We start from the raw sequence: 288358 nt of genomic DNA, 5'->3' as shown, positions 1-288358 counted from the left end.
TTTTACATCTATGGAGAAAAAAAATAAAGAGTTATCTGTTAAACTGAATGACTCTTCTCGTTAACGAGTCCACGAGTAGCTGTATTTTCTGACATAAAATAAGCCATCAAAATCTAACCTTTTTCTCTTATAGTACATACTTTAAACATTAAAAATTACAACCTTTTTTAAAAGTTCTCCCATTAGGATAATAGTACATAGCAATCCATACCCCTCAAAACGGGACAGTTAAAGATCGAACAGACCTTACCGACAACATTTAGCTATTTGTAACTCACAAATCAAACTACTGACAACTTTTAGCTATTTGTAACAGACAAAACCAAACTACTGGTAATTTTTAGCTATTTGTAACAGACAAAACCAAACTACTGATAATTTTTAGCTATTTGTGACGCTTTTTGTAACATTCCAACTACTGTCAATAATCTTAAGGAATTAGGACAAATTCTAACTCCATTCAAAAAATCCTTCCATTTTTTCGAAGAACTGATATATAAGACAACTAAAAAGTGTGAAAATTGGTGACCTTGTGAATCTATGAATGAAGTGAAGAATATCACGGACTAAATCGGAAATGATATCTGTCGTTTCTTCGTTATAGCTGTATTTGATTACTTCAGGTTTACATTTCATGAATCAAATGAAAATACCATAACAGCAGTGAACACAATATTCTTAAATGGAACACTTTGACCGAGAAGATAATGTTCTTCCACGGGAACTTCGCTACACCAGTGAACACAAAGCTCTAAACTAAACTCCTAGCCATAGTAGTGAGCACAGTAAAAACAAAAACATAGCTATAGCAGTGAGCACAGTAAAAACAAAACATAGCTATAGCAGTGAACACAGTAAAAACAAAACATAGCTATAGCAGTGAGCACAGTAAAAACAAAAACATAGCTATAGCAGTGAGCACAGTAAAAACAAAAACATAGCTATAGCAGTGAACACAGTAAAAACAAAAACATAGCTATAGCAGTGAACACAGTAAAAACAAAAACATAGCTAGATCAGTGAACACAGTAAAAACAAAAACATAGCTATAGTAGTGAACACAGTAAAAACAAAACATAGCTAGAGCAGTGAACACAGTAAAAACAAAAACATAGCTATAGCAGTGAACACAGTAAAAACAAAAACATAGCTATAGCAGTGAACACAGTAAAAACAAAACATAGCTAGAGCAGTGAGCACAGTAAAAACAAAAACATAGCTATAGCAGTGAACACAGTAAAAACAAAAACATAGCTATAGCAGTGAGCACATTAAAAACATAGCTATAGCAGTGAGCACAGTAAAAACAAAAACATAGCTATAGCAGTGAACACAGTAAAAACAAAAACATAGCTAGAGCAGTGAACACAGTAAAAACAAAAACATAGCTATAGCAGTGAACACAGTAAAAACAAAAACATAGCTATAGCAGTGAGCACAGTAAAAACAAAAACATAGCTATAGCAGTGAGCACAGTAAAAACAAAACATAGCTATAGCAGTGAGCACAGTAAAAACAAAAACATAGCTATAGCAGTGAACACAGTAAAAACAAAAACATAGCTATATAGCAGTGTGAACACAGTAAAAACAAAAACATGGCTATAGCAGTGAGCACAGTAAAAACAAAAACATAGCTATAGCAGTGAACACAGTAAAAACAAAAACATAGCTATAGCAGTGAACACAGTAAAAACAAAAACATAGCTATAGCAGTGAACACAGTAAAAACAAAAACATAGCTATTGCAGTGAACACAGTAAAAGCAGTGAACACAGTAAAAACAAAAACATAGCTATAGCAGTGAACACAGTAAAAACAAAAACATAGCTATAGCAGTGAACACAGTAAAAACAAAAACATAGCTATAGCAGTGAACACAGTAAAAACAAAAACATAGCTATAGCAGTGAACACAGTAAAAACAAAAACATAGCTATAGCAGTGAGCACAGTAAAAACAGAACATAGCTATAGCAGTGAACACAGTAAAAACAAAAACATAGCTATAGCAGTGAACACAGTAAAAACAAAACATAGCTATAGCAGTGAACACAGTAAAAACAAAAACAAAACATAGCTATAGAAATGAACACAGTAAAAACAGAACATAGTTATAGCAGTGTACACGATGCTTTTTTCGATGGGGCCATCACAATACATGTAGCAGTTTACACGATGCAGTGAAAATCTTTGTCTTGTTCGCTGTAGCAGTAAACATTATTTTTCGCGATATGAACATTGATTTGATAAATGATATTTCTTTCAATGTGCAATTTACAATACAACAAATGCAGATTTGTGCTCTCCATTGTGACCCAGACTTCCGTTTACATCATGTCCCCCTGAGTGTTTGACTGTAACATGTATTTAATGTAGTCTAGCCGACCTGCTTAACCATACAAACCCGTCTTTCATTACAGATAAACGCACATTAACGAAGAAGAAATCGAAAGCAGTTTACTATTTAAAAGAAAATCGAAATGCCCTATTAAAGCCCGACGTACCTTGACGTAGCGGAAAGCAATATTTGGTATTGACCCGTGTTCTGGGTACTAGTCACGTTAACAGCTACATTTGTATTAACAAGTCTAGATCATTTTTTTCGTCTGTTAAAAAAGGCCATGGTACTCAGCAGAGTTTTACAATCAAATCATTACAGTGAGATTATCTGTTGTTATAGATTAATTGTTTGAACCATTGGTGTATACAACTATACAACTGAAAGTCAGAGCTCTTCAATTCCTTTATTCTATCCACTCTATTCCTTCCCCATTCTGATCTCTCTCTCTCTCTCTCTCTCTCTCTCTCTCTCTCTCTCTCTCTCTCTCTCTCTCTCTCTCTCTCTCTCTCTCTCTCACTCTCTCTTGCCAATCCCTTCTTCAGTTCTTCACCCCTCATTCCCACCCTTTTCCGTTCCTCAACCCTTTCTTTCTTTCCCACCTCTCTTTTCCTTTCCCCTAACCGACCCTGTTTCCTAATCCCTCCCTCTCTACCACTGTCTTCCTTACCCACCCCTCCCTCCCTCCCTATTTCTCCATCCCTTCTCTACTCATCTCTTCCTTCCCCGTTCATCCTTCCTCTCCGTCCGCTTTCCCTCTTTCAAATTCGTTCTACTTTACTCTCTAATCCTTCCTTGTTCCCACCTTTTACTTCCTATTCATTAATTCTATCCCCAGCCCCTCTTTATCCATCTCTGTTGTCACCCTAACACTGTAATCTTTGTCCATCTCTGTTGTCAACCTAACACTATAATCTTTAACCATCTCTGTTGTCAACCTAACACTATAATCTTTAACCATCTCTGTTGTCAACCTAACACTGTAATCTTTGTCCATCTCTGTTGTCACCCTAACACTGTAATCTTTATCCATCTCTGTTGTCACCCTAACACTGTAATCTTTGTCCATCTCTGTTGTCACCCTAACACTTTAATCTTTATCCATCTCTGTTGTCACCCTAACACTGTAATCTTTGTCCATCTCTGTTGTCACCCTAACACTGTAATCTTTGTCCATCTCTGTTGTCACCCTAACACTGTAATCTTTGTCCATCTCTGTTGTCACCCTAACACTGTAGTCTTTGTCCATCTCTGTTGTCACCCTGACACTGTAGTCTTTGTCCATCTCTGTTGTCACCCTAACACTGTAATCTTTATCCATCTCTGTTGTCACCCTAACACTCTCTGTTGTCACCCTAACACTGTAATCTTGATCCATCTCTGTTGTCACCCTAACACTGTAATCTTTATCTGTTGTCCTTTCTCTTCCACTCCCCATTCTGTCCCTTATACATCCCCTGATCCTCCTCAATTCTTCCACTATATGTTCATTACTATCATAATCTTTTCATTCTTCCAGCTGCGATTAATTTATCTACAATTTTAGTATTTTGATATCCCCCCTTAGCCGTTCCTTTACCATAATTAACCTCTTTGTACAAGAAAACCCTTTCCACCCATGAAAGTGTACCTTCAAGCCCGTGCTCAACGCTCGTGCCCCCCCCCGCAACCTCCTGTCCTCCTTAAGTGTAAGACGATACAAACGCTATCGATTGAGATAATCAATTTAATTTTTATATCACTGTGGTGAATGTTACAGAAAATGAAACGCTTGAAGCATTATCTAAGCTAATAAACGATATTAAAAACGATAATTTGAAGATATAGCAGACACGACGAGAAGATACCAGAACGTAGTATAATTCATTTACCGGACGGAGTTTCACAAATAGCGGGGACTTATAAAGCATTGTTAGCTTTTCCGCTAGGTTTACCTGGTATATGAAATACTGAACAAGGGTTTATGTTTGATCTCATTAAGTTTGAATTACTTTGATAAATAAGTTACAGATATCTGTCTTTTTTTAATGATGTACATGTTTTTGTTTATATGAATTTGAAAAAGGAAAATCTAAGTATTTTTATTTTCGAATTGGTTAGATAAAACGGAAAGGATAACGATACATATGTATAGCTGTATTCTTGCCAAATGTTGTATGATTCTTTTGTGTGTGTATGATGACGCCACAATTTGCTTGGGTGATTGTGTGCACTGTTCAGTCGATGTAATTAGCCATTGTCTGATTGGAACTTTGATAGGAGATGATAATGTAGGATGTCACAACGTAACGGTTAATATCTGAAAAGTTACACAAAATCTGCAATCTTCAAATCCTCACGACCGCTCTATCCGGAAAAGGAACCTCTTAACCGTACTCAGATTTCTGATCCGTACGCAGCCGTTCAGATTTCTGATCCGTTCACAGCCGTTCACAGATTTCTGATCCGTACACAGCCCATCACATATTTCTGATCCGTACACAGCCGTTCACAGATTTCTTATCCGTACACAGCCGTTCATAGATTTCTGATCCGTACACAGTCGTTCAAAGATTTCTGATCCGTACACAGCCCTTCACAGATTTCTGATCCGTACACAGACCTTCACAGATTTCTGATCCGTACACAGTCGTTCACAGATTTCTGATCCGTGCACAGACATAGGCAGATTTTAGGTCGTACACCTTTCTGATCACTAAACAGCTGTCAACAGGCTTCGAACCGCACACAGTCGTACAGTGATTTATACAGATCAGTACACAGTCGTACAGAGATTTATACAGATCAGTACACAGTCGTACAATGATTTATACAGTACACAGTCGTACAATGATTTATACAGATCTGTACACAGTCGCACAGAGATTTATACAGATCAGTACACAGTCGTACAGTGATTTATACAGATCAGTACACAGTCGTACAGAGATTTATACAGATCAGTACACAGTCGTACAGAGATTTATACAGAACAGTACACAGTCGTACAGAGATTTATACAGATCAGTACACAGTCGTACAGAGATTTATACAGATCAGTACAGACTCGTACAGTGATTTATACAGATAAGTACACAGTGATTTATACAGATCAGTACACAGTCGTACAGAGATTTATACAGATCAGTACACAGTGATTTATACAGATCAGTACACAGTCGTACAATGATTTATACAGATCAGTACACAGTGATTTATACAGATCAGTACACAGTCGTACAGTGATTTATACAGATCAGTACACAGTCGTACAATGATTTATACAGATCAGTACACAGTCGTACAGTGATTTATACAGATCAGTACACAGTCGTACAATGATTTATACAGATCAGTACACAGTCGTGCAGTGATTTATACAGATCAGTACACAGTCGTACAGTGATTTATACAGATCAGTACACAGTCGTACAATGATTTATACAGATCAGTACACAGTCGTACAATGATTTATACAGATCAGTACACAGTGATTTATACAGATCAGTACACAGTCGTACAGTGTTTTATACAGATCTGTACACAGTCGTACAATGATTTATACAGATCAGTACACAGTCGCACAGAGATTTATACAGATTAGTACACAGTCGTACAGTGATTTATACAGATCAGTACACAGTCGTACAGTGATTTATACAGATCAGTACACAGTCGTACAATGATTTATACAGATCAGTACACAGTCGTACAATGATTTATACAGATCAGTGCACAGTGATTTATACAGATCAGTACACAGTCGTACAATGATTTATACAGATCAGTGCACAGTGATTTATACAGATCAGTGCACAGTGATTTATACAGATCAGTACACAGTCGTACAATGATTTATACAGATCAGTACACAGTCGTACAGTGTTTTATACAGATCTGTACACAGTCGTACAGTGATTTATACAGATCAGTACACAGTCGTATAGAGATTTATACAGATCTGTACACAGTCGTACAATGATTTATACAGATCAGTACACAGTCGTACAGTGATTTATACAGATCAGTACACAGTCGTATAGAGATTTATACAGATCAGTACACAGTCGTACAATGATTTATACAGATCAGTACACAGTCGTACAGTGATTTATACAGATCAGTACACAGTCGTACAGTGTTTTATACAGATCTGTACACAGTCGTACAATGATTTATAATATGATAATATAGATTACTTATTCATACATAGTCAAACTGATATATCCTATCCGTACACAGAATTCTGATCCGTACACAGCCATACATACATTTCTTAGGCCTTAAAAAACCAAAAAAGATTTTTGATACACTGATATGTATCTAATACTAATATTGAATCAATTACAAGTTCACGTATATAAACATCAAACGTCCCTGATATAAACAAATAAGAAAATGTAATAAATTTATTCAAAATATCAAATTCTTAAAACATTGAAACAGATTTGTGAAGATTTTTTGTTGGTTAAATATAAATTATTGATTATAATATATGATTAGATTTTGGGACCCGCGCCGAGTCTGGTTACGGCGTACGCCAGTGATCGGAGACATAAGAGAAACGATGACGGTTGTTGTGGAAGAAAGTGAGCAACATGCCAAGTCGAAGGTTCAAGGCTCGGGAAGCTTACTCAGATTTCAAAACAACTGTAAATATTCCTTCACACCTCTCCTCACCCTGATGTTGTTTTGTGCCTATGTTGTGTATAAATCTGACTAGATAGGAAAGATTACATACAAGCGCTCTACCTTAATGAAAGGATAAAAAGCAGTTCTCAGATACATTATTCCTGAATAATATGATAAATAGTAATTCCTTAATTACACTCTACCTCAATGATATGATAACTAGTAATTCCCTAATTACACTCTACCTCAATAATATGATAACTGGTAATTCCCTAATTACACTCTACCTCAATAATATGATAACTGGTAATTCCCTAATTACACTCTACCTCAATAATATGATGACTGGTAATTCCTTAATTACACTCCACCTCAATAACATGATAACTGGTAATTCCCTAGTTACTCTCTACTTCAATAATATGATAACTGGTAATTCTCTAGTTACACTCTCCCTCTCCCTACTTTATATTAACGGTCCCCTTGGTGACTCCTTTATAATAACGGTCCCCTTTTGACAGCACCTTTATGATAACAGCCTTCTTTGCTTACACCATCACTACAGTGTCCTACTCTTGCTGAATTTCACGAACTCTACCTTTGTGGTAACTATAATTTGCCCCTATTCTACAGTGGAAACAAAGAACAAACGAATAAAGAAGTTACTGTTGAAATGACTTCTCTAATGAACATTTTCTTAACAAGCTGTTTTACTTCCCTGCATTTAATTTAACTGTTATCCTTCCCCAAATTTTAATGAATGTTTATCAAGTTGAAGGAACATTAGAACTCTACCCTCTATTCCTCCTAATAAACGACTAAGTCTTGGCACCATACCACCTTAAATGCCTCATTGATAATTCCTTAAGCATCACATGTACACGTACATAAAATCTAACATTATTTTTAAACTAACAGAATTATATATAACGGACGCTAATTTTGGTTGTCTATATCATCAAAGCAATGATTATCAAGGGAAATGTTCATCGGCTTTTTTTAAAAGACTATAATTATTTTTGCGTAATAAAAAGACATATGTTTTCATAATCTGTCAATTTTTTCAATAAGCATACCCAGGTTTTATCATCAATTAACACACACGAATAGATCGTTAGTGATATGAAGAAGTCGTGTTAACAGGTTCTGTATTATAAAATAAACGCCGAGTTTTATCATCAAAGTCACATTATAAAATGAATGATAAAAATACAATAAACGTAATAATTACCTATAGCTTCTCTTCTGCCATATTGCAGAAACACGTGTTAGAAATATTGATTGCGTATACGCTTGACCAGATTGTAGCAATCACCAAAGTGTGAAAACATTCAGCTGATATCGATTTATAGCATAACGCTAGTTTCTTTCAAGATGGCGTCTAGTGAATTAGTGTCTATCGTTTGAGATAGGAATCTCGTTAATGTGACGGACGAGATATAGTGACGACTGTATTGGTCATTACTGGTCCAGTATGACCCGGATTGGCGGGAAATTGTGACAGTTGTGAGGCAAATTGGACATCTTAAACATCACACATGGAAAACAAATAATGACCAAAAGTAAACGAGCAATTTACGCTTAAATAATTAACTTGTGAAGTTAAAGTATAATGTAGCGTAAGCTATCTAACATTGTAATTGGACTGATGTTACATGACAGCAAATGATGGAAGATTAAGGTATCGATGCCTGAAATAGACTAGCTTCCGGTTTCACCATTAACAACTCTATACGTATAAGTGATTCTGGAAAATTAATTAGGCCACTATGCACACAGCTTATCATAGTCTTTTTAGGAAGCACGATGATTGGACAGATGGCCTAGATTGATAAGTGTTTGATTTCATGATTAATGATCACATAGTTTGTATTGGTTACAAATAACATTGGACATTTAAAATCAATCTAGCAATCCATATGGTACAACCATTCTTTTTCTTGGTTTATCGCCCCTTCAACATCCAGCGTCTTCTTGTAGTAGCAGATGACTTCCTCATTGAACAACGTAAGGGAGGCCCGTCGCATGTCACCCATCTTCAAGAACAGCACAGGACAGAAAGACTTCTTTCTGAGAAATACAAAAATGAAGAATTGACCAGTCACGTGTTTAACCAGACTGCATCTGATGTCTATTTAGGTATGTTCAGTGATGCGACACGACAGAATGCGTGTTGTTGAACTGTTTATGCTTTTTAAATAACCGTCCTAATGTATGATAGGATAGCCTGACACATATCCTACATTAGACTGCGGATCTGGTAGATTTTTCAAAGTTTATCGCGTTGCTAAGAAAACTAATTTACCCGAACAGAGACGGCGTAAAAACGGGAACAAGAGCGGAATAGAGACAGGAGCAGTGGCAGTATTAAAACAGGAACAGATATTAAGCAATTAAACAGAAATAGGGGCGGCGTAAAAACGGAAACAAGAGCGGAATAGAAACAGGAGCAGTGACGGTATTAAAACAGGAACAGATATTAAGCAATTAAACAGAAATAGGGGCGGCGTAAAAACGGAAACAAGAACGGAATAGAAACAGGAGCAGTGACGGTATTAAAACAGGAACAGATATTAAGCAATTAAACAGAAACAGGGGCGGCGCAAAAACGGGAACAAGAGCGGAATAGAAACAGGAGCAGTGGCGGTATTAAAACAGGAACAGATATTAAGCAATTAAACAGAAATAGGGGCGGCGTAAAAACGGGAACAAGAGCGGAATAGAAACAGGAGCAGTGGCGGTATTAAAACAGGAACAGATATTAAGCAATTAAACAGAAACAGGGCTTTAGCAATAGAACAGGAATAGGGGCGGTATTAAAAACAGGAACAGTGGTGGTATTAAAAACAGGAACAGGGGTGACATTAAAAACAGGAACAGTGGTGGCATTGAAACATGAACAGGTGCGGTATTAAAACAGTAATAAGGGTGACACAAAATGCGGAAACGATGGCTGCATTGAAACAAGAACAAGCTTTAGCACTTGGGTGACATAAAACAGGAACAGGGACGGCATAAAAACAGGAAAAGGGCGGAAACAGAAAAGGAACTGGGGTGGCATTGAAATAGCCATAAGCGTGACATATAGGCATATGGTGGCATTAAAACCAATAGAGATTGTAGCATAAAAAAATAACAGGGAGGGTATCAAAATAAATTGGAACATGGACGGCATTGATAGGTCGAAATTAAGAACTGGGGATACAAACAATAAGGGAAATGATGGTAAAAACTTAGAGGTCACGAAAACAAAAAGAAAGGCAATAACAAGAAAGTAGGAGACAGGAAAACAAAACGAAAAACAACAACAGGAAAATGAGAGACAGGAAAACAAAACGAAAGTAGGAGACAGGAAAACAAAACGAAAGTAGGAGACAGGAAAACTAAACGAAAGTAGGAGACAGGAAAACAAAACGAAAGTAGGAGACAGGAAAACTAAACGAAAGTAGGAGACAGGAAAACAAAACGAAAGTAGGAGACAGGAAAACTAAACGAAAGTAGGAGACAGGAAAACTAAACGAAAGTAGGAGACAGGAAAACAAAACGAAAGTAGGAGACGGGAAAACTAAACGAAAGACAATTACAGGAAAGTAGGAGACAGGAAAACTAAACGAAAGACAATTACAGGAAAGTAGGAGACAGGAAAACTAAACGAAAGTAGGAGACAGGAAAACAAAACGAAAGTAGGAGACAGGAAAACTAAACGAAAGTAGGAGACAGGAAAACTAAACGAAAGTAGGAGACAGGAAAACTAAACGAAAGTAGGAGACAGGAAAACAAAACGAAAGTAGGAGACAGGAAAACTAAACGAAAGACAATTACAGGAAAGTAGGAGACAGGAAAACTAAACGAAAGACAATTACAGGAAAGTAGGAGACAGGAAAACTAAACGAAAGTAGGAGACAGGAAAACAAAACGAAAGTAGGAGACAGGAAAACTAAACGAAAGTAGGAGACCGGAAAACAAAACGAAAGTAGGAGACGGGAAAACTAAACGAAAGACAATTACAGGAAAGTAGCAGACAGGAAAACTAAACGAAAGACAATTACAGGAAAGTAGGAGACAGGAAAACTAAACGAAAGACAATCACAGGAAAGTAGGAGACAGGAAAACTAAACGAAAGTAGGAGACAGGAAAACTAAACGAAAGACAATTACAGGAAAGTAGGAGACAGGAAAACTAAACGAAAGACAATCACAGGAAAGTAGGAGACAGGAAAACTAAACGAAAGACAATCACAGGAAAGTAGGAGACAGGAAAACTAAACGAAAGCAGGAGACAGGAAAACTAAACAAAAGACAATTACAGGAAAGTAGGAGACAGGAAAACGATACTGAAGACTTGAACAACAAAACGAAAAACAGAAAACGGGAATTTAGGAGACACGAAAACAAAACAAAGACAACAACAGGAATGTAGGAGACATCAAAGCGATCGTAAAGAACACAACGTTATACATGCATGAAATAAAACTGTGTGGTTTTACGTAGACTTCGTCGCTTATGTTTCAAAACACATAGAACTAGTCAAATGTTGATAGGATGTAATCTGTGGTAAGAGAATTAGTACATCACAGTGTTTACAGAAAAAGATACAGTATATATGGAGACCGCTGTACCCATGATTCATACGTTTGAGAACTGGCCAAACTTTGTGTGAATCAACTTCACAGATAGTACTGAGAGTGGCCGGGAGTCTGTATTACTGGAGATACTGATCAGTCTATCAGTCCCACGTCACAAGTGTGTTACTCACAGTCCTATGGAAACCTATAACCGCTGACGTCCAGCACTCTCAACTCAGTACACGTTCCTATGGAAACCTGTTACTGCTGGCATCCATCACTCTCCTCTCAGAAAACTGTCCTATGGAAACTTGTTAAGACTGACGTCCAGTACTCTCATCTCAATACACGTTCCTATGGAAACTTATTACTGTTGACCTCCATCACTCTCCTCTCAGAAAACTGTCCTATGGAAACTTATTAAAGCTGACGTCCAGTACTCTCATCTCATTCTATACGTTTTGCATGGAAACACATATGAGCCAAAGGTAACCACTCACTTACCAGTGTTATTGGTCAGTTGTCCGGGTAACCACACTGTTGTCGTGTACTACGGTGCACAATGTTGTCTTGGTAACAACTTAATCGTCTGTGCTATTGGTCAGTTGTCCGGATAACCACATTATTGTCATGTGTACTAAAGTATATAAAATTGTCTTGGTAACAACTTAGTTGTCTGTATTATTGGTCTGTTGTCCGGGTAACCATACTGTTGTCATGTGTACTAAAGTATACAATGTTGTCTTGGTAACAACTTAGTTGTCTGTTGTCCGGGTAACCACACTATTGTCTTGGTAAACGCTCAGTTGTCTATATTATTTGTCGGTAGACTGAGCAACCGCACTGTCATGTGTGCTACAGTGTACAGAATTGTCTTGGTAACAACTTAGTTTTTTACCATTTGACTCGGTAACCACATCGAAGTCTTCTTTACCACGCAGTTATTTGTGGTAGGATTTCAGTTTTGAATAGCGATGAAGAATAACAATGCTCGAAAATCTTCATTTGTCTGGCGATTTGTCATGTGACTTTTGACCTCATGTAGTACAGTGTCATTGCCACCTGGTGCGCCAGACAAATACGTCACGATAAGGTATGACCAACTTCTTTATTTGGACTCGGCGTGTCATCACTTGTAGGGTAGTGTGTACTTATAAATCGATGGCTATCCGCCGTTTTGTACCCCGACGTTTGACCAACGATGACCCGAGTTTGGTGTTATCCATTTTCAAATACACCAATCGTTGATATGTGTTTGTTTAGATACAGGGATTTATATAGGTAAAGAGTGATATATCGTTAGGAACGAAATCGTCAATTATTTGTTTCTAGATCACACAGTCTGCATTTTACACCATCAATGGTAGTGAATTGGCAGGAACAGGTCATTGTGGTCATCTATTATTGAAGCAATACGGACCTTTAGAGTACCATATAGTTCGTATTTACGACTCTCTTATATAACTGACCTAGTGTTGAAGGCTGTCAGAAATCATAAAAAAAATACGGACCTAATACGACCAAGATAAGTATAACAGTACGATATATATAAACAGCCTGTACTGAACCGACCCAATAACACTACGAGAAATATCCCAGTATATTTTTCGGAACATTTAACTCCATTTAACACAACCAGTAGAAAAACAAAGTGTGACGTTTCGATGACTAAACGGTCACCTTATAGTTCTAATAACACAACCAGTAGAAGATTAGAGTGTGACGTTTCGATGACTACACGGTCACCTTCATCTTATAACACAACCAGTAGAAGATTAGAGTGTGACGTTTCGATGACTACACGATCACCTTCATCTTATAACACAACCAGTAGAAGATTAGAGAGTGACGTTTTGATGACTAAACGGTCACCTTATAGTTCTAATAACACAACCAGTAGAAGATTAGAGTGTGACGTATCGATGACTACACTGTTACCTTCATCTTATAACACAACCAGTAGAAGATTAGAGTGTGACGTTTCAATGACTACACGGTCACTTTCATCAGACCAATGTGGAGCACTGACATACGCAGTGTACGAGATGGTAAGGAATCGACCAACTTTTTCGACTGTACTATAATCCTATGTACATTAAGTCGAAAATGGTGTGACGTGATAATAAAAAGTTTATGGACAAAAACAAGATAGTGACATTGCGCTGTAGTCAATTCGACTTCGCTGTAACAGTTGGTCATATATATGTCTGCCATCGTCCTAGACAAAATTCCACTCGATGTTTTTATTGTGGCCACAGAACAGACAACTTGAGTTACGCTGAGTCTGATAAATAGAAAAGATCACTAGAAACAGGTATCTTGAAATCTACAAAATCACCAGCAAACAACATATCAAAGGAACCCCTACCCAAAAGTTAAAAAGGCGCCAGGTAGATATCTTATCAAAACTACAGCAAGAAATACGATCGCCGAATCCCAATAGAGACAATAAGATCCACAAAGGAGGGAATCCATCCTAAAGTGAACTATATTAGTTCCATTGTTTACTAGCAGATATTCTAGGACATCAAGGATTTACTTTGCCTTCCGAAAATGTCGTCTATCAGCGACGGTTTGGCACAGCTATGGACATCCCAGTGTCTCCGACTGTGGCTAACATATTCATGAAGCATTTGGAGAAGAATGTAAGCCAAGTCTGTGGAAGCGATGTGTTGATGACATATTGGAAATAGTCAAAAATGGCTTACAGAAATATTTGACTGAGCATATCCATAGCGTAGATGCCACAAGGAGCAACAATTTCATCTATCAATGGCGCTATGCCATTCCTTGACACGGAAAGATTAGTCTATTGGAAACAGACGCACAGGGACCGATACCTGAACATCCGATCGCACCACCCATTACACCAGAAGTTGGGCTTTGTACGAACTTTGTTCAACAAGATAAGAATCAAGAACAAAATCACACCCATAGTGCCCTGACTGGGCAATCCAAAAAGAATGAATGTAATAAAAGCAAAAAGACTAGGAGACGACAAACCAAGAAAACAAAACGAAATGACAAATTGTCATCCCTTACATCGAAGGCCTAATAGAGACCATTCGGAGAGATTTAGTGTGGTCATGACATTACAACAGCCATGAAATCTCACAAGACTCTCCGGAATATCTTCGTTCACCCTGAGGATAAAAACGAATTCGTATGCAAAATCGGATGCAGGAAATGCGACGCATCATATACTGGAGAAATAAGTAGGAGATTCGAGGTCCGACTCGATGAACATCAGAAATACGGGGCACCCCAAGAGGGCAAACTATTCGCTAGATTAGAATGAAACATTCTTATTCCCAGATGAATAAATCTGCACTTACAGAGTGCAGGGGATAAGTGGGTTCTATAACCAGCTACCTACATTTAACGGTATATAATGTATATAATCTCTCTGAATCAACTCAATAATGCTAATGAAAATAGTATAGTACGATTTGTCTATACAATCTCTGCTGAATCAACTCAATAATGCTAATGAAAATACTATAGTAAGATTTGTCTATACAATCTCTGCTGAATCAACTCAATAATGCTAATGAAAATAGTATAGTACGATTTGTCTATATAATCTCTGCTGAATCAACTCAATAATGCTAATGAAAATAGTATAGTAAGATTTGTCTATACAATCTCTGTGGAATCCACCAAATAACTTAAAAATGTATTAATATATAATGTATAGATACACAGTATGTACTGAACCAGCCCATAAATAGGAAGAAAAATGTAACAATATCACATTTACATACAATCTGTGCTGAACCAGCCCATAAACAGCACGAGAAATGTAACAATATCACATTTACATACAATCTGTGCTGAACCAGCCCATAAACAGCACGAGAAATGTAACAATATCACATTTACATACAATCTGTGCTGAACCAGCCCATAAACAGTACGAGAAATGTAACAATATCGCATTTATATACAATCTGTGCTGAACCAGCCCATAAATAGGAAGAAAAATGTAACAATATCACATTTACATACAATCTGTGCTGAACCAGCCCATAAACAGCACGAGAAATGTAACAATATCACATTTACATACAATCTGTGCTGAACCAGCCCATAAACAGTACGAGAAATGTAACAATATCGCATTTATATACAATCTGTGCTGAACCAGCCCATAAACAGCACGAGAAATGTAACAATATCACATTTGCATACAATCTGTGCTGAACCAGCCCATAAACAGCACGAGAAATGTAACAATATCGCATTTATATGCAATCTGTGCTGAACCAGTCCATAAACAGCACGAAAAATGTAACAATATCACATTTGCATACAATCTGTGCTGAACCAGCCCATAAACAGCACGAGAAATGTAACAATATCACATTTGCATACAATCTGTGCTGAACCAGCCCATAAACAGCACGAGAAATGTAACAATATCACATTTATATACAATCTGTGCTGAACCAGTCCATAAACAGCAAGAAAAATGTAACAATATTACATCTGTGCTGAACCTGCCCATAAACAGCACGATAAATGGAACAATATCGCATTTATAATATATATACCATCCGTGCTTAACCGATCCAATAACTTCAAGAGCAATATAAAACGCACCTTGGCGGGACAGTGTCCACTTGAAAGGTATACAGATAATTCCTATCGTCCACTGTGTAGTGTAATTCTTGCGTTCCTTTCAATCATTTGTGTTATATAGGTTGCTTTTTAATGATGTATTACTTGATGGCTGTATTCAAATTAATTAATTGTTGAGTTATATTTACGTAAAAATAATATATACAATTTGTACTGAACCGATACCACTAGGAAAAAAATGTATTTATACAAGGTGTGCTGAATTGATGTGAAGAAGTCGTTGTCTATATATCTAAATGTAATAACTTCACAGTGAATTTATAAAGCGTTTTCTTTCTGGAACACTTTTCCAGCTATCTATATCATGATGAAACCTTTGATAAATCCCTGGTTGCTCAAAAGTTAAAAATAACAATTAATCCTCTAAATATATCAGTCTGGCCCTTCTAAGACACAAAATTAACCATCAAAATATATCTGTTTAAGCCATCTTGGAAACAAAATTAACCCTCAAAATTTATCATTCTGACCCATATCAGCAATCCCACAGCTGTGAAATGCTACAGAATATGACCAATTTTGTTTAAAGTTTCACTAATCACTGGTTATCGCCAGCATTTGAACAGCCATGACCATAAAGACATCATATTTCTTATATGTACTCCCCAAATGTTACATGTTCTTGTTTAATCTGTAAAATTACAGATAGTGGTGTTGGTGAAGTTGGTCGTAATCGTTTTGTTTTGGACCCCTGAATTACAAAAATGAAAACAAAATCGTTTTTTTTTTATTCTTGTATATATTTCAATTTCTGCTCAGATTGGAACATGAGACTACATAATTTACCATGTTTCATCTGTCCCTGAATTTGACCAGACATTGATTTCGGTGTATGAATACATCCTTTACAGATTCTACAAGGCAAGAGAGAATCCTTACACATGTTCTGATATCTGCATGGAACATGTAAATATTGAAGTCTGCTACAAAATGGAAAGTAATTATTTTTTACCCTTCCACCGCCTATAAGGAAATTCACGAACAAGACCAGATTTGTCCATTGAACGATTCTGCTACTGAAAAGCTTGTGGACTAAGCATAAGCTTTTGATACTAAAGAGTGAGTATGTGATACGAAGGTTTACCATCTTTTTAAAATCATCGTAAACTATAGGTCTGCAGATAGAAATTTATCTCCAATGTTAAGTACATTTGTTAAAAAAAGACTGTGTTCAGTTTAAAAAACATGTCTTTGTGAAGTTGTCTTTGTTCCTACATCTTAACTCAAACTCACAGACAGGAACTGGCCGAAGGGAGAGTACCGTTATATGATGATACAAAATACATGTCAATATCACTGTAGAGCCAATTAACAGACACATCATACAGCTGTTTAGTCCTTCTAGATTTCGTCATGAAGAAAGGACATAAAATCATTAATACCTCAATACCTCAGCCACTGAGGGAAATCTAAACTATCAAGAAATACCAAAACCAGATGGAGTGATATACTAACCCCAAAACTTCAGACTGATATAGGTATCTGGTATAAAGGTTTACATGCCGGTATTGTTAAATCTTACTTTGTGTACTTTTTACTTCAACACACACAAATCTCATATAGATATTGAAGATTTTTATTGATGTAAACACTGATCTCATTGACCCATGAAGGCAATGCTGTTGCTAATAGGGGTGTCGTTGGTAATTGTTTTTTACTGTACTTTAGAATGATGTTAAAAAGTAGACACTGTCTATTGAAACCCTGTGTAAAATAAGATAAACCAGGACACGTTGACGTTAACAAACTTACATGTTTACATGTAACCGAGTTTATATAACTTTATACAAAAATGGTATGCTGGTATTATTAAAACGACTTATATGTTGTAAGATAACATATAACTTAGTATAGTCCTGGGGTCAACAAACACGAGATATCAGGTACCCTCAGTTCTGAGATTGATTTCGTGTAACGGAATTTGTTAAGGATGTTTTAAATTTGATTAAGAAACGAGAATAAATAAGTGCCAATATGCGTTAAATTAATTTCTTATTAGATACATATATCACGTTGAACAATGAATCTAATTAGATGTTTACTCCACCATTTAGATCATATTAAAGATTGACGTATCGTATGTTCCCAACATTAAGTTCACAAATTAGCCTATGAAATAAACTCCGAGGATGATATAATAACACTAAAACAATGACTGTTTTTAGGGAGAAAGACTTGGCTATTGGTCTGTTGATATAAATACATTTACTGTAGTACTATGCATTCTACTGTAAAATGTCGTCCACTGTTTAAATTAAGGATTAACTATAATAACAGGTTGTTATCTTGGCATATACCGCTGCTTCACTATTTACTATATAAGTACAGTACATCTCGTTTTATGATTTATGGTGCAGTTTGTTTCATTGTTTAACTCTACTCTATTGCACTCTCAAGTATGAAAATGTGCTATTCACTTGTGTGTCTTTTACACAAATCATAAAGACTATTCTAAAGACTAAAGATTATTCTGATAGTTTAAACACAAATGGCAATAATATTTACATTTTTTCCTTTTTTAATGAACTCTTTTCGTTGATAATTTCTTACACCTACGCATTGGCCAATCAAACATAACGTTACAAAACGACGTCGATGTTTACTATTTGATGGAGTAATAACAGAAAAAGGCCAATGAAAATAATTGCTACAAAAATGATAAACTTATTATAAAATATGATAGTTAAGGATAACATTTAACACGAGAAATACTTGTCGGTAAAACTGAATTGTTTTAGGAATTGTGGTCAGTCATTTCTCTGACGAATCAAATCCCGAATTAAATGTCATGTACTTGCAGCTGTTTTGAAATATGAATTTAGATGTGATTCCATCTTTAGAAAAAGCGTATTATTTTCAGAAGGCAAATCAAGCAAATTCTAGTACATTTCACATGAAATTTACTTTGGAAATATTTGAGATATAGACGTCGTTTTGTACCTTCATAATTCAATGTTACTGATTCTTACGTTATTGTTAAAATCATTGGTTCTTGTATCTTTAATGATTTGTACGATATAGTTAAAGTCATTGGTTCTTGTTTGTATTCTTGGCTTGAATGACTGTTTGCTCAATATAATAACAATTGTTTTGTTCTCGTATTCTTTAATTACTTGCTCGATGTAGTTAAAATCGTTAGCTCTTCTATTCTTTAATTAGTTGCTCGATATAATCACAATTGTTAATTCTTGTGTTCTGTACTGATTTGCTCGACATGATTACAATCGTGGGTTCTTGTATAATTTAATGAGATGCCCTCTATAGTTTTTGTGTGTGTTCTTGTATGCTTGAAACACTTGCTTATTATTGATAAAATCGTTGGTTCTTGCATTCTTTTTATTACTTGCTCGATATACTTTAAACCATTGTTCTTTAACAATTGAATCACTTTCTCAATATAATTAAAATCTTGATTCTTGTTTACCTAAATGACTTGCTCGATATTGTTAAAATCGTTATTCTTTGTATACTTTTCATTAGTTACATTCGTTAATATGAGCATATACAAACTCTGATGACTTGTTCGATATGTTTAAAACCGTTGATACTCTCTAACAGACACTGATGCTGTTTGTCTCTATGTTACCATGCTGACTTTTCTGTCTCTACCTTTCCTGCCAACGTGTCCTACAGCCTCTTACTGTTTTCTGTCTAAGTTGCTTGAGCCCTCTCATTATCTTCTGGTTAAGTTGGCCGATAGCCTCTTCATATTTGCTTTACATTAAAATTCAATCATCTTACATGACATTACCTGTCTGATACCTACAGCTTGTACTAAAAATAGATACTCATCATGTTATTGATCCTCTTCAAAGGAACAATCAGGAGACGTGTTTCACAGTATAGTATTCTTATCGCTTCCTTATTTTTTAGAGTGAAATTATGCGAAATACAGAAGAAAACTAAATTATCATTCTCAAGTTTTCATTATTTTACGTTTGTTTTATCTATATATTAGATAGGAGCCTTTTTGTAACCGATTTAAGTTACTAGTCGTGTTTTGATGTTTTAATTTTTCTAGCTTTGTGTACGTGTGTTAACTATGTTTTGTTTTTGCTATGTTCACAATATTTCGTTTTTAGTGTGTTGACAGTGCTTCGTTTATGGTGTGTTGACAATATTTCTTCTTTTGGTGTGTTGACAATATTTCTTCTTTTGGTGTGTTGACAATGTATCGTGTTTTGTTAAGGTGACAATGTTTCACTCTTTGTGTGTTGACAAAGTTATGTTTTTGGTGTAGTGACAATGTTTTGTTTCCAACAAAGACTGTTTTTTGGTTTGTTGACAATGTTTCGTTTTGGTTCAATTGTTCTCATTTGAGACGTTAAATTATTGACTTGACAGACCAAGATTTATATGGTGTATGACGTTGGTGAACTGAAAACGCTTACTCTTCCAGCTAAGCTGGTCTAAGCACTTCTTTCTGGTGTCTCCGAGTAAATATTTCCCTTGCTCGTAGTTTGCTCTTGTTTTATTGAATTTGAGTTAGAAATACGATTACGACCACATGTTGGTATTTTCCTGTTTTGATTTTGATGTATTGTGTTGGTATTTTCCTGTTTTGATTTTGATGTATTGACAATGTTCTGGTGTGTTGAAGCTTTATCCTATAAAACATCATTGCTACAGTAAATGTGCCTGTGTTAGCGAATATCTTATTTTAGCGCTTTTCGTTTTTCATATAACGCTATTTTGTTTCTGTTTGTTGTTTACAGCAACCATTATGCATGTGTTAATTCATCCTTGCGCTAATTTCCAAAAATGTGATGATGCGTTAAAACCTGTGCCAAATTAAGTACGTTCACAGTAAGAGAACAGAAAGACATTTAAGGACACTTGAATCACATTTGACATAACATATGACTCCAGACATATGAATCCTTGTCACATATTTCTATGTTAACAGTGATATATGACAGTTTTGTACAAGGAACACGATGTTGCTCTTCTTTACACATTACCAAGTCAGTGCTTGTTCCGTATCTCATTGAGTGAACGACAAATCAATTAGGCTTAGTCTATATCAAAGTCGTCATCCCAAACTGACAATCGTTGATAAGCGTCTTTTGTCTAAAGGTCAATTGGGTGCGTAAACAGGAATCGTCTTACGTCCCTTTGTCGTCAGAGGACTTGTCTTACCGTTCAGTATAAAACGCGTTGGGTTGGAGCGCGCCGTAATTTGTTCTTACCTAAACTATCGTAAACACGTGTATTCCGGGATATTTTCTACCTGAACTTCGTCTATCCGGGAGAGTTCCCACCTAAAGGCTACCTCACTGCTATGAATGTGGACAACGCCCTAGTGGATAGTCTCAAAGTTATCGTCGGTATTCTGTTGTCATCCGCAGTATCTACTGCAGGTAGGACGTAGTAAAATTGTCATTTCGTATTCAAATTAGAATTCATGGATTTGAAATGTTTTTATCGACGGTTCTCCCAAATACTTATCAATGTTTATTAGTTTAACTCTTCAAATGTTTCAGATTATATAGTACCCAATTTTATCATCAACGAGTTTTCCTCGTGTTTTATCTTCACAATATAATCTGGCTTTAAATTGATATTTTTATAGATTTATTTGTTTATCATAATCAATAAGTTCCAAACCTAATGTTATCCTTTACCTCGTTACAAAGTGATTCAGACTCTCTCGATTAGCCTCGTCAAATTTCGGTAAAATGCGACATATTCTGTTCTATTACTCCATAACTGAAGAAATGTGATCCAGGTAAATTCATGTCTGTAAAATATACTGAGAGTTACGGTATTTCAAAGTAATCCCTAGAATGGCCTTCGCTGCTCCATCTCACGGTTGTTGTATACCTGAGACTCGATGTTTCATATTTTGTTGTATCTTCAAATCGTCCCATATTAAAAGTAACGGAAATTTTTATTCTGATTATATGGACGTTCCAAACTATATTTTGAAATAGAAGTTGGGCCATTTTTCTTATTTTACCCAGACGATGTTCGATGTCGATGTCTATCATCACTGACAAGTAAAAACCTGACGATACAGTTATATGGTTTACAGCTTTACAGTTTAATTCATCATCTAACTCTATTGTTTCTAGTTCCAAATGATTCTGACGAGCCCTAGAAGGACGAGGCAACTGTAGTTTTATCAGTTATTTTCTTCGATTATTTCTAATTCTTCACTTGTGTTGAAATGACTAATTCACTTGTGCGTCTTCTGTATAAGTCTTTCACATCGCACCAACATTGATTTCCTACTTTCCGGTAGTTGGAGTGATCTTTTCATGCTTAAATCTGGTGTACCTAACCTACTTAATCTCTCATTTCTCTCGTCCACAAGACAAAAAGAACATCATAATGTAAGTGGCCGTTAGTTATCCCTATAAACAGTCAGTACAGTTGTCCCAGGGAGAGGTAACTGTTTTCCGACGGTTATTACAATGTAGCACATTTATTTTCAGACAACAGGGTATGTAGAGGATCGTGGAAATACTCAAAGCTTGGCAATGGCTGGGGATGTGTGCGACCTCTGACCTCTAAGTTCTCCGACCGAATGTGTTTAACACGAGGGTATCACATCGCTCTCAATGCAGACAAAGACAGCGGAAAGAAACAGAGTTTGGTGTGCATTAAAGGTGAGTCAAGATTTTGTGTATCTCAGGGAAGTCTAATCTTTGTGTATCTCAGGGAAGTCTAATCAGAGTGTGGAAATGTAAAATGTGTACAGGTTTGGTGTAATAACTGTATTCAGCAATTGGTTATTTAAGGTGAACCAAATAATCTTGTAAAATGCGAGTGCAGGTATTGGTTATTAGACACGAACCCAGTTATTGTATCATGTATGAAAAGTGAGTCAAGCAGGCTTGTGTCAAATAACTAGACATGAAAGGTGAGTCCGTTTATCTTGTATTAAAGGAGAATCAAATTAGTAACTGGTCTGTCATGTCGTACTACCATATTATGAAATAATTTATATGTAATAACACTGTTGTGACATCACGTGAGTATCTCGGTAGTGAAAAATATACTGGTCATCCGTGTCGAAATAAATTGCCTTTAATTGGAAATGAAATTGATGTGTTCGCTTATTTTTCCGGAAATATGATTTCAGTTATATGATAAATAAAATCTTACACTAGTGTCTATGTATTATCGAATTTATCTAATTCGTTAAATAATCCATGTAATTATCCTCTCTCTGAAACATATTACAATAATAGTACTGAAGAAAAAAAAACAAATTGCATCTTTCAAAACGAATTTTGCAATGAATTGAAAGCCACCATGTTTCACATCCCTATAAATAATCCCTCGGCGAAATCGTACCGTGAAGCTTTAAGTAAAGATACATACAGTTACTATAAAGAATAGAAGTTCTTACAACAAGTCATTACAAACCTGCAGAATATATTGCGAAATATGTAATTACTACACCTATTCCTCTAACGAAACAAATAAGATATTATTTACAGTTCTGTAACGTTTTAATTCTATGTGTATGTATATGGCATGTGATTTTATTTTTATATCTACTTCCGCTTTCTATTTCTACGTAAATGAATGTCATTACTATGGTAACGTGTAAATAATGTATAACTACATAAGTATATGTACATGTGATATTATCATGTGTCTAAGGTACAAAATGCCGTAACTCTCACTATTACGTTTCATTTTAATTTCTTTACAGATCAATCCGACAGAGATTGTCGAATCGACCATTACGTCACTAACACCCCGATGACATCATCAGAACAACCTCGACAACCAATCATAGATGATGCGGACACCAAGACTGTAATAGACGAGAAACCCGACACGAAGACGATTACGGAAGAAACCGACGATAAGAGCGAGCTAGCCCGACCCTTGGGGTGTTGTATGCCGAGTCTAGAGGGTTAAATCATACACACACTGCAGATGTGCCCAACATCTATCTAAACCCGATCTCAAAAACACTTGTTATAATATCTATCAGAGTTATAGTGATGACAATACATTATACGGATGATGTAAGATGTAGTTGAATTGTGACGTTAAAAACTAACAATGTGATTACGTCATAGTTGTGCGGCAATTATAAAAATGATATGGTATATTGAAATAAACAATAGAACTATTGTCCGTACCTAGAGCTAGGTGAACGAAGTATAATGTATTGCGGTTATAAAGTGTATACTTTTAGATACGACAACGATACTCCAATATTATTGAATGGTATGACGAGCCTTTTAGGTTAGGTTTTAGTGAAATGGATCTACATCCATGTGTTTTATATTTTTCACTTATTATGTTCTCTGTTATCATTTAATTGACGACTTCCATAAAAGGGAAGGACGAATATTATAAAGATAAAGATGTGTATTTGTCTATGCATTATATTGTAAAAAAGTGCTTTGTGATGAAAACTTTGTATTAAAACTGTATATACTTATACTGACAATGGCATGAACTGTTTGCATATTAATAAAAAATATTTTCGTACCTATTGTTCTCGTGTTAGATGTTTTGATTTCTTACCCAACCTGGTCCGAAAATAAATAAATTAAAAAAAAAACAAAAAACATGCCAATATAATCTTAATTCAAATTCGAAACCGATATCACAAGGCAAAATATGAACGAGACCCCTGAAATGTACAAGGATGTGTTCCGAGTGTTCCGGTAGGACAAGCGTCTTCTGGTGTATGGTAAAATCACCATATAAATCATTATGAAAAGTTTCAAACTTTATTAACAAACCACATCTGCTTATTCAAACGTGACGTTTAAGCATAATTTCATAGAAATAGATTTTCATACATTCACTGAAGTTTCGCCGCTAAGTCATTCTTGACGATTTATCTAAAGAGTCGAGAACAGAAGAAAAACATCGACAAATTAACGAAATCATAATACGAACTCAAAATTGTTTAAATGGGGGGAAACATGATAGATCGACGCAGAGACTTTTGCATTTTACAAGAATAAGACCAGGTTTTCCGGAACCTCAAAACAAACTAACGTGCATCAAATACATGTACGTCCAACTTCATATCGCACAAAGAAATAGCGTACTATCTGATTCTGAGAACCGTTAAATTTCCTTGTTACTTCTTACGACATCTTGCAAAAAAATCGTGATATTGGGAGCAAGCCCATGAATATTGAGTCATCAGGGAAAGGTAAAACCCATGGGTTGGGGTTGCAGAAGATTTCCTATGAAGAAATTGAAAATTCCCAATAGAGAAATTGAAATAATAACGTTTATCATACAGCTTGGTGGAAAGCGGTCTCTGAACAGTTTCGTGGTAAGAAAAGATCGAGGAAAGCAGCTGATGTAGAAAAGACGACCCTGACCTTGATTTCCGTTTCTGGTTGACAAACACCATGGTCATGGTTAATGAATTTCTTCTTATTTAAAGACATGACGTCACCAATATATCTGAAAACAAAACTAAAAGATTTTGCAAGGTCTTTGTTACCTGTTTTAGGTATGAAATGAAAAAGTCAGCCAAATAGAAAGTAAGATGAAATCAGATCAAGGAAAGGGTTATGAAACTTTACTGGAGAGCATTTCATAAATTAGTGTCTAATGCCAAGAAGATGGTGTTACACTATTGACTTTGGTAATGATACATTGTAACAATGTCATACCACGGTTAGTATTACACTAGTATCTGATATGTAAGACAATGTAAATGGAAGTGGTGTTTAAACGGTACCACGTGATTATCATACATGTAGGTAAAAAGGGAAGATAATGTAAAAACGGAAACACACTTGTTAATTTGATGGCCGGATTGTGATTTTTTGTTGGCCGTAACTTACCGGTGCCCCAGCTGACAAATATTGAAATTTATTGGGTAATCTATTATTTGCTCTAAATATCATGACTTCCATGGCAGAAGTCTAAAGCTGCCAGGAGATACAGGTTAATCAATACGATACAGATTTCATGAACGTCATCATAATTTCATTAAAAAAAAAAAAAAAAAAAAAGAAGTAAGTTTTGATGTTCGTTTGTATTCCCGTTAGGAGCGTTATTACAGACTCGGTTCTAATTCCAAACATTTCTAGAACTGGTCCAGATTCAGATGATATGTACCGTCGATAAAACAGAAAACGTGCAAATCGTTTACTTTGGGTTTCAGTTTTAATTTCAAATGTTACTGAGTTTCGGCGTTACTTTCCCTTGAGTATATTTCAAATATAAACTTTATTTGACCTGTTTAAGGAAGGTATCGATTAAAAAAAAACAAAAAACAAAAAAAATCTATTACAAAGACACTTCTGATAAAGGTGGGCCATATGAGAATGCTATCACTGACACGAGGATGAAACAGGTGCACCAATCTAATAAGGACAAGATAATTGGTGCTCTCAATTATCACAGATAAACTAGCGATATAAACAGCTTAGATAGATGTCAGGAGAATCCCGACACTAAGTGTCATTATCACACAGAGGTTAACCAGTCCAATCATTTATATAAGATGTTTTGATCTGTTTCAGGTCGTTCACTGTCCATAACAAGACTCGCACAGAATATATACTACTTTTAAATGACAGGTGCGTTGTATGATTGCAGGAAAAAAATCTAAAACATTTTTATTTAATTTTTACCTAGTATTAATCATATTGCTCTGAAAACAGAACATCAGCTATTACAGTGTAATCTTATGTGATAATAGATTACAACGTTCTTTTAATCTGTCCTCATGAATGGTCAATATTCTGTTGTGTATATACTGAAATACAATTTTAGTATGACATGGCACAGGATGTAATATATTTTCTAGTCACTTAAAACGCTTTTAAAGCTTACGTTCGGTGTGTTAAGCTAAGGGTTGGTGTCACTGAGGTCGACGTTGTTTACGGATTATGGTACTCGCAGAAAAAACCACTTACGACGAGAAAAAATGACCGGTTGCTTGTATTCATATCTTTAAGATTTAGAGTATATACTATAAGTCTTGGTCAGACAAACTTCTTTGTAAAAAAAAATCGATTTTTTCTGTCATGACAGCGATGTGAAGATCTCCCCGTTTTGAAATGTTTTAGCTGACAATTTACTGCTAAGCAACTGTATTCTAAAATATGAATTCAATTTTAATTGAAAATATGTTTTTAAATAGTTAAACTAGCGACCTATCAATTATTTTCTACGAAACAACTGGTATAACGTATAATGTATATTTGCACCATATTTATAGACAAATTGCTAATTAATCGTTTAACGTTAATACTCTATTCACCATCAATTGTTATCCAAAAAATTGTACAGCAATACGGTTTCAAAATGAAACGTGCGCAACTAGAGACCAATGGGAGACATCATATGATATCATTGGGACATATCCATCCAGCACTTCGCAAGAAATAACGACAAGCTTCAAAAATACAATATATCATGACTGCCTGTCACCTATTTTGTTTTTCCGGTGATTCCCAAAATTGGACGTACATAGTCAGGTATCAAGAGGGGAATAATATGAAATTTGAAAGAGATTTGAACTTCACAAGAAATAGCACAATAATAGTTTAAAAACAGACGGACGGACGGACGAACGGATTGACGAAGACTTATTCGAAAAGTCCAACTTCTGATGACGGTGGGCTGCAAAGTACCATGTAGTTTTGAACAGAAACTTTGTGTTCCGTACGAAACGAATTATTGCAACCTAAATCTTCAACTATTGACTGTCAAATATAATCCAATGCCAGCATATCTGGATGTTATGCGTGGAAGTTGGTTCCTTGTTCGTCGGAGACAAGGTTCCAAGCGAACTATTGCAATCGCTTTTTGTCCATCGGAAGTCCCCAAAACATTTCCGATTTCTTCCCAAAAGCCCCTGAACCAAAGGTGAACCAATATTTTGAATATTATACCAACAAGGGCCTTAGGGAAAGCGCAAAAAGACAGATATTTGATTTTTTCTCAAGATATACTAGAATGAACAACTCTGTACGGACTAAAGAACCTTAAGATGCTTTACGAAAATTACGACCCCAAGGAGTCAGATTATCACCTGGGGTGGGAGTAAAGTTTACACCGTAATTTGTTCAATATGCTTTCCTCACAAGGCCCTGATATGAAGTTATGAATATCGCTACTCCCAATATCTCACATAAACACCAGTGGAAGGAGGTACAGTTTATCATAGTTTACATCAGAAATTTAGTTTTAAACATTCCCCCCTCAAGGACAACAATTCAAACCTGGTTATAAAAAGGCAGTAAATGTTATGAAGGTTTTACATCTGCATTACATGTACAATGTAGTTATCAAACTTTGTTGACAAGATGATTTTAATGACCTTTGTTGTAACAACAAAAAACTAAGAATTCAGGTGATCATTTAGGACTTTGTACTTCTGGTAAATTTATACAGAAGCAATGACCTTGACCTATGAAGTTTGGTGCATAAAAGTAAGCACTTTCTGCTTGGTTTGATGTTCATGTTGTAGAGAAATGTAGAGAGAGATTGAAATTCCCAAACTTAGTGCTAAGAAGACTTGCCTGTTAATAACATTAATCAATTTTTTTCTGTATATGTGTAGGTGTATAAGGTGTATACTCTAAAAATCTATAGATGTATTGTAAAATATCCAGTATTTTGGTTTCATTTTGTTACAAGATTCAATAATTCTTTTTTCATAAAGTAATTGGAAAAATATCATTGAGTCTAGCTGACGAGAATTCTCAAAATGATATTGAGCAGATATAATCTGTGTAAGGTAGCACCTTTTGATATGTAATGACTACAAATAATACAGTGTACATCCAGCAACAATCCAGGGGGCTAAACACGAGTGATTCAAATACAGGTGGGCTTATTAAAGGACAATACTATATTATAGGGGGCTAAACACGAGTGATTCAAAGACAGGTGGGCTTATTATAGGACAATACTATATCATAGGGGGCTTAACACGAGTGATTTAATGACAGGTGGGCTTATTAAAGGACAATACTATATTATAGGGGGCTAAACAGGAGTGATTCAAAGACAGATGGGCTTATTAAAGGACAATATTATATTATAGAGGGCTAAACATGAGTTATTCAAAGACTGGTGGGTTTATTAAAGGACAGTACTATATTATAGGGGGCTAAACATGAGTGATTCAAAGACAGGTGGGCTTATTAAAGGACAGTACTATATTATCTGTAGGCATTGTTAACACATCATAATATCCGTGTTGCCCTTGTCGTGCTTACTGTAAATCACTAAAGATTTTGTGAATACTTTATTTCGCAAACTTATCTGTTCAGACATGATTTCATGAACACTGATCTAAAAATGACTTTAGATTAACAAATGATGAGGTATTACACTTCAAGACTTCCATATTGGTAACCAAATCAACATGAATACCATCCAGAGTTATTTTCACACAAAGAATTGAAAGGATTTGAATTTTTGACTGATTCCCCTTGTGAATTAATGTGAAAATAAATCCCACAACAAATTTATGTGATTTACAGTATCATTAGATAAACTTAACACCATGGTTACCAAAATCACAAATGTCCAAGCTTTCTAATTAGAATAAAACCTTTTTATTAAAACGACTGTCACATTCCCATCTCATCACCGATTCTCTCGTTAATACAATATATCAATGAAAACAACATAAATCATGATTACGTCTGGTACACAAATGTGGTAAAACACAATAAGCAATTTGTCTGAACAGAAATTGATACATATTTTTGTATTTCCATTTGAACAATGATAAGTCACCTCTGACTGATGTTTTTCAGGGTAAACAAACAATTGTAGAAAATGTTCTCATCTTGTAATTATTGGAGTTTGGAATCATCGGTTGGTATTATGTTATTTGTTATCATCAATCAAAAAAATATTAGATGTTAAGCATAAAAAGTGAGATCGTTTCGTACAAAATGTTTTATAAGATAACTCTGTAACAGTGTTAATTGACTGAGTCAATAAACTGTCCAACAATCTGTGATCCTTCACAGCATAATATCACAAACTTTATATACATACACATCAGATATGTGTTATAGTACATCAGATATATGTTATAGTATAACTCTGCACATTATTGTTCACTCTGTAGTTTGTAGTTCAAGTATTTTACTCCTTGAACAACAGCTGTTTCCGCGACTTTGTACATTACAGTACCATTAGAAACCATGCGAGGATCAACATCATTCCACCGTACGGTGTTGCATATCGTATTCGGTCATATCCTGTAAGTGAGTATACATAACAGCTGCCACAGAATACAACTGTACCCATAGTCATCAAACTTCCTACCTGTCAAAGAGATACAAGTCACTTTTACATTGACCGTTGCGATAAACTGTGTTTGTAGCTGTCAACAGACAAATATAAAACAAGATACAACAGATGATGGTATACTGCAGTAATTATCTGGATTCCTGATAAAAAAAATTTCTAATTTTGAATTTACCATAATGCTTGTTTTTTTACCTAAAATTCTTCACAAGTCCTTTTACATTCAGTTGAATATGAATTCTGTAGTATTCCCAAACCTCCGTACCTCTCCTTGTATCACTTATGTGGGTACACAAAAAAGTTGCATTATGTATAGTTTCCTAGATATGGAGGGTACAATTCTTCTTAACCAAACAGATAGAGGGAGCCCATATCCCGGAGTGCCACACTTACTTTGTGGAGTTGGGAATATTGAAACTGATGCTGTACATCTACCTACATGTCATCGGACTTAAAAAAAAATCAATAACTGAAATTGTGTAGACAGAAAAACAGGTTCATCTAAAGGTGACAGGTTTTTTACAACAACATGTAGTTTTATTCCTCTCTCAGCCCATTGTGTTAATGTGTTGATAGTCGGATCAATATATCATATATACCACCACTGGTATATGGCCTTTTGGTCTTTTGATTGGTTGAGAAGTTTAATTTTGAATGAAAGGGCACTCCTTAGTATTTCATGACTGGTTTTTTTTTGAGATATGATTTTGTATGGATTTCACTCAGTTTATTGCTTTGAAGATAACAAACTCATTTATTACTCATTATAATTTGTAATGAATTATATAATTTACACAAATACCTGAAATTGTCAGTTTTGCATATCAATTAGTGATATTTTACTTCAGGTTATTATATCCCAACTCAAATGTAAACAAAATTGGCACTCATCCTATGAATAGTTTTTTTATAGAGTAACAAAAATAGTGATAACAAACTTCATTGTGGTAATCCAAGAGCTACCTGTCAGCCATTCTATTCTTCTGATCAGACCTTAATCAAGCAGGCACAACTAGGGACAAAGACAAACCTACATATGAAATCTGGGAAAGATCCATCATCAGGTACCGCTCAAGAAATAACAATCACAAAACCTATCTATGGACGGACAACAGACCACAGATAAAAGGGTGAACTGAATAGTCCTCCATCTGATGATGGTGGGATAAAAACAAGTCAAACAAATTGTAGTATAAGGTGATCCCTTCATTCTTGTTAGTTAGTTTTCAAAATTTACAAGAGATAATTGCTAAAGCTTGTGTTTTTGTAATGGTTATCAAGTATATGTTAAACAACTGTAGATATGTTATTAGGACACAGCAACATACCAATAAAGGACGGCTACATAATGGCGTCCCTAACAAAGCCACAGAATGGATCAGGTGAAAGTTACTGGCGATGTCAAAAATCTGAAAGGAGAGAAATGCAACACACTATGATATACTGATAATAACCATTTTTTACACAAGTTTATACAACAAGATACTTTTATAGGTAAATTTCTTACCTAATATGCAATACATTGTCTAATCTTATTTTTTTGATGTTTTTGACAGTCTGCAAATATGGTAAATGTCCATAATTTATCTTAATCTTATTTAATTCTAGACGAGTTTCCTCTGGTTCCTAAACTGAAGATATAAGAAATTCCACACTCGAAAACTGTCTAAAGTCCTGTGAAGGAACATATTTAACTCTAGTTAGCCTTCCTTACTTTACTAGCTAATACCTTAATTACCTACCAAATCTATACATATCTTACCTTCTTCTTCTTTTCCTCGGCTTGGCTCATACCTGAAAATAAATAATTTGATTAGACTTGGAAAAGAAATCAAGGTGTAACCCTGACAAATACCAGCCATAATATATTATATACCACTTGGATAGAGAGAACTCTCTCTAGCTCAATCAGATGAGCGTCAGAATAATTAAGCCAAGGTCCTGGCTTCGAATCCTTGGTAAGGCATTGAAATAAATAATTACCTGTATTACAATGGCACTCATGTAGGGACTCTGGAATAATACAAGTGTACTTAGCATTGTCCCACATAATCACTATTACCCCTGGAAATTCAAGAGCAAGTTCTTTCTTAGCGGTAGAGTATGTAACCATAGTAAATACTAGCCGCACTCTTTAGCTTAGTCGGTTGAGTGTCAGACTAGTAACTCATAAGTCTCCGGTACAAAATGTAGCTAGCGGAGGCACTAAAATAAATAATGACCTCTGTGTTACACAGGTATTCCTATTTTCAACAAATTACCAAAAGGGATTCTAGATTATTGATGATTCTAACAGTTTATACTTTGTTTTATAATGTGTTTGCAGTATGATATTTACAGTGCTTTAAGTTTAATGTATTGCTTGATTAGAATAGAGAATTGACAGAGTGTAATTTAAATACATGCCAGTTCATTCATTGTGAAAAAAAATAATATAGTTTGATATACAGTATCTCAAACGCCTAATGCATGTTAGTGATATATACTTGTCATCAATACGTGTCCATTGTTTCGTAGTTTTATGTAAACCAATGGAGCCATGTGCACATATACCGGCACTTTTTTCTGATGCAATGTTTATCCTCTTTTTTGTTGAAGACGATACAAAGTATCGGTTTGTATTTTTCTTTTCTTAATGTTTTGGGAATTCTATCTATGTTGCAACAATACAACGGACAGCACACAATATAATGTAACAATATTCATGATCAGCTGGCTGACATCAATGACAGCACGGACCATTCCAAAGTCCATGGTGGCAATAGCCAGAGTAAGCCTATTAATCAAATATAACTATTTCTCTCAGAACCCGTCTGGTGTCCGAAAATATAAACAAAATGCATACCATGTGCTCCGTATGCAGCCATGCATACCGCCATCGAACCTGACAACCCCGCCAATCTCACGAAGTTTCTGCCTGCCAAGGCCATGGTACTCTCGCGAATAACCACCGTTTCCACCTCTTTGATCCGTTCTGGAATGACAGCCGGGAGATGATTATACAGCGCCTTGATACTGTCTGTGACTGACTGCATATTCAACACATTCAGAAAACAAAGTTCTTCGCAAATAGCCTAAGGCACACACGCAAACAGACTGTTATAACGATGTATAAGTAAATGTTTTGGAAGACCACTCGATAACTTTCAGAATTTCTATAAGACATCCACTTCCGGTTAAGAATTAACCGCGGGAGACAACTCTAACAGCAAAATTCATCTAAAGGTAATACAAATAAATTCTAAGCAACTAAGAATTGGTGTAATCTTTCAAACAAATGGAAAATTTTAAAATCTTTATTGTTTTTTTTTTTTTTTAGATGTTAACTATTATCCTTTGGCATGGTATTTTAGTAGCATGAAAAACAAAAGGAAACTAGAAAAGATAGCCAAAAATGGAGAAGAAAGAGCAGTTAGGTTTAGTAGAAAATGGTTTTACTAGCTCTAACATAATTACTTTTGGAAAGAAATAATGCTCCTGCCTGCCTGTTAGATGAACCCCTTTTTAAGTTTTTAAAAATTATGAATGGTCTTTGCCTTCAGTTCATCACAGAACTTGTTACTTGTAACCACTCTACCTATAATTTCAGACGTGACCTTGTTGCTAACATGGCACAACAATGTATGGAAAGAAGTCTGTCGGTTTGAGGACGCCCGGGTGTGGAACAGTCTGCCTAATGAAATAAGAAAGGCTGAATCCTTTCCCGTTTCCCGCAGTCTGTTACACGCCTGGGACCGCCCAATATGGAGATGCAACATATACAAGTATTTTATGCTTTCCCCAAGCTTATTGATATTACACTTTGTGCTGTATTTTGTCACTGTCTGCCAGTTTTGCCTGCTTGTTTATGCTTGTATTTTTTAAAAAAAATTATTACCATGCACATTAGATTTGCTTCATTTGTATATTGTATTTATCTACTTATGTTAGTGTTATATACTTCCTAACATTATAATCAGTCAGTGTCTAACTTAATTGTTTCTTGTTGTGTAAGATTATGCTATATTACCATGTATTCGGTCAAATTGTACTCTTTGCCATATCAATGTTTATTGGACCTTCCGGTCTTTTACTTATCATTTATACATTGTGTGTATGCTGCATGAGCATTTTTTTTTATTATTGTTTTTTGTTTTTGTTTTGTTTTTGTCGCGCGAGTTTTATTAGCTAGCAGTGATTGTAAAGTTATCTGTGATGTGGGTTTTGATTTCTTACTATGGTAAATATAATTATATACTCTGTGAACATAATCAATTAATAAAAAAATGTGACAACATAGAATCAGCATATGAAATTTAACAATGATATACAATGTCATAATGAATGACTTACGAGTATAAAACAATATCGACGAATACATGTGAAATGGGTACATTCTCGCTTCCAATTGGCAAGGACCCTTACCATCATACCAGTGATTAAAGGTTGGACAGTGCACAGGATCACATCTTAATAAGCAATTTAATCAATACTACTCAAACCTGATATACGTATACGTTCAGACAATCAAAGTGGAAGATAGTGTGTAACCAGTGCGCCACCCGACCAGCCTTGTACATATCATATCGGACCAAAACTAATTGATATCTGCCGTTTGCATTGTCTGGGTACAACTGATCCCTTATCGTTCTTTAGGAATATCTGACGATCACGAGGACACACCTGATGACCATGAGCGAGGACAACGTGTATTCTGTCTCTCAGAAATCGGTTGATGGATTAACTTACTAGACAGCAAATGGTATATAAATATAGAAGAAAACGTCACTGGAAAAAGTAGACCGAATAGAAAGTCTCGCAATAACATATTATTGCCTTTCGTATTATATTACAGTTTGATTTTTTTTCCAATTATCTATAAAACTGTGACAACATAGAATCAGCGTACGAAATTATGAAACTTTAACAAGGATATGGGGTCACTTACGAGTCGTATTATATAAAACAATATCGGCGAATACATGTGATCTAAAGAAGGTAGATAAAAAAATGTAAATACCTTTTGGAGAATGTGTATTAAGATAAAACAACATCATGAAGAAATACATTTTATTATGATTTTACATCTTACATACTTTATATTTGGGATACATTCATATCCCACCATTTATAAGATAAACAAACCGTACCAGGATAAATGTAACAAACGCGAGTTGCCTACCTTCTAATGGTAAAACAGATTGACAAATCAACACCTAAAAATAACTTTGTCGAAACGACGAGACATACACTTGACGGGATCAATTTGATACATTCATTGGTAAGATGAACTTAAATATTTTGTCAAAATACCATTTCAGTACTATCGAATATTTCTCCAAGACGAAACAAAACAACAATACAAATCCCAGCACTCTACCTAGACTTTCTGGTAGTTAAGCCATGCATAACTTTTGTTTATTGAAAAAAAAATCTAAGTACAAATAAATAATAAAACCCTTAAATAGCACGTTGTGATGTACACGTGTTCCCTCGAGCTGCCAAAATGGCGACCACGTGCACGAGCAGCAGTTTTGGTGACAAGTCCGTTTACTTTAAAAGTCAAGAGTCAAGAGAGCGCTGCCTTGTCACACCAGTTCAAACTAAGGGCGATAACTCCCGCAGTTTTCACAACAAGCACCTTGTATGCAAATGAGTCCACACCCTGCCAGGCGACTTCAAGAAGCAAACATAAGTAATACGCCAAAGGGTGGATGGTGGGAGTGTCCTTGTTTAGAATGGACTTCAGGTGGCACTTTGTCGAGATTAGTACATTCTCGCTTCCAATCGGCAAGGAACCTTATCACAATACAAGTGATAAGAGGTGGGACAGTTCGCGGAATCCTTCCTTCATAATCAATATGATTAATACTACTCACATCTGATATACGTATCCGTTCAGACAATCGAAGTGGAAGATAGTGTGTAACCAGTGCGCCACCCGACCAACCTTGTGATGATAATGAAGATGATGCAACGGTGTCCAGAAGGAAAATAAGTTGATGACGTCAAACATTGCTATATGTGGATATGTCGCCGTGTGTCGTGTTAAAATCTTGCACAATTTAAGTAAGATTGAAAAAAAATACCCACCAAAATAAAATAATAATAATAATAATAATAATAACAAACAAAAATTAAAAAAAACAAAATACGCTTCAGTGAATTCATCGATTCGTCGTTTTAAATGTGCATTTTATCATATTGCTCGCATTTAGGCAGTCACTATTTCATATGACCCATACACTCATGGTTATATGTAGATATATGTTGTAGCCAAATAGTCCCGTACATATCATATCGGACCAAAACTAATTGATATCTGCCGTTATCATTGTCTGGGCACAATTGATCCCTTATCGTTCTTTAGGAATATCTGACGATCACGAGGACACACCTGATGACCATGAGTGAGGGCAACGTGTATCTGTCTCTCAGAAATCGGTTTTAATGGATTAACTTAAGTCTTACTGCAGTTCAGACACAATAATCTACATGGTAGATGCTGTTAATGCGATGTTGGAATTGACCCTCCAAGGCCAGTGATATTAGCTTTGCTATTGTGGTTGTCAAATGCACTGAACGCGTGTTTATTTGAAATTCAGCTTTTTGTGAAATCGGTGAAAAGTCTTCATTGTCACAAAACATCATGGCTGATCATGTTTTAGTTACAGATTCTGAGTTTTGTTTGATAAATGTGATATTGTCTATAAAAACATCTGCAGTGTACAGAGCTGATACTGATGTCGAACGGAGTAGTGATCAATATAAAGGGTTTTAGTCCGAGGCCATGTCGTTTAGACCAAAGGGGACACAATAGAGAGGTATATGTGTAATGTTGAACTGTGCTACCCGAATTAATTATACTTTTTAGCAGTAACTCTCTTCGGGAAAAACTTGCAGTTCTAAGGAGCGCCTACTAACTTTTATTTAACTAAAGGCTGATAGGGACAACTAGATATCAAGGAAAGCCCTTAGTACCTTTCTTACATCAACACGCCGAGGACACTAAATGTACCATATCTGCAATTGGATTTGATTTGATAAATACTGTTGTTCTTAAACGCGAAGACGTCTACTATGATACCCTGATATCTTCATACCATGAAATTAATTATACTGAACACAAACACGAAGCACAGAATACTAGACAGCAAATGGTATATAAATATAGAAGAAAATGTCACTGGAAAAGGTAGACCGAATAGAAAGTCTTGCAAACACATATTATTGCCTTTCATATTATATTACAGTTTGAATTTTTTCCAATTATCTATAAAACTATGACAACATAGAATCATAGAATGCGAAATTATGAAACTTTAACAAGGATATGGGGTCACTTACGAGTCGTATTATATAAAACAATATCGGCGAATATATACATATGATCTAAAGAAGGTAGATAAAAAAAAATGTAAATACCTTTTGGAGAATGTGTATTAAGATAAAACAACATCATGAAGAAATACATTTTATTATGATTTTACATCTTACATACTTTATATTTTCGATACATTTATCTCCCTCCATTTATAAAATTAACAAACCGTACCAGGATAAATGTCACAACGGTAAAACAGATCGACAAATCAACACCTAAAAATAACTTTGTCGAAACGATAATGCCATTTCTGATAGGGCGGAAGGGGAGCGGGGGGTAAAAAAAGGGTCTGCTTCCTTGGTGTGAAAATTAATTTCCCTCTGGCGTATATCAACTATTACCCATGTCCTGAACACCGGTAAACTAAATGATGAGCTAAGTGGTATACACGCCGTTTTGGGGTGGTGTTGGCAAACGTCTGAAATATGAGCTTTGCACAGATAATGACAATGTTGTGGGCAATTAATTACTTTTTAGAGGGCGAGACAGGGTCATGCGTTCATGGGAGGGGATATTGTCAATTTAGAATATTTTACTTGAGTTACTTAGTATCTCCCTACATATTTATATAAGTATACGTACAAATGTGTGGTCACATGACCGTATTTTCAGTATTATTATTATAATTACATTCTTAACGGTCCGTAAACACATAAGAGGTCATTAGGGCCATCAAACGGTAAAACACACAGCGATCCAAAAAGAAATAACATTAAATAAACCAAAAGGTAAAAGACAAATGTTAAAAATCTTAAATGGGTATGTTAACACAAAATATTAAAATGGTCAAAGTATATTATGTAGACCAACATCTTTCAGGTAATGTAGAATTTTACAAATCTCAACAGTTTCAAAAGGGGATTTTAGACGTGTAATGTTACGATAAAACATTCTCGAGTAGACGCAGTCCAATAAAAATGTTTAACGGTGAATGGCTCATCACACCCTATGCACCAAGGATTATCTTCGCCTTTCAACATATATGAATGTGTAAGGTATGTATAATCCATCCGAAGACGGGCAAGGACAACTTCGTCTCGGTGGTTGTCTCTATATCCTGGAGACCATTCACCGATACCAGGTTTAACGGAGTGCAATTTGTTATTGGTATAGTTATTCCAATCCTCCTGCCACTGAGCTTTTAAAATTTGTTCAAGAAATGGTTTAAAATCGGTAAAATGAAGTTTAAAAACAACTGGTGGTAGCGATAAAGCTTGCTTTGCGGCACGATCTGCTTTTTCATTGCCTGGTATTCCCAGGAACCCAGCAAAAAGCAATACGAAGGTTAAAAGCAAGTTCATGATATCGTATTAAGGTATTACGAATGAAAATATTTTCGATATTTCTAGTGCCAAAACTTTGTAGAACAGAAAGAGAGTCTGAATGAATAACAGCTCTCATTACTTTGTTTCCTTGAATATATTCAAGAGCGAGGTAGATAGCTCGCGCTTCTGCCGAGAATATTGAGGTGTTGTGCGGTAGCCGGCATCCATAGGTTTCATCTTGAGTAACCATGGTCGCAGCAACCTTATCGTTATCTTTGAATCATCAGTATATAAATATAGAAATGTTTCCTATTTGAACTGCAATTCCGAGAAGGATGAACGAAAGGTGTAATTGTCTGTGTCTGATTTAACCATTTCATAAAGTGAAAAGTCAACTTCAGGTGAATTCAGGTGGAATTTCAAGCGTTCCAAATGACTGAATTTGTGAAAGAGCGGAACTTCGAATACCGAATGATAGAATGGTTTTATATTTTGGATCAAATACAAGGGAAAAAGTAGGATTTGAAGGATTTGACTTAAGCTGAATGGTGTATTGCAACGCCAGTTTATTTCGACGGCTATATAATGATGGTTCGTTAGCCTCTACATAGAGGCTTGCTGTAGATGTGGTCTTAAAACCTCCGAAAGCGAACCTGAGACCTTGGCGATGAACAATGTCTAATAACCTGATATTTGAAGGTCTAGCAGATCCGTACACAATGGAACTGTAGTCTAGTTTTGATCTAATCAGGGCTCTATAGAGTCTTAACAAAACTTTCATATCGGCTCCCCAATCAGTGTGGGATACAACCTTTAGAATATTCAGTGCCTTAAGGCATTTGGCTTTAAGGTATTTTATATGTGGAAGGAACGACAATTTCCTGTCGAATATTACACCTAAGAATTTCGTTTGCTCAACAACCGGAATGGTTACACCACAGAGAGAGATTTGGATCGTCGTATTGTTTCCGAATTTGACAAAAATGCATACAAACTGTTTCTGATTGTTAAAATTTAAAACCATTTTCATCTGCCCAAATTTGTAGTCGATTCAAACATTGTTGAAGTTGTCTTTCGATGGTTACCATATGCTTAGATCGATAGCATATAATGAGGTCATCGACATAAAGAGCGCCCTCCATTGAAGGTTTAATGTTGCATTTTCAGTAAAGTGGGACATGTAATAAATTTCGAATGAGAAGATGTTCTATATCATCTTGCTCAGTGCAACAACTGTCATTACGGCCATTACCTTATGATCATTTCGTCCGATAGTTATTGACAAGGAATTAATCATACAAATTAGTTACAAAAACCTGTGTGTTGACTGAGAAACAATTGGAAAACAAAACAACCAGACAACAAAGCAATTAGCCGGAACCACTTCCGTACACCGATGTTTTTCTGAAAATCTAATCGAATAGCTCTGACATCTAGTATTGTATTATATGGACGTCTCATCCTACCTCTTTAAAATTCATGAAAGTATCTTAAAGCGTTCTGAACCCAGATCAAACAAAATCAAGAATGAATGTCCCTGATGTAATCATGACTGCAAGTAAACTTCTCTTTAAAGATGATTGTACATGTAAGTATCAACTTTAACAAATTATACTCATGGTGCAGGTCTTCAATAATGCTTGTAGGACTCGTCATCATTGTTTTATGTACTGTAACTGAATCGGTAAGTCAATATATTCAGACCAATTGTTATAAATGTCAATCGTAAACTGCGTATAAGCATTGCATATATCCGATCGAAATGTAAAGATTGATAAGCTTATAATTCTAAAAAAAAAAAGAAGAATAAAAAACCAAGGCATTAAAATAAACTACAGTGATTGTTGATATTCATAAAAGGTGAATTATGTTTTGGTTATAACTTTGCCGCTATGTGGACATGTTGTTTATATTTCATAAATTGTTTCTTAATTACATATGAAATCCTTTATTTCGAAGATATCAAATGTAAAACAATATAACTATTTATTATATATCAACAGCAGTCTGTCTTATTGACTCATCGATACACGTACACTGATGCCGTGTTTACCTGAACTGCAGTTATGTGCCATTTTCACCAAAAAGATGACACAACCAATTTTTGTTTATGGAAGTAATATCTATGTGTTGGGAAACTACTATACTTGATCGTCAGAGGCATACACAATAATGCTTTCATTTCACATTAAAGTTGTCAAAATAAGCATTTTGTTGAAAATTTGGTAAGACTATGAAGGAGATTCATGTGTAAGTTTCAACTATAAAATGATACAACTAATTTTCACCTATTTACTAATTAGAGGCATACATTTTTTTAAAATTTTTATTTACAAAATGATACATTAATATTTTTTCTGAAATGCCGCTATATAACTATATTAAAAATCGTGACTCGGTATGACCTCAATAGTTGCATATGGTTGACCGATTGTATTGAATTTTGATGCAATCTAACATAATTAGAAAATGCATAGGGATGATACTGAGTTGGAGGTCAAAAGGTCAACTGTGAAGGATGTTAAGATCACTTTCCATACAGTATTAAGCAGAAGGGATTGCATATAAAAAGATGATTTTTTCCGCGTTGATTTCTGATTTTTACGTCTCTCCTGTCCTCCCTTTTTGAGGAAAGACATTCAATTGTTAAAATGAGACATCTGTTCATTGCTATCAAGGCCTATGTTGCTTAGAAAATTTAATTAACGGCATGAGACGAGTGTTGTATGCAAAACTAACTGTAAGCTTGTGTGTAGATAGTACCAATACTATTTCCCAAAACTGAACTAGGAGAAATCAACCTACATGTAGAGGTTTAATTTCATTAGTTTTGATAGCAGGATGACAGTAACGACTATCTAATGTTATGATAGGCTCGTTACGAATAAGTCAATGTTATATCTACGTGAGAGGATGGCCTTGATCTCTTGAGATGGAGCCACCTGGCTAGATATCCTAATGTTGAGTGATTTTGGATCACAGATCCCGGTCCTTACAGTGCCAATTCAGGTCACAAAGGCCTTGTAAGGTCCTTAAATTTCAGTTTCAGAAATATTGACACGAAGGTGAATGTGTTTGATGCTCATTACTTTGTCTTTGTTCCGTTTTTACATACCTTGTTGTCATTTGGGGAAGTGACTTTATTTACTTGGATTCACCGAAATTTACCGAATCTGTGTAAATCACTTGTTTGTTCATATGTTACTATTGCTTAATTGACAACGCTGCACAAAGTGATGACCCTGTTGTGGGTAGCGTCCAATCGTTTTTTCCTACCCTGTGTGAGATTTATAGAAAGGAAGATCTAAACACGAGGGTAAAGGAGATTAATTTAGATCCCCATATCTTCATCAAGCAGAAGCGTAATTATTTATCTATTATCCTGCTGACCTTATTAGGTACATGTAACCCTCCCTCCCACATGATAGATACGAAATTCAATTCATATCTCGGGAAGGGTTGAGACGAGATGGATTTCACTTTCAAGACAATGATATGACGTCAAATTAACAATTCATTGACGTCACGTCAACAATTGCATCCCGTCAATGATGCGAGGCACTAGGGCAACAAAGAAAGGTACCCTTCACCTGAATCAATGGATTACCGTCACTGAAACATCTGTCGATGAAATAATATAATCTGATAATACGACATTTTCCAAAAAAATGAAAAGAAGCGTCAAAATGAAAATAATTGTTAAGTAATTCGTCAAACCTGGATTAATCAGTGAGATAGGCACAAACTCGGAATACAAATTCCAGAATTCAATTAGTTGAGTGTTAGGGAGCATTTTTCGTTACGAAGACTACTGTGAAAAGATAAAAGAAAAAATGGCCGAACGTTACAAGGATTTCAGCCTCATTTGATTAATTAGATACACATGTGTGGAGTCTACATGTGTTCGTTGAACCAGTGTCTATGTCTTAGTGATATCGGATTTCTTATATTGAAATTCTGTGCAACGTACTCCAAATCATTCTCGAAACAATGTTCATATGGAATATTACAAGGAACGAAACTCTTATTTATTCTGGTCAAACTAACAATGCTTTCAGGTACGGCAGACATGCGATGACCAAACCAAAAAAAGATATATATTTATATACTGAGCTCGGTCTCTTGAACTGTTAAAAGGGACGCGAATTAATGTTTCGGTAGCTCGAATATATTTGCCTACGATTTAAACTTGTGAGGGTAAACTCTTTACAAATACATTTGGGCTGGTGGCCAGTTTACCTGATGTGTGGCGTCGGCTTGGCAATGACCAAGTATTGTATGGCGGCGTGCTGACGATGACCGAACTACAGTGTACAGTATGGCGGCGTGTTGGTGATGGTCGTGCATGCGTATGCATTATGTTATGTACATAAACACACGTGTTGGTTCACCTACTACGGTGGCTGGTCCAGCCTGAAAGTTATAATCTAGGACACATGATACAGCGGGGTTACTACAGTCAGAATATCGTCACACGGTGTCGATTCTAACTTGACTGTGTTGAAAATGTCAAAGATCTTAACCGTGTAACACGTGTTTTATGTCGTTCTTCAACTGGATGGATGCCTGTGCATATTTCCTACAATTGCATATATTCTGTTTATAGAAAAGACGTCATGACTCCATATGTACTAAAATAGATGATGAACCGTGACAGAGGTCATATTCTATCGGAAAGTAACCAACCAGATATCAGCCTTCTAAAGCGTAGATACCCTGGAATGACATTTTATCGTTATTTTGTCAGGTAACATAGGTACGGGAGGCGTAACCAGCAGGTAAAACGTCAGGAAGACTACTGTACGATCTCATTCTGACACAGGTGTATAACAACGAACCTCGCAAACGTGACAAAGCTATGAAGTGTAACATGAAGGATTTAGTAATATCTGTGATCCTGTTTTTATACATACAGCACATACATATAGTGGAATGCACGTGTGTCCTTTCTCAGCAGAGATCCACTGAATCCTTCAGAGAGATGTTTATGGGGCGATGTCTTCATTACCAAACCGTCATTAACAGTCCGGAATTCTGTTCACAGTAAGTTTCCTAATGACCATGTTCATGTTCTCGGCTTAAACAAGTCACACGTGCTAATCAAAATGTCGTACTTTGTTTAGTTTAAGCTTCTTGATACAAACATAACAGTGATGATTAATTCAGTGATGGTAATAAGTTTTATAATGTTGATTATTGGTTTCATAATGGAACTAATTCAGTGATGAAAATTAGTTTCATAATGTAACTGATTAAGTGATAATACTTAATTTCACAATGATCCTAATTCAGTGGTGATAATTAACTTTACAATGTTACTAATTCAGTGATAATTAGTTTATATAATGTAACGAATCCAGTAATGATAATTAATTTCATAATTGAAGTAATACAGTGGTGATTATTAGTCTCAAATTAAACTAATACAGTGGTGATATTTATTTTCAAAATGTTACTAATTCAGTGATAAATTTATTTAATGTATCTAATTCACTGATGATGATGATTAGTTTCACAATGTAACTAAATCAGGGATGATAATTTGTTTCACAATGTAATTGATTCAGTTATAATATTCAACTGGGCCATTTCACTTTGTGTACTTGAAATATTTATAATGAAAATAACTTAGTATTCTTATTCAAATGCTCAATTCTGTTCAGTGTAAATGTTTTGTGGGAAAAAAATTGTGATGCAAGTATACCTCAGGTACAGAATACTTTTAGGACAGCCTCATTAATGCCATGATAGAAGCCTCTACCAGACCATATCAACACATATGATCGATAGAATGGTACCTAGTAAAAATCTGATAATGTATATCTTGAGCTGAAATATTCAAGTTATTTACTTTTAATTGAGACACAAATTATTACATTTTATAATAATCACTCTAATTGACTCGTACATATAGATATGCACAGAAGAGTATTATGTATACAAAATGACTGAGGTATTGTGTATACAATATGACATAGAGATTATGTTTACAAAATGGAAACCCATTGGTCACCTCATTTTAAATAACGGACACAGGTTAAAGAATTTTCATCAAAGCTGTCATAATTGCCTCGCTTTATTTTGATTAGGTTTTCCACGTAATTGTAATGAACTTTCAAAGTATTTGTGAAATTCGTGTTTGTTTTCTTACACCTCCCTAACCTAACGAGATTGTAAAATGTAGTATGGTATGATAAACACCTCCGTATTTAGAACTTATCCTTATCTAGTATGTCTCCAGAACTAAAACAGAACTTACGCAAACAATTATGTTATGAAAGGTTAATATTGACAGACCCGAATCCTAATCTTTGTGTGTCGTTTGACGTCCAGAGGACGTGATAGCTTATTCGGCAAAGCATCGGTCTATCACGTAATCTTAGGTGTCACCGTTCCCTTGTCGCTCTGGATGACAGACGACGGACCTCTCGTATATTGTTCAGCGAGATGACAACCAATTACTACAAGGAAACAAAGTTGATTAGCTGATAAGGGGGTGATAAATCCAACAAATAAACACGATTCTTTGTACTTGTCTTTATAAACGCTTTTGATCTAATTCTGTATCAGAAATAAATGACGCTCTCCTGTTTCTCAAGATACAGTATACCCCTGTACTGATTAGTATTCTATACTTGTCATTAATTTAGACCTAAGAACTGTACACTGCTGTGGGAGTTATTCCTCCAAGGATTCGCCTACCAACCTCCATGTAATACGTCTAGTGAAGGCTTCCGTCCCTTTGTGAGAGCAGCATATCACAATACCCCGAGAGACAAGGTAAGAGAAGACTCGAATAATCAAATCAGTACTTCGAACAAATGTTTAAATAAACACGAATTAAGTAATAATCAATTATAACAATATATTGTCATTAAATCACTATGTTATCATTGATACCAGAGACACAGCATGATGAAAAAGATTTCATGGCAAGTGCTCGTACTATTCGCGTTATAAACTAAATCTAAAGACTGCTGTTATTGCGATTCCGACAAAGGGATATCTACCACATTTTGCAGAGTAAGAATATTTACCTAATCTTCATGAATACTAGTAGCATGTCTGAAACTAAATTCTGCAAATATTTGACTGCTATCAGCAGCAAAATGAGGAAAATTATGAGTAATAAAATACACAAAAAACATACGGATGGAAAACATCTTTTAATAAACAATGAATCAAATTGTACCAAATCGATATTTAGTAATTCTAGGATTCCAAAATCTGAAACCCAGGTGTCAGCTGATAAAAAACATCAAGAAAATACCAGCATGGCAACAGAATCATAATTCAAACTCAAATTCCATAAATTTCATAAAATATGAACAAAAGAAAGATTAACATAAAGACTCTTGAAAAAATTCAAGGAGAATAAGACCACATGTTCAGGAGGAGTATGCGCCTTCTGCTTCATCGACGACACCCGTCATATAAACCTTGGTCAAGTATTGTTGCGTTCTCAAATGCTAACATGATATATAATAACGGAAACAACAGGCAAACTACTGAGCATCAAATGCGTCCAGCATACCTCTCAAAGAAATAGAATATTTCTCAATGAGGTGACTATGGCTAACATCCCTATAGTTTTCATCACTCTGCATTTTTGTCAGTCACTTGACGACTTCCTACACGAAAAAACGTGATAATAGTGTAAGTCCTTCAATATCGAATCAGCTGTGACATGTAAACGCCATTGGTTGGAGATGTAGAGATATTGCTATCCAGAAATGGAAAATTCACAATAGGGAAGTTGAAATCATCACGTTTATCATATAACTCATTGGAAAGCTGTCCATGTTGGTTTCGTTGTAGGAAAAAATCGGTATAAACAGCTGATGTAGAAGAGCTTAAGGTATCTTTGATTTCCAGCTCTGGTTTATACATACGATGGACGTACTTATAATACAAGACGTCATATATATATATATTTGAAGGTGACTTTACAAGGTTTTTTCTTTTTTTTTTTTTTTTTATAAATTCAGCCTCGTATGTAAACCAAACATTATAGAATAAAATGCCAAAATTATGTTGGGGGACCTGTGCACTAGTCACCTCATCGCTTTTGAATATATAGTTGGAACTGCGAAAATTAAGACCAGCGAGATAACACAGTCTACCTAACCTTAAGGCAGCTGTTTGTTTTTCACAAGAAAATCTATTCCGTGAGAAAGTATCGTATTGTGAGCAGGATTTCCTATTCTATCGTCATCGTGATTTTGAAATGTTAATAATGTAACTATGAATCCTGTTTGTTTTAACTGTAACAAGGAGTCGCTGTGTAGCTGATAACCACAAATTGTATAAAAATTATAACCTCCTTACCAGAAATGACAACTAGCGCACGACTTTATCCTGATTTCTACACTTCCCGGTTTATGAGTTTACACAATAATATTCGTTCCGAAAAAATGTTCGTTTTAATCTTTTGTGTCAATGGTGTCAAGTCTCAAGGTAAATAGAATTTGTCTGGGTTTTTTCAACAACTTCAAATCTCTGTCTCCATAATGTACCTTTACCTTTAATTTACCTGTTTATTTCGGTTAAAGATATAGAATGACACACGGAGTTGGCCTTGCTCATGAGTTACGTGAGACGAATAGTGGGTCTACCAAATAAATTGCACATGACTTGTAGGTTAAATGTATAGCTGTATTGTAAATATTGCGGTCAATTGATGTTATGATAAAGTGTAGAGGAGAGAAGGATAAACTCATGTGAAATATATGAAATATAATGCTGAATTCGGCGTGTTGTTTGAATTTATTTAAATCTTTATAAATATTATATTAAGTATAATATATATAGATACGTATATAGATAAATATAAATAGGTATATATAAATATTGCAAATATAAACACCAAAAGAGGTCTTATCACTGTTGATCTTTTTTGTCATTTCCATTTCAGAATATTTTATAATTTTATAGACAAAACGAATAGTTTATGAAAGTCGCAATGTACAAATCAGTCAGATAATGAATATATAAAATGAAAGGTATGGAATACTACACAAATATTACATTAATACATTATAGGTTACAAAATGATTAGTACCATTTTTGATTGTAATACCGTCCCCTAATCATTACAACAAGAATCAGGCACCTGGAATGCAGCATCGATAGTGCTTATCTGTTGTTTTTTTCTCTTTTCTCCTTTTCTTTTTGTGCTTTGAACACATTATCTGTATTACTTTACTCTTTGTTAGAGTCTGTTGATACATATAGGTCAATCATATTCGTTCAGAAAGAGATGGTATTACCTCTGGTGCTTTGCGTGACACAAATAGTTTTTTTTTTTTTTTTTTTTTTTTTTTGGTAATTTTCACTTTTTTGTTTTCTCTTTTTTTTGAAAACCACCATGAGAAATACTAAGAACATCAATTTCTGTCTCAATTATTGAAATACAAATTGGAAATATCAACCTTTGATTTATCTGTGACCTGTTAAATTGAACATCACGAGATTGTATAAAAGCATTATAGGTAAGGGTAATCTATAATGTACATTAATGACTGCAAAATGAAAAAGAAATATTAATTTAAAAAATCGAACACATACCATCATAACATTTCCTTAATAAATCTTTGCTATTTTCATATTGTATGTATCATGGTGTCAGAGAATTAAAATCGACGTACAAAAACTTTCAGGGTGTCTAAATATAGACAAATCGTAGTTCGTAGATGCAATGTTTTATTAATTTTAATACAATGCCAATTCATCTTGCAGATACAGAGTTATTTGATGGCAAATTAAACAACAGATTTAAACAAGAAACATTACAATTGTATAACTAAAAAGATACCCTTGGGTCATACAATAATCCCACTCTTCCCCGAAGTATTACTACAAAATCATATTTTTCGTGAAGCATAATTATCGTGGTCTTTTTAAAAACAGAATTCGTTGGCGTTTATACTTATGGATAAAGATAGCTCATTAAATCAAAATATACTAATTCATTGACATCTGAACTCGTGGATTCAGATTACCCAAGAATTCAACGAGAAAAAATCAAGTTAAAAATAATAATTTTACTGCAGGGTGCGGTTGCAAAAATCAGAACTGACCAAAATCGACTTCTTAATAAAGAGGAGCTGCGCTCTAATTCCATGATAAAAAATGGCCTTTTCAAGCCTAAGTCAAACGTTTTGTAAAATACTCTCACGGAGTTTCTACTATTTGATATTTAACTTTGTCATTTAGTGGGTTCAATATTTAAATGATTTATTAATAAAGTTGAACTAAGAGGATGCTTATTGTTTTCAGCATATCTTCTGGTCAGGTGTCTACAGAATGATCGACAGGTATACTTATGGTGGCCGAAAGCTGACCGCCATCGACGACACCTTAATAGGTTAGTTCTGGAGGTATTCGAATGGTCAGTTGATCACGTCATTATTGTCAACAGATACAATTTAATAATGCGTGTTAGAATATACACATGCACTTGCCCCGCTCCTTTGAGATTTTAGAATTTCTTTAGTTTTCTCTCAGACGCCTCTCGGGCTTCAAAACTTAGGCCGTCAGCCTCACAGACGATTCCTAATAGGACGAAACGACTGTATGATGCATTTTAATTCATCATTTGGCTCTCCTGTCTTTAATTCTGAATTTGTATTTAAGATGGTATTCCTTTGTGTTGAAACCTAGGAGAAGATTGAGGAAAATCATATTCGAAATGAAAACATTTATATTTGTTATAAAAAAATCTCAATGTGTATTGTTTTCTATAGACGGTTATATATATAATACGTTTTCACTCTAGATAAATGAAACGTACTTACGAAACACATTGCACCAACATTGTACTAACGTATATCTAGAAAGTCTAAAACGATTCCTGCAATACTTACACAAAATCTAACATACTGGAACTTCCTGTAAAATAAGGTTATATTAACATATTTTAATCTATTTATTTTGATTATTTGAAAATATCTGTTTCAGGATACTTAGTAGACGGGTTCGACTTTTGTGGAAGTACGACTTCAGCGGATGGGAACGAAGTGAATATAACGTCATGTCCCAGGTGTCCACATTCTGCGAGCACTGCATTCTGGTCCATAGCATCAATCAACGTGAGTAATAAAACAACAGCATAGAATATACTTGATTGATGATATGTGCATTCTTAATTAGCAAAAGAGTGATACTGATAAAGTTTTAAATCTTTACAGAAATAATGTTATATTTTTGAAAACTTGGATAATTCAGGTATTCAGATAAAACGCTTGTCAAAAATCAAATACATGAGAAACAAATATTTAGTCCTTTTCAACAGTTGAGATGCCCAACCATCAATCCCGAATTACTTATGTCGTAAATAAGGCTTTATGTTGATATCCGACAGTGAGATATTTCTGTGTATGTTGTAAATATGTGTATACCACATAAGAAGTGTGTTTGATTAAATTCATTTCATTATTTGTTTACATGTAGTGTAATGATATTTTATATCGAATAATATGTCTGATATATCAATAACTATTTAACTTCGATACATATGTAGTATTTATTTTATTAATCAATTGATTAGTATATATGATATAGGATAACGATATTGATGTGATTTACATAATATCACCATTGTTGTACATATATATATTTACATATATGATTTATCAATAATAAGGTACATTTAATTTCATTATGATTAGTATGCACTCGATGCTAAAGGAGCCATCAAGATTATGTTGAACTCTAGTCGCAGTCCGGCAATAAGGCAGTCGTCGTGAGTATTTTCAATTTTTTGTTTAAACATGAGGCAGATTGTTTCCTCAATGGTGATTGTGAGTTTCTGGACACAAATATTTGAGTCATGGATCCGTGCTTTTTAGTGGACTCATTCAAATTTAGGGAACCTCTATGTCCCTTTGTATCTAAAAATGGCGCTCTGGACTCAATAGACAAAGTCTATAAAACTGGTTTTGCCGTTTGCAAGCAATCACTGAATGATATTGGACATGTCAAGAATCAGACAATTTCATTTTATTTTTTAACTAAGAGTCGTTGTATAGACCAAAGCGGTTCTGCCAAGTTGCAACATTCTTTTAATCTCAACCTTGCTTATTTGCTCTTTTTTCATACCTTTTTTGTCGATGTAGGAAGGATATGGCATATAATTTGTCTGTCGCGTGTGAACGATATGGTATATAATTTGTCTGTTGTTTGTGGACGAGATGGTATATAATTTGTCTGTTGTGTGGACGAGATGTTATATAATTTGTCTGTTGTGTGTGAGATGGTATATAATTTGTCTGTTGTGTGTGGACAAGATGGTGTATTAGTCGACAGTTGTGTGTGGACGAGATGGTGTATTAGTTGACTGTTGTGTATGGACGAGGTAGTGTATCATTTATCTGTCGTGAGGTGATGAAGTTGTGTATTATTTGTCTGTTGTGTGGACGAGATGGTATATAATTTGTCTATTGTGTGTGGACGAGATGGTATATTAGTTTACTGTTGTGTGTGGACGAGGTGGTCTCTCATTTATCTGTCGTGAGGTGATGAAGTTGTGTATTATTTGACTGTTGTGTGTGGACGAAGTTGCTTACCGTTTGTTTAGTGCTGGTGATAAGGTTTGTACAATTTTTTTCGTGTGTAAACGAGATGGTATATTAGTTGTGGTGGTATACAATTGGTCTGTCTTGTGTGTACGAATTTGTCTTGAGTTGACGAGTTGGTATATTATTTGTCTGTCGTGTGTGGACGAGTTGGTATATTATTTGTCTGTCGTGTATGGACGAGATGGTGTATTAATAATCTGTCGTGTCGTGTGAATTATCCTTCCGTCTTTCATTGACAAGGTTGTATATATTGTGGGTTTTTTGTTTTATCTTTATCTTATTAGACACGGATATCAATATGTCTGGTTTTTGCAGGTTTTTTTTTACCAAGGAGCTCCCAAACATACACCAGCCAAATGTTACGAGCGCCCACGTGCTGCTTGTCCACAGCATAGGATACCAACCAAAGTAGGTAACACGACCAGTGATTATGATTTCTCACGTTGAAACGAATACTGTTTTATTCGGTCTATCGTTTCTCATATCAGAACACGCTATTTTATGTCGTCACCATGTGGTCAGTTAAAAGTAAGCATTTCAAAAACAAGCCAGCCAGCGTTGCTTTGAAGTAATACATTGTACGGTGTGCAACAATACTTCAGGATATGTGGGGCTAACAAAAAATGATAATAAAGTGCCTAGGCAAAAAGTAGAGGAAACTTTGGATTTGGAAAATAAGTGTTCATGCATGGATGAATAAATTGCATGTTTTATACTACTGAACCACTTTCCCTCTTGTATATGCTTTTGTAGATCAACCCTGCCAACGGAAAATTAAGGATGCTAGTTCAAGTCAATGTTAAAAATATATATGAATCAGCATGGAAACGTATTACATCTATGCGCTGTGTATCTACATTAGTTTTATATTTTCTTTACAACTCTAAATCGAAATTTGAACCAAGGAAAATAAAGGATGTTACATTTTTAATTCTAAAGATACATGGGGATAAAAGTGTCCGATATTTTAATAGACATTTCAATGTTGTTTTATTGTCAACAGAGAAAATTGCTCAAGTCCATCAGTGAAGAATCTGACGACAATATTGACGTCAAGAGGTATCAGCACCGTATGCGAGGAACAACCAAGGTAAGATGGTGCTTAATTAAGCATATTTTCCCCCCTTAATATACTTTTTTCATTTCTGTATAGCAACATTACTGCTTCCGAAACATATAGTGTTTCCATACCACAGTGATTTGAGATACCATGACTTGTTCCCTATATCACGAAATTTGGCGGTCGTTGAGAAACAAAGCTGGACATGTTTGATACTTGTCAGTATATCTGATGGAGTTTCATTGTTGTTTACTATATTCTTATTTGGGAAGGTGACATGACTTACAGTACCTGGATTGATCAAGAAGTGATGGGTGTCGTTGATGAAGTAAGAAACATCTGGTCTCGTTCTCTGGTGTCTTCGTGGGGTTCCATGTGTATCTTTCTCGTGCTCATATATGCCTAGATTTCATCGACTTTCGAGCTTCTGTTGACATTGTAGTATTTCCCTTTAGACCTACCATCTATTAGAAGTATCGTTTGTAGGTAACATCCGTGGTATGCTGATTTACAACAATATTTCAGTTCTTGCTAGAAAAGGATTCATAAAGTGCATTATTAAAATTATTAACAGTTAAGTCATATTTCATCGAAGCTGATCCATCATGCCACTATTTGTTCCAAAAATACATTTACCAAAGCAAGTAGGTCATCGAGATTAACTTCAAGGATGTTTCAAGATTCTGTATAAACACCTTCTGCAAAATTTCTTCGTCATCCATGATGCCAACTTGATTTTAAGTCTGATTCTACTGTTACAGAGATGTAGTGCTGCTTCAGTGTGCAGATTTCCCCTCAAGCACAGACTGTGACAACATCCTTATCTCCTCGGGATCAGACAGACAGAGTGCTCATGTTTCCTTCATCACGGCTGTAGTATTGAATTACGTGTTTCAGTCGTTCATGTCACACCGCTAACGACTGACTTCTTTTTTGTTATTTCAGCTAAAATTAGACTGTTAATATGTCCTATCCCGTGTTTTGTTTATTTCCTTTTAATACTGCTCAAACTAACACCTTTCGCACGTGAACACTTTAATTTATATATTTCTACATTTATAAACCTTAATTCGTTGTTTCTATGTTGTTTATGTTAGCCATCAAATCACAATGTAATTATAATTGTGCTGATAAAGTTGAACTGAATTGTATATATCGTAAACACATGATGACTTGATCCATTCTCTATCAATATGATGTCATTGATTTTATAATAAAGTTATATAAGTATTTTTTTTTAGTGTTATTCGATTATTTAGTCGATCAAAACCTATAACATAATACACAAACAATTCTTTTTAGACAATCTTACAGATATTTAATGTTATATAACAAAATCATTTCTTATATTACAACTTATAAAATGTCTGCTACGTTTCAATGATTACTCAGTCACCATCTTCAGACGGTTGACCAATGCAAAGCGTATTTGCGCTTCCGGCTGTAATATAATTCTAAGTACACTTATCTGGAAAAAATATGACGAAATGACGCAAAGACTAGAGTAAAAAAAGGTTGAATCGGCGATCTGAGAGTGTAACGTGGGAGTAGCTGAGAAGTCTCTTACTGGGAACAGAAGACACAACGGCATTAAGTTCAAGAAAGCTTACGTTTATATACACCAAAATTATGCAAAGACAAGATATATAATTACAAAAAAACAGGAATACTACACACAGCTTTCACCCAACTTTCTCACTAGATAAAGTCTTTCTACACGGGCCCAATCCAACGTGCACCGGTCCAAGAGCGTCGACAACAATTGTCCGATGAAAACACGCAACAAAGTTCTTTACACAAAAGTTTGAGGACCTTTCCAGGTCTGTCTGCATAGCCAAAACCTCAGGCTCAAAGACGAAACTTGCGTGTTGCAAGTGAGTATCATACCACAATGTAGTGGTCCATCAATGACATAGTGCATCCACTGGCACCGCAGCTGCCCTCTTGGTATGTCACATCTTCATAAGTTGTGCACGATAACTGGTCCAGTATAATGACTCAGTTCTGAGCTCTGCATCCTCAGGTCCGCAATAAGTGCACAGTCTGTATTAAATCTGTGCCTGTATAATGCGCATCGCCATAAATTATTCACTGAGCGACACGGCCAGGTAGAGCACTCTCATGGCTCCTGCTCGTGCGTCCCCAGTGTTAACTCACCTGTCCTCGCTACGGAACTCCCTACGCGTCAAAGTACGACACAAAACACGACACATAACAACATAAAATACGGAAATAACGTACAGGAATATACGCGATCGTGACAGAGAGTTCTATTCCATAAGGTGTAAACCTGGTCGTGGGAGTGCATGGGCGTCCAATCCTATCTAATTTTCCTACTGACTGTAATATGAGAACGTCTATTCTATATGCAGTATACCTGTTGGACAAAGAAAATATTTAAATATAGTAACGCAGATCATGCACACACATTTAAGATACAGTATCGTTGGATAGCTGTGCGAAAGGATAACACAATAAAAATGGTTGGCTTATATTACGGATTGAAAACTAAACGGAAACTTCGTGAAGTTATTACTAAATAGCGATCACAGGAGCATTAGAATTTATCGGTGAAGTTAAAAGTGGTCTTCATTCGACTGTTGGCTGGGTCGCCCTTGCAACAAACACAACGTAAGATCTACCTGAGCATAAGTTTGTGTGTACAAAATGAATGAAAAATAAGAGTAATATAAATTTAATGAAAATAAAACTTCCTTTCTGACGGTATGAGATTTTAAAAGATTCATTGCTGTGTCATTTCTATATACATATCAACTACGAGAGAATTGCACAACGTACGCACAAATGTGCGATAGCTTATGTCGTCCAATTTTCCCATCTTGCGCACATCGTGCAGACATCGCGCGCACGTTCTCAGTGCGATGAGACAACGTATGTAAAAATGAAGCTCGTTAACTTCATGGAGTCATATGTAATTGTATGTCGCTGATTACATTTGTATATGTTATTAACTGTTTTGTTTTCACTAGTGCATCACAAGCATTTCTCAGTCATATGATAAACAGAAGCTGACTTTCCATTTCATTTAGACTGATGAAACTCGTCATAATTCATTATTAATTTATCCCACTAATTCTTCGACTTGTCTCTTGCTTTGACCAATGGGTGCTGTAAGTGCTTTGTCGTGAACTTTTAAAATTGTTTTTATTCATCATCATTGGCACGGTCTAATTAATTTGACCTGTGACAATTTATACATAAAAACACATTTTTTACTTCAATTGATTAAGCACACATTTATCGAACCATTCTCTTATGTTTTTCTTGCAATATAATGGACGTTATGCTTCTAGAGGGGAATTATATTACTTGTATAACATAGATATAATCATCTATCTAATTCTTCAAATGTAAAACCTATTCGGCTTATTATTGATGTATATTGATATTATGCCTTGTCCAATGTCAAAGGGCATGTATCGTACGGCTTATAAGCAGTGGGTGTGACACGAATACCGACAAAGTTAGAACAGCTTAATGTAAACCGTTTAGAGACATGTTATTGATGTAATCCTTGTCACAGTTGTGTTGACAATCAACAAGAAAACTAGTGAGCACAAATTAAGAAACTAATAATACAAACTATACAACCTACTGTAAATGGAACATGTTAAAATCAGATTAACTACTGCGGTCTTCTTTTATGTACAGGCAGAGCGGGATGACCAGGTTTTAACTCTTTAGAAATGTACCACAAAAGAATTACGTAAGATTCAGTGTTGTGGTAAACGTGCTAAATAAAAATCCAGACAGGATTCGGTGTTTTAAAAATTCAAAATGTACTTCAATTTTTTATTGCATGATTACAAACAAAACAAACATTGTAATCAATAGCCTATCTGTGTGGAAGGCCCACGGAAGGTGATTTTTCAATGTGTCCTATATTTTGTTTGAATGTAACGGAGAACAATGACAGCATTTAAACAGTAGAGCAAATTTAAGAACAACATACCACACATTCTAGAATTTATATGTATATGAAATGAAGTCGAAGTTATCATTAACTTGTCCAATACTACAAATGAACGGTGCCAAAACATAGCCACTATTCAAGTCAATCCTTATAGGCTCCAAACTATATGTATATTTCCTTTAACAAGAATCCATATCTACAAAATACTCGATCCTCGGCATATAATTTTAGTCTCCCATCAGTACAAGGTAAAGAATCTACAACATTCTACTTTACAGGCGCAAAAGAATGGAATTCTCTTCCAGATTATATTAAAAGTATACCAAACAAGCTTAAGTTTCAAGCTTTTTGGGAAATCCAAGGATATATGTACTTTTGGCTTTATTTATAAATATCACTGGCTAATACATTAAAGATGTAGCAAACAACTTATTCATGATTATGTAAAACATGTTATATGTGCCATATATTCATATGTTTTGTATACAAATCTGTACATCTTTATCCTGAATAAATATATTATCTTTATTATTATATTAAATACATTTTGTCAACAAATTCGAGACAATTAACATGATTGAACGACGTTTAAAATGGTAACAAAGTAAAGCAGGGATTCTACTCTCTATGTATTAAAAATATTGATATAGTGTCATCTTATTACCACGCCCTGTCGAGTGACCAGATTTACTTCAAGACATAAAATACGATAATTCTATTGGCGTCATCATATATGTTATTTCCTTACATGGTATTGACATTAATCTATTCATTTCCTCGTATCAAGATCCATACCTTGAAACCTATTCTTGTATCTTTCAAATAAGACACGTCGCGTCTTTGTCACTTTAAGGAAAAATTATCAATATATCAGAGAGCTTATCAAAAAAAGTCATAAAACTCTGTCAAGTGCTTTTATTTTGTCCTTTTTCTAAATGAAAATAAATGTATCTCTCATTTTCATCGTATATGTTGCCAGAATTCATCAGAAAATACGTCCCTGTCTTGCTCCCCCTCCCCCGTCTTTACCTGAAGGAAGCCATGCCAACCCTCAGTGACAACCTTATTGACGATATGATACTCGTAGTACTATTTCCCCCTCTTACTTATTATATACAAACGATTAATAATAATAATAAATAAGGCGTATGTTAGAGGACAGTTCATGTGCCGACATATCTAGAATGACACGTACTTAAGCACTGTTTTTACACATTGTCTCTCTTTCTTTAGACTACTTGGCGACTTATGTCCTGACCAAGCAGACATTTTAGACCGTTACATAAAAGTTTGGTCGAGATGTGTTCTGATCAAGCATAGGTAGGAGATTATTACTTCCAGCAGAATACTCACTGACACGGGCAAAACACAGGTATGGAAATCCACACGAGAAATTAAGAATATGTTCTCTGGGTACATAAAGCAGTATTACAATGCTAGCAGTCTTAAAGCGACATTTACATACAACACATTCTTATCTAGATAAAAATAGCAGTATTATAATGCTAGCAGTCTTTAAAGCGACATTTGCATACAACACACTCTCCTAGATACAAATAGCAGTACTATAATGCTACAGTCTTTAAAGCGACATTTACATACAACACATTCTTATCTAGATAAAAATAGCAGTATTATAATGCTAGCAGTCTTTAAAGCGACATTTGCATACAACACACTCTCCTAGATACAAATACCAGTACTATAATGCTAGCAGTCTTAAAGCGACATTTACATACAACACATTCTTATCTAGATAGAAATAGCAGTATTATAATGCTAGCAGTCTTTAAAGCGACATTTGCATACAACACACTCTCCTAGATACAAATAGCAGTACTATAATGCTACAGTCTTTAAAGCGACATTTACATACAACACATTTTTATCTTGGTACATATTAGAAGTACTATAATGCTAGCAGTCTTTAAAGCGACATTTACATACAACACATTCTTATCTGGATACAAATAGCAGTACTATAATGCTACAGTCTTTAAAGCGACATTTACATACAACACATTCTTACCTGGATACAAATACCAGTACTATAATGCTACAGTCTTTAAAGCGACATTTACATACAACACATTCTTATCTGGATACATATAGCAGTACTATAATGCTACAGTCTTTAAAGCGACATTTACATACAACACATTCTTATCTGGATACAAATACCAGTACTATAATGCTACAGTCTTTAAAGCGACATTTACATACAACACATTTTTATCTTGGTACATATTAGAAGTACTATAATGCTAGCAGTCTTTAAAGCGACATTTACATACAACACATTCTTATCTGGATACAAATAGCAGTACTATAATGCTACAGTCTTTAAAGCGACATTTACATACAACACATTTTTATCTTGGTACATATTAGAAGTACTATAATGCTAGCAGTCTTTAAAGCGACATTTACATACAACACATTCTTATCTGGATACAAATAGCAGTACTATAATGCTACAGTCTTTAAAGCGACATTTACATACAACACATTCTTATCTGGATACAAATAGCAGTACTATAATGCTACAGTCTTTAAAGCGACATTTACATACAACACATTTTTATCTGGATACATATAGCAGTACTATAATGCTACAGTCTTTAAAGCGACGTTTACATACAACACACTCTCCTGGATACAAATAGCAGTACTATAATGCTACAGTCTTTAAAGCGACATTTACATACAACACATTTTTATCTGGATACAAATACCAGTACTATAATGCTACAGTCTTTAAAGCGACATTTACATACAACACATTTTTATCTTGGTACATATAAGTAGAATTATAATGATTTTAACCTTTAAAGCAACAAGTTTCAAATTTGGCCGAAATAAAAATGTTGCTGGGTTTCCCACTGATTATCTATGGATCAAATTAATATTTATTATACAAACAACAACAGAGTCCTGATAATGATGAACAAGCCTTGTTGTTTTCTGTGTTCATGGCACCTCTACTCACAAGTTAATGCTTGGCGATTGTTAAATTGAGATGGTCTAATGTGTTTTTATCACCGAAAGTCTTGTATACGCAAAAACATTATATATTGAATCACCATAGCATCAGTGATAAGCGTTTCCCCGAAAAGCTTATTGTCCATGATGTTGAAAGTGAAATTCATTTGATCAAGATTCTCGTCATTTTATCAAACTTATTTGAACTTATTCGGAGAGGAAGGCAAACGTGTCGCTTTAAAGTCTTTGCTGGTTTCAGCTATACTTGTTTAAGATTCTAATAGATGTTTTATTCAAATAATTTTGTAAAAAAAGGTCACCTTTGATAATCACAAAAAAATATTCAGGAAAGAAATCGTACAAAACTGTGTTAAATATCACTAAGTTAAGTGTACTTACCTACGATAGAAGTAATTTAAATGTGATTTAGCGTCATTCACTTCGATGATCGAATACCAAAGGCGAGGTTGAGTCACCCATTAAGTTCAGAACTGCTGCTCTACACCATTTTCTTTAATAAAATGTAAGTTGTACCGTATAGAACACCCATGTGGGATAACTCTCGCACTTACTCTCGTGAAGTACACGGCGTTTCTTTAATGTGTAAATCCTTATGATCAAGTACGCCGCCATACGGGATGGGTGTCATTGTGTGATAATATAGATAGTAATGGTGTGTCGTTATCGGCATTCCAAGTCTTAATTCAGATACGTCTTGACATCCTTTTGAATATTCGATGTTTAGATATAATGTATGGAAAAGCTACGAAACGATACTGTATTGATTAATAAAGTAAAATCAAACAAGAATCACAGTCATACAATTGATATGTCACGATTTCAAAATCTTGAACTGATGCTGGAATAGAAAACCGGTCCAAAGGAAATAATTCGCCACGGAAAACCCCTTCTTGTAAATATTGAGAAATTAATGTCTTGAGGGTGTGCATATTGCGTCATGTTATCTCGTTTGCCCCTATATTTGCATTTATATATGAAAATTACCAAATTTATTTTCTAAAATTGCTATGCTAGATTATGACATTGATTTCGATAAATTTGGGGTTTCCTCAGTTACATCTTTTGTTTTTCAAACTTAAAGTCTTTCGCGGAGCAATGCAATGAGTAGAGCACTACAATAAGAAACAGTATCGACAATTTAACATGAACGATAACGTGGTAATATGAAAGCAAAGGACGTAGATGTAATACCAATATATTATCCAGTCTTTGATACTTCAGTAGTTCATCATCACTTGCCCTCAGTGCGCGCATGGAGCATGTCATGGTATGCCTTCAATTTTGCCATGAACTTTTCAAGGGTGCAAAGAGTGATAGTGAGCGTAACAAATAGAGTATCGGGGATGGTATTCACCATCATTCTCTTCTGAATAATCATATACGGATGCTATCAGATTGTCGCGATGCCCTCACGGTCTTGTGTATGGAAATACTCGGAATTAGAATACTCAACAACTAAAATTAAAATTAACAATTTAATAGGTGAATGTACAAAGCGTAGTAATAAAGTGAATTTGGAATCGGATGCTATACACAACACATAAGGGAAATAAAAATAATTCCTTCTGGAATCCGAGATTACATACAAAGCACGGTCTTATTAATGATGATTCCGCTTGGGAAGAAGTTGGAAGCTTATTCAGTCTATAGGCATATTATGGGAGGACAAAGGGAAATCTGCAACGTTTACAAATCTTCAAGAACTACAGTGGGCATTTCGACCAGTCTTGAACGTTCTTCTTTTTTTTTCTATAAACAGAGAATACATGGTCAGTGTCCGGGCTGTATTTTGGCGAGGATGAAGCAATGAAAAAGTGTCGAGCCATTTTGTATTTCTGTTCCAGCCCAAAATGCAATTCACATTTTAAGACACTGACCATGTATCCTATCTATTCTGTAATCCTTATTAAAAAATCTGACTTCAACAGGTTGTTGGCCTGTCAAACTTTTTAACCTAGCGTTGACGTCACTCTAAATTGTGCCTGATGACGCACGTCACTGCTTCGTGAGGAAATATAGTTCCACCTCAGTGGATAAAACGATATACGAATTTTCGTAAATAAACATGTTTGTCACAACAAATGAAATCGCTTGTTTCAACTTTTATTCATATTTCTAAATGAATTATTTGAGTAAGGAAGTAATTCTGTCGAACCATGCACGTGCTTAAATACCGCTGTTTTCCGGCACTGCTGAATATCGCAAACATATATGCTGCATGTGTTTTCCGACAATGACAGCGCCGGATGCAGGATAAAAATATTTGATTTTTTTTTCGACTCTGTACACTGCCATACTCCTATCCTTGATATTCCAATGGATACAGTCACTATAGCTCTCTGCATTCCCGGAACAATGGCGAAAAGGAAGGTCCACGTGCGATATCTTGTGGATAAGACAAGAAGACAAGTTTGATGACCCATTCGTGTACTATTTTTTGTTTTATATTTTTTCTTCGCTTAGTTTACGTGCAAAAATCACTGCTACTACTAGAATGTTCCGTGTACCTCTATTGACCAACGCGAGACACAGACAAGTTTATCAATATTTCAAAAACCTTCTATTACGGCTCCGTTGTTCTAATGGAAAGCTGAGACCCAATTCAATTATTTCTTGTTTCTTCATCGGCCCAAATGTCAGTGGGTTTTTTGGCAGACATAAGTAAACGATCACGATAAAAAAAAGATTAAAAAAAAAAAAAAAAACGTAGCTGAGCGTCGAATCGAGCGTCGAATCAATGGGAAGACAATCGGAAATGATAGGCGGCGCTCCGTGTCACTACCGCCGAGAATCGTCTGCTTACGGAGGACAGAATTAGCAGCATGGTAACGTACCGTATTTTGAAATATTTAATATGGTTGTGCACATCCCCCTCTTTCCACTGCAAAACAATATATTTAAAACGAAACTATCTAATTCAGACTCTAATTAACTGTCCCAGTGAAATCGGACAGATTACATGACAGTCCCTGCTAATAATCACCAGGCCATGACAGTATCGTTGGCGCATTAGTTTCGGACCCTTAATCATTTCTCGCTAGATACGCTTTTTCTTCGAATTGGCACCAAACAAATACACAACTGTGTTGAAATGGGTTTATACTTTAAGGTTTATGGAACAAACTATTCAGTGTTGCATCCGTTTATTTAAAAAGAACTATAATAAAAACAAGTAAAAATCGCACACCTGAATCGGAAGACTTATCGTAACCAGTATACGTCCCTGTCGTAACCATGATTGCACTTCTGTTTTTTTGGCTCAGACATGCAATATATATATATTTAATGTCAAGTCTAAATTTCATTATAACAAAAAATATAAGAAATCACACATTAAATTAACAAAAAATATAAGAAATCACACATATTAAATTAAGAATAACATTTCATTCTTCAATATCCGTATTTCAGTCATGAAAATGTATTTTTTTTCATTAGTTTCATTTGTTCTTTTTGTTCATTTAAGGTTTTGTAGAAGGTTTAGGATAATATGTGATGGAAAATCATTCTTCAACATTTTTATTGTAGATCAGATTTTATGTATGATGGGCACTGGAAAGCAATGTGGTGTCTTAGAACTCTGACTTCTATACAGTATTTCAAATGGACCCAATGACTGCATCCTTCAAATGTGCATTCTCCCCATTTCAGAAATTCATCAAAACCATGGTTTTTCATTTTATCTGGTTTCCATTTCAAGCACACGCAGCATGGATCGCCTTCTTCAACAAATTCAGAATCATCTGAATCACACTGAGAAACAGTGCCATCTGTTATTTTCTTAGTCGAAGGCCGAGCTATTTCAGAATCACAGATTTATAAGGTGGGGTAAACTTGGCTGTCTTCTTCAACTTTAAAGACACTTTTGGAGTTGCTTTTAATGAAGATGGTGGTTTTTCTGGAACTGTTGATTTCTTGTTTTTGGTCATTGTACATGCACAGGAACATGTTTTCTCCCATTCTGATCGATTCTCCTGGTAATGTTTTATCTGTTGTACAACGCTTTCTGCTGTGATAGGTTTACCACCCACAACTTTGGATACCACTTTCCTTGGCTTCATCACCTATGCAGATTTCTTCAAAAGAACATCCTTCTTATGTTGAAAAAAAGGTTGCAGCTTGACCACGCATATAAACAGATTTAGTTTCATGAGTTAACATTTCATTGTCAACAGCTTTAGTCTTGGCAATGGCAGGAATGAATGCCATTTCGTCAACTGCAGCAAATAAAAAGGCTATATACCACATTTCATGCAGGAAGCAAAAGGTTGATGACAGAAAAACTTATATTGTACTCCTTGCATCCAAGTTCATGAGTGGAATGTCTTGAGATGGAGGAAACCGAGTACTCTCATAAATTTTGAGTACAGATTGTTATAAACCTTTTAGAAAGGTTCAAAACTTTCAATATCTAGTGGCTGGAGCAGACAACTGGTATGTGGTGGTAGAATGAACAAAATTATATTGTGTTCCTTCACCCAAACTATGATTCCCAAAGATATAGGGAGCAATGTCTGTCATTTAACAAGAGCAGTAGCTCAGAGAGATCTCTACTCTGCACAAAAGTGTGTTTCAAGATAATAACTGAAAATATCCATATGACTCCACCCAGTCTTGGTCATTGTGCCATTTGCCCCCGTTGTTGCACCTTCCAGCAATTCAGACCTCATATGTACGCCTGGAAATATGTAATAAGGTGGAACGGTAGTTCCAAGAGCATTACCAGCACCTAGAATGGTGATTGTATAGGACATTCCAATATTCCAATACACATTGTCTTCTTGTCTGAAAGAACTATTGGTGGACAATGGATGTCAGAAATTGCCTTTACATCAATATTGTAGAAATTTTGAGGCTTGCCTGTCAAGTTGAGTATTTTCTTTAGCTCCTCAAAATAAGCAGTTACTTTCACCTCTGAAGTTCCTTTAGCTCTTGTAATAAAGCTAAATTTAACCATAGGGTATTGAAATTCCTTTACCATTGGAGAGAAAGAGGATGCGAAATCACGGAGACTAAAATCTACAGCAAATTTGGTTGCCAGATTGCCAAGTTCCGAGCGAGTATAAACATACCTAACATTAGTTGATGTTGTAATGTGATTTACAAGTCTGGCCTTTTGTTCCATGGAAAGTAATGGCTTGCTTGGTCCTGCGACCTTACAGTTTCAAGATTCATAGCACCAATGACCCTTTGTTGTAGAGTGGTTCCCATTACATTAGAAAGCCTTGCTGCTTTTTTGACATGAATGTTCTCTTCAGTGACTTTAAGATGTGTATTCAATAAGGCACAGGGTTTTCCATAAGAGCCGGTCGCTGGCAAATTTGACCGGCTACTTTGATCATTTGGCCGCCTACACCAATCTAGTTCCGTAATAATGTTCCGTACACGACTACACGTACATGGCAGGCCAGTCTCCTACTTTCACTACACAGCCTACTACTAACAAAATTAATGGAAAACCCTGAAGGCATCCATTCCATAACAGTGATAATCCCTTTTCATACATGGCTTCTAAAAAAAGGGGAAAATAAAATTATGATTAGAAAATAGGAAAAGATCAGTGGTATTTGATGGTAAATCAACCGATTTTAGAGATTTTGGGGGACATCTAAGGTGCATAAAAACAGCATTAAGGTAAAGTACACATTTTTGACTGTGAAAAATATCTTGGAGTTTTTTACATTCAATCCATTTACTTTAAACATTTTGTTAACTTCTGCTCCTAGACCATACTCCAGTGACTAAAAACATCCGGGTATGACGTCAAGGTCAATAGTTCACGTGATTCAGTTCAACAAAATTGCCATTCCGAAATATATAACAGTCTGGAACTGATGACTAGACAATACTTTTACACAATCTAGCCGACCCCTCTGGATCTGCCTATGGTTTCCAACAATAAGATTTCTACCCATCCAAACCCATTGAATGTTCATAACATAGACACTATACACTGAACAATGAAAGATTTCTTTGATTTAATGTTATCCTGCACAGACTTCAAATGATACTACTAGCCTTAGTCTCATCTGGTTCCTATACTAGACATAGATCCGCAAATCTCGCTAAAGTTGTTTTAATGCCCAGAGCAGGAGCCAGAGTAAAGTGCAGCACCATATATAAACACATGTTGAGCATATCCATTACTACCAAGTTTTATTTTTGATTTCAACTTTTTTCTTTTCAGAATTTGAATAAAAACTCTCTCTTTCTATGAAGTTAAAGAAGGTAATCTATGATGGATCTCAGCCAGTTATTCTTCCAGCCAAGCTACAATCATTCACAGAAAAGGCAAGTATGGTATTCTCTTAAAACAGAGTTCACTGTCTGAATGTCATGAATCTGACATGTTTCAACCTTGTGAACTACGGCAGTGCGTAGACTGATTACAATTCACACCCATCCTTCATGCTATGGTTAGTAATATGGGAAAGCTCAAAAGGTTTTGACATTATTGAAGTTCAAGGTGATTGATACCAATGCCTTATAGCTTAAAACTTGAATTATAGCTAACAAGATAATACAACAGAAATTAGATATATTTAGATCTGTGTGTAAGTAAACTAAGCCATGAGATAATGTATATTTACAATGTAGCTACAGTTAGGGCAAACAAAGATAACTGGTGTGTTTCCTGTAACATTTGGGAAAAATTAGGGTAGGAAGGAAAAAAATTTCATTATTAATTATTAATTCTATCTGATTCATAGAAGGAAAAGGTCTCGACTTTTACATTGCTTTCATTGAAAATTACCTTGAAAAGTTTAGGGAAGACACAAAATTTTAGTATAGGTAGAGTTACTAGAAACAGGAAATATTTTTTGTTTTGCCTTAGTCAAGATAGACTGGTATACTTTATCTCAACTGACTTTTATATTTGTTGTCCATCCCTTTACTTTTTATTGCTACATACTTAGTGCACTAAAACATTCACTGTACAAGGATGTAAACGACTGACTGAGATACAAAAATAACCAATGGGCATCGCTTCTTTTTTTCATTCTTGGGTGCAGTTTAGATGTTTGACCTTTTGAAGCACTTTTCTATCCTACTGCTTTGATATGGCACAGAGGTCGTGTGAAAATTGAGTGTTTGGGCATAAGGATCATGTTTGATAGAGAGTTGAGTTGAATCTGAACAAACTACATCTACCAGGTATATCATGCATTTTGTGGTTATATCGTAAATGTAATGAGGCAAGGATATGCTGTTCCTATAAACAAAGAGTTGACTTTGTGTAGTAGAATACCAACTGTATGTAATGTGTATGGTTTGACTCTAATAATTTGTAAAAGTCCTGTACACAATGAGATAATGTGGCTCTGGAGTTTATGTTGAATTATACGGTAATGTTTCATAAGCTGTAAGTATACCTTGTAGGAGAAAAGGTCATGCATGTATTGCTTGGTTAGAGTTGTAGCAGAGATTGCGTAAAGTATTAAGTACTAAGTGTATAGTGAGCCGTGCAAATTGTATCTTTTGTAAGGCAGATAGTACAGCTGTCACATCAATACATGAAGACTGGGGGACCTCTATACCTGATGTTGACTAGTCTGATGACTTTGATTAGGGAAAAAACATTTAAATGAGAAAGAGTATGTTACTACATTTATTGTACATCTTCAAAACACTTTACTTGACATATTCATATTCAAGGGGTTGATTCTAATACTAGTCATCTTTCCCCCAACACTAGTCATCTTTCCCCACACTACTAACCAATCTTGCTTAATAGCACTTGCTGAACTCTGAAACCTAAATTGATTCTTTTATGGACTTGTCTCCCTTTATGAAACTTCAGGCTTTTGAATGATAAAATAAAAAAAGTTTGTTACTCTTTCATTTTAAGAATTTTTCTTGATGAGGCGAGAAATTTCACTTTGTGAGGTTAACATTTTACTGTTATTGTCAAAAGCGATTGTTGCTTAAATAACTATTTCCTAAACAGAAAGTCTCACTTATAACACTTGTTAGTATTTGTTTAATAAGACCATCAGTGATAGTGAAAAGGATTTTGTTTAGAGGTTACTGATAGAATTAGGCTTAGAAGCCCCAAATATTGCATAAAAATCATATTGACTGTTTTAATGGATCACAGTTTAGCTGATACTTCTTAAGCAGAATAGGAAAAACTGTTTCAAATGTAGAAAAAAAACTTCAGTGAATGGTTCCAGATGAAAAATGAAAAAAACAGGTAGTCAAAAAAACATATTCCTAAATAAGATATTTTTTGTGGAATTATTAAAAAATACACACAATGTTATAATGAAATCATATTAGAAGAAAATGTCATTTTGGTTTAGTTACAAGCTATTCACTTTGTAAATTTAATTACACAAATAGATCAACTTTTGTAATGAACAAAAGATGTCTAAATTAAATACTGTGTTGTATGTAAAAAGCAGGTACAGTGTGATATATAATCTGAGCTATTGATGAAATATAACTCAGGATTCAGTTTAAAGCAGTTTCATTCTCAAATGAACTATGTATCTAGTAAATTTCACTTTGTTTCTAAGGTCTCTGCTGTCACAAGCACCACCATCTAAGTCCCAGTACATTGATATCCCTGAGGCACCAGTAGCAAATGAAGCTCCATTGCTGCCATCTATCTTTCCAGGGTCATTTGATTTTCAACCTTCACAAGTTTTTCAACATTCTCAAAAAGGTAATTTCTTTAGCACTTTAGCACTGTATTATTAGTAATCATTTGTTCAGTGTTACCCATGTCTGTCATGTCGTGTCACTAATCATTGTCTTGTTATTAGAAGCTCTCAGCAGATTTGGTTCAGATTTACCCCAAATTAACATAACAAAGTTATGCACCTGATCAGATTCTGGTTTACATAGGAGTTGGAGCATTCATGTCTTGTAGATAGTTTCTAATTTATTTTCTTTTACAGACTTTGAGAACAATAAACACCTAAGAAATCGTCATGGTGATGAAAACACCTCTGCAAAGATTAGGTAATAGATTTAATGCCAGTGCATGGTCAAAATTACAAGAACACTGAATGTTTCAGCAAAGTTTTATTATGATATCATGTCATTAATGTGAATATTAGTAATTGACTGTTAATGAAAAATTATTGAATATTAATGGATAAAGAAAATGAAACATTGATTGATGATTTTTGTTTTTTACACATATTCATCTTGAGAAGTAGTGCATCATTTTTGTTGTAGAAAATGTTACGACAAATATTAACAGACTTTTCAAGGTTACTGTATTACCTGAAGATATAGGAGTTTCCATTGAGACATTTCTAATGTTTTTTTTTTCTTATAGCATGCTTCTTTGAAATAGAAGATTTTCTGTATCTTCTCCTCTTTGAGGAAAAAAAAAGAACAAAAACAATTTTTATTTATCTGAGTTAAGATTTGAGTGTGAATTGATGTCAAAATGAAAACTTCAATGATTTAAGAGCTCCAACAATAACCAGAGTGGACAGTTTTCCTCCGTTTGCTACTCCACTGAAGAAGAGAGTGAGACGTGAGGTTGGGAGTGATGAGGACTTGTTTGAGTCATCAGCTGACGATATACCTGTGATATCAGTACAAGACAAATTATTCACACCAGCTCCATTAATATGTAAGTCCAAATCTGTGATGTTTTATAAGTTCAATTTTTGTAGGAATTTGCAAACAAGAAATGAATTGGAATAAACAAATAAGAAATTCATAACATAGAAATGTTATGTTAAAAAAAAAGGAAAGAAAGAAAAAAAAATTCCATTTCAAAATGTAAACTGTTGTGTATACGTAAATATATATATATAAAAACTTAAAAAACTGGAAAACATGATGAGTAAAAACTTAAAAAACTGCATTGTACATTTATTATCTCCCATATAAATATGACGTGGTACTACTGAGTGGCATTGTTCATGACGTCACAATTGTATCTATGTACACAATGTAAAACATCTGAAGAAGAAATGAAAGCATTGATGTTTTACAGCTCATCGTGTTTTCCAGTTTTTTTAGGTTTTTATATATTTTCTGGACACAGAGAATTTACCATATATATATATATACATACACACACACACACATACACACACACATGCATAATTACTAAGCATCCATTTTTTAATTTCAGTACCATCTTCAAGCTGTAATGGTATCAAATTAAGGCCTGTTGAAGAGCTACGTATCCTTTAATCATACAAAGTTTTCATAACTTTATGATGGCTTAGCTGCAATAGTGTTCAAAGCTTTTACTGTAAAAACATTCATGTTTTGAACATTTGTTATCTAAGACTGGGTGAAAATTTTTAAATTTTGGTCTGTTTCAGTTACACAAACTATTACCAGTCAAAAATGCTTGCTTGTATGTTTGGATATAGAAGTGATTTATAGGTATTCAAAAACACAAATGATCTTCATAAATGTAACCATCAGAGATTTGTTGATTTCCAGCACTGTTCATCAATGTATTATTGTGAATTCAACACAACTATTTGCAGTTGAGAATTGAATATTCAACTTTAAACATATTTCTTCTATTAGTTTTATTTGGATGCAGTTTGGTAAAGATATATCTTTTTGTGAGCTGTTTGAATTCTAAGGTATGATAAACAGTTTGTTATTTTCATCACAAGTTTTCTTAACTATTTACTAAAGCTGTGAAATACAGAACCATATTCAAGACATTTCCTTACTTCAATATTGTACAGTCTAAAGTCTTTGATGATGTAAGTGTGGAAATGAATATTATGTTGTTGATTTAATTGAAAATTACTAAGGATTTGCCTTGCAGATTTTTAGAATTTTAATTTGAATTCTCAAAACACATCCACATTCCATTGTTAAATAAAACATATCAGAGTGAGTAGTAGTGGAGAAGAGGAATTATTTAAATACATGTTTCTGTTACTTTTGAGGATTCAAAGGCAGAGGACTTGGGCTTCTATTGAACTGACTTTGACTTATAAGCAACAGTCATTAAACTTTTAGATTGTTTATGTGCTTGGTTTCATGCCCCTTAAACAGTTAGGATCATTTTGAAGCAAAGTCTGCTTGAAGAAGCTGGTAGCTACCTGTCTAAACTATATAAGAGAGGTTTGTTGCATGCCATCAAAAACAGCAAGGGTATAGTGTCTTCCAAAGACACAACTGCTTCATAGCAGATGAGACTATTTCTCAGCTTCTTCAGGAAACACAAACTGCCAAGGGTATGGAGCCTACTGAATCACACACCTTGAATCTTCACCAGAGGTTACATAGGCCAGTGCTCTAACTGGCCTAGCTATCACGCCCCCTCCCTAATGTGATCTAATTGTGCAGAATCAAAATTTATGATAAAACTAACCATATTACATAGACTTTTGAGAGTTATGAATTGAAAAAAATAGTTCCAAGTTTAAAATTGAAGGACACAAAAACCTCCATGGTTTGAAAATGGTATTTCATAAATGGAGTCCTTTTCCAATTAAATCCGGTCCATATTTTGAAAGGCCTTCTCCTGAAAATTTGGCATCCTTTTGTATTTCAATGCTTCAAAAAAATCTCTAGGAATGACTCCATTGTCAATTCTAAATCCCCAATTTTATAAAAAAAATAATGTAAAAGTTTCCACTGAAGATGATGTGCAGTGGAATTCAGCATCTAAGTCAGTTATTTATTTAAACCTGCAGACAGATTTCAATCATACACATCAATATAAAATGAAAAAGTAAAATATCAGTCCTAGTTTTGCAGCATTTTTGGATCAGTTTTTATGTTTGCTGATACTTAGATGGTCATTGTAAAATTGAACACAATACAGTTTAAAAACAATCAGATAATAAAACATTATACATGATTGATTTCACAACTGATCATGACTTAATGTTATCAGAATTTAAACCTAGTGAAGCACACTTGGATTTATAATATGTATTTCAAATTTCTAGCTGATCTCCACCTGTTCATGTTTCCTTTCTAGGTATGTTACACTGACAAGCCCCTTGTGGTGTGTGCCCCTACAGGAGCTGGTAAGACTGTGATATTTGAGTTGGCTATTGTTAGACTCCTTATGAAGATGGAGAGTGTCAATTTCAGAGGCTTCAAGATTGTCTATAGTAAGTCTATATATAATTAATGTCACATCTGATTTTGGCTACATTTTACAAAAACATGTAGAAGAAACTCAATCAAATAACTGTTTATCCTTTGATGCATTGATGCAAAATGTTAAAAAATGAAAAAAAAGACAAAAAAACAAAAACCCACCAATTTTATGATTACAGTATTTGAATCCACCTATGTTATTCCATGTTATACTAGTCTTATGTCTGGTATTTTTGTAAATATTGATGTTCAGACTAATCTGACTTACTTTTTCATGGAGTTATTTTTTTATTTTACAACTACCAGTTGATCTTTATGTAATTGAAATACAACTGGGTAGAGAAGTGACTTTCTGCTAACATAGAGTGAGACAATATTTTGTCTTATTCATAGTGGCTCCTATTAAAGCTTTATGCAGTGAGAGACTACAGGACTGGACTGAAAAATTTGAGTCCTTTGGGCTGAAATGTAAAGAATTAACCGGTGATACAGAAATCGATGATTACTATGAGCTTCAGCAAGTGAATGTTATCCTTACAACTCCAGTAAGTGAAACTCAAACATTGGAATTTATTAACAGTTTTTGTTAATTCAATAGAAATATCACACTCTGAAAACAATGTACAAGAATCTTGAGAAATAAGTCTGTATGTAATATGAAAAAATTAACTTTGTTCAAGCAACTTTTTTCTGTAATAGAATACAGAACATCTTTGTAGCTCTGATCAAGTGTTAATCAAGAAGTTGCTGAATTGACTACAGTACAGTACATTGTTACTTATTTGTGTATTTTTTTTCTATATCCTGCATGTTTACCATCTCGATACTATTTTTGCTTATAATACAGCCAAAAAAGCGGATTCCTTACCATCTCGTACACTACGTACATCAGTTCTAGTATGCTCCACACTGGTCATTTGTCTGATGAAAGTAATTTGTTGTTATCGAAATGTCTCACTCAAATCTTCTACTGGTTGTGTTATACAAACTTCTATTCTATCTCCATAGCTAAGTGCAGGTATCTTGTAAATAAGTCTGTTAATATGAAACAATGTTAGCTGAATTTAACAACAGTTTCTTTAATGGATCAGGACTATTACACAACACATACTCTTGTAGGTTATGTTAGGAGTCTGAGTTTGTAAGTAATATGAAATCATTTTGATAGATTAGAAATATTGTACTGCAAAATATTTTTGAAATGACTATAGTATCTTGTAAATTTGTTTTCTTCTCATTGTGTCAGATTTTATGGTATTTCGATGATCCTTACTGGTATTAACATGTAGTCCTTGACACCTGTTATGGTATGTTGTAGGAGAAATGGGATAGTATGACGCGACGTTGGAGGGACAACAAATGTATTGTGCAATCAGTGTGCCTCTTCCTTGTAGATGAGGTAATTTATTACTGTACATGATGGTTGATTAATAAAATAATTTGGAAAGTTAATGATAATGACACTGCAATATTGTCTTCATGATCCCTGATAAAATTTAGTTGTGAAGTAGTGGAGAAATTTGTTTTCCTTTGAATACTTGGATATATGAATATGATAAATCTACATGACCAAAACACACATGTATTTTGAAAACCTATATGATATAGAATTTTGATGGGTTTAGTAAATGTAACGTTCCAGATTCACGTTCTCAATGACAATGTGCGGGGAGCCACCATAGAAGCTGTGATCAGTAGGATGAAGACTGTACAGGTCTCCCTGTCTCACTCCAACACTGAACGACAGCTTCCCAAAATCCGCTTCATAGCTGTGTCTGCAACTATACCAAACATAGAAGATGTATGTAGTGTCTTGTAATTGAGATAACTTTGGGTCATTAACCAGAAGTAGTGAAGTATTTTTTTAAAAAAGTGTATGGTTCTTGAAAAGAATGTATACTTTTTTATTTTGTAATAAGCCCACACCCTGACTTTGTATCAGAGGTAATTTGTTGGCACCCTATTGGTTGTTTGCATTATAATATCATTTTTATTTATACTCCCTGCAAAGAAGTTGGGAGGAGGGGGTATACTGGAATCATCCTGTCTCATGGTACAAAGAAATCCTCCTAAAACAAGGAACTAATTGGAGGTTGGGGGAGTGTTTAGTTTATAGTTTATTTTAATTTTGTTTTAAACAAGGGAATGTGAAAATCCTGTCATATTCTGTTGATTGATCTACCCATCTTACATCAATTTATAGAAGTTCATCAGAACAGTTACCTGAAATCAAGTTGTGATATAATCTCGTGTAGTAGAGCTTCAGAATTACAGATTCTGCAAAACTGCAAAATATTACCAATTCTTATAAAAATTTCAAAATCAAAATCAAAATTAGAATCTATTCAATTATTTTATAATGCTTTAATCAACAATAAATATTGAAATCATGGAACATTTTCAAATGTAAGTTCACCACATGGTCCTCTGGTGTTTGTGTTGTAGATTGCAGAATGGATGGGTGAGAACCTCCATGCAGCAACATTTTACAAGTACACATGTTCACAATCATAATAACTGTTTTTAGTTATTACTGTTGTTTTTGTTTGAGTTGAACTTCAATCCACCATTACTTTAAGAAGATTGTCAACTGTTCAAGTTGTGCCCTCTGCTTGTTTATAATCAGTGCATAACTTCATATGCCCATCAAATTTTGATAGCCAGACATATATAATGGAAAAACGATAGTGTGTTTTTGGGAAGGTCAATGCAAAGGCCTAAAATTCAATAAAGTAACAGTGTTACTGTATTGAATTGAATAGGAAGCTTGTGATGTGATGTGGCAATTCAATATCTTTAGGCCAGTTTTGTTTTTTTAGCCAGTGTTTGCATGCTCTTTAGCCAGATTGGCATTCACCATCAATTGAGTAAGTTTACATGAATATTTTTTAACTATCTTTTGAATTATGTGAACTAAGATAATTATGAAAAGAAACTATTTTAAAGAAAAATGAAATGCAGATAGGTTGGTTGTAAGAATGAGCATATTGAAATATGTAGCAACACTCAGCCTGGAAAACTTCTTTCTTCTCCTTCATCATTAAGAAGGCAAACACTCTAAACTGGTTAAGATAATGATGCAGCTCAAATGAAAAATTCTCATTTATGGTTATAACTAGTGCAAGGGTATTTTTGTAAAATATACTTCCTACTAAAAATGTAAACAATTACTGAGGTAGGAAAAGTATAATGTCTGTAGAAAGGTAATGTACCAAATTTTGTGAAACTTTGTAATGTAATCACCACACCCAGAAATTGTGTGTGTATGATTACTTTGATCCAGTTATTTTAAAGTTTATGACAGTTATGCAGGTAGAATAATGATTTCTTTGACACACATATTTACAAACCATTTGTACAGATATAGCATTGGCCCAAGCTTTGATCTTGAATTCAACAATTTATTTCAGAATGGATGATAGTTTCCGTCCAGTGCGTCTGAGGAAGGTGGTGCTTGGGTTTCCATTTGATGAACAAAAAGGCTCAGGGTTTCACTTTGATATGTCCCTCAGCTACAAGCTTGGTGGAATCATCAACACTTACTCTGATGGAAAACCTTCCTTGGTGGTAAGCAATCTTCAGTCTTCTGTGAGAAGTATTTCAAAGTGTTATTTGAAAGAATAAAGAAAGATTCTTTATCAGTACATTTGCACTAATGACAGAACAGGAGCTGGCAATTGTGAGTCACGATTTTGGAAATTGAGATATTATAATGACTCTGTGTATCTTGAGGTGGCCATCCATGGGTGACTGCTGGTCAATTTTGCAAGTCTCCCCTACTAGGTGCAGATCAGTCAGTTGGTATTTCATTAAAATTTATTTAATTGTAGAGTCCTAAATTTTATGAAAGAGGAAATATTTTCCATGAAGTTTACCCTTCAAATTTTTTTTTTTTCTTGTTTTAGTTTTGTTCCACAAGGAAAGGTACTCAGCAGGCTGCTGACATTCTAGCTAAAGACAGTAGAAGTACCTATATCAAAGATGTGGAAAACAGACAAGTTTTGCTGAAATATTCAAATTTAGTTAAGGATGTCAAACTCCGAGGTATATAAACTTATATAAGCTTAATGATCTGTCCACCTTTTCAAACCAAAGAGGACCTTTTGTTTTCATGTTATGGCATGTAAAATGTATCTTGCTATGCATTAAGTCTCTAGATGCAACTTACCGTCAGTATTAACTGATATTCGTATATGGCCATTATCCTGACTATCCTGTCATTACTTATACAAATGCCTGATATTTGGTTACGTCCCTAAATTTCATATTAACCTGATTTAAATATGAAGAGACATGCAAGACATCTAGAAGTAATGTTACATTATATGAATGTATTTCAAATGGTAAATATAAACATCATTTTAAACATTTGCTCTTGGAACTACTTTGTTGACATAGTGTTTATTGTCAAAGACACCCAAGTGGTGTCAACTTTGGTATATTAAGGCAGTTCAGTTAAAGTTGATGCTGTTCTAATAATGTGTTTATAAGGTGTTACCTGGCCCAAAGGTTTGCGAAAATAAATGACATTGACCTTCATTCAAGGCCACAGGGCCAGATTTGTTAAAATCTTTTAATGACTTTGTCTCATTAACAAAAAGGGGTAGAGGAATGATATTTGGATGGTATGTTTCTAGGATGAAGCCCGACAAAGTTGGGAAAAAATAAATGACCTTGACTTTTATTTAATGCATGATATTTTGCTGGTATATATATATATATATACCAGGTGTGTGCTGCAGGCCCATTGGGTCTCTTTTTTTATTACGCTAATTTGCTCTAAGCAAAATGAAGTCACCCCACTTAAATACACTTTTGATGCACGAACATAAGATAACAAAAAAGACTTAATTTTCGTTTTACAATTAGATTTATAATTTTATTGCAATAGAGTTGAAAACAAATTATTGTGGCATAGATGTTTAATCCATGTGACAGTTGGTCAAATGGAGAATGATTTTGTAACACATATCTCTTTATTTTTCAGACACATTGGTCAAAGGTATTGGTGTCCACCATGCTGGGATGGATATTCAAGATCGAAAATATATTGAGGAGCTGTTTGCTTCATCTCAGCTACAAGTTCTGGGTTAGTGTCTTGCTGTTGAAAAACTATTCTTTGACATCCATCTTCATATAGATTATGAGATTCAAATTTTTGAAGTAGTAAAGATATGTAATTGTAAATTAATACATAGCTGTTGAAATTCTTAATATCAATCTATGCATATACCTCTCACAGTTGCAACAAGTACATTGGCTATGGGGGTGAATCTACCTGCTCACCTTGTGATTCTTAAGTCCACCCAGCACTACAACATGGGCATGCTAGAGGAATATTCCAACACTCAGGTTCTACAGATGATTGGACGTGCTGGACGACCACAAGTACTTTAAACATAGTATAACAATGTATTTCACCTGCATAATATGAAACACTTGTGTATTATCTGTTTGACATTCTAATATCAATTCAAAATGAAATATGTTAAAATGAAAGTGTTTCTTAAAAGAGATTTGTTCAGATATATGTTCTGATTTCAATAGCAATATATAATTTTGTTCATGCAATTTCACATGTCAGTCAAAAACTTTTATGGGATGTATTATATTAGGTGATGTCCACCTTCCCATCGTAAATGTCTTTTTACTGTCAGGACCGGTAATCCTCCCAGTTTTCAACTGAGCTCTCTTGATGGGATTTACCTTGATGACACAAAAGGGTGCTTTCCCAGACACATTTTGATAAGCCAGTTATCGTTTTGTTACTTGTATTCATTTTGATATAACATTGTATTTCTTGGTGGCAAAGGGTAGCTTAGTCTGCTTTGTGGTACTTTTGATAACTTATTATCTGATTATTGGTATACCTTTACAGTTTGATACCACGGCAACAGCAGTCATTATGACAAAATCTCAAAACAAGGTAAGACCATTTATTGCCATTCAAAAGTATCAGAAATTGTTAAATTCAGATACATATTCCGTGAAACTTTTTATCAATAATATTTATCTCACCCTATTAGCTCACCTTACCAAAGGGCAGAGTGAGATTTAGCTGTTGGATTGTTGGATGACACCAAGCAAATTTTGCAAAAAGAAATGAGCTTGACCTATATTCAAGGTCAAAGGGATCAAATTTGTTAAAACCTTACAAGTTCCTCTGACTAACCAAAAGGTGCACCTGTTAAATTGTCAAGTTTTTTCCCTGTTTTAAATAAGGAAATATCTTATATTATGTAATTATATGATAACAATTCTGGTAAAATCAATGCTGTTTTCAACAATTGATCAAGCAGGGAGTTTCAATTTTATGAAACAAAAGGTTTAATAAAGCAGGATTGTCCTCTTTGAACAGCTGAAGTATGAGTCTTTGCTGAATGGAACACAGATGATTGAAAGCAGGTATAGTTATATTATGTTTGGATTTCATAAATGTTTATGTGTAGCCTTGCTTTTCTCTGTTAAATGCTGTTTGGCTTTTCGTCTACAAAATTGCTGTTTAATTCACACTTGAATCAAGTGATATCTGATGCAGTGACACTCATCAGATGTCATCAATAATATTCCTGTTCTAACTTTCACAAAAGTGAAAAATTCATAAGTTACACAAGTGGAAAAGTGTCTGATTCCAGATGGTCATCTAAAAATTACATTACCATTTGAACAACTGAGCATGTAGCTAGTCCTGCTAGCATCTGCTTTGTTAATGGTAAATGATTAACATACAAATTTCTAAATCATGCTTTTTATGTGTTTTCATTGTACACAAAAAATTTCTCAACTGAGTAAGAAATTCTATTATTTTTATTGATAGGATTTCAGACAGGATTCTAGTAAAAGTTATATATTTAAAATATTTTTTGTCTTATATTAAATGGTAAGTACTATATCTTATAGTCTCCACAAGCATCTGATAGAACACCTGAATGCAGAGATAGTGCTTCAAACTATCAGTGACATGGCCATAGCGATGGAGTGGATCCGACACACCTACCTCTACATCAGAGTGATGAAAAATCCTAAACACTATGGTACCAAACAGTAAAGAACTTTTATTTGAGGATAATTTTTATGAGTAGAAGGATAGAGGTCGAGTTTATTTCATTGTTCTATATTTAAAAGAATCACCTGCATAGTATCTTTACTATCAGCAATTAAGATTTTTGCTTATCAAACTTACTTGATATTATGGAACTTAGAATTGGGATATAACAGGTGTATACAAACTATGTTTCTTTTAGGAATGCCAATAGGCCTCACTAGAGATCAAACAGAGACAAAACTTCAAGGTACATACACTTTTCATGTTACTTTTACTTAATTTATGTTGCATTTATGGTTGAACTTAATGACACTGCTTTGCAGGCAAATATTCTATTGCACACTAACATACTATTGTACATTTGCTTGAAAATCTGTTGTCTCTAAATAGAATGTCAAGATATTGGTTGTGTTTACATTTGTTACTTTAGATTCTAATTCAGGTTAATTCTAACTATTCTTTTTGTTACTGACAGCCTGATCCATTATATCATGTTGTTTTGCCATTTCTATGCTAAATGCTATATCATATTGATGATACATTTATATTTTTACCAAAATAAATCTGTTATAGCTTGCAATTTTCAGGGGTCGAAAGTTTTGTGCTTTCCTTTTTATGATAATAAAATTTTGTAATCTGGATGTTAAAGGACATTTAATAAAGGGTTGTTATTATTTCATGGATTCAATTTTCACAATCACCTTAATGTAAGAGGGAAGATATCAACCCCAATGAAAGTAACCGGCTATCTGGTACCTAATGATTAAATGATATCATTTAACAAGAGAAATAAAAGTACTAGTTTTTCAAGAATTCTTCGTATAACTTCAGGTCTTCTTGTTCCTTCTTTCCAGAACTCTGCATGAGGAATTTGAATCAGCTAGCAGGTATCCAGATGATAAAAATGAATGGAGAAACATTTGATATTCAGTCTACAGGTGAGGATGATACTAGACAGTAGCTTGTAAGGAGTTACTTCCCCTGTCTCAATATATCATAATAGTGTTCATGTATACATTTATCATCACTTTACATTGTATATAGGCAATGCATGCTGGCTAATCATTTTTGTTTGTCACAAATTAAAAGCATTTATTACCAAGTACTGTTAGTTATTCCTGAATCTTGACGTGACATAATATTATTGGTGTTACAGAGGCAGGACGATTGATGGCACGTTACTGTATTGCATTTGAGACAATGAAGAAGTTCTGTAGTGTTACAGGAGAGGAGACTATTAGTGATCTGGTGATGTATTTATAACTTGAAGAATATTTCTTTCATGTGAAAAGATGAATATGGATATATAAGGTTGTTCTTGAATAGGACAATACAAGCAAAAAATACATGCTTTGCTTTGTTTGATTGGAGTTGCTGACAGATTAGATAACATTGTCAGCTCACCTGGCCCCAAGGTCCGTCGTCTGGCATCAACTTTAAACAACTTCTCAATAACTAATGGACAAAATGTTTTGATATTTGGCTGGTACTGGTATGTTTCTAGGATAAAGCCTGACAAAGTTTGCGAAAAGAAATGACCTTGATCTATATTCAAGGTCACAGGGGTCAGATTTGTTGAAACCTTTAAACTACTTCTTCTCGTAAACTTAAAGTTTCAGAGGCATGATATTTGGCTGGTATCTGTTTTAGATGAAGTCCAACAAAGTTTGCAAAAATATATGACCATGATTTATATTCAAGGTCACAGGGGTCAAACTTGTTAAAATCTTTAAATGACTTCTTCTCATGAACTTAAAAGTCTAGAGGCATGATATTTGGCTGGTATATATACCAGGTGAATGGTGCAGGCCCATTGGGCTTCTTGTTTCCTTATCAGAGCATTCAGCTGAAGTTTTGGACCATAGGCTTCAAACTATTGCTTGACTTGTAGCATTTTCTCCATACTGATACATTTATGAACTAATCTGTTATAAAGATACATATTTTTTATTGGAAGTTGGGGATTGTCTCTGGTAGTGAAGAGTTCCTGGAGGTTCAGCTGAGAGTGAACGAGAAGAAGACACTGAACACTTTGAACAAGGACAAGAATAGATTAACTATTAGGTAATATAAAATTATATTAAGAACTAGGGTTCTGTAATCAATTAGGTATCCTCCTGAAACACATCAAGTAGATAAACTACACTGTGCTTATAGGATATTGGTTTTTTTTTTTTTAAAGTTTTCTTTCCTTCCTGTGCTGGCTTTTATATCATGTGTTACATGTTTCAAAATAAGGAAACAGAGTTCCAATTAAAGAGACATCAATACTGTTTAGATATCTTTATAAAGTTCAAATATAAAGATGATTTATGACATTTTATATAGGACATACGATACACATTTCTCCGATATCTTTCAATTTTTTTCATGCGACATTAATGCCAATTCTCTGGATGTGATCCTCTATTGACTTTAAGGAGTTAAGGAAACACATGTTTGTAAGCCAATGAAATAGTGGTACAAAAGAGTCACCACCAAGTTACAATGTGAATATGGGATAAGTAAGAAATTATGACTGAAGTTATTTTTCAGTATGAAAAATTGAAAGACATGTTTCTGTTATATTCCTTGATTTCAGTTTGCTTTACTGTGTATAACAGCCTCTGTTCTATGTGATGAATACTTCTTACATGTATATTTTTAATGTAAGACCTTATGCATTATTTTCATAAAGAAATATCTTTTTCCAGATATCCATTGCAAGGAAAGATCAAAACAAAGCAAATGAAAGTCAACTGGTAATGAAATTTCATATACATTAAAATGTTCGCTTTGTATAAAATCATCTCTAATAGTTGAAACTTTATAATTAAAGATCTAAAACTGAAGTTTTCCAATGAAAGATATTTCAAAGGAGTTTTTATCAAAATTTTACAAATGAGAAATTGCAATTTTTGAAATTCAGTTGTTGAAATGTTTGTTTACTTCCTAATACATCCTTTACCTGAAATGATTTTCAGTCTGATACAAGCACAATTGGGTTGCCTACTGGTTCAAGACTTTGCTCTACAACAAGACACCACCAGGATATTCAGAGCTGCACAGAGACTATCTAGATGTATTTCAGCAATTGTTTTAACATATAGATTAAAGATATAATTGTTCACAATATGTAACACAATTTTCTGTATGATTTTTGACTAATACTTTGTAAATTTTGATTTAACAACAACCTCTGGAATAAAAAGTTTGAGAGTTATCTTTAACTGTAGTCCTACACTAAACATCAGTCCTGAGTGCTGCTTAACATTATGATATCTGATGTTCTGAATTTCATACAGATGTGTACTACCAGGTATATGTGTGTACATGTTTTGGTAGATTCCAGATTTAGAACATGCCTGATGTAGGATGAATATTGTATGCCAATGCATTTCTAGGTCTGATGGAAGTTTTATGGATACGGGATGACTATAAGGCATTCCTGAGTGCTGCTCAGCTGTGTAAAGCCATCAAAGCCAAGCTCTGGGAAAATTCCAAACATGTAGCAAAGCAGCTAGACAGGATAGGTGAAGTATACTGCTAAATCACAAATATGAATATGGTACTGTCAAGACAACATCAGCATTATATATAAACTACATTTCTGTTTCACAATAATACAAATCTGTCAGTTACATATTTCACTTCAATAAAATAAATTATAATTTGGATATTTGACAGGAAATTTTAAGCAATACTTAGTCTTATTTGAACTATTTTAGGGGATATTGTTTTAGAAGTCCTGAGGAGTAAGCCCACCATATGTCGATATTTAGGATAGGCTGTAAATGAAAAGTTTCATAAAAATGATTGCATTTCCCCTAACTTCTTTAGTTTGTTTGTTAAGGTCCTGCACTGTCGACAGCTCTTGTCAATGCAGGAATCACCAGCTTTCAGAAGATTGAGGAAACAAATCCACGAGATTTAGAACTGGTGAGATAAATGTCTTATACCGCAATGTGTTCCAGTTTACTACACCCCATCCCATCCCGCTTCTTTTTTTTAATGTGAAGACTGTACTGTATAACTTGGGAATAATTGTGCAGTTTTTTGTGTGACAATAGAGGTTACTGGTATTCAAAATGTTGTCTCTTAATTAACATAAACCACTCTGTTTGAATTTTGTAAGTAACATTATTGTTATTTTTAAAGCTTTATTTTCTCATTTTGATATATTCTATATAGATCGTCAACAGACATCCTCCTTTTGGAAACCAAGTGCGAGATTCTGTAATCTATCTACCCAAGTATGAACTCACTATGGAGCAGGTATAATACTGAGTAACATACATTAACTTTGATGCCTACCTGCTAATTAATATTGATATCTTGGTATATGCTTACATCTTAAAATTTTCTAATCAGTCTGGAAAAGTGTTTTTTAACAAGATCTTAAATTTTAATCTGATTTGGCCATGATGTTATTTGTGTGATACATTTCTTCATTTGTAAAAAAAAACATTATCAGGTATACACTTATAAATCTTGATACCAGTATTAAAATATTTTTGAATAAATGTTCATGAATTCAGCTTTTGAAAGACTTTTATCTTTTAAAATCTGTTAATTTTAAGATATGTATCTCCTATGTATTTACATTAGGTGTCACGTTACAACATTGATACCGCTGAGATCCTGCTGCACCTCAACATTGCCAACCAGGAAAATCTACAGACCAAGAAGACGGCATCCCCAATGCATACTTGTATCCTTCTGGTAGCAAACAGTGACAACAAGATCATCTTCAGACGTAAACTCATGTCAGTACTTCTTGTTTGGATGTTTGAGTTTAATGAAGAAAATATGAAGGATCATGGTTACAACAGCATTAACAGATTGAAGTTTAGGACCTGGGATACACAGGTTGCCAGAGTGAAAATTTTCTGAGTAAATGTTTATGAAGGAGTTTTCTTTTTGTTTGGTTGTATCAAAGGTGAAATGCAATTATTGAATATGATATGAATTTATCTCTCACCAGATTCTGTGCTTAAATTTTGTTTTGTTTATTAGCCCACCATCATGATGGTGGGCTATTCAAATTGCCCTGCGTCTGTGGTCCGTCCATAAACAATTCTTGTTACCGCTATTTCTGGAAAAGCACTGGATGGATCTTACTCAAATTTCATATGCAGGTTCCCCTTGGTCCCTTATTGTGCATTTTTACCTTTTTTGGACTGATCCGAAATCAAGATGGCTGACAGGCAGCCATCTTGGATTTTGAGAGTAAAATCTTGTTACCGCTATTTCTGAGGAAGTACTGGATGGATCTTTCTGATATTTCATAGGAATTGGTTTCCCTTGGTCCTTAGTTGTGCATTGTACCTTTTTTGGACTGATTTGAAATCAAGGTGACCCACAGGCAGCTATCTTGGATGTTGACAGTAATACAGTAGTTTGTTATCGCTGTGACAGGATCCTTGTCAAATTTCATATTTAGCTTCCTCTTGGTACCTAGTTAAGCATTGTCCCATATTTAAAATGATCTGAAAAACAAAATGGCCTATAGCTCTCCATCTTGGATTTGAACAGCGAGTAATTGTTTTATGGCTATTTCTTACCTACATGATCAGTCATTCTCAAGTTTCAGATTTTCTAAATTAAGTAAACATCGATAAATTCACTGTTTAGGGTATGTATACTAAACCATGCAATGAATCGAGTTAATGGCATATGGGTTGACACATGAGAAGTAACAGAAGAATTGATTTATTAAAAATGTCAACAATTCCTAATATTTAAGTGTTGGTGTTACAAAAACATTAATGTAATAAAATAAACTTTAAAATTTAAAATTTAAAAAACAAAAAAAAAAAAATAGTTTTAAAAAACTTTGAACTTTTATTATACTTGTTGCGCTCTTGTATATGTGCATCATTTCATCATCATCATCATCACCATCATCATCCATTTTGAATTTAATAAGTATACAGCTTAATAAAGGGGGTTCATTTTATCACTTTATCCCTATGCTGGAGTCAGCTTGTCCCTGAAGTCATTTTGCATTTTGGCCCCTTTCGACAGACTTGCGCCCCTGTGTATAAAATTGATGACTATTTTGTCAGGCTATGCATTTTGTCCGTTTTGAGCAGATCTTTTTGAAATTTTGTGGAAATGACCAGTTTGGTAAGCAGTTTTGCCTCTGAAGTAAGTTTGCATTTTGGCCTTCACCACCTCCCACTCCCACCCCTATTGCAAGTGAGGAACTAAGAAAATTAAAGTATAGTGTATGACACTCTTTGTAATCTATAATAAGACCTTTCACACTAGTGACATCACACTAGTTCAAATAATAGATTAGGCTATGTCCCCTCGTGGTCTGGGAGGCTTAGGATAAGTTATGTTAACTTAAGCCATATGATAGTGACTGATACAGTATGCAGTGTTTATTGTGATCTAGCACTGTTTTTAGTAGTTTGATAATATTACATGGTAAATACATCTATCTTTGTTATTACTATTTCTTGAAAAGTACTCGATGGATCTCTCTCAAATTTTCATATGTAGGTTTCCGTTGGCTCCTAGTTGTGCCCATTTGATTTGGGTCTAGTGGGGAAAAACAAAATGGGGTACAGGCGGCCATCTTAGATTTTGACTTTGAAAGTTTGTTATCTCTGGATGGACCTTTCTTGAATTTCATATGGGATTTCTTGAGAAGTACTAAATGCTTCTCTCTCAAACAAATTTCACACATATGTTCCCTTTGGTCTCTTCTTGTGCCTGTTTGATTTTGGGACTGATTGGAAGAAACAAAATGGCTTTCATTTTGGATTTGGCAGGGAAAGATTATCATCAATATTTCTGCAAAGGAATGTTCAAATTTCCTTTTTTAAGAGAAGAGAAGAGACGGGAAAAGATCCATTTTTCAAAGAGCAAATAAAGATCAAACAATGGTGGGCACAAAGATCCCTCTGGGATCTCTTGTTACAGTAGAGAAAGGACAATGTTAGGGTGATATAACCGTGTTTATAAGTTAACTTAAGACAACATGTAAAAAACAAAGCTTGGTATGGTAGGTAACGCACAATATTAGGTAGCAATATATTTGGTTAATTGATTTTGACTATGGTGAATTAATTAGCATAGAAAGAGCCAACCTTGTTGAATTGGTCATGAATTGTGATATGAATTCAGTGACTGTCATTTTATTTTTTTAAAGGGATTCCTATTTACTGAAGGAACCAGGCTTTACAAAAAAGTTGGAAATTCGAAAGGCTGCCTCAGGATCTGAATTATTCATTCACCTGATCAGTCAAGACTGGGGTAAGTCAGACATTCTAGGGGAAACAATGGGAGAAAACATGTAGTCTTTATCATTTTCCTAGTGACTTTCCTGTCTTTATTTTTATGATGATATTGATCTTTTATATGAAAGATGATTTGGTACCAAGATCATAAACCACATTTTTAATTTACCTGGCCCATGGTCACAGGGGTCAGATTTGTTTAAATACTCATAAAAAAAAATCCTAGAGGCACGATATTTGACTGGTGTATATAAACACACACCAGATGAATGCTGCAGGCTCATTGGGCCTCTTGTTTAGAGTTCTTAATCAATAGACTTTTTTTTCAGAGTCCAAATTTTGAAATATGCAGGTAGACCTTGTTTACAACACAATTCAATTCAATGTTCACCATCATTGCTATTACCCATGCAAAAGGCTTTGTTTTGTACAAATAGGGTGATGGCAGAGATGGGGATTGTATAGCAAAATAATATGTGCTTCCAACTAAGTTGACTACAGAGGGGGAGTGGTGAAGAGAGAATTCTGACCCTAAGAGGATGGGCCTATTGCAGGACACTGAAAAAGCATATATTAGTCACCTGATAGCAACACATTTACCCATAAATATGGTTAGCTCCTCTAGTAAATTTTCAGTCTGGGAGCCAGAGCTTCCAGATTTGACACCAAGCATTTACAGCTAAAATGATGTCATTGTTGATAGGTTCTCAGAAAGAAAATGAAATAGCCTTGCTTTGATAAATATTCAATTTGCAGTTACCCCTGGAAAACTTGATCAGATAAAAGTTCTTTCCTAGAGGAGTCTTCAGCCTTAGTAAAATACTAAGTGTTCCCAACCAACTGGGTTCATGAGAATTTGTCAATAGCTGACATTTATTACAATATGTCAATCAGATTTAATCTTCTTTTTTTTAATCCTGATACCTTAAAAAATTGCCTTTATTGTACAAAAGGAAGTGTACACCTTTCAGAGCATTTGAAGTTTTTTTCTGATATTGGTTTTACACTTTCAGTTGGGCTGGATGTAGAGACTACATATTCACCCTACTATCTGGGGGCCACAAGGATTTCTAATATACCATTGCAGGTAGTATACATGCAAAGGGTCTAAAGTAGGACTTGAAGTATTAGTTAAGGTCATTTCAGATAGCTTCTTGTTGTTGAACAATATATGAAGAATTGTCATATGAAGAATTGTCAAAACCTGTTGAAAAAATTAAGTGACTGGACAAAGGATGAATGTATATAAGAATGTATGAACTGAATGTAGTATGCTTAGTAGGAGATAAAAATGTACCAAGATCAACGATTTCAAATATTTAATCACTTGAACACATTTAACTTGAATATTTAGATAAGATTTTGATATTAAGATCAAAACAAATGCAGTTATATATTTTCATGTACATATGATGCAGTGTTACTTGTATATGTCAAACACTGAACGTGACAGACCAAGAATGAAGGGTTTGTTTAATCAAACCTTTCCCATGCTGAGATATAATTTTCTCAAGTCTAATTCTTTGAAGTCCAAAAATATGATGACTACACCTCTGACTGAAAAAATTGAACTTGAACAGGTTGATGAAGTGATCCAGCAGCAGACTCCAGGTGACAGATCCTTAGGTATGAGGCCTTATACAGTTGGTTTGAAATATTAACAGTGGAATTTCAAATATTGCACTTTCCTATCACATACAATGTAGATGTAGAAACAAGTGAATTAAAAGCTTGAGAACAAGACAGCTTGTATAAAGTGATAGAATAATCCGTGTCTTATGATTAAAAGTCAGATGATGAAGAATCAAGGGATCTTAATGCTCAGTTAAGGTTATATAGGGTCATGCAACTTTTTGGCCTTGGAACAATATAAGGTATACTTTTGGATCTGTTTATTTATTAAAATTAAAAGTTATTGTCCAGATTGAATGTCTATTATGGTTTTTAAATATGGTTAAGTGGTATGGCTACAATAGTCTTGATAACCAGGAACATGTACGGAAAAAAATTTAAAAATCATAATAATGTAAAATAGACATTATGTAAAAGTTCTGTCAAATATTTTGAAACTAGTTTAATTCTTGTGTAAGTATAAATGATATTGACACTATAACATTATGTATGTTATTTGTTTTTCCCTGACCTTAAGGAGCACAAAAACTTGATGGACTTCGACCTTGTAATCACCGCTGCTACAACAAATCTATGTGTGGACACAAGTGTTGTAACTCCATGACAAAGGCAAAGCCTCAGCAACATTCCAACCCACTGAGGGCCCCTGCTCAGTTGAAGACCAAGACAGGCAGTATATGCAGTTACATATCTGGCCTCAAAAACAAACTCAACATGCTACCCAACACACCCAATGCCAAGAGGATCAAGGTAGGCGTTCTGTGAAGGCAGATAGTGTCTTTGATATCTTGTTATGGTATAACCCTACAATAAGCCCATTATTATATTATTACATAACTGCGGAGATCAACAACACATATGTTCTTACTGGGATCAGCATATTTCTTACTCAAAGTCAGGGGATGTGTTCATCATTTATTGTCAGATAAGAAGTTACATTTTGTGTCTAATAGTATTTCCAAAATAAAAGTTCTTATATTAGTAAATAATATTTGTCTAACATTTAGCATATCTATGACGAGGATTTGAACAAAACCTCATCAAGTTGACTTTCATGAGATAGTACATTTCTATAATGTGTTTTACTTATGGAAGATAACCAATTTGATATAATCTTATTGCCATTTTATCACACTCTTTTCTGTATTTGTGTACATAGGATTATAGTAGAGTGGTGACTGTGTAGTCACAAAACATCGCATGAAAATTTGTTTGTTACTGGTTGTCAATACTTCCCAACGTTATGAAAATGTTTCATTATGAAATTAATTTCATTTTACTAATTTTAGATAAGCAGTGATAACAAGCCTATCAACATTAATCAGTTTGCATACGTACCAAAGAGACCTGACACTATGGTATCGTCAGATGATGGCTACAACACACATGAAACCATTGAACAGTTCAACAGTGATGGTTCATCAGATGAGAATGGTCAGGCTACAAGTGCAACTCCAGGAAAAACCATAAAACTTCAGTACAACATAGGTTCAGTTGGACCTGTGTCCTCAGGGTCCAGTGACAGCAGACAAGCTAAGATTCAAGTACACGGCAGACAGATTGGAGATGTGGACAAACACCAGTATAATGCTTGGGCACAACTAGATCTATACCAAAAACAAAGGGAAGAAAGCATGAAAGGTTTGTTGATCATAATTTCAGGGGAAAACAATTGACCCAACATTCTATGATATACTGCATTTTATGCTTAGTATAATGGCATTAGCACAATTGTTTTCAGAAGGAAACAGATTTTCAGAATTGCAAACTTCACTTGAATGTTTACTTCCTATGTTAAGTAAAGCATCAAGATGGATGTTGCTTAACTCAATGCTTCAATAGCTTTGTTATACTCTTTTTGGTAGTGTTGATAAAGAGGCTTTTTATGGGAATGTACAATTATCATTGAGATGTTTTGATTTTGTACAGAAGCTGAGAACTTCCAACAGGAGGATGACTATGATCTACCAGAACTTGTGTTTAGGGGCTCACCACAAGTAGGCACAAACAGCATGTAAGTTTAAGAAAATGGCAAATGCGTTAGAATTTTTAGAAAATTGGCTTACAGATAATGATTTAATTGTACTAAATGGCTAAAGTAGTTACTTCAAAGGAACAAAAACAGGTAAAAACGCCACATATGGATTTTAATTTAACAACATGTTAATGGACCCAAGGAAGACTAGTAACGTAGTAACATTCTATGATCAAATCTCTTCTCAATCAAAACTTAAACTGATCACAGGGAGAGGTCATCTGGGCAGTACTTACAACAGATGACAACGTGCAATGTTGTTGTTATAAGTAATTGATAGCATTCGTACAATACACATAACTGAATAAGATAGCTGTAGACCATTAAAAGTATGGGAAAAGTTTCAGTATAGAGAGTATTTCTGGAATCCGAATCTCAAGCAGAAAGGACTGGATGTTGATTGAGATCATGATTCTGCATTTAGAGAAAATATTTTTCAGATCACAGATAGCAGATGAATATGGATCCTTTGCTATTGGTTCAAGTCTTTTCCCATCTAAAATTGCAAGCCCGCACAGAATGACCTACCACACTCAAACCTATCCTGACGGAACACTGTCCATCGGTGGTCCTGTCGACTGGGATGATCATGCAGGAATTCAAACCACAGAAAGTGCCTTTGATATGCAAGGAGAAAATTTACATCGTGATGTAGGAAAGCCAAGGAATTCAGTTCTTCCTGGTGCTCCATGTGTTCGGAAAAGAACATACCCAAATTTTTGTGAAGATGATGAAATAATTGAGATTTCTGAGGAGGAAACAATGGATCACCCTAAATGTAATCCATACACACAACACAGGTATACAATTGGTATCATTCCTGTGATTTATGGGATACAAGACAACGGAATAAAGTCAATTCTTTGTTGGTAGATTATGGATGTAATACTGTACATCAGCTTATTTTTGTGAAGTGTACTTTTTGAGAAAATCATCAAAATTTACCATTGAATTTTTTTGCAAAGTTTGATTTTTGCGTTTTTAAAGTTTAACAAAACTGAAATATTACCTCCAGATTTTGAATTACAATTTCAAATTACAAAATATTGCAGTTAAATGTTTAGGTATTAGCAACAAGGTACTGGTACCTACTGTTTGGGTAACAAATGTATTGTAACAGGCTGGTATGCATTTGTTGTCCATCTCATTTTGCTTTGTCAACTGGTTTTCATTTTTACTATAGTAACTTCAATAGAAAATATTTGCACATAATCATATACGTTTTGTTAAATTGGTAATACATTGTAGTGATATATACCTCTGTCCATACCTTTTATATCAAGTTCAAAAGTTCAGCTGTGATCTAGACATCTTCATCAAAGTAAGGTTGTAAGATTAATTTGTATTAGATTATTAAATTGTACATTTATTAGAATCTTAGGTAATTTATAATTAATGATCGATAGTTAGTTGTATTATGATATAAATTTTCAGAAGTTACAATGTCTTAGATTTTCTACATTTTATTAGTTAAACTGTACTTTGACATATAAGTCCTGAACCTGAACTTGATGTTCTTGGTGATTGTTTTCAAAGTTTTAGTACATTTTTATCATTTATGTTATGATTTTGGTAACATCTCCTTTCCGAGAGGGACACACACAGTTTTAGTATTGATTCTAAGAGAGATAAAAAGTTTCAGTATTAATGAATTTATAATGTGATGACCTATTAAATGGCAAAATCGTGTTTGAAAGAAATAAATGAATATAAAATGATGGCATGAAACTTGTACATCCTAAAAAATTGATGTGCATAAAAAAAAACGATACACTGTACTGTTTTTTCTTTTTTTTTTTTATCAAAACCAAACTTCTGAAAAATTAAATGCTGAAAATAGCAAAAAGTCATACTACAGGTGGATAACTCGGAACGTTTAAATATTTTGAAGCTTGTATCTTAATTCTATCCGGTTATCTTCACATTTAGATTCGGACAAGTGGTGGCCTGGTCTAACTCCCCGATGCAGACCAACAAGACTTGTGCTTTGACTCCTCACCAACAACGAAGTCAGGCAGCATTTAACAGACAGAGAAGTGAGGTATCACCAAGTGGATCAAGGAGTGAGGAAGATCCCTGGAGTGGGAGTGATAATGATCTCCTGATGCTAGGGGGCACCACAGGCAATGACGAAATCAGGTAATTATTCTCTAAAAATAGATCAATGTTTATGTACATGGTGTTAAATACAGTCTCTGTAATGCAGCTGACAAAGTATACTTCTGGGTTCAGTGGGTAGAGCCATAGATTATCACACTGAAAAGCTGGAAACAATTCCTGTTGAAGCTAGGCAAGTGTTAAATAAGGTCTCTGTAATGCAGCTGACAGAGTATACTTCTGGGTTCAGTGGGTAGAGCCATAGATTATCACACTGAAAAGCTGGAAACAATTCCTGTTGGGGCTAGGCAAGTGTTAAATAAGGTCTCTGTAATGCAGCTGACAGAGTATACTTCTGGGTTCAGTGGGTAGAGCCATAGATTATCACACTGAAAAGCTGGAAACAATTCCTGTTGGGGCTAGGCAAGTGTTAAATAAGGTCTCTGTAATGCAGGTGACAGAGTATACTTCTGGGTTCAGTGGGTAGAGCCATAGATTATCTTACTGGAAAGCTGGAAACAATTCCTGTTAGGGCTAGGCACGACTGTGATTTTCCTTGTTCTGTTGCAATTCTCCCTGTTAGGTTGGCATGTGATAAACATAATAAATTCTGCCAGTCTATGAGTTACCAAAGAGTTAAATAACATCTTTTAGACACCAATAATTCAACTTCAAGAGACTTTACAATATCCAATTTGAGAGTAAGCTTATGTCATTTGTATTTATAAACAAAATTTTAGATATAACAATACAATATACAGTTGTAATCCATTTTTCAGGTCAGCAAAGGACAGTAAGAGAAATAATTCTGAAACAGTTTCCATATCTCCAGAGTCAGACTGCGACTCACTTGCTCAGCTGGTCAGGCCGAAGCCCCGCCCATTTAAAAAAAGTAATTACACATTCAACTCTGAAAATAAACAAGATGGTCAACCATACAGCAATGAAAATGATTTACAAAGCAGTTGTATACAAGAAGGCAATTGCCATGGAAACAAAGTCTGTGATTATTTACAAGAAAGATACCAAAGCAATATAAGCAATATCCAAACTGCCAGTTGTAGAAAAGAAATTATCCAAAGTAACAGTACAAATTGTAGTATTATCCAAAGTTCTGGATGTATAGAAAGGACTAATAACACTTACAGACAAGAAAACATGATCCAGAATAATAGCTCTAGTGAAGGACAAATTCATAGGAATAGTTCTAGAGAAAAACAACCTCAAAATAACAGTTCCAGTAGTGAGCATATCCAAAACAGCACTTCTAGTGAAATGTACAGTCGAAACAATTCCAATGGATGGAAAATCCAAAAACACAATTCTTGTGACAGATACAGTCAGAACAATGATTCCTGTGTTGGAGGAAGCATTCAGAGCAAAAGTCCCAACAGGAAACTTGTCCAGAACACTGGTGTTCAGCAAGCCCCAAGTAGCAAATATACAAACGCAAATAATCAAAGCAACAAGATTGCCCATCAGCAGAGTTTCCAGAATACAGAGAGTGTTAAGGAACAGAGTTCAGTTCAAAGCAACTTCTCAAATCTAGGAGTAGAAAAATTCCAGGGCGAAGATCAACGGACAACTGGTAAGTACAAATGTACTAAATATCAATATAGTAAAGCCGAGAGTACATTGAATACATTTCTATCTCATATATTTGATAAGGATCAATTCTCAATGTCACCAGTAAATGGATAAAAAGTGTCTAACCTGTAAATGAGGTTCCTTTCCTTCGAGATTTATTAAACCAGTCTTAGAAGTTCTCATATCATGGATCCTCTGATACGCTGAATTGAAAAAAATTGGTGACATCTTCAATAGATCTTGTATGTAATAGAAACAAATGTAAAATTCTCTTCCTGATATAACATTTGTGAAAACAGCATTTTAGTAAACTGAAACAAAACCTAAAAAGTCTCTATCTCTCTTTCATTGGTGTCATCACAATGCATATGATGTTTGGAATCTGTGGAAACATTGGTAACCTCTGGCCAATCAAAGCTCTGCTAAGTCATATTACAAGTGTGTCATTACAAAAATTTATGTGATGGGTGTTAGAAAGCTAAAAACAGGGAAGTGATGTGATAAACAGATTGATGGGATTTGTACTCAATCTTGTAAATGTACCAAATGTATCTGTTAGGTAGTCTGGTAACGTTATTTGCTATTATGTTAACTTGCTACATAATCTTTAGAATTTGCACTAATAAGCTGGTGTTTTTATTCCAAGAAAAAATAAGAAAAAAAGATTATTATGGATAATAAATCATACAGGTTTGTGCCAGATAATTTATCAATTTGTTCATAATAAAAGAAACTTTTTTTCCATCATGTGCTTCAAGAGAGTATATAAACAATTGAATGGCAGCTCTTACTGCTAATTATGTAATGTCAAAATACAGCAAGATCTGATAGTGTCACATACCAGTGACAGGGCTTCGGCCAAAAAGTTTTCTCTCTTCAGTTTTTTTTACTGCCTTTTTTTCATAGAGCTCTGTCCGCTAATATGCCATCATAACTTTTTTCAAAGATGGATAAATTGGTGAAACTTTGTAAACATGAAAGATTAATTGAAATTGGAGTGCATTTTTTGGTGTAATAGTGATATGGTTTTGTTTACAAACAGGAGACATTGAATAAACACTGTGATTCCACCAGTCTACCTGACAGTAGTTGTGACAAGGGCTTGTCTAAAAAGCATAATCCTGTCCCTCCGCTGATGTTCAAAACAGCTTCTTTCTTCATGGCAGATGATCAGTAAGTCTATTTTTGAGATATTCTTTAGAGAATTAAGAATTTAATCAATGAATTATCTTTCCGCTCCAGAGTAATATAGTTTCAAGTATATGTTAAAAAAACATTTTTATGTATTTCCTATTTTTGTTTTTGCTTATTAAAAAATTACTTTAAAATTATTTAAGCAAGAGTAGCTTCGCTGGAGTTGTAGAAGAGTTTGGTTTTAACAGAGATTTCTTTACAGCATGTATGTGATTCAATCAGCAATCACTAATCTGATATGGCAATTTCTCTTTTAGATCAATACCCGATTCACCACAGCAGACATTCAGCAGTATCTTTGATGGCATTTTCTGAACACATCAGTCAGCACAATCAGAACATCTGTTCACAGATATACAGAAGTATCTGGACAATACATATGTTCACAGATATACAGCAGTGTCTGGACAATACATCTGTTCACAGATATACAGCAGTGTCTGGACAATACATCTGTTCACAGATATACAGCAGTGTCTGGACAATACATCTGTTCACAGACATACAGCAATATCTGGACAATACATCTGTTCACAGATATACAGCAATATCTGGACAATACATCTGTTCACAGATATGTAGCAGTATCTGGGCAATACATCTGTTCACAGATATACAGAAGTATCTGGACAATACATCTGTTCACAGATATACAGAAGTATCTGGACAATACATATGTTCACAGATATACAGCAGTATCTGGACAATACATATGTTCACAGATATACAGCAGTGTCTGGACAATACATCTGTTCACAGATATACAGCAGTGTCTGGACAATACATCTGTTCACAGATATACAGCAGTATCTGGACAATACATCTGTTCACAGATATACAGCAGTGTCTGGACAATACATCTGTTCACAGACATACAGCAGTGTCTGGACAATACATCTGTTCACAGATATACAGCAGTGTCTGGACAATACATCTGTTCACAAATATGTAGCAGTATCTGGACAATACATCTGTTCACAGATATACAGACGTATCTGGACAATACATCTATTCACAGATATACAGCAGTATCTGGACAATACATCTGTTCACAGATATACAGCAATGTCTGGACAATACATCTGTTCACAGACATACAGCAGTGTCTGGACAATACATCTGTACATCTGTTCACAGATATACAGCAGTGTCTGGACAATACATCTGTTCACAGATATACAGCAGTGTCTGGACAATACATCTGTTCACAGATATACAGCAGTGTCTGGACAATACATCTGTTCACAGATATACAGCAGTATCTGGACAATACATCTGTTCACAGACATACAGCAGTATCTGGACAATACATCTGTTCACAGACATACAGCAGTGTCTGGAGTTGCTCTATAAAGTTCTGTCTGACATGACATTTTGTATACATTGTATCTATCCAGTAGAAAATGCAAATAAGATGACAAATATGCATTATATACTGGTTTGACAAAATGAGCATTTTGGGTAAATGATACATTGTATACTGTTCTGTAATCAGTTGAACTGAATATCTGCAGTCTGGTCATTAATCTGAACGTTGTACCCAAAAGTTTGCTGATACAACTAAAGTCATACAAACTTGTGATTGTGTATTTTTCTTGAGTGCAGTTTTATATTGTAATATCATACTTTCTTTACCATTTCTGTGTTGAATTTGTTAAGTGGAAACCATGTCTATTGAATAGATTTATTTTCAATTGTTAATATTTATATGTTGATTCTATACATGTTTATACCAAGGGACAAGCCACTCCTGTTGTACTGCAAGGTGGAGGAATTTTATACATTTATCTTGATTAACAAAAATTCTAAAATGCTGAGAGACAAAAGAAGTTAGCCAAAGCACAAGTTTGATGTGACTGTATGTTTTAAAACATGAATTATAATTTATTAAATTTATAATTTTATTAAAAGAAGTAATAAAGACTACCAAAGTCCAGCTGTTTTCAACTTTTATTTCCCTCTTCAATTATTGCACAAACACCATTTGTACACAATCATCTAACAGATGCAGTATCTATCTCCACTACAACTGTGTGTGAAGTGATACCTGTATGCTTCATTTCCCTAATAATTTTCACCACTAATGTTTTCATATCAATATCAGGAGGTCATTAATTTTCAAATTGAATCACAAACACTTTTTTTCAAATAATAACAGATATCATTATATTCAAGTACAAAATTGTAACATTATGTGACAATCATGTATTGTATTAGAATATACTAGCTGTGGTGTCTACCACTAACTGCTCAATTCTGGAACAAAGTGTCTTGAACAGTATAAAATAGTCTTTAAAAATATAATCTGTTTTGACATGATCCATAACGGTAGTTTAATGGAAATAAAAAAGATCATTAGAATACAGAATGAATCTGTCTTTCTCTGCTCTTTCAGCTTTGCCATGATTGGCATACAAAGCATGGACAAATCTGTTAATCAAACTATCACGTGCTTACTCAAACGTTTCAGGCATATTTTACAATTCACTGGTGTAACACAACTAAGCAAAACAATTGTTCAAAACGTTTTATCACTTGCAAACACAAGGACTCACTAAATGTGCTAATAATTGAAAAAAGAAATTCTTTTCATTCCTGAATTTGTCTCTAATCAGAACATCTTTCAAAGATTTTACATGATATATAAGTTGAAGCAGAATTTAATCATAATTTAATTTCAATTTGAAGTGGGGATAACAGATCAATAGATAATGTAATACATCTCATCCATATATAGTATATCTTATTATATATCTGTAACTCTTACATAGACTGCCATTACCAGTACTGTTGCTATTGTCAGCTTCACAGTCACTTTTCATAGAACCCGAACCATGTTACCAAAGGTAACAAAATATGTGCATTATCCACACCGAGTGTAATTCACACACACACAACATTACATCTTTGAATATAAATTAATTAACATCTATAACAGTCACTCATACACAACATATGTATCATAACAGAAGGCAATATGAAAGATGCTAGTAGAATATATACTGTAAAGTCATAGATTTTCTTGGGGGATTTATTGTCATTGAATTTGTGGTTATTATAATCAACAAATTTACATGTCCTCGATATAATTGACAGATAAATGCTGACATGGATAACAGCATGTGTGGATTTTGTCGGCAAGAGTAAACCTTGAAAGTGCCAACTAAAATGTGTATTTTTGGAAAACCATGAAATTTAAGCCCCACTAAAACATATGATTTACAGTACATCTTGAGCAATAATGATAAGTTTATGGATCTTTTCACAATAAACAATTTCAAAACATTATGTACAATACTGGACAAACCATTAGAAATCCGTTTATTTTAGATGTCATATTTCAGTACTTATTTCAAACTGTTAAATTATGACAACTCAACTTAAACAAATGACTGTGAGCCACAGAAAACTTGTGTATTAAATCATGACACAGAAACATTAAAATGATTGCTACAGATCACAAAATCAGTGGCTTGCAATCAAATATTATGACCAAGAAAGGATCTCAAATGAGTTCCAATTACATTAGAACTTTTTCATGATATATGCTGACAGTATGTTTTATCTGATGGAATAACTCAATTCAGAAAGCTGTCAATTTATGATGGTAATTTCCCTTATGTTGTGGCAAAAACTATGTGTGTGAGATTAAAAAACATATTTAACAATGTTTTACACTACATGACAGCAAATCTATATTATGAACTTTTTGTAAAAGAACTATATTACAACCTTGTTTTTGGGACATTAATACAACAAACGTAATTGCAAACACCTTATCACATATGCTTCACTAATAATTATGTAATTATTATCTTGTCAATTTCAGTTGAAGCAATTGTAAATTGCAAAAGCCTATGATAAAAATATATAAAATATGTATATACTGCGCTTTCATCACAATGTCTGTTCCAAAAATCACAATGCATAGATGAATGGTAGAGAACCAATTATAGAAAATCAGAGCTGTCAACTTTGAACTTAATACTTGACTTTACAATACCGGAGCTTATGTTCCCACTTGGAGAGATCATTACAACTGTAGGATTACTATACCAACAAATGACTTTTTCATTTAAAAAAAAAAACCCCAAAAAACCCCATTCTTTTCATCATAAAAACCTTACAGTTCAAAGTAATGTGTTACCACGCTAGAAAATATCTAAGGATATAGTGCCCCCTCCATGCATCACTGAGCACAATGGCAGAATTTGTCAAATGTGACCTTTGACCCTTAAACTTTGACCACATTAATATGATCAGGTGAGGAATTTTATGCTGTGATACTATAAGGTAAACGATTATGAACAATATCTGTTGGGAGATTCTAGAGATATGACACAGATTGCGAATGGGATGGAGCACAAAGCAAAGGGTGGACGCAGGTAACATGAAAATGGCAAGCTAACATTTTCCTCAAATACTGTTATGTGAAAAGGACAAGTTATTCAGTTGAAGTTACATGCAAATAAAGAAACAATTTGTTCTGTTACTGGTATTTCACCAAATGCTACAATGGATTTCCTAGCTGTACAGGAGAACTGGGTTTGTAGTACAAGTTTTATCAGCCAACTCAGCTCTGATAATCTACATTTACTGTGGCACAATGTTGAATCACCTTACTTAGTTGTCTCCCATTTGTAGGGTTGATGAAAGACATGGACAAAGTTGTCTCCCTTTTGTTGGGGTTTCCAAAATAGACTTTAATGTTTCCCTTATTGGGATTTATGACATACAAGTGTCAGTTGCACATGCAATATTGGACGTTTGTATAGTATTCACACATATAACCCTGATTGTGGTGGATCTAAAAGGAAGATTTTTTAAGTCTGTCTGGGATGAACGTCCAGCAAAAGATCTCATAAAACACATTTACATCAGGTTTGTAAATATATAAGGTATGTGAATAAATTTTTTTGTTTTTCACAATCATTTCCAATATGTTATCATGCAAGCTTCATCAGATAAATGATAAATTATTCAATGACAAATCATTTGTCTGACGAAGGTGAGAGTATAGTTACTGAAATGCCACATATATCTCTAACTGGTTGTGATATGTAAAAATTCATTCAAATACTCTAGGAAAAGATCTATATAATTCACATGTGAGGCATCTTTCACCAGAATAGAAAGGCTTCCTGTATCCACCACAGATTTTGACAGTTTTCACTTTTATAGACAAAAAATATCACAAACAGGAAAGTCAAGCCACTGTACGTGGTGTGACTAAATCCATCAGCTAAAATATCTCACAATATTCACAATATTTGATCACAACTGGTTCCAGTGAACAATTGTCGTCAGCCAGATCTAGCTCAATACAAATGTTCTCAGTATGATCACAGATATATATGGTTACGTATGTGGACAGATGAGAAGCCAATATATATGTACAAAGATATGTATACAGACAATCTTAAGTCACCATACACAAGTAGCCAATATTTATGTACCCAGTACACGTACACAGGTAGCCAATTAGTAGTCAACCTACACAAGTAGCCAATATCTATGTAACCACTGACATACACAGCCAATATTTATGTACCAACCGACGTGCACAGGTAGCCAATTAGTAGTCAACATACACAAGTAGCCAATATCTATGTACCAACTGACATACACAGGTAGCCAATTAGTAGTCAACATACACAAGTAGCCAATATTTATGTACCAACCGACATACACAGGTAGCCAATTAGTAGTCAACCTACACAAGTAGCCAATATTTATGTACCAACCGATGTACACAGGTAGCCAATTAGTAGTCAACACACACAAGTAGCCAATATCTATGTAACCACTGACATACACAGTTAGCCAATATTTAGGTACCAACTGACGTACACAGGTAGCCAATTAGTAGTCAACATACACAAGTAGCCAATATCTATGTAACCACTGACATACACATTTAGCCAATATTTAGGTACCAACCGACGTACACAGGTAGCCAATTAGTAGTCAACCTACACAAGTAGCCAATATTTATGTACCAACCGACATACACAGGTAGCCAATTAGTAGTCAACACACACAAGTAGCCAATATTTATGTACCCCTGGACATACACAGGTAGCCAATCTTTAATCAACAAGTGGCCAATATTTATTTACAGACATATGTAAACAGGTAGTTAAACTTACGGAAATTAAAGTCATCTGGGCTTTGACAAAACATAAACATTTAGATATAAAAACCAACAAAGATCAAATGCCAACTGACTTCATAATCATGAGTAGGAAAACAACAAATTTTACCAGTTTCTGAAAAAATCTTGATTCTCACAATTACAAACATTGTAATTGATGATATTGACATTATTTCTACTTGCACAAGTAAAAAAGTAAAAATAAATAAATGCACTCAAATTATTACAAATGAGAACAGAACATAAATGTTCTAGGATCCAAGTTGGTCAAACTGAGAAAAACATGTACACTAAAATACTGCCATCTCTGACCACCTCTTTGTATTCAGAAAATAAAATAAATAGTCCTTCCTGCATTATCTATAATAAATTAATCATATTTGATCACTTGTGCAATTCATGAAAACAACTTTATCCTATTTCTCATTGCACTAAAAAAACCTAAAAACCAAACAAAAAACCCAATAATCTGAAACTATAATTATCGTTTTGATAGCTGACATATCAAAGGAAAACAAACATTACATGTAAAATTTTTAATACATTTACCTTCACTAACTGAAACTCATTTCATTTTAAACATAATTTGATTAATCTGACTTGAATCAATACTAATAAATGTAAAGAAACAGAGTTTTTATTTAAATGTTAGTCTATTTAAGAAATAGTAGTTCTTATGACAGTGAAAACTCTTGTTTTGTCGCTCTGTCTGCAATGAATCTGGTATACACATCTCTATACATCTAGTATCTTAAAAACAAAACAGAAATAAAAACAATACATATCACAGTAACAATCTGAAGTGCAGGCATCATGCATATAAAGAGTTCTTAACGCCACAGATAATTTGTCAGAAGGAACAATGGTATCAAACAGAGTCACAGGTACAAACGAATCTGCTAAGAAGCCTTAACAAGTCATTATCAGTAAAAAGATACATGTATAATACTATTTCATATATAGAAAACTATGACTTGATTTTGTTTTAATAGACAGAAATGTGTTTGTATACCAGTTTTCATATACATGGCTTTTTAATTACATGTTAATTTTAATATTGCTATTTTCTAATTTCTGTCGAGACTTTTGGAATGTCATAAAGTAATACTGGTGCCCTTGACCTTTGTCAAGGTCAAAGTCATCATAAGATTATGTATGAATTGTTGTCTCCCCATGATTGGAGTTGGAGTAGGCACATTGATGAGTAGGAGAATCATTATCAACATATACTATTTTCAAATCCTTTCCACTCGTACATTTTGTATTGAAGAACTATTAGCAAATGCTATTTCAATGCCAAATCTCCTGACATTTTTTGATGGTGTGTGAAGCTTTGTGACATTTCCGGGTTTAAAGTCCAAAGTGACTCCTGGATAACAAATTTTCTCATTTAAATACATTGTATTTCAATACAAATTAAATATTCTTATATTTGTTGTATCAATCATTACATAATTGCAGCTCAGAGAGATCAGTACTTTGGAACTTCAGTGGCCCATACTCCTACAGAATAATACTGTCCCTCTATGGCCTACCATTTCACATCAATTACATACAAGTTATTTACAAACACAGCATTAGTGGCCATCACTCTTATGTATTAGGATAAAGAACCTAAATCATGTTGATCTGATAAACTCAGATCTATTCCAATGCTGATTTTTATGATCTGATGTGGTTGTTGTGTTAAGTGGGTACTAGTCAGCCAGTCCCGAATTAACTGGTTACTATATATAGCCAACCAGTGTTTAGTTAACTGGTTACTAGCTAACCAGTGTTGAGTTAACTGGTTACTAGCTAGCCAGTGTTGAGTTAACTGGTTCCTAGCTAACCAGTGTTGAGTTAACTAGTTACTAGCTAGCCAGTGTTGAGTTAATTGGTTACTAGCCAGCAAGTGTTGAGTTAACTGGTTACTAGCTAACCAGTGTTGAGTTAACTGGTTACTAGCCAGCCAGCCCTGACCAACGATGTAGATATGACCCCCAACCTGAAGCCTGAGCCTGTTGTCCTTGACCAGTGTCTTCACCTGTAACAGGAAAAAAAAACCATTAATCGATGTGTTTTCAAAAAAGGAAAGAAAAAGCTTAAAATTATATACATATTTATATATATACATTTAGGAACTTACATGAGTTTCCATTTCTTTTGTGATTTATGAGTTTAAAAATTTTTCACTTTACTTAGCTTTTTGTTAGATGATATGGACACTTTCTGAGTTTTATAAATGTGAAAAGGAAACAAATTTAAGATCCATTTAATCACATTACCATTATTTCTGAAAATATTAGAGAAAATATACTTTTTCAGGTCAAACTTGTTCTCTATATATATGGTCTTCATTTTTACTTTCCAATGCAATCTCTGAGAGTGTAACATCCTTTCATTATCTAATCCTTGCATTACAATAACTATGGTATATTACATTGAATAAAATGTCAATCCTATGATAAATGAACACCACCTAGATTTACTCAGCATTCTGTGAAATTGTTTTATTGAAACATTATGCACAAACAGTAGATTTTCTTTAAAAGGTAATATTGATGTTGACATAAGTACCTTGACACATAAATACAAAGCTTTTGGCCATGTGTAATACATTTGATCAAAATTCTTTATAGAATGCAGTTGTAAGTTGTGACAGGATTCAGGTTGGGAGGCAATGGGATGTGTGTTCCACTATAAATTATAGGAAGATGGGGAGGCAGTATGTCAACTAAAAAATGTCTTTAAAACATGAATTTCTCCACTTCTATGCAAACCAGAATCTGATATGGTTAAAAACTTTATGTTATGATACTATGAGGTAAACAGATACATGTATGAACCAAAATCTGTTGGGGGCTTTGTCAGTAACTGGAATGGGCTGCAACACAACCAGACAAGAAGGACTGATTGATAGATTGATGGACATGATTAACAATAGATGACCTCCCACTGAATAAAAGAAGTCTAAAAGACTGGAGTATGAATAACTCACCCTGAGCTACGGCATCCAGTAACGTCTTCTCCTCTGGGCTTAATTTTAACATGGTACACAACACAGGAATCAGTTTTTGTCGGTCATCGCCAACCTTCAGGCTCAGAAACTGGACAAAGAAAAACCACATACTGTAACATGGTACACAACATAGGAATCAGTGTCTGTAAATCACACCCACCTTCATAATAATGTATACTCTTGCCAATACGCACACTTTTACCACTAAAAGTAAGATAGACCTGGTATACAAATAGGCCATTAGTATTAGAACAATCTGAACAAACTGCACTGTAAATTGACTCACATATAATATAACAATGCTTACGAATTATACAATATCGTACAAGATAATATTTCTGACATTTTTTTTATCTTTTACAAAAATGTCAAAAATCCATTTATCTTATGAATAGTGTTTTTTCTTAAAGAAAGATTTTTTTTGATGGAGGTAACGGAAGAAGAATTGTTTTTTGGAGGTAGGCACATTCAGAAGGAAGTTTTTGAGACACTTACCTTCAGAAGGATGTTTTTGAGGTACTGACCTTCAGAAGGATGTTTTTGAGGTACTGACCTTCAGAAGGATGTTTTTGAGGTACTAACCTTCAGAAGGATGTTTTTGAGGTACTAACCTTCAGAAGGATGTTTTTGAGGTACTAACCTTCAGAAGGATGTTTTTGAGGTACTCACCTTCAGAAGGATGTTTTTGAGGTACTAACCTTCAGAAGGATGTTTTTGAGGTACTAAACTTCAGAAGGATGTTTTTGAGGTACTAACCTTCAGAAGGATGTTTTTGAGGTACTGACCTTCAGAAGGATGTTTTTGAGGTACTGACCTTCAGAAGGATGTTTTTGAGGTACTGACCTTCAGAAGGATGTTTTTGAGGTACTGACCTTCAGAAGGATGTTTTTGAGGTACTGACCTTCAGAATGATGTTTTTGAGGTACTAACCTTCAGAAGGATGTTTTTGAGGTACTCACCTTCAGAAGGATGTTTTTGAGGTACTGACCTTCAGAATGATGTTTTTGAGGTACTGACCTTCAGAAGGATGTTTTTGAGGTACTGACCTTCAGAAGGATGTTTTTGAGGTAGATGTTTTTGAGGTACTGACCTTCAGAATGATGTTTTTGAGGTACTAACCTTCAGAAGGATGTTTTTGAGGTACTAACCTTCAGAAGGATGTTTTTGAGGTACTGACCTTCAGAATGATGTTTTTGAGGTACTAACCTTCAGAAGGATGTTTTTGAGGTACTAACCTTCAGAAGGATGTTTTTGAGGTACTAACCTTCAGAAGGATGTTTTTGAGGTACTCACCTTCAGAAGGATGTTTTTGAGGTACTAACCTTCAGAAGGATGTTTTTGAGGTACTAACCTTCAGAAGGATGTTTTTGAGGTACTAACCTTCAGAAGGATGTTTTTGAGGTACTAACCTTCAGAAGGATGTTTTTGAGGTACTGACCTTCAGAAGGATGTTTTTGAGGTACTAACCTTCAGAAGGATGTTTTTGAGGTACTAACCTTCAGAAGGATGTTTTTGAGGTACTAACCTTCAGAAGGATATTTTTCAGGTACTCACCTTCAGAAGGATGTTTTTGAGGTACTAACCTTCAGAAGGATGTTTTTGAGGTACTAACCTTCAGAAGGATGTTTTTGAGGTACTCACCTTCAGAAGGATGTTTTTGAGGTACTAACCTTCAGAAGGATGTTTTTGAGGTACTAACCTTCAGAAGGATGTTTTTGAGGTACTAACCTTCAGAAGGATGTTTTTGAGGTACTAACCTTCAGAAGGATGTTTTTGAGGTACTCACCTTCAGAAGGATGTTTTTGAGGTACTCACCTTCAGAAGGATGTTTTTCAGGTACTGACCTTCAGAAGGATGTTTTTCAGGTACTCACCTTCAGAAGGATGTTTTTGAGGTACTAACCTTCAGAAGGATGTTTTTGAGGTACTAACCTTCAGAAGGATGTTTTTGAGGTATTCCATATTGGCTGCCTCCTTTTCCCTTTCCTGGTTCCTCTCCAGTCGTCGTATCTCCTCCTTCAGGATCTTGGCCTGCTCTGTCAGCCTCATTACTGCTGCCTCAGACTCGTTCAGAAGCTGTATCAATCAACAACATTATACGTTATGGAAATCAAGTCGGGAGAGGAAAATAACATCAACAGAACACATCCTCAACAAAATTATACTTTATTTATGTCATCAGTAGAGTTATATGTTTGCAACAGTTTTCATATCTTACCTCTGTTGAATGTTCCAGTCTCCTATTTGCAGTCAAAAGACTTTCCTGAAGAACTGCCTCACTGGCATTTTGACCGAGTTTTGATGCTGAAATGATACAGGGTAAAGCATTTTATTGATGACAGTTTTTGGATATCTAATATTCATGAGTGTTCTTATTTCATAAATACAAACTCAAATAAAAAATCACATTAGTTACAAAATTATTTCTGTAGATATTTATATATGTGTTCTGAAGCTTAGACCAATCTTTACCAGTGCACTGTATCTGTGTCGTCTGATTTATTCCAATATCTATCAGCTTACCTGTGTCCTGTGACTTATTTCAAATACTTACTGGTGTCCTGTGACTTTTTTCCAACCCTTGCCTGTGTCCTCTAAGTTAATTCAAATCCTTACCTTTGACCTCTGACTCATTTTTAATCCTTACTTGTGTCCACTGATTTATTTTCAATCCTTACCTGTGACATTTGACTTATTCTCAATCCTTGCCTGTGTCCTCTAACTTAATTAAAATCCTTACCTTTGACCTCTGACTTATTTCAGACCCTCCCTGAGACCCCAGTTTTATTTTATCATAGAACTTTCCTGTGTTGTGCGGCTTGTTTTTAATGCAAATTTGTGTCCTCTGACTTATATAAGACCTTACCTGTATCCTCTGGACCAGCCACCAGTAACTTATCGAGTGGCATTGGAGATATAGCAGTCTTATTACTTCCCTGTAATAATAAAACATACCATTACTATAAAGTTATCACACTAAATAGCTATCAACCTACTGCTATAATTTATCTCTCAAGCAACTTATATAATTCAACATTCCCTATAATCTATAATTAATTTTACATGATCAAAGCTTTACCAAGTTTAAGAAAAAGGATATTCTACGAAATTAAACATGAATTTTCTGTTATAACAGAAGATATCACATCACTTTGATCTCTCACAATTGGACAATAAAATGTTTACCTTTGGACATGGTTCAGGATCGACTATTTCTGATCCCTGAAAAAAAATAGTGAAACACACATTATATACCTGTATGTAAGTAAAGATGGACATATACAGTGTTCTTGTATACCGACTATACTGTATACCGTTATTGTCAGGTCACCAGTTCCCTATGTCTCTAGAAGTCCTTTGAGAGGATAACATTTCTCCCAACATAATAGTAAATAGTCTGAACTATTGCTGTTTGTGTTTAGTGGTTGGACTAAATTTGTTTGTTCATAAAATAAGTATGAATCTCCTGTCTTATCTTGCTTTTGAATTCTAATAAGCCTTGATTAAGCATTTTTAGGCCTCAGCCGACTAATGATGTCTGCAGGTCTCTTCTGATTTATGGCTTAAAGTACTATATTTATAATGCTGGCATATCAGTTTGTTTGTGTAAACAAACAGGAACTTGGTCTCTACTAGAAAGTAAACCTAGTGATGGAATTCCATCCAATGTAACCAGGGTAAGGTATACTTTACATGATCCTGAAATCCTATAATTTGGGTTTTAATATGCTACTGACAACTGAATTAGTATGTTTCCATGGAATGATAGTATTCATAAGAAAGTGCTCTTGTTACATATCTTTGATGAAATCATGTTTTGATTTACTTCTTTTGATGAAACATTTTGTTAGGCAGTTTTAAAGATGAAAAAAAAAAAATCAGTGAAATTTGGAATTACCTCCCCTTCCTGTCGCTCTTCATGTCTCATGTCCGGAATGAACTCTGTGGTTTGAACAGTATGGAATGTCTCTGGACTTTTTCGTTCTGACAGAATCTTGGAAGTGTGCTGGACTTGATTCTGCAGTTCCCTCTGTAGGCGAAGATTGTCGTTTTCTGCCGAGTCAAGTTGTCGCTGTAGTAGATCTAATGCACGACGATGATCTTCATGCAGACATTTGATTTGTTCCTATAAACAAAGCACAAAGATTATAGTTATGTAAATGAGGAAACGTTTTATTTTGTATTGATTCACATTTAAATGTTCCATACTGGCAAAAGATAGAATTGATTTACATAAATCAATGACTTAATTGGTCTGTGCCCTGATTTTCAATATCATATAACTGTTACAGTAATTTCAATGAGATAACTAACAAACTCTTTTTCATCAGAAGATGTTTCATTTATTTCAAATTCAAAATAACCCAACCATGATTCTTTTCAACAAGTGCTTGGCCTATTACCTAGATAAGGTACTTAGTGACTCGTTCTGACTTGTGGTCAATCTTATAACCCTGAGTGAGTGGGTCAATGACTCATTTTAACTTGTGGTCAGTGCACTACTCAATATCTTGAAAGAGTTGGCCAGTGGCTTGTTTTGATTTGTGGTCAGCATAAAACTGTGAAGGAGTGACCTTTTGACTTGTTCTGACTTGTAGCCAGCCTACTGCCTTAATGAAGGACTTAATCAGTGACTCATTCTGAATTGTGTTAAGTCTATTAACTTGAAGGACTTAATCAGTGACTCATTCTGAATTGTGTTAAGTCATTCTGAATTGTGTTAAGTCTATTAACTTGAAGGAATTAATCAGTGACTCATTCTGAATTGTGTTAAGTCTATTAACTTGAAGGAATTAATCAGTGACTCATTCTGAATTGTGTTAAGTCTATTAACTTGAAGGACTTAATCAGTGACTCATTCTGACTTGTAATCTGCCTGTTACCTTGTAAGAGTTTGTCAGTGACTCATTCTGACCAGCTAACTGTTGGACTGTATCCTGAAGTTCTTTGTTGTATAGCACCTTCTCTTTGTTGGCCTCGTCCATTCTGAAAATGAAAGTCAAACCAACATCTAAAGCTGATAATTTATTAATGATAAAGAAATATGTTCAACTGTAATAATTTGTATTTTAGAAATGAAAACCATTCACACCTGTCCCTATAACAGATCTGAACGAGATTTGAAGTTAGGTGTGCCAAATGATGTTAAGCTGTTGTTGGAGGAGGGAAAGACTCATACCCAGTATCAAGCAGATAGGTGTGAAACCAAAACACAGTTTTAAATCCCTGAAACAGTAGATATCTGTACCTTTTTCTGTAGTGGTCCTCTTTGTCCTGTGTATCTAATAACACTTTATTATGTCTCTGTAACAAGCGGTCGTGTTCCTCCTGTAACACTGTCACTTCCTGTCTCGTACTGCTCAACGTCTCACTGTAATTATAACACAGTAACAACTTCCAACATAAAAAAAAAATAAAAACCCAAAAAACAAAAACAAATTAAAAAACTGTCATTCTGAAGATAACTGATATATCCTTCAGATTCAATGTGTTCATACATCAATTGTTTTAATTTCAGTCCAAGTGACCTTAACGTCAACGTCTTATGAATGACCTTGAATTATCCTACTCATGTAACATTACCTTGTCATGCATCAAAACCATTTTATATCTATTTTCATTATTTTCTGACAATATCTTGGTTTCAACCAGTCAGAAAAATTTTCTATAAGGATTTTTGAAATATCTGATGTGTCAAATCATATGACTGATGAGCTATGGGCCATGACACAAAAACCAGTGTATAATCACCGAGTTACCACGACAACCAAAATTTCTCCTGACAGAAAAAGCCTGAATGCACATCTGCACATGCTCCAGATTATTCCTGTGTAGTTTAATTGAAATAATTTTACAACTTTAGGAGGAGATGACCACACAAGATATATCTACACACAGACGCTGGATAAATGGATAAATGGACAGATGAATGACCAGATTCCAGTATATCCCCATAACTTTGTTGGGGATATAAAAAATACAAACGTGAAAGATTTAAGGACTTCTTAATCTTAAAATAAAATTGGTTGTAGTACTTTTCTGAAAACTGTACATGATAAAATTTTATGGAAGGTGTCTATAAACATTTAGTTGTCCAGGAAAACTGACCTTGTCTCCTGTAATTTATTCTTCAGCTGATCCACTGCCTTTTCTAGCCTCTCCCTATAAAACCAAAAACATCAAGGTTAAGTCATAGAAGTTCAATGGAAAAGAAAACAGAAGTAAACAACAACCCAATGCAATCATTGATAACATTTTGTCACTGAAATCACGAGATCATGTTGACAAAAACTTCAGTCTATTCAGTAATTTACATGTATATTTATCAAAATATTTTTGTCACAGTGTGAAGATATGACCTTTATTACTGACCAATCAGAACAGCACATTCTAATCACTGCATTCCATGCTGACAAAACAGATAACTAACATCTCTATTTTTCATTGCTTACTATAACATAACTTACATCTAACAACATATTCAATCAATTTCTGCAGACAAATCTTTGAAACAAAATAATTGTAGAAAACTTGTCGGCATATTTCCATCAGGGAGTAATGAAGTGATGAGAAGACGTACACTGAAAATGTCAAGCAATGGCATACACAAATTTGTATCGTTAGAATAAGGCGTTAAAAATCCCCAATAAATTGATTCATGCTTTTTGATGCAGGAATATTACCAACATTATGTAGCACAATTTACCAACATTTTCCATACAGCAGCTGATAAGTCACTTACTTCTCTATCTTTTCTTGTTCATTAAGCGGTTCCTGTGATGGTTTTTTCTGTTGTTTCAACACACTATGTACTCGCACCTACAGGTGAAGTGACAGAATTTGATAATATCATATTTAAATTTGATTATCTGTCTGGGTCATGATATCTAAATAATGACCCAATAAGTATATATTCAGATTTCTTACATTCGTAACCTTAGATTTTCTGGTCAGATTTAGCAACCGTTCAGTAAATGGTTACCTATTTAGGAAAACCATTCTCAACAGACAGTAAGGAATTCATCTAAAGTCACATTTTTCTACAGGTGTTACCAGATAATGTCAGGCCTTCATAGAATGGCAGTAAATACAAATAGAAATTGCACTAAGTGTTGTCAAATGAACATGCAGTATTTTAGAACTAAATATTACATCGTTAATATCACCATAGTTTTGATGTCACAATATTTTTGTTATTGTATATACATAATGTATGTATAGTCTCCTTTTGAAAATCAAATATATTTCACCTGTAAAATATAAAACTTACTTTCTGTCCAACATTTTAAAGTGTTATTTACCTTGTAACTCTCATACTCGGCTTGTATGGCTCCCTGTTCACCCCTGGCCACTTCCACATCATCCTGTAGGGATTGAACCTGGCTCTCAAGCGATCGTATTGTCCGCTGATTAGAGTCTGTTAATGATCTCGTCTTCTCCTTCAGTTTCTGGTTTTCTCCGGCTAGCTCACTCATTTGTATCTACAGTAAATTCATATATGACAGCTTAAAAAATATATTCCTTTAACCAGAGTAATTAGATTTCAGTGAAAATAACAAAATTATGGCTTCCTAAATCAACCTGAAAAAGTAATGTATTGATAGTTCACAACTTTAAAATATTTACATTGTGTGACAAATGAAGACTTCCACTTGAGCATAAGACCTTCCTACCCTGGTATCAACACTATAGCTTACCTTATTTTCCTCCACCTGTTGGTTCAGGTGTTCCATCTGGCCTCGTAGGTGAGCATCTGATGATCGTTGTTCGGTTTCCTGAAGAGAAATGAAAGTATACTTTAAAAAAAATTCAATACAATTTCTGTGTAGCCTGAAAAATTTCTTTCTATTCAGCAACTATTTTGTCTTGTTGATCTATCTCATTATGTCAAAATTTTATATAACTATCAAAGACTCTGTCTACTGGTATCTCCTGATATATAGTCTATATATAAAACCTACCCAGTGTCACACTGATCAGGCAATGTTAAATGTTCCATCAGACACTTAATTATGGATAAATTATTATGATAATCCTGGAGAAGGTCAAGGGGCTATTTCCTGTATCTACTCAAAATTGCTGAAAAAGACCCCTTACTATCAAATATTAGGACTTTCCATGGTAGGATCAAAGTCAATACTAATTTTCTGTATCTCGTCACATTTTACAAAATGTTTTTCCGATTTTCAGCTTTTTACAGTAATCTTTGGTTTGTACCTACCCATTTCTTGGCATCTGCTAACTCTTTCTTGGTTTTCACCAGCATTTGTTTGAATTTATTTCCTCTCTCTTCTGACTGGTTTCTTTGTTCATCAACTGCCTCTGTAACCACATAATACAATAAACAATGTGTTATTTCTCCACGTTGATCATACAAACATCATACAATCTTCCAGATGAATTTTCCTAACTGTGTGATGTGTAATAATTTGCCCCAATTATGTACTTTCTTCTGAAGAGACTTATAATTGATAAAATCCTCTGCCATTATAATGCAACATAACCAGGTAATATCAGAAACTTCATTAGTGAAAATCCTTAGCTGTGTAAAATGAGAATCCTCCACTGCTTATATCTTATAATGACTATAAGGACTCTGATACCTTACCTATTTGTTCCTGTAGGGACTTGACTCTCTCCTCTTTTCTCTCTATCTCCACTTTCAGCTCTCCAATAGCAGCATCTTTTTCTGTCAGCTGTGCATTCAGGGCCTGAACAGTCCGCTCATAGTCTGCTATCTCGAGGTCCATCATATTGCTCTGATTGGCTTCCTGTTATTGTAGTGGAAATGAAATTATGATTCTCACAGATCCTCAGATATGTTATATGAACCTAATCTTTGAGAGCATCACAAAATATGACATTGACTCCAAAAGATATGAAACAGAGCAGATGGATATGGGCAAGAATAATATAGTGAGAACATATAAATATAGAATTTTATGACCTATATACCTGTTTTGCCTGCTCTAGATGACTATACTTAGTCAGTCTCCAACCTTGGGCCCCTATGATGATGTGATATGACCTAGTTACCTGTATTACTTGTGGTATGACCTATTTACCTTTATCACATGTGGTTTGATCTATTTACCTGTTTTGCCTGCTCAAGATGGTTCTGCATGGTCTGTATCTGACCCTGGAGGCCTGTGATAATGGACTTTTGTTTTTCCAAGTCCACCTTTGACCGTTCCTCCTGGTCAGTTAGTTTGCTTTGTAACTAGAAACACAAAAACCATATCACTTGTCTGGTATGTAGAAAGTGTTTGAGTGTTACATTGGAATAATAGTTTGTGATATACAGAATACAATGTAACACCACTACTCTAAGCGGGATGTTGTTTAGTGACTAATTAGATAATTATATGTTATCTACATAATGCTAATGACCTTGCATGAGTCATGAGGTACTAAGATTAATAAAATCACAATTAAATGACAAATATACATGCCTACATTTTATTAGATATCTGAAAATAAGATATTTAAGAATCTTCTTCCTTCAGGTTCATATTAATTAAGCACTCTGTTGTTACTGATTATCCTTAAATTCAGTACATAAGCATACATGGATCTTTTAATAGCAAATTCTGAAACAGCATACCTGTGCTTTTTCTTTGGAAATGTCATCCCGTTGAATTCTGTTTGCCTCTGTCTCCTGTTCAGCTGCTGATAATTTGGACTTGAGCTCCATAACTGAAGCCTCTAGCACCTGAGAAAACAAGTAAAAAGCTGTTGAACATATAATTTCCAAAATTTCTGATTAACAAAAATACTACCTAATTATATTACACCCTGACAAAATTATATTACACCCTGACAAAATTATATTACATCCTGACAAATTATTTGACAACTTACCATAGATATGAAACTGAAGTTCTGTGTTAAATACTAATGTTTCATATCACATTTAATCCTATTGATCACTGCTGGTTAGTGGTTACTATGTTTGACATTGAAACTGTACATTTGTTTGAAGCCATATTTGACCACTATTTACCTTAATCTGTGCACTCAATTTTTCCTTTTCGTTGTTGATTCTGTCTTTCTCCTCTTTTGTATTTGCAAGTTTTTGTTTGACCTCTGATGAGGCCTGTATAGTCTGCTCAAGGTCATGTTTGTACTGGTCTGCTGTTTTCTTGTGAGCGTCCATTTCCTGGGACAACTTCTTGTGCTCATGTTGCAGGGTCTGATAAAATGAGATTCCATACTTATTTTTAAATACAATTTTTCCAGATAGACTTTTACAAAGAATTTTGTCCAATTTGTATATCATAGTTACTGGTACAATTCCACATAAGACTAACTTTATGACAATAATCTGTGTTCGATAATTTAAAAACAATAATTTCTCAATCTCAGCTATACCTATCAGTACTCCCAACCATTCACAATTCACCATTCTAATGAATCTAAGAATTGTTTGTTTTACTGCACTTCTGATGAGGTGAAAATGGGAAATTTCTGACAAGTGCAAAATTTCCTTTGAAAAGGAAAAGAAGGCAAAATTCTGTCTAGCTTATAAGAAATGAAAAGAAAGTACCATTCTGTTATCAAAATCAAATAACTTTAATTTTGAAAGAACTTGTAAAAACAGCATTCAGTTATACTATCAAATCTACTTGGTCATGATATCACTCCATATTTGGTGAAATCATAATACATCTGATGCTATGAATTGATGATGAAAGAATCCTCAGCCAATAACAACCGAGTTAGGTGTTATAACTGGTGTGTTCACAACCAAACTTATGTAATGGGTGTTAGAACACTGATAACAAGATACTGATATACTTGTACATGTATCTCAGCTTAGATTTACAGGGAACAGGTGACAACCCTTACATACCTGATAACTCTCTGCCACGATGGAGTCGGACTTATGTGACTGTTCCATGACCTCTAGTTTTTGCTCAAGGTCAGACTTTGCTTGTTTCACTCCTTCCAGCTCTTTAGTGGTATTATCAAACTACAACATCCATAAAGCACTTTTGACAATGCTTTCATGTTTATGTTTTTTCTATTTTTTTTCTTCTAATTTTAGCAATTTTGGAAATTTGGTCAAGGCTACATCAATGGTTTTCAAATATTGGAATCCATTCAATATTTTCAACTTGATAATAAGGTTTGAAATTGAAAATTTTCTAAAAGTCTGAGGGTAAAGCAAACTTAGGACACAGTGACCTAGTTACCTTTTTGTTGACCTCAGCAAGCTCCTTCTTACACTTGACAGCAACTGCCTTAAGCTTGTTACAGACTCCCTCCTTCTCTTTGAGGGCTTTCTTTAGCCTCTCCACCTCAACACTTGATTCCTGAATTGACAATGTTATCATAACATTGAAAATGGATCTACGTAGTTCTGAAATAATCTCACCCTACTCACTTGTTCTTCACTTAACTTTTTGAATGGCAAGATATGGACATCTAAATTCTTATCGTGGTTACAATGAATTCTAAATCAACAACAACTTAATAGAAATTTCATATACACTGAAATGCACCAAAGTATTAAACTTAATGGAAACTGAAAATGGGCAGTACATTTTCCATGGATAAAATGGATGGTTGGCAATTTATGTTGCCAACTTTAGCAGAAGAGATAAATCCCATTTTTCTGAAGTACACATAGAGGGTAAGACTTACACCAGATTTCTGTTTGCTCTCCTCCTCCAGTTGAGTGAATTTCTGTACCTGTGTTACTAGCTCCACTTGTTCTACTTTCAGTTTCTCCAAGCCCTCCACTAATCCTACATTCTCTTCCTTCACTTTGTTGTTACTCTCTACTAATTCTACATGTGTTGTTTTTAGTTGATCATAGTCAGCCACATATGTGGCAAGCTTTGTATTTGTTTCTGACACAGTGAGTTCTAATGTCTGTTTTTCTTCATTCTTCTCACTAAGCACTTTCTCATACTCAACACATTGCTGAGTTAATTTTTCAATTTCACTTTCTAACTGTTGCAAATGGTTTACCTTAATTTCAAGTTGTTTAATATTTTCATTTAAAGTTTCCTTCTCTTCCTTTAGTTTGTTTACTTCAGTTTCTGAGCTGGACAACTTTTCAGAAAGAACATCTTTTGAATCTTGTAGAGATGTACTTTTAGCATTAGCTGCCTCTTTCTCAGCTTTAAGTTTCTCTACCTGACCAGAAATTTCAGCGAGCTGTTTCTCTGATCCTGATGCTCCGTCCTCCAGTGTGGACAATTTGCCCTTCACTGCTTCAAATTCAATGTTAAGCTTCTCTTTTTCATCTTTTAAATCCTCAACCTCTGCTCTGACAGATTCCAAATTCTTAGCTAAAGTGACTTTTTCCCTTTCCACTGACTGTGAAATGCTTTCCAGTTTCTCAATTTCTGCTCTAAGCTGAGTTTCAACGTCACATTTTTCTTTGAAATCTCTGACCAGGCTTTCCTTTTGCACCTTCACCTCACTAATTTCCTCTGTTAACACAGACACCTGTTCCACCAAGTCTCTAATTTCTGATTGTTTGTTTACAATCTCCTGCTGTGCTTCTTCCTGTAATGAGGTGTTCCTCTCCATCAGTGATGTGTTTACTTGTTGTAAGTTCTCTACTTTTTCTTTCAGTGAGATGCTTTCTTCATTTAAGGCCCCAATATCTTGTTCATATGCTTTACTTTGCTGAATAGCTTCTGCTATTTGTGACTGTAAGTCAGAGTTTTCTTGTTGCCTGGTTTCAAGAGCATCCTTCACTTTGTCTAATTCCATTAAAACATCTTGATACTCCTCCGTCTTACTTTGTGATTGTCTCTCTAGTGAGTCAATTTCCTTCATTTTCTCATCGAGTGAAGTTTGAATTTGCTCTAACTGGTTTTCTCTCTCCTGCAAGGTTGCTAAATACTGGTTTTTTTCTTCCTGAAGATTGCTGATCTGTTCTTGAAGTACAGCTGAATGAGAGGAAGAATTCTCTGCTTTTTCTTGTAAGGAAGTTTGTAACTGTCTTAAGTTCTCCTCGAGATTTGAACACCTGGTCTTGTAAGATAATGTCTGCTCTTGCAATGTTTCATTCTCTACACAAACTTTTTCTTTTTCTTCTGCTAAACTCTGATATTTAGTTTCAAGATGATTAAATTTTTCTGTAAGTCCTGTCAAAACACTATCTTTTTCTGCTATCATCTCCTTGTGCTCATCAGCAAGTTTTTGTTTTTCATTGTTCAGATTTTTGAGTTCTGATTCAATGATACCAACACTGTCTGACATCTGTGTTAACTGTACTGCCTTGTCCTTCACCTGCTGTGACAAATCTGCAGCTTCTGTAACAGCCGACTGGTGACTAGATTTGACTGTTGCTAACTCTGCCTCCAATGCCTGCACATTCTGTTGAAGGGTTTTTATTTCTTGGTGTAATGTGTCTGCCACTGATGCCCCATCTGTTTCCATCTTTTCAATGAACTGTTCATGTTTCTTCCTCGACTCTGCCAGGGCGCTTGACATGTCCAAGATTTTATCCTCTAGTTCTTCAGTATAACCCTGCCGCTCCCTCAGTTTTTCCTCCAACTCCTTGACCTGACTAGCTATTTTACCTTTCTCCTCTTCCCTCTCGTCGAGCTGCTGCTTGAGACTAAGACACATTTCTCTCAGTTCCCTCATCTCTGTATCACCATTCTCACTCACCTCCTTCAAATGAGTGTTTTCTGTAGACAAGTCCTGTTCTTTTTCCTTTGCCAGCTGAACAATGACTGCCAGTGACTCTTTCTCACATTCTATTGTCTCTTTCTCCTTTTTGACCTCCTCCAGTTCGCGTTTCAGGGAATGAAGTTGGACGGAGTTGTCACCATTACTACTACAGGCCTTGTTTAACTCACACTTCAGGTCTTCAGTTTTATTAACAACCTGAGTGACAAGCCCTTTAATTTTATCCAGGGCCATCATTACAGAATCATCTTCATCCTCATTAAACACATCATCTGCTGGGTCTGTTTGGATCCCAAGTATCTCTGACATTGTACATCTGATTGTGTCTAGCTCGCCGACAATTTTTTGATCACGTTCCTCGGTGACGTCGAGTTCATGTAGCATGCGTTCCTTCTCCTGTTGTAACATGTTCATCATGTGTTCCCATTCAAGCATTTGTTCCTCTTTCTTCTGCATGTCAGCCATCAACATCTCTTGCTCCTCAACCAGATCACGCACACGTACATTCAGACTGTCACGCTCCTCACATACACGTTTTAACTCTGACACCAACTCCTCCTTCTGTTGTAGCACGGCCTTGAATTTCTGGTCACTTGGGTTACCCTTTTTACCTCCTTTGGCAGGCTGCTCTTTCTTGGCAGACATAAGAGATTCGTTAGTGCTGTGTAATTCTTTAACTTTCTTAGCCAGCGTGGATAGTTCTTTTTTCAGGTTTTCATTTTCTAGTTGGTCCCTTTGGGAAGTTGCCTGTTTGTCGTCTACTTCCTTCGTGAGGACCTGGAGATCTGCTTTCAGTGTGTCACAAGTGCTTTCTAACTCTTTGATTTTCTGTACACGTTCATCACACATTTTCTCTGCCGATGTTCGTCCTCTCACAGCCTCAGCCATCTGTTCCTCCATAACATTCATCTTGTCAGTTACATCAGCACTTATTTCTTCCATTTTGTTTTTTTCCTCCAACATACTCCTTAATCTCTGGTTTTCATCACTCAATTCTTTTTTCTGTTCGACCATCTTTTCTTTTCCATCAATCAGGTCCTGCATTATTTTACTTGTACTGGTGAAATCCTCCTGGAATTTTTTCTGTGATGTTGTCAAATCTTCTACATCCTTCTTGTGATTCTCTGTCTCCTGTTTCAGCTTGGCAGTCAGCTCATCTACCTCCTTCTGAAGGGATACAGCCATATCCTCCTTAGATTCCTCTTTTTCTAGAAGATTTTTCTTGTCTTGTTCCATTTTTTGTGTCAACATATTAATTTCTTCTTGAAAAGATTTGGCCATTTGTTCCTTGGCTGTTTGAGCTTCCTCTAACAGTTTTGACAAATTGGAGTTGGTTTCCTCTAAAAACTGTTTTTCTTTCTTGCTTACATTCAAATTATCTTCTAATTCTTTGGCTGAGGATTGGTCTTTCTCCAACATCGATTTTAGTGAGGCTATTTCTTCTTCAAGGTTACCAACCATTTGATTTCTCTCCTGCAATGGCAAAATATGATGATTATTTTAAAATCTGACAGAGACTATTCATGTCTTAGTCTGTAATATGACACTGCTGAAAGTTGATTCTGATACTATAGGATATGAGATACTCGTAGCTCATCAGATATCAGTCTTAAGTAACCTGTAACTTCTTCAGTATGATTTATCTGCAGTTCCTCTGATAAGAGTTATGAGTAACCTACAGCTCCTCAGATAACAGATATAATATACCTATAGTTCCTGTGATAACAGTGACCAGCTATATATAGCATCCCAGATGGCAGTTAGGAGTTACCTACAGCTTCTCAGGTAATAGTAATGAGTTACCTACAGCTCTTCAGATGAATTACCTATCATTACTCAGGTGACAGTGATGAGGTATCTCTAGGTCCTCAGCAATAAGTGATAATTTACCTGTAGCTCCTTGTCAGCCTGTGACAGCTGTGTCTGTAACTGTGACATCTGGTCAGTCAGCTGCTGTACCTGCCCCTGACTCTCAGTCCCCTGGGCCTCCTGCAATTTCTTCATTTGTTTCAGCTTTTGCATCACCTTGTCTCGAGCATCTGATAGTACCTCTGCCTGGGCTTTTAAGTCCTGGGTTCAGTAATAGTATTAATGTGAGTATTGTATGAGACAAGAAGAAAAACACAATACAGATGGGACCAGATCTATAAAGCAGTTAAACATTCTATACCAACTGTTTCCCCCCCCACACTTTAATATGCAGTAAAATGATGACAGTCATCAAAATACTTTTATTTCTCTACCAAGATGACAAAGTACTTCAAGTTAAAGAGACCACTGGTATTTTAATAACAATTACAATTCAAGAAGACAAATAAAGACAATATCAATGATTTCACTCTGCCTTACCAACCTTGTTTTCCTTCACCAGTTTGTCCTGTTCCTGTTGCATTAACTGTAATGAAGAGCTTGATGTCTCATCCTTCATAGTCATACACTCAACCTGCTCTGCCAGTTCCTGAGAAATAGCAAACACCACAATTCAGATTTTATTTTTATGTATGTCTATGAACTGGTGTGACACTGGGTATTTGATTTCAGACTCTCTTTATTGACAGTGAATCAAGCGAAATTATATCCCCCTCCCCACTCCCTGGAATATTCAATTTAATTTCATAAAACTTTACTCCTGATTCTAAGCAGAATTTCTAAAGCTTAGTTGGAGATCAAGCTCATAAGGCTAAAAGGCCATGGTTGTGGCAAGAAAAGATAAAAAAATTTTCCAGACATCAATCATTCAAGAGCAGTCAAAGCTCAAGGCGATAGATTTATATCATAAAGTTCATAAAAAAGCACAGCATATTGTCTACAGACCCTCAATGAAGAACTAACAGCAGCTCCCCTACAGAACCCTGACTACAACTGAACAGTGGCTAGTCAACAGAACCCTGACTACAACTGAACAGTGGCTAGTCAACAGAACCCTGACTACAACTGAAATTAGCTCCTGCACAGTACCCTGAGTAGAACAGTACCCTAAATAGACCTGAACTGCTTCAGTCATCTGTAGAAACCTGGCTAGAACTGAACAAAAGCTTGCTCACAGAACCCTGACAGCTGAATTGGCTTGTCCCCAGAATCTGGTCGAGAACATTCTGGACACCTTTCTCTGTAAACTTGCAGAAAGCCAGGTTCAGATGCTACAATTTTATGTCAATGGCCAGAAATCTTCACATGAAACTTTAAACAGTTCATGACATTCACAGAATACTTTAAATTACTTTTTTATAGACTACTGTTTGGCAGTTTTCCTGGCAAGTCCACAAGGATTAAATTTGGACATATTTGTATATTGGTATCCATGTATATAGGCATATAACATACATTTTTAAGATTTTGATTCAGTGCTATGTATATGTATGTTAAGTAATTCTGTGCTATCTTTTATGACTATATAAGATATATATATATTGAAATGAAATCTCAATGAATTTACTAACTATACAGTAGCTCACATTGTTTGTCCACACACATAAGTTATGTCAAGATGTCAACATTTGACAGTCACGTAAGTGGGTGTATTTTTGACCATTTGTGGCAGTTTTGTGACATGTCTTTGAAAAAAAATACAGGAAAGTTACAACAGATTAACAAATAGATACCTTTCTGATCTTTTGCACAGATGATAACTCTGTCTCCAGCCTTTGCTTCTCTTCCTGAAGTGTTTTACATTGGGTATTCAGGTCCTTCAATATAGAGTGAAATTTAATTGATTCTTGTTCAACACACAAAATATAATTAACTTTAACCAAAGTAAATTTACAACAGCCTATTGTCTAGTGAGGCTAAATTAAAAATGAAATCTTTTGACTTTTGAGATCTGTAGGTCTTTGGACAGTTTTAGATTCTATCCATCAGTTTCAGCATTTGGCAGACAGAACAGAACTGATATATGCATACAAAGTTTTTATTGTTTCTAAGTTTGAAAGCTTAATTTTCAATTTAAAAGATCTGATAACACTCTCTGTTGTTGTATTATAACTTATTGGACCCCTGTGACCTTGAATGAAGGCCAGTGTCATTCATTTGAACAAACATGATAGTCCTTAATCCAAGCTTGCTACATGCCCAATATAAGCCCTCTAGGCCTTTTGATTATTAAGAAGATTTATTTTAAGATTTTAGCCCTTCATTCTTGCATGCTACAGGCATGACAACACTCTAGGCCTTTTGGGTATTAAGAAGAGGTCAAAAATGTCAATTGTTTACAACACACGACCTTGGACAAGAGGCAATTGCAATAGGTCAATTGAAACTTTGTCTCATGTGACCTTAAAACAAATTTTGTATTTCAGAGTTCTTAATTACATATATTTAAATAACATATTCTCGGTCAGATATGATGTCTCAAATATTTCAATGTTCTACCCAGATCCAAGTAGAAATCAAGTTGCTTCCAAGTGATCAAGATTTTCTACCACTAACTAGTCTGAGTGACATACAAACATCAGATAGCCCAGTTGATGAGAAGCCTATCTAGTGCCTTCCAAGCTTCAAGAATTATTCAAAACTATAGGTCATTGGCCCATCAGTACAATACATTGAAACATGTAGGACAATGTCTAGAGAATGAGATGTGTTGGAAGGTCTCAGCTTTAGTTCCAGTTTGACACAGTGACAGTTTTATATTGACACTATCAGTCCTCTTTGATAATCACATAATACTTCTATCTAGTTTACCTCAAACTTTTCAAAGGACTGTTCTTGGGCCTGCTGCACAGACTGGTAGGCTACTAACATGTCTGCTTTTTCTTGCTCCAATGTCTTCAGCTCTTCCTCCAACTTCTGTTAATATGCAAAGGTTATAATCCAGTACATAATTGTCATACAATAGTACAAAATAGTCAAACTCCAGAATACAACAGTCATACGCAAGTACACGACATTCATACTCAAGTACACGACATTCATACTCAAGTACACGACATTCATACTCAAGTACATGACATTCATACTCCAGTATACAATAATCATACTCAAGTACACGACATTCATACTCCAGTATACAATAATCATACTCCAGTATACAATAATCATACTCAAGTACACAACATTCATACTCCAGTACACAACATTCATACTCCAGTATACAATAATCATACTCCAGTATACAATAATCATACTCCAGTACACAACATTCATACTCCAGTATACAATAATCATACTCCAGTACACAACATTCATACTCCAGTACACAATAGTCAAACTCCAGTACACAACATTCATATTCCAGTACACAACATTCATACTCAAGTACACAATGGTCATTATCTAGTACACAACATCATATTTAGTACACAACTGTCATGTGCTAATATACACTGGTCATACATCAGTGCATAATACCCATACCCTGGTACACAATATCATACTCCAGTACACACTGTCCATACATTTGAATGACAGAAACATACTTTTTCTTAATTTACAGCTATGAGCCAAAATTAAATGTAACTTACCCTTATTGACATGACTGAGGCCAATGAAATAGAGTTACTAATGATTTTATAGAGACACTTGATGAAATTTATTGATCAGAATACTTATCAAAATTTGTAATTATAAACGTACTGCGTCATGAAGAAAGTTCAAACCTGAATTTTGTCTTTATTTCCAGCATCATCCCCATCTGAAGACTTGTTTCCTTCCATGTCTGTCATTTTCTTTGTTAATTCTGTGTTAATAATATTCATAAACACACATATTAAAGTAGAAACATCATTATTTTTATAGACAAAATATTTAGACCCAATAGATTTTTTTAGATAAGCAGTAAAAGTGTTATTGTCCAAACGTTCAAATGAAAAACTTGTTATGATCTGAAAAAAACATTCTATCATTATCTGTCTGGCTGCTTTATGTAATGTTTATCATATATAATACAGAAATAGTTAGAATGTTTACCATCAATCTTGGATCTACTTTTTTGCAGCATCAACATTTGCTTCTTGACAAATTTGGTGAGATCTTCCCTTGATAACTGATCCAGCTGTAAACATAACAATCATAAAACACACTTCAATGACAGTCCTACATATAGTTGTTACCTGAAAAAAGCTTACTTTTACTGATATAAATTTTTGAACTAAACACTCTGATACATCAATTAATTTTAACATGTGTAGTTGGCATGGGGAAACGGAAAACAAAAATTGTTTCTTTTGGTCTAAAAGTTACATATTAGAAGTTGATCTCTATTAAGTTACATATGGAAGTTGATCTCCACAAAGTTACATACAGAAGCTGATCTTTCAAAAGTTGAAAATGGAAGCTGATCTCTCAAAAGTCATATATGGGAGTTGATCTCTTCAATGTCACACATACGAGTTGATCTCTGTGACATTACATATGGGAGTTGATATATACATCCAAATTTACATAGATGAGTTGATCTCTATAGAGCTACATATGAGAAGAAAGTTACGACCATAGGACAATATTTACCTTGGATGTGGCTGGACTCTTACCCTGAATTCCTCCATCACCATCGGCTGGTGATTCCTAAAGGCAAAATTAATACATAAATTCATACTGTAATCTCTTCAGACCTCCTTGTTTAAGGTGAGAACATTCTTTGAAAAAATGACCTTACATATTTAGTCGCTGCCAACACCTAAAAAGATTGCAAATCTTAAATGGTATCGGTGAATTTTAAAACGTTTTCATATTTATAATGCAGACACAGTCATCTAATGTTTAGGCAGAAAAAAAACAAGCTTAGATTTAATCAAGCTGGGTATATTTTGAAAGGATGCACTGATCTCCAACGATGTTCCCAACTTGCTGACAAAAAACTTGAAATATGCTATATATTGATAGCTAATATGCTATCTTTACAGACGAAAATATGTTGTTTCGCTTGATAAGAGAAGTTTTCCGCTGAAACAAACCCAAAAAAATCTTCTTTCATGATTCCTGAAAATTATACGGTAGTTTTCGTCAAATTCCAAGGGCTGAAAATATATCTGGAAAAATGGCATTGAATTTCATGCAGAATCATTACATCCCAGAGAGTCACAGTACAGATGTCAGAACACAAATGTCAGAGGAAGTTGTATCTAATTCTAACACCATGTATATGAATATATTACGCAAGATTTGCAACTTAATTATGAAATACAACAAAATCACAACTTACAGCCATCGTGACTTTTCTGTCTTAGGGCCTGCTGTTGTCAATTACTTCATGCATTGGTTACTGTTCAGACGCCTTTTCATTACGGAAGTGAACGTGGAATTGTTTCGAAAATTAAAATCGGCAGCGAACTAGATATCCGGAAATGGAATAGTTTCAAAATACAGAGACGTAACTTTATATATTACATACCAAAAATTACTCATTTACTTCAGCCTTAAAACTGTATTATTTTCAAAACTTTACCTTGGCATCAATTGTTTTCATCAATTCATCAAATTATATACAGCAGTAATTATAAGAGATGGGATAAAACTGTTGCCAAGTAGACAAAAAAGATTGCAAAACTGTAACTTTCGGAATATTTATATTTTTTTATTTCTGGTTTTTAATTCACGATGATAGAGCAGTATTAGGAATTTAATACAAACGCTCATTATTCATATTTTGGTCCGCTTCGGGCTCCTAAACCTAGCGCATTTGTTTAATTTCCTGTCTTACCTCATATTGATTTACTTCCGGTATAAAACTCCCACGACCTGTCATAATAAATTTCATCAGTGATATAGCGAATTCTCTCGTTTGTCTGGAACGATCTGCACTTTAACGCAATGGATCAGGGACGAGCGAAGTCAGCCATGGCTACAGGACCAGCCGTTACATGTATGAAAACTCTTTTGATGGTGTTTAATTTTCTGTTTTGGGTAAGTAGATTCTAAACTATTTAATGTTTGTATTGTAAATTGTGGTGAACTGAGTATATTGCAGCGTAAGCTTTGAAGGTAATTATATAGTAACCGGATGTCATGCTACAGGTTAATGTTCGCCCAGACTCCGTATCCACTGTACTCCGTTGTAGTGTAGGTTGATAAATCATTAATTTATCCCACAGAGTTCAGTCATTTGCTGAACTCAGCAGATTTAAGTTTGAAACGTCGGATCCATTGCACTAAACCGTAACATTTTGTTTATAATTCCCTGTATGAACTCGGACAATGAAATCTGTCAGATCGTCAAATAAATGTTCAATACTTTTGTTTTTTAATCCATTTTGCCATACCTGATTCATTTCTAGGGTGCTTGTGTATCTGCCATATGGTAAAGTTACTTAAATCATCAAGTTACGTGGTATAACTATGACGCCAGATTACCAGCATCTTCCTTTCATTTGATTTTTTACTTAAGGATAAATTTCTGTTTGATAGTCTATAATAACCTTGTAGATTCATTAATCTATGCTCAAACTCCATACATTTACCGTGTCAGTCTGTATTAGCTTTACGATAAAAAAAAAAAAAACAAAAAAATTAGAAAAGAAAACCTTGCTTGGTTTTATAGTGTATTCATAATGTTTCTGAGTTATTTCTTCGAGTGCATTCATTTAAACCTAAACAGCTCTACATTTATTGCTTTAGCGAAATAAACTTATGAAATGTCATTATTTTATTCAAGCAATTCATTATACTAGGGAAAACTCTCAACTAACTAGACTAATACTCTACCAAAGAAGATAAAGTGGAATTCTCCTTGTAGACCTTAGATGAATTCTTAGTTTACATTAAAGGAAATCAAGTTGCTTAATTTAAAATTTAAAGTTAATCTACTTAAGTTCAATGACATTCAAATGAAATAATATCATAAATTGAATTTTATAGGACAGCATAACATACAGTTTGGTGTAGTGTATCAGCATACAATAAAAAATAGTGTACAAATAAATGAATTTCACTTCCAGCTTCTTATATCCTGCTGACATTGACTTTGATTATTTCTTTGAATAATTTAACAAAGATTTCAAACTAATGAAAATATTTGTATCTCAATGACATGTTTCTTGTCCACATAAAGTTTTCACTTAAACCTGAAATGCCAGTGGTTTTCTTTACTATAGGAAATTGCCACCTGGCAGAAATTGGAATTGGAAAATAGGAATTTGGGGAACACAAACGGCTAGATTTGGTCACTTCACAAAGAAGTTAAACATATAGACCTGTATGAATGGCTTTGAATACTAACACCATTTCAATTTCAGATCACAGGTATTGCGATCCTTGCACTTGGTATTTGGACAAAAGTGGATTTGTACAAGTACATGGAGCTTTCCGCCATCTACTACAGGGAGTCTCCATATGTCCTTATTGGAGTTGGGGCTGTCATTGTCCTGGTTGGCTCACTTGGGTGCTGTTGTACTGTGAAGGGAAACTCTATTTTGCTGTATATGGTAAGCCAAAACAATAATTGTTCTCTGTGAATTTTTAACCAGTACATGATTGTGCTGGGAATCAGACCGATTCTCATAATCAATAATTGAATGCTCATACACCAATCAGTTATTGACTATATACAATAATGCTGTGTGTTTCTCTTACTGATGATATTATCAATTTTGCATATTTCAATCCTGTTCGAACAATGGTGATAAAAGCTTTTCTTATTGAAAAATACTTCTAAATGTTTGAGATAAGAAAGAAAAGGTCATTGCAGAACCCTTCCAGGGCAACATCTTTTCAATTTTGGTGTGCTTTCATTTCGTTCATTTGTTTGGGACACTTTCAAAACCTCCAGTAAGATTGAATTCATGTAAAGGATGAAAAAACTACATATACACTACATATATCTTTGTATTTTGAAATTTGTATTGAATTTTGCTCAAATAAGCTGGTAATTTTTAAATATTGATGAAATGACCAGTTACTCTGTGGAGAACATTGAAACATGTTAACATTATATCTTTGAAACATGTTAACATTATATCTACTTATGTTATTTTCCCCAAGCCACCATTCACCTACAAAAAACAGACCCTGCACATGCATTCTTAAGTCCACAACATTTTTTCTGTGCTTTATATATTCCATTCAGTAGTTCAGTGCATGTGTGTAATTACATTTACCTTTATTTGCCTCAAACATGTAAAAATGAACGTACATGTAGACCTATATCATCAAAGATTACATAAAATGGATATGTTTTCTTATAATACTTACCTGAGATATTATTTGGTGGCCTTGTTAAGTTCTTTGCGACAAACTCTACACATGTGAATTGTATTGCCTTAATAGTGACGTGTCATTATTTTGCTGCCATCACATGTAATCACTTGTTATGTGCAGTAGTGACAAATTATCCTGGCAAAATAAGTCCGGTCCTCTAAAACTTGCACTGATCCTCTAAATCGAAAGTGATCACTCTGGAAATACTTGAAGACTATAAATAGCCTTTGCAATTGATGATTATGTTTCTGTTTTGCATCTGTCGTTACCTCAAAATTGATATTATTACCATTATCTGTTCCATGCAATTAAAATGATATATTTCTAGATTTACATAGCATATTATGAAAACAACTGAAAGTTGCACTAATATGATCGTATTCACACAAGTGCTTGTTCTAACACACAACATCAACTTACTGTGGTGTTTGTTCATGTACTGAAAGCAATTGTTTTCGAACACTTGGGAATTCTTTGTTTTGGTATTTTCTGAATGGAAAAAAAGATGGTTTTTGCCTGTCTTCTAATGACAAAGTAATTTAGTTAATATTTTTTTTATGAAATATTCGAATCGAATAAGGCTGTTTGAATAATATCAGATGCATTTTATTTGACAAATCAAAATATTTCTAGCGATTGATGTGAAAATGATGGAACGTCAATAAGATTTTGGATATTAGGAATTCATGTATTAAAATTCATGTGATATCTCTAGTTCTTTATGAACCTATATGTTTAATACAAACTAGACCCATGAAGAGACTGTACGTCCACCATGCATATGATATCATCAATCCAAAATGTTTGGAAAAAAATTGCTTTATATTTTCAACTGGCTTGGAGGGTAGGAAATATTTCTCAAATCAAAATCTCCAAAGGATGAAAGTTGCTCAACATCAGTAGATTAATACTTCCACTAATAAGAGAGATATGACTGTTTTTCTAACACTGACGTCACAATGCGTAGAAATGCTTAGTTGGGACTTAGGGGTTAAATAATAATTCATTTCTATTTAAATGCATTTTCTATTAAATAACTAATTTAGCCTTTGAATTTTTTAAAGAAGAATTTCATCATACTTGAATCAGCTAATGGTAGCTTTATTCTGTGGTACTGCTGAGGTCATAGATAATAAAAGCTAATATCGTTACTTTCAGAACTGCTTGCCATTTGCTTCTCTGATGTATAAGTACATACTACTCTAACACAATGAAACAAATATCCTGAACTATCCTACTATTGATAGATACAGTGACATACATGAATCAAACTTATTCAGTCATCACTACGTTGACTAGAGTGGGGGTTAGGTTAAGTGATTGATAACAGGCTGGTGTGGCAAAGTCAGAGACTAATTAATAAATTCTGCAATTGATCAATGATTTTGAACCTGTTAATTAGCTATGCTGTTATGCATCATTGGCTCACCACATCAGTATAGCTATAGGCTGTATATAATGTCATGAAAAAGTAATGATCTAACAGGGACTCGCACACCTGTATATCTATACAGAGGCCATACACAGCAGACCTAACAGGGACTCACACACCTGTATATCTATACAGAGGCCATACACAGCAGATCTAACAGGGACTAACACACCTATATATCTATACAGAGGCCATACACAGCAGACCTAACAGGGACTCACACACCTGTATATCTACACAGAGGCCATACACAGCAGACCTAACAGGGACTCACACACCTGCATATCTATACAGAGACCATACACAGCAGACCTGACAGGGACTCACACACCTGTATATCTATACAGAGACCATACACAGCACACCTGACAGGGACTCACACACCTATATATCTATACAGAGGCCATACACAGCAGACCTAACAGGGACTAACACACCTGTATATCTATACAGAGACCATACACAGGAGACCTAACAGGGACTAACACACCTATATATCTATACAGAGGCCATACACAGCAATGACCTAACAGGGACTCACACACCTGTATATCTATACAGAGACCATACACAGCAGACCTAACAGGGACTCACACACCTGTATATCTATACAGGGGTCATACACAGCAGACCTAACAGGGACTCACACACCTGCATATCTATACAGAGACCATACACAGCAGACCTAACAGGGACTCACACACCTGTATATCTATACAGAGACCATACACAGCAGACCTAACAGGGACTCACACACCTATATATCTATACAGAGGTCATACATAGCAATGACCTAACAGGGACTAACACACCTGTATATCTATACAGAGGCCATTCACAGCAGACCTAACAGGGACTAACACACCTATATATCTATACAGAGACCATACACAGCAGACCTGACAGGAAATCACACACCTGTATATCTATACAGAGACCATACACAGCAGACCTGACAGGGACTCACACACCTATATATCTATACAGAGGTCATACACAGCAGACCTAACAGGGACTCACACACCTGTATATCTATACAGAGACCATACACAGCAGACCTAACAGGGACTAACACACCTATATATCTATACAGAGGCCATACACAACAGATCTAACAGGGATTCACACACCTGTATATCTATACAGAGGCCATACACAGCAGACCTAACAGGGACTAACACACCTATATATCTATACAGAGACCATACACAGCAATGACCTAACAGGGACTAACACACCTATATATCTATACAGAGGCCATACACAGCAGACCTAACAGGGACTCACACACCTATATATCTATACAGGGGTCATACACAGCAGATCTAACAGGGACTAACACACCTATATATCTATACAGAGACCATACACAGCAATGACCTAACAGGGACTAACACACCTATATATCTATACAGAGGCCATACACAGCAATGATTTAACAGGGAGTCACACACCTATATATCTATACAGAGGCCATACACAGCAGACCTAACAGGGACTCACACACCTATATATCTATACAGAGGCCATACACAGCAATGATTTAACAGGGAATCACACACCTATATATCTATACAAAGTAATTACCCTGGCAGAGACTCATACATATGTATGTCTTTTAGGTCACTAGGGGTCATGCACACTTTATTTCAGGGTTTCAAGTATATATATACCCTGTCTCCTAGATTATCAGTGTGACATATAGACTGTATTACAGGGTTATATAAACCGTGTCTTCTAGGTCACCAGGGGATGTACTGCAGGGTTACGAATACCCTGTCTCATAGGTGACCAGGGATCAGACAGGCTGTATTACAGGGTTATATAAGCACTGTCTCCTAGGTCACCAGGGGATGTACCACAGGGTTATGAATACCCCATCTCATCGGTGACCAGGGATCAGACAATGTATAAGGATGTTTTATATAACCTGTGTCATTTGCTATCAGTCCTCATCCAGTTGTGGCCATTCATGCAGCCAGCATGAAATGTTCATTCATCCTAGGAACCTTTAATATATATTGTATGTATTTATCAGTGTAATGAGAAGTTGATTTGATTCATTCTAACACTGCTGATAAGATGAACAATGCAGAAACGCTTGCTCATGTAATTTGTGTGGAGTTTTATTGATTTTGCCCACCGATATCGGTTCCCTTGGAAACACCATTGCAGAAGATGTCTGTTATGCTGAACAATATTTTTTTTCTGGATTATAGAAAGTTTTAGCAAGGTAATAATTTGCACCCATAATATACACCTAAACCTAAGTGTGCTTCAATTAAAAAGGCTTTGGGGCTATGTCTGGGGTGGGATTGATCCCAGGCTATTTAATTGAAGAGGGTAGGGCACTATATCTGGGGTGGGATTGATCCCAGGCTATTTAATTGAAGAGTGTAGGGCACTATATCTGGGGTGGGATTGATCCCAGGCTATTTCTATAATGAAAAACTTGTTAATTTCATTAGTTTGGTCTAAAGTTGAGATTTTCTTGCTCGGGCAAAAGCCAGAACGAGCGGGGATCTCACCAATGGAGACTAGCCTCTCTCCTGTCTGGCCGTCAGGAACCGACACATACTGGCTAGAAAGGTGGTCGTATTTATACTAGCCATGTTAATTAACTGATGAAGTACTATTACACATTAGCTAACAGGTAAACATGGATTGAAGTATACATGAGTTATTGACATGGTCTTGTTCACATAAATGGCATTAGATTCGGCTGTTTACAACAAGATAATGTTACACTGACCATCATACAAACTGCTTAGATAGGCTTCAGGTAATGACTTATATAATCAGGGAACAAACTAATACATGAACATGTGTAGTAGATCAGTAACGACAGAATACCTCTAGCCACTGGTCAATACATGATTGTTCACAGTAGATGTCAGTACTAAATTAACACAGGCAGATACATTATGATGAAACATCTGACTTATGTCTAGCACAATTTTGAATAATTTAATTAACTTACATATTAACTTTTAATAATTCATTCGTCCCTTTGTTTAAATTGATTTCAAATTAGTTACAATTTGACATTATCTATGCATACATATATAGAGCATATAAAGACCAAACAATGGTGGACACCAAGATCCCTCTGGGATCTCTTGTTGTTTAATGAAATATCCTTAAAGTTTATGTGATGTTAGCATGAACCACTACCTACCAGACACACCTAGATAACAAAGATTTGAGAGTGAGGCCTTAAAGTTTGTGTGATTTTAGAATGAACCGCAACCTCCCAGACACACCTAGATAACAAAGATTTGTGACTGAGGCCTTAAAGTTTATGTGATTTTAGTGTGAAACACTACCTACCAGACACACCTAGATAACAATGCTTTGTGACTGAGGCCTTAAAGTTTATGTGATTTTAGTGTGAAACACTACCTACCGGACACACCTAGATAACAATGCTTTGTGACTGAGGCCTTAAAGTTTATGTGATTTTAGTGGGAAGCACTACCTACTAGAGGCATAGCTGATCTTCTAACTATTGATCTGTGAAAACAGTTAGGTTTCATGTCTCTGTTTAATTCTCCTGGGAGTTCCATAAGCCTATGTAATCATTGCTTTTAAATTCTTTGCAAAGTATATATAACAAACTCTTTCTGTAAACAAGTCTTTCTTCTAAGGTCTGATTTAAAGATGTCATTAAACGTGTTTAGGATTTAAATTGTATGTTACATCCAAAAAATATTTTCCAATATCATTGTATTTAATAGTGTCCTGTATCTAACAGTATTCTGTATCCTTGTTAGTATCTAACAGTATCCTTGTTAGTATCTAACAGTATTCTGTATCCTTGTTAGTATCTAACAGTATTCTGTATCCTTGTGAGTATCTAACAGTATCCTGTATCCTTGTTAGTATCTAACACTATCCTGTATCCTTGTTAGTATATAACAGTATCCTGTATCCTTGTTAGTATCTAACAGTATCCTGTATCCTTGTTAGTATCTAACTGTATCCTTGTTAGTATCTAACAGTATCCTTGTTAGTATCTAACTGTATCCTGTATCCTTGTTAGTATCTAACAGTATCCTGTATCCTTGTTAGTATCTAACAGTATCCTGTATCCTTGTTAGTATCTAACAGTATCCCTTGTTAGTATCTAACAGTATCCTGTATCCTTGTTAGTATCTAACAGTATCCCTTGTTAGTATCTAACTGTATCTGTGTTAGTATCTAACAGTATCCTGTATCCTTGTTAGTATCTAACAGTATCCTTGTTAGTATCTAACAGTATCCTGTATCCTTGTTAGTATCTAACAGTTTCCTTGTTAGTATCTAACAGTATCCTGTATCCTTGTTAGTATCTAACAGTATCCTGTATCCTTGTTAGTATCTAACAGTATCCTGTATCCTTGTTAGTATCTAACAGTATCCTGTATCCTTGTTAGTATCTAACAGTATCCTTGTTAGTATCTAACAGTATCCTTGTTAGTATCTAACAGTATCCTGTATCCTTGTTAGTATCTAACAGTATCCTGTATCCTTGTTAGTATCTAACAGTATCCTGTATCCTTGTTAGTATCTAACAGTATTCTGTATCCTTGTTAGTATCTAACAGTATTCTGTATCTTTGTTAATATCTAACTGTATCCTGTATCCTTGTTAGTATCTAACAGTATCCTGTATCCTTGTTAGTATCTAACAGTATCCTGTATCCTTGTTAGTATCTAACCGTATCTGTATCTTGTTAGTATCTAACAGTATCCTGTATCCTTGTTAGTATCTAACAGTTAGTATCTAACTGTATCCTTGTTTGTATCTAACAGTATCCTGTATCCTTGTTAGTATCTAACAGTATCCTGTATCCTTGTTAGTATCTAACAGTATCCTTGTTAGTATCAAACAGTATCCTTGTTAGTATCTAACAGTTTCTTGTTAGTATCTAACAATATCCTTGTTAGTATCTAACAATATCCTTGTTAGTATCTAACAATATCCTTGTTAGTATCTAACAGTATCCTTGTTAGTATCTAACAGTATCCTCTAACAGCATCCTGTATCCTTGTTAGTATCTAACAGTATCCTTGTTTTTAGTATCTAACAGTATCCTTGTTAGTATCTAACAGTATCCTTGTTAGTATCTAATAGTATCCTTGTTAGTATCTAACAGTATCCTTGTTAGTATCTAACAGTATCCTTGTTAGTATCTAACAGCATCCTGTATCCTTGTTAGTATCTAACAGTATCCTTGTTAGTATCTAATAGTTGTTAGTATCTAACAGTATCCTGTATCCTTGTTAGTATCTAACAGTATCCTGTATCCTTGTTAGTATCTAACAGTATCCTGTATCCTTGTTAGTATCTAACAGTATCCTTGTTAGTATCTAACAGTATCCTTGTTAGTATCTAACAGTATCCTGTATCCTTGTTAGTATCTAACAGTATTCTGTATCCTTGTTAGTATCTAACAGTATCCTTGTTAGTATCTAACAGTATCCTGTATCCTTGTTAGTATCTAACAGTATTCTGTATCCTTGTTAGTATCTAACAGTATCCTGTATCCTTGTTAGTATCTAACAGTATCCTGTATCCTTGTTAGTATCTAACAGTATCCTGTATCCTTGTTAGTATCTAACTAACAGTATCCTGTATCCTTGTTAGTATCTAACAGTATCCTTGTTAGTATCTAACAGTATCCTGTATCCTTGTTAGTATCTAACAGTATCCTGTATCCTTGTTAGTATCTAACAGTATTCTGTATCCTTGTTAGTATCTAACAGTATCCTTGTTAGTATCTAACAGTATTCTGTATCCTTGTTAGTATCTAACAGTATCCTGTATCCTTGTTAGTATCTAACAGTATCCTGTATCCTTGTTAGTATCTAACAGTATCCTTGTTAGTATCTAACAGTATCCTGTATCCTTGTTAGTATCTAACAGTATCCTGTATCCTTGTTAGTATCTAACAGTAATCTGTATCCTTGCTAGTATCTAACAGTATCCTGTATCCTTGTTAGTATCTAACTGTATCCTTGTTAGTATCTAACAGTATCCTTGTTAGTATCTAACAGTATTCTGTATCCTTGTTAGTATCTAACAGTATTCTGTATATTTGTTAGTATCTAACAGTATCCTGTATCCATGTTAGTATCTAACAGTATCCTTGTTAGTATCTAACAGTATTCTGTATCCTTGTTAGTATCTAACAGTATCCTGTATCCTTGTTAGTATCTAACAGTATCCTTGTTAGTATCTAACAGTATATCTAACAGTATTGTATCCTTGTTAGTATCTAACAGTATCCTTGTTAGTATCTAACAGTATTCTGTATCCTTGTTAGTATCTAACAGTATTCTGTATATTTGTTAGTATCTAACAGTATCCTGTATCCATGTTATATCCTATGTTAGTATCTAACAGTATTCTGTATCCTTGTTAGTATCTAACAGTAGTATCCTTGTTAGTATATAACAGTATCCTGTATCCTTGTTAGTATCTAACAATATCTTGTATCCTTGTTAGTATCTAACAGTATCCTTGTTAGTATCTAACAGTATCCTTGTTAGTATCTAACAGCATCCTGTATCCTTGTTAGTATCTAACAGTATCCTGTATCCTTGTTAGTATATAACAGTATCCTGTATCCTTGTTTTGTATCTAACAGTATCCTTGTTAGTATCTAACAGTATCCTTGTTAGTATCTAACAGTTTCTTGTTAGTATCTAACAGTATCCTTGTTAGTATCTAACAGTATCCTTGTTAGTATCTAATAGTATCCTTGTTCTAACAGTATCCTTGTTAGTATCTAACAGTATCCTTGTTAGTATCTAACAGTATCCTTGTTAGTATCTAACAGTATCCCTTGTTAGTATCTAACAGTATCCTTGTTAGTATCTAACAGTATCTGTAACAGTATCCTGTGTTAGTATCTAACAGTATCTAACATATCCTGTATCCTTGTTAGTATCTAACAGTATCCTTGTTAGTATCTAACAGTATCCTGTATCCTTGTTAGTATCTAACAGTATCCTGTATCCTTGTTAGTATCTAACAGTATCAAGTATCTAACAGTATCCTTGTTAGTATCTAACAGTATCCTTGTTAGTATCTAACAGTTATATCCTTGTATCCTTGTTAGTATCTAACAGTATCCTTGTTATATCCTTTGTTAGTATCTAACAGTATCCTTGTTAGTATCCTTGTTAGTATCTAACAGTATCCTTGTATATCTAACAATATCTTGTTGTATCCAGTATCCTTGTTAGTATATCTAACAACAGTATTCTGTATCCTTGTTAGTATCTAACAGTAGTATCTAATGTATCCTTGTTAGTATCTAACAGTTAGTATCTAACAGCATCCTGTATCCTTGTTAGTATCTAACAGTATCCTTGTTAGTATCTAATAGTATCCTTGTTAGTATCTAACAGTATCCTTGTTAGTATCTAACAGCATCCTGTATCCTTGTAAGTATCTAACAGTATTCTGTATCCTTGTTAGTATCTAACAGTATCCTTGTTAGTATCTAACAGTATCCTTGTTAGTATCTAACAGTATTCTGTATCCTTGTTAGTATCTAACAGTATTCTGTATCCTTGTTAGTATCTAACAGTATTCTGTATCCTTGTTAGTATCTAACAGTATCCTGTATCCTTGTTAGTATCTAACAGTATCCTGTATCCTTGTTAGTATCTAACAGTATCCTGTATCCTTGTTAGTATCTAACAGTATCCTTGTTAGTATCTAACAGTTTCTTGTAATCGTGTATCCTCGTGGTATATTTACTATTCTATATTATGTCCTGTTTTTAATCCTGTATTTATTTACAGTATGCTGTTTTCCTGGTTGTCGTGTTCATCGTAGAACTCAGTGCTGGTGCTGCAGGATTTGTCTACCAGAGTAAGGTGAGTCCCAATAAGTCACTATCAGTTTGGCGAATTTAGATAAACAATGACTTAACTAAAATATGTATTAAGGCATCGCCTGACACACCAAGCCCTTAAATATTGTAATGATTTGTTGGTTGTGCTAGTTTTTTCATTATCAATGTGCTATTTTCAGTTGGAAGCTGGCTTCAAGGAAGGCTTACAGGTGGCTCTACAGAAATACAAGGTGGACGCAGAAATTACTGGAGCCATGGATGATCTGCAGTCTCAGGTAACTATGGCAACAGCATATCAAAGTAATATTAAATCTTACGTCATGTAAACTTAATGGTATAATCTGGTATGATCTAAGTATTTCAAATTTTTTTGTAATTGCGAAGGTAATACTTGACTGCTTTTGATTTTAATATGAGGGGTTGGCGATCGAGATCTATCTGATTAAAATCCCAACTTGATTTCTATGCTCAATGTGGCAGAGTTTACACAATTGGAGTGTAGTATTAATCAGACAGAGGAATATAGCTCTCTTTATCTTGACTTATCTAGGTTATTTCCAAACTGAGGTATAGAATGGTTTTCTTGATTGCTGATTTTTCTTCTCTATGTGGTGTCATTTTGCGGGATGGGGGAGGGGGAAAAGTAACTGATGAGGTTTATAATAGTGTTTAGGTATACAGCGTAAGGCATATCTAGTGTAAGACTTATACAGTGTAAAATGTATACAGAGTGTAAGACATACAGTAATAGGTATATACAGTGTAGGGTGAGATATACAGTGTATAACATACATTGAAAGATGTGTACAGTGTATAACATACATTGTAATATGTATACAGTTTATAACATACATTGTAATATGTATACAGTTTATAACATACATTGGAAGATGTATACAGTGTATAACATACATGGTAATATGTCTACAGTGTATAACATACATTGTAAGGAGTCTACAGTGTATAACAAACATTGTAAGATGTGTACAGTGTATAACAAACATTGTACGATGTGTACAGTGTATAACAAACATTGTACGATGTGTACAGGGTATAACATACATTGTAAAATGTGTACAGTGTATAACATACATTGTAAGATGTGTACAGTGTATGACATACATTGTAAGTATATACAGTGTATAACATACATTGTAAGATGTGTACAATGTATAACATACATTGTAAGATGTGTACAGTGTATAACATACATTGTAAGATATGTACAGTGTATAACATACATTGTAAGATGTATACAGCATATAACAAACATTGTAATATGTCTACAGTGTATAACATACATTGTAAGATGTGTACAGTGTATAACAAACATTGTAAGATGTGTACAGTGTATTACATACATTGTAAGATGTATACAGCATATAACATACATTGTAAGATGTCTACAGTGTATAACATACATTGGAAGATGTATACAATGTGAGATGTATATATTCAGTGTAAGACATAATAGATTAAAACAAAAACAGGATAAGGCATAAACAATGAAAGATACAGCTGGTAGAACCAACGCCATAATTTAAAGTAGACAGTTCTAGGTTTCCTACACATTTCGTAAGAATCCCGAAGGTTTGCAGGGTGGTTGTGTTGTTTGGTAGATCAATACAAGGTAAACAACAACAGCTTCCTAGTATGTTTCTTAAATTTATCATGATTTTTGTTGATATGTTTCGTACTTTACGGGCTTCATCAGGACAAATATACATCATTTTCTATTCCCTAAAGTATAAAAATTGGGCACAACATTTCTATAAATAGTTACTATTGTCACTATAAATAATAACCATTGTGACATCCCGTCATAAACGACTATGCCATGTGAGATGATTACTGTGTTAAATCACATTCTATAACATCATTCCTATATTGCTGTGTCCATGCTGTAATCAGCCTATCCTTATACTAATGCCCTAATCTATCATGTTTAATACAATTGATACAAAATCAAAGTTAATTTATTTTCATCCACACATAATGTCTCCAATTTCCAACTGATAATTTAGCTGTTTGTAGTCCCTTGGGGCAAAACATGTGTTGACAAAGATCATAATATATTGAAGAAACATAATTGGAAGCTGTTGTGGTTGTTCACCTTGTAAGTGTAAGACACGATATACAGTGTATGACATACCAGTACATTGCTAGATGAATACAGAGTTGAATATATACAGTGTAATATGTTGACAGTGAAACCCATATACAGTATAAAACATTAACAGTGTAAGTAAAAAATACAGTGTAAAACAGAAACACTGTAAGACATAAACAGTGTAAAACAGAAACACTGTAAGACATATACAGTGTAAAACATAAACATTGTTAGACATATACAGTGTAAAACAGAAACTTTGTTAGACATTTGCAATGTAAAACAGAAACACTGTAAGACATATACAGTGTAAAACATAAACATAGTTAGACATATACAGTGTAAAACATGAACATTGTTAGACATATACAGTGTAAAACATAAACATTGTTAGACATATACAGTGTAAAACATAAACATTGTTAGACATATACAGTGTAAAACATAAACATTGTTAGACATATACAGTGTAAAACAGAAACTTTGTTAGACATATACAGTGTAAAACATAAACATTGTTAGACATATACAGTGTAAAACACAAACAATGTAGGACATATACAGTGTAAAACAGAAACATTGTTAGACATATACAGTGTAAAACACAAACAATGTAGGACATATACAGTGTAAAACATAAACATTGTTAGACATATACAGTGTAAAACACAAACAATGTAGGACATATACAGTGTAAAACATAAACATTGTTAGACATATACAGTGTAAAACATAAACATTGTTAGACATATACAGTGTAAAACATAAACATTGTTAGACATATACAGTGTAAAACATAAACATTGTTAGACATATACAGTGTAAAACACAAACAATGTAGGACATATACAGTGTAAAACAGAAACTTTGTTAGACATATACAGTGTAAAACACAAACATTGTTAGACATATACAGTGTAAAACACAAACAATGTAGGACATATACAGTGTAAGGTATACACAGTGTAAAATTTATGTAGTGTAAGAGTTTTATGTACTGTATACCTGCACTTAATGTCACTCTGTGTGATTTCTTGTCTGAATCATATACTTTACTATTACTACAGCTCAAGTGTTGTGGGATCCACAGCTACACAGACTGGGTAAACAAAACAACCACCACTGATGGCAAGGTGCCCACTTCCTGTTGTTTGGACCAGAACAAGTGTCCCACTGAGTTCTTGCCAGAGAATGTTAAAGATTGGTTCCCTAAGGTAGTGTATAGTGTGTCAAAACCTTATATTAACTCTGTATCTCATTAAATCAAACTGGGAAAATAGGAGCATGATATCATAGTGATATCGGTTAAAACAAGAAATTTATGTGTATATGAGTTAAAACAAGGAATTTTATCAGGATAGTAAAATCAGTTAAAAACACTTGATCTGTAAAATTTACCATGTTAATGAAAACTAATTTACAGGTTTGTAACATATAGAGTTGTACAGAGTTGGTATGTACTGACAAGTTAGAATAGTAAATAAACCAAAGTTCATATTTTTGATTCCAGGGCTGCTATTCCACTGTAGTGGATTTCATGCAAAGCAACATGGGGATGATTGGGGGTGTTGCCCTTGGAATCTCTTTCTTCCAGGTAAGAAAAGTTAAATATCAGGTAGTTGGTTTCTGTAAGGTTTTTGTGTCATCATTAAAAAAAGTTATGATTCCTGTCATAGATCGGGATACATTACATCATGGATTGGGAAAGTTCTCATCTTAGAATAGAAGATATCCCATCATGGATTAGGGGTATCCCATCAAAGATTGGGAGCACCTATCATGTCAAAATTTACAAAAGTACATTTCTATATTATTAAATTCTTTATATAGGACATAAATACAAAACACACCTAACACCAAGATGTATTTATTGAGATTCCACTTATATTATATACCTGTTTGTTAATTACAGGTGTTTAGTACCCTGTATATATACCTGTGTGTAAATTACAGGTGTTTAGTACCCTGTATATATACCTGTGTGTAAATTACAGGTGTTTAGTACCCTGTAGATATACCTTTGTGTAAATTACAGGTGTTAAGTACCCTGTATATATACCTGTGTGTTAATTACAGGTGTTTAGTACCCTGTATATATACCCCTGTATATATACCTGTGTGTTGATTACAGGTGTTTAGTTCCCTGCATATATACCTGTGTGTTGATTACAGGTGTTTAGTACCCTGTATATATACCAGTATGTTGGTTACAGGTGTTTAGTACCCTGTATATATACCTGTGTGTTGATTACATGTGTTTAGTACCCTATATATACCTGTGTGTTGATTACAGGTGTTTAGTACCCTGTATATATACCTGTGTGTTGATTACAGGTGTTTAGTACCCTATATATACCTGTGTGTTGATTACAGGTGTTTAGTACCCTATATATACCTGTGTGTTGGTTACAGGTGTTTAGTACCCTGTATATATACCTGTGTGTTGATTACATGTGTTTAGTACCCTATATATACCTGTGTGTTGATTACAGGTGTTTAGTACCCTGTATATATACCTGTGTGTTGATTACAGGTATTTAAGATTCTGTATATATACTTGTGTGTTAATTACAGGTATTTAAGATTCTGTATATATGTTGTGTAATTAAAGTTTTTGTTTATTTTCTGTATGTATTTCTGTGTATTATTATATATAACTATTATTTACAGGTGTTTGGTGCATTACTTGCCTGCTGTTTGGCTAAGAACATCAACAAGGCCAAGTATGAACAGGTTGCCTAGACTATCAGGAACACCAAAGGAATACTTCTGTTAACATCAGCAGATAAACTAATGTAATTCACCAACACAAAAAAAAATTAGGGCTTTACACTGAGTCACCAATGCATGTATTTATATGTTATATATAATACTGATATTCTAGAATTTCTAAGATGCTTCTGCCCAGTATTAGGAAGGAGAGTTCTAACAAAGCTTTAAAAGGAACAAAATTCTCCAAATTTGTAGACAATTCTCTCTTAAAATTCCTATAAACTATAATATATCTGCATTTATTGTGCTTTATTTGGTAAACTTGAATTTATAAATGGTATTAAGATTCAACAGTTCTGCTGTTGAAATAGGACTTCAGGCAGATGTTCAAATCTTGTAATGGGCAAAGTGTAATTATTAAAATAGAAACTGGAACAGCCAGAAAATTTACCCACCCAAATATGTGTCGTAAAGCACATTAGTGGGATGAAAGTATTCTAGGTATCCTTGGCCTGGTAAATAGGAACTATATCAATCTCAGAATGGAACTTTTAACAATGAGTTTTACAGAACCATCAATTTAAGAAACATATATAAAATCTTCCCTGCTATAGGTGAAGCTTGTCATATGCTTTTACCTGATAATATATTGGTCATGAATTGATTTCCAGTGTCACAAACTCACCTGATTTTGTCAGGTCAACATGATATTGCCCATATTCTGACCTGAAAAAAAGCTAGAATCACCTTATTTTTCTTTACTACTTAAAAAGTTTAAAATTCAATTTTTGGATTTAATATAATCAGAATAATATTCAAACATAACATAAACTATCATCTAAATACATACAGATCACAATAGAGTTGATTATAAGGTCTTTTTGCCTAATGAAACTTTTAAACACTCTGACACCTGTGATTTGGATGGTGATGACCAGATATATTTAGACAAGCGGTTGGTGACACTGGATTTCTTGTGTATGTCTGCTTCCAATGCTAAGTGTGCTTCTACCAGACATGTTGTCTGGATTTTTATGTATATACAAAGATTTCTTTTGCACATTAACTATCGTTCTGTTTATATTTTTGATAACTTTAGATCTGAAGATTATACAATATAAGATAGGACGAAGAATGCTCTACAAGGACAACATAATATTAAATTCTCAACTGATAACATATATTGAGGTTATCATCTCATGGTATTTTATTTATCAATCTATAATATTTTATTTTAACAAAAAAAGAAGGAAGTTGGTGCCATATCATGTTTTTAATATTATGCATAATTAGATATTAATTTCTTTTTTTTTAATGAAATTTTGATGCAGAACGCAAAACATTATCTAGCATTGTAGTGAGATCAATTATCAGTCACATTGACAATTTATGTTACACATTACGCGTGAATAAATGTTAATCTTGTTATATATATATTTGATCAACTTTGTCATTTAGTTGACTGGAACACCATAGTTATGTAATGTTATTGAAAACTTTTTTCTGTTTTTGTTTTTTTTTTTTTAATTTGATTAACTTTGGCATTAAACTTAGTAGAGTTACATACATTGCAGTAAATATTTCTCTTAAAAAAAAATCATCAAATTATAAACTGATTTCATTAATGGAGGCTGTTACTGAAATACCATTAAGTTGTATGTTGATACTATTTGAGGTAGGGAATCCAGAACTTTTCATCTATTTTCATTAACCGATAAGTTTATAAAGTAAAGATTGTATCTCCTTTCCCTACCTTTATCTAACAAAGAAATATTAAACCCATTAGTGAGAAAATTTGATTGCTGACAGGGAGTTACTAGTCTTTCTGTAGAATAGTTTATAGAATCCAATCCTGGTGACAGCAGTGGTTATGTGTGAAAATTATGGAGAATATAGCTTTTTCACAACAGTAAATGCCCAAGTTACTCTGCTAAACATTAGATATTTAGAATTCTACATCACTGGAAACATACAGTGTTGAGACTCTGCCTGAATATCATATCAGTTCGAAATACAAACTAAAAGACTAAGAATTTTTAGTCTTTAATCAAATTTTTTATTAGCATAATTATCAAAAATAAGCTTGTTATTTATTGTTTCAAGATTCAAACATAATTATCAAAATGACTTTTTATAGAATGCTTTATACACAATCATAATGATCAGAAATTTGAGTCTTCTAAAGAATTCAAATCAAACAATTATCCCACCATTTTCAGAAGATCACATGAAAACTTCACAAAATGTGACTTTTTAATTTTTGAAAATCACAGCCTTGATAACTGATAGCTACCTTGGCATATATGTAGGAATTTTTGTATAGTGCTACAGTTGTCTAAATAAGGTTTTCCTATTTGTTGTTGCTATACTAAGCCTAGTGTGGAGTTTGTTATGGTCATATTGACCATTAGTGTTGCCAGTGTTATCATGGTCACCATACTGACCGTAGCTGTTGCTAGGCTAAGCCTGGTGTGGAGTTTTGTCATGGTTATGTTATTGATGTGAGGTTACATCTTGTGTGGAATGTTGTCATGGTCACATTAAGTTATTGTTGCTAGGCTTGGCCTTGTGTGTAGCATTGTCATGGTCATAATGACTCTTGCAGTTTCTAAGGATTAGCCTTATGTGAAGCGTTGTCATGGTCATAATGACTCTTGTAGTTGCTAAGGATTGGCCTTGTGTGTAGCGTTGCCATGGTCATAATGACTCTTGTAGTTGCTAAGGCTTGGCCTTGTGTGTAGCATTGTCATGGTCATAATGACTCTTGTAGTTGATAAGGCTTGACCTTGTGTGTAGCATTGTCATGGTCATAATGACTCTTGTTGTTGCAAGGGTGTATTGTTTCTCTCCCTACAAAACTAGACCTTTTACATTTAGTTGCCATGGTGACTGGGACCATACTTGTTCTTTTATCTATATTAGCTCTGATTGTTGAATATTAATGAAGAACAGTTTTATTTGTAGTAGATTTTTTTTCTAGTATCACATACCTGTACACTTATTTATGCATAAATATATATCATATATAGTTGTCATGGTTGAAGGGAAAATTTGACTGTTGCTGTGGAAATCCTGTTATGGTTCCAGGGGTAACAGTACTTATAATGATGATAAAAATACAATATAATAATCAAAGAATTTTAATCATGTATTTACAATGTTATGTGCAATCTTGGCATTAAAACTATCTGTTCAAGATAAATTTAATGATTGTTTCTGTTGAAACACATTTTACCGAAAAGTTGTCAACAAGTATTACGCAATAAATTGTTTGTAATTATTACATTATTAGCGTTAACACCGTGGACTATTGTGATAGACACTGAAATAAATAACACACTTGATGTTTCTAAACAGAAACTATTTTAGTCTTGCCTGCGTTCCAGTCGTGTTTTCCATGAAGTTTGAGTTTTTGTTTCCCACTAATGTTCAGGTTTAAATGCTAACCATAGGAAGTCAACAATTACATATTCATTTAACAACAAAACTTTAATATATGTCTTGATGATTGAGAGTTCTCGCCTTATTTCAGTTTATCGTTTAAATATCTATATGTAACAGGGTATTTTAGTTATAAAAGCTTTGACATATTGTGCAATATTGTCAGACAGCATTGTCTCAGCTCTCTGTAAGATATTGATAGCAAATAAATGCTTGTCAGTCCAATTTGAAGAATTTTACATTATGCTGTCATTATCAGAACCTGAATCGTGATATAGTGAGACAGTTATAAGTAAACATATCCCTGTTGTCCCCAGTACTGTGGAGTAGTGGTGACAAATTAATCCCTGTTGTCCTGACTACTGTGGAGTAGTGGGGACAACATGAATCCCTGTTGTCCTCACTACTGTGGAGTAATGGGGACAAATGAATCCCTGTTGTCCTCACTACTGTGGAGTAATGGGGACAAATGAATCCCTGTTGTCCTCACTACTGTGGAGTAGTAGGGAGAACATGAATCCCTGTTGTCCTGACTACTGTGGAGTAGTGGGGACAGCATGAATCCCTGTTGTCCTGACTACTGTGGAGTAGTAGGGACAACATGAATCCCTGTTGTCCTGACTACTGTGGAGTAGTAGGGACAACATGAATCCCTGTTGTCCTGACTACTGTGGAGAAGTGGGACCAAAATGAATCCCTGTTGTCCTGACTACTGTGGAGTAATGGGGACAAATGAATCCCTGTTGTCCTGACTACTGTGGAGTAGTGGAGACAACATGAATCCCTGTTGTCCTGACTACTGTGGAGTAATGGGGACAAATGAATCCCTGTTGTCCTGACTACTGTGGAGTAGTGGGGACAACATGAATCCCTGTTGTCCTGACTACTGTGGAGTAGTGGGGACAACATGAATCCCTGTTGTCCTCACTACTGTGGAGTAATGGGGACAAATGAATCCCTGTTGTCCTCACTACTGTGGAGTAATTGGGACAAATGAATACCTGTTGTCCTCACTACTGTGGAGTAATTGGGACAAATGAATCCCTGTTGTCCTCACTACTGTGGAGTAATTGGGACAAATGAATCCCTGTTGTCCTCACTACTGTGGAGTAGTAGGGACAAATGAATCCCTGTTGTCCTGACTACTGTGGAGTAGTGGGGACAACATGAATCCCTGTTGTCCTGACTACTGTGGAGTAGTTTGGACAACATGAATCCCTGTTGTCCTGACTACTGTGGAGTAGTTTGGACAACATGAATCCCTGTTGTCCTGACTACTGTGGAGAAGTGGGACCAAAATGAATCCTTGTTGTCCTGACTACTGTGGAGTAGTGGAGACAACATGAATCCCTGTTGTCCTGACTACTGTGGAGTAGTGGGGACAAAATGATGCAGGAGTTCAAGGTTGTCTCCAACAGTCTCATTGATTCACTTACCATAGTCATCCTACATTAAGCCCATGCCTGGTGATAAGCCCTCTGTTAAGGTACCATAGTTAAGTAACAATGAGGCCATGTCTGGTCATAAGCCCAACCATATCTTTAGCTGTTATAAGTAGAATACATATGATTGCTGTTTCTTTAGTTTGCAATATGGTAAACTGGGAAGCAATTGCTCAGGACTTTTTTTCATCCTGGCATAAATCTACTAATTTTCTCCCAAAAGTATATAAAACATGTACATGTACTTCAGTGTTAGGCGTGAAACTTTAGCCCACATTTTACTGTAGTCCTATTTGTATATTATTGGGTATATAGCAGGCTTTATGCCCACTATTATGGCCTTTTAGCAGGTGTCCTAATTACAGAAACCTTAGGGATGACTTAGAGTTTGATTTGTATGTTGGACCCCTGGGCTTATTGAAGGATATATATGGTACTCATTATATCTGATATGAAATCTAATGTTTTGTTTGCCTAATGCCATTTAAGTACTGATTTTTAATTTCTCTTTGTTGTCTCATTTCCTTGTAATAGGGTATAGAAAACAAATTCCGTAAAATTTAAACTCAATTTTTGGTTTTTTGAACTTTCAATTTTCTATCTTATAAAATGTCAGTCTCTATGTTGTTTTCCTTGATATGTAAAGAGTGTTTATCAATTATACAAAGAATCTTGATATTATAATGTCAGTAATTTGCATTTACACAATGTATGTTATTTCTCTGAAAAAATATATTGGACTTTTCCTCAAGTTTTTGTTATATATTTTAAAAGATTATCATTGTTAATAAATGTTATATATAATTGATGTAGATTAAAGGAGGCCATAAACTATACACTTGTTTGTAGTAGTATTGTGTTGAAATAAATATGTAGGACCATCAACTTTGTTGTTGTTTACAAAACCTAAGGATCTTTGTACAATATACTTACTGTAATTAACCAAAAAGGAGACTTATCACTATGGATCTTTGTACAATATACTTACTGTAATTAACCAAAAAGGAGACTTATCACTAAGGATCTTTGTACAATATACTTACTGTAATTAACCAAAAAGGAGACTTATCACTATGGATCTTTGTACAATATACTAAATGTAATTAACTATAAAGGAGACTTATCACTAAGGATCTTTGTACAATATACTAAATGTAATTAACTATAAAGGAGACTTATCACTACGGATCTTTGTACAATATACTAAATGTAATTAACTATAAAGGAGACTTATCACTAAGGATCTTTGTACAATATACTTACTGTAATTAACCAAAAAGGAGACTTATCACTATGGATCTTTGTACAATATACTAAATGTAATTAACTATAAAGGAGACTTATCACTACGGATCTTTGTACAATATACTAAATGTAATTAACTATAAAGGAGACTTATCACTACGGATCTTTGTACAATATACTAAATGAATTAAGCAAAAAGGAGATTTATCACTACAGAGACTTATCACTACGGATCTTTGTACAATATATAAATGAATTAAGCAAAAAGGAGACTTATTACTACAGATCTTTGTACAATATATAAATGAATTAAGCAAGAGGAGAATTATCACTACATAGACATTTTGTATGAGTTGTGTCTACATAGCGACCAAAACATCTTCTTAGTGTTGAGTTTCCGTTTTGCTTTATTATTTTTTTTTGTTAAGAAACTGTATTGAATCCTATACAAATCAACCCAAGAATTCTACCTCAGAGTTCTACACGGGGAGTGTTGGATCACCCATTATTTAATATTGTTATACAAAATGAACTATGCATTAAAATGTGTTACTGAAACAAACAGTAATTCCTGGAGACCAGATTGTGTTCCCTTTGGAAACCCTTGTCTCTTTATATTGGTAGTATAAGAAATTTTACACAATACTTTGGAAAGGAGGCAGACGTTTGTACTTTAAACACTAGCTGCATCTGATGTACTTAGCAATGAGAATTTATCAAAAGTATTCTGCTAGTAAGTAGGAGGTTCCAGGTTCAATTCCTGACAAAGGCATTGACAATGATCTCTGTTACCCACATATATATATATATATGGTAAAGCGGTATAGACTATGGTAGTCAAATATCTGGAGGAAGTGTCATTAAACTTGGTTTTAGGCTTTAGTCAGGAATACATAACTAGTCAAAAAAATCTTGTATCTAGATTTTGCAGCATTGATCTTCATGATTTGATATATGGCCTTTAACTTCCATTAGTGGCGACAGATTGTTGACAGGAATATTATCGTTAAGTTCCCAGAAATTAGATCTGAAACAAACTAACAGATAGTAGTGCCAATCACAGTATTTATTATACAAGTACGATATTTTCAGTGTTATAACACCCATTACAGTTTTTTGTTATTTCATACAAGTAATATCATCTACAGGGGATGTGATTATCTAAATGTTTCCATGGTAATGTCATTAATTCAAGGGTTCATATAAACTCCGTAAAATGAAAGTTTTAAGACTCCATAAAATGAAAGTTTTAAGACTAGTAGATTCCGTAAAATGAAAGTTTTAAGACTAGTAGACACTCCGTAAAATGAAAGTTTTAAGACTAGTCTCATGAATCTTGTGTTTATGGAAACATGTTAGATCTCAATTTCTACAATATACTTAAAATGGGTACATTCTTGTCTCATGTGGAATAAGTAAAAGAAAAACAACAAACTGTAGAAATTAATTCAATAAATTTTATTTAAGCCTAAAAAATCACAATTTGACATGTAAAGTTTGCCAAGTATAAGCTAATGCTCTTAACTGTTGAGAACAACTGTTTTCATACCTTAATAGTACTGTATATAAATTTGTAGAATATGAAACACATTAATACAGAAATGAGAAACTCTGAAATGCTACACATGGATATCCCGCTAGATCAGACCTCACATTGGCCAGCTCAAGGTGAATTGGAGGTCAAAAATTTACAAGATTATGTTTGGGGTTCTTGGTTGGGGCATGCTTCTGTGACCTTTTAAAACATTTGAAAGACATTGTCCTCTTTAAGGTCAAACACCATGTGTCAAATCAAATCACACTTTTGACTTCACAAGAGGAAAATCACCTTTACATTTACTGCTGACAAAAATAGGTAGACATTATCTTGATTGTCCCTTTGGAATGACAATTTTGTGAACCAAGAACTGCAGACACAAACTTTGATACTACAGGTCTAGAGAAAAGAAAAGGGGAAGGTGAGAGATTGTGACATCAACTTGATGGCATTTTTTGGTTAAAAAAACCCACTTCCTTCAAATTATCCATGTGCAACCTTAAAACATTTTACATGTATCTGTATGGTATTGCTCCATTTAGTTTAGGCACTAATTTATAACTGAATCTAACAAAAAACACCTGTTGTCTAAGGAACATTGCATAGAAACTTTATATCTGATGTCATTTACATGGTCACGAAACATTCTAAGGACCTTGAGCTATTTATCATCTGACAATGAGGAACACAAAATGTGATTTGTTCTGCAGCGTCTTTGCTCCACACAATATTCCTTTCATACACATGTGATATAAAAGACTAGGAAAGGTACTGTACATACACAGCTATCTACATACAGGCTAGCACCATCGTGAAATCAGTATTACATAATTAACCTTCCCATTTCCCCACAAAAACACTCCTAACTGTTGACCAGAAAGAACCAACTTCTAAAATCAGAAGTGAAGGACAGAAGTACTTTGTAACTTCTCTTGATTTCAAATCAACGGTTAGGAGTATGTGTTGTGGATACTCAGAAACTTTTGTTTTTCTGAATAAGGCACATGGATACCTTTAAACACAGAATACATACATGTACAACAAAATATACAGAAGACTTGAAGATTGTTTTTGTCATGATACAAAATAAGCTTAAACCATTAAAATCAAGTATGGTAGTACCTTCATGTAAAAATGTTTTAGTAACATATAGACTTTCCTATAGGCAAGAAACAAACTGAATTGTGAACTATATCTGCAATTCACAGAGAGATAGACAGATGATGTAAAATCATAAAATATATTGTTAAAAACTTATATTGTTATGTCGTGCTCTGGCAGGTAAATCAATCATATGAAATCTCTTAAAAAAATGTCATAAATTTAAGATAAAAAACCTGGTAGAAAATCCACTTTTAATTGTAAAGTTATCAACATTTTCACCTGCCAAAGTATATGTGTTATTCAAATTGTATGTAAATCACAACATTGTTCATGATCTCACACAGACTTGACAGCGACTAATCCTGTTCCTAAGACTTCCTGCTTTGATAGTTTCTGGTACTGGCTGTCTGAATGAATTTATATCTCCCTGTAGAAGTGTTGCTAACCAATAACCAAATGATGTTGCGTAGTAGTTACATGTGCCCTTGCCGTGGCACTCGATGATCGGAGCTGAGCGGAAATCACGGAGACATGATCCTGGGGACTGGAGGCTCTGGCCAGCTCCTTGTCCTCCAGCTCCAGTAGACTGAAAAGTTCAGGAAAACACTTGTATTTAAGCTGACAAACACAGATAGAGATCAAAATTCTACTTTTAAGAAATAATTCTCTAAACTAAAGAAGTATTTGTTAAAACAGGTAAGTTACAAATGAACATATTATCAATCAAATCACCTTCCATGAATCCCCTTTTCCTTTTGTATCATAGTACTTAACAAGTAGGCCTAAATCTTTCTACATTCAACAAAGGCATGAAATAGTCTATTGATAAATGAAAGTCAAAGATCACTTTTTATTTGAAAGGGAGGGAACTCTTACCATGAGGAAGCTGTAACCGATCCACATGCCTCTATAGCCAACAGGACAGTTAGGAATTTGTACGGTCTGACTATGTATAGTCACCACCTGTAGAAAATTAATTAATAATACTACACATCTTATAATTTTACAAAGCTTAGATTTTTAAACAGAATATTTTGGTGATTCAATTATGTTTTGTTTATTATCACAATGCATCCCATAATTTCACTCATCATCTCTTTTAATTTCTCATTTTCGAGATACATTATAAGCATAATTATTGGAAAATAAATATGTGATGAATCTGAGGCTGTAAGTGATACCATTATATATAGTTACTTATCATTACCACTGAACTGAGCTTTGAATTTACTTTTCACAACATGCATAGAACAATACCTTTTTACTCACTCCTGATTACAACTACAAGTTCATAACTTTCTCAGACAGTATCATTATGACATTTCTTTATTTTATTATCACTTCACAAAATAAGATCTTTATATTAACAAGGCATGTAAATATCAGTCAGAATTTACTGTGGTATGACTCAGAAATGTGTGTGAATATGAGCCAGAATTTACTGTGGTATGACTCAGAAATGTGTGTGAATATGAGCCAGAACTAACTGTGGAATGACTCAGAAATGTGTGTGAATATGAGCCAGAACTAACTGTGGTATGACTCAGAAATGTGTGTGAATATGAGCCAGAATTTACTGTGGTATGGCCAGTAACCCCTACCTCTGAGGGAGCTTCACAGACAGAACATTTACTGATATAGTTCTGTAGTGGAGGTCCTGTGATGGGCTCCATCATGGGTGTCATGGGTTCCTCAGTAGACAGCCAGTAGCTGTAGTCATTTCTAGCAGCCACATTACAAACATTGTTGATATTGCAGAACATGATGGGCATCGTGCTGAAACGCCTCAGACAGCTGCCTGGTGAGCCAAGGTCTTGGCCATGAGCACGGCCGTTTCCAATTACATGGACGAGGGAATAGCCCTCCCACATTCTGTAGGTCCCCTCTGGACATTCAGGTGTAATGGATGTCTGACTATGTCTGAATAAAAAAAACATTTGTCACATGAAGCATTATGGAGGTAAGCCAGAATATCTGTGAGAGAGGAATGCTCTCAATTCCATGTTAACTAACTGACAGTTTTCAAAGAATAAGGTGACCTTGACCTTATAGCTCTTACAAGCAAACTCATATAAGGAATTCTCATATTTTTCTTCATATGAACTTTGATAAAATTAAATGCAATTGGTTATATAGATATATATTCATGACGATTTTTTATTAATTTGTTATTTTGTTGTTGATTAAGAATAACCATAAAATACACATTAAAAAAAAAAACCCCACAACAATTGTTGTAATTACTGTATAATCCATAAACCCTATATAAATCTCTCACTGTTTCTCCATATGCCAGCAACATATCTCCTTACATTGAAAAGTAGAATCCGGCTGAGCCTCCCAGGTCCCCTGGCCTTCCTGACAATCCCTGTGGCCCAATAGGGCCTGGGTATCCATTACGACCGGACTCTCCTGTGAGACCATCCAAACCCTGAGCTCCCTTCATTCCTTTCAGACCAGGGAGACCATTCAGTCCTAGTGATCCCTTGTCTCCGGGCAGGCCAGCTCTTCCTTCAAAACCTGTAACAATGGGATATCTATGGTTGATAGGTAGTTATAGAATATAAATGGACCAACTATTTCCAAACAAGAAGAACAGCAAATGGCCTCCAATCTAGTTTTCTTTTTACTCAAAATAATTTGACCAGAAAATGTCATTGAATAATGACGCAGATATAAAGAGACAATGCTAAGGAAAAGTTATTAGATGTTCCTGATGATGTGATACACCAATGTCAACAGAGTGGTCTTATAGTGTTTCTTTATAAGTCATGACACTATAAGCTTGTATGAGGTCATTAAGGCACATTTAAATGACTAGGGGAGTTTATCTTCTGATGCTCAGCAATGCTATAGTTATTTAGAGGGATCACAACTGTTTCAAAGAACTAAAGATCCGAATGAACTGTTGATGTACAATGCAATGATATGAAAATGAACTAAATCTACTTAATGGTTAGATTTTCCCTGTTGGACCCCGTCCATCTGACCCCAGGGTGCCAAAACCCAAGCTTTATACAAAACTGATTTCCCTTTATCAAAGCATGCTTCAGACCAATGCTGAACAATATCCTGCAATTCCTGAAGATTAAAATCAGCTCAGTCATTCATGAATGTTGACTTTTCTTGAGAAAGACATGATGTTGAATATGGTAAATGAGAAAGTATTGGAAATATCAAGTGCCTTAAAATATTCTCCAAATGTAGAGAACAAAAACAAGTTCTTACCTGGAACTCCACGGCGACCGGATTCCCCAAAATATCCTGGCTCACCAGATTCACCCCTTTGTCCTTTAGGAGCTCGTGGTAGTTGAGTAAAATCCACTGGTCCAGGTTCTCCAGGCTCACCCTTGAACCCTTTAATATAAAAAAATCATTAACAGTTGACTTTTTCTCAGCAAACTAACAACATCACTTTACACCATTACTGGAGTATTTGTGTCTCCCTGTTGTGGTGTTAGGTCTGGTATGATTGACTCCTTAATGTGGTGTTGTTAACTCAAGTGTCAGTGACTTCATGTTGTGATAACTTTTGTATATGTGACTCACTGCTGTGATGATAGCTCTTGTATCAGTTTCTCAATGCTGTGATAACTCTTGTATCAGTTTCTCAATGCTGTGATAACTCTTGTATCAGTAACTCACTGTTGTGATGATAACTCTTGTATCAGTAGCCCACTGCTGTGATAACTCTTGTATCAGTAACTCACTGTTATGATAACTCTTGTATCAGTAGCCCACTGCTGTGATAACTCTTGTATCAGTAACTCACTGTTATGATAACTCTTGTATCAGTAGCCCACTGCTGTGATAACTCTTGTATCAGTAACTCACTGTTATGATAACTCTTGTATCAGTAACTCACTGCTGTGATGATAACTCTTGTATCAGTAGCCCACTGCTGTGATAACTCTTGTATCAGTAACTCACTGCTGTGATAACTCTTGTATCAGTAACTCACTGCTGTGATAACTCTTGTATCAGTAACTCACTGCTGTGATAACTCTTGTATCAGTACCTCACTGCTGTGATAACTCTTGTATCAGTACCTCACTGCTGTGATAACTCTTGTATCAGTAACTCACTGCTGTGATAACTCTTGTATCAGTAACTCACTGCTGTTATGATAACTCTTGTATCAGTACCTCACTGCTGTGATAACTCTTGTATCAGTAACTCACTGCTGTGATAACTCTTGTATCAGTAACTCATCAGTAACTCACTGTTATGATAACTCTTGTATCAGTAGCCCACTGCTGTGATAACTCTTGTATCAGTAACTCACTGTTATGAAAACTCTTGTATCAGTAACTCACTGCTGTGATGATAACTCTTGTATCAGTAACTCACTGCTGTGATAACTCTTGTATCAGTAACTCACTGCTGTGATAACTCTTGTATCAGTACCTCACTGCTGTGATAACTCTTGTATCAGTAACTCACTGCTGTGATAACTCTTGTATCAGTAACTCACTGCTGTGATAACTCTTGTATCAGTACCTCACTGCTGTGATGATAACTCTTGTATCAGTAACTCACTGCTGTGATAACTCTTGTATCAGTAACTCACTGCTGTGATAACTCTTGTATCAGTAACTCACTGCTGTGATAACTCTTGTATCAGTAACTCACTGCTGTGATGATAACTCTTGTATCAGTAACTCACTGTTGTGATAACTCTTGTATCAGTAACTCACTGCTGTGATGATAACTCTTGTATCAGTAACCCACTGCTGTAATAACTCTTGTATCAGTTTCTCAATGCTGTGATAACTCTTCTTTCACTTACTTACTGCTGTGGTTTTAATGATTGTGTAAGTAAATCATTGTTGTTTCATAAATTACATTTTATACTACAACATTAGTGTACTGTTACAAATTAAACCAAGGAAGTTTGAGTTTATTTGATGCAATTTTGTTTTATATAATGAAGAAGTGCATGAAAAACTCTTGTAACAAAAAAGATCTGCAAAATCTAAATCTTCCTTGCAACAAATCAGAATCTAAGAAATACCATCAAATCCACGATCTCCAGGGAATGCTTGGAGTCCAGGTAATCCATCTTCGCCTGGAAATCCTACAGCACCATTTTCCCCTTGGAACCCTCGGACACCAGTGTCTCCCTTAGATCCTGGCAAACCATCCAATCCAGGAAGTCCCTGATAAAGAGGTTTTAAGTTTAAAGACAGTTTCTTGAATCAGGGGTTACAATTTAATGTTAGTCATTTTCTTTGTTGATATTATTAATTCAAATGGTATTAAGTTATAGGGCCCGTTGAAAATAAGAAGCCCATAGGGCCTGTATCGCTCACCAGAACCTTAACCCCAGCAATGGTATACATGTCTATAGATTAGGTATTTCAAAAATTTCCACATTAAAGCTCAGTCACTTAACCTCTTTGATGGGGCAAGACCAATGGGTACATGCTTACATCATTACTATCTTTCTATTTTGATTCCTAGAGTTCATATGGTTATCTGGATGGTATTGCAACTATATCAAAAATATGACACTAAAACAATGTCCTTAGGGGTATGCCACACCCCAAAAGTCAATTCTTACATAACAAATGTGTTTATCTCTTGATGCCAAGCAATTCTATATATATATGGTTATGAGGTTGGAATTTCATATGTTTGAAAGATATCACCCAGAAATTAAGCACAGAGGGATGGGACCACACCCAAGGGCCAGTTCTTATATTGTGAATGTATTTATTTCTTGATGCCCATCATTGCTATATATGATTAAAAGAGTGGATAGCTCATCTGTTTTAGAAAGATATAACAAGGAAACTAAGTCCCAGGGGTGGGACCAGACCCCAGAGTCAATTCTAACATCATGATTGTATTTATCTCTTTACACCCAATATCATACATGGTTATGGGATTAGGACTTTAACTGTTTTCAAACACACTTTCTCTATTGATCCCCTCTCCTCCTGCCCTAGGGGGCCAAGATACACCATTTATATCCTCCTGCCCTAGGTGGCCAAGATACAACATTTATATCCTCCTGCCCTTGGGAGCCAAGATACACGATTTATATCCTTCTGTCCTAGGGGCCAAGATACACCATTTATATCCTCCTGCCCTAGGGGGCCAAGATACATCATTTATATCCTCCTGCCCTAGGGAGCCAAGATACACCATTTATATCCTTTTGTCCTAGGGGCCAAGATACACCATTTATATCCTCCTGCCCTAGGGGGCCAAGACACAACAATTATATCCTCCTGCCCTAGGGGCAAAGATACACTATTTATAAATAATTGATTACCCTTCACCTAAATATGATTTTGACCATGATCAAATTTGGTCAAAATTCCCTCAGAAGTTCATGGCTAGTAACATTTTGTAGAAAATAAATGACAGATCACAGATGCTGCTGTACCTCGTTAGATCACTTGGCCCTTCAGACCAGGTGAGTTAAATATCTCAAAAAATATGTTAGTAAAAGAGCACTTACAGGAAATCCTGTGCTGCCTTGGTCACCAATACGTCCTTCCTCTCCAGGAATACCATCTGAGCCACGATCACCTTTTATTCCTGATAAACCACTTAGGCCAGGTCGCCCCTTGAAGCCATTTTGTCCAGCAAAACCTAATTGAGAAGTTTATCGTATCTCACTAATCTGACAGCAGTATTCAGTTCAGTTCTTTGTTAATAGCAGAAACATGCTATACTAATGTGTTTACAATTTTATAGTACTGGTGCCTAACAGTGTCGAAACCAGGATGGAAATATACAGAAAATATCCATACCATATATAAACATTGTCTCATTTCATAAACTGGTATTATGGGTTGAATGTAGAATTTAAAACTTTTCTAAATAAGCCTAAATTCATATGTGAAATGACCAGAAAGAGAATGATACTTAATCTCCTTCGTATTGAGACGAACATACCATCAAATCCAGGAGTTCCTGGCTCTCCTCTTCTTCCTGCCTCTCCTGGGTAGGAGAAACCTGACTCCCCCCTCATTCCCTTCAGTCCAGGGAACCCTGGAAGCCCAGGGGTTCCAACTGGCCCTTTTTCTCCAGGAAAACCATCTTCTCCAGTGATTCCTTCATCTCCCCGGGGTCCGATGTCACCTGCAGAAGAATAATTTTATTGATAATCCTATAAAAAAATCAAAAGAAATTTTTATATCACATTTCTTTTGTACAGTCCTACAGCAAAACAAAAAGTTGGCTGTTCTACTAAGTAGTATAACAACTTACTCCCACAGATTTGGCTGTTCCACCAAGTGGTAAACAGTTTGTTCCCACAGATTTGGCTGTTCCACCAAGTGGTAAACAATTTGTTCCCACAGATTTGGCTGTTCCACCAAGTAGTAAAACAGCTTGTTCCCACAAAAACAAGCTGTTCCACCAAGAAGTAAAACAGCTTGTTCCCACAAAAATGTACTATTCTGCAAAGTAGTAAAACAGCTTGAAACTAGCTGTTCTAATATGTAGTAAAACAGCTTCCCACAGATTTAGCTGTTCCACCAAGAAGTAAAACAGCTTGTTCCCACAGATTTAGCTGTTCCACCAAGTAGTAAAACAGCTTGTTCCCACAGATTTAGCTGTTCCACCAAGTAGTAAAACAGCTTGTTCCCACAGATTTAGCTGTTCCACCAAGAAGTAAAACAGCTTGTTCCCACAGATTTAGCTGTTCCACCAAGTAGTAAAACAGCTTGTTCCCACAGATTTAGCTGTTCCACCAAGTAGATTTAGCTGTTCCACCAAGTAGTAAAACAGCTTGTTCCCACAGATTTAGCTGTTCCACCAAGAAGTAAAACAGCTTGTTCCCACAGATTTAGCTGTTCCACCAAGTAGTAAAACAGCTTGTTCCCACAGATTTAGCTGTTCCACCAAGTAGTAAAACAGCTTGTTCCCACAGATTTAGCTGTTCCACCAAGTAGTAAAACAGCTTGTTCCCACAGATTTAGCTGTTCCACCAAGTAGTAAAACAGCTTGTTCCCACAGATTTAGCTGTTCCACCAAGAAGTAAAACAGCTTGTTCCCACAGATTTAGCTGTTCCACCAAGAAGTAAAACAGCTTGTTCCCACAGATTTAGCTGTTCCACCAAGTAGTAAAACAGCTTGTTCCCACAGATTTAGCTGTTCCACCAAGAAGTAAAACAGCTTGTTCCCACAGATTTAGCTGTTCCACCAAGAAGTAAAACAGCTTGTTCCCACAGATTTAGCTGTTCCACCAAGAAGTAAAACAGCTTGTTCCCACAGATTTAGCTGTTCCACCAAGAAGTAAAACAGCTTGTTCCCACAGATTTAGCTGTTCCACCAAGTAGTAAAACAGCTTGTTCCCACAGATTTAGCTGTTCCACCAAGTAGTAAAACAGCTTGTTCCCACAGATTTAGCTGTTCCACCATGAAGTAAAACAGCTTGTTCCCACAGATTTAGCTGTTCCACCAAGTAGTAAAACAGCTTGTTCCACCAAAAAGTAACACAGTTTGTTCACAGTTTTAGCTGTTCCATCAAGTAGTTTACAAAATTTGTTCCCATTTAACAAATAAAACTCTCCAGAAGGTGAAACAGATTTCTCTTTGTCCTGAATCTAAATTTAAGGATGGAAGTGTTGTTGTTTCTTATTTATGACACACAATAGTTCTCACATTCTCTAAAACATTTCACAACCTGAGATACTTTGGAGGAACACTTTGTTGCATATTAATGTCATAAACCTTAAACAGATGTTATTGCACGCTTCGATAAAATGCCTTCTTTTTTTATCTTTATGACAGAATGGAAGAAAAATGCTAAGAAAAATTTTTCTGTGAGAGAATGAACAATAAAAGAATTGATACTCACCAAAAATGACATCTTCTCCACGTTCACCAGGTAGACCATCCAATCCAACATCACCTAGCAATGAGAGAGACAAAGATATTTAAACAGAGTGAAAACATCTTCTATAAACACCTTTATTATATAAATTACTCCATCTTTTTTCTATAGGCTACAATTTAACAGAAGAGAAAACCAATATTTCCCTTCTCCCTAAAAACTGAACACAAATCTTCACATCCATTTTCTTTAGCTATAATAAAAAAATATCCCCTTGTCATATAATTATAACAGTTTATATAGAAACCCTCTTAGTGTGCAGTACAGGATTGAAAAAATCAAAATATGTGTGCAGGGCCTTTATCACTTCATTTCAGAAGAGGTTGAGTGTAACCTTTGACCCTTTCACCATGACCAATGACCAGCAAAAACCAATCAGGTATAGAACTTGACGAGATACTACAGTACGAACATGAACTAAATCTATTAAGGGGTTCACAATATTGATTGAAGATGAGTTTTTTATTTCTAAGTGGTCCAATTTGTCCTTTTGTAAAGCTGTACTCTAATCAGGTGTAGAACTTAATTCATAATTTGCTTGATTATAAATAAAAAGAAATGACAATGATTGATGTGATTTATTTTCGAGTCCTGGTGTGAAGAAATGTTTTACTGGAAGTGACATTAGTGAGAGAACATACGCTCTTAAGCTTACACATTGAGGATTAATCATTTCTCCTTGTTTTGGTAGGATCTAGATCATAGTAAAATTTACCTGGGCGTCCAGGTCCTCCTGGAACACCATCAAATCCATCACTTCCTGGTACTCCCACCTGTCCACGCTCCCCATTGATGCCTGATTGACCATCCTCCCCTGGTAACCCCACAAGTCCAGGTATACCATTGGAACCACGGCTACCATCCTCTCCTGGCATACCAACCAGTCCATCCAGACCTGGGTTTCCTGTGAAACCAGGCTCACCACGTCCACCAAAATCTCCGTCCTCTCCAGCAGGGCCAACTTCTCCCGGAGCTCCAACACCACCGCTTTGACCAGGAAGTCCGGCAGCCCCACCTTGTCCCTGTTTATAGTGATAACACCTGATTTAACATTCTATATGACACAATACCATATATAGGACAATGTAAGGCAACACTCCCGTTACTCCATATTACTATCCTCCAGGAAAGTAAAGAATCACTGAACTTTTACGTAAGTACAAGAATGTTTCAGACAAAATTTGGACAAAATAGAACCATTCCTACAGGAGGAGTAGGATTTTACTTGTATTATCTTCTCTATTGGGCCTTGCACCTCTAACTCCAAGGGGCAAAGACCCACTGTTTATACAACTTGATTACCTTTCCCCTCAAAAAATTGCAGATCTAATTTGGACAAAAATCCAATCATTCCTACAGAAGGAGTAGGATTTTAAAGAATTTGCTCTATTTCCCCTATTGTGCCCCAACCCTGCAGCCTCAAGAAGCCTTGACTCACCATTCATACAAAAATTATTAAACTTCACCCAACAATGCTTCAACATCCAGTAATTTCTGCAGAGTAAGAGAAATTTAAAGAACTTGCAAAATTTCCTATGTTGAGCCTGTCTTTCAGGTCCCTGGGGACGGAGACCCATCATTTATACAAAATATGTTCCTTTTAATGTTCCACAGTAAGCCAATAGATCACTTGGCCCTTTGGGCCAGGTACGCTCAAAATTCAAACTTAACAGCAATTACCATGTGTTTTAAACCTGTGTTTGAGACCTTTGTTTTGGACTTGAGTTTGGTACCTACCTGTATTTGAAACTTGTATATGGTACCTGTGTTTGGGACACCAGTTGTGTTTGGTACACCAGTTATGTTTGGTACACCAGTTGTGTTTGGTAGACCAGTTGTGTTTGGTACCTGTGTTTGGTACTTGTGTTTGGTACATCAGTTGTGTTTGGTACCTGTGTTTGGTACATCAGTTATGTTTAGTACCTGTGTTTGGTACATCAGTTGTGTTTGGTACCTGTGTTTGGTACTTGTGTTTGGTACACCAGTTGTGTTTGGTACCTGTGTTTGGGACACCAGTTGTGTTTGGTACCTGTGTTTGGTACATCAGTTATGTTTGGTACCTGTGTTTGGTACTTGTGTTTGGTACACCAGTTGTGTTTGGTACCTGTGTTTGGTACATCAGTTGTGTTTGGTACCTGTGTTTGGTACATCAGTTATGTTTAGTACCTGTGTTTGGGACACCAGTTGTGTTTAGTACCTGTGTTTGGTACATCAGTTGTGTTTGGTACCTGTGTTTGGTACATCAGTTATGTTTAGTACCTGTGTTTGGTACATCAGTTGTGTTTGGTACCTGTGTTTGGTACTTGTGTTTGGTACACCAGTTGTGTTTGGTACCTGTGTTTGAGACACCAGTTGTGTTTGGTACCTGTGTTTGAGACACCAGTTGTGTTTGGTACCTGTGTTTGGGACACCAGTTGTGTTTGGTACCTGTGTTTGAGACACCAGTTGTGTTTGGTACCTGTGTTTGGGACACCAGTTGTGTTTGGTACCTGTGTTTGGAACATATCGAACATATGGGCAAAAGCATAATGACAAATGCCTACCTTCTGTCCTTTCGGTCCAGCCACACCTGGACGACCATCATCTCCATTAGGTCCCTTCAACCCTGGACCACCTCTACGACCGATCTCTCCTCTTATTCCGTTTATTCCTGCTTCTCCCTTAAAGCCTTCCAAACCTTATCAAAACAAACATAATAATGTATGAGGTTTCCTTACAACTTTATAGTATAGGCAAACAGTTAAAATTTGCAGTTTTACCATAAGGTTTATGTGAAGGATGTTTTTTTCTTTCAATAAAGCCATGAAACAGATTTCTGATATATATCTCTATCTGTTTTATTTTAAACCTATCTGTTCCTGGCAATTACATTCCACCTTAAGCTAAGAAAGGAAATTAAACCCACAACTGTCAGAAACTATTCATACAGTACAGTCATATCATTTTATTTGAGCTAAAATTATATGGATTTTCCAAAGGATTCAGAACAAATATCGTCAATGTTGGTTTTATTTGTTGATCTTTTTGATCCACAAAATCATGTTTCAACAAATCATTGAATAGTTCGAATAAGTATTAGGAGATTTCTTTCATACTGTCTCTTCACAAAATTAAGTGTCAAAGGACATTGACGACGATTTTATTGTATTTGTTCTGAATCAGCAAGCAGATAATGAATTACAGATGTTATAAAGTCTGCACAATATTTAGGGTTTTTACTGGTCTTATTCAGTCCAGTAGAGAAGCCTTAGTGAGACAAACTGAGAACAGGTAATAATTGTCTGTCCATTAAGTGTTTTTACTGGTCTTATTCAGTCCAGTAGAGAAGCCTTAGTGAGACAAACTGAGAACCGGTAATAATTGTCTGTCCATTAAGTAGAGAAGCCTTAGTTTTTCTGTCTGGTCTTATTCAGTCCAGTAGAGAAGCCTTAGTGAGACAAACTGAGAACAGGTAATAATTGTCTGTCCATTAAGTGTTTTTACTGGTCTTATTCAGTCCAGTAGAGAAGCCTTAGTGAGACAAACTGAGAACCGGTAATAATTGTCTGTCCATTAAGTGTTTTTACTGGTCTTATTCAGTCCAGTAGAGAAGCCTTAGTGAGACAAACTGAGAACCGGTAATAATTGTCTGTCCATTAAGTGTTTTTACTGGTCTTATTCAGTCCAGTAGAGAAGCCTTAGTGAGACAAACTGAGAACAGGTAATAATTGTCTGTCCATTAAGTGTTTTTACTGGTCTTATTCAGTCCAGTAGAGAAGCCTTAGTGAGACAAACTGAGAACAGGTAATAATTGTCTGTCCATTAAGTGTTTTTACTGGTCTTATTCAGTCCAGTGGAGAAGCTTTAGTGAGACAATCAGGAAATATTTTGTGTTTTGGTTGTATCAAAGTTGAATCAATTTAACATGGACTGTAATAATATATCACAAAGTCAAATGAAGTAATTAGCACATTAAACACCTCAAAGCACATATCTCTGAAGAAGTATATCATTGGTTGCACATGAGTTTAGAATTTCAAGTCAAGTTTAACATGTTTGGAGGAGTTCTCACTAATTCTCAAGATCCCCCAAGATTTCATGCTTTTACTCAAAACAGATTTTAATTTCAAAATTAAAATATTTTTTAACAATGATCTAATAATATTTTCTTCAATAGTAATACTTTCTAGGTACATAAGATAAAAGTATTTTTTCGGTATTAATGTCAACAACTGCAGATATCTAAATGTTGATGACTGGATGTTTAATACTCCAGTATTGCTTTAGCTCCAGACAAAACTGCTGAATTTCTAAATATGTTTTTATATGACTAAGTGTTAATCAATTGCTTACCTGGGCGTCCCATTTCACCTGACTGTCCCTTAAATCCCTTTAGTCCATCAAGACCAGGTATACCACTTTCTCCTGGTCTTCCACGGCGACCTGTAAGTGTCATGCGATATACTCAGTAGTCTAACAGGTGTAAACAACAAGATATTACAGATAAAAATAAATATTAAATCTGACAGAGTGATGTGTGGGTAAAATATTTATATAATAGAAATAATACGGCACAACTCTGAAAAAACGTGTTAGGATGGAAAAACCGCAAAATAAAAGGCCTCATCGATCAGACATAATTCTAACCAATGGTGATTTAACAAATGATGCTCAAAAATAGGATTTTCTTACACAAATTGTGGTAAATTTTTTCCCCTTCCCAGGGGAAAATGTGGAATCCGAGAAAAATTCACAATTTTGGTGCAACATCTTAACATCTTTCCATTATGCTTGAAATTGTGATTTCCCTATACATGTCCTTTAAGTTATCACCCTTCCCTAGGGACCCTACAGTCATATCTCCATCAGACTTACCATTCTCGCCAGGCCTGGAGATTGAGGAAATACTACAGCCCCATATCTCCATCAGACTTACCATTCTCGCCAGGCCTGGAGCTTGAGGAAATACTACAGCCCCATATCTCCATCAGACTTACCATTCTCGCCTGGCCTGGAGCTTGAGGAAATACTACAGCCCCATATCTCCATCAGACTTACCATTCTCGCCTGGCCTGGAGCTTGAGGAAATACTACAGCCCCATATCTCCATCAGACTTACCATTCTCGCCAGGCCTGGAGCTTGAGGAAATACTACAGCCCCATATCTCCATCAGACTTACCATTCTCGCCTGGCCTGGAGCTTGAGGAAATACTACAGCCCCATATCTCCATCAGACTTACCATTCTCGCCAGGCCTGGAGCTGCCAATCTCACCAGGCTGACCCTTGAGACCATTGGCACCTCTCAGTCCATCCAATCCAGGTGCTCCAGGTATTCCTTGGATAGAAACAAAAACAGGTAATAAGTAGAAAAACATAATCCACACCAGTCACTCCAGGAAATCCTACAAGTGAATGCATTTTATTTTCCTTGTGTTTTATCAACACTGGATCCACCCTTCAATCCTAATACACACAGGTAATTATTTTCATAACACCTTTCTGTAACAGTGTTGGTATGACATAATTAATCACATGACTACTGTCCTCAGTGTTGACCTGAAATAATTGTTGACTAGACAAAATTGATCACATGACCCCTGTCTGAAGCAATGTTGACCTGAAATAATTAATCAAACGACTCCAGTCTGTAGCAATGTTGACCTAACATAAGTGGTCACATGACCCTTGTCTGTAGCAATGTTGACTCGACATAATTGATCACATGACCCCTGTCTGAAGCAATGTTGACCTGAAATAATTAATCAAACGACTCCAGTCTGTAGCAATGTTGACCTAACATAATTGATCATATCACCAGTTTGTAACATTGTTGACCTCATTGTCCTGACTTACCTCTCAATCCTATATCTCCTGGAATCCCCTGAAGCCCTGGTAATCCTGGTGGTCCCTGGATACCTGGGAAACCGTTAGGTCCTGCAGGTCCTGTTTCTCCCTTTGGTCCATATACTCCTGCTGCCCCGGGGACTCCTGCAAACCCTGCAGGCCCCACACTTCCTGTAAAACAAAGGGGTTATCATCTTAATAGAAAATTCTAAAGTGGTCTCTCTAGACTTACCCCTACTACCTATGAGATGTAGTGACCTCTCTAGACTGACCCCTGCTACCTTTGAGATGCAGTGATCTCTCTAGACTGACCCCTGCTAACTTTGAGATGCAGTGATCTCTCTAGACTGACCCCTGCTACCTTTGAGATGCAGTGATCTCTCTAGACTGACCCCTTCTACCTTTGTGATGTAGTGATCTCTTTAGGCTGACCCCTGCTACCTTTGAGATGCAGTGATCTCTCTAGACTGACCCCTGCTACCTTTGTGATGTAGTGATCTCTGTAGACTGACCCCTGCTACCTTTGTGTTGTAGTGATCTCTGTAGACTGACCACTGCTACCTATGAGATGTAGTGGTCTCTGTAGACTGACCACTGCTACCTTTGTGATATTGTGGTCTCTGTAGACTGATCCCTGCTACCTTTGTGATGTAAGTGATCTCTGTAGACTGACCACTGCTACCTTTGTGATGTAGTGACCTCTGTAGACTGACCCCTGCTACCTTTGTGATGTAGTGACCTCTGTAGACTGACCCCTGCTACCTTTGTGATGTAGTGACCTCTGTAGTAGACTGATCCCTGCTACCTTTGTGATGTAGTGACCTCTGTAGACTGACCCCTGCTACCTTTGTGATGTAGTAACCTCTTTAGACTGACCCCTGCTACCTTTGTGATGTAGTGACCTCTGTAGACTGACCCCTGCTACCTTTGTGATGTAGTGACCTCTTTAGACTGACCCCTGCTACCTTTGTGATGTAGTGACCTCTTTAGACTGACCCCTGCTACCTTTGTGATGTAGTGACCTCTTTAGACTGACCTCTGCTACCTTTGTGATGTAGTGACCTCTGTAGACTGACCCCTGCTACCTTTGTGATGTAGTAACCTCTCTAGACTGACCCCTGCTACCTTTGAGATGCAGTGATCTCTCTAGACTGACCCCTGCTACCTTTGAGATGCAGTGATCTCTCTAGACTGACCCCTGCTACCTTTGAGATGCAGTGATCTCTCTAGACTGACCCCTTCTACCTTTGTGATGTAGTGATCTCTTTAGACTGACCCCTGCTACCTTTGAGATGCAGTGATCTCTCTAGACTGACCCCTGCTACCTTTGTGATGTAGTGATCTCTGTAGACTGACCCCTGCTACCTTTGTGTTGTAGTGATCTCTGTAGACTGACCACTGCTACCTATGAGATGTAGTGATCTCTTTAGACTGACCCCTGCTACCTATGAGATATAGTGGTCTCTGTAGACTGACCACTGCTACCTTTGTGATATTGTGGTCTCTGTAGACTGATCCCTGCTACCTTTGTGATGTAGTGATCTCTGTAGACTGACCACTGCTACCTTTGTGATGTAGTGACCTCTGTAGACTGACCCCTGCTACCTTTGTGATGTAGTGACCTCTGTAGACTGACCCCTGCTACCTTTGTGATGTAGTGACCTCTGTAGACTGACCCCTGCTACCTTTGTGATGTAGTGACCTCTGTAGACTGACCCCTGCTACCTTTGTGATGTAGTAACCTCTTTAGACTGACCCCTGCTACCTTTGTGATGTAGTGACCTCTGTAGACTGACCCCTGCTACCTTTGTGATGTAGTGGTCTATCGTATACTGACCTCTGCTACCTTTGACACCTGGTAACCCTGGTAAACCAGGTGGCCCGTCACTGGCAGTAGCACCTATGTCTCCCTTGAAGCCTTTTAATCCTGTAAAACAATATAACTATAATGGTAAGCCATAAAAATGTTGCATTGTATCATACTTCTGGAGATCAGGAGATAGCCACCCTGGGTGGCTAAATGGAAATTCATGGAAATTTTAACAAAATATGGACTTAATATTTTGGCTCAAGGCGGTCACTGATGATTTAGTTTTCTATATATTTTGCCTACTAATCATAAGCCTATGGCATGTCAACAAGCCGAATTATGTGACATAATTCTATATGTGTAATATTCGATGTTCTGTATATGAAATATAGCTATCATACTATTTAGAAATTTATGTATATATATATGTTTATTTCATATCTATAAATGAATCTATTTTTAGTACTGCATGATAGCTATATTTCACATATATAACATCTAATTCCTGTAGTTATGTTACACTAGCCCAATGCCATCAGCGTTGATTTTTCCCACTACCTACCACTGACTACTTAATCATTTAATGTATATCTTTGCATCTTTTGTACAAATTCCCGGTTCACTACAGCTATACATACCACTGAAAGTGACGTGTACTAGGTCATACTAGTGCTGAATCTTGATTGGCTTATAATACGAAGGAAAATCAGACTAAACATTTTCTTTAAATCCCATTCAATTACCGATTGCAGCGAATAAACATGTCATGTAAGTTCTATTTAAAGCATAATTTTTATTTAAGTTTTGTAAAGCACACAAATCCCATGAAAATACATCACCCTTCAGAGGCATATTCTCCATCATCTCATGTGCGTTTGAACAAATTTCCACGTTCTGCTATGGCTTGACACAAACAACTCAAAAATGAATTTCTAAGTTTTGGGATTCAAGGTATGGAATGTGTAGATTTAAAGGGGAAAGACGCAATTACCCAAAGACCTTACGGAAAAAAACTAGATCTTGTACCGATCAAATTTTTGTACATTTATATTGCTGAATGGGTATTATATCAGTGTATTAACATTCATGTGACAGTGTTTTATGTTAAGTTTAAAATACGAAAATACGGAAAATTGACAATAGAATGTTTTATTGGTGTCTTTTAAACAGTTTAATTACAAAGAAAAGGATTCTGAAATAAACAGTTGTTTGTCATCACCACTTTCCTGGAAAATATACACATTGTGATTTCAATTCAAACCAAAAATACCATTAAAAACTTTTTATAAAAAAACAACTTTTTTTTACCTACCTACCATAAATTTTTGAAGAGGTGAAACCAGAAACACACAATTTTTTTTTGGCCTTATGATACAAACATGCTGATGATAGATTCAGGTACCTGATAGGCCTGGAAGTCCCTGCAATCCTCTTTCTCCTCGTGGTCCTGGTAATCCATCACCTCCATCTGGTCCTGGGAGTCCTGGCTGGCCAGTAACACCACGCTCTCCCTCCACACCATTCAGTCCTGGCAGGCCACTGTCACCAGGGGCACCATTCAGTCCAGGGAAACCTGGAAAGGTCAAAAGTCACATAGACCTTATCACTTAAAATTGACCTGATATAATTTTCTTTCTTTTCTATTCAAAATTTAAGAAAGAAAAGAAGATAACAAAAAGTACAACATAAATGTTTATTTGATGATGAAAATGTATGGAAATATTTATGGTAAATTACAAGTGATAAATACAATAATTATAAATAAATATATAGTTAAAAATAAATTGGGTAACATTCAGCAGATTTCCCTCATATGTACAAACCTTTTTGTCCAGAGCGGCCACGATTTCCTGGTTGGCCACGGATTCCGGTCAAGCCACTATCACCAGGGCGCCCAGATAATCCTGGGGTACCTGGGCGGCCTGGTTCTCCTTCATATCCTGAAATAAGGAAACACAAACTTTAGGTGCATTCCTTTATTTCAAAATTTCCTTATAATAGTATACTGACTCACTATAATGGAGAATTAACCAAATCCAGTATATGTAAGTGAACATGGACCTTCATTTCAATTTGTTAACAATTTCAACAGCATAGCGCAAAGCATGATATTATCCCTGGCACCCCACTGTTTAAAAGAAAGTCACCCAATATATATATGTTGACATTACAAAAGGTTACATTTCTATTCATTAGTTTTAGTAGTTCCATACAAAGTATTGAAATGGAGAACTTTTACTAGAGTACTGGCTTGATGACTGTTGGACAGTCAGCGTATTAGCAATAAGTGTTATCGTGGAACATGTAAATACCCTTTTCTCCTTTGAGCCCCGGAACCCCTGGAAAGCCTACTCGGCCATTCTCTCCTGGAAATCCATTTTCTCCTGAGAGACCAGGCAACCCAGGTTCTCCTGGTAACCCTGGTAACAAGACATCTGGTGTGTTACCAGGGAAGCCCTTTTCTCCCTATTAAGAATGAAAACATTCTGCAGATTTCAACTAATTATGAATTGATAATATCAGTGACTACTGTCCTCTGTATAGAATATATATATACGATTAGGTTTAAGTGTTGTGTTCAGAACATAATATCACAAAATAATAAATTAGGTATACAAGGACTAAAATCATGTACCTGTAAATAACAGGATATTTTTCGCTTGATGACCACTTCAAACCTGATAAAAGTTTCTTGCTTATTTTGTTACAACACTCCCCACTTACCATGAATCCAGGTAAGTCATACATACAACAATTACTTTGAATCCAGGTAAGTTAACCCTACACCACTTACCATGAATCCAGGTAAGTCATACATACAGCAAATACCACGAATCCAGGTAAGTCAACCCTACACCACTTACCATGAGTTCAGGTAAGTCAACCCTATACCACTTACCATAAGTTCAGGTAAGTCAACCCTACACCACTTACCCTGAGCCCAGGTAAGTCATACATACAGCAATTACCACGAATCCAGGTAAGTCAACCCTACACCACTTACCATGAGTTCAGGTAAGTCAACCCTACACCACTTACCCTGAGCCCAGGGAATCCATCAAGACCATTCTCTCCTGTCTGGCCTTTTACTCCTGGAATTCCATCACGTCCTGGTGACCCTGGCAGTCCTGGGTAACCCTTGGGTCCAACACGCCCTCTCTCACCAATTACTCCATTCCCACCATCATCACCACGTGCACCACGGTTTCCAGATATTCCAGTCAGTCCATCATCACCTCGGTCTCCTTTCATACCTGACATACAACAGTGATATAATCCTTTAATTTCTACTCATAACAAATCCATGGATATCTGTAGAATGTTTTGTACTGAACTTTTCCTGTCACAATTACACCTATAATACTGTTTTATTACCTGTGACTATGACACCTATTTTACTGTTACATGTGATAATAACACCTATTTTACTGTTACCTGAGATAATAACACCTATTTTACTGTTACCTGTGATAATAACACCTATTTTACTGTTACCTGTGATAATAACACCTATTTTACTGTTACTTGTGATAATAGCACTTATTTTACTGTTACCTGTGATAATAACACCTATTTTACTGTTACCTGTGATAATAACACCTATTTTACTGTTACCTGTGAAAATTACACCTATTTTACTGTTACCTGTGATAATAACACCTATTTTACTGTTACCTGTGATAATAACACCTATTTTACTGTTACTTGTGATAATAGCACCTATTTTACTGTTACCTGTGATAACAACACCTATTTTACTGTTACCTGTGATAATAACACCTATTTTACTGTTACTTGTGATAATAGCACCTATTTTACTGTTACCTGTGATAACAACACCTATTTTACTGTTACCTGTAATAATAACACCTATTTTACTGTAACCTGTGAATATGACACCTATTTTACTGTTACCTGTGATAATAACACCTATCTTACTATTACCTGAGATAATAACACCTATTTTACTGTTACCTGTGAATATGACACCTATTTTACTGTTACCTGAGATAATAACACCTATTTTACTGTTACCTGTAATAATAACACCTATCTTACTATTACCTGTTACCTGATAATAAACACCTATCTTACTATTACCTGTGATAATAACACCTATTTTACTGTTACCTGTGATAATAATACCTATTTTACTGTTACCTGTGATAATAACCACCTATTTTACTGTTACCTGTGATAATAACACCTATTTTACTGTTACCTGTGATAATAACACCTATTTTACTGTTACCTGAGATAATAACACCTATCTTACTATTACCTGTAATAATAACACCTATTTTACTGTTACCTGTGATAATAACACCTATTTTACTGTAACCTGTGAATATGACACCTATTTTACTGTTACCTGTGAATATGACACCTATTTTACTGTAACCTGTGAATATGACACCTATTTTACTGTTACCTGTGATAATAACACCTATCTTACTATTACCTGTAATAATAACACCTATCTTACTATTACCTGTAATAATAACACCTATTTTACTGTTACCTGTGATAATAACACCTATTTTACTGTTACCTGTGAATATGACACCTATTTTACTGTTACCTGAGATAATAACACCTATTTTACTGTTACCTGTAATAATAACACCTATTTTACTGTTACCTGAGATAATAACACCTATTTTACTGTTACCTGAGATAATAACACCTATTTTACTGTTACCTGTGATAATAATACCTATTTTACTGTTACCTGTGATAACAACACCTATTTTACTGTTACCTGTGATAATAATACCTATTTTACTATTACCTGTAATAATAACACCTATTTTACTGTTACCTGTGATAATAACACCTATTTTACTGTTACCTGTGATAATAACACCTATTTTACTGTTACCTGTGATAATAACACCTATCTTACTATTACCTGTAATAATAACACCTATTTTACTGTTACCTATAATAACACCTATTTTACTATTACCTGTAATAATAACACCTATTTTACTATTACCTGTGATAATAACACTTATCTTACTATTACCTGTAATAATAACACCTTTCTTACTATTACCTGTAATAATAAAACCTATTTTACTATTACCTGTGATAATAACACTTATCTTACTATTACCTGAGATAATAACACCTATTTTACTATTACCTGAGATAATAACACCTATTTTACTGTTACCTGTGATAATAACACCTATCTTACTATTACCTGAGATAATAACACCAATTTTACTGTTACCTGTATATAATAACACCTATTTTACTGTTACCTGAGATAATAACACCTATTTTACTGTTACCTGTGATAATAACACCTATTTTACTGTTACCTGAGATAATAACACCTATTTTACTGTTACCTGAGATAATAACACCTATTTTACTGTTACCTGTAATAATAACACCTATCTTACTATTACCTGTAATAATAACACCTATTTTACTGTTACCTGAGATAATAACACCTATTTTACTGTTACCTGTGATAATAATACCTATTTTACTGTTACCTGTGATAATAACACCTATTTTACTGTTACCTGAGATAATAACACCTATTTTACTGTTACCTGAGATAATAACACCTATTTTAATGTTACCCGTGCTAATAACACCTATCTTACTATTACCTGAGATAATAACACCAATTTTACTGTTACTGTATATGAAGACACCTATTTTACTGGTTCTTTATAAACTCCACACTAGACAATAACTCAAACACATAACTGTGATTAGCTTGAAACGACAAAAGATTGAGCATCCAGCGTTAATTAGGTAAATATATATACATGTATAATGTCTTCATGGTATTTATTACAGAATACAACCTTTGTTACATGAAAAGCCCCTCACATACCACATTCAAAGAAGTAATACGCATAACCAAAAAGAATTTCAAATAATGAGCCAATTCTGATGATCTACATGTAAAATATGGTAACATTGTTTTCAGTAACCAAGGTAACATATTACTTTAACTTATACCAAGTCATTAACACAGATATAAAATCAAGTAGAATTCACTAATCATTATCCTACAGGGCATCTATTTATCTACAGCTGTGTACAAATTACAGGATATCATAGTAATTTCATACTGTAAGCAACTGTAAGCAGAACGAGAAAGAGGGGAGAAATTTCTCTCTTTAGCAGAAAAATTATTTGAAAGGTGACGTTATATTAAGATTTGGTTTTTCCTTGATAATGTTTACTTACAGAGTATTCGGTATCAAGCGAACCCACCGCAAGCTCTGCATATGAAAACTTACCCATGACAGAAAATTTTTAGAAAAACAAGCATTTCAACATAAATTATCCTTGAAACTTGTTGGTCTGTAAGCACCTACATGACAATACTTACCCTTGAGACCTGGGAGGCCTATCATACCGTCTACACCGGGCCTGCCCGATGTTCCCACGTCACCTTTGATTCCGGGTATGAGGATCGGTAAACCTGGTTCTCCCTTTTCACCTGCACAAAAGACAGTGAGAAGTCATTATGTCAGATTACATAACACCTGTCTGCACCACATCTTCATCTCCGCTTACTAACAATGACAAGTCTGCATTTCTATCTATCAATTGCTCAATGTTATTTAGTACATAATGAATAGTATCATAAACTACCAGGAACTTGAATGCAAAAGACATTTACTGTGCTATTCTGAGCCGATACCAACCCTAGTATGTGATGACAAAGCCTCAGTCTGATGTCTTGGAACTCTCTAGCGATTTTTTTTATCTTCAAGGTATGTATGCTTTTTTAAAGTCAAAAATCACACATAACTCGAAGATAAAAAAAATGAATACTGTATCTAATTTTTTTTTGACATTCCTCTTTAAGGTCATCTATCAAGAAGAATCTAGGTCCTGATGTTTTTCACAGCCAACAAATTTATCGAATACCGAGTATCGAGTGTAAGAGCTACACTAAGGAAAAGGGGTTGTATTCAGAACCAGGAGTAATCTCCCTTGTTTACAAATGCGGAATGAACAAGACAATATTTTGAGAATTTTAATGTCTCCTGGGTATTGTATGATAGAAAGAGGATGTCAGGAGCCTTATATCATGTAATTAACTATAAGACAATAAACAACAGTCAGACATATATATGTTTTTTTGTGTTTTAGTCTACGGCATTAACACACAAGATGTGGAACATGTGTTTATAATGTCATAATGCCTGGCACTGATTTAGACATGTGATTGATCTGTAGATCATCGACACCTGGTCTCAATAAAACATGACTTACCAATAACTCCCTTAGCTCCATTTTGTCCTGGAATGCCAGCAAATCCTTTCTCTCCATTCATTCCTGGAAAGCCTGGGAAAGCATCACCTGGAAGTCCTTTGTTTCCCTTGGTACCTTTCATACCATCAATTCCATCCAATCCATCAATCCCAAACTTTCCCATCTCACCCTATCACAACAGAAATCACATGTCACAACAGAAATCACATGTCACAACAGAAATCACATGTCACAACAGAAATCACATGTCACAACAGAAATCACATGTCACAACAGAAATCACATGTCACAACAGAAATCACATGTCACAACAGAAATCATATGTTACAACAGAAATCACATATCAACACCGACACACAAGTCAATCGCATTTGTTCTAAACAGGACCACTTCATTGGCACTTATTTCAGGCATAAATTGGGATGGACCCGAAAATATTATTACATCCCTGGAAAGACTTATCCAAGGTTTGTCATAAAGCAATGATATTGTAAACATGCAATTTTCATGGTCATCATATTCTAGCACTTTTCACTGATTGCAATAATTAGGTTTCTATAGGTTTTAGCTTTTAAAGCAGTTGGTGTGGATGCACATATTCATCGTTATGCTAATTTGTCTGAAAGAGATGATGAGTTGAAATAATTTCAAATCCCCTTTTTTTCCTTTTTTAGTCTTTGTAACTTTAGTTTGGATGACTCCAATTTAACTGAGTCAAAATTTTGTTTTGAGTTAATGTGACTTGGCAGTCCCTTCAATTATAAAGCAAGAGAAAAGTTATTCATTGTTTCGAAAATTAATTTTTGTCAAAATATTGACAAGTCTTCTGAAGAAATTGGTTGATACATACACACAGTTGAAAGTAACCTGTGCTTAATACATGGCTAATTACAGCATTTCGATCCATCATATAAACACTGGTGATTACTTTACCAGTTTTATTATCCAATTAAATGTTGGTTTCTTAATTAGTGTCACCATCCTTTAACAGTGACTAACCTGTATATTAAACAAGTGCTTACACAAGACACCAGTTACGTTGGTTGTTAAATCTAGAGCAGGTATAAAGTTTTCTTTATTAGGAAAAAAGCTTTCTGGTGCCATCTTTTTCATATGTTTATTCATTTATAGCAAAATCATGTTAAATATGATCTGTTGCTTCATACATTGTTTCTAGCAGCATATCAAAAACCAATTTTAGTTTAGTGTTATTTGCATCATGTAAAATCTATCATCTATATCACCTGTGTGGGATGGAACAAAGTGAGTATAAATGTAGATGTAATTGATCAATATTGTTACAACGTTTTTTAATTGAATTAATTAACACTTAAATGAGAAAGTAGACATCTACAGACAGATTAAATAACACTGTTTGTACCATGCATTACCATGCTATAGCACTTCGTTAAATCATAATCGTCAGCAAAATTATATTGTCAACCTTATTTGCACACTTTGTTTGAGGCAAAATTCGGAGTCAAAATATTTTCTATGGTCTCTTGAATTTGGAGATGACAAGTTTGACTGTATGTTAGTAATAATGTGTCACTAGTGATCTTTATAAAGAAGTGATATAGAAACTTACCTTCATTCCCTGAGCACCAGGAAAGCCAACAGGCCCCCTCTCTCCTGGAAATCCAGGAGTACCATCCTGTCCTTGATTTCCATCAAAGCCTGGATCACCGGATATTCCTTTTGGCCTTTCTGTGATGGTTATGGGGACATCTCCTGGATCTCCCTTTATTCCTTTACCTCCAGAGAAACCTGGGGGACCCTGAGCTCCCTGTAACATAAACATAACAATGGGATCCGTGTACAGTCTACATAATCTGATGGGAAACTGATCTGTGTACAGTCTACTTAATCTGATGGGAAACTGACCTGTGTACAGTCTACTTAATCTGATGGGAAACTGATCTGTGTACAGTCTACATAATCTGATGGGAAACCTATCTGTGTACAGTCTACATAATCTGATGGGAAACCTATCTGTGTACAGTCTACATAATCTGATGGGAAACCTATCTGTGTACAGTCTACATAATCTTATGGGAAACCTATCTGTGTACAGTCTACATAACCTGATGGGAAACCTATCTGTGTACAGTCTACATAATCTGATGGGAAACTGACCTGTGTACAGTCTACATAATCTGATGGGAAACCTATCTGTGTACAGTCTACATAATCTGATGGGAAACCTATCTGTGTACAGTCTACATAATATGATGGGAAACTGACCTGTGTACAGTCTACATAATATGATGGGAAACTGACCTGTGTACAGTCTACATAATCTGATGGGAAACCTATCTGTGTACAATCTACATAATCTGATGGGAAACTGACCTGTGTACAGTCTACATAATATGATGGGAAACCTATCTGTGTACAGTCTACATAATCTGATGGGAAACCTATCTGTGTACAGTCTACATAATCTGATGGGAAACCTATCTGTGTACAATCTACATAATCTGATGGGAAACTGATCTGTGTACAATCTACATAATATGATGGGAAACTGATCTGTGTACAGTCTACATAATCTGATGGGAAACTGATCTGTGTACAATCTACATAATCTGATGGGAAACTGACCTGTGTACAGTCTACATAATCTGATGGGAAACTGATCTGTGTACAGTCTACATAATCTGATGGGAAACTGATCTGTGTACAGTCTACATAATCTGATGGGAAACTGACCTGTGTACAGTCTACATAATCTGATGGGAAACTGACCTGTGTACAGTCTACATAATCTGATGGGAAACCTATCTGTGTACAGTCTACATAATCTGATGGGAAACTGATCTGTGTACAGTCTACATAATCTGATGGGAAACTGATCTGTGTACAGTCTACATAATCTGATGGGAAACCTATCTGTGTACAGTCTACATAATCTGATGGGAAACCTATCTGTGTACAGTCTACATAATCTGATGGGAAACTGATCTGTGTACAGTCTACATAATCTGATGGGAAACTGACCTGTGTACAGTCTACATAATATGATGGGAAACTGATCTGTGTACAGTCTACATAATCTGATGGGAAACTGATCTGTGTACAGTCTACATAATCTGACAGGAAACTGATCTATGTACAGTCTACTTAATCTGATGGGAAACTGATCTATGTACAGTCTACATAATCTGATGGGAAACTGATCTATGTACAGTCTACATAATCTGATCAGAAACTGATCTGTGTACAGTCTACATAGTCTGATGACAGTCTACATAAACTGATCAGAAACTGATCTGTGTACAGTCTACATAATCTGATGGGAAACCTATCTGTGTACAGTCTACATAATCTGATGGGAAACCTATCTGTGTACAGTCTACATAATCTGATGGGAAACCTATCTGTGTACAGTCTACATAATCTGATGGGAAACCTATCTGTGTACAGTCTACATAATCTGATGGGAAACTGATCTGTGTAGTCTACATAATCTGATGGGAAACTGATCCATGTACAGGTTGTCTAATATGATGGGAAACTTATTTCTGTATAGTCTTAAGATTTTTTGATGTCATTGGAAATGTTATTAAGGAGAAGGTATCTGTATATATATTTAAAAGATATAGACGTAAAAGATAAATCTCTTCAGTAAGATAAGTTCATCACATAACTACCATGTTATCAATGTTATTACACCCATTGCATAAATTTTGTTATAGGGCTAGAAAGATTAATAGGGCCGTCAGAGGTGGGTTTTGCTCTCTGATTTGGACAAAACCAAAATAACAAAGGGCAATAACTCCTAAATTATGCAAAAGATAGAGACAGTTCTTGTGCACTGCACTTCTTGTTCAAATCAATGTTGATACCTGTAACAGTTACTGTGCTATGCTCTGGATAAAATTATGATGGATTGACAAAAGGACGTACAAATGCACAGACCAATGGACAAAGCTGTGACTATATGCTCTCCCTTTGGGGAGCATAGAAAGCACTTACAACACAATCAGTACATTTGAGTGTGATGTTTTATTGACTACATGGTCACTTTCATCCAAAAAACAACCAGTGTGAAGTGTACTATCACAGACATGTGTTTGAGATCAGGAATCGCAATTGATACTACCTGTATACATGGGTTTTTTTTTTTATCAGTTAACCATTTCGTCAAACTAATACTGACCTTGGTGTATAAAGGATTTTAGTACAGTTGGTTGATTCATGCTGGTTATTTGTCTGATGAAGGTGACCAAAACGTCACACTCAAATCTTCTACTGGTTGTGTTATAAGATGAAGGTGACCAAAACGTCACACTCAAATCTTCTACTGGTTGTGTTATAAGATGAAGGTGACCAAAACGTCACACTCAAATCTTCTACTGGTTGTGTTATAAGATGAAGGTGACCAAAACGTCACACTCAAATCTTCTACTGGTTGTGTTATAAGATGAAGGTGACAGTGTAGTCATCGGAACGTCACACTCTAATCTTCTACAGGTTGTGTTATAAGGTGAAGGTGACCGTGTAGTCACAGAAACGTCACACTCTAATCTTCTACTGGTTGTGTTATAAGATGAAGGTGACCGTGTAGTCATCATCACTCTCTAATCTTCTACTGGTTGTGGTATAAGAACATTTATTCAACAGATATCAAACATCAACAACCTGAAGAAAAAATGTTCCAGGTTAGCTAAAGGTTGCTAACCACATGGTCACCTTCATCAGACAAACACCACATGGTCATCTTCATCAGACAACAACCACATGGTCACCTTCATCAGACCACAACCACATGGTCATCTTCATCAGACAATAACTACACAGTCACCTTCATCAGACCATAACCACATGGTCACCTTCATCAGACCATAACCACATGGTCACCTTCATCAGATCACAACCACATGGTCAACCACATGGTCACCTTCATCTGACCATAACCACATGGTCACCTTCATCAGATCACAACCACATGGTCATCTTCATCAGACAACAACCACATGGTCACCTTCATCTGACCATAACCATATGGTCACCTTCATCAGATCATATCCATACGGTCACCTTCATCAGACCATGACTACACTGTCACCTTCTTCAGACAAATGACATGTGTGAAGTGCATTAGCACGGACATGCACAGTGTCAGAGAAAAGAAAAAATATTAACCTGATGTGAAATGGCATCTCATGTAAGACCAAAACATCAACCTGAACACATTGTATCATTAACTGACAGAACATTTGTACTATGATATTACCAATTAGCTGCTATTTACAAAAGTAGGAACAGAATCAAAATCAATCAGTTCTTTTCTGATAATCGAGGAATTGTGCCTCAGTCACCTTGGCCAGATTACACATGTAAAATATAGCACTCAGCAAAGGTGATATTTTCTTTAGCTTGATTGGTGGAGTGTAATGACACTTATATTTACCATGATTATACACAGAGGATTTTAGAGGGACATTAGTGGAATTATAGTATGGTGGAGTTATTGTCCCTGTAAAGTGGTTTTAAGATATGTTCCCATGGCATTCTGGTTTTCTTCTTTACTTCATCTTATCTATCATTATAACTTCCTGAGACAACAGAATACAGCTGCCATAAAACCAATCCACTATCATAATAATGCAACTGACCTTTCGGCCTGTGAACCCTGACAATCCTGGGAGACCTCGACTACCACCTTGTCCCTTCAAACCTTGTTCTCCAGGAGGTCCATCAAACCCAGGCAGACCTAAACAGACATTAAGTACACATTGGAAAATACATCTTACTGATAACTGTGCTATAGTTACTAGTACAACCATAGCTTTTTGATTTACACAATTTATTCCATTGAAAATTCAACTGAAATTTAATATAATGTTATTCAGTTTATATCTTGGAAATTTGAACCCAAAATTAATACAAATTAATGTAATTCACCATCATGGAAATCAAACCCCAAATTCAATATAATTTTAGACAATTTATTATCAAAGAAATTTAAACCAAAATTTGATATAATTCACTAGCTTAGAAATTTAACCTCAAATTTGTTAGAATTTTACACAAATTCATTTCTCCGAAATTCACAGATCCAAATTTAATGTAATTTTACATGATTTCTTCTAGGAAAGATTTTTCTATTCACTTATTAAACAATTTCTATTATCTAGAGTTTGTGTACAGGTATGTGTGAGCAAAAAATGCAATGAGACAGCACATGTTTTACCTCTATATATATCTTAATAATTGAAATGATCTTAAGGGCTGATGTATTGACAAGATAGCTCACTGAAGCTTACTCTGATGTGTCTTCCTCAATCATTTGTTATACAACAGGACTTAACTCCCTCACTCTTTTCTCAACAAGTTTTAATATGTATAAATATAATGTGTATGTTCATGTAATGTCATTTAAAAAATATTTGATAGCTCAAATCCCAATCTAAGGGAGACTACTCTACCTGGTAAACCATCTTCTCCCATCTCTCCCTTGAAACCTGGCAATCCATCTTGACAAATTCCGCAGTCCGCACCTCGTTCACCTGTAACATGGGTTCATTGTAAACAAGATCACGTATAGACTACCTTGGTAAGTACATACTTTGTGTGTTCATCGTGACACAATTATTGAATTTGATAATACATTCAGAGCAATATGATAAATCATAAAAAATATCCATCATTCCCATTCACAAACAAGTACACATCAAAAGTAAATGAATGATCATATTAGCACCATAACATTATTTGAAAAAGCAATGTGGTGAATGATAGTCCCCCATCAAATGTGAAATTATACACCAGGAGTGTATAGATGATAAATTTGTACCAGATATGAATGTTTGACAGATGTATTCAATACAAAGTAGTGTCAGTGCTTCAAATAAATCTGGCGAATGTTCACTGGTTAGTGGTGTTGTTTTACTATTAAATCAAATCTGTTAACACCATGTATTCCACATTGCTATAGGTCAAATGTTAAAATGTAGGTCAGAGTGACCTACTTTTGAAACACACTGCCTACCCAAAATATGAATATCCAATGATTAGCATACCTGCCAACTTTTCAAAATTCTCATGATGGAGAAAAGTGAATGAACAACATTTTTGACTCGCATCGAAACAAAACATACAAAACACCAACCATCAAGTAAACCTGCAGCTATTTTATGATCAAAATCTTTTTCTTACCCTTCAAACCAAAGTCACCATCAAGACCATCAAGTCCATTGACACCAGGAACTCCACGATCTCCTTCCAAACCTCTTACTCCTTGGGGTCCAGTGACATCTCGACCAATTCCGGGAAGGCCTGGGAGACCAGCAAGTCCAGGACTACCAGGAAAACCAGTGAGTCCAGGTAAACCATCACGACCAGGTCGTCCACGCAAACCTGGCAGGCCAACCACTGTACGACCGGGCTCACCAGGCAGTCCAACACTTCCTGTCTCTCCGGGAACTCCAAAAGTTCCTGGCAGACCATCTGGACCAGGATCACCTATAGTGATACAGAAAACCATTCAACACTGTTCAGTATAGAATGACATAGGAATTGTAGTTTTGATTTTATGGGAAGATTATACAGTAACAAAACACACCGGTATACTGCGTTACAATATGTTGTAATACTGTTACTCTGACAAACGCCTCCACTTTCTTAGATAGTAAATTTGATACAGCAATCCAAAGAAATCTTATTTCAAATGTATGATTTTTCAAAAAGTATTTTTCCTCATGGCATAAAATAACTGTCAAATCAAAAGCTTCATTCATGTCAGCATTACCGATGGTATGTGTCCAACTGGTTATTTTTCTATGCTGAAGTTAAGACTATACGACACATAAAAAACAAGAGGCCCAAGGGGCCTTAACGGTCACCTGAGGAATATATGTCAATAATCTGGGGATTTTAAAATGTTGCAAAAATGTAACAACACTTGTGCAGGACCATGTGTAAAACATCTGTACCAAGTTTGAATATGACCCACCCTATGGTTCTTGAGAGGAAGTCCATAATTTCTTAGCCAAACAGAGGCCAGGGTGGCCATCTTGGATTTTGAATCGCCCCAAAAAGTTAAAACACTTGCCAGGACCTTGTGTAGAACATTCGTATCAAGTTTCCGCTTTTTTCCCCCTCCTGGGGCCCCTATTGGGGCCACACCCTTTTTCTTCACAAACTTGAAGCGGCTTCCCATGGGGATGCTTTGTGTCAAGTTAAGTAAAAATCCATCCAATGGTTCTCGAGAAGAAGTCATTTAAAGAAGATTTTACATATGGCCCCTTTTACACCCCTTATGGGCCCCAAAGGGGACATAATCACTTTTTTCAACATAATTTCATACGTCCTTCACTAAGGGATGCTTTTTACCAAATTTGGTTGAAATCGGACAAAGCTGAATTTTTTACCCTTTTGAGCACCCCCTAGTGGGGCCGTTTTAGACCCGATTTTCTTTTCATTTGCAAACTTTGTAGACCATGCCATAGGGACCCTAAATATTAAATAGGAACTTAATCTGACTGTTGGTTCATGAGAAGAAGATTTTTAAAGATTTACCTAATTTTACCCACTTTTCCCCCCCTCCTGGGTGCCCTATTGGTGCCACGCCCTTTTTCTTCGCAAACCTGAAGCAGCTTCCCATGGGGGTGCTTTGTGCCAACTTTGGTTAAAATCCATTCAGTGGTTCTTAAGAAGAAGTCGAATATGTGAAAAATTAACGATGCACGACGACAGACAAATCATGATGGCAAAAGGTCACCATGAGGCTTCGGCTCAGGTAACCTGAAAATAATGAGAATTACCTAATGTAAGTTATGTTTATGAAAGACAAAAAATAACATGCAAACCATACCAGTAAATCCTCTGTCACCCTTCACTGAGAATCCTGGGGGTCCCCTTAAACCTGGAAGGCCATTTGGCCCTGGAGGACCAATGGATCCAATCCTTCCCTGCTGACCTGTTGGTCCATCTTGACCTGCAGAAGAAACAAGTTTTGTTACTTCATGCCCGATTCGATTGCCAATATTCCTGATGTATTACTTCCCCTGAGGTACGTGTTTCCTCCCTTGCAGGCGGTATTACCTCCCCTGATGTAAGTGTTGTCTCCCTTGAAGGCAATGTTATCTTCCCTAATGACAGAATAACTACCCCCTTGGAGACAATATTACCTCCCCTGATGACAGATTTTCCTCCCCTTATGTTGCTCTTACATCCCCTGACACCAGTAATTCCCTTATATAAGTATTACCTCCTTTGATGTGAGTGTACCTCCTCTCATGTTTGTGTTATCTCCCTTACTGTCATTGTTTTCTCCCTCAATGTCATTACTTCACACCTGATGTCTGTTTTATCTCCTGTTATGTCAATGTTACCTTCCCTGAAGGAAGCATTATCTCCAGCAATGTCAGTATAATCTCCCCTAATGTCAGTGTTACCTCCCTTGAAGGAAGCATTATCTCCTGCAATGTCAGTATAATCTCCCCTAATGTAAGTGTTACCTAATGTCAGAATTACCTCCCCAGATGCTAGTATTACCTCACTTGATAGCAGTGTTATCTTCCTTGAAGATAGTATTCATTCCAGTGATGTCAGCATTACCTCCCCTGATATCAGTGTTACTTTCTATAAGACAGTATTCCCTCCCCTAATGTCCCTATTACTTCCTCTGATGTTATTATTACCTCTCTTTGCTGCTGAAGATTTACCCTATACAACTTACACAATATATTCACATCCAAAAAATTATTACTTCATGTATTTAACCCTTTCCGCACCAAATATCTCTCACAATGTACAGCTCAGCACCAAATATCTCTCACAATGTACAGCTCAGCACCAAATATCTCTCACAATGTACAGCTCAGTGCCAAATATCTCTCACAATGTACAGGGTCAGTGCCAAATATCTCTCACAATGTACAGCCAAATATCTCTCAGTACACCAAATATCTCTCACAATGTACAGCTCAAGTGCCAAATATCTCTCACAATGTACAGCTAAGTTCCAAATATCTCTCACAATGTACAGCTAAGTTCCAAATATCTCTCACAATGTACAGCTAAGTGCCAAATATCTCTCACAATGTACAGCTCAGCACCAAATATCTCTCACAATGTACAGCTCAGCACCAAATATCTCTCACAATGTACAGCTATCTCTCACAATGTACAGCTCAGTGCCAAATATCTCTCACAATGTACAGCTAAGTGCCAAATATCTCTCACAATGTACAGCTCAGTGCCAAATATCTCTCACAATGTACAGCTAAGTGCCAAATATCTCTCACAATGTACAGCTCAGTGCCAAATATCTCTCACAATGTACAGCTAAGTGCCAAATATCTCTCACAATGTACAGCTCAGCACCAAATATCTCTCACAATGTACAGCTCAGTGCCAAATATCTCTCACAATGTACAGCTCAGCACCAAATATCTCTCACAATGTACAGCTCAGTGCCAAATATCTCTCACAATGTACAGCTAAGTGCCAAATATCTCTCACAATGTACAGCTAAGTGCCAAATATCTCTCACAATGTACAGCTCAGCACCAAATATCTCTCACAATGTACAGCTAAGTGCCAAATATCTCTCACAATGTATAGCTAAGTGCCAAATATCTCTCACAATACAGGTCAGTGCCAAATATCTCTCACAATGTACAGCTCAGTGCCAAATATCTCTCACAATGTACAGCTCAGTGCCAAATATCTCTCACAATGTACAGCTCAGCACCAAATATCTCTCACAATGTACAGCTCAGCACCAAATATCTCTCACAATGTACAGCTAAGTGCCAAATATCTCTCACAATGTACAGCTAAGTGCCAAATATCTCTCACAATGTACAGCTCTCACAGTACAGCTCAGTACAGCTCAGCCCAAATATCTCTCACAATGTACAGCTCAGCACCAAATATCTCTCACAATGTACAGCTAAGTGCCAAATATCTCTCACAATGTACAGCTAAGTGCCATATATCTCTCACAATGTACAGCTAAGTGCCAAATATCTTTCACAATGTACAGCTCAGTGCCAAATATCTCTCACAATGTACAGCTAAGTGCCAAATATCTCTCACAATGTACAGCTCAGTGCCAAATATCTCTCACAATGTACTCTCAGCCAAATATCTCTCACAATGTACAGCTCAGCACCAAATATCTCTCACAATGTACAGCTCAGTGCCAAATATCTCTCACAATGTACAGCTAAGTGCCAAATATCTCTCACAATGTACAGCTAAGTGCCAAATATCTCTCACAATGTACAGCAGCTAAGTGCCAAATATCTCTCACAATGTACAGGTCAGTGCCAAATATCTCTCACAATGTACAGCTAAGTGCCAAATATCTCTCACAATGTACAGCTCAGCGCCAAATATCTCTCACAATGTACAGCTCAGTGCCAAATATCTCTCACAATGTACAGCTCAGTGCCAAATATCTCTCACAATGTACAGCTAAGTGCCAAATATCTCTCACAATGTACAGCTCAGCGCCAAATATCTCTCACAATGTACAGCTCAGTGCCAAATATCTCTCACAATGTACAGCTCAGTGCCAAATATCTCTCACAATGTACAGCTCAGTGCCAAATATCTCTCACAATGTACAGCTATCTCTCACAATGTACAGCTAAGTGCCAAATATCTCTCACAATGTACAGCTAAGTGCCAAATATCTCTCACAATGTACAGCTAAGTGCCAAATATCTCTCACAATGTACAGCTAAGTGCCAAATATCTCTCACAATGTACAGCTCAGCACCAAATATCTCTCACAATGTACAGCTAAGTGCCAAATATCTCTCACAATGTACAGCTAAGTGCCAAATATCTCTCACAATGTACAGCTCAGCGCCAAATATCTCTCACAATGTACAGCTCAGCACCAAATATCTCTCACAATGTACAGGTCAGTGCCAAATATCTCTCACAATGTACAGCTAAGTGCCAAATATCTCTCACAATGTACAGCTAAGTGCCAAATATCTCTCACAATGTACAGCTAAGTGCCAAATATCTCTCACAATGTACAGCTCAGTGCCAAATATCTCTCACAATGTACAGCTAAGTGCCAAATATCTCTCACAATGTACAGCTCAGCGCCAAATATCTCTCACAATGTACAGCTCAGCACCAAATATCTCTCACAATGTACAGCTCAGCGCCAAATATCTCTCACAATGTACAGCTCAGCACCAAATATCTCTCACAATGTACAGCTAAATGTACAGCTAAGTGCCAAATATCTCTCACAATGTACAGCTCAGCACCAAATATCTCTCACAATGTACAGCTCAGCACCAAATATCTCTCACAATGTACAGCTCAGCACCAAATATCTCTCACAATGTACAGCTCAGCACCAAATATCTCTCACAATGTACAGCTAAGTGCCAAATATCTCTCACAATGTACAGCTAAGTGCCAAATATCTCTCACAATGTATAGCTAAGTGCCAAATATCTCTCACAATGTACAGCTCAGCACCAAATATTTTCCGGAAAATATCCGAAAACAATGGCAAAAATTGTCGAATATAGTCTGTCTGCATGTCGACTTTAGTCGCCTACGGCGCTGAATGGGTTAAGGTTTTTTTTCTGTTTACATTTCAATGGGTTCAAGTTTTCCAAAAAATCATTATAAAGGATTCAATATTTGGATTTAAAACCTGGAAAGCCTTTAGGTCCGTCATCTCCAAGATCCCCTGAAATTCCCCTGGGTCCTGGACGTCCTTCCCCAGAGCCAATGATCTCTCCAGGTAAACCCTACAACAGGTCACAAACAATAATATATAATCTTTAATGATTTTTTAAATTGTTTTTTTCCTCCTAAGAAATTTCTTATTAGTTTTGGGATATAGTATCTGGCTCTTGATAAGATAATACAATTTACAATGACAATAATACAACAAAGACTTAACTCTCTATATATATATGATACAGGCAAAAATGGTATCATATAGACCAAGGAAATTTTCCAACACTCTTTAAAAACAATTAACGAATGAAATATGTTATGACTTCCTCAGATTTCATGTTTATTTCTATACATTATATATATACATGTCTGTAAATATATTCTGATGATGATTTACCCTTGGTCCTGGATCTCCTCTCTGACCTTGGAATCCAAAATCACCAGAAAATCCCTGTAAAGAGACTCATCTACTTTAGGAGACTAGAAAATATATTATGTACTTCTGATAAAAGTTCCAGTATGGAAATAACTATATACCAAGCTATTAGTGTCCTAGAAACATAACAGGAGCAGTAAAAGTTATTCAAAGCAGCATGTCCTTAAACAGCAACAAACAATTTGTAACTTGTAAATTAGTGTCTGTTGACAAATATTTAAAAAGGAATCAATGATGGCAACAAAGATGATAATAAGTATAACTGAAGATAGAGGAACAAGAAAAATATTGGTCAAAACGTGTTCATATTCTGTGAAAATGAAAATGAGTTTCAACATATTTCAAATCAGTGTACCTATCACAATATGTGTTTTCTACATTGACATGAAATATCTACTGTCAGATAGGTTATAAATCCTGACAGGAGTTACTTCCCTTTACATACGTTCACTATCTGGGCAACAATATTTACCTTAAGACCTTTAAGTCCACTGTTTCCAACTTGTCCCTTGTCACCTGCCATTCCTTTAGGACCAAATGCTCCAGCAGGGCCATCTTTTCCACGCTTACCCTAAGGACATTAGTGTTATGGTCTTATTTGTGGGAAATTAAATTATCTCCCTTTATTCACCGATCTTTTATTATTTCATTGTAAGATACTGACACCAACAGTAATTACTGATAATGACACATACAAATTCCCTCCCTTTATTCCCCGATACTTTATCACTTCATTGTCAGTAACTGACACCAACAGTAATTACTGATACTGTAAGATACAAATTACCTCCCTATATTCACTGATACATTATTACTTCATTGTCAGTTACTGACACCAACAGTAATTACTGATACTGTTAGATATGAATTACCTCCCTTTATTCACAGATCCTTGATCTAATTGTCAGTTACAGACACCAACAGTTATTACTGATACTGTTAGATACAAATTACCTCCCTTTATTCACTGAAACATTATTACTTCATTGTCAGTTACTGACACCAACAGTAATTACTGATACTGTTAGATATGAATTACCTCCCTTTATTCACAGATCCTTGATCTAATTGTCAGTTACTGACACCAACAGTAATTACTGATACTGTAAGATACAAATTACCTCCCTTTATTCACTGATACATTATTACTTCATTGTCAGTTACTGACACCAACAGTAATTACTGATACTGTTAGATACAAATTACCTCCCTATATTCACTGATACATTATTACTTCGTTGTCAGTTACTGTCAGCAACAGTAATTACTGATACTGTTAGATACAAATTACCTCCCTATATTCACTGATACATTATTACTTCATCGTCAGTAACTGACACCAACAGTAATCACTGATACTGTTAGATACAAATTACCTCCCTATATTCACTGATACATTATTACTTCATTGTCAGTTACTGACACCAACAGTAATTACTGATACTGTTAGATATGAATTACCTCCCTTTATTCACAGATCCTTGATCTAATTGTCAGTTACAGACACCAACAGTAATTACTGATACTGTTAGATACAAATTACCTCCCTTTATTCACTGAAACATTATTACTTCATTGTCAGTTACTGACACCAACAGTAATTACTGATACTGTTAGATATGAATTACCTCCCTTTATTCACAGATCCTTTATCTAATTGTCAGTTACTGTCACTACCAGTAATTACTGATACTGTCACATACACATAACTTTCATTTTCCTACTGTTACCCTATCCAATTTGTACAAACAGCTTGTGCAAAATTTGGCTTTGCTATCCACTTTTATTAGATTGTAAAACATTATGTTTGTATTTCATATATGTGAATATTTTTAAGGAAATTTAGCAATTTTTACAAAAATTTGATCGTTGCTTCTTTTCTTCTCCACAGGAGAAATACAATACAATGGAGGAAATTGTTTCAAATTCTCTACATATTTATTGTCTCTTTGATTAAATTCCAATTTTTAACATTTTTTTATAAATCCATCCACCAGTAGCCAGCAAGATGTAATGTATTGGTTTCTAAGATATCAGATGTGTACACCTAGTGGGTGTGAATTGTAAAACTTACCCTTCTGCCCTGGTTACCTTGACTTCCCTTCATTCCCTTAGGACCTAGTGGACCCTTTATACCCTGTGTAACAAAAGATACTCTCTCTATTCATTCTGTCAACTGTAAACACAGCCATTCAGAAGAGCAATTATGCAAAAAATGATTATGTGACTTTTTCTGAATTCAACATATCATAATTTCATACAAAGGCAGTTCAACAATAAAAGAACATTTACATAAAATGATGGACATTTTCTTTTTATTTCAAGTAACTTACATCTTCCCCTATATCACCAGGAAGGCCTCGTGGACCATCGTTGCCCGGCAGTCCTGGAATTCCTGCCTCACCATTAGGTCCAAATATGACCTCATCTATCGGTTTTCCCTCCTGTGATGGGGGACCAGGTGGACCTTGCTGCCCAGGGTATCCTTCATCACCCTACATTACACCAATATAAATCAATAGGATAAAACAACAAAATATGTGCTAATCCTTCCACAGTATCCCTGTTAACACTTAATTATCTCATAGTAAAATTTCCCAATAACTAACACTCCTAAGTGAAATATCTGATACAATCAGGTCCTTCTTGAAATCATTGTAACAGCTGATAAATCGTTAACAACAGATACAGAAGTGTATGGACAGGGGAATCTTTCAGGTATACAGTCTGTACTTTATTGAATTCATAACATAACTGCATCAAATAAAGAAATAAAAATTTTATAGCTCCAGTTTCTACATACCTGTTCTCCCTTGAGTCCACGCCTTGCCTCTCCCATGTCTCCTTTGGGGCCAGGCAAACCATCAGCCCCTGGTAATCCCTACAACAAAATAAAATCTTTATCTCAAAAGATTACAACTAATATTCCATAATTATCAACTGTTTCCAAGATAATGTTACTATGAGAAATGACACCAGCTAGTATGGATTGAAACAAAGTTCAATTTGACAAGGAACACAGAGAATCAATTATGAAGATTATCAAGATAAAAATATTAAACTTTGGTTTTAAAAGAAACAAAATTTAACCATATCTGCTGTGACAGTGATATCGTGAATTTAACAAAATATTAATTAAAGTACCTGTAATCCAGGGTTACCCTCGTAACCTCGGTCTCCAGGCAACCCACGGTATCCAGGCTGGCCCTGTTTAACAAATATCAAGCAATTCATAATTAAAATAAATCGACATTTGTGACAATATCTATTAATATATCCTAACATTTATATTTTAACTTACTATTCAATATTGTATTCATATACTCTCCTCTTCATTAAACAAAATAAAAGCAATTAAACAAGTTCTGATTTACTGATTTACTTACATCCCTTAGCAGATTTATCTATTTTGTATGTGATTCATATTTCCTTGATATAATTCCTGAAATGGGCATTATCACCTCTAACCTCAGTTACAATTACTTCCCTTTGAAGTGCATTTCCCAATAGGTGCACTATCCTAAACTTTACCCTCTACCACAATTACAGTTACTTCCCTTGGCACATTTAGATACATTTCCTGATAGGCTCACTACTATCGTCAACTTTATCCTCTACCACAATTACAGTTACTTCCCTTGGCACATTTAGATACATTTCCTGATAGGCTCACTACTATCGTCAACTTTATCCTCTACCACAATTACAGTTACTTCCCTTGGCACATTTAGATACATTTCCTGATAGGCTCACTACTATCGTCAACTTTAACCTCCACCACAATTACAGTTACATCCCTTGGCACATTTAGATACATTTCCTGATAGGCTCACTACTATCGTCAACTTTATCCTCTACCACAATTACAGTTACTTCCCTTGGCACATTTAGATACATTTCCTGATAGGCTCACTACTATCGTCAACTTTAACCTCCACAACAATTACAGTTACTTCCCTTGGCACATTTAGATACATTTCCTGATAGGCTCACTACTATCGTCAACTCTAACCTCCACCACAATTACAGTTACTTCCCTTGGCACATTTAGATACATTTCCTGATAGGCTCACTACTATCGCCAACTTTAACCTCTACCACAATTACAGTTACTTCCCTTGGCACATTTAGATACATTTCCTGATAGGCTCACTACTATCGTCAACTTTAACCTCTACCACAATTACAGTTACTTCCCTTGGCACATTTAGATATATTTCCTGGTGCTTAGCACAGTAGTAAGTAGTGAACATTTAATGGCCTTTATGATATTTCTATAGTTGTTTTTTTCTATTTGAAATAACCAAGATTCTGTAAAATAGACTACAGGTTGTATATATAGTATGTTGTAAGCCACATGTTCTTACATCTTGTCCCGGTGGTCCTGGTTCTCCTGGGTCACCTTTAGGCCCAGGTGTTAATGTTTGTCCATCACCAGGCTCACCCTACAGAAACCAAAAGTTAGGCAAACTAGGTTAGATATATGAAAAAGAAATTATTCAATGCACTTGAATTAGTCATATGAATGCAATGCTTACACATAAGGTTCAAGATTCAAATCATATCAGCATCAGAATATATATTATTATTTTCAAGTACATTTCAAAATCTGGTTAAGATTACATAAAAAGAGCATTATTAACTCAGATAACTTGAACAAGAATTTTTTTCATATAAAGCATAAAATATCAAGTTAAGATTGAGAAGAATGTATTCTTTGGTAGACAAGGTATAAATCTACTGACCTTCAGTCCTGGAAGTCCATCGATACCTCGTCGTCCTTGGATTCCTGACTGACCAGGTCTACCAGGTTTACCAGGCTCTCCCTGTTGAAAATAGAACTCCACAAGATCAAATATCAAATATATCTTTTCCTAATCTTGTTTTTTTCCCTTTAATTTCAATCCTTTGTCCACCTTTAACAAATTAATTAATTTTAGCTTATAGTTCTAAACATGAAATACATGTAATTCTACTTATGAGTCTCTTCTCGTTTAGCAATGTACGATACTAACAAGTTAAAGACCAGATCATAGCTGTGATTAATATTTTTCATGATTAAACCTGAAGTATATAATATCCTAGGAATTTTTACAGTAACTATCCTACCGGTTGAATGTTACCTTCTCTCAAGATCATTTACTGGAGCCCTTATGGGAAAGGAACGTACGTACACATCGTTTGTATGGGATATTCAAACAATGAACACATGAACAATTTTTAAAATTTTATTTCTCAAAAACACTTTAATAATTTTTTATAGCATATTTGTATATAAATTGTATTATCTTTACATTGTAACTTTACTACAAATATCACTATTTTAAGTATCACATGATCGAGACATTTGAAATTATGTCCCAGTTTAGCCGAAATTCAAACCTTTAACAATATCTATATAGTTGTTCTGATGACGGCTGTCAACCTACAATAAAACCACGGAATCCTGATGTTGATACTCCAGCTTTTATCTACCTTTATTGATTGGGCTCTACTGAATACCCTAGTGTAACCATCTTTGATATCCTGCAACACCCGATCTACGACCAAAGACAATCAGGACACTGGTTCTCTCCTAATCTGACATGAGGTTTATGTATGTAGTAATAAAAATTTTGAAATCAATGTAGATTTTTTTTCATTATTTTATGATTAAAACATTAAGAGTAAAATCTGCAATCTTACCTTTGTACCATTGCATCCTGGGTAGCCTTGAGGTCCAACAGGACCTTCTAGTCCTTTCAGACCCTGGAAAAAATATCTTAGAATTGTAAAATGATGAAATTTTACCTTTATCAACTTTGACATATTTATTTTACTTTTCCTAGCTTATCTTACTAATATCTAGTTTAATTTTGGAATTAACATGTAAAAATGGTTAAAAAAAAAGACTAGAACTTGGATTTTTTAACCAAGTGAACAGTCAAAAGTTTTCATTGTATTAAGTCTGAAATCTGCAAAAAGGCTTGACATTTTACCTATATAAGGTCACAAAGATACTTACCGGTGCACCAGGGTTTCCATGGAATCCAGCAAGTCCCTCCTGACCCTGCCAACCACAGAATACTATTTATGTATCGCAATATAACAATGTATATATATACCTGATAAAAACAAACAAAACGTAAGAAGCAGTTTTGAAATAAAGTGCTGGGCCAATGACATACCTGTAGTAAACCAGCATATAACCTTATAAAGTACAACACTGAACTTACAACAGGCCTTGGGCAGTCTTTCTTTGAAACAAGTAATTTTTACAGTAGGCAATACAATATTTTTGTAACACTTGTAGCTGTAGAAAAGCCATAACATTATCACATGTACCCTGACTTGTATAGTGTTGCCCAAACAATAAGCCGGTGTCTGACAATTTTTTATTTAACAATATACTAGATACAGGTATTTGTTACATAATCTACATCCCGTGGATTTGCCAATGTGACATTTTTCAATGTGTCACAAGTGTAATATACCCTAGAGTACTTTTCATTGCCTGTGCCGGTCAGATATTGATGGTGATGTCACATAAGTTGAAATTGGTGCAAAATATTTACATCTGTTTGTCCTTTAAATTTTTAGTTAGAAAAAAACTAAATGTAACTTTACAGAGATCCATGATAAATAAATATTTCATAAGAAATTTTATGAAACCTGTCTCTAAGTTTTGACTTTTGCTCCTCAAAGATTTAAGTATGATATCTACAAGTCCTGAAGTTTTGTATGATGTCTACATGTTGTGTACTTTTGTATGATGTCTACAAATCCTGTACTTTTGTATGATGTCTACATGTCCTGGGCTTTTGTATGATGTCTACATATCCTGTACTTTTGTATGATGTCTACATGTCCTGTACTTTTGTATGATGTCTACATGTCCTGGGCTTTTGTATGTTGTCTACATGTCCTGTACTTTTGTATGATGTCTTCATGTCCTGTACTTTTGTATGATGTCTACATGTCGTGTACTTTTGTATGATGTCTACCTGTCGTGTACTTTTATATGATGTCTACATGTCCTGTACTTTTGTATGTTGTCTACACGTCCTGTACTTTTGTATGATGTCTACATGTCCTGGGCTTTTGTATGATGTCTACATGTCCTGGACTTTTGTATGATGTCTACATGTCCTGGGCTTTTGTATGATGTCTACATGTCCTGTACTTTTGTATGATGTCTACATGTCCTGGGCTTTTGTATGATGTCTACATGTCCTGTACTTTTGTATGATGTCTACATGTCCTGTACTTTTGTATGATGTCTACATGTCCTGGGCTTTTGTATGATGTCTACATGTCCTGTACTTCTGTATGATGTCTACATGTCCTGGACTTTTGTATGATGTCTACATGTCCTGGACTTCTGTATGATGTCTACATATCCTGTACTTCTGTATGATATCTATATGTCCTGAATGTTTGTATTATTTATACATTTGACTTGCTATACCTACCCTCAACCCTTTGGGTCCAATGGCCCCTTCTTGTCCTAAATCACCTTTACCACCTTTGGGGCCAGTTGGTCCTTCAGGTCCCAAAAATCCGGGCATTCCTGGAGGTCCTCGCACGCCCCTTAGGCCTGACTCACCCTGAAATAAGGATAACATCCAGCAAGTTTTAGTTCTGAAACAGATAAATAACTTTCACAAAAAAAAAAAAATAACACTGATTATTTACATTTGCATGAAAACTTAACTTAGGTACTGACATTAACAGTGTCAGTTAAATTGTCTCTTTTAATGCTGACGACATTGTGCTGTTGACCTCACCAGAGGAAAACCTCCAAACTTTTCTGGACCTCATGAATTGTATCATATTGGCACTCTCATTGGCAACAATTGGTAAACTCTAGGAAGACTTAGATTGTGAATTTCAGACACAGAGGTATAACGGCTACCCAACACACTTTCCATTGCCTTGTACGTTCTCTAGGACATACAAATTTTTAGAACTGGTTCGCCACCTGTGCTAATATGAATTTGGCCATGAAAGAACTACAAAAATCTGCTAGACAAGCCCTTCGACTTCATATTACTAAGTTGTGCTTTACTGTGTGTTTACTAGCTGAAAAATACATCCGATGTTAGCGTTATTGGTGATATGGGGATGGTTACCTACCTGTCGTAAACCAAGGATTTAAGTCTTTTGCCTGTAATGCTGTGCTAATTCTGTTCATCCTGAACATTTATTTTACAATATTTGCATTTGGTCAATGCAAAGACATAATTCATGGGATGTGGAAACAGTAAGAATCGGTGAGAAATATAATTTACATAATATTTTGGAGCACAATGTTAAACCCACTTCACACAGTATCACAGATCTAATGTTAGGCAGAAGGACAAAAGCCACTTGTTTGACTTTGACATGACCTTAGCCATGTAAATAGAAACAAATTGTGCACATATGGGAAATACAAGAAGGACTTAAAACCTGAACACTATATCAAATATCATAGGTCTGGATCTTACCATAGTGCTCTAACCATGCTAAGATGCGGTAGTGCCCCCTTAAGGATTAAAACTATTAAGACTGTTCGATATAGCAGACCCCCACCCCTCTTGTTCTATATGAGCGGTTTTGTATTTTTCGCACTAACTCGGTGGTGGTGGTGGTAAAGTCCACTTCTTGCGCTAATGTCCTTTGTATAGTGACCTAAGATTGAGTCTTTTCCACGATATGGAAAACTCCTGTGATATTCTTATATATAGTGATAATAATAAAAGAAATTATTAGTGGAAAACCAAGATATTCAGTTTTCATTAAACAGTGTAGATGTAGAGTAATTATATGACAATCAAACAATATATTGATTGATTGGCTAGCTATAGAGAGAAAACTTCATCTTGGTCAGTTGAATGATGGGCTAGTAACCCACAGGTCCTGGGTTAAAGCACAAGTGGAGACTTATAGCATGCAGGTAGGAGTATACATGTTGCTTACCTTGTAACCTTTCTGTCCTACACACACACATGGCGGAGCACAACCTTTACAAGCCTGAAATTGCACAAGATCAATTAACTAAAATCTGAAAACATGAAAGAATGTTACCACAGTGGTGTTGAATTTGTCAACACCATACGTATTAGTAAAAGTCTGAAGCCTGAAAAAACACCATCTTTATTGTGTACACTGCATATCAAAACCTAGCCTGGACCTGGTCTTTAGAATATGTAATTAATAAAAATTTAAGTCTTGCAGTTTTAATCTCTTAGAAAGCTTTAATCCTAATTTTCACATGAAGGGGAGATAAGCAAGTAGAAAAACGCAGCCAGGTATTTCTTTGACATTGAGGCAGTTGGCAGCCAGATTAACAAAACCTTTCTTTTTTGCAGTCATCTGTTAAGACTAGAAAAATAAAACACTGCATATTTCACTAATGATCAATAATTGTAATGCCTTCTGACTGAAAGCTTCGGGGATCATATCGTTTTCTGTGCTACCTGTTTGTCTGTTGTCCATGTTAACCTTGCCCATAACTATTGTGCTGTAAGAGATAAGACTTTCATATTTGACGTGTATTCCTCTTGACAAGACCTTTCTAATGCTTCCAAAATTTTTTACAATGTGACCTTTGACCTACATTTGAAAGTAAGAAAAATCATTACCACAATGAAGATTTAAGTGTTTCACAAAATGTGCATGCAATTAACACACGCCTTACATAGCAGTTTTAATGTCCTAATTCAGAATTCTGTTGCAACCGGGAACATAGTGTTACATAAACATATCTTTTTTAATTTGAAATTGATGTTTTACACAATTCAATTCCAATAAGCACAGCAAAGCATAATAACCACACAAAAGTGTAATTAAATATAGTAGTCAATATTATAAAAAGGGTCGTATGAGATGGGTTATGCTCCACGACTGGGACAAAATTTAAGTATGAAAAATAACAAAGGGCAATAAGAGAGTTATGATTCTTGTGCACTGCCCTCCTACTTGTTGAGACCTATCTACCTAGGAAGGTTCATGTTAATACATGCACCTCTAAGTTTTAGAGTAATGTTCCAGACAAAATCTAAGTATGAAAAATAACAAAGGGCAATAACTCCTGAATTATGCAAAAGAGAGTGGAATGCACTTCTCCATGTTGTGATCTATCTAACAATGAAGTTGTATGTTGATACCTCTTATAGTTTTTGTGTTTTACCAGATAGACAGACAATGCAGCGACTATATGCTCTCCCTTCAGAAGTCATAAAAAAGGTTCTTAAGTTAAAAATTTCAGAAACATTAAAATGTTAGCTAAGAACATATGTATGTTGGGAAGGGTAATGGTGACAGAGACAATACACAATTTAAATATCTTTTATATGTGAGTTTCAAGAATTATCCTGAATTAATTTCTTATTTCAAGAAATTTAGCATTTGCATATCTGGTATTTATATAACAGTATATGTCATTTGAAGAGAACCCAGTAAATGAGTACATAATTTGTATTTGAAGAAATGTAAAAAACATATATCAGTAGTGACAATATGTACAGATTGCATAATTATATAAATTATACATGCATTTTAAATTGGACATCCAATTGGTTCTAAAAAAAGTACAATGCACTTTGGGGGAAAAAAACAACACATCATTCATCCATACATAAGAAATATATTTTTTAATAAATAAAACCTTCAATTTCCACAAAACAGAAGGGAAACTTTTGTAAGTTGCTTCGTTTTCTGTTTAATTTTGATATCATCTGAAATGATCCCAAAAATATGATGATGATTAAGAAAGAAAAAACTCATTGCCAATGTATTCCATGACTATTAAGAAACTTCTAGATAATACATAGCAGTAGCTTTCTTATTCCACAAGCATAGGCGTGTTACAAATTCTTTATATACAAAGCAATATATAAAATTAATAAAAAAAATTAAATAAATCAAATTAATCATATTTTTTCCTAACTTTCTTTAATTAATCAAACTAAAACATTAAAATATGAGCATTGAAACACTAATTGATTTGTCCTATTGTACTGACCGTACATATTGACCCCTGAAAGCTCAAGATAGTGGACATAAAACCTGTTAAATAGACAATGATTAATCTACAGTATACATGTATTCACGAATCCACTTAGTAAAGAAGGTACCTGACAAAACCCCACCTCCCCCTCAACTTCATAGACTAATAGCAGCCAGTTAAGAAGAATGAAGAAGCATCTCTATAAAATATCTCAACATCTCCAATTTATCTCCCCCTCCCCCAAATTATCTCTCACTTATACAATAGACTATCAATTTCCTCTTTTCTTCAATCTAAGTAACAGGATGAGCCAAATCCCTCTCCCCCATCTGAACACAGCTGACAGGATCAGGTAATGCCCAGGGCATGTCACATTGTGTAATAGTAACAGTAGGGGGTCGGTCATAATGACACCTGGCAAAGTGGGGTCAAAGTTCAGCAACACTAAAGAATAGAGTTAAGACAAAATGCGAAAATTCTTTTCCTGATCAATTTTCTCTGATTTCTTACGACCAAGTTACAAGTCTGACTTGGCCTCACGTTAACAATTGTGCTTCCACGTCTTAGTAAATGTATAATATGCCCGTAGTTTATGGTTTCAAAGAAATTAATTCAGATTGAAGACTTGGAAATACTAAGATTTAAACCAGTCTTACATCAAACATACAAATTCATCTACCAGGAAAACTAGGATAGTCTCCTCATTCTTAATAAATATCGAAAAGAAAAGCTTCACATATGCGCTCAGATGGCACCGCTTCTTGCGGCTAGAATCGCTGCAGACATAGAAATTTGAAACAAACTATACTTACTGCTCCGGCGACTAAATCCAAAGAAACGGTAACTACGATCAGAAGAACGAATACAAAATTCCTAAATTTCATAATTTCATCAGGAAAACTGGTTCTGGTGAAGACGCCGGAGTACTGACGATGCTGGGAAGATATTTAAAAGACAGCACCGAGAGTTATACTCCTTTTTCGATACGTCTAAACTTTGTTGTCTTCACTTGGCCACCATCTTTTCCTAAGAAACTACTAACTCGCGTATGAACACCAACACACGCGCTACTTGATCCAGCCACTGAAACTTGTTGCACTGCACAAATTTCTCACGTTCTCGATTTCGGTAATATTTACTAAAAAATTCGATATTTTAAACAATCATCTTTAAGTTGATACTAATATTTTAAGAAATACTCATTTTAGTGTAAAGATTCCCGTCATATGAACAAAATTGGATGCACTTGATTGTGAAGCGGATTCATACAACTGTCCTTAGTCCCAAGTGGGTAGTCTTCCACACACGGAGCTGTCAATCAATGCAAATGAGTCTGTCCGCCATCGCAAGCTTTTGAAACAAAACTTTTAATATTTCACCAAAATGAAAAAGTCTTAACGTTGCACAACTCTTCTTGAAATTAGCACCTCATCTGGACCCGAACCTCGGCTCATTGCCTCTAACTTTTAAGAGAGGAATTATTTTTATCATTTATCAATGGATTACATATTTTTATCTACTCTGTAACCCCCAGAAGCAGTGACTGGACGTTAAGCTATTTTAAGTAATCTTGTTTGTTTAGTAAGTATTAAGTTGGACGGCCATTCAGCTTTAATATATAGACACTTTTGTTCTATAAGATTATTGTAATACAAACAATTTCCTGTAGTTGTTGTGTTACTTAGGGAGACGTCCCGTGCATTTTCCCTTGGTGTTACTTTACAGCCATAAGCACGCGCTAAGCCCCGCCCCTTCTGTCCATAACGGAATTCAGAAGTAAGCCTCCGAGTCGAGCAGTTACACCGAAACGGGGGTTTTGTTGTTTCTCTTCAAACAACTTACCTCTGATGGTGTTTAAAAATTTTAAAATCTGTTCAAGGTGATTGGAGTGGACTTCGGCTGGGTTGTGAACTCAGCGAAAGGGACATCGGCCGGTTTTCCCGGTGTTAAAGACTTTAGAAAAGTTATTTTCCAAATCACCGAAGACTAGACAGACGGGAGCTGAGCGGTTCGTCGTTTTTCATCATCTATCATCTTTTACCATCGTGCTTTCCGAGTGTGCTCACTTTATCTAGAGCCATGAATTCATGGTAAGTAAATCACTTCACTTTTCCTGTTTGTTCATTGAATTATAAAGTTCATTGAATTTTAGCATCATTTTTAAACATGCAAAAAGTTTTCTCTTTATTCCCGTAACACATTGCATGGAGTCTGGACTATAGTCTGTATCTGAAAAGTGATGTATTGTGGGAAGGGGTTCCTCTGAAGCCGTAGAAGTGCTCGACACCGTAGAGATTTCTTAATGAAAATGTTTCACGATTTGAATATCATAATTAAAGGATAGAATGAGAATACTGTAAAGTTCTGTTATTATTGATTATCACTAGATGTTGATGCTTATTGTCTGGGTTTATTTATAGGTTTGGTAGATTTATGTATATTTTTTTTCTGCCTTTCAGGCTGTTGTTAAGTTTGTTGTTCGTGTGTATATCAAGTTTCACATCTGCAGTAAGTATAAGCATGAGAAATGTTACTAACTGTTGTCCACCACACTTACTATAACAATACTGATCTTTAATACGCAGGTGCTCAACATTTTTTCTTAATGTGTTTTTTTTCCCTGGTTGTCAGATACAATTTTGATCGTGAATAATTAGAAAAAAACATAATTATAACTGAAGTCCCCTCCCTCCACCACATCTCCTTCAAATTTCATCTAAAAAAAAACTAACCATCCAATGATTTCCAATCTTGTAGAAATTCATAAAATGTTAATTTAAAATTGAAAGTTAAGGCAATACAGAAACTGAATTGTCCTTAAACAAATAAAAAAACCTTGGGATGGTAGAAAGGTATCACAGATCTTCAGCATATTGAAGAATTTTAGCTCCAACATGTCATATATCTTATAAGACATGTAGCAGAAAAGTTTCGATTATTCCAGAACACACCCTACAGCACACAAGCTAAATATCATGAGATTTGTTGTAACTTGCCATAGCCTACATCTTAGTACTACTTTAAGCCTGAGAATGTTCTAGTAAAATATCTAAGGTGGTGTCTTCATTTCATATTTGGGGCCTATATTCTGTTTATCACTGATTTCAGTCAATCTGAGAATATTCTAGTAAAATATTTAGGGTGGCGTCTTGTTTTCAAATTTTACTGTAATACCACCATGGCACGTTGTTGTTATTGTGTAAACAAGTTTCTGATGTACCAGTTTGCAGCAATTTGTAGGCCTAGGATGGTGCATGGCCACAGATTCCTCTACTGCATGCAAAAACATCTCTGGATTGCGGCCAACATGAGGAACTGTTTACATTGGACAAAATGTGGGTGAACATCAGTCTTAGAATAAATCAGTTGACATCCATAGCAACAGCTCAAACAAATCATACTATTGGTCTCGCGGTGGTCAAGAGCTTATGATTACAAGTCGGTCACTGTTGTCCAGAACCCACATACCTTGACAGTACAAAAGTGTACTGGTCCAGAATCTGATTATCTGTGTGGGCGGGTATATATACAAATGTGTGGTCCACTGTTGTTATAATGGTCTAGGGCCCAGATATACCGTATTTACACTTTAGTAAGCCCAGGGGCCAACACCTTACCCAAAGTCAGTGTGTAGGCATTAATGTCCTACCTATATTTGTTGGTAATTCTTTTGAACAGCAATATATATGGGTGGGCTTATTACCAGACATGACCACATTGATGCATAAATACAGTACCTAAACAGCAATAGATATGGGTGGGCTTATTACTAGACATGACCACATTGATGCATAAATACAGTACCTAAACAGCAATAGATATGGGTGGGCTTATTACCAGGTATGGACTTAATGTTGAACAAACATAAGGTATTCACTTTGTTACTTTTGTCAGTGAAATGTTTATGCTTATGTTTATCAAAGTTTTACATTTTGCTTTTCCTGAATCTACAGTATCTCTCCGGTATTAAAATGGGATACATGTAAACTTGTCCCAAATTTAACTAACTTTTTTATTTCAGAATATTCCATTGTACTAATGATACATGCATGCTCAATAATAGATATTTTGTTATATAAACCTTTTGAAAAAAGGTGTGGGAATATCAGAAAAGAAATATAGAAAGAGGAAGTTATATTTGCTAAAAGTAAAGATACTAAAATGCTACTTTTCAGGTTCTTACAAGCTGCTTATCATTGGGTAAAAAAGGGACACAGTTTCTAAAAACTGTTTCATGCCAAATATTTATATTTATAGAACTCAGGCTTAAGCACATATCATCTCTTTTTTACATTGTGAAAATAGTTTTCCAGTTCAAAAAATTTCATCTTTAAATATTCTTAAATTCTTATCAGTAAGTGACATTTGAAGAAAACATTTTTGTAGCTGTTAAATGTGAGTTGACTAGACATTTTAATGAAAGCCCTATGCTGTAGCAGCGGGCGTACAGCCAGTATAGGGCTTCTGCAATGGTAGCAAGCCTTTTGAGTCTCCCATTCTCACGAAGAAACACATGTTGTTACAAATTCTTTTAATCAGCCACAAAGTGTATGGTCATTGAAAGATTTATATGCATTCGTTACGAAAAATTCCATTTCCTGAACCATGTGTTTAATTGCTTGTTTTGATGAAGTACTAAAGAAACACACACACAAGCAATATTACAACATTTTATAACTTTAGTTAAAGCAAAGACCTGGAAAATAGATTATTTCATTTTTTATGTCTAAATCAGAAAAGTGGCTTTTATTTGTCTGTTATTAACTCTGAGAATTAATTTCTTAAACACCCCAAATGACGTCTAGTAATTCACCATTGGATTGCAAGGTGAACAATGAAACAAAATAAACTTTATGGGACCAACCCCCATTTTTCTATGAAATGCTACACTTAAGGAAATATACTTTGAATAACTCTCTATATATTACCATAAAATAGAGAATAGATTGGCTCCCTATGTACAACAGGCTAGCAATTCTCTATGAACTACACTCTAGTAATTATCCATGAACTACACTCTAGTAATTCTCCATGAACTACACTCTAGTAATTCTCCATGAACTACACTCTAGTAATTCTCCATGAACTACACTCCAGTAATTCTCCATGAACTACACTCCAGTAATTCTCCATGAACTACAGTCTAGTAATTCTCCATGAACTATACTCCAGTAATTCTCCATGAACTACACTCCAGTAATTCTCCATGAACTACACTCCAGTAATTCTCCATGAACTACACTTCAGTAATTCTCCATGAACTACACTCCAATAATTCTCCATGAACTACACTCCAGTAATTCTCCATGAACTACACTCCAGTAATTCTCTATGAACTACACTCTAGTAATTCTCCATGAACTTCACTCCAGTAATTCTCCATGAACTACACTTCAGTAATTCTCCATGAACTACACTCCAGTAATTCTCCATGAACTACACTCCAGTAATTCTCCATGAACTACACTCCAGTAATCCTCCATGAACTACACTCTAGTAATTGGCCATGAACTACATGCTAGTAATTCTCCATGAACTACAGTCTAGTCCGTGAACCTTACATAACTTCAGGAACCACTGTAGTTTCTCCAGATGAACTATACTTTAGAAACTTTCCATGAACTACATGAACTTGATTGCCCACATAAACTCCTACCTTACTGTAATGGTCTCATTAATCTTATACTAGATTGTACACAATTTCACCTGAAAATAAACATGTAGTCTTCAGACAATGAAGATTGATGATATCAGATAGCTGAAATCATACAGAGGAACTGTTTTTAATTAATTTGATAGGGTAAAGGTTGGGATGTATGTGATTTGTATATCACATCATAATTAATTGTAAGCATGGCAGCCTCCCTGGCACAGTGTTTCTTTAACCTCATCTAAAGGAACATAATTAGTGGTGGTTGATTACTTCATGGTGTGGTGTTAACGCCACACAAAGAGTCTGACATTGTCTACTGAAGGCATCAGGCATAATGTACATTTTGTGTCTTATGTCAGGAGTCTTGTGAGGGGGTTGGGGAAATGGGGTGAATTTTGTCAAGTCATGTTGTTCTAATGCAAAAAAACAATTTGACATTCCCTCTTTGTGTCACTTGCAGTTTCTTTTTGTTATAGGATGTTATCACTATGATGCGAAAACCCCAGCCAACACTACTGCTAACTCATGAGGAATCCATTACTGTTTGGCAAAAGTATTTACAACAATTTATAAAATTTTGACTTTTTATTATGTCTCACATGACATACAAATTTTATTGTTCATCAGGAAAACAGTTCTGGATTTAGGTGTTCTTGAGCTTCTCAGAGGGAAATAGTCTTTGTTATGTCCTGTTTGATTACAAGCTACCAAGTAAACACAGCAAATGATGTACAACCTTATTTATTTCAATTTCTATTTTCTTGAGTCCTGTCATTTGATTCTATCAGGAATCCTATCTGAAGGTCATTGAATCCTAAAGTGGGATTTTGGAGGTCAAAGGACAGTCTGCACTATATAAGTGGTAATTAACGTGTTAGCTGTGAAATAGAAGAGGAGTAATGAACATAACCATGCAAATCTACACATTATGAAATCAAAGGAAAGTTGGACAGTTGAAGTTTACGTCAAGAATTTGTGTGAAAAAATGTAGTTCATGATTGCGGTGGATAAGGTTAAGCTGATGTGTTCCAGTAGGGATCTGTACCTGTCTCATGTTCTGTGGTGTTTCCCCTTGGTTTGTTTGCTTCTGATAATTGTATTACAGATATTCCTTGAGACTTTAATACAGTTCTACAAATATCTGTGATAGACTATGTGAAACTCCAGGTTTTTTATAACCTAGTAACCTAAAATCTATCTCTGCCCTGTGTGATATATTTTTATAAGATAAACATGACGGTACAATCTGGAGGCTACCTTGACTGTTTAATCTGACACAGAACAGATACTCTGATCTTTATCTACATGATTGTTTATATCGCTGGGATCAATTCAACTTGTGAAAGAAATCTAGTTTATAAAGTTTACGCGGTAAGACATTACAGCACAAGGTTGCTCAACAACTAGCATTAGGTTTAAGGGAAGCTGTATTCACAATGTTTACTTTCCTTAAAGTCTGTTTATCCATTCCTGTTCCATGCAAGTTTACAGTTTTTCTTCCAGCTTTGGTTTTTTTTTTTTTACAAGTTCTGGCCTAAAATTGCGATGCTAATTACCCATATTTATTCAGCAGTTACATTTGTATCTGGTACTAAGCCCATGTAGATCTGTTTCAATTTCTTTACATGTGTCACCAAAGGTAACAGTAACCATGTAACCCAAGGTTACAGTAACCATGCCACCCAAGGTTACAGTAACCATGCCACCCAAGGTTACAGTAACCATGCCACCCAAGGTTACAGTAACCATGCCAGCCAAGGTTACAGTAACCATGCCACCCAAGGTTACAGTAACCATGCCACCCAAGGTTACAGTAACCATGCCACCCAAGGTTACAGTAACCATGCCACCCAAGGTTACAGTAACTATGTCACCCAAGGTTACAGTAACTATGTCACCCAATTTCATGTAAACCATGTCACTGTAAGCATGTTACCCAAGACTACTGTACCCATATAAACTAAGGTGATGGTACCCATGTCATCCAAGTTTAAGTTTCATCAGAGTTGTAGGGTCAAGGTGAAGGTATTTGTTACTTTTTTGTTTTTTTTTAGAAAATCCTTGTTAGCTTGCCGATGCCCTCAATCTTCAAGGAAATTTTATCAGACTTCATTTGGACTGTTTGTTAATGCCTTATACTCTTCTGGTGTAAAAACTGGTGTATTTTAAGGAGATCATGTCTTGTTTGTTTTTGTCTTAAGTCTGTGCTTTAGGTTTTCGTCATCATTTTTTATATATCTAACTGTTAAATTTTATTCCAAACATTAGTACTATTTATTGAACAAGCTGTTTTCCTGAACAATGTGATCCGTGTCCACCCTTACTCTGTGTAGATGGATGTCTATGGTTGATATCATTATACACACAATGATAGAATCAGCTGTTGTTTTTGAAAAAAGGATCCATAGATATTCTCTTTGGGTTTTTTCTCGGTAATTCTGATTCATCGGTTAGTAAACACCCTCAGCTTTTATCATCTGAATCAAATGAGAAATTTAACAAGTGTTCTGTTTATTGAGGATCTCATAAAATAAAAACTTGAATCACCATTGTCTCATTCTGAAGATGCAGTTTGTCATTAATGTTACCATATAAAGTCATGATGTAATATTGTCTCATTCTGACGATGCTGTTTGTCATTAATGTTACCATATAAAGTCATGATGTAATATTGTCTCATTCTGACGATGCTGTTTGTCATTAATGTTACCATATAAAGTCATGATGTAATATTGTCTCATTCTGACGATGCAGTTTGTCATTAATGTTACCATATAAAGTCATGATGTAATATTGTCTCATTCTGACGATGCTGTTTGTCATTAATGTTACCATATAAAGTCATGATGTAATATTGTCTCATTCTGACGATGCTGTTTGTCATTAATGTTACCATATAAAGTCATGATGTAATATTGTCTCATTCTGACGATGCAGTTTGTCATTAATGTTACCATATAAAGTCATGATGTAATATTGTCTCATTCTGACGATGCAGTTTGTCATTAATGTTACCATATAAAGTCATGATGTAATATTGTCTCATTCTGACGATGCAGTTTGCCATTAGCATAACCATATCATGTGAAGACGTCATATTGTTGCTTTATTTGGACTCCATGTGATTTGTGATCAGACAATATAATGACAATGTTAACAGGATGTAAATTGTTCTACTCTGGCTATATCTTTGAGCAGTGTTGTCATTGCCATGGAAACAGTTATCTGACTCAGCATGTTGATGTAGAGGTCTGTGTAATGAAAATACAAAATAATGGTTTATAAAAACTTTAATGTGTGGGAGTAAGGAAAGTTTAACGAGTGAGAAACTGCTACCCTGAGTTACCCTGACAAATATGTAGTTGGCTGACATCAAAGGTTTTGAGAGTCTGTTACAGCCCTAGTTAGGGTGTTAGAGGTCTTGTTGCTGTAATGAGTTTTGAAGTCTGTGAACATACTTTAACAGGTGTAAAGCCCATTTAGATTGTAGTTTTTAGATTTATTCTTGGCTAGTTTTGAACTTGACAAACTGTATGTAAACAGGACAATTAGGAATTCTTTTTGTACAAGTTTTTAACAACTATTTTCATATTGTTAATTGGAACATGATGCACTAACATAGAGTTGTATACTGTGTGGAGGTTGTTAGCCCAGTGTTGAAATACTTGTCAGACTAATAGAGATGGAGGATAGCAACTGACTGCTTTGTTTTATCATCAGTAACACTAATGTAGAGCCCAGATTTGAGGGTAACACCGTTCTAGTGCTGAAACTGAACAACCATTCCAGCTAGGCAGTAGGCGATTAGCCTTAGCTGAGGGACCAACAGTTAGAGATTATCAGGACTTAGATAGATATAGCTGGGAAACCAAGTTAACTCCGACTTAGATATAGCTGGGAAATCAAGTTAACTCCGACTTAGATATAGCTGGGAAATCAAGTTAACTCCGACTTAAATATAGCTGGGAAATCAAGTTAACTCCGACTTAGATATAGCTGGGAAATCAAGTTAACTCCGACTTAGATATAGCTGGGAAACCAAGTTAACTCCGACTTAGATATAGCTGGGAAATCAAGTTAACTCCGACTTAGATATAGCTGGGAAATCAAGTTAACTCCGACTTAGATATAGCTGGGAAATCAAGTTAACTCCGACTTAGATATAGCTGGGAAATCAAGTTAACTCCAACTTAGATATAGCTGGGAAATCAAGTTAACTCCGACTTAGATATAGCTGGGAAATAAAGTTAACTCCGACTTAGATATAGCTGGGAAATCAAGTTAACTCCGACGTAAATATAGCTGGGAAATCAATTTAACTCCGACTTAAATATAGCTGGGAAATCAAACTTTAACTTAGGTGTAACTTGGCAATCAGAGATTCCTTTACTCAAAATAGCTGGACAATGGCAGTCAGAAAATAAACATGGCTTTATTATTAAAGCTGATCATAGGCAGTCAGAGAACAAATCTGACATAAACATGTAGCTGGACAATCAGAGATAACCCTCATTTGAATACGGACAGGCAATTGGTAATAACCTGAACTTAGAAAAAGCTGTGCAATTGGTGATCACCCAAAGGACATACAAGATTAGCCTAAGATATTGCTTGAAGTTGTATGGGGGATGTAGAGTAGAAAGAAAAGATTTAATATGGTAGACGCAGTTGAAGTTAGAACAATGATGTAATATTCAGAAACAGACATATCCAGTGTTACAGAAAGCTATTTTCATCTGTGTAGGAGGGCGTTACTTAATCTAGATAGATTCTTGTCTGAGTCAGTCTAGCATTACAGATAGCTTACTTATGCGATTTTTTTTTTTTATTGCTAAGTTTGTTAACCCCAAACTCTCGGGAGCAATGAACCACATCGGATCACTGACACATGAGTTACGGGGAGTTATGAGGATTATGAAGTACAACAGCACAGACTCCTGCCAGGCGTTTCCTCCCAATGCCACCTAAAACGGAAAACCAGTATCAACTTGAGAGAATTATGACCTAAAAAAATGAAAAATGGTTGGTTTGGAAGCATAACTTAAAGTATGGTTTATTGTATTGTGTATGTCAACCATGCTAACGTTCCTGGTCTGGGTATATGGTATCAATAATTGTAGGAAACTAAGCAGGTAATTAGAGTCTTGTGGCATTCATCATACCAACACAGGTGTCCCCCCTCCCATAACCCTCCCCTAAGTACATTGCTACATCTGGTTTAACCCTTATGTTGCCCATCAACGATTGGGGAAAAAGGACTAACAAGAACAGATCCATTGTTGTAGAAAAAATCTTAGGTATCTTATTTCGATGTGGTATATATTTCCAACTGTCATGTAAATATGTACCTGGTATACTAACCAATATATGTAGATATATGTACTGATACATGATGGATGTTGGTATATATGTAAACTGCCGCCAGTGTCCGACTTCCACCATAAGACTGACAAAATTTGATTTGATGAGTTACTGCACCATTTTCAAATTAATACCAACTTTCTACATTACTATGGGCTTGTCACAGCAATGAAATTTTTTTTTTTTTTTGTTGTATTTAAGAAAATTGGAGTTTCATTTAGAAAGACCTTCACCTATTATACCGCTTATTTTAAAAATATTTTTCAAGAATAGAAGAGGTTCCAAAGACTTTTATAACCAGTGTGAATACAGAAATATATATAGACTACCTTATACAGTAACCATTAATTCTAAGTTAAAGTGGTTCCAAGTTAGAATCATACATCATATATTGGTTACCAAAACATTTCTTTATGAAGTATAACTACACCCTAACCCACTAGGTACTTTTTGTAATGTGGAAAATGAAAACATTGTCTATGGGAATGTAGGGAGGTTCAAGCTTATCTTCTGAGATTTGAAAACTTGTTTGATTTATTTTAATTCCATTTGCCTCTAACAAGGATTCCTTTCTTTTTGGAATAGTCGCAGAATGTTGTAGCTATGCGGAAAATGAGTGCTATGTTTATAAATCTAGATGTCTTAACAAATTCTTGAATCTTAATGCCCTCATGAATGTCATCGAAGATAAATTTGTTTGTAGAAAAAGATGTCATTAGTAATAAAAACGAAGAAGTCAAAAGGAATTTTGGTTTAAACTGGAGAAAATGGAAACCTATTCTAGATTCATAGTTCTATTATTATTATTACTATATTGTACTTTATGTTTTGTAATTTTTCTAACTGTATAGTCTGGACCTCGCTGAGTCAACTACATATATAATCTTCATACCAGTCACAAGATATTGACAAATATTTTGGTTTGTTATCAAACATGATGGAACCTGTACCTCTCTCTCTCTCTCTCTCTCTCTCTCTCTCTCTAAATTTAAGTTTAAGATTTCTCTTGATTATCTAAGTACTGCTTTACTCAACATTTTGGAGACGAGGGATATTTGTTTATGTGTTGAAGTAGGAGAATGAGTAGAGAATAATTCTTAAATTTTTAAAGTTCATTATAATGACGTGACATTAAAGGTGATGACAACCCTTTAATCGACATCATGTAGTTTAAATCATTTGGTTACGATGATAAATGATGATGTATGGATTCAGTTGTGATGATGATGATGACGTTATGTATGATGATGATGATGATGATGATGATGATGATGACGTTATGTATGATGATGATGATGGTGATGATGATGATGATGGCATTATGTAGGATGATGATGATGATGTATGTATGATGATGATGATGATGATGATGACAACGACAACGAAGACAATGATGATGAAGCATATCATTACCACATTTGATAGTGTTTTGCATGATACACAGACATGTATGTATGGCATAAAACATTTTATTATTTGGTGTACATAACCAAAATGTTCACCTCTCGTTAACATACTGATTATATGCATAACAATATTTATATCAGAAGACATGATAGATCTAGTACACGCAGTCAGACTGTATACATGTTAAGCATTCTACAAACAACAGTTTTTGATACCTTACTCGGCTTAGGATTCAATTTGAATATTCCAAGTAAAGTTCACAATGACAGCTCATTCTGTCACTCTGCATGTATTGTACAAGGATAACGATAAAATAATTAATGCCATAAAAACATGATTTATTAGGAAATAAAGATTTATAATTGGAAAAAACAAGTAAGATTTCCTTTCTAATACGGAATTTTTTCTATAATAATTCTATTTTTGATGGAAAATCAGAGAGCTGATGTTGTTTGAAGTTAGTGTTTGGTAGGATCGTGTTTATGATACCTGATACAGAATGTAATTATAATTTCTATTAATTGAATTAATTGAATTAATTAATTTCATTCATTGCATATTGCGCTTTTATGATGGTGTAGTAATTTAATGGCAAATTAAGCAATAAATTCCAATATGAAACATTAAATGTGGATAATTATCTGGCACTTATATCATACACGCCCATTCTCTCCAGTTCTGATGGTCTACAATTTAGCAAACCAGGAGTCTTAGGTTGTAGTATAAGGTTTTCTGACATGTGATATATTTAGTATTCAATCTATTGTGTGATAAGATTCCTTGGCTGGTTGAGAGACTAATAGTAATGTACTTGCTGGTTTAACTTCAAAGTACCAGGAAGAAAATTGGAAATCACATTTTAGGTTTAGTGATATAAATGTCCAGCCTAAGACATCTTTCATGCATTTATGAAAGTCTGAACCAAGGAAATGGATGTCTGGACAGCATGGACTAATCTTTGCCAACCCCAGGGTGTTAATATAATTCTTACAGTTTCTGCCCAGCTTACCAATTACTGTAATGAATTTTGGAAATTCTATGAAGGCCCTGCCCCTGTAGATGGTTGTAAAGTCAGTTAGGAGCTCCTTATCATATTAATGATAATATAACAGCTCCCACATAAACCAAACTGTGCATGGGTTTGTGTTACAAGCAAGGTCGTAAATACCCACTTGTTATCACTCTTGCCAAGCCAATACAGGGTCGATAACTTCAACTAAAACAGACATATTTGAAAAGTTCAGAAACAATTCAGAAAGTTTTATGAAATAAAAGAAAATGTATTATTTAACATTTAAAGTCTTGGGAAGGTATCAAAACAATATCAGATTTTGCCTAAACCTGTTGTTAACTTTCTTCACATTGCTGGAATAATGATTATTTTATCCTCAGGGACTATAAAATTTGATAAACTTGCAAATTTGGAAACCTTCTTTACTTTATCACATTTGACTCATTCAGTGATTCTATCTTAGGGGTTAGGGTGAGTGGGGAGGGAATGTTCGATGCATTCAGTGAGTAATTTTTGCAGTGGGAAAACATACTATTTGACACGTTCAGTAAGTAATTCTTTCTGGGAAAAAACATAATATTTGATACATTCAGTAAATCTCTCTGGGAAAAAAACACAATATGACACATTTTTGAAAATCTGGAAGTCCTTTATATAGCCCTGGGGTGATTATGTTGGTATTTACTGTAAGTAGGTATATTTTATTTGAGGCTTGAGACCCAGTTGGGGATTCAAGTACCTCCCTGTCAGTGTCCAATCTGACTAAGGGGGATCATATATCGGGGGTCCTGTAGACTAGTGGTGCTGGGAGGGGGCTCATCTGTCCAGATTTTCTTTGGTGCTGACAGCAACCATATTGCAGTATTCTGCCTGCATACCAGACCCAGTGGGCAATTGTTCAACAACTGAGTGTGTAAAATTTGTATGACAGTAGCTGGAACATATTTGCTGAATAGTTTAGTTTTGACAAGTAGTTATTAAATTTTATATCAACAGGTCATATAGAATTTTTACAAGAAAAATTGTGTTATTGGCTTTAAGTACCTATTAACCTGTACAATGAAGAGAAAATTACTGCAGAAAGCATTTTTGCAAAGCTGTCATGCAGGCTATCTTTTTTGCTTTTCAAAGCCATGTAATTAAAGGAGTGAAAAATCTATCATTATTTCTTTATACTTTAAAAAAATGAATTCTATTTACACGACTTAAAAATGTTTCTTAAATTGTTCTTAAATTTGATTGAGGACTGTCAAACATCAATGGTGCTGCAGAAAATTTAACTATGCAACTTGGCTCCAACTACAAACAATCATAGAAAATACATAATAAAAAACAGATTGCTACAAATTTGCAGAATATGGTCTCCGTTCAGAAGGCTGGTGTACAAACTTTTATCATCATAACTGCTTCATGCAAACAATTCAGCATGTAGATCTCTATATGGGAAAACACATTGTAGAGTTCTCCGTGGCTTTATGGGCGATATAACTAGATATACAAATAAATGATATTTTTTTCAATTTCATCTTCAGAGTGTTGTAATACTATTTGTTTTCAGGTGGTTTTTGTTTCCATTCAGTTTGTGTGAGCTCTTAAGCAACAAATATATTCCTCCACAAAGTGTTAAAAGTTAGTATAAGCAGAATTATTGAATTATTTTTATACACAAAATCAAATGTCAATTACTTTGTTGTTTTTTATTTAAAATCTAAATAGATCTGATTTTGTAATAGATCTTTTCATGTTTTATTCTACAGCCTAAAATGAAGCAACATATTGAAATCTTCAAAAATTTTGATTTTGACTGTACGCTTCATTTTAGACTTAATGATGGAGTAGATGATACTGGGTAAAAAGAACTTAAACTGAAAGTAAAACCCTCAATATCAGCTGTAAAATATCAGTCTCATGATCATCAAAATTCTTCTGGAAAGTCACACGATTAAATCCCTGCAGTGTTGTAATCTGTTAAGAATAATCACTTAGTGTCAAAAACTTTGACAGCTAATAAGTTTATATAATTTCACAATTTTCCCAAGATGAATAACACATTTACTAAACAGTCAAGTGTTCTACTCTCAGAATGAAACAATTGCTGTCTGTTACACCAACCATTCATAAAATATGTTGAAACATTTTAGTGGTATCTGTGTAAGTTTGCTATCAAGTGTTTGACAGAATCTTAGTATTATGCTTGTCAGATCACTAATGACACAGCTGTGTAGAAATTAAAATCATCATAAAAAAATGTTTAAACTAACAATATATCATTTCTCACACAATCTGATGGATGAAAAAAAAAATTATATGGAGGAAGATTTCAGTGGATCATGGATGCATCAGAGAATAAACCTTAAGCTTGTTAAGTTTACCATTAGCCTGAGATGCTGGATGGTTCAGGGCCTGAGATGCTGGATGGTTCAGGGCCTGGAATACTGGATGTTTCAGGGCCTGAGATGCTGGATGGTTCAGGGCCTGAGATACTGGATGGTTCATGAAAAGATTCTTGATGTTCAGGACCTGGGATCCCAGATGGCTTGGGTTTGAAATTGGCCATCTTGTTCTACCTCCATTTTGATTGGTTGCTTGGTTACAGGTTTTCCATCCTTGTAAGACTATTGTTATGTGTGGTCTCATCAACTTTGGGTGTTCTGGTGATGTCATACTATGATGATATAAAAAAGATTCATGGTTAGGGGATTCTTTACGAACTTGTAGGAAGGATGTTCCTTTGATGTTGAAATGTTCATTGGAAGCATTGTTTTACAGTGTTATAATTTGCTTTTATAATGAACAATACTCACTTGTAAATCATCCCTGTAGTCATCTTCAGATCTTCAAACAGATGAAAATTATTGATTATTAGTATTTTAAGTAAGGACATATCTCTCATTAATTTCAATATAAAGGAGATTCTGATTCTGATTCCTGCCAAAGCTGAATCATCATTTGTATACCAAAGTACTTGGAAAGTTCTGAAGAAACTGAAATAAAAAATTTTTTAAAAAAGTGAAAAATGATTATAATAATGTCAGAGATTTGATACAAGTAAGATTTCTGAAGTTTGGAATATTTTGCTCTCATATGATTTGAAAAGTTTTCATGATTGGAGCTATGCTTGCAAAGTCTTGTTACTAAAGATGAATTTCAGGGACCAGCTTTTTTGACATGATTTTTCGGGAGCCCAAGGGGCAACTCTGTTGACTTGATTATTCAGGAGCTCAATAGAACATTTGTGTTGACATGATTTTTCAGGAGCCCAAGGGGCATCTCTGTTGACTAGACCTTTCAGGAGCCCAATGGGGCATTTGTGGTGACTAACTTCCTTTATTATAAGGACCACTGAGGCAGATAAGTTCCTCTGCGGTAACAGTCACTAAGGACTTCCTGTGTAGGAGTATCTCCAACACATACAACAGGACTCAGTTTAAAATAAATATTTCAGAAATGTGTGTAGTCTGTATATCAGTCAGAAGAATGAAGGTCCTGGTGTTTTATAATACTGAACTTTACAATTGCACATTGCACACAAAAGGAATGTGCTGAAATTTTTTTTTTTTTTTTCAAAAGGTAAAAATGTATTGAGACAGAGTACGTTTTTGGCAAAAATTGTAAAAAAAAAAAAATTGTGTAGAGACTAGATACATACATGTTACAAGTAAAAAGGCTTACTGTTGTATCTATGGATCAGTCCTATCATTTTTTTTTCTTGAGGAAAGTTAAGGATGTATTTATAAGTACAGTGATGCATGGTAGTAGCTGTTTGACAAATGCTGGTCGAGAAATCATAATCACTTTAGGAAGTAACATTTAAAGCCAAAAATTTACACAGATTGACTTGGTTCACACTTGAAAACGTTTAGATTTACACATTGATGTATAATGTATCATAAACTGCTTCAGTTATTTCTAATTTAGAGTTTAATTCCAATCTGTGAAGGACAGGGTTGAATACAACAGCAAAAGATATCTCTATTTGAAAGTGTATATGAAACTTTGCCAAGGTATAAAAAAATGAAAAAGATACTACTCTTGTGCGTTTATAATCATTTTTTTCTGAACATTTGTATCCTGGTTCATTACACATTCAAATTCATCTTGAAATAGGATTTCTCAATTTTGTGGTGAATTACACACTAAGACATATATATTATTGTGAGGTTGGAATTTTTGGCCCCCCCCAAAACATTCAAATTGATAAATTAAGATAGATATACAGGGCTCTCACACCCCATTTTGGGACTGGGGCCCAGGACCCTTAGAATTGGGAAAAATAGCGACGTTTTCCTTAGAATTGGGAAAACCTGGGGTCTAAATTAAGAAAAAATGACATTATTCTGCATTGGGAATTCGGCCCCAAATCTGGCAGATCGAAAGCCCTGATATATTTCAAGACCTGAGCATGGTGTGGTATAAATATGCTAACATTCTACTAAAGGCACTCACTGGGCTCTCAGTGAACTGCAATATGGTTTGCCTCACAATGTAACCCTTGACAACAGAGACAACTTTGCGGTCACATGACGTACCTTCCTCTGCCAACATGACGTACCTTCCTCTGCCTGACTTTGTTCAGACTAATGCATAATGGCGTGACGATGATGTAATCAACGGCGTGTGAACAGTCAAAATACATGTGCGAAGTATTTGAAGAGTTACCGGAAACTCAAGTAGAAGGAATATAACATGTAATTTTGATGGTGCTGCTCTTTGTTAAGTTTGCTCCCAATACCCTTTCCTCCATTCTTCTAGATCCCAGGATATGCGTAAATCTGGGAACATGACTGTGCTCAAACTTTAATGAGCCCTAACCTGTGTTGTACTTTTAACTTATAGTGTCTGTATATTGTACAGAGCTAAAATGTTTTTCTTGTTTGCTGATTCCTGCTGCCAGTTTTACTACAGTTTAGGGAGAAATCTTCAGGAAACAGAGGTCATGATTGTACTGATCTGAAACCACATGCTTAGGCTGCAAGTATATAAATTACAGGAGCATCATGTTAATTATAATATCTGACTCATCTTGTGGTACGTAGGAAAACAAAGGGAAAACCCATGTCACCAAAGGTAATGGAAAAAACCTGAAATGTACACAGAAAAACATGCTGATGAGTGTGTAAATAAAGGGGCGTGTGAGTGCACAAAGAGGGGCGTGTGGGTGTACATAGAGGGGCGTGTGAGTGTACATAGAGGGGCGTGTGAGTGATGGGTAATGAAAGTCCACCTTGAGCTTTGTGTGTAAAGTCTTTGATAATGCTTGAAGTTGTCTAAATTCAAAACGATTTTTTTCAATCTTAACAATGTTTTCCTCCAAAAGAATCACTTTAGTAATAAAAGACATATTCCTGTTACGCTGACAACATGTTCCCAGATAGAACACCCATTTTATCCTCAAACGGGGTCATTAGGTACTCCCAGTAATATTCATGTTTCGTAGGTGTATTACCATAGTAACAGTAGACTTGTCAGTCCTAATTTCTGGACTATAGAGCCTTGATTGTATCTTGATTGCTATCTGTGATTTGTTACATTGCTTAGCCATTACAAATTGTGACTCAGGTGTCATGAACTGGTCATAACTATCAGTCTGTTTACTTAGATATTACCTAATGTTGAGCAGGGAGAAACCCACTAGGGGAGGGGGTATAAGGTTTCTAAACCTCTGGAGGAAGGCTTGTAAGGATAGTTTGGTATATATTAGTTGTTTTAGATTTTTAAAAAATCAATAAATTACCTTCCCAATTGTCATACTTTGATTTCTGTATATCCTGTGATGGTTTCTTTGTGTTTTCCATTATGTGTATGCTCTCCTTGCATTTTCCTTTGTTCTGTTTTCTTCATCCTTTTCTTTTTGTGTTTTCTTTGTTCTTTCTTTGTCCATGCACATTTTATTGTACTTTCCTTTGTGTCTCCCTCATACGTTCCTACCTTTTACTTTCACTTTCCATATACTTTCCATTACATTCTGTTTCTGTCATGCCTTTCTTGTGCTTTCTTTGTTCTTTCTTTGTCCATGCACTTTTCTTTGTTCCAATTTATCCCATTTTACTGCCATCCTTCATTCATTTATTCCATTTCATTTATTTACCACGTTAATTACAGTTTAGAATTATTGGGGGAAGTTGGCAGAATTGAAGACTTTTGTGGAAAATACTTTTTTTAGCACCGTCTGACTTCTATTTCAAAGAACAGTCATGCTACATTTGATGTGAAAAACTAGTCACAAATTGATACACTTTTTCTAGATTTTGATTTTTAAAAGATTTGTTTTCATATGTACCTTAAGAAGTTAGAATCTTTCCAGGATGTCTGATATTTATATATGTGGTATTAATAAGATGCACTATTTATAATGCTAAGGAGCAAATGCACCTTTGAATGTTAAATAAAATTTTAAAAAACCAAAAAGGAACAGCTCACAAGTTCACTGTGCATGTGTTAGAAGTACCTGTTGACCTTCTGAAAAAAAGAAAGAAAATCTTGTACACAAATGTTGAATTACCAAAGTATTGTACACAGACCAGGAACTGTCCACTTCACACAAATGCTCTTTAACACTAGAACCCACTCCAGTTCCGATGAGCCTGAAATATTCCCACCTTGATTACAAGGTGGTATATATAACAACTTCCCTAAGTTTTGATGTTTGAAATTTGGTAGATTAGAGGGACCTTTTCATCTCCAAATCCATAAGTGTATTATCTACTTGAACATTTTTGCATGTTTGAGATTTAATGAAGCATGACTTTGGGAGTCACATGTCAAAGGAGGAATTAGGTAAACCATGATAAAGAAGTAGTAACATTAAATTAACTTGATACATAAAGACAAAAAAGTCTTTGTTTCATTACAAAAAAAAGTCTTCCTTACAATAATGAAAGGAATTACTGTTAGATTAATTTTGATATTTCCCTTTGTTTTTCATATTTGTTTTAGTCAGCAGTTGTTTCCATTGTTTTCAGGATTTCAAATAGCATGCAGTGTCGGTCACATTTTTATAGACCGATGTGTTTTAGAGAGATAAAACATCAAAAGCTGCATGTCTTAGTTTGTACAACAGTTTACAAAAATACATGATTTTAGATATTTAGAATATAAATAAAGCTGCATATTTGATTCACAAGGAAATATTTGGTAAAACAACTTTGATTTGTTAATTTAGACATGTGAAGAGGTGTGTATTCAGATTGGTAATATACTAATCCATTCCCAATCAACTTTTACAATGTGCTGAATGAAAATAATTTTGAAAATAAATGTATAAATTGTCGAGGATTTTTAAAAGATTGTTGATTTCAGTCAATTTATAAGCCAATTTATTTTCCTGAAAAAAATGTTGAACAGTTTGTCCAAAGGTTGACTTTGACAACATTTCAGAAGAGTTTGTGTGTCAGGGTTCGAAGGTCAAGGTCACCATTTATATTCATAGAAATTTTACAAATTAGGGATATGCTCTTGGGGCAGCTCTAGCCATTCATGTTTCAGCTGTTTTTTAATTTCTTTATCATTAGTTATTTATCAAAACCATGTCATTTCCTAATTGACAATATATAAGACATTTTGTGAATATTTTCTTTTTTGGGGAAAAAAGTCATTAGTAAATTTGTTGTATTTAGCGCTTTTTGTGTTGCACTCTAAGATAGTATTGCCGGTCTATTTTAATCTGCCATGTGTGGTCTGAGTTATCTGACTGGCACGAGTGCTCATCATTATCATCCTCGGAGAGAGATTACTTGCTACTTGGGTGAGAGAAAGCATAAAGTCTTTGTGTACCATTTCCCTGGATGAGTAGAGGGCACAGAGACAAAAGGATAACACAGGGACAAAGGGACAATAGGAGTTTGCTTGTATTTGACAAGGACAAGACAATGAGACAAAGACAAAAGTATGATATTGAATTAGATTTGTTTCAGTCTGTAATTCTTCATTCTGGATTGATCCTTTATGACCTGTTAAAGTCCTAACAGTATTTTTTTCTGATATTGAAGGAAGGTGACAAACTGGTTCTACACAAAAGTCAGCTCCATGGTGTATTAGGCATCCAAATATAGTCAGTTGTCTTCATCATGTGAGAAAAAAATAGACCAGAAATGATTGGCAACAAAACCACTGTTATCATTATGTCAAATGAATAATTTATAATAAAGATCTGTTGGTTGTCTTTGTATTCTAATAACTCTTTATACTATACAGTGTTACAACAATAACCTGATGTTATACAATTTACAGTATATACAGCAAACCCTTACTATTAAGACTACCTTGGGGACTGGACATAAATGTTCTACCTAACAGGATGATCTGAATAGATCATGTGACCAAGCAGATAAGACTTCCTGTATGGTTGAATTTTGTCTGTATTTTCAAAGTCATTCAATAAGTATTTGAGATTATCCAGTTAAACACAGTAATTGTATCTGAGAAGTCAGTTTGACACCTAAATAACAGTTAAATGATGCAACACCTATCACCTGTACATGGTGGAAGACAAACCTGATGATAATGTGTTTTTTTATTGGTCAGTGATCTCATTAGGGGGGTGACATTTCATGAAAAACTGGTCTTAGTTGTGAAATGGTTGTAACAGTAAGGTGTTCTAAATAGTGACGTTTACCTGGCATACCAAGGACTTACAATATGTACATTATACAGCCCCAGGCATATTGAAGATCTTTTGGAGAATGAAATGAAGTTTTCTTAATAGCAAGGTGGTCATGATTTTGAGATTCCACTGTTTAATGAATAATTCAACAGTTTTGTGCAATGTTTTGGGATGTGAAGACAAGACTAAATCCAATATTATTTCCTTTCATTGGCTATAAAAAAATACACAATATAATCTATAGTGGCAGTTTCCTGGGGTACAAAATTTGTTTGAATTCACCCCATGGTACAAGAAGTGCTGATTGGTATAAATTGGCACACTAGTGGTATCAGGTTATCAGAATGTCTGTTGGGTTATCAGCACTTTTATCGCTGTCTGTTTATCAATAGTGGCATGAAATTAGCTGTCAGGAATCTGGTGGGCATTAAATGATAATTAACTTTCCTTGATTGTGTAAACTAAATACATGACCAAATGTTAGGAGTTTTTGTGTTGTTGGTTAACCTTGTCGTTGACCTCTAAAACATGATCAGAAATAGTGGAAGAAATTGTGTCAATGACCTTCTTCAGGACAGGGTTAATAGGGGCTCTTTCTTATTCAAGATTAAAAACCCATCAAAGATAGATAATGGAAGGTTAAAAAGCTATTCAATAGATAGCCCCCCCCTCACCCCCCCCCCTCCACACACACACACACACACACACACACACACACACACACACACACACACACACACACACACTGTTTGATTGGTTGATGCTGAACACTTTGTAAAAATTTGTTTGGGTGAAAATGAAGCTATTTGTGCTTCATTTTCTTTTTCAAAGATTCTAGTTTCTTGTTGGAGATTATTGCTTTTGCATCCCTGTAGAGGTATGGCATTTTGAATACATGTATTTATTTGGACAAGAGTGTTGTGGGAGGTTTGTGGGTCAGTGGACAGACAAGTGTGTTGTGGGAGGTTTGTTGGTCAGTGGACAGACAAAAGTGATGTGGGAGATCTGTTGGTCAGTGGACAGACAAAAGTGATGTGGGAGGTTTGTTGGTCAGTGGACAGACAAGGGTGTTGTGGGAGGTCTGTTGGTCAGAGGACGGACAAGAATATTCTGGGAGATTTGGTGGTCAGTGGACAGACAAGAATGTTGTGGGAGGTTTGTGGGTCAGTGGACAGACAAGCGTGTTGTGGGAGGTTTTTGGGTCAGTGGACAGACAAGAATGTTGTGTGAGGTTTGTGGGTCAGTGGACAGACAACAGTTTTGTGGGTTGCAGGTCATTGGATAATCTGAGGTCTTTGAATGAAGGAAATATGGAATGAGGAAAAGTAATTTTGAAGGTCACTGAAAAAGACACCTGGGTCATTAAGGTTCCTACAGTGGGTCAAATTGATCTTTCAAAACAGATGCCCTTCATCTCATCTTGGCTGTTTTACATAGACAAAACACAGCACTTAGTTGGTTTGGACAGCAGATGATTGAGGGTATATGGTATTCATCAGTTCCGTCAGCTAATCTTCCCTGCATGATGTACTGAGGAGCTTTGGATGTGGAGGTCACACAGAGAAACTCACACCCTGTTAATAGAAGCTGACCTCCGTTTTTTTAAGTCTTAAATTGTATAGTTAGAAACTTGGTGGAGCTAGACATGACATATTTGTCAGCAAACATTTTGATGGTAATCATTTTTTAGGAACCAGAAATGGAGTGAGCATGAGAGTACTTGATTTACAACTAACAATGGCATGTTGTGCAAGCACTCATTTTCGACCTGGCCATGAGCTAAACATTGGTGGAGGTCTAGATTTTATATCTGGCCATGTTCTGTACATTGGTGGGGGTACTACGTATAGATCTGTACATTGGTGGGGGTACTAGATATAGATCTGTACATTGGTGGGGGTACTAGATATAAACCTGGTCCTGTACATTGGTGGGGGTACTAGATACAGATCTGTACATTGGTGGGGGTACTAGATATAGACCTGGTCCTGTACATTGATGGGGGTACTAGATATAGATCTGTACATTGATGGGGGTACTAGATATAGACCTGGTCCTGTACATTGGTGGGGGTACTTGATACAGACCTTGCCATGTTCCTGTACAGGTCTAACCCAAAAAATGTTCTGTACTTCAGACTGAGCACTGGGTTTAGAACTGACCATTGGCTGCACTTTGTTAGGAGTGTTATATTTAGACGTTGTCATAGCCTGTACTTGGCTGGGAGTGGTAGACTTAAACATGACCATTGTCTTGACATAGGTAACAGTACTCAACTTAGATCTGTCCATGTCTGTACTTAGATGGGAGTACTCGATTTAGACCTGACTAGCTTTGTATGTGGATAGGAGTACTGACTTAGACTTGGCCATGCTCTCTTCTTGGGTAGGACTAACAGTAGAGCTGACCAAACGCTCCCTCCCCTTCAATGTGTTATAAAGGAAGGAGTTGTGCCAAGTGTCTGTCAGATCTCAGCATACTGCTGTAATTATAAATGGGTGCCAGACTTCCTCCCATGGTCTCTTACTGGGAAAGACACACATGATGAATTGCCCAATCTTGTTAAAGGAAGTCAGATTTATCAGTTAGCATGATGCTGTATAAGAAATGGCAGATTTTGGTACCTGGAAATGAGATTTGTTTTGAGATATCTCCAGTTACATGAAAGATAGTCATGGTAGCATAATGGTGTATATGAAATAAGGAGATCAAGTTTGATGACTGGGAGAACAAAATACTTCATAAAACATCTTAAATGAAATATAATGTATAGGAAATAAGGAGATGAGGATAGTGGACTGGAAGAACAAAATACTCAATAAAATAAGTTAAATGTGGAAAATAGTGTATAGGAAATAAGGAGATAAGGATAGTGGACTGGGAGAACAAAATACTCAATAAAATAAGTTAAATGTGGAAAATAGTGTATAGGAAATAAGGAGATGAGGATAGTGGACTGGGAAAACAAAATACTCTATAAAATAGAAAATTTGGATTGTTGTTTGCCTGATGAGGGAGGATTTACCTGTAGCAGTAGTGTCTGAGGTCAACTTGCCTTTTCTTCAGCCTACAACATATGTATTTAATCTAAGTAATGAGGAAGTTTTAAGCTTTGTATCTGCATTTAACCAGTAATAAACCCTAGGCTTGGTATTGGTGTTGACCCCATGAGCTTATTGTCCTGAAATTAGTCTGCCTCCTTACTTTAAGTAGAGGTATGTGTTGGCCCTTTGGTAAAATGGCGCTGCTTTCTTGATGTTCATTGTTAAAACTTTCTGGCAGCTTGACTGCAAGGATATTTCATATAAACTACACAAGAGTGATATACAGTGAGGCCATTCTTTAGGTGTTTCTATAAACATAACATGTTCTGTATACATGACAACAGGCAGTCTACAGGAATATATGTTACACATGGTACAAGAATGATTCCACCACTGGAACAGAAATATACCTTACACATGGTACCAGAATGATTCCATCACAGAGGTATGCCTGCTGTCATGACTGTAATAGATTTCCTAGTCTATATGGGCCCTATGTTCTCTCAGAGGCATGAATCTCTGCCTTCATACTTCCTTATTGTAGATCAGCAGTACCACTAATGTTTTTTTGAGTTCCACAATCAGGTCATCATTTCCCAGCTGCATGAGAGTTTAACCTCAATGTTAATGAAATCTATAAGATCTGTAGTCTTTGCCTCAACTTCTGTTATAAAAGCCTTCATTTTCTACAAAGGTTATGGTCAATTGGTTTCCTACAGAGTTCTTTCACTGTATATCTCCAGCATTTGGTTCAGTGGATTGCTTTGCTGAGCCAACTTTCTGGTACAGCATTAGCCAGATCTTGGTATTGAGGCTTATGATTTGATGTAGAATAAAGATTCTAGCCTTGGACATGGAGTGGTACAATGGACAATAGTCCTGGGAAAATTGATGGCACAAATCAAAGCCTTGGACCATGGGTTGTTACAATTAGCTATAGTTGTGGGACATGGGTTGTTACAATTAGCTATAGTTGTCAGACATGAGCTAGTACAATGAGTCTTAATCATGGGACCATGTGGTCACTGACAATGTGTCATAATCATAGGACATGTGTTGGTACAGTGAGTCTTAATCATGGGACCATGTGGTCACTGACAATGTGTCATAATCATAGGACATGTGTTGGTACAGTGTTGACAATGTGTCATAATCATAGGACATGTGTTGGTACAGTGAGTCTTGTGTCAATCATGGGACCATGTGGTCACTGACAATGTGTCATAATCATAGGACATGTGTTGGTACAGTGAGTCTTAATCATGGGACCATGTGGTCACTGACAATGTGTCATAATCATAGGACATGTGTTGGTACAGTGAGTCTTAATCATGGGACCATGTGGTCACTGACAATGTGTCATAATCATAGGACATGTGTTGGTACAGTGAGTCTTAATCATGGGACCATGTGGTCACTGACAATGTGTCATAATCATAGGACATGTGTTGGTACAGTGAGTCTTAATCATGGGACCATGTGGTCACTGACAATGTGTCATAATCATAGGACATGTGTTGGTACAGTGAGTCTTAATCATGGGACCATGTGGTCACTGACAATGTGTCATAATCATAGGACATGTGTTGGTACATGGGACCATGTGGTCACTGACAATGTGTCATAATCATAGGACATGTGTTGGTACAGTGAGTCTTAATCATGGGACCATGTGGTCACTGACAATGTGTCATAATCATAGGACATGTGTTGGTACAATGGGTTGTAATTCTTGATCATAGGATAGTACAATGAGTCCTAGTCATTTAGCTTATTTTACAATATGCCATAGTCCTCGGGCATGGCTTGGTACCAAAGGCCATTTTCCTGGGACAAAGGCTGGCGCTTTGGGCCATAATCCTTGGATATAGGTTGGTACAATGGACTATAGTTGTGGGACATGGGTTGGTAATATGAGTCATAGTCTAGGGACATAGAGTTGTACAATGATCCATAATCCTGGGATTCGGTTTGGTACAATGGACCATATGCCTGGTACATAGGGTTGTACAATGAGCCATAATCCTGGGATTCGGTTTCGTACAATGGGCTATAGTCCAGGGCATAGAGTTTTACAATGAGCCATGATCTTGGAACTTGTCTTGGTACAATGGATCTGTGACACGGGTTGGTACAACTAATTAGTCCTGGACAATAGGCCATAGTATGGGGGTATATGGTTTAATGACATCTGTCCTTCAAATTGGAATGGATCATAGACCTGATGCATTAGAATGACTTTAGTGTAACCTTACAGCTGTATGACTGTATGTGTAGGGTGAAGCTGGTAAAGAGGCTTGTGAGTTGGTCCCAGCCACTTGATCTGTGACCCACACAGTAATACAGTGTCAGTATTACATCCATATGGCATGTCATAGTACCACCCTACCACATTCTTATCATACACACATGTCCCCATCATACAGGTTGTGTGGCAGACAACAGTGCCATGTTGTTGTGTTAAGTAGCCCAAAGTGTATTAAAGTATTTGCCACTGATCATAGTAAGGAGCTGGTAAAATGGGCATTTAGTTGTATTTGAACACAATCTTTGTGAGTCAGTAAGCAATGCCGTTTTGGCAGGAACGCCTAAACTCAATCTGAATCATCAATTACAAGTATTTATTCTACAAAAATACCTATTGTTTTAGAAAATTTGAAAATTGCACTATCATACATTTCTTTATGAATAAGTTAAGGGCAGAGCAGCAGAGGTAATAATATCAGAAATTATAGGAGACAAAAATCCATGAAGAAAATTAATGAGTTGGTCATACATTTTAGTGATAACTGTTGAGAAGTTAAGAAGCAAAATGAACAGGCTGATTTAGGGTATCATGACAGCTCACAGCCTCACAGCTGTGTAGACTCTATCTTAACTCTGTGTAAGTAATCTGTTTATTTACTAATTAGATTCTTAATTACTGATTACTATGGTAATTAATTTTCGAACACAAGACTGATGTCTTACTGCAGATGTTGCACTGCTGTTTGTTAAAAAAAGAAAAAAAATATTCCTCTGATTCAGATGCATCAGAGTTCTTATGTAATCTTAGTGCAACTAGTTGAGATGGCTAATGGTTTCTGTCAGGTCAGTGGGTACAAAGACTGGAGTACATCTCTGTTACTCCTTGTTATGGTCTCTATCAGTGATTGTTAATATAAAGTTATCTTCTACAGTTAACTTTAATGGTCAGTCAGACTGCTTTGTTGTAGGAACAGACCTGAATATTTCTATGTAGTTTGTGGAGATTTTCTGTTGAATTTGAGAATTAGTTTACACAGTATGTATATGTACCTTTGGAAACCTCAGAGTTTTATATTTAGCTCACTTAGAAGAAATTCTTTAAAGTTTTGAAAAAAACTTGAACTTCATAGATTTGATTCTGAATATTTTATTTTGGAAGCGATTCCACCTGCTTGCCTCATCATTGGTGTTGGTTGGAAGATTCTTTCCTTTATCTTGTTTTTGTTGAAGAGATGGAATCTGTCTGATCTATCTAACAGACTCTGGTCAATGTTGCTGAACAACTCGTCTCTGCTCTTAACATCAGAAGCTGTTGTTTGCATCAATATTTAAGTAAAAACCAGATTGGTGTTGTGGCCATACTTTTGCTGTTGTTTGACGTTGTTTTGTGCAATACTTTATGAGAAGATCTTGTTTCACGGACAATCAGATAATTATCTCTAAGGTATCATTACTGACATGACATGGTGTTGAAATAAAACTGGAAATAATTCATTATCAAAAAGTTTGTTCCTCTACAAGTTTTAGCACTTTCATTTATTCAAAATGACCCTTTATGACCTTGAAAAGTGTGTGATTAAATTGATTTGACCTTGAAGGAATATAAGACAAAGTGTGGTAGTTGCAGACTCTCAAGAGAAGGTCTGTCATGAGATACCTGCAACATCTCACTGAATAGTCGGAGATCATGATTTCCTCAACGGAAGGTATTGGAAGATTAAATAGAACAGCTTAAGTAGAGATTGAAAGAGATGTCAAGTTTCATTCTGGAGGAGGAAGGAGAGAAGTTTTGCTCCAGCTGTCGGTCTTTGATGCTGTAGACATATTTACTGATGATTCAGCAACATTTGTGTAGATACTCGAGATATTTTAATCAACTGTCTGTACTTATAACCTGTCAGTCATTCCCAACCAATATAGGTTTCTACAGAATCTGCTTGATATTTCTAATTGTATCAAGTTTCAACTTGTTACTTTATGAATGAAATAAAGAAACCTTAGGTCTGTAATTGATAGGCTGACTTTTGACATCACACCTGTTATTACAATTATTTTCTCAATCACTGAATGAAGGAAAGCATGCAATGACTCGTAACTGAAGTGAATGTTTCAGTCTACACAAATGGCTGTTACTTTAAATGAAATTAAGAAAAAAAACATGTGTCAGAATTTTGCAGTGGTGTAGAACTTATCCACTTACACCTTAATTGAGTGTATAGGTGTACAGGTGGGTGCTGTTACATGTAACTTCGCCTATACTGTAATCATGATCAGTGCTCCCTCATCTGCCGGGCACATTTAGTTCTCAAAACGAAAAAAGGGAACCATATTGTGTATGAATAATGAAAATAATATAAAGGAAAATAAATTGACTGAAATTTTTATATTTATTAAAACTAATTCAATAATAAAACAAGAGCGAGCTTGACAATTATATATCAGAGTGGGTGAAAAACAGGTGTGGTCATCATGGGACAGAAATGTGGTGTTCCTAAAGTTGAGTGCAATGGATGTTGGCACCATTTCAAACATTAGTGCTTGTTGTGAAACATCTGTCCATATATGTGTCTGCACTATTTACTTGTAGTTAAATGTGATTCACCTACAGTTATTTATTTGACTTTTCAGGGCTTTGATTTTTAAAAATTGAGCTTCAGTATCGATTTTGGAGTTGAGAGTTTGAAAATTGAATAGTCTTCTGTAACATATTTAAATCTTAATATCTTGGACTAAATCGATGTCCTTTATTTATATACTGGTAGATGGTTGTCTATGATGTTAATCAACATTTAACTTCAATTGTACGATAAACCATCTATTCATCTACATTAAATGTACCATTATTTGCTCCAGAAATTTTCACTTTTCCTTTTTCTTTCCTTCAAGTGTATAGTTATACATTTAATTTTCTTTCTCAGTGGGGTTTCTTTGGATCAAACATCCATATGTCAGTGGTGTTACCATGCACTTTCTCCCATCAGTGTAAAACAAATATTTATGGAGTCCTATTTCAAACTGAATCAGTTCCTTTATGTTGCCATGGTGACTAGTACATACTATCAAACTCGAGTCATCAGCAGTTCTATAAACATTTCAGAGAATTTTCTTCCAATATCTTGGATCTTTAAGATTTCTTGCTAAAAGAAGATTTCATCCAGGAATGACCTTGACCCTATTTTGAAGGTTCTATCAACCTATCATGATTTTATCTTGTTTCCATGGAGATCATCCATATAACAAACTACTCCATACCCTTCTACCTCCCCCTTTAGATATCCAGTGCAAGTCTGTATGTGGATAGGTCACGATTTTCTAGCAATCAAACTTAATTTTAGGGTAAAATTTTGAATCACTCTGATAGCAGAAATAATATTGGCACTTACACCCTGGTAGAGATAACATGTTAGAGTGTTTTTCTAACATAAAGATATGAACACAGTATACATACTAATAAAAAACACCTAAACATATGATTTATGAGGTTTCGTTTTTAAATGGCAACAATCTGGATTGTATCCGAATCTTAACAACATGTCAAATATACAACTAGAAAAAGTTTACTTCAACAGAAAATACCACATAGTTGTTGAATTTGTGTCAGAAGTACAAACTGTCAGTGTATAGAGGAATTCATCTGTAAATTATTTAAAAGTGACATTGCTAACCTGACATTGTGTCAAGATCACCTTATTACCCTTAGTACACCAGCCACACTTCATAGTTACCTGTCTTTACTTATAAAACATGAAAACTGAAGTTAAAAATGAAAGCAAGAAAAATGATTATATACCTCACTCTTTGGATTGTTTGTATTGATACATAATCCATCATCTCCCTCATCTGTCCTCACCTCAGATTATTATTTCTGGTCGATAAATTTTGTTTTGTTGTTGTTGTTGTTGTTGTTGTTTTTCATGTTGTTGTTGCAAAAGAATTCTGAAAATCTGTTTTTGTGTTTCAGCAAAATGTAGATGAACCTCCACCCCGGGAATGTGGTTCTAACTGTAATAGCAACAATGGTTGTAAATGTATAGGCGAGAAAGGAGATCGGGTAAGTACAAATCAAATGTGACAGGTTTGTTGTTCTTTAAAAGTTGATGTTTTGTCATTTTTTTAACTGACATTTAGACTGTAGACTGTTCAAACTACCATCCATCAGCTAGTCATCACTAGTTCCATCTGTCCTTTAACATGGTATGGATATTTCTCAAATTTTGTATATGACTTCATATTGGTCTCTAGTTGTGCATGGTCAATTTTGGGATTGATTGAAATAATAAAATAGCCTAGAGGTGGCTATCTTGGCTTTTGTCAATTAAAGTTTGTAATCAAACTAACTAGAGTGGTACTAGAAGGAACTTTTTCTCATTTCAAGACTCGCTTTGATCTGATGTTGTGCATGTTAAATTTTGGGACTGGTTGAAAAACAAAAATGCTGACCAAATTTTCATGATGTAAAAACTTGCCATAACCTTACTGATTCTCTCCCTCATTTTGTTTCAAAATCCTTGCCTACTATTTCCTCTCTCACTTTTCTCTGTGGCATCAGTGATAAGTGATAAAGAAGGATGTATTTCCAGTCGTGCAGGTGGGGTGGGTTATTGGGGGCTCTTTTTTATTTAAATTATATACAAATGAATGGAAATTAGTGGAAGATATGCATACTTAAGTTATGGTAATTATTACTGAAGTGAAAAGAAGTTACACAGATAAAAGAAGTGAAAAGGCAATATGGTTGATGTGACTTCTGTTGGATCACATGTTTTATACAACTGTATAAGTTGATTAAATGATATCCGAATTTCTGTCAATTGTAATATATGAAGAACCAGCATTTGAGGTTTTAAGAAGCTTTCCTTAGACACTGATTTGTAAGGGAGATACTTAGTGATCACAATTGTCAAGCCAGACTATCATTGCATTCACTAGATATGGAAAAAATGTAAAATTTAAATCATTTGTTTTCAGATATGGAAAAAAAATCAAATTATTTGTCTTAAGATATGGAAAAAAAATCAACTTTAAGTTATTTGTCTTAAGATCATAAAATATCTTGGTTTTAAGATTAGTGCTCATAAATTTTCAGATGATGTGAAAAATAAAGAAAACAGATACCAAAAGGAAATATTGGTTCAGTGCCATTTTGTACTATTCAGACAGTGATATATCACCTGAATTGTCAGGATAAGGGAAATACAGGTTGTTTCTGTGGCTAAAAGGATTAGTGATGTGGAGGGGGAGGGTTGTTTGGGACTAAAGTACAGGAAGACACTGCAGGAGTGAGACATTAAATAAGGGATTATGGATACAGGAGGTTAAGTCAAGCTTGTCCTCTACATAAATATTCGGCCACCTGGTTTATAGATTTGGCAGAGGAGGTTAGTCACCTTACTGTACTGCCTGTACTGCCTACTACTTAAACATTAATAATTATTATGTAGCTTATCTGATAAGGTAGAGGGGGAGATTATGATGAGAGGGTGTGAACATAAGAGATTGATCTTCAGATGTTTGTATTTTTTTTCTTTTTTTATTATTTAAACGTTTTTATGCTCCTCAACAAGTTTTGGTTGAGCATACAGCTGCTTTGTCCATCCTGCTGCCCATCCATCCATCATTTTCATTTTCATACCTGGAGCATAACATTGCCCTAAATGAAGCAAGGACCATGAAACTTTGTGTGTTCATCAGTTACACTAAGAACTAGGTCCAAGCCCTTACCCCATTCTTTACAGAGTTATTGCCCTTTTTAAAAATCTTGTATCTGGAGCAAAAATTTGCTTGCTTTTTAGCAAGGATTACGATATTTGTGAAAAATGGTCATACTGAGACGATGTGCATTGTACCAAAACCTGCAATCCCTTAATTACAGATTTATTGGTCTTTGTTAAAATTTTGTGACTGGAAATCAAGCAAAAAATAAATCTGTTGCGAATATTACCAACAATTCATTGTTTATGCCTAAATATATACGTTATTTTCCATTATAGGGTATCCATGGTGATATTGGTCCCCGTGGTCCCCAAGGTAACCAAGGTTACGCTGGTGTTGAAGGTTTACCTGGCCCTAAGGGAGATAAAGGTGATACCGGTAGACCTGGACCAGCTGGTTTAAAAGGAAACAGAGTGAGTTACCTCCCTTCATTTTGATAAGAATATACTGGACACAGGCTTATTAAGCCTATATATCCAGATCAGAATTTAAAAATTGCTCTTTTAAAGCAGAATTTAATATAAAACAGATGTGAACTCTTAATATTTCTTTTTTATTTGTTCAACGATACAAAGCAACACCAAAATTGAAATATAAAATTCATACATTTGTTTCAGCAGCAGTAATAAACATAAATTTAAACTTACAAAGAGAATATTGACAACCTGATAATGGTTTCCATTATAAAACCTGTTTGATGAATTCTGTTATACTTGCATCTCATTATCTTCTTGACCTCTTCCACAGGGAAAAATGGGAATGCCTGGCTTCCCTGGTATCAATGGAATTCCGGTAAGTTTCTTCATATATTTTCTGTTACTATTAAATTTTGTAGGTTTATTTAAAAACTTTCCATGTTTATAAATATCTAGCAGTATAAAGTGTGAGGGCCAATGTATAAATTTGTATTCAAAGTATACACTTAGCATACTACTAAATAGATGCAGAATGTTGGAATCCTTTTATGTCTCATCAGATTTAATATGGAAGTTATACTCTTGGAACATGACAAATTATCTTTATCTACAACGAACACATACTACAATGAATCATGTTGAAAACAGTCAGGTTGTTTAAATTGCAGGTATTCTGTTGTTGTCCTGGTTGACACTGATTGACACTGAACTAATTGCCTTATGTTTCTAGAAATACTTAATGACATAATATGACAAAATTTCACACACATTCATCTCCCAAATGCTGTATAGTATCACACAGTATCCATAAAAGATTAAGTCAGATAAATGGTGTTCTGTTGTGATACAGCTGAATGTTCTTATTATAGATGTGCTAGGTCTTATAGCACCTTTTTTGTTGTTAAGGGTATCCCTGGACCTATTGGACCACGAGGAGCCCCCGGTATGGATGGATGTAATGGTACACAGGTAAGATATACATACTCTGAAATAGAAATCTACACATATCAGTTTCTGGATGATGAGATCTTCAAATTTCTGTTCTTCACTGCTTTTCCTACTCACAAAATCGTTGTTTTAGGAGGCTGGCATTTTTTTTTGTAGCGGTATTTAGATTTACCAGACAGAGTATACTGTCTAGATTTATATCGGGATTTCCGGTCCATTACCATAAACATCTATCATAGTAATCATAGTAATTTTTTCAAAATTTGAAATATTGAATATTAACCACCGCAAAAGTGGCAAATGATTCTTTATTGATAAACAAGGAAATGTTTGAATTTCATTCAGATAACTTTTTGAATAAATGATGTTCTAAATCCATGCATGTTGTACGGTACAAGTAGGCCATCTTGAAATATCCAGTAGTTTCTGGTTAAAGCCCATCTTGACCTTCAGGTAAAAGCTGTTAAAGAGTTTCCTCCAATCATTTAAATCTGCAGGCTGCCCTGACTGTAGGAATGTTGACATAGGAGGCAGATGGCACCATCTATAGAGAATGCTTGTTTAAACTAGTGTGAAGGTTTATATACAGACCTCTGTAAACTACCTACAAAGTGCTGATTCAGCACAATATTCACCGACTCAGGAAGAATGAGTTAGGATTGGATTCTGACTAAGAACAATTTATAGTAGGAGCATTTCATGTACGACCATATTCTTGTGGAAAATATCGGATTTTGTTTTCTGAAAACTGTACAATTAAAATATAAAAAGGACATCTCAAAATACATTTCATTTCAGTTTTATAATTTGATTCTGTTATATTTTTATTAAAAACATCTTTTAAGTAATTTTGTAAATACATTACAATTTCTGTTGTTAATTAAGGCAGTGTATATGAAACACTTGATACTCAGTTGGTAGCTATCATTCTGGTAGGTCAGAAAGCTGTTCATTACTTTGACATGGCTGATCTGATCAGCTGATCACTAAGTAAATATCCCTGCCCCTATGGGTGGATTTGGGAGGAAGATAAGTAAGTACTAGCATGTGCAGTGATGGGTCTTCACTAGATAAAACTGTAACTACGCACCCTAGGGGCTCTTACGACACCCAGATTACTCAACATGGCTTCTTAGGGGGCTGGCAAAGGGAAAATAATTCCAAAATGGGCACATTAAGGGATTTTATCAATAAAAGATAAATCTGAAAATAAGCTTGGTAAGCAAGTTTGGATTTATTTATTTCATTTGTTCATTTTTCATTTATTTTTTCGTTTTTTTTTGTTGTTTTTTTTTTTTTTAATTTTTGTTTTGTTGTATTTTTTTTTATTATTTATTCATGCAGTATACCAGAGTAGCTCAGGAAACTGATAGAGTTCAGGAAAAAACTATTCTTATTGAAACAGTTATTTTGGTAACACTGGACCATTTGATTTTATCATAAATGTTTGACAGTAAAATAATTGGCAATAATTATTCTGTGCCATTAACTCTGATGTTCCCATTGACCAGTGCTTCTTGTTGGTTTTGGTCATTCTATTCAGTGTTTTCGAGAAGCTTTAAAATGCTATATTCAACCCTGGATAAAGCTTTGATTAATTGCTCATATGATAGGATTTCACCATCAATTTTTTCTGGGTTTTAGTAGAGTTCACAAAAAAACAAAAACAAAACAAAAAAGTGATGGTAAAAAGCAACTGAAATGGCATTTAGATAGTAATTTATTTGGTAGCTGTAAGAAAGAAATAACTTGTTTTGTCTCAGTTTATGTTTCTGTGACCTTGGTCTTCATTCTGTAATCTCTCATACTTCTTTGACCTTCACCTTTGTTATGTTAACTTTAATGTTTGTTTGATTTTCAGTCTGTAATCTTCAATGTTGCTGTGACCTTTAGTCTCTAATCTTCAATGTTACTATGACCTTTAGTCTGTAATCTTCAATGTTACTGTGACCTTTAGTCAGTAATCTTCAATGTTACCATGACCTTTAGTCTGTAATCTTCAATGTTACTGTGACCTTTAGTCTCTAATCTTCAATGTTACTTTGACCTTTAGTCTCTAATCTTCAGTGTTTTTTTTAATGTTTCTGTTACCTTGACCTTTATTCTATGACATACTTTCTGTAATCTTCAGTGTTACTGTGACCTTTAGTCTGTAATCTTCAATGTTACTATGACCTTTAGTCTGTAATCTTCAATGTTACTATGACCTTTAGTCTCTAATCGTCAATGGTTTTTTTTTTAATGTTTCTGTTACCTTGACCTTATTCAATGATAACCTTTCTGTAATCTTCAGTGTTTCAGTGATCCATTTCACTCACTAAATTTTGGTTTTGTAATCGTGAATTCTAAAACTTTCAATGTTAAAGAGAACTGATCTTTCATGTTTTTGTTCTACAGGGAGAGGCTGGACTGCCTGGTCTGCCAGGTAGTTCAGGTCCTGATGGACCCCCAGGATTTCCTGGATCAAAGGGACAGAAGGGAGAAGCATCAGTCGATGGATTTGGACAGAAAGGATCAAAGGTATATAATGAATAACTAATTAGATTACCTGTGTAATCAACCTTTCAAGGACATTGGGTCATTTATATCTCATTACCTTAGGAATGAAAGTCACAGGTGATCAATTTAACCTCATCATTACTTGATCTAAAATTTGTGTGGTTTTGTAATAATGTGTAAGATATGAGATAGTATATATAGATGTATTACTTAGGATGTGTTTACCAATGTCTTTAACTATATAAGGAGTGATGTGTTGTTACTAGGCACTAATAATGGAATTATTTTCTGTAATAGGGAGAAACAGGACGAGAAGGCTTCCCAGGAAATCAGGTAAACAATATTACTTCAGTATTATAGTCATGAAGGTTAAGAATATGAAATGGTCGTCCTTCAACCAGTAAAATGAGCTGAAAGTAAGACTTTCCTCTTGTTTTCTCTTTCGAATTGTCAGTTATGTTTCCTCTCTTTTCTCACGTATATATTCCAACTGTTCACTTTACAGTAAATTGTGTACGTAAATTTTTATGACATAATGAGGAGTTCTCCAGAACTTACAAGAGAATTTGATGACACAGAGTTGCCAAACATTGAATTTCCTTCTATATTGTAAAATATTGCAAAAAACGAATTAGCAGAAAGTCATTGATTGTATTAGAAAAAATTATCTGAGAGGCAAAATCATTACAAGGTTGATATGTCAAATGTTTTCTAAATTGCATTAAATTCATCCTTGTTAGTAACTACAAAAATTCAATATATAATGTGTCTTACTTTTCATTAATATAGAGAAAACTACTTATTAACAAATCTACTGTATATTAGCTATAAAAGGAGCGGGTCGGCACGTTTTTTTTAATAGTGTTAAATATGATCTCTGTCACTCAGCTGACAGAGCATGCTTCTTTGGCTCAGTTCATAGAGCTGGTTAATTATCACACCAGGGTTCAATTTCTGGTTGGGGCACTTGACAGGAATGTGTAGTTTTCCTGTTCTCTAACATGTATGAAGACAAATTTTATCAAGTGAATACCAGTTCATAATGACCATTGTATTTTCTAGGGTAGACCCGGAGAAGATGGTTCACCTGGACCAAAGGGAATGGATGGACGTAATGGACAACCCGTTAGTATAAACAGAACAAAACTGGTTAACGGCATTATGATAGGGTTCTTTTGTAAAATGTGAAAAGATTGCATAGTCTGTGCCATCTTCTCTTTATAAGAGTTCCACTCAGACTGTTAAATACATTAATCGTATTTGAAACTAAGAGGATTATCTGTTAAAGGGAGATAATTATTGTGAGAGAATGTGTGCTTTGTTAACTTCATAAAAGACAGTTGTTTAATCTCTGTGAAGGGAAATGATATTTTATAAAAGAGATCGATTGTGTTGTGAAAACTATAAATGTATTAATGATATCCTTCACATCCAGGATTACATATTTGGACATCTCGTTTACAATATGACAACGCTTCAATAGATACATTAAGATATCAAAAAGAATTACACATTTTCCTAAAGGGAGATAGATAATCTACCTGGTTTTCAAAAATCTGTGCGTAGTCAAAACACTCAATGTGGTAATTTGTAAAAGTAGCAGTAGTGGTACAAGTTTATAGTCTTGATTAAGGTTACAACCAACTGAGGTTAGTATGTTACTAGAGATGTTGGATCATTAGAAAGTGGTAATTCTCTCCTCCTTTCTCAATGCAGACTTTAGACCACTTACGGCAGAGTTTCTTTTTTAAGGGAATGTGTACTTTGTTAAAACACGATAAAGGGAGATAATTCATACAAGAGAATGTATTCTTTGTTAAAGACTCTTTTCTTTGCTAAAAAATCCATAAAGGGAGATCACAAGAGAATGTACACTTTGTTAAAACCTGTAAAAAGGGAGATAATGCATAGAAGCGATGGGTTCATTGTTAGAGACTATATAATGGGAGATCATCCATACAAAATAATGTGTTCATTGTTAGAGACTATATAATGGGAGATCATCCATACAAAATAATGTGTTCATTGTTAGAGACTATATAATGGGAGATCATTTATACAAAATAATGTGTTCATTGTTAGAGACTATATAATGGGAGATCATTTATACAAAATAATGTGTTCATTGTTAGATCCATACAAAATAATGTGTTCATTGTTAGAGACTATATAATGGGAGATCACCCATACAAAATAATGTGTTCATTGTTAGAGACTATATAATGGGAGATCATCCATATATAATGGGAGATCAAAATAATGTGTTCATTGTTAGAGACTATATAATGGGAGATCATTTATACAAAATAATGTGTTCATTGTTAGAGACTATATAATGGGAGATCATTTATACAAAATAATGTGTTCATTGTTAGAGACTATATAATGGGAGATCATCCATACAAAATAATGTGTTCATTGTTAGAGACTATATAATGGGAGATCATCCATACAAAATAATGTGTTCATTGTTAGAGACTATATAATGGGAGATCATTTATACAAAATAATGTGTTCATTGTTAGAGACTATATAATGGGAGATCATCCATACAAAATAATGTGTTCATTGTTAGAGACTATATAATGGGAGATTCAAAATAATGTGTTCATTGTGTTCAGAGACTATATAATGGGAGATCAATACAAAAAAATGTGTTCATCGTTAGAGACTATATAATGGGAGATCATATAATGGGATACAAAATAATGTATTCATTGTTAGAGACTATATAATGGGAGATCATTTATACAAAATAATGTGTTCATTGTTAGAGACTATATAATGGGAGATCATCCATACAAAATAATGTGTTCATTGTTAGAGACTATATAATGGGAGATCATCCATACAAAATAATGTGTTCATTGTTAGAGACTATATAATGTGTTCATTGTTAGAGACTATATAATGGGAGATCATCCATACAAAATAATGTGTTCATATATAATGTTAGAGACTATATAATGGGAGATCATCCATACAAAATAATGTGTTCATTGTTAGAGACTATATAATGGGAGATGTGTTCTGTTAGAGACTATATAATGGGAGATCATCCATACAAAATAATGTATTCACATAAATAATGTAATGTGTTCATTGTTAGATAATATATAATGACTATATAATGGGAGATCATATAATGGGAGATCATTATACAAAATAATGTGTTCATTGTTAGAGACTATATAATGGGAGATCATCCATACAAAATAATGTGTTCATTGTTAGAGACTATATAATGGGAGATCATCCATACAAAATAATGTGTTCATTGTTAGAGACTATATAATGGGAGATCATATATACAAAATAATGTGTTCATTGTTAGAGACTATATAATGGGAGATCATTACAAAATAATGTGTTCATTGTTAGAGACTACAAAATAATGTGTTCATTGTTAGAGACTATATAATGGGAGATATAAAAATAATGTGTTCATTGTTAGAGACTATATAATGGGAGATCATTTATACAAAATAATGTGTTCATTGTTAGAGACTATATAATGGGAGATCATCCATACAAAATAATGTGTTCATTGTTAGAGACTATATAATGGGAGATCATTTATACAAAATAATGTGTTCATTGTGAGAGACTATATAATGGGAGATCACCCATACAAAATAATGTGTTCATTGTTAGAGACTATATAATGGGAGATCATCCATACAAAATAATGTGTTCATTGTTAGAGACTATATAATGGGAGATCATTTATACAAAATAATGTGTTCACTGTTAGAGACTATCTAATGGGAGATCATTTATACAAAATAATGTGTACTTTGTTAAAAAATACTGTAAAGGGAGATGATTCATACAAGAAAAGTGTGTGCTGTGTTAAAACCCAGAATTCCTTGCCTATGTTAGGGTATACCAGGCTTATCAGGAAGCAAAGGAGAGAAAGGAAACCCTGGAATTGTTTTCAACGGTATCAAAGGAGACAGAGGTCCAAGAGGAGTCCCCGGACCTCCAGGTCCTCCAGGAGACAGCAGGGAATCACTGGAAAGCCGTAAGGGTACCAGAATCGGACCAAAGGGTGATCAAGGAATTCCAGGGCGTGATGTTAGTAATGCATGGTTGATTTTGTAAATAATTTATCATTTCTATTTTCCAGAAGTATCAGTATGATCTTGTATAAAGAGTTTTCACAACAATTTTCTAAACAGTCTTAAACAGACTAATCTGTAAGTTTGTTTACTTTCAAAGTTAGGAATAATTTCAGAACAAGATCTAAAGGAATAGTTGTTAATCTACCTGCTACTTAATTTTATTACTGTAACATGTTTATACGTTCTTTTCTAAATTAATGGTACTTTGTGTCTTTAAGAATCATCAGAAATTTAATAGTTGTGAACAATTTGTTTAGGGAGAACCAGGACGTGAAGGGCCTAAAGGATACAAAGGAGCCCCTGGCCGTGATGTGAGTTACTTGCAAAATTTATCTATTTGAATCGAAAATTAGTTAATTTCACTTAATTGTCTTATAACTTGAAATTATAGTCTAGTAAAGATCTGTAAAAAATTGTCCATTGATTCAATCAAGTGAAAAAAATTAATATCAAACTTGTATGACTTTTCTTGAGAAAAAAATCACTGCTCAGCGATGTCAGCTCTGACCTATTGGTATCAAAAGGTGTAGGAAGGATCAGTTTTTGAAGTTGTACTGTAGTGCTATATCCAGACCCTGATGAGCGATTGTTTATACAGGACACACAAATTGACACTGTTTCTATTAACAATATCCATGCTATTCTTTTGATAGGGTATGAAGGGTATGATTGGTATGAAGGGAGAGAAAGGTATACCTGGTATTGCTGGACCAAGGGTAGGTATCTCCCAAAAAGCAGGTTCAGTTTTGTGTTAGAATTCTGGTTTATTAATATATCACCTAATTTTTTTAACATTCTATTGCTTTTCTGAAAATTCTAATTTAATATTTTTTAACTTTTATATTAGCATAATTGTTTTATGATTATACTGGGACCAGAATTGCTTTAGATTTACTATATTTTCTTTTCAACTTTGCGTTTTTATCCAGATTTTGTCTGATCTATTATAAGATGCAGAGATATTTCTATAGCTCTCATCAATTTTTCAAAAAACCTCAAAAATGCATTCCCCATATAATTGAAAAGATTGTGTATTGTATCTGTAATTTCAAATACTTTTTTACCATAAATATTCATGAAGTAAGCCTATTTAAAAAAAAAACAAAAAAAAACATGCAGGGTCTGCTTAATTTGAGAAGCCCACCACAAGTGTAACATTTATCTAAATTCAGTGATGTGTTTTATGCCGAAGATGGTAAGCTTAGTTATAGTAAGTGCATAATGTGTCTGAATTTTAAGAATAAAGTTACCAAATCCTGTCATTGTTGTCCTCAACTAAGTCAGAAATTGCAGTAAATAACACTTGAAACACATTATTTTCATGAAATTTAAAATATCTGCTTATCAAGATGTGAAAATTAATATTGACGAGTGTGTTGCTGTACAGTTTAATGTTATTTAGAGATATGTCTTTCACTTTGCCTATATTTAACATTGGTGTTGACTACTTTAGGGAAAACAAGGACTGCCGGGACTACCCGGTCTGCCTGGACTAAAGGGTGATCGTGGTATGGATGGTCTACCTGGTCTGAATGGTCTTAGTGGAGATAAGGGAGAGTCTGGTCTGGATGGTATCAAGGGTGAGAGGGGTCCAGTCGGACCGCCTGGCCCCGCTGGTGTAAGTATGAACTTTCTGACCTGTATATAAAGGTACTGATAGGTACAAGCTTATTACCTAGACAGGTATTTTTACACAGCAGTCATATCAGGAATTTTCTTGTATCAGTTATAATTTTGTCTCTGCTGACACAAGAAAGTAAAGATGTGGTCAGTGACATCCAGAGCAGAGTAGTTCGAACAGATCAAAAAGTCAGATTATATATTTAACTCACAAATGTTTCTGAATTTTGTCATTTTATTAATTTAGGTTTCTGTATATGTCTGTTGTACGTTATTATTTATTGATTCATTTATTTCAAATTAATCCTGTCACAAAATTATATACATTTACAGGAAAATCCTGTCACAAAATTATATACAATTACAGGAAAATCCTGTCACAAAATTATACTACAATTACAGGAAAATCCTGTCACAAAATTATATACAGTTACAGGAAAATCCTGTCACAAAATTATATACATTTACAGGAAAATCCTGTCACAAAATTATACTACAATTACAGGAAAATCCTGTCACAAAATTATATACAGTTACAGGAAAATCCTGTCACAAAATTATACTACAATTACAGGAAAATCCTGTCACAAAATTATATACAGTTACAGGAAAATCCTGTCACAAACTTATACTACAATTACAGGAAAATCCTGTCACAAAATTATATACAGTTACAGGAAAATCCTGTCACATTTACAGGAAAATCCTGTCACAAAATTATACTACAATTACAGGAAAATCCTGTCACAAAATTATATACAGTTACAGGAAAATCCTGTCACAAGATTATATACAGTTACAGGAAAATCCCATCACAAAATTATATGCTATTTTTTTAAATTAGTAAGACATTTCTCATTATATAGGGAATTGGCGGAGATGGTCCAGAGGGACCCAAAGGAGACAGAGGCCCACCAGGACCCCGTGGTTTCCGTGGTGATGATGGTCGCTCTGGACTTCCTGGTCCTTCAGGCCCCATGGGTCCAGCTGGCGGACCTGGTATTCCGGGACCTCCAGGACCCCAGGGTGCTGATGGCAGAAAAGGAGAAAGAGGAGAGAAGGGAAATGTTGGTTAGTGGTATAATTCTTGTACATTGGTTCAGTAGAATCATAGAAAGTCATATTACACTAATACAAAGCAAGTACCAGGCATGAGGAGACAAGGTTTTCTCTTCCAGTCCATTGGGACCCAGTGCCAATGCATTTTGTAAAGAAAGGGCTGTGATCACCACCAATTTTTATCTCACATTTAGTGATAATATGGAAGTGAATATTTCTCTGTCTACTGGCCTTTTTTGTCTGACAGGACATCTAAAACAGGTTTTGTCTACAGAGACCTATTCAGGAGTTTTCATGTTCTGATACACCATCATACACTTATAAACCATGTTGACTTTTTATAATGTTTTACAGGCTTACCAGGTATTGATGGTGTCCCTGGACAACCAGGTGTACCAGGTGAGACAGGAGAAGTCGGAAGGAAGGGAGAGCCAGGCCAGAGCATTCCAGGTTTGGATGGACCAATGGGACCCCCCGGACGTGATGGCATACCAGGGTTAAAGGGAGCCCAAGGTTTTGAGGGACCACCAGGTCTTCCTGGAAACTCCACAATGGGACGTCCAGGATTGCCAGGATTAAAGGGAAACACCGGAATGAAGGGATTTCCAGGTCTTAATGGACGTAATGGATTGCCAGGTTTACCTGGAATGAAAGGTATGTTTAAATGTGTAATTGGAAATACAGATCCAATTAACTAATCAAACAGGTGCCTTGATGAGTGGTTTAGATATGTATGTTTTGTACCACTGAGAAATATTTTCTTTAAAAGTATTTCTGAAAAAACACCATGGTTTATTTCTATTTTTGTTTGTTGTAGTTGATATCTGCAAACATTACATCCTTTCATAATGTTTGCTAGTGCTAGAGTTGGTTCCTGCAGTCAGTGACCTTTAACTTTTGTTGTTTACAGGTGACAGAGGTGGCTCCTGCAGTCAGTGCATGCCTGGTATGAAGGGTGAAAAGGGATCAAGTGGTCTTAATGGGATCAGTGGAACTCCTGGTCGCCGTGGTATTAGAGGAGAGTCGGGAGAACGTGGTGTTCCTGGTGAAGATGGAGCCCCTGGAATCCCAGGACGCGTTGGTGATGTTGTAAGTATGGGTGAGAAACTCAGTTATTTTTGGTCTTTAATAACCAATTGTGTGCTGTTATTGGTGAACATTATCTATTGTAAGCTGCTTTTTACCTGTGTCAACCTTTAATTAGGAGGTTGATCAGTATCTTATAATCGTGTATTGTCAGAGATATATAAAAGGGACGCCCCGATCAAGATGAAGTTCCCATTAAATTCAGTGGGAAAAATAGGGAATACATTCTTATATGATAAGTCCTTATGAAGGTATTTGGGAATTTTGTATGTCCAAAAAAATTCATTATGTTTATAAATGGTATGACACCCACCCCCACCTTCCTTGGTGGATTTGTGTCTGAACCCTATAGTAAAATAATGTAATCCTGGAAATCCAAATCAGAGGGATATCAAAAGTTGAATGGTGTGAAATGACTTTGAACAAAAAATGGGATAATTTGGAAGGGGACAGAGAGGCAGTATTGATGAGGGACAAGGGAGATAATGTTTGATGTACTTCTCCTTTGTAGGATTGATCATAAATTAGCTTTAAGATATTCTTTGGCACAGTGAAAAAATCCAGACATTTAAGACTGTTGAAAAAGGAGTTTTACTGAACTCCTCTGGCTACAATAATGGCTGTGAAATATGTGTTTGTTGGCTCTGATGGTGAAGAAGGGAACTGAAGTTTTAATAAGTTTTGAAATTTTGTGTTGTGTTTTTAATAAAATTGTTAATATTTGTTTTTAGGGAGAAAGAGGTCTTCCTGGATTCAGCGGAATGAAGGGACAGAAAGGAGAACAAGCTGTCATTGACCCAAATACACTGATCAAATGTAAGTTTGATAGTGATGGATTCTGCTTTGTCATGATTTATTTGACACAAATGAAAAGAAAATGAAACCTGTTAATTGACATATTTTCAATGTCCCAAACAGGCCACTGTCTTAGTCGATCATTAGTTTTCTGTCTGTCTAGTTGTTATCATGTTTTCTAACACTTCCCAAACAGGCCACTGTCTTAGTCGATCATTAGTTTTCTGTCTGTCTAGTTGTTATCATGTTTTCTAACACTTCCCAAACAGGCCACTGTCTTAGTCGATCATTAGTTTTCTGTCTGTCTAGTTGTTATCATGTTTTCTAACACTTCCCAAACAGGCCACTGTCTTAGCCGATCATTAGTTTTCTGTCTGTCTAGTTGTTATCATGTTTTCTAACACTTCCCAAACAGGCCACTGTCTTAGCCGATCATTAGTTTTCTGTCTGTCTAGTTGTTATCCTGTTTTCTAACACTTCCCAAACAGGCCACTGTCTTAGCCGATCATTAGTTTTCTGTCTGTCTAGTTGTTATCATGTTTTCTAACACTTCCCAAACAGGCCACTGTCTTAGCCGATCATTGGTTTTTCTGTCTGTCTAGTTGTTATCCTGTTTTCTAACACTTCTTCAAGGTTTTGCGTGATAAATATTTGCATTAGTTTGCATTAATATAAACAATGATTATTTTATTTATTATTTTTGTTTATAAATAAATTGAAAAATCCTGTTTTTGTCAGTTTTGAGTACCAGATAATCCTGACAAACAATGATAATCTCTTAGAATGTTTGATTTTTCCATGAAATGAATTGCCTTGAATTGCTTTGACTTGTATATCCTAATATTTGTAATTTTTCACATTTAACAAACTGATTGTGTCTCTTTGAGAATGTTTTAATAGTTGATCAACAATTTCAGGTGAGAAAGGAGATCAAGGTCCATCAGGAAGGGAAGGACTCAAAGGTTTACCTGGTCTTCCTGGTCCTACTGGGCCTGCTGGAATCTCTGGACTGCCTGGTCTGAAAGGAGACAAGGTATAACTTAATCTTACATACCAGTGTATAGCTCCATGTGGGTCAATTATATATTGTCACTTACATCAGTCAAATTAGTAAAGGATTTATCACGGAAACTGATATCAGTCAAAATATTAAAGAATTTATCACAAAATTTTACATCACTCAAATTATTAAAGATTGTATCACTATATCTTCCATCAGTTAGAATGTTAAAGAAATAGTCACAAAGTCTTACCTCAGTCAAAATGTTAATTATTAGCTCACCTGGCCCAAAGTTCTTCTAGCCTCAAACTAGAAATCTAGGTACAGGATCCTGATATTTGTGTATGCTAACAGGGGAGTCACTCTGGGAAGAGTTATTTACCTTTGTTATGTATTTTAGGGTGATGCTGGCTTCCCAGGACAACCTGGACAGTCCGGACTTCCAGGTTTGAAAGGCGATATGGGAAGCAAGGGAGAGTCAGGTTTTGGGTTAGCAGGACAAAAGGGTGCTCGTGGATTCCCTGGTGACAATGGTCTTCCTGGTCTCCGTGGACAGACTGGACAGAAGGGTGTGCCAGGTGAGATAGATTTCTCGATTAGCTTCAATAGAAGTTCCAGTGAATTTAATTCATGGTATATGTGAACAAGCTTGTACATAGGAAAGTTCTGTACATTTCAACTACATCACATCTGATCTTGTGCAGGATATGTATTATTATCCAATTTATATTCTTGGTCTATGGCACTGTGGAGGGTCTGTCAGGTTATACTTTGTGAGAAATGTAGCACATTAAAACTGAGGATACAATTTCATCCACCTTATCATTGAAGTTAGACAACATCATGGTACCTTATTGAAATTAGACAACATCATGGTACCTTATCATTGAAGTTAGACAACATCATGGTACCTTATCATTGAAGTTAGACAACATCATGGTACCTTATCATGGAAGTTAGACAACATCATGGTACCTTATCATTGAAGTTAGACAACATCATGGTTCCTTATTGAAGTTAGACAACATTATGGTACCTTATCATTGAAGTTAGACAACATTATGGTACCTTATCATGGAAGTTAGACAACATCATGGTACCTTATCATTGAAGTTAGACAACATCATGGTACCTATCTATGTAATTTGATATAACTACATTTACAATCTCAAAGTGATCGAAATTATGATGATGTCATGAACAGCCATATTGTTCTCTAATATGCGTTGCTTGTGAAATTTTGTCAGTCTTCTCATAAATGGAGTATATGAGTGTCTTTGTATGACCATAAATATATGCATTCCCATGTCCGTAATTTCGTTTTACCATCTCAGGTGAATCAATTGCCATTAATCCTGAAACCTTGAAGGGTGTGAAGGGAGAGCAGGGTCTGCCTGGAGTTCCTGGCCTGCCAGGACAGGATGGACTGCCAGGAATGAAAGGAGAGCGAGGTTTGTGTACTTTTGTCTATCGTAAATGCTGCTCATGATAGGTATATTGTGATTAATATGGTAAGCGTGTACAGTGTTTTCATTTGAATTCAATGAATTCTGCTTTTAATGAAAGATGTCATATAACAACAGAAGGCATCTTACAGGCGCTAAATGATTTCCTTTCCTGCTATCTCGACATTTTCCTCTGTCATCTTCAATATTAAAAAATTATTCATTGTCGTGGGTAAAACTATTTTTATGACTAATACACGATATAATGAAATATTTGCTTCAGGAAAAATCTACTGTTTATGACCAAACATATTAGTATATATAGTATATATATTGTTTGACGTGAAGGGCAGTATATATATTGTTTGACCTGAAGGGCAGTATATATATTGTTTGACCTGAAGGGCAGTATATATATTGTTTGACCTGAAGGGCAGTATATATATTGTTTGACCTGAAGGGCAGTATATATATTGTTTGACCTGAAGGGCAGTATATATATTGTTTGACCTGAAGGGCAGTATATATATTGTTTGACCTGAAGGGCAGTATATATATTGTTTGACCTGAAGGGCAGTATATATATTGTTTGACCTGAAGGGCAGTATATATATATATTGTTTGACCTGAAGGGCAGTATATATATTATTTGACCTGAAGGGCAGTATATATATTGTTTGACCTGAAGGGCAGTATATATATTGTTTGACCTGAAGGGCATATATATATTGTTTGACCTGAAGGGCAGTATATATATTGTTTGACCTGAAGGGCAGTATATATATTGTTTGACCTGAAGGGCAGTATATATATTGTTTGACCTGAAGGGCAGTATATATATTGTTTGACCTGAAGGGCAGTATATATATTGTTTGACCTGAAGGGCAGTATATATATTGTTTGACCTGAAGGGCAGTATATATATTGTTTGACCTGAAGGGCAGTATATATATTGTTTATATATATTGTTTGACTGAAGGGCAGTATATATATTGTTTGACCTGAAGGGCAGTATATATATTGTTTGACCTGAAGGGCAGTATATATATTGTTTGACCTGAAGGGCAGTATATATATTGTTTGACCTGAAGGGCAGTATATATATTGTTTGACCTGAAGGGCAGTATATATATTGTTTGACCTGAAGGGCAGTATATATATTGTTTGACCTGAAGGGCAGTATATATATTGTTTGACCTGAAGGGCAGTATATATATTGTTTGACCTGAAGGGCAGTATATATATTGTTTGACCTGAAGGGCAGTATATATATTGTTTGACCTGAAGGGCAGTATATATATTGTTTGACGTGAAGGGCAGTATATATATTGTTTGACGTGAAGGGCAGTATATATATTGTTTGTCAGTAAAGGGCAGTATATATATGTTTTGACCTGACAATATATTGTGAGCACATATATATCCTAGATATATATTCTCAACTTTTGAGAAACATTAAGTTGTGTAATTACCTGTTGATATAAAGATAAACATTGCTGAAATGATTAATCATCACATAGAATACCACTTAACGGGTTTATTTTTCCCATAAATAAATTTCACTGTATTGAAATATGTGAAGACCAGAATACTTTTTTTAGTCATATCATATTTTTCACTATTTAAAAAGATATGAAAACATGTAACATTATTCTTTCTCAATCATAATTTAACAGTTTAATTATCGCTTTTGAGAAAATAGCAGAAATAATGTGCTAGTGAAAAATAAATAAATAATTCCAAAAATATATCATTTGTAGGCTTACCTGGTGAGCGTGGTGCAGCTGGTCTCCCGGGGCCAAATGGACTGCCTGGATTTGATGGAACGAAAGGAGAACGTGGACTTCCTGGTCTGAATGGCATTAAGGGTGGGTTATTTAAAATTTCTATCATTCCTAAAATTCTTTATCACAGCATTTAAAAGCTTGGTTGTGTCAAGTGTTCTTAAAAGTCCTAGTCTTGAAAGACCGCTACAGCCAAAGGACCAAGTCTACATTAGAAATATGAAAATAAATATGGTGTACCCTTTTACATGTACAAATTAATCAATTAAACTCAAGTGACAATGACATGTTAAATGAGAAATTGTCATGAATTAATACCTGTCATAGAAAGGAGTTTCTTTTATTTGATTAAACATGATTTCTCCAGGTGAGCGGGGTCAATCTGGTATCCCTGGCAACGCTTTGGAGGGACGCAAGGGAGAGCCTGGACGTAATGGTATACCTGGAGAAAGAGGTCAAGCTGGATCTCCAGGAGCACCAGGTATTGTACTTCTATCTGATATGTTATTAAACTGTCTATACCTTACATAGGTAATGTGGTATTGTCTTGTAAAATTCTACATTACCTGAAAGATGTTCATCTATATGATAGACTGTGATGTACCATTTTAATCTTTTGTGTTAATATACCAAGATTTTTAGCATTTGTCTTTTACCTTTCAGTTTGTTTGATGTTAATTCCTGTTGGATCGCTGTGCGTTTTACCGGTTAATGGCACTAATGACATTTTATGTGGTGACGGGCCGTTAAGACTGTAATAACAATGATGTTATAGGAATAAAGACATAAGAGATTACAATTAATGATTTGGGAATACCATAGTTATGTTAGGGCATGTGAAAAGTGACAGCTTATTAGAAAGAACAGAAAAATACGTTCCTTCAGATTAAATTAGAAGTTTGATTTTGAGTTGTACTCAAGAAGTGTAATGTTACTCAGGCAATCTCTCTCTACCTTATAACATAGGAACCATGGAGAATTACTGTGTTCACCTTGTTTTGTAAACTAAAATAACAATTGGTTTTATATGACCCTGACCTTTTTAACCTTGTGTTTTATGACTCTAAACCTACTATTGGTTTTATGTGACCCTGACCTTTTTAACCTTGTGTATTAGGACACTAAACCTACTATTGGTTTTATATGACCCTGACCTTTTTAACCTTGTGTTTTATGACTCTAAACCTACTATTGGTTTTATATGACCCTGACCTTTTTAACCTTGTGTATTAGGACACTAAACCTACTATTGGTTTTATATGACCCTGACCTTTTTAACCTTGTGTATTAGGACACTAAACCTCCTGTTGACTGTATATGACCTTGACATTTTAACCTTTTGTAGTAGGACACTAAATCTACTATTGAATGTATGTGACCTTGACCAATTTGACCTTTGTACTCCAGGTCTACAAGGATTGGCAGGATTGCCTGGAATGAAAGGTGACTCTGGCTCTCCAGGATTGCCAGGAATGGAGGGATTACCAGGAATGAAGGGCGACAGGGGACAGGATGGAGTTCCTGGAGAGAGAGGACAGGTTGGACCTGAGGGATTACCAGGACTTCCAGGTAAGTGTCTGCACTGGTTATTGTTTTCCTTGCAATAGTTCTATAGATATTTTCTTAGTTGTTATTTACATCACAAATCTGTGGTTATGATGTTTTTTCTTAATTCATACCTCAGGTGTGGACATGATTAATAAGGTTGGAAATCATAGCAGTTTCCTGTAGGAAAGTGATAACTATCTTTTTCTTCATAGAAAAATGTCATTTTGTCTTTGATGAAGGAATAACATTGTGATGGAGACATACTTATGTCTGGAATGGATTTGTATGTACAATCATTTCACAGTTGAAATTATAACATGCAGTTAAATTCTGGTGACAATGTGTAATAAAGTCTTACCTACCACTGGACAGGTGACCCAGGACAGAAGGGATCATCAGGACTACCAGGTGTAAACGGACTTCCAGGACAGAAAGGTCAGTCTGGAGAAGATGGTGTTCCAGGTCAGGCTGGTCTGCCAGGGCTTGATGGCCCCCAGGGACCCCCAGGACCAGCTGGAAATGATGGACTTCCAGGGCTTCCAGGTAAGATAGCAAACTAAAAAGGGAGCTAAATATTAATCAAATGGTCAGGAGGTTGTGTTATAATTCTTCATGATTAATAAGACAAGAAGGGATAAATTAGATGATGTAGTCACAAAATTTGTCAGAAGAACAGTGACCTGATAGCATTATATACAGATTGACCTAATTTAAACTGTACAGGAAACAGATGATAGTCATATGGTTTCATGGCACCTGTCGCTGACGAAGGTAATGGTCATACAACACCTGTCACCTGCAGGTGGAGAGCAGGAATGGGACATATAACAAAAAGCAAATGTATAAGTTCTAAGTACAGTCAAAACCTAGTTATATTGAAATCCTTGGGGAATGACAAAATACTTCAAAGTATCTGGGTTTCAGTATAACCAAGGACAAGCATGTTAGAATTTGTTCCCCATTCTAGGAACATGTTATCGACGTGTATGATAGTGTACGGTACTAGTAAAATGCTTGTACATGCAGCAAACAAAACACAATATACATACATGTAGATGAACAGTTTATTGTGTTCAATATTGCAGCCCAGCAGTGTACTTGGATTAATTCCAAAATCTCTTGCAATATCACTTTTAGCTTATCTGTTTGATCAACAGATTGAATCAGTTTAATTTTTCGTTGATCGTAAGTTGTTAACGTATTTTACTGGAGCAAGCTATTACAACTGCTGTCCTATTTTTTATTTTAATGTAGACTGACTTAGACAGGTGTTTGAATAGCAAACACAACTCACTGATTAATACTGATTGATATATTTCTGTTGTATCCACCTTTAACCTGCTTTATTGACATTGTACTCTACAAAGCATGACAACCCCCAATTGTGGGTCAAAGTGGCTTTCAAAAGAAGCAGTGTGAAAACAATGACTTTGTGTTGCCAAGGGATGGAATTTTCTTTTAAATAAAGCGGGATTTCAAATTAAGTGCACTCACATTAAGCAGCATATAGATATAAAGACAAAGAAGAGGGCTGAGGATTTCATTCTTTTTCCAATTAAGCAGTATTTCAATATATCAGAGGTCAAATTTCAGTGGGTTTAATTGTGTAAAACATTACCTTTTGTCAGATTTTTTTCCTGGTAGCAGAGTAGATATTGATAGAAAATCTCACTTTACTTTTGATATACCTTCACACTAAACATGCCACCAAATTGTGGTTTCTGATTTCTGTGTAAATAGTTAATTAAATATCAACATAACCAGAACACTGACTCCTGTTTCTCCCCTCTCATTCAACAGGAGCCAAGGGTGACAGTGGTGCAGTGGGTTTCCCAGGAGAACCTGGGCGTGATGGAATCAATGGTTTACCTGGATCAAAGGGAGAGAAAGGTTTTGCTGGCGCTGCTGGTGTTCCTGGAGCTGCTGGGGACCCAGGTCGTCCAGGTAAGAATTTGTCCCTTACTTTGTAAAAGAGCCTGGCTATCCAGGTAAATGTTTGTCCCTGAATATGTAGAGGAGCTGGACTATCCAGAATCTTGAAGCAATTGCAATATACTTTTCATAGTATTCTTAAGATGAATTAAGGTTTATAGTTATAGGTTAAAGGTGGAACATTACCACTGCTCCACCCGGCACTCATGTGTACATCAACACTAACAAGTACTCTCAGAGTTTTACTTTGTATCTTGTTGTTAAGTATGAAGAATTTTGATATCAGCCATTTCCTGTTGTAGGATTTAAGGGAGACCCAGGTATTCCAGGATTTCCAGGATTGGACGGTGCCCCTGGTGAGGACGGAGCTCCTGGCAGGAAAGGAGAAAGAGGCCCAGGAGGAGAAGCTGGCTTAGTGGGAGAACCTGGTCGAAATGGTAAAAAATTTCTCAGTATAATGATGTGTTAACACTGCAAATAGTCTTTGTTGATTATGTTCAAATGTAGATATCATGTTTATGAAATTTGGAACTTTCTTATCTTGTCAAAAGTAAACTTTCAATCATTATAACCTTTAGTATGCTGTGTTGATATTCTAAGTGGTCAAATGATACTGAATTTTATAATGCACATACTGACTGTCGCCCATCAGATGGGATGAATATGGGGCCACCAAAGGGGGGAGTGGCATCCTTTGTGTTTTTGATACAAATTGAAGGATGATAGTGAAGAAATACACTATATTAAGTTATGGTAAGTACTGCATCCTGAAAAATGGATGGACAAATGTTTTCATGTTTTAGCAAATCTTTGCAACTGATATATATATTTCTCCAAGAACTAAATACTCTTTAAAATAACTTTTGCTGTTGTACTTTTTGTATTACATAATATTGAATAGAGGATGATTTTTATCATTGAAGGTTTAGACGGAATTCCGGGATCAAAGGGAGACCCTGGATTCCCAGGTGTTGGTTTGCCAGGACAGGATGGACTTCCTGGAGAGGCTGGGCGCCCAGGAGAGCCAGGGCGTGAAGGACCTCCTGGCCAAAAGGGAGAAGAAGGGATGCCAGGTTTCCCAGGAATGAAGGGAGACAAGGTTGGCAATGTTTGATATTTTTATTCTGTATGTTTTATGAGTTGCACACAAATTTTATACTGACAATAGACATGAAAAACACTGTAAAACATATTTTTGTTTGACAAATAAAATGAACTGATTTTGTAAGAAAATCAAGATTATTGTAAAGAAATGGATATTATTGGATGATTTTCATAGATAATATTTACGCAATTATCAACCTGTTTTAGGTAAATATCATTATATATGAACCTGAGAAAGTGATATATCTTGAGGTCTCAAGCCTTGGTATATATCACATTTTAGGGTCAATAAATCATTGTATTCAAAGTGTTTCATAGTGTTTAATTATGTGACATTTCTCCGACGTCTTCACTTTAAAAAAAAAAAGATTTCATTAGATACAATGGACAGAATGAAATATTAGTGGTCAATGGGTGAAAGAGGAAAGGTTTAAAATTACAATGAAAATATACAAATGTTAAACTTAATGGATAATTTGGTATATTTGAAATTCAACAAATTTAATAAACAATTACATAACAAAACGTGACGATCAATTTCAGACAATACTGTAGTATTGTCATTTAAGTGTTACACTATCGGGATACAAACAAGCATTGTTGGATTGTTATATTAATTTGGAGAGGTGTTATGATGTCTGTGATGGCACAGGATACAGGGAAGCCCATTGTTACTATATTTGGAAAAAACTTGTGTTATTCATCTGTTTTATCAACTGCTGATTGGCCAATCAGAAAAAAGTGGAATAACCCAGTCGTGTAATGATAAACATGATATCTCTGCATTAGATGTTTATTATACAGATAACCTATATTACAGGGATCTTCTGGAATACCAGGGCTTCAGGGACTTCCAGGTCTGGATGGCTTACCTGGAATGAAAGGTACAGTATTTATGTAGCAACATGTCCTTATTTGGTAATAAGTCCTCATGTATCTTGTAATTGTTCAGGTACCTTATTAAAAAGCAACTAGACCAATATCACTTTAGTTAGGTCTAATGCCCAAGTAATTTAATCAAAAATCCAATATCAATATAATTTAGTCCATTGTCAGTATAATTCAGTCAGATGTCAGTATAATGTAGTCCAATGTCAGTATAATTCAGTCAGATGTCAGTATAATGTAGTCCATTGTCAGTATAATTCAGTCAGATGTCAGTATAATGTAGTCCAATGTCAGTATAATTCAGTCAGATGTCAGTATAATGTAGTCCAATGTCAGTATAATTCAGTCAGATGTCAGTATAATGTAGTCCAATGTCAGTATAATTCAGTCAGATGTCAGTATAATGTAGTCCAATGTCAGTATAATTCAGTCAGATGTCAGTATAATGTATTCCAATGTCAGTATAATTCATTCAGATGTCAGTATAATGTAGTCCAATGTCAGTATAATTCAGTCAGATGTCAGTATAATGTAGTCCATTGTCAGTATAATTCAGTCAGATGTCAGTATAATGTAGTCCAATGTCAGTATAATGTAGTCCAATGTCAGTATAATTCAGTCAGATGTCAGTATAATGTAGTCCAATGTCAGTATAATGTAGTCCAATGTCAGTATAATGTAGTCCAATGTCATTATAATGTAGTCCAATGTCAGTATAATTCAGTCAGATGTCAGTATAATGTAGTCCAATGTCAGTATAATGTAGTCCAATGTCAGTATAATTCAGTCAGATGTCAGTATAATGTAGTCCAATGTCAGTATAATGTAGTCCAATGTCAGTATAATTCAGTCAGATGTCAGTATAATGTAGTCCAATGTCAGTATAATGTAGTCCAATGTCAGTATAATTCAGTCAGATGTCATATAATGTAGTCCAATGTCAGTATAATTCAGTCAGATGTCAGTATAATGTAGTCCAATGTCAGTATAATTCAGTCAGATGTCAGTATAATGTAGTCCAATGTCAGTATAATTCAGTCAGATGTCAGTATAATGTAGTCCAATGTCAGTATAATGTAGTCCAATGTCAGTATAATGTAGTCCAATGTCAGTATAATGTAGTCCAATGTCAGTATAATTCAGTCAGATGTCAGTATAATGTAGTCCAATGTCAGTATAATTCAGTCAGATGTCAGTATAATGTAGTCCAATGTCAGTATAATGTAGTCCAATGTCAGTATAATTCAGTCAGATGTCAGTATAATGTAGTCCAATGTCAGTATAATGTAGTCCAATGTCAGTATAATTCAGTCAGATGTCAGTATAATGTAGTCCAATGTCAGTATAATTCAGTCAGATGTCAGTATAATGTAGTCCAATGTCAGTATAATGTAGTCCAATGTCAGTATAATTCAGTCAGATGTCAGTATAATGTAGTCCAATGTCAGTATAATGTAGTCAGTCAGATGTCAGATATAAATGTAGTCCAATGTCAGTATAATTCAGTCAGATGTCAGTATAATGTAGTCCAATGTCAGTATAATGTAGTCCAATGTCAGTATAATGTAGTCCAATGTCAGTATAATTCAGTCAGATGTCAGTATAATGTAGTCCAATGTCAGTATAATTCAGTCAGATGTCAGTATAATGTAGTCCAATGTCAGTATAATTCAGTCAGATGTCAGTATAATGTAGTCCAATGTCAGTATAATTCAGTCAGATGTCAGTATAATGTAGTCCAATGTCAGTATAATTCAGTCAGATGTCAGTATAATGTAGTCCAATGTCAGTATAATTCAGTCAGATGTCAGTATAATGTAGTCCAATGTCAGTATAATTCAGTCAGATGTCAGTATAATGTAGTCCAATGTCAGTATTATTTAGAAAGTTGATTATTATCCATTAAATATGTGTCTTTGTTTCACAGGAAACCCTGGACTGAATGGTTTGTCAGGTCTCCCTGGAAGTAAGGGTACAAAAGGAACTGCAGGTTTTGCTGGTATTCCAGGCTCTGCTGGACGTCCTGGCCCTCCAGGACCTGCAGGACCTCCTGGTTTCCCAGGACTTAAGGGAGAACGTGGTGTTGTTGGAGAGCCTGGCCGTGATGGTAGTTATATATCGTCATTTGGTCTGAAAATTTACTCTTATTAACAGTGTAATGAAATGATATTTTTGGATTAATTATTCATATGGATGTTTATTTATAAAGGTTTCAGATTGCTCTCCGGCATTTATTAGTATCTAGAAAAAGAATTAGTTATCGAATAAATATGTGTCGGTACTTTACAGGAAATCCTGGTTTACCTGATTGCTTCTATAAGATATATTTTTACATTACAGGAAATCCTGGTTTACCTGGACAGAAAGGAAATTCAGGTCTTCCTGGATTTGATGGTCGTTCCGGACAGAAGGGGCAGGAGGGTTTGCCTGGAATCCCTGGACAAAAAGGTTAGATATACTCCTTATACAACTAGTTAAATTATCAGTTAGATAAAATTAGTTATACTTTATGTAAAGTTAACTCTAGTAGGCACTTTTGGTACTTCTGTCTTGGTATCAGTTCTCTTTATTAAGGGATTGTTTGCCTGTTTTTGTTGGGGGTTTTTACGGTTTTTTGTTGGGGAAGGGGGTGTGAGATATGAGTGGGCCCCTGGCTAACAGATCTAGTTGGTATATTGTAGGAGAATTGACTTTAGTCACCATAAATTAGCCCTTGTCTAGAACCTGAGCTTAATTAACAGTGACTTAATATCAGTCCTCCCACAACGAAAACTAATAGCTTTAGTAAACTCTGGAAAACTGTTGTGGTACTTTTGTCTTGGTATTATTTTTTTAGTATGTAAAGTTTGTTGGTTATTTTTGTTTTTGCACATTTTTTTTTAATTCATGGAATATAATGACTGAGACATGACAGTTGTAAATTTTCTATAATTTTGTTGAATAAGAAATATGGTAGACTGGTGGCAATGTTATGTGAGAAGAGCACATTGGTTTGGTGCTGATACAGAGACGATCACACAACAGTCTATCACATGGATAAAAATGTATTTTTGTTATTCTTTCAGGAGACAAAGGAGATCGTGGACTGCCAGGTATTGATGGACGACCAGGATTGTCAGGCATCAAGGGAGAAACAGGTAAAATGATCCTTAAACTCCAAGAACAGACAGGTAACACAGACCTTATATACCAGGGGACACACAGGTAACACAGACCTTATATACCAGGGGACACACAGGTAACACAGACCTTATATACCAGGGGACACACAGGTAACACAGACCTTATATACCAGGGGACACACAGGTAACACAGACCTTATATACCAGGGGACACACAGGTAACACAGACCTTATATACCAGGGGACACACAGGTAACACAGACCTTATATACCAGGCAACAGACAGGTAACACAGACCTTATATACCAGGGGACACACAGGTAACACAGACCTTATATACCAGGGGACACACAGGTAACACAGACCTTATATACCAGGGGACACACAGGTAACACAGACCTTATATACCAGGGGACACAGGTAACACAGACCTTATATACCAGGCAACAGACAGGTAACACAGACCTTATATACCAGGGGACACACAGGTAACACAGACCTTATATACCAGGGGACACACAGGTAACACAGACCTTATATACCAGGGGACACACAGGTAACACAGACCTTATATACCAGAGGACACACAGGTAACACAGACCTTATATACCTGGGGACACACAGGTAACACAGACCTTATATACCAGGGTACACACAGATAATACAGACCTTATATACCAGGGGACACACAGGTAATACAGACTTTATATACCAGGGAACACACAGGTAACACAGACCTTATATACCAGGGAACACACAGGTAACACAGACCTTATATACCAAGGGAACAGACGGGTAACACAGACCTTATATACCAGAGGACACACAGGTAACACAGACCTTATATACCAGGGGACACGCAGGTAACACAGACCGTATATACCAGGGGACGCACGGGTAACACAGACCTTATATACCAGGGGACACACGGGTAACACAGACAGTATATACCACGGGACACACAGGTAACACAGATCTTTTAATTTTCATATGAAAAGAATGAAAAAAAAGATCACTGTGTGTATACATATTTAATATATGGGTCAAGTAAGAGCTTACAATAATGGATCTCAAAATGATTTTTTATTTGGACAGGTGTGAGTGGACGCCCAGGTGTTAAGGGTGAGCCTGGACGCTCAGCTGCAGGAATAAAGGGAGAGACTGGAGCAAGAGGACCTCCAGGACTTAACGGTTTGCCAGGCATGAAGGGTGAATCAGGTACATTTGTCATTACTTATATGTCAAGGTCATGGATCAAGCAAAATACAAAGTTCCAACATTGGGTCAAGTAATATGCAGAGGTCAAACATGGGGTCAGGTGATATACAGAGGTCATCATGGGGTCAAGCAATATACAGAGGTCAAACAAAGGTCAGTTAGTAAACAGGCAAAACAAGGGGTTAAGTTATGTACGAAGATCAAACAAGGTGTCAAATGATATACAGAGGTCAAACATGGGGTCAAGTAATAAAAGGTCATAAAGGTAGAAGAGAAGAAAAAAGGTGTGAAACATTTTCTTCAGGTTGGTAAGTATGAATGAAAATTCATATATCTCAAAAAAGTCCTAAAAATGATGAATGATATCAGACAAATGATCAGTGGGAAGCATATTTGCACAGAGGTATACTGCTTACAAGATGGTAATAAAATCTAAGGACTTCCTTCTAACTTGTTTACTATTTCTTAAGAAGTAGTGAAGGGATATCTCTCAAATTTTATATGTAGCTTTCTCTTTGACCCAAGTTGTGACAGTTAAATTTAAAGTGTGATCAGTGAAGCAAATTAGCCAACAGGTAGCCATCTTGGATATTGACAATTGAAAAATTTGATGTGTATGTTCTGCTATGTCCCTAATTGTGACATATAAATTTGGGATTGGTTAGTAAAACAAAATGGCCAACAGGCAACCATCTTAGACTGCCTTGCTAAAGGTTATCACTTATTCTTCAGAGGAATATTCGGATTTCATGTAATTAACAACAAATCTGGACAAAAGGAAATAACAACAGGAAAGATCTGAGAAGACAAAACAATAGTGTGTCCTAACATCCCTGAGTGATTTCTTGTCTGTTATGTGAAGTTTTTACCTTGTAACTTTTTGGTTGCAGGACCTGCTGGACGTGATGGATTACCTGGTATGAAGGGAGATCGTGGAGAGGATGGTATCGGACTCCCTGGAGCTAAAGGAGAGCAAGGATTTACAGGAGTTCCAGGTAAATGTTTCATCTTCCCTGTCTTCCTTGAATTTACATTACAAGTTTACCTTTCTGTGTCTTAAGCAGGTTTGAATTTACATCACAACTTTACCTTTCTGTGTCTTAGGCAGGTTCAACTGTTTGTTCAGGTTTACACATTTACCTGTATATTAGAGTTTTTTTCTATCTATACAATAAAGGTTTAGAGATTTACCTGTATATTAGAGTTTTTTCTATCTATACAATAAAGGTTTAGACATTTACCTGTATATTAGAGTTTCCTTCTATCTATACAATAAAGATTTAGAGATTTACCTGTATATTAGAGTTTTTTCTATCTATACAATAAAGATTTACACATTTACCTGTATGTTAGAGTTTTTTCTATCTATACAATAAAGATTTAGAGATTTACCTGTATATTAGAGTTTTTTCTATCTATACAATAAAGGTTTACACATTTACCTGTATGTTAGAGTTTTTTCTATCTATACAATAAAGGTTTACACATTTACCTGTATGTTAGAGTTTTTTCTATCTATACAATAAAGATTTAGAGATTTACCTGTATATTAGAGTTTTTTCTATCTATACAATAAAGGTTTAGAGATTTACCTGTATATTAGAGTTTCCTTCTATCTATACAATAAAGATTTAGAGATTTACCTGTATATTAGAGTTTTTTCTATCTATACAATAAAGATTTACACATTTACCTGTATGTTAGAGTTTTTTCTATCTATACAATAAAGATTTAGAGATTTACCTGTATATTAGAGTTTTTTCTATCTATACAATAAAGGTTTACACATTTACCTGTATGTTAGAGTTTTTTCTATCTATACAATAAAGGTTTACACATTTACCTGTATGTTAGAGTTTTTTCTATCTATACAATAAAGATTTAGAGATTTACCTGTATATTAGAGTTTTTTCTATCTATACAATAAAGGTTTAGAGATTTACCTGTATATTAGAGTTTCCTTCTATCTATACAATAAAGATTTAGAGATTTACCTGTATATTAGAGTTTTTTCCAATAAAGATTTACACATTTACCTGTATGTTAGAGTTTTTTCTATCTATACAATAAAGATTTAGAGATTTACCTGTATATTAGAGTTTTTTCTATCTATACAATAAAGGTTTACACATTTACCTGTATGTTAGAGTTTTTTCTATCTATACAATAAAGGTTTACACATTTACCTGTATGTTAGAGTTTTTTCTATCTATACAATAAAGATTTAGAGATTTACCTGTATATTAGAGTTTTTTCTATCTATACAATAAAGGTTTAGAGATTTACAGAGTTTTTTCTATCTATACAATAAAGGTTTAGAGATTTACCTGTATATTAGAGTTTTTTCTATCTATACAATAAAGGTTTAGAGATTTACCTGTATATTAGAGTTTTTTCTATCTATACAATAAAGGTTTAGACATTTACCTGTATATTAGAGTTTCCTTCTATCTGTAAGTTGAGGTTTAGAAGTTTATCTGATAGTTTATCTGTACCCTGAGGATTTGTTTATCACCTACAGGACAGCCAGGAATCCGTGGAGAGCCTGGAGAAGATGGTGCTCCTGGAATTCCAGGTGCCAAGGGCAATCAGGGTGAACGAGGCTTCCCAGGACTACCAGGAATGAAAGGAAATGTTGGACCATCAGGTCCTCAAGGTTAGTGAACTTAACCTACATCTAGTCCTCAAAGTTAGTGAACTTACATCTACATCTTGTCCTCAAAGTTACTGAACTTACATCTACATCTAGTCCTCAAAGTTAAGTGAACTTACATCTACATCTAGTCCTCAAAGTTAGTGAACTTAATCTACATCTAGTCCTCAAAGTTAGTGAACTTAATCTACATCTAGTCCTCAAAGTAAGTGAACTTAATCTACATCTAGTCCTCAAAGTTAGTGAATTTAGTCTACATCTAGTCCTCAAAGTTAGTGAACTTAATCTACATCTAGTCCTCAAAGTTACTGAACTTAATCTACATCTTGTCCTCAAAGTTAGTGAACTTAATCTACATCTAGTCCTCAAAGTTAGTGAACTTAATCTACATCTAGTCCTCAAAGTTAGTGAACTTACATCTACATCTAGTCCTCAAAGTTAGTGTGAGTTAAATGTTGAAATTGAAGATATCTTATTGAAAAAATATTTACACCTTGTGCAGATTTCATTCTCAGCAAGTTTAACATCATTGTTTCTGAATACAGGTCAGCCTGGACTCCCCGGATCATTCGGACTGAAGGGTAGTACTGGAGATCCAGGACCTTCCGGATTCCCTGGAACTCCAGGCTTGAAAGGAGAACCTGGACGTGCTGGTTTCCCAGGATTAAAGGGTGAAAGAGGTTGGTAGATATCTACAAATGTTTTATATATCAGTTTTCTTGGTTACATAAATCCTGTTGAAAATTCATCTTATATGGTGATGTGTAGTGATACTATTTCAATATTATATAGATATTATTTACATAATTATATAGATATTATTTACATAATTATATAGATATTATTTACATAATTATATAGATATTATTTACGTAATTATATAGATATTATTTACATAATAATATAGATATTATTTACGTAATTATATATATGTTATTTACGTAATTACATAGATATTATTTACGTAATTATATATATATTATTTACGTAATTATATATATATTATTTACATAATTATATATATATTATTTACGTAATTATATATATATTATATACGTAATTATATATATATTATATACGTAATTATATAGATATCATTTACGTAATTATATATATATCATTTACGTAATATATATATATCATATACGTAATTATATAGATATTATTTACGTAATTATATAGATATTATTTACGTAATTATATATATATATTATTTATGTAATTATATATATATCATATACGTAATTATATAGATATTATTTACGTAATTATATAGATATTATTTAAAACAGTTTTATCATAAATGTTTTGGTGTTGATGAAACTAATAGATGTGAGTGTTGTTTTGTGAACAGGCCTACAAGGTTTTAACGGTTCAAAGGGCGAACAAGGACCACCTCCATTTATTCCTGACAGACTCCTTCAGCCTGGTCCAAAAGGAGACAAGGGACAGCCTGGCCAGAATGGACTGCCTGGTGCAGATGGCTTGCGTGGAGAGCCTGGACCTATGGGTAGGGAACAGAGATAGCAAAAAAACCAGTTGTTAATAAAAGAGAGCTTAATCCAGGTATAAATATGAGAGAGCTTAAACCTGGTATAAATATGAGAGAGCTTAAACCTGGTGTAAATATGAGAGAGTTTAAACCTTATGTAACTATGAAAAACAGTAAATCTGGTGTAAATATGAAAGAGATTAAACCTTGTGTAAATATAAGAGAATTAAAACCTGGTGTAAAGATAAGAGAGTTTAAACCTGATGAAAATATGAGAGAATTTAAACCTGGTGTAAATATGAGAGAGTTTAAACCTGATGAGAATACGATAGAGCTTAAACCTGGTGTAAATATGAGAGAGTTTAAACCTGATGAAAATACGATAGAGCTTAAACCTGGTGTAAATATGAGAGAATTTAAACCTGGTGTAAATATGAGAGAATTTAAACCTGGTGTAAATATGAGAGAACTAAATAGTAAAAAAGCAATACTGTAAGAGAAGTTGTTTCCACACTAGAATACATTGCAGTACAAATATGGCTATGGAATTCTGAAGGTCTTATTGGAGTTTATTTAGATTTGCTGATTTATGGCCTGACTTCTATTAGTTCACATCTGACCTTATTTCACCTTTGATTACAGGATTCAAGGGAGAGAGAGGACCAAGGGGAGAGGATGGACTGAATGGCTTCCCAGGCCAGAAGGGTGATATAGGGGCAAGAGGATTCCAAGGAAGTAGAGGCAACGATGGACTTCCTGGTGGGTGTTACATTCAAACCGTAAACAAATTTAATAAGACAAGGATTCTAGAGGCACAGTGGATAAGATAATGATGATATCTCTTTTATCTTAACTGATTTATCGTCCAGAATCCACACACAAAATTTAGTATGAAGCTTTATAAATATGCTGCATCCATTCTTTACTGCAAGTCTCTTTTAATGCATGGATATTCAGAACATTTCTCAGAGATTTTGAATAAGATTTATCTTAAGATATAAATATCTACATAGTTATCATTTATAAAGCTGGATCTAATCAATGTATCTACATAAACATATGTTCTCTGTTCCTGTCAGGACCCCGTGGACCTGAGGGACCTGTTGGAGAACCTGGACTGCCTGGTTTGACACCGCCCTCTGGATTTATGATGGTCAGACACAGTCAGACCATTGACACACCTCAATGTCCACTCGGACTTACCCCATTATGGACTGGCTACAGCTTGTTATATATTGAAGGAAACGAGCGCTCACAACACCAAGATCTCGGTAAGTTTCTCATGTGCCTGCTTAATTTCAATTTCAAAAGTTGGATTTAGAATATTTAATCTTTCCAACCTAAATCAATGATTTCTTGATTAATAGATGACAATGTGGTTGTTTAATGACCCTAAATAAAAAAAACTTAAGGAGGTAATATACTTTACTCAAAATTGAAAATCATAAAGCTATGCTTCAGAATGTAACTCATGTAAAATACCCTTGACAAGAACTATGTAGGACAAGCTCTGATCTACCAGAACCCGATAGGTTACTCCAGTTAAACAAAAAAAATACATCTATTTCAATTGATCTTTGTCTTTTATATTACCTTGGATACTAGGGTCACCATGAATATATTATCTTTGACCTCTTTGTTACCTTGGATGCTTGGGTCACCATCAATATATGATCTTTGACCTCTATGTTACCTTGGATACTAGGGTCACCATGAATATATGATCTTTGACCTCTTTGTTACCTTGGATACTAGGTCTCGCTGGTTCCTGCATGAGGAGATTCAGCACCATGCCATTCCTTTACTGCAACACAAACAATGTTTGCAACTATGCCAGTCGTAACGACAAATCTTATTGGCTGGCAACCAATGCTAACCTTCCCATGATGCCTGTGGGAGGACAGGATCTGTCCGAGTACATCAGTAGATGTGTGGTATGCGACGCTCCATCCAATATTATTGCCGTCCACAGTCAGACCCTCAGTATACCAGACTGCCCCACTGGCTGGAATGGTCTCTGGATTGGATACAGCTTTGCCATGGTATGCTTTCTGATTAACCTCGATTTGTTAAAATTTATCTTTCACCAGAATACAATCAACAATCAAAACTTGTGAATCCCGATTGGATAAACATTGGAGGCAAACTGAATGTGTTTATAATCATGAACTAGACAGTAACACACTGATCCATATTCAGGATACTGATTCTTTTTAACTCTGATCTGGATATATAGGCTTAATAAACCTGTGTCCAGTATATTATTATTATTATTACAAAATGGAAGAAATTAAGCAAATTGTAAGTATTCCTTTCTCACTTTTTAAAAAATATTCAAATTCCTTCAACCTTACAATTTTTCATTAAGAATTATTGTACTTCTTGTTTCATAGCACACTGGCGCTGGTCCTAGTGGAGGTGGTCAGTCCCTGTCCAGCCCTGGAAGTTGTCTTGAAGACTTTAGGGCCACGCCTTTCATCGAGTGTAATGGCGCCCAAGGCACCTGTCATTACTACGCCAACAAATTCAGCTTCTGGCTGACTACCATAGAGAGAAACGCAGAATTTTCACCACCCCAACAAATGACACTTAAAGCAGGCTCTCTGAGGACAAGAGTCAGTAGATGCCAAGTTTGTATGAAATTAGTGTAGGGCCTCTCTGTGACATTAAAATTTAATGGATATTAGAATTTTTTTAATCTATGGAAAAGTACTTTAAAGCTTGCATTGGTCATGATAAAATGTTCACTTGTATGATAATGATTAAATGCTGAATGCGGTTGTGTCTACTACATGCGTTCACTGGTAAAACCAAAATGTGCCTTACAACCAATTACTGGTACTAATGGGGTGTGTACAACTTCAGTATTTTTTTTTTTAACATTTTTTTAGTATCAAGTTTTATTGAAATGCAAGTTTTTTATATGGATTTTATAATTCATCTGTTTATATTGTATTTGTGTATATGTGTAGCTGTTTGTGTCAGGTGGGAGGGAGGGTTCTTATTTTAACAGAGGATTTCACCTTTGCCTTACATGATGGAAATCTTCATCCTGTGGAGGTAGAGAAGCATTAGTTACAGGAAACCTTAATTAAGTTAATTAATTAAGTTTTCAAGAATATAATAGATGTACTTAAAGAGATAATACTGTCACATCCAGTCATTATTAGGATTATAAACACACTATCTTATGTGTGTCTGTCCCAGTGGGGTTTCCACGGCACTATCAAACACGATGGTTTATCTGTGTTATCTGTGTTCTATACAATGTTACCTGTATCATGCATTATGGTGTATTTCTGTAAAGCTGTATTAGCAAAAGCTTATGAAATGTGTTTGAGTGAGCTATCATATCTCTTGTTTGATGTCAGCAAAAATGGTTTTCAAATTAGGTAAATAAATCACTGCACCATTAGGTTAATCTTATGTGTTTAAGTATTAAACGTGTTATTTGTACAGAGTGAACGAAAGACTTTTTTTATCATGTTTACAACAAAATACTCAATGAAATTCTTATAAATAACAAAAAATAAATTGTGTGAGTTTTTAGTAGTCTTAAGATGACTGCTATTTCAGAAATAATTATTTTGTCGTATATATATATGATTGGGGATTTTAACAGCTTATCTAGTCACTTATTTTTACAATTAAGTGAACAAAGCCTATTTTACACAAATACTTTTGCATTGTTCTGCAAACCTTACTCTTATATTTGTAGGTGCTTTTTTACACGCAAAATTTTGTCAAAGATATTTTACTTTATTGTGCATTAATCTATAAATCCCTGATTTCCAGAATGGACTATTCCATCTGTAAACCATAGTTAAGTTCATTCTGGTAGCCAGGGTGTGATTGTAGTTCTTAATGAAATAGATGACATGCTCAACACCAAGCATGGATATGCTCTGTTTTGTGCCACTGTGGTCATTCTCAGTAACACTGTGTTGATTCCTGGAGGTTTAGGTGCCTAATGTATACTGAATATCTTGTGACAAAAAGTAAATCTAAATGATAAAATTTATTTATTGATGAAGCAGGTTTTGTCACTCATTGCATTCATTCCATGAATGTAGAAATGAAAAAGCAGTGTTTTATCTATTTCTATATAGGATGTTTCCCTTGATTAAATACTTACCCACAGAATCATTTCAAATTATGCCTAATTTTATAATCCCATGGCTCAACAATAAATCTCCTGGAATCATACAACTTAAAGTAATGACCACAAAAGATACATATTTTTTACAGAGATGGTCAATTTTTCCCATCACCACCATAGTTACAGTATATGTATCGCCTGCACAAAACAAGCTTGTCCATGCTGACTATGTGACTAAATCGTCACGGTGAATTCATTGTGCCAACCAATCAGTGAGTCCATTAGGTATAAGCCTACTCCCCAAGGAGACTAAAACCTATGGTACCTCTGTTCTAGTCTGATAATTTTGTATCTTATCGCATATTTTAACTGTGAAACTGCTGGACATTTGAAATAAATTCAGTTAACTTGAAATCTGGTGTTCTTGGACTTAATTGGTGTGGAGTGTACTGTTGTTGAAGACCTGTCTTATTCTTTGTGTACAAATGTCTACTGTTGTAAACCTGCTGTCTTATTCTTTGTGTACAAGTGTCTACTGTTGTAAACCTGCTGTCTTATTCTTTGTGTACAAGTGTCTACTGTTGTTAACCTGCTGTCTTATTGTGTACAAATGTCTACTGTTGTTGCAAACCTGCGCTCTTATTCTTTGTGTACAAGTGTCTACTGTTGTAAACCTGCTGTCTTATTGTGTACAAATGTCTACTGTTGTTGCAAACCTGCGCTCTTATTCTTTGTGTACACGTGTCTACTGTTGTAAACCTGCTGTCTTATTGTGTACAAATGTCTACTGTTGTTGCAAACCTGCGCTCTTATTCTTTGTGTACAAATGTCTACTGTTGTAAACCTGCTGTCTTATTCTTTGTGTACACGCGTGTACTGTTGTTGTAAACCTGCTGTCTTAGTGTGTACAAATGTCACTGTTGTAAACCTGCTGTCTTATTCTTTGTGTACACGTGTGTACTGTTGTTGTAAACCTGCTGTCTTATTGTGTACAAGTGTCTACTGTTGTTGTAAACCTACTGTCTTATGGTGTACAAGTGTCTACTGTTGTTGTAAACCTGCTGTCTTATTCTTTGTGTACACGTGTCTACTGTTGTTGTAAACCTACTGTCTTATGGTGTACAAGTGTCTACGGTTGTTGTAAACCTGCTGTTTTATTGTGTACAAGTGTCTACCAGATGTCTGATGTCATTTGGTTGGTATGATAACTACACAAGACCCATGATTAGACAGATGTATTCCAGACTTCTCATAATGTTATAGACTGATTCAATGAAACTAGAGGGATGTTAGGGTCAATGTGTAGATATGCAAATTTGCATGCAGGCAGGGTTTTTGCCATGGTAACGGGGTCACATGTAAAGTGCCATAACCCTTAACACTTTAATTGATTTTATTTATACTTGATCAAGTGCTAAAGCTAATTGTAGCCTATGATATGACATATTGGGTATTTCAAAACCTTTACCATGGAAACACGTTTGGAGGCTTCTGATTGGTCGTAATTAAGATAATATCTAGTAAATACCATCAATACTATGGTCAGGATATCGAATATACTTAACTGTTTTATGTGTCATTCAACTTATTCAAAGGGATATGATTTGATCTCAAGGTATGTTTTAGATCAATTTCAATACAATGTTAACATAGTGGATGGATGGTGGCTGACGTAGAAAGACTTTGTATCAGAGAGATAGAGAGAAAATTATCAGAGACCGATATTTCAACATATCTGTAGTTGTGTAGGCTAGGTAAGTAAGTCAGCCTGTGCTCCACATGGTTGAATCCTACATTGTGTCAGAAGGAGGATCCATACTCCACACAGAAAACAACATCACGGGTAGAGTCATGAGCACCATTGTTATAATACAAGCAAACATTTATTACAGTTGAACTTTCCTCAAATAATATAGATAATACATGTATATGTCATAGGAAGGACAATCAACTGCTCGACTTAAGGCAAATGAGACAAGTTAGGCAACATGTACACTTATATTCTACTCCTGACAACAACACACCAGGTTGGATATCTCCAAGGCAGCATCCTAATCTCCTGTAGTTTTCACCCTTGGCGTGGTCATCATCACAGTGGGGGCGTGGTCATAATCACAGTGAGGGCGCGGTCATCATCACAGTGAGGGCGCGGTCATCATCACAGTGGGGGCGTGGTCATTATCACAGTGGGGGCGTGGTCATCTTCACAGTGGAGGCGTGGTCATCATCACAGTGACGGTGTGGTCATCATCACAGTGAGGGCGTGGTCATCATCACAGTGGGGGCGTGGTTATCATCACAGTGGGATCTTGGTCATCATCACAGTGGGATCGTGGCGCCCACCATTGTTTGATATTTTATCTGTTTTTGAACATTGGATATTTTCCCTTTACTCTGATTTTGCTCTTAATGATGAAATGTTTAAAATTGTCTTAAGAAACAGGATAATCTAACTGCCAAATGCAAGAATGTCGCTATTTTTGTATTTCTAATCAGTGCCATAATCAAAAGGGCACAATTAGACACCAAGAGAAATCATACATAGGACATTTTAGGAACCCAATCTAGAACTTCTCAGAAAATAGCGATAACAAACTGTCATTGTATGCACTAAGTTGAACCTACAAATGAAATTTAAAAAATATCCTCTACAAGCAAAACCCTTAGCTTGTTCTATACGAAAAAATACAAATATTTCAGGTATATCTGTTCCATGTTTAAATAATGAAAATATTGAAGCAAAAATAAGTATGTTCGCAGATGACTCTCAATTACATGTTAGCTCAAGAAAGGGTATAATAGAAACCTTCAAATTACTTGTAAGGTATGAAAAAGCGTCTGGTGCAAAAAATTAATTATGTTAAAACAAAAGGAATGTACATTGGAGTTTGGAAACAAAGACCCCCACGTCACGATCAAATTAAGTGGGTTGAAAATATTAAAGCATTAGGGATAACACATGGGAGTAATATTAACAAAGAAATAATCTGGGAAGCAAAGCTACAGAAAATTAAAACACTTATAGGCAGATGGGAAAAACGAAATCTTACTGTACAAGGGAAAGTGTTAATCATAAAATCACTCTTACTATCTACAATAACATATGAGATAGCTCAAACATTAATACCTGTAAAATACAAACAAATAATCAATAAACTCATTTACTCCTTTCTATGGAAAGGCAAGGTCAACAAAGTATCAAAAGAAACTTGCTATAGAGATCACTCCAAGGGTGGGATAAATATGATAGATGTTGATATGATCTGTAGACAAAAAAGTATAAAAAATATTTATAAGCTTATAAATTCTGAGGTACAAACTTGGAATGCCTTAGGCAAATATTGGATTAAAAAATACGATGACAAGTTTGGTATAGAGTTTTTTTCATGTAAATGTAGTAGTATAAAATCTCTTGATTTAAGTAAAATACTATAGATCTCAGATTTTGGAGTGGCAGCACTTTTTGAAAAAAATACCAAGAACTCTAGCGAAAGATAGTGTTAAAAAACAAATGATTTTCGGCAATGATAAAATATTGTTAAAAAAATCCTTTGTTCTTAAAAAACTGGACTAAATCAGGAATAACTAGGATTGAAGACATATGGGACGAACCACACAATAAATTTATTTCATCTGACATATTGATACGAAAATTGATACAAAAGGAAAATTGGATATCACTGAGTTCTCCAAAGTACAAAAATCAATACCCAAAGATTGGTTAGAAAAACTAAAGACAGACGGTTCTGTTGATAATAAAAACCTAATATTAACGGAAAACTTTTACGCTCCAATACCAAAATAAAGACATAGAACCAAATAAATTATCAAACAAAATATTGCTTGATATCTTATTAGATGAAAAGTATCAACCTAAAGCACAACAGAAATGGGAATCTACATATGAAAATGAACACTTAAACTGGAAAAACATTTGGGAATTAACAAAAAAATCTATCGCAGACAGGAAGTGTAAAGAATTCCAGTGGAAATGTTTACATAACATAGTATCTACAAATTATAAGCTGTTGAAAATGGGTTTCACCGATGGAAAATGTAATTTATGTGATAATTATCTTGAAACTCAATCTCATTTATTCTACAAATGTAAATTTTCAGAAGAAATATGGGGAATAATTGCTCCTTTCATAGAGAAAGCTATAAATGTTGTTTCTCAACAAACAGAAGTTTACAGAATATCTGAATTGGATGTTATGTTTGGGTACCATAGTCTAAATTATAGGTCATGCGTTGTTGCAAATTTAATAATTCTTTCTACAAAATGGTGTATTTGGAAAGCTAGAAATAAGATGAAATTTGAAAATATTATTGAAAACAAAGAGTGTGTAGTGAACAATATTATACATTATTTAAAATTGAATTTTGAAATGCAAAAACGTAAAAAAAAAAAAAAAAAAAAGAAAATTCTTTTATTGAAGACTTACTGCACATTTTTGATACCTGATGAATATGTATGTGATATACTTTAAGATATGAATTGTTAATTTACTACTTTGTGATGTACCTCACAATATGAACGAGTGTGAAGCAAATCAAATTTTTGGTGAAACTCTTGTGAAAGATTTATTGTAATATGTACGATTTACTACTTATGTGTACAATACGAATGACTGAAAATGAAATCTCAAAAGCTTAATTAAAAAAAAAAAAATAAAGATATAACATGTTATTGCAAAAAAAAAAAAAAAATCCTCTAGTATTTCTAATGAAATATAGCTGTAACAATTAGAATAGCTCATAATCTGATGATAGTAGGCCAAAAATACCCTGCCACCACTCGGGACGGACCTGACAACCCTTCGGTCTTTCTCGAACACTCAACCGCTCGAAAATTCTATATAGCCGAAGCTAGTGAGACTCAACATATACATGTAAGATATCTCATAAGATACATGAAACATCTTATGTATTGAATAACATAACATCTCACTAACAAGTATCATCAGTATTTCTAAAACGGAATATGTCCCTCATCCGTCACAGCAAACTGTAGCTACAACACTATATAAAGCGGAGCATGTCCCTCATCAGTCACATCAAACTATAGCTACAACACTATATAAAGCGGAATATGTCCCTCATCAGTCACATCAAACTATAGCTACAACATTATATAAAGCGGAATATGTCCCTCATCCGTCACATCAAACTATAGCTACAACATTATATAAAGCGGAATATGTCCCTCATCCGTCACATCAAACTATAGCTACAACATTATATAAAGCGGAATATGTCCCTCATCCGTCACAGCAAACTGTAGCTACAACACTATATAAAGCGGAGCATGTCCTTCATCCGTCACATCAAACTGTAGCTACAATACTATATATAGCGGAGCATGTCCTTCATCAGTCACATCAAACTATAGCTACAACACTATATAAAGCGGAATATGTCCCTCATCAGTCACATCAAACTATAGCTACAACATTATATAAAGCGGAATATGTCCCTCATCCGTCACATCAAACTATAGCTACAACACTATATAATTCGTAATATGTCCCTCATCCGTCACTGCAAACTATAGCTAAAATACTATATAAAGCGGAATATGTCCCTCATCCGTCACTGCAAACTATAGCTAAAATACTATATAAAGCGGAATATGTCCCTCATCAGTCACATCAAACTGTAGCTACAATACTATATAAAGCGGAGCATGTCCCTCATCAGTCACATCAAACTATATAAATCGTAATATGTCCCTCATCCGTCTCATCAAACTATAGCTACAACATTGTATAAAGCGGAATATGTCCCTCATCCGTCACACCAAACTATATAATTCGTAATATGTCCCTCATCCGTCACATCAAACTATAGCTACAACATTATATAAAGCGGAATATGTCCCTCATCCGTCACATCAAACTATAGCTACAACATTATATAAAGCGGAATATGTCCCTCATCCGTCACATCAAACTATATAATTCGTAATATGTCCCTCATCTGTCACATCAAACTATAGCTACAACACTATATAAAGCGGAATATGTCCCTCATCCGTCACAGCAAACTATAATTACAACACTATATTAAGCGGAATATGTCCCTCATCCATCACATCAAACTATAGCTACAACATTATATAAAGCGGAATATGTCCCTCATCCGTCACATCAAACTATATAATTCGTAATATGTCGCTCATCCGTCACATCAAACTATAATTACAAAACTATATAAAGAGGAATATGTCGCTCATCCGTTACAGAAACTATAATTACAACACTATATAAAGCGGAATATGTCCCTCATCCGTTACAGAAACTATAATTACAACATTATATAAAGCGGAATATGTCCCTCATCCGTCACATAAAACTATAAAACTATATAATTCGTAATATGTCGCTCATCCGTCACATCAAACTATAATTACAAAACTATATAAAGAGGAATATGTCGCTCATCCGTTACAGAAACTATATAATTACAACACTATATAAAGCGGAATATGTCCCTCATCCGTCACTGCAAACTATAGCTAAAATACTATATAAAGCGGAATATGTCCCTCATCCATCACAGCATACTGTAGCTACAATACTATATATAGCGGAGCATGTCCTTCATCCGTCACATCAAACTATAGCTACAACACTATATAAAGCGGAATATGTCCCTCATCAGTCACATCAAACTATAGCTACAACATTATATAAAGCGGAATATGTCCCTCATCTGTCACAGCAAACTGTAGCTACAACACTATATAAAGCGGAGCATGTCCTTCATCCGTCACATCAAACTGTAGCTACAATACTATATATAGCGGAGCATGTCCTTCATCAGTCACATCAAACTATAGCTACAACACTATATAAAGCGGAATATGTCCCTCATCAGTCACATCAAACTATAGCTACAACATTATATAAAGCGGAATATGTCCCTCATCCGTCACATCAAACTATAGCTACAACACTATATAATTCGTAATATGTCCCTCATCCGTCACTGCAAACTATAGCTAAAATACTATATAAAGCGGAATATGTCCCTCATCCGTCACTGCAAACTATAGCTAAAATACTATATAAAGCGGAATATGTCCCTCATCAGTCACATCAAACTGTAGCTACAATACTATATAAAGCGGAGCATGTCCCTCATCAGTCACATCAAACTATATAAATCGTAATATGTCCCTCATCCGTCTCATCAAACTATAGCTACAACATTGTATAAAGCGGAATATGTCCCTCATCCGTCACACCAAACTATATAATTCGTAATATGTCCCTCATCCGTCACATCAAACTATAGCTACAACATTATATAAAGCGGAATATGTCCCTCATCCGTCACATCAAACTATAGCTACAACATTATATAAAGCGGAATATGTCCCTCATCCGTCACATCAAACTATATAATTCGTAATATGTCCCTCATCTGTCACATCAAACTATAGCTACAACACTATATAAAGCGGAATATGTCCCTCATCCGTCACAGCAAACTATAATTACAACACTATATTAAGCGGAATATGTCCCTCATCCATCACATCAAACTATAGCTACAACATTATATAAAGCGGAATATGTCCCTCATCCGTTACAGAAACTATAATTACAACATTATATAAAGCGGAATATGTCCCTCATCCGTCACATAAAACTATAAAACTATATAATTCGTAATATGTCGCTCATCCGTCACATCAAACTATAATTACAAAACTATATAAAGAGGAATATGTCGCTCATCCGTTACAGAAACTATATAATTACAACACTATATAAAGCGGAATATGTCCCTCATCCGTCACTGCAAACTATAGCTAAAATACTATATAAAGCGGAATATGTCCCTCATCCATCACAGCATACTGTAGCTACAATACTATATATAGCGGAGCATGTTCTTCATCCGTCACATCAAACTGTAGCTACAATACTATATAAATCGGAGCATGTCCTTCATCAGTCACATCAAACTATAGCTACAACACTATATAAAGCGGAGCATGTCCTTCATCCGTCACATCAAACTATAGCTACAACACTATATAAAGCGGAATATGTCCCTCATCCGTCACATCAAACTATAGCTACAACATTATATAAAGCGGAATATGTCCCTTATCCGTAACATCAAACTATATAATTCGTAATATGTCCCTCATCCGTCACATCAAACTATAGCTACAACACTATATAAAGCGGAATATGTCCCTCATCCGTCACAGCAAACTATAATTACAACACTATATTAAGCGGAATATGTCCCTCATCCGTCACATCAAACTATAGCTACAACATTATATAAAGCGGAATATGTCCCTCATCCGTCACATCAAACTATATAATTCGTAATATGTCGCTCATCCGTCACATCAAACTATAATTACAAAACTATATAAAGCGGAATATGTCCCTCATCCGTTACAGAAACTATAATTACAACACTATATAAATCGGAGCATGTCCTTCATCAGTCACATCAAACTATAGCTACAACACTATATAAAGCGGAATATGTCCCTCATCCGTCACATCAAACTATAGCTACAACATTATATAAAGCGGAATATGTCCCTCATCCGTCACAGCAAACTATAATTACAACACTATGTTAAGCGGAATATGTCCCTCATCCGTCACATCAAACTATAGCTACAACATCATATAAAGCGGAATATGTCCCTCATCCGTCACATCAAACTATATAATTCGTAATATGTCGCTCATCCGTCACATCAAACTATAATTACAAAACTATATAAAGCGGAATATGTCCCTCATCCGTTACAGAAACTATAATTACAACACTATATAAAGCGGAATATGTCCCTCATCCGTCACTGCAAACTATAGCTACAACATTATATAAAGCGGAATATGTCCCTCATCCATCACAGCATACTATATAAATCGGAGCATGTCCTTCATCAGTCACATCAAACTGTAGCTACAATACTATATATAGCGGAGCATGTCCTTCATCCGTCACATCAAACTGTAGCTACAATACTATATATAGCGGAGCATGTCCTTCATCAGTCACATCAAACTATAGCTACAACACTATATAAAGCGGAATATGTCCCTCATCCGTCACATCAAACTATAGCTACAACATTATATAAAGCGGAATATGTCCCTCATCCGTCACAGCAAACTATAATTACAACACTATGTTAAGCGGAATATGTCCCTCATCCGTCACATCAAACTATAGCTACAACATCATATAAAGCGGAATATGTCCCTCATCCGTCACATCAAACTATATAATTCGTAATATGTCGCTCATCCGTCACATCAAACTATAATTACAAAACTATATAAAGCGGAATATGTCCCTCATTCGTTACAGAAACTATAATTACAACACTATATAAAGCGGAATATGTCCCTCATCCGTCACTGCAAACTATAGCTAAAACACTATATAAAGCGGAATATGTCCCTCATCCATCACAGCATACTGTAGCTACAACACTATATAAAGCGGCGCATGTCCCTCATCTGTCACAGCATACTATAGCTACAATACTATATTAAGCGGGATATGTCCCTCATCCGTCACGGCAGCCTATAGCTACAACACTATATAAAGATGTAAAAAGATATACTCAGCATGCAGGCTTGATTCCTTCAGATCGTCTGTAACTTCCTAAATCGAACGAGAGTAATTAAAAATCGTAAACCAAAGGCTTCCGACGAACACAACGACTGTAGTACTCTGTCTCCCAGTTTTCTGGTCGAATACGATGTCGTATATCTATAAGGTATTATGTATATTAAAATCGAATTAGGGACCACAACTTCTCTTTGACTTGAAATATATATTATTCATGTTTTGGACGAGTCCATCTGTAGGGTGGAAACCACGTGCTTTTGAAAATATTTCTAAGGAAACGCTACTTGTACATTGCCCAATCTTTCTAAGTTTATCTTGTCTCAGTATCACTGTTATTCAAATTGGCAGTTGATATGATAATATTTGATCGTTCAGTTATGCAACTAAAGCTCCAAGATTCAACTAGCATTGCATTATCACATCAGGTTTGCAGTCTTATCGTGCTACTGTTATGGTTGTGATGTGTACAGAAGCGTTTTTCTAGTGAAGTACACGTAAGCCCAAGATAAAATATACCTGGGATTAAGTTCGCAAGATCTACCTGATGAATGCCAACTGGACAAACGCAAAATTTAACATGAAGCACTAGTGCTTGTAATTATCATTTGTGATTTTAATACAGTATTCACTATTCTTTAAGTTCAAAATTCCCCGCCTTTATCGTCTAAGAGACCTACGAACAGACTTATCATATACTTCCGCGTAAAAAAATAGTGCGTTGAATAATACTCTTCACATTGAAAATAATCTGCGCAATAAAAGATTTTAATACACATCAACAAATCTATAATTCATAATACATTTTTTAAGTTAAGTTTCTTCTGCAAAAGATAATTATACAAAATATTTTGAGAAACCACGGATGTGTGCATACCGCTAGTGCTAGCTGTATAACGGAAGGAGTCCCAAGACTCCAAGTGTTTATGGTTTACGAGCTGTGAAGGTTGAATACACAGCGTTCAAACGAAGAACTGATGAAAAAACCTGGTGTTGCCATAACATTATTTGTGTTCACATTCACTTGGCTGTTTGAATGAAGTGCTACAGTATCATGTTTATGCTGCACCGTGTCAGAGGGCGACAGTGATCGCGAGCAAAATTGCAAAAAAAACTACATCTATTAAAATTATTGACAACTGTCAAATCTCGCCATGTAACTACAAGGGGAGCTAACCTAAATTTGTTGACATTATTGTTAAAATTCATAGGTCAGTTGGCAGATATCATTTGATAAAGCACAACTGAGTTTGGTAATGTCATATACTGGCAACGCCAAATAATGGTAAATATTCAGGGATATATCCTAGTATCACAATTTTCGTAGAAGATGGGGGGGAAGAGAGAGTGCATTCCAGCAGAGTTCGTCGCCACAGTTTCAAAAGTATGAGCAGTCCACTTTTCCCAAACATCTTTATATATAAAAAAGGCGTTAAAAGTTTATTATTGCACGTGTCATCAAACACACACGTGTACCCAGATATAAATGCTGACTGTAATGTTGATGAACTTATCTCGAAAGTCCAGAACGTGGTACACAAGGTCAAGATGATCCGGGTCGAGATACTTGGTTATCGGGGGAGCAGACAGCAGGTAAGTTTAATACACTGTCTGGATATTACATGTATGTTTTATATACAACGTCACACATACTTACATGTTTATCAACTTTTGTGGATATTCATTCGAAATTAATGGACATGATTATTGCTAGTAGTTTATGCCAGACTAACAGTTGCGTACACCATTGTGTTTATCCAGGCAGTTTGCCCTGAAGTAAATATCAGTTAAGATAACTTTTCTTTAATGCTTGTATCAACAGGAATATGTATTTATTCCACGTGACAGACAATTTCGTAAGTTTTCCTAATGAAAATAATTTATTATCAGAAGATAGACGAAGAAGTAGATATATATGTAAAATTCTGTAGCTAGGTAAACAAAATACATAACGTTTATCTTACAGATAAATCAGTTGATATCATTGATTGTGACGTACGTAAGTCAATGGCCTTAGGCAGAAAGTTATTAGGGTCAGTAAAACAAAGAGAATGTAAGCAGGACAGTAAAACAAATCAGAATGTAAGTAGGTCACTAACAATGACCAGAAAGTAAGTAGGTCACTAACAATGACCAGAACGTAAGTAGGTCACTAACAATGACCAGAACGTAAGTAGGTCACTAACAATGACCAGAACGTAAGAAGGTTAATAACACTGACGAGAACGTAAGTAGGTCAATAACCTTATATAGAACTTATTGGTCGCTAAACTAAGAATAACGTAAGTAGGTCACTTACTATGACCAGAACGTAAGTAGGTCACTAACAAAGAACAGAACTTAAGTAGGTCACTAACATAATCAAAACGGCACAACTAGACATCAAGAGAAATCATACATAGGACATTTCAAGAACCCAAATCAGAACTTCTCAGAAAATAGCGAATATACACTTTCATTGTATGCAAGATACATCATATTAACAAGTATTATCAGTAGGTCACTAACACTGACCAGCACATAAGAAGGTTTATAACACTGACCAGAAAGTAAGTAGGTCACTAACAATGGCCAGAACGTAAGTAGGTCACTAACAATGACCAGAACGTAAAAAGGTTAATAACACTGACGAGAACGTAAGTAGGTCAATAACCTTATATAGAACTTATTGGTCGCTAAAACTAAATATAATGTAAGTAGGTCAATAAAACAGACTTAAACGTATTTTAGGTAGAATGTCAGGTCTTTACCCTAGGCAATATATAAGTAAGCCAATAAATCTAGGTTGAGCGCAGGTCAATAATCCTATGTAGAACGTGTGTAGATCTCTAACCTTATGAAGGTGTTTAAGAGATGAACCATAGGTAGAATATAAATAGGTCACTAAACCTAGCGAGAAAGTGTGTAGGTCACCAAACAAAGATAGAAAGCGCGTAGGTCAAAAACCCTAATAGGAACGAATGTAGTTCAGTTATCCTAAGGAGAACGTATGTAGGTCAGCAACCAAAGGTAGAAAGTATACAGGTCACAAACCCTAATTGGAACGAATGTAGTTCAGTAACCCTAGGGAGAAGGTATGAAGGTCACCATCAAAGGCAGAAGGTATGTAGGTAACTAAACCTAATTTGAACAGTTCTCTAACCAAAGATAGAACGTATGCAGTTCTCTAACATTTGGTTGAACGTAAGGAAGTCACTAAGCAAAGGTAGAACATAAAAATGGTCAGTAGCTCGAATGGAAACGTATATAGGTCACTGACCTTTGGTTTCAAAGCATGTGTATAACGAAAGAAAGTCATTAACCATACGTAGAATCATTTTAGATCTTTAACCCTAGGTAGAACGTAAAAAGATTACTAACCATAGAAAGAGTGTAAATATGGTAAGTAACTTTAGTTGGCACTTAAGTAGGACAGCAGCCCAAGGTTGGCCAACAACCCTAGGTAGAACATAAGTAGGACAGAAGCCCAAGGTAGGCCACCAACCCTAGGTAAAAATTAAGTATGACAGAAGCCCAAGGTAGGCCAACAACCTTAGGTAAAACATATGTAGGACAGAAGCCAAAGGTAGGCCAACAACTCTAGGTAAAACATAAGTAGGACAGAAGCCCAAGGTAGGCCACCAACCCTAGGTAGATCATAAGTAGGACAAAAGCCCAAGGTAGGCCACCAACCTTAGGTAAAACATAAGCCTAAGGTAGGCCATCAACCCTAGGTAAAACATAAGTAGGACAGAAGCCCAAGGTAGGCCACCAACCCTAGGTATAACATAAGTAGGACAGAAGCCCAAGGTAGGCCACCAACCCTAGGTAAAACATAAACCTAAGGTAGGCCACCAACCCTAGGTAAAACCCTAAGTAGGACAGAAGCCCAAGGCAGGCCACCAACCCTAGGTAGATCAGAAGTAGGTCATTCAATCTAAGCAGGACTTGTGTATGTTACTATGAATGATGTAAATAGGTCAGGAATACTTGTTGTAATATCGATAGGTCATTAACCCTAAGGCAATTGTAAGAAAGTCGGTAATCCTAGACAGAATGAGTTGACGTCAGTAACACTAGGTATAATATAAATAGGTCAGTAACCATGGTTAGAAAATAATAGGTCAGTCACACTAATTGTAATATAGGTATGTCACTTACCAAGGTAGACTTTGATAAAGTCGGTAATCCTAGGCATAGTACGTTTATTCACCTTGACCTACCAAGATAAGATCAGTTTCGTCATGTTTGAAAACTGACGAAATAAATTACTCTACTTGTGTAAACATCTGTGGTAGTAGCATACAAATGTGCGTTTTGGGTCCTTGTCGACTGACGAAATTAGGAATGGTTGGTAGGTGACTATCTCTAACAACTGTTTACCTCAGATGTCTTATCTGATAATGGCGGATTACTTCACTATTTACATTTAAAAAACATAATATGAATTTAGATAATAATGACACAAGGAAGCAACTTATTCTGAGAGCTTTCTGTTCATAATATTAACTTTAATACTTTTTATCAACAGTTTGTATCAAGTGTGATTTGGTAAAATAGTATGGATTCTCCATTTCTCTCTCTAAAATTTCCACTGGGTGCCTTTTTTCCTTGTAAAATGCTTATGCAATTCGTAGTTACTATAACGCAGTGTCTGCATTAATTAATTTTACTGACAAATTGTTATATCTAGTAAGAGATAGGCTTCTTATCAGGAATTCTCTCTTATATCCTTTTTTGTCTTTATGTTGAATTTAGCGTCTATATGTTTTCTGACTTAGTGTTTCTTTTCATATCCATAGTCGTTGAGTGACGTGTGATTTCTCATTAGTGTCTATAGTCTTGATATAATGTTTTTATTTAGTATTATGCTTGAAGGTTCAACTTCACAACCTCTGTAGTCCATTTTCTCGTGTGACGTAATACTTCTGTTTCACGTCTGTAGTCTTGCTTTATTACCTCAGCGTTTCTATGTTGCAAATTTGAAGGTTCTACATTAGTCCGTCTCTAAGTCTATTTTTCTTGTTATGTGAATGTTTTGTTTTGTATCACTATTCTGATGTGTTTAATTTTTGTTTAACTGGATTTAGAACTTGTGATGTATACATCCTAGATCTGAAATCTAAATATAGTGTACTTTCTCTTTCTGTTTCTATTTACAATCTAGTCTTTATCGTTGCTTTTGATCACATTCATATTGATGTTTGAAGGTCATTGGTAATGTTCGTAGTCCGGCTGGATATATCGTTGGCCGTGTCAGCTATTAAAGATGCTAAAGATATTAAAGAACATGACAGCAGATAGCCTTATAGAATAGCACTTGATATAAAAACTGGACTTGCTGTAAAATTGTATACATCCATGGGATGGAATTTCGTTTTCATTTTGAAGAGAAATATTTTCAATAATCATATATATTCACAGAAAATGTCACGAATCCTTGTTAAGTCTTTTGGACATCTCCACATCTCTAAAAAACATCTCCAAGAAATTCGCTCATCGTGACTTAAACTAGAGGATATGGCGACGGACGGCAAGAATAGAAATGGTGAAGTGAACGGTGTGAACAGTGTGAGGAATTCCATGGCAGATAACGAGACAAAGGTGGAGGAAGGGAAGAAGGTGGAAGAGGAACCGGACCATCCTATAGACAAAGGATGGGCGTGGGTCATCTTGGGTTGTAGGTTTCAACTATATATGTTTTGTTAGTATTAAGTGGGCGTGGGTCATCTTGAGTTGCACGTTTCAATAATACATGTTTTGTTTATTATTAAGTGGGTGTGAGTCATCTTTGGTTCTACGTTTCAAGAATACATATTTTGTTAGTATGAAGTGGGCGTGAATCATTTCGTTCTATTTTTGTTAATAAGGCCTGTTCCAATATCAATTAATTATCAGATGTCACGGATAACATTTAAATGTTGGAGAAATTGACAGTAATCACGAAACTATGTTCGAAATTTTTGGTTCAGAGATTTGGGAACGTACCATTGCTCACTTGGATTTACCAAGATTATCATAGTGGATGATGCAGAGACTTTCCAGAAAATCTGGCCTAATTCGGAAGCATTATGATATCATTGTTTGGCTCTACTGTATCTTACTCTATTTTTTATTTATATACGCTAATCATTTGTGTGTCTTTCTTCGATAGTGCTGGTGGAAGGCAATCCTGATGGACTTTTAGTCTATGAGGTTTCCCGCATCGTGCATGCCACGTTTTAATTAATTTAATTGTAACACGACTCAAAATATACACTTGTATTTCACTTTGTTTAAAAATTGTAAGATACATATGTATACCTTAACTAAGAAATTTATTTAATTAAGTTGTTTTATAGGTGCTATTTATATTGTGTGTCTTATTTGTACAATCTCCTTACACTTTTCTGGGGTCTGCGTTTAAATCTTTCTTTTGTTCAAATTTTGCCCTAGTTTGCCTTTTTGTCCTGGTAAGTTATTGTACAAATCTGATGTTTAGCATATGTTAAAGAAATTTTTTCATGAATGCGTAATAATACGTTTTAAATGCTGTTCAAAGAAATACCATGAACACATAACTATTAAATCGCACCTTCTGTGTTTTGCAGCTACCTGGTTTATCGCCTTTATCGTGATCGGTATTGCCAAATCATACGGAATCTTTTTTATAGAGTTCCTCAAGACATTTAAAGCTTCTGTATCTGCCACGACACTAATCACGACACTTCAAACTGTCGCGTACTGTGGAGCATGTAAGTGTTCATTCAACCATAAAGTCATATATATACAAGTGTGTAGCGTATTTTTGTTCTATTCCAAATTACCTGTGCTATACATTCTTGTAAATTTAGTGGTGAAACGAAATTAAACTAAAGCAGCACTTCAAGAGTTCTTTTGATCGGATTTAATTTTCCTTTAAGTTGTCTTGGTCACTTTAGTCACCTATCATCATTGCTGTACGAAATAAGAACATGATAGAATTTAATTGATCTGTCGGCTTACTCTGTGCTAATCCCTAAAGTTATGAAATTCGTCACGAATCTTTCATTTTAATTTGCTTCAGGAAAAACTAGTATATTTTGATAAATTAAGTTATCAATTGGAATCTCATATCAAACTCTATATAGATATTGTCTTAAAATTATTGTATGGTTATGATATTCGGAGAAAATAAGATCGAATTACCATAAAATTACCACATGAATCTCATAAAATCCATCATTATTACAGCGTTTATTTCAGATCAATAACAACCATTAAAATGGTCGAACGGTTCTTAATATGAAAACATGCTCCATGGCACATTTCTGATGACCTAAATATAACAAACACGTTCTGTATTAAAATTGAGAAGACGTATCCATGAAATATGTTCTGTTTCATATTTTTAATGACGTAAAAACATGCTCTCACAATGTTGATGATGTATTTTTGCAGCGGTACCAGTCCTCGCCATTTACATCAAGAGATATGACACTCGCAACCTTGCAATACTGGCTACGTTTGGATGTGCGCTTAGTTATGGATTGAGCAGTCTAGCGGATAGTATAACCTTCCTCTACTTTACTCAAAGCTTGTTATTCGGTACGATGTCCTTGCCATAGACTGCTATGGTAGAAATAAGCCCACTTTCCCGTCAACTTTTCTGTCCTGTATATTTTAAAAATAACATTTAAACCTTATTTATCATTGAAATTTTACTGAAACTCCGTGCAATGTTCACAGGTTGCCTTTCTCAACTTATACTAAATAATATTTTATAACATGAACGGTTAACCTCATGAACATGACGAAATCTTTATTAGTATGTCGAATTAGAATGTTGTCAAGGTATTCCAGTCATTCTGTAGTGATAAAAAGGACACCATATCGTCGGCAATTTTCGGAAGGGGTGATATTTCCACTATTTCGCGGTACACTAACGTGATCGAGAAAATTTATTCCTTGAAATAATGAGACACGAGTGCCTAAGATGTCATTTTACATCAGGTCGCAAAATTTTCACTAGGTAGAATAATGATACGATCGCTTTATAAGATAAGATTTTGACCCAAGAAAATAAGCAGCTATACGGTATGTTATGTAATGATGTATACTATTTTGTGACAAATTCATTTATTTTCTGTCGGTTTCAAGGAGCTATGAGTGCGGGCATCAATGCGCCTAATATGATTATTCTGGGAAAATACTTTAAGAAACGAAGGGGCTTTGCTATGGGGATAGTCGCCTCCGGGAACTCCTTGGGAGGATTCATTCTGCCTTATCTGTTCCGGTACCTATTTGATGAGTATGGACTGAGAGGAGCATTACTCCTGACATCTGGTATATCACTCAACTGTGTGACAGCAGCCTGTCTCCTCAGACCAACCGAATTCTACAGCAAGAAGAAAGCTCGCAAACCCAGCAAAACATTGGGCGTCGGTAACGAATGTAAAGAACAACAGGAAAAGCTTCTCGGTGATAAAGACAACCATATACCTGGAGTAGATGACAGTACCAATATTTCACTCTCACAACCTGTGTTGTCTACGGAGGATAAAACGATGGGCAAAACTAACTTCCGTGTAAGGAGTATCTCCTATAGTCCCGGTCACATAGACCCGACGTCATCTGTCAGCGAAAATAAGGGGTCATCATCCGTCCTATCATTGTCAAGTTTCACTCGGTATCTAAGTAATGGGGACATCTTTTCACTTTCACTCCAAGACATGGATATTATGCGGATTAACTCACAGCAAGAGGAAGTAAAAGACCAAACAAAGAAACCTCTTCAAGGATGTTGGCGACTCTGTCGATATCTAACAGAACGAGATATTTTCAACTGTAACTTATTTCGCAATAAGTACTTTTTAGCCTTTGTTCTTGCGCATTGCCTAGGCAGTTTAGCTCCTGCTTTCAACCACATCTTTGTGCCGGCGTACGCACGTGATATCGGAATCAGTGATCAGAATGTGGCCACTGTAGCATCGGTGATTAGTCTTGCCGATTTCTTCGGCCGGATTGTTGCTGGAACGCTAGCCGACGTTCCTTGGATAAGGAAGACCTATTTGGTGGCAGCGTCACAGTTTATAGTAGGAACAATGATGATATTTTCTCCAGTGTTCAATAACTTCTATCTTCTGGTGGTGTTTGCAGTTCTCTACGGATTGGTTGGGGGTGCTCTGTTCACCCTCTTTTCACCTATAATGATAGAAATGGTAGGCCTGACAAACTTTCCAAATGGGATGCTTGTCGTGTTAGTTCTTCAAGGCGTCTGGATCGGTGGCAACGCATCATTTATGGGTAATTATAAGTTTCCTTGAGTTTCCTTTTCCATCTTGAGTAAGTAAATAGTTATAGGTGTAAAATGGAAAAATTCATGGATGTCGAACGATTTATGAAAAGAATAATTAATATGTGTCGGAAAACAAAGTACAAAACTACAAGGGAATTCCGACATGTCCACAGAATTTCACGATTGGGGTAAACGTTTATGAATAACACTCCTTCCTCTAGGAATTCTTCAGGGATGGTGGAGACCAAGAAAATTTCCGTTGGCAATAAATCAACCTATACAAGTATAAAACATAGGAGATTTTGGAGCGGAGGGACATCTGCCTTCCGCACTGCTCACTTTTGCAATGTAACTCAAACAAACGCATTTTGGAACCTTGAAACGCTTCTTTTAAACGTTTTAACATTTTGAGTGTGAGAATATGTCACATTGAAACACCTCTTACCGTTGTTCATTGTAATTGGTTCTTGATGCTCTTCGTCCTACAACCAGTAAACTTATCCAATATTGCAAAAACGTTGATAATTTAAAATGAAAACTAATTATTTCTTAGAGAATGTGTAACTTATTTCTTTATTATTATAGCATTTCTTGTTATAGAAAATGGTGAAGTGTGAATCCTTTATGAATGCTAGGTTTTTGTTTAAATAATGGCACGGTAAGAATATATACACATGACGTTCAATATCGAATATTGTGACGTTTTGAATTATGTGGTAGGTAATCATCATTGACCTCTAGAAGGACGTAGCAGCTGTATAAGACAGGTGTCTTTGTTAAATTGGCTCCACCATATCTAATTTTTTATTTGTATCTTTTTACAATCTTCGAGATTGTAAGTGGTAGACACTATTGTTGGCCTTTTAGTTCCTGTGGTTTGGTTTCATTTGGCGCGGTTTAAAATATACACATGTACATGATCTTCTTTTGATCTGGTTCAGAATTGAATATTATGTTTTTTAATTACTGGGTACTGGGTAAGTATATCTTCCTATCTGGATTTTGACATCTAATTCTATCAATTTGTCTCGGTCGCTTCATAAGTTTCAACAATATAAGCTCCTATCATCACTGAAGAGAGTCCAAGAAAGACGGTAGAGCTGTATGATGTTTTTAAAATCATTATTATGCAACAGTGCTAAATTCTAAGTGGAGTTGTTCACTTAAATGTCGCTTGTAAATAATTGATACTCTTGTATTTGCAGGTTACCTGCGGGATCTGACTGATTCCTATATTGTTAGCCTCCAGTACATGGGAGCTACCTCTTTTATATCAGCTGCAATATTTATCACAGTGGAGGTTGTCCGGAGGTGCACTGCGCCAACGAATCAAAAGGATTCCGTTTGAGGACATATAACAACTTACACCATTGGTCTGTTTTACTAGTTATAACAAAGAAATCCTAACCATAGCCCGATGTAACACGGTGTTACTTTCAAATATGATTAGATTGCTACAGTATTGTTTTAGTACTGCAAAGTTATCTGCTCTAGTAAGCGGGGTATTGGTTGTTTCATCATTAGTTTACGTCAGACAATTAAATCGATTTCGCGTGATGTTACTCTCACATGTCAAATAGATACCTGCTCACAAGAACAGGTAACTCTTTGTATTACGGAATGATGTTACTCTCACACACATATGACGTTCAAATGAATACCTGCTCACAAGAACAGGTAACTCTCTGTATTACGGAATGATGTCACTCTCACACACATATGATGTTCAAATAAATACCTGCTCACAAGAACAGGTAACTCTCTGTATTACGGAATGATGTTACTCTCACATGTCAAATGAATACCTGCTCACAAGAACAGGTAATAATGACTGACATAATGACGGATTAGCATGAATAGATATAAATGTATATATGTAATATACATTTTGTAAACATGTGCAATGTACAATATCAAAAATCAAAAATATCATATCATAATACATTACCAAACAATAATTTTACGGATGATACCTGTGTTTGTTTATTAGTGAGTGTTTGTGTTAGTATGTATATATATCTATGTTGTATGAAACAGGTGATGTCTATTTTTGTTGTATTTTCCCTCTCGCTTCATCAGCTTTTAATTTGAATTAAGATTTCATTACGATGTCGGTATTTTCATTGTACTTTTTGCGCTTTGCTTGAAATTCATATAATCTAGATTGTATAAAACACTTTTATATGTGAATGTTATTGTATTCACTAACTTGTCTATTTTCTTTATTCATCACATTGTTATGTACTCGTACACACAGTGGCGGAGTTTTTAGAAACATTATATGTACTATTGTTGGGAATTACGAAGTTCGACAAGTTTGTATATGAAATAAATCAATTATCAGGAATTCTTGAGCTGTTTAATAAATTTTAATAAATGGTAATGACATTTGTTTCTAGAAAGTCATCTATCTATAGTTCTGCATTAGTTAGCCTACGCATGCCAAGTTTCAGTTCATTTGAATAGCGGAACGATTAAGATTATAAACAATTTATGTGAACAACACACTCTTTTGAAATGTACCAGAATTGAAATTTATGACTTTGTTTGTTATGGGGGATGATACATCTTGTGTATCTTGACATATTCACGGTCAAATTTCCGATACTTACTTGAGGTTCTTAACAACTCTTACACGACCTAGAAGGGCGAAACAGCTTTACGATGCAGTTTAATAGTTTGACAACATTGCATATTATTCGAGATTTGTATGAAAACTTTATCCACTTGTGTTTTTTTTATTATTTTAAATAAGATTGATTAACAAAATCTTGTTTTCAAGGGATTTTCATATAACGAATCCGATAGAGATACGGACTATAGTTTTGCAGTTTAAATTTACATTGTGTATTCAACAACAGTCAGCGTGAGTAAATGGAAAGGGACAGTGACACATAGGAACCAGTTTATGAACACAACATTGATATGAACCACGTCAATTAAGAGTCTTCCTCCAGTGTCCCCAATGTCAGTCATTTGCACTTACATCATGCACGGAGCCATGAAATATCGTCATTAGTTTTTAATCTTGTTCAATACGAGTCTGTGTTATCTTTGGAAATTCGAAGACGGGTTCCTTCCATGAGGGATGTATGTTCCATGCACGTAAAATACAACATGTTTCCGAGATAATTCCGTAAACAGAGTGTTAGTCTAGTAACCCAGACATCCCAAGTTTAATACCTACTAAAAGTACTAGGGGAAAAACAATCATCTCTGTTGTATCATGGAAACTGTCCTAGGACACATGCCATCTCCCAATATGACACTGTCCTGGGACACATGTCATCTCCCAATATGACACTGTCCTGGGACACATGTCATCTCTCAATATGACACTGTCCTAGGACACATGCCATCTCTCAATATGACACTGTCCTAGGACACATGTCATCTCCCAATATGACACTGTCCTGGGACACATGTCATCTCTCAATATGACACTGTCCTAGGACACATGCCATTTCTCAATATGACACTGTCCAAGGACACATGCCATCTCCCAATATGACACTGTCCTAGGACACATGCCATCTC

At 35.2% G+C, this 288358-nt stretch overlaps 7 protein-coding genes and 1 pseudogene across 7 annotated transcripts; 4 read left to right on the top strand and 4 right to left on the bottom strand.

The window, feature by feature from the left end:
- Positions 1–29660: 29660 nt before the first annotated feature.
- Positions 29661–33552, bottom strand: LOC132558108 (transmembrane protein 256 homolog). Its single transcript, XM_060222635.1, has 4 exons — positions 33226–33552; positions 32143–32174; positions 31709–31789; positions 29661–30398 (listed from the first exon to the last, which is right to left on the bottom strand). Exons 1-4 carry the CDS (start codon positions 33413–33415, stop codon positions 30255–30257), a joined length of 447 nt encoding a protein of 148 aa, XP_060078618.1. The 5' UTR covers positions 33416–33552; the 3' UTR covers positions 29661–30254.
- Positions 33553–43210: 9658 nt separating this feature from the next.
- On the top strand, positions 43211–53833 carry LOC132558115 (ADP-ribosyl cyclase/cyclic ADP-ribose hydrolase-like). The gene is made up of 8 exons (XM_060222644.1): positions 43211–44051; positions 45659–45788; positions 49287–49374; positions 49968–50098; positions 50678–50751; positions 51902–51994; positions 52590–52676; positions 53408–53833. The coding sequence occupies exons 1-8, from the start codon at positions 43867–43869 to the stop codon at positions 53562–53564; spliced, it is 945 nt and encodes a 314-aa protein (XP_060078627.1). The 5' UTR covers positions 43211–43866; the 3' UTR covers positions 53565–53833.
- Positions 53834–63893: 10060 nt separating this feature from the next.
- Positions 63894–64794, bottom strand: LOC132558131 (uncharacterized; annotated as a pseudogene).
- Positions 64795–102510: 37716 nt separating this feature from the next.
- LOC132558130 (GRIP and coiled-coil domain-containing protein 2-like) lies at positions 102511–124410 on the bottom strand. Its single transcript, XM_060222662.1, has 29 exons — positions 124405–124410; positions 123711–123767; positions 123171–123255; positions 122861–122940; positions 121947–122051; positions 120869–120952; positions 119620–119724; positions 119157–119336; positions 115257–118739; positions 114806–114925; positions 114463–114561; positions 113614–113802; positions 113215–113322; positions 112705–112830; positions 112219–112381; positions 111832–111932; positions 111308–111385; positions 110912–111091; positions 110353–110429; positions 109719–109772; positions 108859–108981; positions 108494–108596; positions 107509–107736; positions 106797–106832; positions 106477–106546; positions 105829–105914; positions 105543–105686; positions 103591–103699; positions 102511–102636 (listed from the first exon to the last, which is right to left on the bottom strand). Exons 1-29 carry the CDS (start codon positions 124408–124410, stop codon positions 102554–102556), a joined length of 6462 nt encoding a protein of 2153 aa, XP_060078645.1. The 3' UTR covers positions 102511–102553.
- A 550-nt stretch (positions 124411–124960) lies between these two features.
- On the top strand, positions 124961–147079 carry LOC132558109 (tetraspanin-7-like). Its single transcript, XM_060222638.1, has 7 exons — positions 124961–125105; positions 126434–126622; positions 136623–136697; positions 136855–136950; positions 139853–139999; positions 140296–140379; positions 141456–147079. Exons 1-7 carry the CDS (start codon positions 125013–125015, stop codon positions 141525–141527), a joined length of 756 nt encoding a protein of 251 aa, XP_060078621.1. The 5' UTR covers positions 124961–125012; the 3' UTR covers positions 141528–147079.
- Positions 147080–149068: 1989 nt separating this feature from the next.
- LOC132558106 (collagen alpha-5(IV) chain-like) lies at positions 149069–199121 on the bottom strand. Its single transcript, XM_060222633.1, has 40 exons — positions 198908–199121; positions 196064–196117; positions 194575–194709; positions 193128–193172; positions 192809–192871; positions 191869–191949; positions 191491–191568; positions 190268–190330; positions 189927–190004; positions 189457–189618; positions 189198–189260; positions 187596–187694; positions 187085–187138; positions 186659–186755; positions 182834–182956; positions 181177–181482; positions 180447–180527; positions 179634–179731; positions 175601–175798; positions 174013–174181; positions 173120–173230; positions 169795–170009; positions 169068–169221; positions 168579–168695; positions 168158–168328; positions 166783–166872; positions 164955–165116; positions 164341–164436; positions 163453–163542; positions 161664–161797; positions 159836–160142; positions 159085–159138; positions 157176–157361; positions 156736–156869; positions 155281–155425; positions 153495–153623; positions 152579–152786; positions 151868–152186; positions 151143–151229; positions 149069–150852 (listed from the first exon to the last, which is right to left on the bottom strand). Exons 1-40 carry the CDS (start codon positions 198977–198979, stop codon positions 150595–150597), a joined length of 5286 nt encoding a protein of 1761 aa, XP_060078616.1. The 5' UTR covers positions 198980–199121; the 3' UTR covers positions 149069–150594.
- A 769-nt stretch (positions 199122–199890) lies between these two features.
- On the top strand, positions 199891–266379 carry LOC132558129 (collagen alpha-2(IV) chain-like). The gene is made up of 40 exons (XM_060222661.1): positions 199891–200185; positions 200555–200603; positions 229383–229472; positions 231412–231546; positions 231881–231925; positions 232456–232518; positions 234895–235017; positions 235294–235329; positions 236059–236121; positions 238879–239073; positions 239378–239431; positions 239774–239836; positions 240574–240738; positions 241607–241811; positions 242154–242453; positions 242710–242888; positions 243617–243701; positions 244598–244713; positions 245081–245258; positions 246015–246131; positions 247886–247993; positions 248277–248390; positions 249317–249478; positions 249830–250000; positions 251258–251401; positions 251692–251826; positions 252313–252488; positions 253314–253377; positions 255309–255488; positions 255722–255829; positions 256447–256518; positions 257599–257721; positions 258612–258716; positions 260243–260377; positions 260920–261054; positions 261729–261884; positions 262509–262625; positions 262946–263137; positions 263622–263908; positions 264260–266379. Exons 1-40 carry the CDS (start codon positions 200175–200177, stop codon positions 264515–264517), a joined length of 5214 nt encoding a protein of 1737 aa, XP_060078644.1. The 5' UTR covers positions 199891–200174; the 3' UTR covers positions 264518–266379.
- Positions 266380–281085: 14706 nt separating this feature from the next.
- On the top strand, positions 281086–286169 carry LOC132558128 (monocarboxylate transporter 9-like). The gene is made up of 5 exons (XM_060222659.1): positions 281086–281245; positions 282156–282299; positions 282985–283131; positions 283684–284829; positions 286027–286169. Exons 1-5 carry the CDS (start codon positions 281086–281088, stop codon positions 286167–286169), a joined length of 1740 nt encoding a protein of 579 aa, XP_060078642.1.
- The last annotated feature ends 2189 nt before the right edge of the window (positions 286170–288358 follow it).

Source organism: Ylistrum balloti, unplaced genomic scaffold (genome assembly GCF_031769215.1).
Source record: "Ylistrum balloti isolate Yb309-2 unplaced genomic scaffold, AGI_CSIRO_Ybal_v1 Utg370758, whole genome shotgun sequence".
In the NCBI taxonomy this organism is placed as follows: domain Eukaryota; kingdom Metazoa; phylum Mollusca; class Bivalvia; order Pectinida; family Pectinidae; genus Ylistrum; species Ylistrum balloti.
Note: the sequence above shows the minus strand (reverse complement) of the source record. Positions and strands in the feature narration are given on the sequence as shown.

What these genes read in the sequence shown, in the direction of transcription:
- LOC132558108 (XM_060222635.1), bottom strand. Translation starts at nt 33,415, where the DNA reads ATGCAGTCAGTCACAGACAGTATCAAGGCGCTGTATAATCATCTCCCG. An exon ending in GGCTGCATACGGAGCACATG is followed by an intron (nt 32,175 to 33,225) that starts GTATGCATTTTG and finishes ATTTATTTTCAG; the next exon opens with GTATGAGCCAAGCCGAGGAA. An exon ending in CCGAGGAAAAGAAGAAGAAG is followed by an intron (nt 31,790 to 32,142) that starts GTAAGATATGTA and finishes CTCTCCTTTCAG; the next exon opens with ATTTTTGACATCGCCAGTAA.
- LOC132558129 (XM_060222661.1), top strand. An exon ending in GACCGCCTGGCCCCGCTGGT is followed by an intron (nt 240,739 to 241,606) that starts GTAAGTATGAAC and finishes CTCATTATATAG; the next exon opens with GGAATTGGCGGAGATGGTCC. An exon ending in TGGGGACCCAGGTCGTCCAG is followed by an intron (nt 251,402 to 251,691) that starts GTAAGAATTTGT and finishes TTCCTGTTGTAG; the next exon opens with GATTTAAGGGAGACCCAGGT.
- LOC132558128 (XM_060222659.1), top strand. Translation starts at nt 281,086, where the DNA reads ATGGCGACGGACGGCAAGAATAGAAATGGTGAAGTGAACGGTGTGAAC. An exon ending in GGCGTGGGTCATCTTGGGTT is followed by an intron (nt 281,246 to 282,155) that starts GTAGGTTTCAAC and finishes TGTGTTTTGCAG; the next exon opens with CTACCTGGTTTATCGCCTTT. An exon ending in TGGCAACGCATCATTTATGG is followed by an intron (nt 284,830 to 286,026) that starts GTAATTATAAGT and finishes TTGTATTTGCAG; the next exon opens with GTTACCTGCGGGATCTGACT.
- LOC132558130 (XM_060222662.1), bottom strand. An exon ending in AACTGGTGAAGGAAAACAAG is followed by an intron (nt 119,337 to 119,619) that starts GTTGGTAAGGCA and finishes TACTGAACCCAG; the next exon opens with GACTTAAAAGCCCAGGCAGA. An exon ending in AAGAGCGACAGGAAGGGGAG is followed by an intron (nt 106,833 to 107,508) that starts GTAATTCCAAAT and finishes ATTTTTTTTCAG; the next exon opens with GGATCAGAAATAGTCGATCC.
- LOC132558106 (XM_060222633.1), bottom strand. Translation starts at nt 198,979, where the DNA reads ATGAAATTTAGGAATTTTGTATTCGTTCTTCTGATCGTAGTTACCGTT. An exon ending in CGGTCGCCGTGGAGTTCCAG is followed by an intron (nt 152,787 to 153,494) that starts GTAAGAACTTGT and finishes CCATTGTTACAG; the next exon opens with GTTTTGAAGGAAGAGCTGGC. An exon ending in TCTGTGAAGCTCCCTCAGAG is followed by an intron (nt 151,230 to 151,867) that starts GTAGGGGTTACT and finishes AATTTTCTACAG; the next exon opens with GTGGTGACTATACATAGTCA.
- LOC132558109 (XM_060222638.1), top strand. Translation starts at nt 125,013, where the DNA reads ATGGATCAGGGACGAGCGAAGTCAGCCATGGCTACAGGACCAGCCGTT. An exon ending in GATTTGTCTACCAGAGTAAG is followed by an intron (nt 136,698 to 136,854) that starts GTGAGTCCCAAT and finishes TGCTATTTTCAG; the next exon opens with TTGGAAGCTGGCTTCAAGGA. An exon ending in TGGATGATCTGCAGTCTCAG is followed by an intron (nt 136,951 to 139,852) that starts GTAACTATGGCA and finishes CTATTACTACAG; the next exon opens with CTCAAGTGTTGTGGGATCCA.
- LOC132558115 (XM_060222644.1), top strand. Translation starts at nt 43,867, where the DNA reads ATGAAGTGTAACATGAAGGATTTAGTAATATCTGTGATCCTGTTTTTA. An exon ending in AGCATAGGATACCAACCAAA is followed by an intron (nt 51,995 to 52,589) that starts GTAGGTAACACG and finishes TATTGTCAACAG; the next exon opens with AGAAAATTGCTCAAGTCCAT. An exon ending in GTATGCGAGGAACAACCAAG is followed by an intron (nt 52,677 to 53,407) that starts GTAAGATGGTGC and finishes CTACTGTTACAG; the next exon opens with AGATGTAGTGCTGCTTCAGT.